Here is a 277174-nt window from a genome sequence, read left to right as displayed (position 1 = left end):
CTTCCAGTTGCACACCTGCAACTAACCCATTGCCACAGTTAATGCCAACTAAAATAAATCTACCATCAAAATCTATCATGATAAAGCAGGAACACTTTCACATAGATCCAGGCACAGTGACTGTGGTAATCTTTTTATATTTTTTATCCATTCCATTTGTTATCCTTCCTTTGGAAAATCAACTTTTAAAATTACACTAATAAGCTTGAGGGTCTATCCTAGCCTCACTGTGATTTGGCTTTACAGACTGTTACACTGTCTCACTGCCTCTGCTCCCTCGGCACTTACGTAGTGAGAATGAAATGCAGAAAGATTACCACAATCACTATGCCTAGATCTATGAGTAAGTGTTTTGGTTTATCATGATGGATTTTTATGGTAGATTTATTTTAAGTGGCACTAACTTTAGTGTGGATCTGCCAACTTAACCCCTTAAAGTGTTTTAGTATTTCCGTGTCCCCCTCCCTTCCAAAAGCAATATATATTTAGGTTTGTAATCTAAGGGACAAATTGTATTTAATAGTAAAAAACTCCACAGGGAATAATCATATATGTGTATTTATATATATACACACATTTTTGGGAGATGGAAATACCTAACATGTTTCTGATTCTTTTTGTTTATTTGATTCATTTTCCCTCTAGGGAGAGCGGGGGTCATTTGAACTTTTAGGTACTTGAAAATAGAGGGGCTGATCCTTGATACAATATAGATAGATAAAATTAATTTTAGCCACAGCAGGTAGAATAAATGTTTAAAGTAAAAACTACAATTTTAAACATTCATATACTTACCATACACTAAGACTGTTCACTCAGGTTCCTCTGGTGCAGCCATCTAACACCTCATACTTTATTAAAAAGTGTTTTAGCTGTCAGTATAAATGACCGATTGAACAAATCACATCTTATTCTTGTTTGAAAGTACCTACCATTGATGTGACTGATTACGAGGAATCCCCCAAAATGCTATTAAAAGTCTACGCTCAAAAACATTGGATAAAATGTCCAACGTCAATTACCATCTTTCTTTATTATTTTCTAAAGTTTTCCTTATCTGCATCTGTTTTCCTTATTCCTTATCTGTTTTCCTTATCAGCCTTACACAAGGATCACTAGGAGACAGAGGATGTCAATCATTCAACTTACAGTTCGTTTTTTTAGGAACCCGGCAATGGACAAAACAGCAGGAACAATTAACTGGTGCGAGAAGGCTGGTTGGATGATGTTCCACAGAAATTGATGGAAACTGGTTGTATAAAGCCACAAGGACAGCAGTAAGTCAAGCTCTCCTGTCTCAGAAAAGCCCCTATGCTTTAAATGTCAGCCTTGCATCTAGGACATGACTAGATCCTGAAATCTGGTACATGACATGAAACACAGAAGAGGGAGCATTCTCAGGGGGTAGGAAGAGATTGACCTTAGCGTTGAGCTCTCCGTGACTTTATGCCAAAAATTAACATTTCACTTTATAGCTGATTTTCTGGATGATGCCACCACACTAGACCTATAGAAGGCATCAAGCTTCTTGACAACATATTGGTAGTGGTTTATTAGGTTTATTCCTGTTGAGTTGTTCCCACATAGCTATCATATCCCCATAAATAAATACTTTTAGATAGAAATGCCCATGAAACCACAAACACAAGATAGACTGGATAACGTTAAGTGTACGAGTCCTAAGTCACAGCCTCAGTTAGTTACTGGTGTCGCTAGTGTTACTTATCATGAGTTAATATATATCCGCCAGATTTCTCAGAAACTCACATGTGGTGATATAAATGTTTGACCTCCATTCTATTTTGCTTTTGAGCTTTGATTTTATTATGTAAAGCACCATCTGTGTTCCTAATGGGTGTGATAATCCACTTTTGCTGTTTATTTCTTTTATTGGTATTTTTGTCTTTAGCAGTAAAAATATTTTTTTTAATTTCAATTGGCACCCAACTAGCTAAAAAGGAACAGCATTGATATTTTCTTTGCTTATACAGTACATCTTGTGCTGCATAGAATTCCTTATCCTTTACATCACATTAATCAAGGTAGAAGCTTTCGGAATTTTCTGCTACATAAGAAACAGCAGTGATATCACCAATGTCATCCAGATTTGTCCTCCAACATTGTATTTTATAGTACTATTTGCTTGGTCCTTTGAGCATTTATTCAGAGAATGAGCCAAGTTGTCAAATGACAGCTGTGGTAAATTATTTATAGACGCAATATCTGATTTGCATATAGTTATTTCACAAAACAATTTAATTTCACAATGTTACTGTTACAATGTTATTTCACATCATATAATCTAAATTTGTGTAATTAACATAATCACCCGAAAGGCTGCTATCCAACATACAACGAATGGGGATTATTAATAGGTCTTTTTAGGTTTTGGGTTTGTTTGATCTATCTTAGAAGGTGATTTATCAGGCATCAGAGTATACTGGGTTTTTTGCAACTTTTTAAAAAAAAGTTTCACAAAAGTTGCAAATTCTTCTGACTGTTTGCCTCAATTTCACAAAATGATGTGACTTTTATAAATGTGTATGTGATGAAATATGGGTTAAGACAAATACCTCCCAATGCTAAATGTTGAGATGAAATCACCTCTACTTTATACGATAATGTAATAAGAACCTAGTCCCTAGGACAAATGTTTCCTCTACCCTCCTCAGTGTGTGCTCTGTCCCATGAATAGCAAATGTTAATGGATGTAGACTTTCCTTTACCAAATCCAAATGTGTGACTATTATGTCTGTAAAATGGCTGCTTAGATTATGCATAACTATACTTCAAAGCCAGCCTTGTCATAACAGATTTCGATTTCTTGCCAATTAATCTATTATCGGCACCCTCCGATATTTTCAGGGTGTCAAAAGCCATGTATTTCAGAGTTAGGAAGCCAACAAAATATGTATTTGGCAATTGGCTAAAGATTTCAAATGGTTTTTGGTATGGTTGTAGTTGTAAATTCATGCTGGGGAATGTGCTGGACATATCTTCTCCTTAGGAGACCCCTGGAAGAAGATATGACATAATTAGGAAATATGTCCCTAACATCCCAGCTCAATCCACGTGTAAGTTATGCCTCTCTCACATGACAAAGGAGACAGATTAGGTAGTCACTAAAAATGAGTATAAAAACATTTTCAAGGGTCAGTTTCAGGAGATGCACAAGCATTGCAGAGCTGTCCAGGATTTCATTGGTTCTCATCCAGGTATATCTTTGCCAATCTGATTAGAAAGAGGTCTGTCTTTCTTTATTTTATCCTTTTTATTTTTACTGTTTTGCTTTTGTGTATGTCTATTTCATAATTTTTGTAACCAACAAGCATTGTGCCTTTTCATATTAAATTGTCGTTTAATAATTTTTTCCTTGTGGCTCTTTACATCCTTATACATTTGGAGAGGTGAATTACCACTAAACTATGTTAACTTGTGATATCTGTATGCTAGCATTTAGCTTTAAGCAATGTATCTCCAGGTGAACTTTATGGTACCTACAGGAGTGTTCATCTGGGTGTATGTGTGCGGTCCTGGTGTATGTATCTAATTTGCTTATAATGATTGGGTTCTGGCAGCTAGAAAGTGTACTGAATAAGCATGTTACTGTAACAGTGAGCAGAGTGGCTCCGTGCAGTAGCATTCCATAGGCGCGTAAGTGGTAGGGGCGTACATATTGTGGTTGTGAGCCCCTTAGGCTTTGTGTGTGTGGTGTGTAGTATCAGGGAGTTTGTGAGTGGTTCCCCTGACATAATTGGATGCTAGGTGCTAGGGGAGTAGAAGTTAGTGTAAAGTGCTATCTTGTACACCTACAGGTGGGCAGGGTTTTTTGTACTATATTGTGAGGCTCTCTAGTGCAGGTGCACCCACAGACATCATGTGACAGATTATGTAATTTTTTTTACAATAGATGTACACATTTATTTATGGTCAACCATGGAAAAAGTGGACACATCTGTTCTAGTTATACTTTCTCCATTGGAATGGGAGGGAAGAAGCAAGTGCAGAGAAGCGCTTCTTCTCTCCTCCTCATTCCCATTCCAATGTAGAAGAGCAATGACACGCTAGCCAAAGTGTGCATAATTATGTAACGAGGGAGTGCTGTATCTGTGATCAGCTTGTGTTTAATACAGCATTTATCGCTACCACGGGCCCTCCTGGAACTTATCAAGAAATGATCTGTCATCACTGTGGATCAAAATGCTTGTAAGTGACCTTGCCTAAAAAACACTCTTTTAAAGTGGTTGATTTCCTTTAATCTTACATGATCCCAAAATATAACTTAAAAGGGAGGCATCACACTCCTGAATCACTTAGTGAATGTAAATCAATAGAGTAGTGGGTAGTGATAGGGCTGTCAATCCCCAAGGAAAAAAACTTGGAATGGGGAAATAAGATTTTGCCACTCTATAATATAAATATAGATTATTTATTTAAAATATATACAGTAAAGTTTTACAGTAATCAAATAAGAAACAAAAATGAAGAAACAGAAGAAGTAAAATGAGAAAAACTTGCAGGGCCCTCGCAAGATGAGCAATTAAAAAGATAAATCAAAAAGATAAGATAAAAAAATCTACTCAACAGGTCACATGTAGATATTACATCCCGATGCTGAAGCACTCAATGGGCACAGTCATTAATTACAAAACTAAGGTAACTAAGATAACCCGTTAATTTAGCTCTAAAATTTACACATTCACAAGTTAAAAAGAGAAAACCCATCTTAAATATTTTTATGCATACTCCATATGTGGATGTTATTTGTTGTATGGGCGCACAACGAGGCGCAGAAGGAAAGGAGGGCCAGACATGCCCTGTAGGATGTAAGGGTTTTTAGTTGGTTCATAGGCGCACTTTTATGAGCTATAAAATATACTTTTTTATGTTAATGCTGCCATTTCAGGGCTGATTTTTTGCTGGATAAGATGCATTTTTTAGCAATATAATTTCTGAGTGGCTATGCCCTATTGATAGAAATGTATTAACTTTTGTGAGAGGATTGTAAAAAACATCAATTCTGCAATTGATCTATACATTGTATACCCTAAGTAACATGTTATCTTTATTCTACAGGTCAGTACAATTACGGCGGTACCAAATCTCTCTAATTTTGTTTAGGTTTTTTATTTTGTAGCATAAAACCTAAAATGTGGCAGAAAAATCTATAATTTTTGCATCACCATTTTCCAAGTGGCATAACACTTTTTAATTTTGGTCTATGGAGCTGTAGTACCTTTTTCAGTGCCAGTATAGTATCATTTTAGTATACAGATACTTTTTTTTTAACACTTACTATTGTATTTTTTGTGGAGCATGATATGTAAAATTCATAATCCTGGTGGTTTCTGTAATTTGTTTTATGCAGTTCATCGTGTGGGTTCAATAATGATTTTTTTTTTTATTGTATGGGTCATTATAAAAGTTTATTAATATTGTTGATAATTGTTATATTTATGTAGTTTATTATTATCGTTGATACCAAATATGTGAGGTTTGCACTGTGCATTTGATTATTTTTTATTTAAAAACATTTTTTAACAATTTGTTACATTTTTTTCACTTACCGGTATCCCACTACGGGACATGAACAAGCAATCATTCAATTGTTTCCAGTTGCCAGTACATTTCCAGTGATAAGCTGAACCGGCAACCCTTCGATCACATACTATTACTGGACGGAACTCTAGATTACAGCGCTCTATGAAAGAATAATACATCATGGGGCGCTAAGGGGTTTAAAAAAAGCTCATGGACTGGGCCCCCTTCAAACACCCACTAGGAACACCTGCAATAGGTGCTTATATAAAATCTGATCAAAAGTGTTAACGCTATAAATGCTGACAGCAAAGCCCCCAATGATGTCACAGGGAGTGATAACCCTAAGTAAAACGGTGGCACTTGAGGTAGGAGTGAACCGACCCCTGAATTGGGGTACCCAAAGCAAATTTTTGTTCTAAGAACAGACAAACTCAGCGAACCCAAACGTGTCCACTCATTATAACATTCCTAAGCATTTCAGGGGACCCAATACACTTTAGCCACCCAGTTCCCATAAGCAGAGTTTTTAAGTGTGTAACAAGAAGAATGTACACTCGTACCTACTATTATATTTTAGCTTGCACATTTATTAAGTAGAGGTATTTTTGTCCAGACTATATCCAGCAGACAAGAATCGTAATATGTCATTGTTTTATTGCTCTGTTGTGGATTCTCAGAGTAATATCTGGAGCTGAAATAGAGGGAAGTGCAAAAGGTTAAAAGAAATAAAACAATTTATTTTATCACATGGAGAAGATGGTACAGTGTAACACAGCTATTAGCTTTTTCCATTTGGCCTTGTGTACATCAGTCTATCTCTTAAATTAAATGTGCCGTCACACTGCTTGGGTCATTGTAAAAGGCGCTTCCTTGCTCTGGTGTGCCATTTCCTTGCTATTTATCAAATCGTTATTCAGCACTCAGTGGCGGTAAAGTGCTTTCTGTGTCACAGCTGGGAGGAAAATGGATAAACACTCTTAGCCTTCCAGAAGGGGGATATTACTAATCAAACATTTAAGGTCACTGAAATTATATTAACATACATGAGTATAATCTGTTAATAATGAGTAGGTCTAAAGTCATTAAGAATGCTCAGAAAACTTACCGGGTGCAGAACAGCGAGGTAAAAAAAATACCTCCACCAAGAAGCTAAAACTTGACTATACATTGGGCATATTTAATCAATGTACATGCTTTATTTGGCTCACCTGTCTGGTCTGCCCTTAAATGTCCTCTGGTCTCCGTCTGGTTTCACATAAGCCGGAACTGAACTCAGAATGTCATGTCAGTTTGGCTGCTCATTATTTGGGCTGGTCATAATTACACACTGAATTTAATGGAACAAAGTCATATATATGCACCCATCACTGCCATAGTGCATCATAGTGGAATCAGGCATGTCCATTACTTATAAGGAAATATGATGAAACCATGGAGAGCGATAAGAACAAAAAGAGTAGCACAGAGGGCATAGCATACATAATTTTTTACCTATTATATGTATAAAGACACTTTAAAGTGACATCTTCACCTTCCTTTCCTTCCTTCCAGGCTGCATATATGGAGATACACTGCACAGCTGTGCTGCTCATCTGTCACTAAAATCTGTCTGTGTAAGGCTACATTCACATTGCCGTATGGGGGACATATATACAGCCGACGTATATATGCCATATATATACTTCCTCGGCAATGGGGCATGGTGGCATCCCGGAGTGGTATGATGTCGCACGTGTTCCGTAGCCGAGAGAAAAATAGGACAAGTCCGATCTTTCCTCGGAATAAAGCGCCCTGCACCATATATAACTACGGAGAGGTGCGGGGTTGAACAGCGTACTATTGTACGGCGGGCACACGTTAGTGTGAATATAGCCTAAGATTTAGGCAGTTGACTCTCTCTGCCACCTTTGTCCATTCATACACTGCAGAGGCACAAGCTCTAGTAATTCCTGCTCATTCCCTCCATCAGTAACTTAATAAATAATGTAAATCACCTTTTTACAATTAATATTCTAATTTATATGAAGAAAATTAAATAAAAATATCTTCTTATTAAGAAGAAAGGGAAACCAGATGTCCAAATAAGGATACTGTAACATATGTGCCTGTGCATAGTACTTGCTATAAGTTTTTTGGAGCTTGCTAGCATACTGTGTATTGCTATGTTTTGTTGGATTTTGGTTCACCTCTTTATCTTCAGTTTGACTCTTTTTCTGTTCTACCTCTGTGATTTACTTTGGCACAGGAAGGGAACATTGCCAGTTGTCACCTACCATCTCGGGAAGGATTAGCAAGTAGGTAGGGACATCTGGGCTGACCTAGTTAGTGCTCACAGTCTAAGTCCTCACTTACTTTTTCCTTTGGTTGTACAGCATTACAGATACAAATGAAAAGACAGTAATTCCTGTGGCTTTGCTGTGAAGCCCTGCTTTATCGTTGGGCAGGTCACAGCTGTATTACTAAATTGCTTCAGCATCGAGTTTTATCATTTTGAAATCCAAAAATAAAAAATCCACAGAAGAAAATTGCTCATAATACTGAAATGACCCAGATTTGTCATTAGTAAGGCAAACTGCACATAGTGGGGGATTTAACAAAGTCCCTCAGTCTGTGGGCGGAAAACACTAGTCTTTTGCTAGTCTTCTGGTGGAGTATAAGACTGTTGGTTCCTGCTTTGGACCTAATTTTAGTTGGTCCAAACTGTGCGCCAGAATTTTGGGTGCACGGACGATTTTCCGCAAGCAGGGTCGGCTCCAGGTTTTAATGGGCCCCTGGGTGATAGAGCCTCAGTAGACCCCTTCATGGGCCATCTTCCAGTAGAAACACTGCCTCCCCTACCCCGAGTAGCCACACTGCCCTCCTCCCCCTGTAGAAACACTGTATCCTCTCCTCCAGCTACACTTCCCCCCTCCCCCTGTAGACACACTGTATCCCCCCCTCCAGCTACACTGGCCCCCCTCCCTTTATAGACACACTGTATTACCCCTCCAGCTACACTGCCCTCCCTCCACCTCTAGACAGACTGTATCCCCCTCGCCATGATCCGATGACGTCATCATATGCGCCAGCTTCAGAACCGTTGCATACCGTGCGGATTGCAGCTTCGGGGGAATGAGGACAGGTCATTTTCGGATTCTGCTTCGGATTCAGCATAGAGGCAGAAAACAACACCAGCAGGAAGGGGCCCCTCCAGCACCCCGGGGCACCCGGGACTTGCCTGGGTAAGCCGGGGGCTAGCGCCGGGCCTGCCCACAAGACACACCCCTTTCTCACTAGGCTACGCCCATCTCCAGAAGGCCTTAATCGGACAAGTTGGGAAAGTGCCAAAAAAGGTGTAAAAGCCTTGATAACAGTGGTGCAAGCCATTTGAGACAGTGATTTTGGCGCAAAAAGCACCAGAATTATGGCGCAGCTGCATTTATAAATACCCCCCATTTGTGTCACAGCGGACAAAGTGCAGCTGCAACGCAACACTGGTGCAAACACTTCATAAATACATATGCAAGCACTTTGCACACATATTTATTTCCCAAAAAAACTGGCACATCTAGTTTTATAAATCTGGGCCAATATATTGACCTACACATTTTTATGTCTCTCATCAGCATTTTTAGGAAGGTAACCGGCCTGGAAATTGAGTCAAACATAATTGTAAAGCACTGCTTAAAATTTTTACAATGTAAGTATAATATTAGTATACACTGTGATTTATGAAAATTGTCCCAAGATCCATGGTTTAATAAGGGTTAAGCAATAAGTAAGGTAGAAATAAATAAATATAGGTATATAATAAATCACATTTTGATAAAACAAGACAAACATATTTTTGAATAACTAATATTTGATGTATCCTGCACTAAAAAGTTTTCATCTGCAGCCTTATCTTTTAAGATATATTCTCCTTTCAGATGGTTGTTATGTTTTCTCTGTGCATTGACATACCTGTGCACTGCCTGTCTGCCTACTTTATGGCAGTAATGAGGAATGCCTGGAAAGTATGTGAGATCGCTAAGGAGATATGCCAGGCCTGTATCTAAAAAACTAAATAAAGTGAGGTTCAATCATAACAAGTATAAGGGATCATAAATAAGGATCAATGTGTTTTACTGAAACAAAAACATTAGATATTATATATATATTATATATATATATATATATATATATATATATATATATATATATATATATATATATATATAATATTATATACATTATATATATCTAAAACAAAAAACAAACAAAAAAAAAAGTCCAAGGCAGCACAACCCAACGGCCTGGGTGCAAAAATCTGGATGTCCGTGGCAAGGACCAAATGGTATATACAAGGAAGGCAGCAGCACTCCAGTTGGTAGAATAAATCAGGGTGATCTTTATTTCAGATGCGACGTTTCGACGTTTGGGAATTTATGGCAGCATTTGTGTAGGAATCTTGTTGCTTCCAGCAATAAATTACAGATGCTCAGATCTAGACTTTTCAATTTTTCTACATCCTCATGTGTACTGTATATATTTTTAGAAATACAACTCACTTACTCATAAGGAACCTGTTGGTATCAAAATGCATTACTTGCACTGGCTACACATGAATTGGTCACACTGATTTGGAATCCCTGTACTTCCGCTTATTCAAATACCGGAAATGCTACTCAAATAGCAGCAAGTCTTGGTGCAATACTCAAATGGAGTTGAAGACTGTCCGCAAATATGATTTTTTAATATGTCTGTATCTTTAGTAGTGTCAAGTTTAACCCCTCAGCGCTCTGCGCTGTAGCTGTACTGCGCTGAGTCCCGCGAATAGCGCTCAACGCAGTACAGCTACTGCGCAGAGACGATGCCGGTTTAGCGCTGCATAGCAGCCGAACCGGCATCGTTAGCTGCGAGATTTCAACGGTAATCTACCGTTGACATCCCTGGCTAACACCCGCGGTCGGAGTGGGCTCCGATCGCGGGCGTTTAACCCGTTAAATGCCACGGTCAACGCGACCGCGACATTTAACATGCCTTCCGGGGGTCTTTACCCCGATCGGGACCCCAGAGAAGCCTGAAGGCAGTGCCTTTAAGATGGCGTCTGTGACGTCATCTTAAAGGCAAAGTGTCAGCCTCTGCATCTGCATAGGCTGGCACTGCTAATACCCTGCAATACATCAGTATTGCAGAGTATTAGCATGAACAAGCAATCAGATGATTGCTTGTTCATATCCCATGGTGTATCAAGTAAAAAAATGTAAAAAAAAATAACTTTATAAATCACTAAAAATGCCCATAAGCCCCAAAACATATAAAGAGACATATAACGCTCAAAAAAGTCTAAATCATAACACAAACCCCACATATATATAATATCAGCGCATCCGTAACAATCCATAGAATAAAACTAAATAACTATTGAACCTATATAATGAATGCCATAAAAAAAAACGTTAAAAACCCGCCAAAAATTATGATTTTTTACCTATTATATACCACTAAAAATGCAATAAAAAGTGATCAACAAAACATATGTACTCCTAAATGATATTGTTGCAAAGAACAACATGTCCCGCAAAAAACAAGCCATCAACCAGCTCTGTAGCCAAAAACGTAACAATGTTATGCCACTTGGAAGACGGCGATGCAAAAATGATAGATTTTTCCCCTCATTAGGGTTTTATTTGGCAAATTTAGTAAAACATAAGAAAAAATATTCATGTCTGGTATCCCCGTAATCGTATCGACCCATAGAATAAAGATAACATGATTATTAGGCTATACGGTGAAAACGGAAAAAAAAAAAAAAGTTAAAAATCCAGTACAGAATTGATGCTTTTCTACTCATGACCTCAAAAAAAGTTCCTAAATTTTCAACAATAGGTGATACCAACCCCAAAATGGTAACACTGGAAAAAGCATCTCATAGCGCAAAAAAAATGCAGTCACATGGCCCAAATAACGGAAAAGCGAAAATTTTATAGCCTTCAAAAGGGGGCAACGAGAAAACTAAAATCCTGGCAGCTGCAGGGTGCTCCTTCCCTTCTGCGCCTCGCTGTGCCCCCATAACACAAGTAATGTCCACATGTGGGGGGTCGCTGCACTCAGGAGAAGTTGTAGAACAAATTTTATGGTGGGTTTTCTCTTTTTATCTTTTGGAAATGTGTAAATTTTAGGGCTAAATGAACGTATAACTGACAAAATTTGACCATTCTAAATTTCACCGCCATTTTGATTCAATTACTATAAAGATCTCAAGGGGTTAACAATCTTTGTAAATGCTGTTTCTGATAGTTTGTGGGGTGCAGATTTGAAAATGGGTTGGTTATATAGGGGGGTTTTGATGCTAAATATGTAAAATTTAATTTCAAACAGTATTTATCCCCAAAATAGTCAATTCGGAAAATACAGAAAATCGCTATTCGATTTGTAGGCCGCGTGACGACAAAATAAATTATCCAAACATTTAAAAAATTATGAAAATGTAAAGTAGACAAATGGGAAATGTTATTTGGCAACTTATTTAGGTGGTAAATCGATCTGCCTGAAAAAGCAGTGATTTTGAATTTCAAAAATGGCAAATTTTTCTAAAAATTCATCATTTTTTTCTTTTTTTTGTAAATAAACGCAAAACTTATCAGCCAGAATTTACCATTAAAATGAAGTACAACATGTGGGGAAAAAACAATCTCAGAATCGCTTTGATAAGTAAAAGTGTTCAAAAGTTATAACCATATAAAGAGACGCAGGTCAGAATCCAAAAAATGGGACTGAGCCTTAAGCTGTAAAATGGCTGCGTCCTTATGGGGTTAAAGTGAACCTGTCATTTTAAAAACCCTGTGAGATCTGACAGCAACATGTTATAAAGCAGGAGGAACAGAACTGATTGATTTTTTAATTTTGTGGGGAAAAAATGTAACTGCTGGAAAAAGCTGTGACATAGCAAAATACTTAACAACCACTTAGGGAAAAGGGGCGTTGGAAATACACAATTTGGAGGGAAGGATATACTGATACATTTATAATCTGGATGTCTTAGGTACCGAGTATCGAGAAATTTAATTCTACAAAGTTATGGAATTCAACCCATCATAGCTTTATGCCGTGTCTTGCGTCACAATTTGAATTTTTAATCCCGAGCTTAGTCCGAATCAGTTGGGTTGTCCGACGGCCACGCCCCCCAATTTGTGTTGCATGAGAGTTGGCGCTAATGCGCCAAAATCTAATTGCCTGTGCCAAAAACCCCTCTTAAATGCAAATCGGAAATAGTCTGGAAACCGTCGGAAATGCAGTCCGTGGACCCTTATTAAAAGTAAGCTACACTCTTTGAAGAATTTTGTTGATATATCCGGAGATTTCGACCTAGGTTTACTTGATGAGCCACCACTTGAAGGAGCCAAATAAGATCCTTTTTAATAGAGTGTAGGAAAACTAGTAGCCTCAACAACATTTATGCAAATGTTTCCATAGTTAGAGGTTTCTTGGATGATACTGAATACTAGGCCAACATAACCTATATTGAGAAAATTGTATTCTGTTCTGGTTTTCATCATCATTAAATGTGACAATTCCTAAATTATGAATGGACTATAGCTAAAAGCATGAAGATACCTTACGTAACAGTCATATTGGTCATCATGTGATTTTGGTGGTTATGATATAAGTAAAGAATGCAATCTACGCAATCTATAGTGTTCCTCTGGAGAACATTTCAGTACATGGATGCCATCTACTGACAGACCTTACATGCTAAGCTTTGTGCATGATGAATAAAGGACATCATTTAGTATTTTTTGTGACAACCCATTACAAATAGAAAAATAGTCTTTGGAGGATCCTTGGTCTACAGTCACATATGCAGTTTTTGGAAAGAAAGTAATGTAAAATACAGAAGAAAATGGAAGGATAAAGGGAGCCGTGATGTTTCTCCTTCCTGCAGGATTCACTTTGGGCTTTGTCTCAGACAGCGGCATCTGTGGGATAAGAAATGTACAGAATCATTTAGGAAACTCCATAAATGGCTTTTTTTAATCTTAAAGATTTCCTTTAACTGTTAGATTAGTACAACATGAAAGGATAAGATCGCAAATGTCTTTGTAATCTGCCGCAGAGCCTGCTAATGTAATTGGAAGACATTGAGTCTTACATTATCCTCTGATATATTCCTAAGATCTCCTCACACTAGGTCTTCTGTTGCACTGTACATGCATATCATTCCTCCGAGAAATATATGAAGAGGTACCCTTTAAGAGGTACACTTAGTTTTGGATTCAAAAAATGACATGAAAACTTTAGCCTGTTCTTAAATCAAATTCATACATGTGTTCTGCAGGTTCTGTCACACATTTCTTATTAATAAGGGAAAATTCACTCAGCAGTTCATGTCGGTATTCCTAATTTTTAACCCTATTCATAAGAAGAAGGTAACAAAAGATCCATTAAAGAATATTGGAAAAGAAGACCTTTATGTCTCTGTTACCTATCTGCCTGATATAATCACAATACAGCAGAGGAAGTGTCAGCACATCATGGTGGAGGAAGTGCTCCTGCACAGTGTAACAGTCTGTGAAGTTGCAGAACAAATTGGCTCTCGTAACACCCTTCAAGCTCATTAGCCTATTTGTTAACATTGATTTTAGAAGGACGGAGGCCATGCATAACAAATATAAGAAGATTACCAAAGTCACTGTGTCTGGATCTATCAGTAACTTTTTTTTTTAAAGATTTTATTTAAATGTACAAAGACAAAAGAGCAAACATGGTAAATATTGCCATAGTTGCATGTATATCTTCAAAAGTATACTTTTGTAATTATAGCTTAAGTCCATCTTCTTTGTTATTGCTGTTAAAGGGGTTTTCCCATGAAGACAAGTTTCTTATATGTACTCAGGATAACAAAATAACACATTCTCTAATTAACTGTTATAAGTCCAAACTGTCTCTATCAGTCTTGCTGTATACAATTTCAGTTGCCCCTAGACATGATCCTGTAACTTGTCACTTAGGGTCGGACCTCCCATCTTGGATTCCTGTGTGTGATTGTGCAGGTGAGATTTCTGTCTGTCTCTGCATAGCCACGCTCTCTGCACGGAGCTCAGAGACACTGACATACCGCCAGAACATCATGAGGAGAGGCTGCAAACTACAAGGAGATAAGTGATCTGGGGGAAGGGGAGGCAGGCACAGATCTATGAGATGTAGCAGAGTTCACAGTGTAACAGTGTAAAAGTCTGTTAGCCTCTGTCTGTCAGCCTCTGTCTGTGTAATCTCATGCATCTCTGATCTGTCTCATCACTCTCTCTATGTGTCAGTGTGCTAATACAGAAGCCAGATGAAAGTGCATATACCCCTGTACTTGTCTGCACAGAGAGGCCCCTCCCACACCTTGGAATTTTACACTGAGGAGCCTAGGGAGAGATAGGAGCTAAAACAGCAATAACACAGAGTAAAATTGTAAAATAAGGTGATAAAATGATCTTTATTGTGTTAACATCACTAGGGGATTGAGCTGTGAGAATTTTCTTTTGTGGGAAAACGACTTTAAGTGATTTCTGCTTAAGAAAACTCTGAGTTATCTATACTGTTAAACAATCTATAACAGGATTGTGCCATTGAAGTTCTATGGTACGAAACAAATACAATGTACAAAGTAGAACAATTAAAAACTGTTCAAATTAGAAAACCCCAAGGCTATCTCATGTTGTTGTTTTTAATTATTCACAATTGAATTTGATTGTAGATTACCTTTAAATGGAGAGTGTTATGGTCAGACGTAGGTGTGAACTGTGCCTTATTCTAAGGATACCTGCATATGGGTAGATCCATACCTAGTGATTTAGGTAATTCTTATATCTGAAGGAAGTCCGTATGCAGATTTGTTTTCAAAATTCTCTGGATTTTCGGAGGATTTCTCCCCTTCCATTGAGAACGGGCAGATGTTTAAAATCCAAGGATTATGTCAATATCCATATGGATCATTGCTGCACCATTAAAGTGCATCTAAGGGGGTAAAATCTGCAGACAAGTCCACAGCACAAAATCCACAATAAGAGTCCCCCTGGTCTGCAGATTTTTAAGCAACATTTTGCCATTTTTTACCTTTTGCTATAAATCACAGCAGCTGGCGTTTACACCAAACTGTGGTGCTAGCCCCCATTGTCTCCCCTGACAAATAACACCAAAGTGATTTGTATTACGATGCAATAAACATCTCCTCTACCAGCCTTAGATTATGATGAAGCTGTCATTGCAGAACTGTACTAGTATTACAGTAACTAAAATGTCATAATATAATTGTGGCAAAGTAGAACATGTAATATAAAGCATGATTTCTCTAACATATTTATAGATACTAGTTTGCATAGTCTTTCATATGCAAATAAGCATAAAAATAGCTTCCCAGTTACTTGTACTGCATGAAAAAAATAATACACACAAAGTCTGCATGCAAATTTCCTCTGATGGGAACAAATTAGAAAAGGAATAGTAAAAAGTCAGAGGGATTTGGTTTAAGAAGCAGCTGTCCAGATTTATTTTCATCTTCTCACCTACTGAAATTATATGGACTCCTCAACATCAGCAATTACAGTATAATTAATAAGGTAAAATACGACAACGCAGCGTGAATACTGATCATTCCAGCGGCCTATTCCCTTTTTTATACTAAAGGTCATTGCTTCATAGTAAGTCTGGTTTTATACAAATTATTAAGATACATACAATCGTTAGGTGATTATAATAAAGGCAGTTTGAGTGATATCCCGGGGCCCAAGCCCTCAAGGGGGCCCAGGGCCACCCAAACCACACACTAATTTTTATATTGAGAAGGTCCTTCACCCATGAAATCCTTGTACATCTGATCCTACTCTCAATATACATGTACACAAGAGCCATTTCAGGACTTTTGAAGGTCCTACAAAGGTCCTGAAACCACAGATTGAAAGCAAATAGAAGGGACACATCCTCCATTCCCCAGGAAGCTTGATTATAGTACCATATGTAGGAAGTGAATTCCAGACTTGTAGGGGCTATAATATTCATACAGCTCAGGATCCTTGGCAGTTTAAACCTACCCCTGCCTACGACTATTTAGATGTAACAATGGTCTTTCTTGGATTTAAACAAAACTTAATGGGTGGGATTTTGGGTGAATGCTTAAAAAAGTAGGGACCCACATAAGTTTGAGTATAGCCAAACCTAAAATTCTGTTCGGGCCTGATTCCCGCTTCCTTGCTTCCCTCAGCGTCACGTGCCCGGATGTATTTAAATGTCGATGGCTGGTGGCATTTAAACAGTTAACAGCCACATTTCCAGAGGTGTTATAAAACCACTTCTTTCATCAGGGGATAAACTGAAGTAGTCTGTTCTTTAGGAAAAGTAACAGGTGCTAATAAAGTAGAGCTGCTGCCATTTATAAGGATTATGAAAGGACTCTACTTTATAAGGACCTGTGACCATTGCTACTTTTCCTAAAGCAACAGACTACATTTTATTTTAAACATTTTAGCCATTTTAACATGATTTAATAAAGAAAATTTAGTAAATTTTATGTTTAGTAAATTAATAAAATTAGAAAGTTTAGCTTGTCCACCCCTTGGAGTTTTGAACTTTGACATAACTCTTTTAGAGTCTACAGTTATTTCATGCAATGAACTATCTTGTAAAATAGCTATAGGGAAAAAAGAGGGTAAAGAGCAACTATAAAGTTACTTGACAAAGAATAGTTTTAGCACAGCTGGAGAGAGCCTATGACAAAAACTCCAACAATAGCTGTATCATACTTCTGTCTTTTTCCTTTTCTGACATCTAGCCTCATATATATATATCATCTGTAAAATCCTCTTAGCCTATTTTGAAGTGGGCGGGACTTCCTGGTTTTGACATCAGCTCTGGGCAGTGAGGCCAGAGCACTGAGGGCATTTAAGTGAACGAGTACAATCAGGACACAGAATCAGTGTTACTGCTTGTACAGACATTTAGTGCAGAGCAAGACAGGGAAGACAGATTTGACAGAAGAGAGCACTGGATCTCTGCATCATAGTAAGAAATGATCATATAGTAATCTCCAATTCACAAAGAAAAAGATATATTAAAACATCTCCAACTACACTATAAAACGCCTACACTATGAACACATGGTGACATCCCATCATAGTATATAAAGTAATATATATATATATATATATATATATATATATATATATATATATATATATATATATCAGGGGTATATATATATATCCAAAAGACCACCTCTCTGAGAGCACCCCTCTCTAAAAGCGGGTGCCATTATACTCTATGGAAGCTGCCCCCTTATTTGCAGACCACCACTCATCTGCTCATCTGTTCTATTTCAGCAGGGGAATTTCTGCACAGGTTGGGATTGTTCAGGGGGAAGGGCTTGCAGCGGAAAAGCTTCCTGCTCCATACAGTTGTCTTTCACACAGTAAAAGCATTGTGAAGCTGAGAAGGAGACTAGGGACATACCTTCGCTCCTGGTATACATACAGAACATGTATTTGTCAGATTTATCTGCACCTTACAATGAAGAATACATTACAACATGAAAAGAGCAGATTAAAAGGATGAATTGGTTTTCTCTTTTGTACATTTCCCTTTTTCCTGTTCATTTCTGACATGTTTGGATTAACTAAAAGGTTTTTTTTTTCCCTTCTTTACAGCAATGCTCTTGTAGAATTCATCTACTGTGTATCGATGTAACCTGCAAGAGAACCTATCTTAATGAGGTAGCAGACTTTAAAAAAGAAATTGGAAGTGTAAGATCGCATATCACAATAATAATGGATGACTTCAATTTAAGAGTTAGGAACATCCTTAAAAAAGTAGAAGAGCCGGAGGTGATACAGGACGAGGTAAAAACTCTAAAAGATGTTTTTTGCTGGCCAATCAAATTTATGGAAATTGAAAACCAGGGAAATTAGTGGTAGGAATGGTTCAACACATCAACGGAGGGAATAAAACTATCTCAACTATTAAGGGGTGCAACGGACACAGGGCAGATTTGTCAAGAACTTTGAAACCTCTATGGTCAGTTATATCTAACCTAGTGTGAGAAAAACCCATTAAAGCTAAAATATTTACAAAGTATTGAATTTCCCTGTTTATCAAAGTCATAGATAGAGATTTTAAAGTCACCAATTACTGTATATACTCGACAATAAGCCGACCCGAGTATAAGCCGAGGCCCCTAATTTTACCACAAAATACTGGGAAAACCTATTGACTCGAGTATAAGCCGAGGGTGGGAAATGCTTTGGTCACAGCCTCCCCAGTATATAGCCAGCCAGCCCCTGCCCCAGTATATATAGCCTGCCAGACCCTGCCCCAGTGTGTATAGCCTGCCAGACCCTGCCCCAGTGTATATAGCCTGCCAGACCCTGCCCCAGTGTATATAGCCTGCCAGACCCTGCCCTAGTGTGTATATAGCCTGCCGCCGCTGCCGGACAGATCACTCAGAAGATATACAGGGGTCGCCGGAAAGGTGAGTTTAGATATATTTATTTTTTTGACTCGAGTTTGGGTTTTTCAGCACATTTTTTGTGCTGAAAAACTAGGCTTATACTCGAGTATATAAGGTACTCTTGAAGAATTAAAGGAAACAATAGACATCTGTACTAGAGACTCCGCTCCAGGTCCGGATGGGTTTCCGTTTGGTCCTTACAGTAGATATGAGGAGATTCTCCCGCCCATGTTTTTTGCTACATTTGAAGAGATTTATGTGAGGTCACTGAGTCAATGGCTGACACAAACATTATTCTTATTCCCTAAAAGGATAAAGACCTGGTGGATATGGGTTTGTATAGACCAATCTCACTTATCAACACAGATGCCAAAATTGGGGCAAAAATATTGTCGAGAAGGCTCCAGAAGGTAATAACTAACATAATTCACGTTGATCAAAAAGGAGGGAGAAATGGGAACTATCCTTTAAATAGGTAGTTTGCAACTAGAGATGAGCGAACATGCTCGTCCGAGCTTGATGCTCGGTCGAGCATTAGGGTACTCGAAACTGCTCGTTACTCGGACGAATACTTCGCCCGCTCGAGAAAATGGCAGCTCCCGCCGTTTTGCTTTTTGGCGGCCAGAAACAGAGCCAATCACAAGCCAGGAGACTCTGCACTCCACCCAGCATGACGTGGTACCCTTACACGTCGATAGCAGTGGTTGGCTGGCCAGATCAGGTGACCCTGGGATAGACTAGCCGCTGGCCGCGCTGCTCGGATCATTCTGTCTCTGGATGCCGCTAGGGAGAGAGCTGCTGCTGCTCAGGGAAAGCGTTAGGGTGTTCTATTAGCTTACTGTTAGGCAGGAGTGATTCTCAAAGAACCCAACAGCCCTTCTTAGGGCTACAATAACGTTCTACTTTTTTTATTTTAATTTGCATCTTTTACCATTTTGTGAGGAATTAGCAGGGGGACTTGCTACCGTTGTGTTTAGCTCTTAGTGGCACACATATCCATAGCAAAGACCGAAGTGGGAAAATTCAGTAGGGGTTGGATTTCTATTAGGCAATAACTCAGTGTCATCTCATCTGGCATAGTACTGTGCTTCCTTTGATACTTGGCTAGAAAATAGCCATAGGAGAATACAAACAGCTTCTTGAAGCCTACAGTAGCGTTCTATATATTTGATTTCTGGTTGATCTGCTGGTGGCTGTAGTTTCTGCAGTGCATGTACTTGCCAATTCTGAGCAATTTGTAGTGAGACTTGCGACCGCTGTGTTCTGCGCTTAGTGGCGCACATATCCATAGCAAAGGCTGAAGTGGCAAAATTCAGTAGGGGTTGGATTTCTATTAGGCAATAACTCAGTGTCATCTCATCTGGCATAGTACTGTGCTTCCTTTGATACTTGGCTAGAAAATAGCCATAGGAGAATACAAACAGCTTCTTGAAGCCTACAGTAGCGTTCTATATATTTGATTTCTGGTTGATCTGCTGGTGGCTGTAGTTTCTGCAGTGCATGTACTTGCCAATTCTGAGCAATTTGTAGTGAGACTTGCGACCGCTGTGTTCTGCGCTTAGTGGCGCACATATCCATAGCAAAGGCTGAAGTGGCAAAATTAAGTAGGGGTTGGATTTCTATTAGGCAATAACTCAGTGTCATCTCATCTGGCATAGTACTGTGCTTCCTTTGATACTTGGCTAGAAAATAGCCATAGGAGAATACAAACAGCTTCTTGAAGCCTACAGTAGCGTTCTATATATTTGATTTCTGGTTGATCTGCTGGTGGCTGTAGTTTCTGCAGTGCATGTACTTGCCAATTCTGAGCAATTTGTAGTGAGACTTGCGACCGCTGTGTTCTGCGCTTAGTGGCGCACATATCCATAGCAAAGGCCGAAGTGGCAAAATTCAGTAGGGGTTGGATTTCTATTAGGCAATAACTCAGTGTCATCTCATCTGGCATAGTACTGTGCTTCCTTTGATACTTGGCTAGAAAATAGCCATAGGAGAATACAAACAGCTTCTTGAAGCCTACAGTAGCGTTCTATATATTTGATTTCTGGTTGATCTGCTGGTGGCTGTAGTTTCTGCAGTGCATGTACTTGCCAATTCTGAGCAATTTGTAGTGGGACTTGCGACCGCTGTGTTCTGCGCTTAGTGGCGCACATATCCATAGCAAAGGCCGAAGTGGCAAAATTCAGTAGGGGTTGGATTTCTATTAGGCAATAACTCAGTGTCATCTCATCCGGCATAGTACTGTGCTTCCTTTGATACTTGGCTAGAAAATAGCCATAGGAGAATACAAACAGCTTCTTGATCTTGAAGCCTACAGTAGCGTTCTATATATTTGATTTCTGGTTGATCTGCTGGTGGCTGTAGTTTCTGCAGTGCATGTACTTGCCAATTCTGAGCAATTTGTAGTGAGACTTGCGACCGCTGTGTTCTGCGCTTAGTGGCGCACATATCCATAGCAAAGGCCGAAGTGGCAAAATTCAGTAGGGGTTGGATTTCTATTAGGCAATAACTCAGTGTCATCTCATCCGGCATAGTACTGTGCTTCCTTTGATACTTGGCTAGAAAATAGCCATAGGAGAATACAAACAGCTTCTTGATCTTGAAGCCTACAGTAGCGTTCTATATATTTGATTTCTGGTTGATCTGCTGGTGGCTGTAGTTTCTGCAGTGCATGTACTTGCCAATTCTGAGCAATTTGTAGTGGGACTTGCGACCGCTGTGTTCTGCGCTTAGTGGCGCACATATCCATAGCAAAGGCCGAAGTGGCAAAATTCAGTAGGGGTTGGATTTCTATTAGGCAATAACTCAGTGTCATCTCATCCGGCATAGTACTGTGCTTCCTTTGATACTTGGCTAGAAAATAGCCATAGGAGAATACAAACAGCTTCTTGATCTTGAAGCCTACAGTAGCGTTCTATATATTTGATTTCTGGTTGATCTGCTGGTGGCTGTAGTTTCTGCAGTGCATGTACTTGCCAATTCTGAGCAATTTGTAGTGGGACTTGCGACCGCTGTGTTCTGCGCTTAGTGGCGCACATATCCATAGCAAAGGCCGAAGTGGCAAAATTCAGTAGGGGTTGGATTTCTATTAGGCAATAACTCAGTGTCATCTCATCTGGCATAGTACTGTGCTTCCTTTGATACTTGGCTAGAAAATAGCCATAGCAATAGGATAGCATTGTTTGGTTTTAAAAACTCAAAAAAAAACATAAAACACAAAAAAAAAAAAAAAACACAAAAAAAAACAAAAAAAAGTAAAAAAAAAAATAAAGTTATAACTCTCATTTTAAAAATGTTTAACCCGAGGGCTAGGGGTAGAGGACGAGGGCGGGGACGTGGGCGTCCAACTACTGCAGGGGTCAGAGGCCGTGGTCCTGGGCGGGGTGAGACACCACCTGCTGATGAGGGAGCAGGGGAACGCCGCAGAGCTACACTCCCTAGGTTCATGTCTGAAGTTACTGGGACTCGTGGTAGAGCACTGTTGAGGCCAGAACAGTGCGAACAGGTGATGTCGTGGATTGCTGACAATGCTTCGAGCAATTTGTCCACCACCAGTCAGTCTTCCACGCAGTCCACCTATGTCACCGAAATCGCCACTCCTCCAGCTCCTGCACCTCAGCCTCCTCCCCCCCAGTCTGCCCCCTCCCAGGAAAATTTGGCATTTGAACCGGCATACTCTGAGGAACTGTTTTCTGGACCCTTCCCACAGTCACAAACCACTTGTCCGGTTGCTGCTGAGCAATTTTCCGATGCCCAGGTTTTCCACCAGTCACAGTCTGTGGGTGATGATGACCTTCTTGACGTAGTGGAAGTGTGTAAAGAGGTGTCCGACGATGAGGAGACACGGTTGTCAGACAGTGGGGAAGTTGTTGTCAGGGCAGGAAGTCCGAGGGGGGAGCAGACTGAGGGATCGGAGGATGATGAGGTGACAGACCCAAGCTGGGTTGAGAGGCCGGGTGAACACAGTGCTTCTGAGACGGAGGAGAGTCCTCGACCTGAACAGGTTGGAAGAGGCAGTGGTGGGGCCAGACGGAGAGGCAGGGCCAGAGCTGGTGCATCAGCGCCACTGTCAACTAGTGAAGCTCCCGTGGTGAGGGCTCTTGCGGCGAGGGCTAGATCTTCAGAAGTGTGGAGGTTCTTTAAGGAAACACCGGATGACCGACGGACTGTGGTGTGCAACATTTGCCAAACCAGGCTCAGCAGGGGTTCCACCACTACTAGCTTAACTACCACCAGTATGCGCAGGCATATGAATGCTAAGCATCCCACTCAGTGGCAACAAGCCCGTTCACCTCCGGCCGTGCACACCACTGCTCCTTCCCCTGTGTCAGCTGCTAGTCAGCCCCCTGCCCAGGACCCTGCCACAAAAACCCCATCGTCGCCTCCACGATCCTCCACAGCATCCACCAGCGTTCAGCTCTCCATACCCCAGACGCTGGAGCGGAAACGCAAATATAGTGCAACCCACCCGCACGCCCAAGCCCTTAATGTGCACATCTCCAGATTGCTTAGCCTGGAGATGCTGCCCTATAGGCTAGTAGAGACCGAGGCCTTTCGCAACCTCATGGCGGCGGCCGCCCCTCGGTATTCGGTCCCCAGCCGCCACTACTTTTCCCGATGTGCCGTCCCAGCCCTGCACCAGCACGTGTCAGACAACATCATCCGTGCCCTGACCAACGCCGTTTCTGACAAGGTCCACCTGACCACGGACACGTGGACGAGTGCTGCCGGGCAGGGCCACTATATATCGCTGACGGCACATTGGGTTAACTTGGTGGAGGCTGGGACCGAGTCTGACCCTGGGGCTGCTCATATACTGCCGACGCCGAGGATTGCGGGGCCTACCTCGGTCCAGGTGTTTCAGGCCTACTATGCCTCCTCCTCCTCCCACCCCTCCTCCACCTCCTCCTCCGAACTACCATCCGTGGGCACGGCGCCATCAGTCGGTAGCTCTAGGCACAGCAGCAGTGCCGTCGCTAAGCGACAGCAGGCGGTGCTCAAACTGCTGAGCCTAGGCGACAAAAGGCACACCGCCCAAGAGCTATTACAGGGCATCACGGCGCAGACTGATCTGTGGCTGGCACCGCTGAACCTCAAGCCGGGAATGGTTGTGTGTGACAACGGCCGTAACCTGGTGGCGGCTCTGCAACTCGGCAGACTGACACATGTGCCATGCCTGGCCCATGTGTTAAATCTGATAGTGCAGCGTTTCCTCAAGACATACCCCAATCTGTCTGATTTGCTCACGAAGGTGCGCCGCATCTGTGCGCATTTCAGGAAGTCCAGCCCAGATGCTGCCACTCTCAGGGCAGCGCAGCGCCGCCTCCAACTGCCCGCTCACCGACTGTTGTGCGACGTGCCCACGAGGTGGAATTCAACACTGACCATGTTATCCAGAGTTTACCAGCAGCGCAGAGCGATTGTAGACTGCCAGATGTCAACTTCCACCAGAACTGGTAGTCAGGTCAGTCAGCTTCCTCAAGTCTACAATGAGGAGTGGACGTGGATGTCTGATATCTGTCAGGTGCTGAGTAACTTTGAGGAGTCAACACAGATGGTCAGTGGCGATGCCGCCATCATCAGCCTCACCATCCCGCTGCTTGGCCTGTTGAAAAACTCTCTGGTCAGCATGAAGTCGGAAGCTTTGCGCTCGTCACAAGAGACGGGGGAAGAATATTCCCTTGTTGATAGCCAAAGCACCCTGAGGTCTGTTTCTCAGCGCATATCGGAGGAGGTGGAGGTGGAGGAGGATGAGGAGGAAGAGGAGGAGAATGTTGGCGAGACACAAGAGGGGACCATTGTTGAGTCCTTCACTGTTCAGCGTGTATGGGCAGAAGAAGAGGAGTTGGAGGAGTTGGAGGAGGAGGAAATGGACAGTCAGGCCAGTGAGGGGAGTGAATTCTTACGCGTTGGTACTCTGGCGCATATGGCAGATTTCATGCTAGGCTGCCTATCCCGTGACCCTCGCGTTCAAAGAATTTATTCCAGCACCGATTACTGGGTGTTCACTCTCCTGGACCCACGGTACAAGCAAAATCTTCCCACTCTCATCCCTGGAGAGGAAAGGAGTGTGAGAATGCATGAATACCAGCAGGCCCTGGTGCACAAGCTGAAACAGTATTTCCCTTCTGACAGCGCTAGCGGCAGAGTGCGTAGTTCTGCGGGACAAGTAGCGAGGGAGAGTAGGCGAGCAGGCAGCTTGTCCAGCACTGGCAAGGGTACGCTTTACAAGGCTTTTGCCAGCTTTATGTCACCCCAGCAAGACACTGTCACCTGTCCCCAGTCTCGGCAGAGTAGGGCTGATCTTTACAGAAAGATGGTGAGGGAGTACGTAGCTGACCATACCATCGTCCTAAATGATCACACAGCTCCCTACAACTACTGGGTTTCAAAGCTGGACATGTGGCACGAACTGGCGCTCTACGCCTTGGAGGTTCTTGCCTGCCCTGCCGCTAGCGTCTTGTCCGAGCGGGTTTTCAGTGCAGCTGGTGGCATCATCACCGATAAGCGTACACGCCTGTCGACTGACAGCGCTGACAGGCTGACGCTTATCAAGATGAATAAAGCATGGATTTCTCCTAATTTCCAATCTCCAGCAGGTGAAGGAAGCTCAACCTGAATAATTTATCCACTCCTCCTCCTCCTCCTCATTTTCCTCCTTCTCCTGCTCTTTGTACAGTAAAGCAGAGGAAACTGGCTATTTTTTGACAGGGCCCACTGGCTCTACCTATAGTACTTTATGCATTTAATTTTTCTGGAGGGCCACCTACCCGGTCCTCTGTTTGAAACAATTTTTGTGAGTGCCACATACAGGCACTCAATCTATTCCATTTTTCTGGAGGGCCACCTACCCGGTCCTCTGTTTTAAAAAATTTTTGGGACTGCCACATACAGGCACTCAATCTATTCCATTTTACTGCAGGGCCACCTACCTGCTCCTCTGGTTTGAACAATTTTTGGGACTGCCACATACAGGCACTCAATCTATTCCATTTTACTGGAGGGCCACCTACCTGCTCCTCTGGTTTGAAACATTTTTGGGACTGCCACATACAGGCACTCAATCTATTCCATTTTACTGCAGGGCCACCTACCTGCTCCTCTGGTTTGAACAATTTTTGGGACTGCCACATACAGGCACTCAATCTATTCCATTTTACTGGAGGGCCACCTACCTGCTCCTCTGGTTTGAAACATTTTTGGGACTGCCACATACAGGCACTCAATCTATTCCATTTTACTGCAGGGCCACCTACCTGCTCCTCTGGTTTGAACAATTTTTGGGACTGCCACATACAGGCACTCAATCTATTCCATTTTACTGCAGGGCCACCTACCTGCTCCTCTGGTTTGAACAATTTTTGGGACGGCCACATACAGGCACTCAATCTATTCCATTTTACTGGAGGGCCACCTACCTGCTCCTCTGGTTTGAAACATTTTTGGGACTGCCACATACAGGCACTCAATCTATTCCATTTTACTGCAGGGCCACCTACCTGCTCCTCTGGTTTGAACAATTTTTGGGACTGCCACATACAGGCACTCAATCTATTCCATTTTACTGCAGGGCCACCTACCTGCTCCTCTGGTTTGAACAATTTTTGGGACTGCCACATACAGGCACTCAATCTATTCCATTTTACTGCAGGGCCACCTACCTGCTCCTCTGGTTTGAACAATTTTTGGGACTGCCACATACAGGCACTCAATCTATTCCATTTTACTGGAGGGCCACCTACCTGCTCCTCTGGTTTGAAACATTTTTGGGACTGCCACATACAGGCACTCAATCTATCCCATTTTACTGGAGGGCCACCTACCTGCTCCTCTGGTTTGAAAAATGTTTGGGACTGCCACATACAGGCACTATCCAAATTAAATTGTCTCCATAGCAGCCTCCACACGTTGTCTCCATTGCTACCTCCAAAAGTCGTCCATATAGCTGCCTCCATACATCGTCCCTTTATCAAACGAGGTGTGTCAGGCAGAAATTTGGGTTGTTTTCATGGATTCCACATCAAAGTTGTTAACTTTGTCGCCACCCTGCTGTGTAATCCCCAAAATATACTGGCAAACTTTTACCATTTAGGGATATTATTTCAGCGCTTCTTGCGCATCTGTTTACATTCCCCTCACCCGGCATATCCTAAACTTATAAGAACGCTACTACACTTGATCTTATACAAAAGGTTCTTAGAAGTGCTGTTTGGGGAGTAGCCTAGAGACAGGGGCTTGGATTGGCGAAAGCTCGCCTGGCAGCGGAACGCCAGCTCCATGCGCATCATGCGCTTCTTGCGCATCTGTTTACATTCCCCTCACCCGCCATATCCCAAACTTATAAGAACGCTACTACACTTAACTTGGTGCAGGCTGGGACCGAGTCTGACCCTGGGGCTGGTCATATACTGCCGACGCAGAGAATTGCGGGGCCTACCTCGGTCCAGGTCTCAAAGGCCTACTATACCTCCTCCCACCCCTCCTCCACCTCCTCCTCCTCCGAATTACCATCCGTGGGCATGGCGCCATCAGTCGGTAGCTCTAGGCACAGCAGCAGTGCCGTCGCTAAGCGACAGCAGGCGGTGCTGAAACTGCTGAGCCTAGGCGATAAAAGGCACACCGCCCAAGAGCTATTACAGGGCATTCCACATCAAAGTTGTTAACTTTGTCGCCACCCTGCTGTGTAATCCCCAAAATATACTTGCAAACTTTTACCATTTAGGGATATTATTTCAGCGCTTCTTGCGCATCTGTTTACATTCCCCTCACCCGGCATATCCTAAACTTATAAGAACGCTACTACACTTGATCTTATACAAAAGGTTCTTAGAAGTGCTGTTTGGGGAGTAGCCTAGAGACAGGGGCTTGGATTGGCGAAAGCTCGCCTGGCAGCGGAACGCCAGCTCCATGCGCATCATGCGCTTCTTGCGCATCTGTTTACATTCCCCTCACCCGCCATATCCCAAACTTATAAGAACGCTACTACACTTAACTTGGTGCAGGCTGGGACCGAGTCTGACCCTGGGGCTGGTCATATACTGCCGACGCAGAGAATTGCGGGGCCTACCTCGGTCCAGGTCTCAAAGGCCTACTATACCTCCTCCCACCCCTCCTCCACCTCCTCCTCCTCCGAATTACCATCCGTGGGCATGGCGCCATCAGTCGGTAGCTCTAGGCACAGCAGCAGTGCCGTCGCTAAGCGACAGCAGGCGGTGCTGAAACTGCTGAGCCTAGGCGATAAAAGGCACACCGCCCAAGAGCTATTACAGGGCATTCCACATCAAAGTTGTTAACTTTGTCGCCACCCTGCTGTGTAATCCCCAAAATATACTTGCAAACTTTTACCATTTAGGGATATTATTTCAGCGCTTCTTGCGCATCTGTTTACATTCCCCTCACCCGGCATATCCTAAACTTATAAGAACGCTACTACACTTGATCTTATACAAAAGGTTCTTAGAAGTGCTGTTTGGGGAGTAGCCTAGAGACAGGGGCTTGGATTGGCGAAAGCTCGCCTGGCAGCGGAACGCCAGCTCCATGCGCATCATGCGCTTCTTGCGCATCTGTTTACATTCCCCTCACCCGCCATATCCCAAACTTATAAGAACGCTACTACACTTAACTTGGTGCAGGCTGGGACCGAGTCTGACCCTGGGGCTGGTCATATACTGCCGACGCAGAGAATTGCGGGGCCTACCTCGGTCCAGGTCTCAAAGGCCTACTATACCTCCTCCCACCCCTCCTCCACCTCCTCCTCCTCCGAATTACCATCCGTGGGCATGGCGCCATCAGTCGGTAGCTCTAGGCACAGCAGCAGTGCCGTCGCTAAGCGACAGCAGGCGGTGCTGAAACTGCTGAGCCTAGGCGATAAAAGGCACACCGCCCAAGAGCTATTACAGGGCATTCCACATCAAAGTTGTTAACTTTGTCGCCACCCTGCTGTGTAATCCCCAAAATATACTTGCAAACTTTTACCATTTAGGGATATTATTTCAGCGCTTCTTGCGCATCTGTTTACATTCCCCTCACCCGGCATATCCTAAACTTATAAGAACGCTACTACACTTGATCTTATACAAAAGGTTCTTAGAAGTGCTGTTTGGGGAGTAGCCTAGAGACAGGGGCTTGGATTGGCGAAAGCTCGCCTGGCAGCGGAACGCCAGCTCCATGCGCATCATGCGCTTCTTGCGCATCTGTTTACATTCCCCTCACCCGCCATATCCCAAACTTATAAGAACGCTACTACACTTAACTTGGTGCAGGCTGGGACCGAGTCTGACCCTGGGGCTGGTCATATACTGCCGACGCAGAGAATTGCGGGGCCTACCTCGGTCCAGGTCTCAAAGGCCTACTATACCTCCTCCCACCCCTCCTCCACCTCCTCCTCCTCCGAATTACCATCCGTGGGCATGGCGCCATCAGTCGGTAGCTCTAGGCACAGCAGCAGTGCCGTCGCTAAGCGACAGCAGGCGGTGCTGAAACTGCTGAGCCTAGGCGATAAAAGGCACACCGCCCAAGAGCTATTACAGGGCATTCCACATCAAAGTTGTTAACTTTGTCGCCACCCTGCTGTGTAATCCCCAAAATATACTTGCAAACTTTTACCATTTAGGGATATTATTTCAGCGCTTCTTGCGCATTTGTTTACATTCCCCTCACCCGGCATATCCTAAACTTATAAGAATGCTACTACACTTGATCTTATACAAAAGGTTCTTAGAAGTGCTGTTTGGGGAGTAGCCTAGAGACAGGGGCTTGGATTGGCGAAAGCTCGCCTGGCAGCGGAGCGCCAGCTCCATGCCAAGATCCAACTAACATAGTTTTAACTGCAGCACCTTTAATCTACTACTAGTTCACTGCCTCCATACATCGTCCCCTTATCAAACGAGCTGTGTCAGGCAGAATTTTGGGTTGTTTTCATGGCTTCCATGTTAACTTTGTCGCCACCCTGCTGTGTAATCCACAAAATATACTGGCAAACTTTTATCATGTACCGATATTATTTGAGCGCTTCTTGCTCACCTCCTTTGGTTCCTCTCTGCCACCCATTGGTTTGAAGCCTGAGTCCATTTAGGGTATGTCGCCATGACACTCTCTAGCCTGCTGCCGCTGCCTCTGCATGCCGTCCCCTATAGTGTCAGGGTCAATTATTGGATGTTTTACATGCTATCTAGCTTCATTCTGTCACTCTGTCATGGCCATGCTGTTGCCCATAATTTCGGCATAATGGTGCGATTAAGCAGCCTCAGAAGCATCCATGCATGCTGCCCCTGCTGTTTCCTGTCCATTTCCGTGGTGTTTCCATCCTTTTCTGAGGTTCCCAGGTGTTTGGCCAAGCTTCCCTGTGCAGAGCCTTGGTCCCCTTGAAAAATGCTCGAGTCTCCCATTGACTTCAATGGGGTTCGTTATTCGAGACGAGCACTCGAGCATCGGGAAAAGTTCGTCTCGAATAACGAGTACCCGAGCATTTTAGTGTTCGCTCATCTCTATTTGCAACCCTTTAAAGAGGTGTTGGAGACCTCCACTCGATCCTTTTTCTAGATGCTGTTAATGCATTTGATAGGGTCGAGTGGATGTTTCTATGGGAAGTTTTGGACAGCTTTGGTTTTGGGCCATAATTTACAAACTGGATGAAGTGTTTGTATAGATAACCCAGGGTAAAAGTGGTTATAAACGGCTTTAGTTCAGAAAGTTTTCTATTGACTAGAGGCAGGAGACAGGGGTGCTTCCCTCTACCTTCTCATATTTGCAATATTTCTTGAACTTTTAGCTATCAAGATTAGATCTCATGATGGCATAGAAAGGGGGGAATGGGGAGGCAAGGATAAATTATGTATGTATGCATATTACATTCTTCTTTGTCTCAGAGACTCACCTGTCTTGGTCCCAAGAGTAACGAAAGTGGTTACAGAATTTTACCAATTTACCGGACTTGAGATCACCTGGAAAAAATCATATCTGTTGCCAATAGGAGGGTATTTTGGAAGAGAGTTAGAGAATAGAGAGATTATGTTCTGTCAAGGAACCTTTAGATAGGAGTAGAAGTTTCTTCAGATGGAAAGGAAAACAATCTTTTACATTTAAAGCCCATAATTACATCTGTAAGGAACAGGATACACGACTGGGAAAGAAAACCTCTCTCTTAATAATCTTACTTCCTCGGATACAGTTTTTACTGTCAGCATGCCCGATGTGGTTGGATAATGCTTTTATAAAGTTATTGAAGTGTTAATAAATGAGCTTATCTGGAGCAGAAAACAAGTTAGAATTAAAATTTGGTGCTGGTATAAGCCAACTGGGGTCGGATGCTTGGGCCTACCCTTCTCTTTTAGCTTTTACTTGGCAGCTCAAATGTCGAGAATGAAGGGTTGGAAGGATAGAATAGAATTAAAGACTGTATTGTCAGGGGAGGTTGGACGCCCAAGATCACTCTTTGTTGTTTTAGAGAGAGAAATACATTACAGGCAGTCCCCAGGTTACATACAAGATAGGGTCTGGAGGTTTGTTCTTAAGTTGAATTTGTATGTAAGTCGAAACTGTATATTTTATAATGGAAGTTCTAGACAATTTTTTTTCTTTTGCTTCAGTGACAATTGGAGTTTCAAAATTTTTGGTGTAATTGGACCAAGAATTATCAATAAACCTTCATTACAGACATCTTACAGCTGATCATTGCAGTCTGGGACTATAGTAAAGCATCCAGAGAGCTTCACCAGAGGTCACAGTGGGCAGAGGGGTCCGTCTGTAACTATGGGTTGTCTGTAAGTCGGGTGTCCTTAAGTAGGGGACCGCCTGTATATGGTGGGGGACTGGAGTAACTAAACTAGCAGTATGAAAAAGTTGGAAAGTGGTTAAGGTTATGTTACACATTGATAGTATCTTAGAAGACACCCCACTATGGTACTGCCCGGAGTTTCCAGAATTGAGGGAGTTACTGGATATAATTTGGAAAATAAGGGAATTTTTATTTTTTCACAAATAAAGGAATAATGGAAGGGAAAAGATGTTTCATTTTTCAAACAAATTTTTCACTGCAGGACGGGAATTTTTGCGCTAGTTATAGCGGGCACATGTTCACAGAAGTTTAAAAGAAAAATCACATGAATTTATAGAATATATTTAAAACACTTACAAAAAATAGGGTACACTTTAAAGAACATAAAAGTACTCAATGAAATAGGTACTCCGACGGAGTGAAACACAAGTCACAGGGTTGTTGAGAAATTTGGGTAGAATTGATTTCAGGGGGGGCTGGCGATGGATATACAGAAATGTTAAGACAGGATCGATTAATGAAAATCATAGATGTACCCAGACTAAAATTCTTTATATTTTCTATTACTGACCTGTAGAATTGTACAAATTCATGACATACCAGAAGGAGATGGGCAGACGGTAATACATCATATGATGGATAACTAGAGGCTACAGCAATAAATATCCCGTTCAGTGATTCAGCACACACTTACCTTATATAAACTCTGTTTATTAATATTAGAAGGATCATTTCATATTTTCTTTTCAGTGTTAAATCCCGGATGCTAAGTGTTTCAATTATTTGTGAGATTGCGGATCCTCTGGAGGTTAGCACTTAGTCCACAAATTTAGTTTGTGTTATACTAAGCTTATTTTGGTGGTGATATACTGTATGTGATATGATAATGTAAATTCACAGTCAGAAATGAAAGGTGCAAATTGAAGGTTACAGTAACAGAGCTGTAAAGTGACCAAAGATTTGTTCCCTCCTGCAGGCGTAACAGAGAGAAGAGTAATCACTGTATTTCTGAAAAAGGAAACAAGCGGATAACTTGAAATAGCAGTACTTTCCTGACAAACTTGTGTATAGATTGACCAAAAATTGCAGCCATTGTAATAAAGAAAGATAGCAGTAGACCTTAGTTTGTTTAATAAATTCTCTAGTCATTCCCTACTCCTAAGTTGCAGACTTAAAGGGAACCCGTCCAAACAATTTGGGACTAAACTAAACTAAACTACAGGCCTCTATGTTCCTGAGATTTAGTTTCCCAGACTCTTCTTTAACACCTTGGCCCATGGCCACTGTGAAAAAAACACCTAACATTTGCACTTACCTAGGAATGAGTCTAATAAGGTACATCGGAATCATCTCTGGGCCTTCCAGTATTTTCTGTGTTTCTTCAATTAAAGCCAGTGAGGTAAACCCTGGTTCTATTGTGCATACACCTACAAAACATGCACAGTGAAGCTGGGATGTATTTCATTGATTTCACTAACTGACTAAGTAGACGCCAAGAACTCTGGATTGAGCTAAGTATAAAGGTTTATTTGTTTCTTCTTGAAGTTCCAGGCAGAAATAATATTGATTGTTTTGGGATACCAAACCACATCCATGATGACCTGTAAATGGTTTAGTTTTCTAAATCAGCCTGACAGGTTTACTGATAGGTTTAGTAAAATGAAAACACGCACATACTTCTTGGAAAGGCTCAGTCTTTTGGGCTGATTGGTCCTGTAGTTCTGACGTGACAGCTGAACTACAGCCTGCCCTCAGCAGTAACATCAGTTAGCATCCTATTAAAGGCATAACAAATAAAGCCAGGTCACGTGTAGAGTGCTTGTAATGTCAGCACCTCTGTTTTGATGGGCCTGGATATAGCCTAGAGGTATTTTTCATATTTTGAAAACTAGTGAATGGGTACGTTTTTTAGGTTAGGAAATCCCATAAGCTTGGATGCGGACACATTTTCTAATTCCTGTTCTCCATTGAGCCTCTAAAATGTAAATTATTCCACATATCTACAAATATTAAATATTGTGACGAACCCCCACTCTCAGGTCAAGTCACAGAGTGTACTAACGCTAGAGAGCCTAACTATTTAGCACATAAAGTCATACCCACCTATACAATATGACACCATTACAACTAAATCAAAAGTCAGTAACACTATCTCTTTGTAAATGTAAGTTCTTTAAGGCTACAAGCAAAGATTTATTAAGTTTTAAATATTTAATACACTGCTGGGCTGTGCAAACATTAAACAATACAAAAGATGGTAACAAGAACATACATACATAAACGGGTGTAAAAAAAAGGGCTACAAATGAATAGCCTTACTAGTCAATAGTTGAAAGTTACTTGCCGTTGAGAGCATGAGAATTTTCACCAGCCTTCCAGGTGATAATGGAGTCTCAAAATGATTGACCAACAGTCTTTGCTCCTACCCCTTGACTCTCCTCTATGAGGAGAGGACATTCATGGTTTCCCTTTCCCTCAGTGAATTATGTTTGGCAAAAGTTTTTATTAAACTCCTTAATTCTTGATAGGAGGATGTAATAAATGTTAAATTGCCTCCAAACAACTCTGCACCTCGTTACCTCCTACCCCATATCAGACAGGAGTGGTTTATGTCCAGGACTAAGAATGTTAGGTCATTTAGTGGAGTTTTTGGAGTCCCATCTACTCAAAATTCGCAAGAATGATAGAGCAGTGTCCGCAGTTTGTCATAACCATAACTGGTGACAGATTTCCTTTAACCCCTTAAGGACGCAGGGTATTTTCGCTGATTTCTCGCTCTCCATCTTCAAAACTCCATAACTTTTTCATTTTTCCGTGTACAGAGCTGTGTGAGGGCTTATTTTGTGCGTAACAAATTTTACTTTCCCATGATGTTATTTATTATTCCATGCCATGTAGTGGGAAGCCGCAAAAAAATTCCAAATGTGGAAAAATTGAAAAAAACTGCATGTGCGTCATGTTCTTGTGGGCTCAGTTTTTACGACTTTCACTCTGCGCTCCAAATAACATGCCTACTTTATTCTTTGGTTCGGTACGATCGCGGTGATACCAAATTTATATAGGTTTTATTGCGTTTTAATAAATTTTCAAAAATTTAACGAATGTGTACAAAAAAGAAAAAAAATTTTTTGCCATCTTCTGATGCTAATAACTTTTTCATACTTTGGCGCATGGAGATGTGTGAGGGGTCATTTTTTGCGAAATGAGCCGACGTTCTCATTGCTACCATTTTGAGGACTGTGCGACATTTGGATCATTTTTTATTACATTTTTTATGTCATCTAAAAAGGTGTAAAAGTCGCATTTTGGACATTTGGGCGCCATATGCCGTTCCGGAGGTCACCGCCGCCCGTAACCGTTTTTATATTTTGATAGATCGGGCATTTTGGGACGCGGCGATACCTAATGTGTCTGTGATTTTTACTATTTATTATATTTTATATCAGTTCTAGGGAAAGGGGGGTGATTTGAACTTTTAATATTTTATTATTTTTTTACAATTTTTAAACTTTTTTTTTCTCTTTCTTTCCACTGTTTCTTAGACCCTCTAGGGTACATTAACCCTAGATGGTCTGATCGCTCCTGCCATATACTGCAATACTACTGTATCGCAGTATATGGCATTTCTGCACACTATACATTACAATGAGCCACAGGCTCATTGTAATGCATGTGCAGAAGCCATGTATCCTCGGGTCAAACGAAGACCCGAGGCTACCATGGCAACCGATCGCCGCCCCCCGATGACGTTCGGGGGAGCGGCGATCGGAGGTAAGATGGCGGCGCCCACGCGCCGCCAAATTTAAAGTGCCGCCGGCGACTTTGCCGGCGGCAAAGAAGAGGTTAACACCCGCGATCGGTGCAAGCACCGACCGCGGGTGATAGCGATGGGTCTTTGCTGCGATATGCAGCAAAGCCCATCACTGTATGAAGAAGGCTCAGCCCGTGAGCCTTCTTCATACAACCTTCACAGCTCCGTGGCGGATATATCCGTCACGGAGCGTGAAGGGGTTAAATGAAATCTACCATCAAAATCAAGCAAGACAAAGATCCAGACACGGTTGTATTCTTCTAAAATAAACTTTTACAATTATGCTAATGAGCCCAATGGTCTCTGGTGGGTGATAAAAGGTTTATCATTGTCAATTTCCTTTAAGTCTAATATTACATGTTGTGAGGTTATCGTCCTCAGTAAGACTAAGCTTTCCTGAAGTCTTCCCTAAATAAGTGCTGTTCCTAACTGTGAATAGTTAACGTGACACTTCATGATGTCTCCTCTGTTAGTTCCTGTCTAACAAGCAACTCTCAATGAGTTGTGGCAGGGGAACATTAATGTGTTCCAAAAATTCTATTAATATTGAATCCAGTTTTATATAAAATAAATAACTGATTATTTTTAGTAAATACTTGATATAATGTAGGAATAATCAGCTCAGTAAAACACTTCCATTAAAATCTACTCTAAATTTGTTTTATGTACAAAGATACAGAAATCTAAAAGAAACGTGCTCAGGTAAGAAGGTATACACTACAATATACTTGTAAACGCTGTTGTGTATAAAATTGTGATATCTATTTCCCCGCTATTTATTTCACAATGGACTGTGCTTTCTGATCTGTCTCAAACCCAACAATATGACACCAGAATTTTTTTTTTGAACCAGATGTATTATTTTAGCAATGGCTCATATAAAATCGGTCTTCTGAGCATGGACATGGAATAAAACATTTTTCTCCCAAATTGAGCAGTACATATAAAAAAATATCTATCTAGAGTATATGATGTTCAGTCCCTTTGGTCAAAGTAGTTATTGACATTGAAGGGTAATTTAATCTAATAAAGAAGTTATTGTGACAAAAGATTAAAGGGGTATTCCCATTTCAGCAAATTAATGTTACTGTTTGTATTATAAAAAGTTATGCAACTTTCCATTATACTTTCTGTATCAATTTCTTACGGTTTCCTGGATCTCTGCTTGCTGTCAATCTATAGAAAGCTTCCATGTTTACTTCTAGTGGACAGAAATCTGACTATAGTCATACAGGTGCACAGCTGACAGTGAATTAGAGAATGTATTATTTTGCTATCCTGAGTACATATAAGAAACCTGTCATGGGAATACCCCTTTAAGGGGTCAATACCTTCAAAAATATTTTATATTGATGAACCCTTTATCAGAAAACAATGAGGTTGTAACAAATAACATTTTCAAAAGCAATTTCTGAACTTTTCTTACTTCATGTGGTCACTGTACATGTGTGAACTTGACAATTAATACTTCCCTTTGCCATGATTCTCCACACTCCTGTGGAATCTACAGAAGAAATGACAGGTTCAACTTGTGTTTGTACCAGAAAAATAGATTGAAAATGTTGTTTTCTAATTAAAATTACAAGCAAATAATATATTTAAAGGAATTCAACCATCTAAATCCATAGCAAATAGCCAGGGACACTTACACATAGATCCAGGCACTGTGACTAACCCATGGTCTCCTTTCTTCTAAAATCAACTTAAAAATTATGCTAGTGAGCCTAGCTATTGGGGGTGTTACAAGAGTCTCCCCATGCTGTAAATTCAAAGATTACATCACACAGAGGGAGGGGTAAAGTGCTGAGGGAGAGAGGGAGTCAGGGGTATAATGATCAAGGACGCAGGGGGTGGGTCGTGGCCGGGCCCGGGGATTGAGGTGTGCTCTGTGCTTTGTCTGCTCACATTCTATGTTGTCATTATGTGTGGATATACAGTGTGTGCGATTGGAGCGCACGGATGCGACTCTCCCTGCACTTATACACCCCTGAGGGAGAAGTAGCCGTTGGGATCACCGGAGTGTAGGAGGGTAAGTACTGAGTTTGTATGATTTTTAATATGATGGTAAGGCTGCTGCATATTTCATGAATTAGGGGAGGCTGCTGCATATTTCATGAATTAGGGGAGGCTGCTGTATATTTCATGAATTAGGGGCGGCTGCTGGACATGACAATTCATGATTGAGGGTAGGCTGCTGGGTACAATATATGATGTATGAGTATGTTGCTGTGTGTATATACCTGTGTAGACAATTTCTGTGCCAGATCCAAAGAATGGCATTGAGAGTTTAGATATATGAGTCCATGAACCAAAGTTTGCACTGGGGTCCACTGGAGTCTTTTTACACCACCGGAGCCTGTGAAGCTACAGATTGAATGGTGCTCTGTTAGCACCCCTCAGAGCTCTACAGACTCATTAGCATAATCTTAAAGGTTGATTTTAGAAGGAAGGAGACCAACAATAAATATAAGAAAATTACCATAGTCACAGTGCCTGGATCTATGAGTAAGTATCCTAGTTTATTATGCTGGTTCTGGATGGTAGATTTCCTTCAAATCCAAAGCACATTCACTGCTCCTGGTAAATGATATGGGATGATTGTATTGATTGTTTCCTGCTGGCACTTTAGGTGCTTCCCAAACCCTGGCTTACTGTTCCCTATAAATGCAATAAGCATGACTTTGTTGTTGATCAGTATCATGGTTTCTATTTTAGCCTTTGACTTGGTTTGACTTGCTGCTTTAAAGAAACCTACAGTTGATATGCAGCTTTTCTCCTCTGTATCTCCCAATTGACTTGTATGCATTATGTTCAGGCTTGCTACTCGTAAATTTATAGAATTCCCCTTTCTTTTTCTTTGCTATTAATCTCATGAAACCTCAGTGAAGCATCAAGAAATGCCTAACTTACGGACATGGCTTGATCATGTTTAGTGTTACAACTACAATACACAATCTTGCCTTTCAACCAACTCTGCCTAACTCACTAGTCCAGTGTATGCATGAAAAATAACACGGTTTCTGTTCATTATTTGGCTTTTTTTATGTTCCAGGAGCTCCCCACAAAAATTATATGCCAGGAAACTCCCTGTACGCAATCTCCCCACCAACGAGGTGTAAGGGCTTGAAGGTGGGTGCAGAGAGGAAGAGGGCATGCACATTTCTGACCTGAGCCAGCAAGTCATCTGACTGGGATTGGGTTTCAGACTTCACTGCTTGTAAACCAATCCCTGGGCTACTTTGACTGGTGCCTTTAAGAACCAATTTGGCAAGCTCTGTGTGTGCTATATAAATATAGATTTATTTTTATTAAACATTTTAGGATCTATCCCTTGAGTGAGATGGGTGTGTCATTTTGAGTTCACTTTGTCTTCAGCTGTGGATTGAGTGATAGAGGGCCGAGCCAGTTAGCTGCTGGAGCAGCATCCAGGTATTCCTTTATATGTCTGCCCAGTCTTGATTTCAGTTTGCTGGTTAATTTAGTCTTCTGAAATTTGTTGTTCACTTCTTTTCGCTTTCCCTTCTTTATTTGATTGTTATTCTGCTATTAAATTATGTGCCTCGCTGCCATCTTGGATTTGACCTGGTTTGTTTGGACATTGCTTGTCTATCTAATTTTTTTTTTGTTATTCTGCACCTTGACCACTAGAGTCTGTGCAGCGCTGCGTAATCTGTGTGCACTACATAAATAAAGGAATATACATGAAGGAATGAGGCTTGTTAGGTAGGGGATAGGGGTTGTAGGTTAGTTTAGGGCCTGCAACCCATTCTCTACCTATGACATCTAGTTTGCAATGGTCTCTGAGTTGCTTTGACTAACTGCTTCCATTCCTCTGTGCGCAATTTCCATTAAGATATTTTGTAATCAGACCCCCAGTGAGCTTCTGTCTGGAAAGGGATGAAGTAGAGAGGATGACAGGAGCAAGTAGGTATAAGAGGTGAAGGGTGGACTTTGCTCTAATGAATATAATAAAAATAGAGATAATTCAATTTCTCAAAAATTCGATTTGACCACGTCACAATTTTTTTTATAAATACTTGACCCAGGTTTGAATTGAATCAGTCCAAAATCTCAGAAGCCATATCCAAACTGGAGGAGCCCTTTCCATCATGACTTATTGCCTTGCCTCCGTAGAGGTACAATTTCTCTAAATACTAGGAGGCTTTCAAAAAGTAGCTTCCCACTTGGTGCCCTGATTTGGCCTAAAGGACTGGGTACTCTTGGTGGTGGAGGACCTAAGCTGCAGTTACCAGGGAGCCCTATCTGACCTCATGGTCTCATGTGGAGCCCCTCTTATAGCTATACCAGCACCCTATACTTTAAAGTATCCTTCAAATCATATTTTTAAGATTAGTGACCATGCACAATACTCCTTGTGCATCATATAATGGTCTTGATTGTACTAGGCAGCATGCTGCTAAGCCTCACAGCAGGTGGGAGTGATATTGGAGCAATTTTGTAACCCCTTTTTCTCAACATAAAAGCATTTTTAAGAGTTTTTTTGCTGCTAATGTCATGTGCTCATTGAGTGGATGCTAATTTAGGGAGAAAAAAATAAATGAAACAACAGAAAAGGAAATTGTTTAGAATTAATAAACATGCATAAGAGATAACTGGAGCATATGAAATTGGCCTATTATTAATCTGTCAACTCAAAGAGCTATTATTATTCACATTGATCTTCAGAAGCCAGTCCTTCTCTGCCAGGTCAACTAATGCTTAAGGTACAGGCACTCAGAGGTTCCTTCTTATATGGACACTGACAATTACAAGGCTGAAATAATCACCATGTACTGAATGGCCAAGATAGTCACAATACTGCAATCAAACCTCTGCTGCTTGAAGCCTTTCATGGATCATTTATAATTTGTATATGCAAAGTATTAAGTATATATTAAACACATAGAAAATAGATTCCCAAGCATGAATATTCTGGATGAATATTAGCGTTTAATTATGTAAAAACCAAATACATTCTCTGTACAGGGAGGGGGAGGAGATAAGCTGTGACATCATCTATTGTCAGTAGTGATGTAATGATGGGTCAGTGGTATCTATATAGAGGTCATTGTACAGGGAGGAGGAGGAGATAAGCTGTGACATCATCAATTGTCAGTAGTGATGTAATGATGGGTCAGTGTTATCTATATCGAGGTCATTGTACAGGGAGGGGAGGAGATAAGCTGTGACATTATCTATTGTCAGTAGTGATGTAATGATGGGTCAGTGTTATCTATATAGAGGTCATTGTACAGGGAGGGGAGGAGATAAGCTGTGACATCATCTATTGTCAGTAATGATGTAATGATGGGTCAGTGTTATCTATATAGAGGCCATTGTACAGGGAGGGAAGGAGATAAGCTGTGACATCATCTATTGTCAGCAGTGATGTAATGATGGGTCAGTGTTATCTATATAGAGGTCATTGTAAAGGGAGGGAGAGGAGATAAGCTGTGACATCATCTATTGTCAGTAGTGATGTAATGATGGGTCAGTGTTATCTATATAGAGGTCTTGTACAGGGAGGGGGAGGAGATAAGCTGTGGCATCATCAATTGTCAGTAGTGGTGTAATGATGGGTCAGTGTTATCTATATAGAGGTCATTGTGTAGTGAGGGGGAGAAGATAAGCTGTGACATCATCTATTATCAGTAGTGATGTAATGATGGGTTAGCGTTATCTATATAGAGGTCTTGTACAGGAAGTGGGAGCAGATAAGCTGTGACATCATATATTGTCAGTAGTGAAGTAATAAAGGGTCAGCGTTATCTATAGAGAGGTCATTGTGCATGTGGGAGTAGATAAGCTGTGACATTATCTATTGTCAGTAGTGATGTAACGATGGGTCAGTTTTACCTACATAGAGGTCATTGTGCAGGGAGGGGATAATCTGTGACATCATCTATTATTAGTAGTGATGTAGTGATGGGTCAGTGTTATCTATATAGAGGTCTTGTACAGGGAGGGGGAGGAGATAAGCTGTGATATCATCAATTGTCAGTAGTGGTGTAATGATGGGTCAGTGTTATCTCTATAGAGGTCATTGTGCAGGGAGGGGGAGGAGATAAGCTGTGACATCATATATTGTCAGTAGTGATGCAATGATGGGTCAGTGTTATCTATATAGAGGTCTTGTACAGGGAGGAGGAGGAGATAAGCTATGACATCATATATTGTCAGAAGTGATGTAATAAAGGGTCAGCGTTATCTACAGAGAGGTCATTGTGCATGTGGGGGTAGATAAGCTGTGACATCATCTATTGTCAGTAGTGATGTAATGAAAGGTCAGTGGTGTTATCTATATAGAGGTCATTGTGCATGGACGGGGAGAAAATAAGCTGTGAAATCATTCGTTGTCAATATTGGTGTGTCTAATGGGGAGAACCAAAAAGGTTTCAAGGTGTTCCTCACATTCAAGAGAGTGAGCAGAGACATTGAGATGGTCCAGTAAAAATATTCTGAGATTATATAAGACATACATGAGTGATAAGCCATATTCCCATTACCCACAAACTATGTGAACTGTACTCCCCAAATAAAGAACAAAGCTGGGATGGAAGGGTGTTAGCTTCCAGTCACATATATTGGATGGGGTTAAGGAAGACGACAGGAATCCAGTATGGGTTAGAACCCCGACTCCTCAGGGAATCCACTGATGAGAAAAATGGTAACAATGTTTTGAACTTTTGGCTTTTATGTCTCACCTTCCTCTAAAGCTTTGAACATAAGACTATCATCATTTTACTGACAAGCGCCTTGGTTTTCTCATATAGTATAGTTATGCAGAATATTATCATGTAACTGCAATGTCACTGCTTTACTCCTGTGGTGAAAGATATGTTTCTTCTCATCAATCTAGCTGAATGTATCCAGTCAAAAATAATTGCAACCTGTATATGTAAAAATAAACAGTTATAAGGAATATTTTGATTACATTTATATGCCTTTTCCTTGAGAGTTGAGCACTGAATAACCACCCAAAAGACATAAAGATATCTGTATTACAACAATGCATATCTATCTATAATCATTTTCTTAAAGCATCTTACTTGTATAGATGCACAGAGAGGGGCAGAAGGGAAGGAGGGCCATTCATTTGCAACTTTTGCCCTATAGAATTTAACCCCTTCGGGACTCTATTTTGGCCTTAGGGACGCAGACCCGTTTTTCAAATCAGCCCTGTGTCACTATAAGTGGTTACAGCTTTGGAACGCTATGAGATATCCAGGGGATTTGAGATTGTTTTCTCATGACGCATTGTACTTCAAATTAGTGTAAACATTTGGATGAAATCTTTTGTGTTTAGTTATGAAAAAAACTAAATTTGGTAAAAATTTGGAAAAATTCTTTATTTTCAAAGTTCTAAATTATCTACTTTTGATGCAGATAGTCATAGCACCCAAATAAATTCATAACTTACATTTCCCAAATGTCTGCTTTATGTTGGATGGTTTTTTAAGATTCCACATATTTTACTAGAATGTTATGAGGCTCAGAATTTAGGTGGCATTTTTCACATTTTTTTGGAAAATCAGCAAAACCCGCATTTAGATGGACCTGCTCAACTTCTAATTGACTGTGAGATGCCTAAATAATAGTGAGACTCGTAAATAACCCCATTGTGGAAACTACACCCCTCAACGTATGAAAAAGCACGTTTAAAAAGTTTTTTAACCCTTGCAGTGTTTTATAGGGGTTAAAACAAAACGGAGGTGCCATCTACAATTTGTAATATTTTTTGACAATACAATCATTTTGGGTGGGAAATTAAACATTTACAATGGATTAAATGAAAAAAGGCTCCACAAAGTTTGATACCCAATTTCTCACGAGTACACGGATACCCCGTATGTGGTGGTAACCTGCTGTATGGGCACACGGCCGGGCATAGAATCGCAGATTTGCATTGTCACATTGTACAGGATATAATTTTATTTCTTTATTTAAAGTAAATCTATAGAGGCTTAATTTTTGGCCACATGAGATGAACTTTTCTGTTACATAATTTTGGCGCATCTCTATCTAATTGGTGAGATTTTATAAACTCTTGGTTGGTGGAGGGAATCAGCAATTTTTTGAAAGACTTTTTTTTTTTTGGCCGTTTAAAAATACCATAAAAATAATATATTATTTGTATTCTATTGGTCGTCATGATTAAAAAAATACCTCATTTATATAGATTTTTTTTTGCTTTTTTCCAAATTTTACTGAATAAAGATTAATTTGGCAAAAATGTTAATTTTAGCATCACTGTCTTTTTAATTTTGTATTAGTTATTTCTTCTTATTATTTTTATTAATAATTTTATTATTATATTTACATTATATTTTTCAGCTGACAAATCTGGTTAACGGCTTATATTTTCTGAGAAGCATTGTTCTTTTTAGTGGTCTTATTTTAGAGCTTTTTTTTCACTTTTTAGAGAATTTTTTAAAGGGTATTAATTAAAAAATCTTTTTTTCAGAGAAGTTTTTGACATTGTTTTTAACGGGGTTCACTTAGCGGGTCCAATAATGATTCTGTTTTATTATGCAGATTATCACGGGCGTAGAGATACCAAATATGTGGGGGGTTTGTGCATTCAATTTAATTTTACTGAAAACCAATTTAGAAAAAATATTGTTCATTTTAGCATCACCATCTTTTCATATGCATAACTTTTTTTATTTTTTGACTGATGAATCTGGTTATGGGCTGATTTTTTCCAAGAGTTGTTCTTTTTAGAGGTCTTATTTTAGAGTGCGTGAATCACTTTTTAGAGCATTTTTTAAAACGGATTCATTAAAAATGATTTTTTTAGGAACATTTTTTGCGTCGTTATTTTAGGTGTTTACCGTGCAGGTCCAGTAACAATTCTGTTTTATTATACAGATTGTTACGGATGTGTAAATACCAAATATGTGGGGTTTTTATGTGTATTTGTGTTTTTTATACTTTGTTAAATGCTTTCATAAAAAAGTGACATTTTAGAGGCTTATATTTTAATGTATTTATTTTTTATTTATTCTAATGTTTTACTTTTTTTTTTTAACTTTTTCAACTTATACAAACTTGAACTTAAACCAGTGATGCTCAGTAACTCATTGTAGAGCAGTTTAAATTGTCTGAGCATGCAGATGTATGTGCAGACAATTGACAGTCAGACCCGGAAGGGATCTGACTGCCAAAAACATTGGGCAGCCCCTGGGCACTTGGCAGACCTCGGGGATGCCCAGAAATGGATTGGATCCCCCTGGTAAGCGGCACAGGGAATCCGATCCATAAGGGGATTACCTTTACACGCCGCGCTCATGCTTGACCGTCGTGTGTAAGGGGTTAACACTCGCGATCGAAGTCGGCTCCGATCGCGAGTGTTGGAGCATGGTGTCAGCTGTGATATACAGCTGACAGCCGCTTCTTCTGGTGCCGGCTCCATTCGTGAGCCAGTGCCAGAAGCGGGACGTTATAGCACGTCCCCGTGCAGGAAGTATCTTCCCGCAGGGACGTGCTATAATGGCCTGGTGCACGTAGGGATTAAAAGTTATAAAATATTTGTTTCTCCATTAATGTTGCATGTGCGGGCTCTCTTTTTGGGATTAGGTGCATTTTTCAGTGATACTATTTTGGGATAGCTATGCCCGATTGATGAAAATGTATTAACTTTTTTTAGGGGATTGTAGAAAAAACATCAATACTGTAATTGATTTCAGATTTTTTTTTTATTTTTGGTGTTCACTGTATACACTAAGTAGCATGTTATCTTTATTCTACGGGTCAGTACAATTACAGGGATACCAAATATCTATATTTTTTCCTTACATTTTTTTATTTTGTAGAATATAACCTAATGTGGGGGAAAAAATCTATAATTTTTGCATTATCATTTTCCAAGTGACACTTTTAATGACTGGTCTATGTAGCTGCTTGAGAGCTTCTTTTCTGATAAGGTGATCAGTCCATGGCATCGAGTCCATGATGTACTATTATGGAATAGAGTGCAATCTATCGATCTCCATGCTGTAATACTATGTCTAGGAGCCAGAACAAGTTAAACATCCGTTGATTTCAAGGACTTTTAATTTGGACTGCAGCACTTCTGTCCTAAATGATGGAAGCCTATTGTAAGTGGTGGAAATGGATAATAATGGAAACAATTAAAAGTCAATTGGAATCAATGGATGTTTGAATGGATCTGTGAGGGTGTGGTCCACCATCGTGTTTAACGCATGTGTTTAAAACACATTCCAACAGCTATAGAGAGTTTTGCCTAATTAAATAGCTGTTAACACTTGCGTTTACAAAACGCAACTGTTAACGCATTGCTAACACACGCGTTAAAATTGCATTTACGCATTCGGTTGTTAGCGCATTTGCGTTTTGTAAACACATATGTTAACATCTGTTTCATTAGGCAAAACTCTCTTCAGCTGTTGCAATGCGTTTTTTAAACACATGCGTTAAACGTGACGTGTGACCGCACCCTTAGACTTTAGTAATGGAAGATAATAAAGGAGGTCCAAATGCAGGTGTTAAGTGGGCATTACATGCATATCACATATGCAATAACATGTGACAGCCAGGGATACATTGGAATAGAAGGGACAGGATCTATGTCTACAGTACAATGAACTGTTTGAGTATTCCAGAAACCAATTTCAATGTAATTGTATGTTGTGACCTGAGATTAGTTCTGCAGATGGGGACTGGTCAGTGATCATCTACAATCTATTATAGCAATTGTACGTTTGTTAAAATACTATACTCTGAGATAAATAGTACTTTATTCAGAAGTTATATGTTCTAGCGCTCTTTATTCAGCATTAGATAGCAACTTCAGGCACCAGTGATTTCAAGTATTGGCTCTCAGCGTGATAGGCTCTTGTACAGACATGCTTTCTTTCCACAATAGAATCCAATATAACAGTGTTTTGTGCACCTTCATCGCAAAAAAAATATTTCTTAGGCTGAAGATATACATAGTTTGATGCTATTCTTTATGATTTTCTCATGCAAATATACATGGAAATAATAACTTGCAGAGCTTTGTCATGTTTAAATGTAACATTTTACAGGAAGTGAAAATTCATACAGAATTGGGCTAAATTTGTTGTAGTTCTCCATCAGAAAATCATTCACATTATCTAGGCACATGACAGTACCGGATAATATGTAACACTTTCATATGAATACTAAAGCAGTATTAGTAGTAACACATATTAGTATTAGTCAATATCTACCTTTGGATATTAAAAACTGAAGAAAGTGGCATGTGTATGCATCTCCAGGTCCCCAAACCTTTATTACCCTAAATTAAATTCAATGGTAGGAATGTACTAATTTATGTGTCAGGCTTCAGGGTTAGTGGACCCCCTGGACTACCGCGAGTGATGACGTAAGCCAACACCTGGGACCGAGGTCTAAGTGGAACCCGGTCTTCACCAGAGCCCACCTCAAAGCGGGTTGGACTTTCTGTGGCGTGATACCACCAGGTCGTTCCACAAGTGCAACTTTGTCCTCAGCAAAGGCAAGTTCGTGGTCAGGTATAGGCAGGAGGTCAGGACAGGCGTCAAAGGTTCGGGGTCAGAGGCAGAGCAGAAGGTCAGGGCTGGCAGCAGAGGAGTGTAAATGGGAACAGGTGCGGTGTCACATCGGGAGATCAATACACAGATATAAGGCAAAGGAGCAAGCTTTCTCTTAGGCATATAGCATGAAGATCCATCAGGGAATGCTGGGAGAGATCAGCTTTTATTGGAATCCAGGAAACGGCTAGCGCCAATCAGCAGTGCGCTGGCCCTTTAAATTTACGATCGTCGCCTAGGGCATGCGCTCTGGGAAGCCGGGATGGGAGCAAGATCGTGGACAGGTAGGGACGCAAGCATAGTACCGGCACGGCAGGCAGGGAGGGGCACGAATGAGCTGTTGTTTTGTAGTGTGATATTTCATTGTGTCGCAAGGGCTTAATTTATTAGGCAAACACAAGAAGGAAAAATGGCCTTTAGAAATCAAACTTCACATTCAGGAAGGGGTTGAGAATTTTGTACACTTGCTTTTGTTGGTATAAAGGCATTCAAATGGCCCAAGATCTGAATATCCCTCAAAGAATAGTTAAATCCATCAACAATAAATAGAAGGATGTTTGAATATAGTAATCATAACATACTACAAATACAAAGCAGAAAGAGTTAACACCCACAGCTGAATAAACAAGAAGAGAGGACCGAGAGACCCGTCTTCAATCCGGTAGATTTGCCATAGCAACGTAAAAGTAACATTGTAACTTAGCGGCACTTAACAGCCTGTTTCTTTATAAACACTCCCCCCACATAAACAACAAGAACAAGGACACAATAGTACAGGAACTGGTCACCAGATGAACTAGGAGTATCTGCGTCAGAAAACTCGACTCCAATGTTAGATGAAAATGATAAAATTCATATAAAATCATATACAATGGTATTAGGTGCTAAATGATGCGTCTTGGCTCAAACGACCCTTTCTAAAATATTTGGACTAGCTAAGTGATAAGTGGTACAGATAGTGCAGATATCTATCTATATATACACACACACAGGTAGTAGGAGGGTACAGGCTCATTAGCATGTTAATTCATATCAATGTAAATATTTCTATAAAATATTTGATCACTTACAGAATGTTGACATGTGTGTGGGGTGTACGGATGTGGTGTATATATATATAAATATATATATATATATATATATATATATATATATATATGAGCAGCATATATAAATCTAAAACAATGAAATATATTAAAACTATACAGGACAATATAAAAAAAAATAGATAAACAGGGGGGCTCAGACCAGATGGCATTAATGTTTGTAGCTTACAAATCCCCAATTTCTGGCTAAATGTTCTGTATCACTGTAACCTATTGGTTAATTGGTTAAATGGTTAATTGGTAATATTCTCAATAGGAGTAATAAAAAAAAAACCTTGTGACAGTTATCATGGTGTATGGCTGTGTGCCTTGAGACATTATGCAACAAGAAACCAAGTTTAATACTTATTCAACCATTTTCTCTCAGAGGCATTCAACATAGTTAGTCCCACAGTTCATAACATTTTTAATGGAAAATCTTTCTTTAGTAGCTTGAGAATTAAAGTGTTTCTTACTGTGGCTGAACCTGAACCCTCCCGGTCACCAGTGTCAGAAACTAAACCAGAAGGAAAACCTTTGGACATGAAGCTTTTGGTTAAAATAATACTTTATGATAGTCAGTATCGCATGTGCAGTTTGTGTAATATGTTTAAAATGTCCAAAAGGTATGTTGGTCAGCTTTTTGTAGTGACTACTCCTGAAATCTAAATAGCTGTTGCTATCCACTTTAAAAAAAAAAGTTTTTGTATTTATCCTATTCTCAGGAGTATGAAAAATAATAATGCCTAAAAATTCAGCATTATTATTACTGATATTATTAGTGAATTCTAGGCGATATCTTGTCAATGTCGCCATTCCAGCCATTCTCTTCAAAGGCACCTACAAACAAGTTGGCAAAACTTGGGGCACATTTACTACCCATTGTCATACTGTAGAAATAGGTGGTCCAGAAAAAAAATTGTGTTTTAGAATGAACATCATAGATTCAATGAGAAATTGAAATTTACTCTTGGGCCACCTAATACACCACCCCAATGGTAGAACAGGCAGTTATAGCTACAGTTTAGGCACCCTGAATGCTGGGCAGCATCCCACTACTCCTTGGTTCTCTAAAAAAAATAATAATCTGGGAAAACTGGCATTCAACCACTATATGGGCCCCCTGACTTCCAGGATGTGATGAATCTCACATTTACATGCCTCCGAAACAAATGAAGTACTTGAGCATTTATAAATATGTTCTAGTTCTCCAGCAGAGATTTGCAACTCATGAAACAAGAGATTCACAAAGCTGCCGTATAGTGAACGGCTTTTATTATTTTCATTTTAGGCAATGAAAACACAGAAAACCCTTTGACCTTGTAAAATCTCTACATGCCATTACAAGCTGGAGCACAAGGGGGCAGTGTTGCACTGCAGCTTTCTTCACACTTGAGTAGTTAGTTGTGTTACTGCATCGCTGCTTTCTCCATTTAGACTTAGGAGAAATAATGGGCGTAAGCTGCCTTGGTCAAAGTTTCAACACAAACATTTGCTCTTCCAAAAATAAATGCATATGTAATTATGGATATGAGGATAATCTTTACCTGGAGAGATATTCAGCAGGGAAGAAATCTCTATTTATTAGATTCACATTCACACAGTGTACACAACAAGGATGGTTTTGCAATGCATATGTGTGAGAGAGATATAGAGCATGGGTCATTTAGAAATTCAACAGCTACTTGGGATGCCGAAGTGATTTGTCATGCCTGCTCTCCTGTGAAACACGGGTAGCGTATATCCCAATCTATCCATGAGCCTACATAGGTAAATTATATGATACTAAAAAGTGGAACATTTAGAAATTATTTTATCTACAATACTATGAAAAAAGTGATCCGCAATAAATATGAAAAGTAATTGCATCATAGTGAGTGATCAAATGTGAAAAATGAACAATTAATCTATTAAGGTTTCCATTAAAATCACTGGATGGCCATAAATAGACACCAAATATTGTAAGATGATATTGATTTGAAAAGCTGGTATACAATTTTGGTTGTGCCGGGATCCAACCGTTAATCTTCTGACTTTAGGGTTTCTCATGAATAGATTCCACAGTCTCACACTGCAGTGTCTTGGCATCGCTTCTTCCACCTGTATTCCAAGACAAGCTCACTCATACACAGACTCTCACACTTACTGCCAGCAAACAGAAGTGTGAGGAGAGTATATCTACAAGCTACAGGCAAGAGTTAACAGTGCTGGAGAGTGTCATTGTGTGTTAAATGCATCTCATGGATCTCATCTCTGATCTGTCTCATCTCTCTTTTTCTATGTGAGACACTAGTGAATGTTCTGAAGCTTAAAAAAGTGTAGATAAACCTGTATCCTAAATATCTAAGGACATTGTCAGCACACAGCACTGGAGGGACCTTAAAGTGTCTGCTTAGAGAGTCCCCGCGCACATTCAGCAATTGTACACTGACCATCACTAAAATTTGAGAACTTTCTTTCATGGGCAAAACCCTTTTATCTAGATGCACACAACCATATTGAGTGGTTCACGAGAATTTAGCCTTAAGACAGAAAAGAGTACTTTTGTCCTTAAACTACTATGTGCTCAGGAAAGACTACTCTCCCTTTCAGGAAATTTTGTGATATACATTATTTTTCCCATGGTACATATTATTATAATAATAATAATTATTATTATTCTTTATTTATATAGCCAAATAGATTATCCAGCGCTGAGCAGAGTTTGCCAGATCAGTCCATGTCCCCAATGGGACTCACAATCTAATCAACCTACCAGTATGGAGTGTGGGAGGAAACCGGAGGACCCAGAGGAAACCCATGCACAGTGAGAACATACAAAGTCTTTGCAGATGTTGACTCTGGGACATATTGGGGCACATTCATCATAGATGGAATAAGCCTTCTGATAAATCTGTAGAAATGCTCCATAACAAGTGCAGGCCACAAGCAGAATGCCCTGTGCCAAACCACTGATCCTCCAGGTATGCCCCCTCGCATTCTTCCATGCTCACGCCACTAGAGGCGGTGTAACGTTCAGAATGGGACTAGGCTACAATGCCAAGCTTGGCCACTGTGCTATATTGAGTTTTATGCATAGAAGGAAGTGTGGAGAATCTTTAAATCTATTTACCCCGCAAAACCTCAGCAGATCAGTCCAATATAAATGACTGAGCCTAATCACCAAAATGTTTCATGTTGAGATGCTTTGACTATTATTAGAGTGTGATGTTTTATTAGCATTGTAATCTAGTGTCTATACCCTATGTCAAACCTTCACACACAAATAGCTGGTCAAAATGGGTCCCAATGTACCGTTTTAAATGTATCAATTAGCATCATGTTATTATCACATTTTTGCATTCAGTATAATGAAGTCATCTCATTATTACTCATCCTCATATGTGCTTTTAATAAATCCATGTTCTATTAGCCTGCCTACAGCTCTGGTGGGATGCATGATTAGTGACAAATGATGATTGCTATTCGGCTGCCACCAAACTACCACATCTCTGGCTTATTGAAAGTAAAATGAAGAGCAGCCCATTCCCAGGCACAGTGCAATATTGTATAAAGAACATACCCTGTAATACACGTATATGCATTATTATTGTTAGGAATATTATCACTGAAACTGAGTCACCCAAACTAAATGTACCTGCTGGTAGATCATATCTCCAGTCCCATTCAAGTGAATAAGTCTGACCTGCAAAGCCAACATTGTCTGAATGCATTAGGTTACAGAGCTGCACCAATCTAATATTCATGATCTCTCCTTAATATGGAACACATAGTAGTTAATGAAGAAGTATACTCCCATGTGACAATGGGGTATTGATCCCCTCTGTAATGTCTGATTCCTGCAATATAATTCATCAAGATCTGTCCCATTGAATTTTCTTTAGAGGCTACTACTGAATGTTGAACCTAATGAAACCCTCTTTGGGTCTTTTGGATGGGCTTGAATTCTCAGAGATATTATGGAAAAGCAATGCATATGCTAGACCTGATATGTTCTCTTTATGATATTTAAAATCTAGAAAAGAAGGAAAAAACATCAAATTGAAGAAAAGAAACCTTGGAAATTAAAATTATAAGCTTGCACTTGATAAGGACCTGTGTGATCCTGCCCTATGGCCAATATGCTTTCTGCTAGTCAACTCAGTCACCATTTACTTTTGTCATTAAAAAAACAAACCGTAGCCCATGGGTTCCATTAAATTGGACCCATTACTCAAGGGGAATTATTTGTTACCCTGCTCAGTAGAGGTAAGAAAAGGAAGAAATAAGCAACCTCCTCCCTTGTAGTGTGTAGGAGGTTTCTAGACTAGGGTTCCCGTCCATGTATTCAATACCTTGATTAAAAAGTCTACCAAAGGACCTGGCACTATTTATCAAGCAGATGAATGTGTCAGCAGAGCCACATGGACGCCCCTACAAGAAGCATGAAAAATTAAAATCTTGTTTTCTGTGACTGAGTGAAAGCTTTTCCATAGCAATAGTACCACAAACAGTTCTGGGGAAAATAGGGTTAAAAAGACAACATATCAGGCAGCTGTGCTACAGATCATACAGGTTTAGTTCTATTGTCAGCATCAGGTAATGGCCAGTCTTGCTTCATACAATGGGCCTCTATGCTATGTCTACTGGAAAGCAACATTCACGCTCTTTTTTGTTTTGGTTTGTAAAAAATGCCACAAAATACTAGAGTTTTGAACCCATATTTGCTGTGATTAATTTAAATCAAGTAAACATACTTGTGTAAAAACAGGGAGCTGCTCGAAAACGGGTGAAAAGGTGGCTAAAATGCATTGTTTTCCTTATCCCATCCTTTTTCAGAATCCCTTAGTGGAGCACTAAGGGCTGTAAGTCTCCACATGCCTGCAAGGTGGCCTTAAATTGCAAAGTCTCCATAAGGAGAGCTCTTAGTTCCCAACCCTGTGTATGAACAGAAATCTGAGTTAAGAGTGCTTTGCAGGTGCCATAAAAAATAAAAATGTTGGAAATACTTGGATTTGTGCATTGACTATTAATAAAATGTGCTTTGATTGTTATTTACGTCATAGTTATTGACAAAATATAATTTAACAATATGCCCTTGTTTTTGTGTTTTGTTAAGCACATTATACATCCAATGCCGAAAAGTCTAAACTTGCCAATGGTGTTTGAATTAAAAAAGAAATAATAATAAGTGTTGGTTTTACTGGTGCATTATTTAGTGCACCCAGTGTCTGTGTTCACACTTTGGGGCAGATTTACTTACCCGGTCCCATCGCGATCCGCAGTGCGTTGTCAGACGAGGTTTTCGGTGTGCCGCGATTCACTAAGCTTGTGCGCCCGAGTTCCTGCATCCATCGCTTCTGCGCCGAGGTCCGTCGGAGTTCACTTGCTTCTTCCCGGTGCTTGTAAGTCTTGCGACACCATTCTAAATGTTAAATCCTGCTCGTTGTCCGAATCTGTCGGGTTGTCCGATGGCCCGCACCCCCCCCCAAGTTCTGTTGCGTGTAAGCCGGCGCCGATGCGCCAAAATACGATCGTGTGTGCCAATATCCTGGGGCAATTAGGCGCAAAATGGGTATTGTCTGGAAACCCGATGAAAATTTGTCCAATGGACCCTTAGTAAATGAGCCCCTTTGTTTTTCAATTGCATTTTGAAATTCAATTCAAATGCAAGGAGGAGGGGCTTGGGCAGATTGTGTATGCACTCCCACTGCTTATGCAATTGGGCCAAGCTTCTCCCAGTTTGAAACGCAATGTGTGAATGCAGCCTGTAGCTGCATGCCGCCCTGTTGTCAAGTTCTGCCCTTGTTCACACAACCTCAGATTCTCTAATTACTAATAAAATTCACAAAGGTGAGCTCAAAGAAAGATCACACCAAGGAGAATATGGTATAATATCTCAATCTCCGTCGACACCTGATGCAATGCAAGGCTGTGTGTAACTTTATTCATGTCACAAAGGATTTTACAGAAACGTTCAGTGGGCTGGACCTGGGTTTGGCTAAAGATAAGAAGTACTGTCCATAGTTCATTGGTTAGTAAATTATCAGATGGGCATGCCTGAAACAAAAGACGTCTTTTCCCCTGGAATTGGTAGCATCGTAAATCAGCCAAAGCCCACATTCTTTCACTGCACAGCAGAGTGTTATCAATCTACAGCATATAAAATAAAAGCATTTTCATATAACATATAACAATACTTCACACTGTTCTTCCAGGCTTTGGGAGCTCTGCTTCAATCTTTGGCTTCCTACATGTGAATGTGTTCTTTTTAGAGGCACGCAAGTGTCGCAAAACCTCTAAGGGCCTTATCTTGGAACTTTTAAAAAAGAAAAGGCCCAAAGTGTTTACCATTGTAGTAATAGGGCTCACTATGGAAACACTCTCATGATATTTGCGAGACTAAAATGTCACTTTAAAAGATATCTACCATCAGAATTAAGGATTGCAAACCAAGCACACTGAGATACTAGCATGTAGCCCCCCTGGCAGGATCTGCTCTTCTTTTAGCATCTTATGCCCTTGTTTTAAAAAAAAAACGGTTTAAAAACTATGCAAATGAGCCTGAGGGGCTACAGGTCCCATTAACACCTTTGGAGCCTGGAGACCCTTAGGCTCATTTGCATAGTTTTTAAAGCCAAATTTTCTTAAAACAAGGGCATAAGATGCTTAAGAAGAGCAGATGCTGCCAGAGGGGTCGCACACCAGTATGTCAGTGTGCTTGGTTTACAATCCTTCATCCTAGTGGTAGATGTCTCTCTGTCTCTTTTTGTCATCTTTCTAAAATCAAAATTGGATAATGAATCTGTTAAAAACACATAAGAGATTCTGGAATGGCTGCGTCAGCTTGGTTCCTGATTGGTATCATCTTGACAGTACAAAAAATGGAAGGCAATTGTGTAGTTACAAGGAAATACATGTTAAAACTGTACTCACTGCAGAACAATGATTTCTTTCAAAAGCAAATTTAGATGCATAATGGTGCACCTTCAGAATCAGGCTGGCACTTTTCAAAGGGTTAAACAACTGAAGAGGTTTATGGCTCTCTGCTTTGGAGTATTGTAGGGCAATTATAGCCAGGGATTAAAAAGAAAGCAGCAAAAGGAGGGAGATGTGAAGGAGAAGCACTGAAGCGCCAGTGGGCAGATGAAAATCTAATCCTTCAATAATAATGTCCCTTCCACCTGAATGCATTGTGTCATAGGTCTCACGCAAGGGATTACTTGAAACAGGTGCCACCAGCAGCAGATGAGTTAACCCCTCATCAGCATTCAGATGTCTTAGGAGTGATTAATTCTATTTAAAACACACAATTCCCTAGGCACAGAGAGAAACCTAGCAGGAGGGCACAAGTACACCGGTGGCTGGCGATGTGTGCTTCAAATTGTGCCCATAATCTGTGACACATTTCCATACACTACACTGCATCAGTGCAGAAGTGGAGATCCATATAGATAATAATGTCAAGTAAATCTTATATCATCCAAGCAAAAAAAAAAGTCCCAGAACCAAATCGCTGAATCATAAATCATCTCAAAGTGATCCAATCAGCAAGGTTTATTAGTATGCAAATATATTCCAACCTGTGGCATTCTATATTCCGCTCATTACTAGAACTATCTGGAATCATCACTGCCTGAAACACTCCAAGAAAATAATACTGCTAGGTTAAGGCCTCTTGCACACTAGCGTTGCGTTTCACGTGCGGGTGCAATGCGTGAAAAACTGACGTTTTGGCTGCGTTTTTGTTCCATTTTTCCTTGGAGTAATTTGCGTTTTTTTTGCGTTTTCGGCGCATTTTTGACGCGCGATTCAATGGGAGACTCGAGCATATTTCAAAGGGACCATGGTTTGGGATTAAAATGTGTTATTTAATTGAAAAATAATGTCTTCTGATAATTTGCAAACATCGGCGATCTATTTTTCACTGTTCCGCGCGTATATTATCTCCCGACAATTTAGCAGATGTGAAGAACAGTGAAGAATAGAATAAAAACATTGTACACAGTGAACACAGTGAACACAGGATCATTTAAGATAAAAACACAGTGCAGAACACAGTGCAGAATAGATTACAGATGTTCGGCACATCTGCTTACTTGTCGGGAGATACGCGCGGAACGGCGCGAACAAAATAGCATGTGAAGAACAATATATATGTGTGTGAAGAACAAATTGCAGATGTTTAAATACATCTGCAATGTCTTCTTCACACATATATATTGTTCTTCACATGCTATTTTGTTCGCACCGTTCCGCGCGTATCTCCCGACAAGTAAGCAGATGTGCCGAACATCTGTAATCTATTCTGCACTGTGTTCTGCACTGTGTTTTTATCTTAAATGATCCTGTGTTCACTGTGTTCACTGTGTACAATGTTTTTATTCTATTCTTCACTGTTCTTCATTGTGTTTTTTTAATTAAATGCTCGATCGCGAGCAGGGGAAATAATGTTATTCTGGTCACCTAGCAACCCTTACGTTTAAAACGCATTGCACTCGCATTGCACTTGCAATGATTGCGAGTGCAATGCGTTCTTGATGCATCTCCATAGACTTGAATGGGGCGTGAAAAACGCGCGTGACCCGCAAAAATAGAGCATGCTGCGATTTTGACGCGCGTGCAAACGAACGCAAGCACGCGCGTTAAAAACCACGCTAATGGAGAAAGACCCATTGAATACAATGGGACAGAGTGCAATGCGAGTTCTGAGCGTCAAATGCACGCGCAGAACTCGCGCGTGAAAAACGCCAGTGGAGAAGGGGCCTAAGTGGTGTACATTGCGGTCATAGTGTACACAGGAGCTGGGATAATAGGTGCAATTAGGATCTAGTCAATTATGGCTAAATTCTTACCTGCTGGTTTTGGGGCTGTTTTGCAGTGAATATAAGATTTTTGTAATAATCATAGAAAAAACAGAACAGATAAATGCATGTGATTATGACAAGTCTTATTTTATTTTGACATCTTTATTTCACTATATGTATTTTTTATTGTATTGCAGATCTATAGATATTGCACATTGTGTATTCTGCAGATTCTACCCTCCTAGGTAGTAAGGCATGAGCTTTGGAGCCCAGTTTAGCTGCTGCCTGACCAGTCTGCATTAGTCTTTAAAGACCAAACCAATTTTTGCCTATCATTGCATATCATATGGGGCACAAGCAATGGTGATTAGCATGTGACCTCTGGTCAAGTACCAATGACAATTAATAAAAAGACTGTCTGGAAAGCAAAGACCGTCAGGTATAGGACCTGCTCTTTCTTTTGGGCTTGGGCAGTCTCAAGTTCATGGAATCCACTGCCATGTGCATGAGCCATAGAAGCAGGGGCGTAACTACAGCGGTAGCAGCCATAGCAGTCGCTATGGGGCCCGCAGTGTCAGGGGGCCCCGTCATCCGACCTGACACAATCAAGAATCGAGGATGTGCCCCATTATATCTATATTGTACTGCACATGTCCATCATAATATGTATATATGCAGTATCTGTGATGTGTATATATGGTGACTTTATACACTGTATGTGAGTATGTTGCATATGGCACTGTATGTGTATATGCACATTAGTGTATTTATATGTGTGAGTATACTAGTATGTATATTTTTAAGTGGGAAGGGGGGCCCCATGCAGTAGCCTGCTAGGGGGCCCTGTCTCTCCTAGTTACGCCACTGCATAGAAGTGAATGTGGACGTGTGCTAGCTGATGAAACAATGGCTATCACACGCCCCAAATTCACATTAGTCTGCATGAGCCCTTTATGTTACTCTATAAAGGCTTCTTTAATTTTACATTGCCCACTTTGTGGCTCATATGACAAGATAGATTCTCTGGGATGATCACATTACAGCAATGAAGCTTTTTTATTTTTTACTACTTTCAGGGTAACTGTATCAAGAGACATAGCATTAAGTGACTTATCACTTATTTGCTGAGGATAAAAAATCTGCAGTGGAAAGGCACAGGTTTTTTGTGAGAGCTAGTTATATAGCTTGGGTCCTCACAGTGATTGGGATTTTTTTTTCTATACAGTAGATTTTTGGGTGAGTAAATAATGAGTTTTTTAGTGCACAGTGCAGGCAGTCATTGGACCTTCAAATTGTTTCCTCAGTTGCCATGAACTGACATTGACACCCCCACGGTCACATTTTCCTCCACGGGGTTATATTCACATTATCTGCCAATGTAAAAAATGTTGTCCCCTCTCTGAGACTAAAAGGAGAGGGAGAACAGTGGGAAAAAAGTTTGTGACCTTATAGTGCACTAAAGGAACTCTTAACTTTGTAGAATGTACCTATAGACAAGCTCTGTATACAGTATATACAGGCAGTGGGTGCTTTAAAGGGGTTTAACATACTTTGGTGTCCTGTAATTGTTGCTACTGGAGAGACGGTGAAAAGCACATCTCATTATGCTCTCTGTATAAAGCTGCTCCATAGCCCCTCCCCTTTGCTATGAGTGACAGCTGCAGCATTAAATAGTGAGATTGCCCAAACTTTGACTTTGTGCAGAGGAGTGGAATAATTCAGTGCAGCGGGAAGAGAGTGCTACAGGGTGATTTTCTGCTGCCCATGTAGCAGGCTGTAGAGACAATCCATACAAATGCCATTTACCTCCATCATAAATAATAAAGCAGCTTAGCTATCCAGCAATAAGTATGAGGCTTTACAGAGATTTGTGAGAGCTGCAATTTATGGGCAGTAAGAGCAATTTGCGGATAAATGTGGTGTCATAGAAAACCAAGTAAAACATTTTGTAGCATCTCCAAAGCAGTGGATTATTGCTCTCTAGTATTATCAGTGAAACATCTTTAATGATTGTTAATAAATGTAAATAGGTATTAAAAATGTTATTTTCTGTCTGTATTGATAATCAATATATATATATATATATATATATATATATATATATATATATATATATACACTCACCGGCCACTTTATTAGGTACACCATGCTAGTAACGGGTTGGACCCCCTTTTGCCTTCAGAACTGCCTCAATTCTTCGTGGCATAGATTCAACAAGGTGCTGGAAGCATTCCTCAGAGATTTTGGTCCATATTGACATGATGGCATCACACAGTTGCCGCAGATTAGTCGGCTGCACCTCCATGATGCGAATCTCCCGTTCCACCACATCCCAAAGATGCTCTATTGGATTGAGATCTGGTGACTGTGGAGGCCATTTGAGTACAGTGAACTCATTGTCATGTTCAAGAAACCAGTCTGAGATGATTCCAGCTTTATGACATGGCGCATTATCCTGCTGAAAGTAGCCATCAGATGTTGGGTACATTGTGGTCATAAAGGGATGGACATGGTCGGCAACAATACTCAGGTAGGCTGTGGCGTTGCAACGATGCTCAATTGGTACCAAGGGGCCCAAAGAGTGCCAAGAAAATATTCCCCACACCATGACACCACCACCAGCAGCCTGAACCGTTGATACAAGGCAGGATGGATCCATGCTTTCATGTTGTTGACGCCAAATTCTGACCCTACCATCCAAATGTTGCAGCAGAAATCGAGACTCATCAGACCAGGCAACATTTTTCCAATCTTCTACTGTCCAATTTCGATGAGCTTGTGCAAATTGTAGCCTCAGTTTCCTGTTCCTCTGACCTCTGGCATCAACAAGGCATTTATGCCCACAGAACTGCCGCTCACTGGATGTTTTTTCTTTTTCGGACCATTCTCTGTAAACCCTAGAGATGGTTGTGCGTGAAAATCCCAGTAGATCAGCAGTTTCTGAAATACTCAGACCAGCCCTTCTGGCACCAACAACCATGCCACGTTCAAAGGCACTCAAATCTCCTTTCTTCCCCATACTGATGCTCGGTTTGAACTGCAGGAGATTGTCTTGACCATGTCTACATGCCTAAATGCACTGAGTTGCCGCCACGTGATTGGCTGATTAGAAATTAAGTGTTAACGAGCAGTTGGACAGGTGTACCTAATAAAGTGGCCGGTGAGTGTGTGTATATATATATCCGTAGTATTAGCCTTCCCGCACACCTTTCTCAGTCGGTCTGTTTTTATTCTCATTGACTAATGGGTGGCGCTCACCCTTTGGAAATTTTTTGTCTAAGTTGAGACAGAAAATGTCTCATGTGCGCATGAGGCAATAATAATAGACAAAGGGGCACATGTATTATAGTTTCAGCTAGGCAAATTGTCTTTTTTTGGTGACTTTTCTCGTTTTAGCAACTTTTATTTGCGACTTTTGTTGGCGCTCTTCAAGTGCACCTCGGTCTGCACCTTTTGCAGTGTGCCTCATGTATCGGGTTAATGATGTCCCTAGATGCCAGAGCATTAGTTACACAGAAGAGGCTGTTCTGAGGAGAGGAGGTCTTAACTTCAGTGTTAAACTGTACGCCTCCTTGACATTTGACAACCAATTTACAGCCACTTCAAAGTTGATTTTCTGGATGATGCCATCACTCCTGGGCATAAAAGAAACATGAACTGGAAGGTGTTCAGCTGCTTCACAACATACTGGTAGTGGCTTATTAGAACAATTTCTCATGACAGGTTTAACCCCTTCCCGACATTTGACGTAATAATACTGCATGGCGGGAGGTGCGTTCCCGCAAAATGCAGTATTATTACGTCATGCTTCTGGCGCCGGCTCCTGAACGGAGCCGGCGCCAGAAGCTGCGGGTGTCGGCTATATATTATAGCCGACACCTGCCTCTAACACCCGCGATCGGAGATTTCTCCGATCGCGGGTGTTAACCCCTAACACGCCGCGGTCGCGCTGACCGCGGCGTGTCAGAGGCATTTAAATGCAATCTGAAAGGGAATCGGACCCCCCCGCGGCGCTTACCGGGGGGGTCCGCTCCTCCGATCGCAGCCCCGGGACTGCCGGTGCCCGGGGCTGCGAGATCTTCATCCGGAAGCCGGGTCCTGCCTTCTGGTAGGACCCGGCTGTAAGACACTGGGCATGCGCAGCATGCTCAGTGTCTTACATTACACAGTGCAATACTTCTGTATTGCACTGTGTAACCTGTAAAATAGCTTGAACAAGTGATCAGAAGATCACTTGTTCAAGCTTAGATGTCATTACCTGTAAAAAAAAGTAAAAACAATAAATAAAGGTTTTTTAAAATAAAAATAAATAATAAAAGAAAGTGAAAGTCCCCCCAAACACCACATTTCCCTTTACACAAGTAATAAAGTATAAAATACACTAAATCACAAAAAAACCCCACTTATTTGGTATCGCCGCGTCCGTAACAATCTGTACAATAAATCCTAATCATAATTGGACCCGCTCGGTGAACGTGGTAAAAAAAAAAACCCCAAAACTTGCCAAAAATTAAAACTTTTTATCAAATTGCTTTACAAAAAATGTTCTAAAAAGTGATCCGAAAAAGTTACAAGCGCCAAAATGATACCACTGAAAAGAACAACTTATCACGCAAAAAATAAGCTCACAACCAGCTCCGTCAACCAAAAAATACTATAGTTATGCTGCTATAAAAATGGCAATACTAAAACAAATTCAATTTTTTCTATTCTAGTTTTCCTTCAATAAAATTGGACAAATATAAATAAAACTATATAAATGAGGTATCACCGTAATCGTAGTGATCCGTAGAATAAAGATAATATATTATTGTTATGCTACAGGCAACACCCCCCCTAAAAAAATGCTAAAAATCCAAAACAAGAATTGATGATTTTATTTTCCTCCACACGAAAAAAGTTAATAAAATTGCTTCAATAAGCTAAACACCCTCTAAAATAAAGTTTTTTTTACAGTGCATCTCGTCTCGCAAAAAATAAGCCCTTATTTGTCTAAATTGCTTAAAAAATAAAGATTGTATAGCCCATTCCCAACGCGCGTTGTAATAGAACGGTGCGGCGGGTAGTGACTTGCCAACACGGTTCAGACACAGTGATCGGGGCAAGATGGCAGCTGATCCTAACAGCCATCCATCCTGCCCCATGGACCAGAAGGGTTATGTCCCCCCCACACACCCCCAGTTTATTATCGCTGCTATTGGCTCATCAATTCAGACGAGCCAATAGCAGCGAATTTACTTATGACGTCAGTAATACCGGTCACCATGTCTGTAGACACGGTGATCGGGGCAGAGTGGCGGCTGTTCCTGACAGCCACCAATTGTGCCTTGTGGTTCAGAGGGGTTTTGTTGCCCCCCTCTGTCCATGTTTGCCGCTATTGGCTGGTCGATTTGGTCCAGCTAAAAGCAGCAATATTCGTCACAATGGGCATTGCTAGGGTGAATAAGAGCAACACTTGGCGATAATTTCCCTACTAAAACGAAGATATGGTACAAAAGCGCTGGCCGTGCACATTGTACAGATTACGCTGTACAACTCTTACGTGCTGTTCCAATGTGCAGGTCCTGCCGTATCATTTCTCCGTTTTCAAGAGGAAGATATTAGGAAACTAATATTGGGACAAGAAGGACGGGGCCCCTGTACCTCTGGTTTAGATGTTCCTGTATTTTGTCAGGGCAGCATTTTCACGGTAAATTCTGCTGCTTCTAAAGGTAGGACTCAATAAAGAGTCTGTTCCAAAAGAGGAGTTAGGATGGACACTACATACTACTAAGAGACCTGCGACAACTCCAGAGTGACAAAAGTTTAGATGGTCCCCTGTTCTATTCTACCTCCTTATACGCAACACATTCAAAATTCACGCCCAACCTGTTGTGAATTCAGTAAAATGAATAATTGTAACAACTGTTATGTCCCGTTGCTCCCTATACCCCTCCATTATTTCATAAGGGGCGCCACATAACGGGCACTGAACTTTCCAGAAATAATTGCAATTTCCATCTTGGACTCCATTGCACATGATATTTGGAAACCACCTATATGTTCAAATGCTCATTTCACCACGTGTATTACACTACACCACATATTACACCTTGCTATATTCCCCAAGGGGTGTACATTCAACAATTAGGGTCACTTTTCGGGTTTTCCTCTGTTTTGGTACCACTACGGCTCTCCAAATGTATCCTGACACATGTGAAGGATTTCTTGCAAATTTGGCCTCTAAAAGACAAACACCCCTCTTTTCCTCTACTGTGCGCCCATAAAGCATTTTATATGCACATGTGGGGTACTTCTACACTCGGGAGAAATAGTTTTACACCTTTTTCGGGGTTATTTAATATATTATCCCTTGTGGCTTACATAAATTAGGGGTAAAGTGACATTTATAGGAAAATTTTCACCTTTTTAATGATTAGGGCCTAATTGGATCATTCACCTGTAGGGGCAAATACATATATTACACATTGCAAAATTCTCTAAGGGGTGTGTGTTCAAAAATTAGGGTCACTTTTTGGATTCTTATCTGTTTTATACCACTAGGGCTCTCCAAATGCATGTCAAACATTTCTGTCAAATTTGGCTTCTAAAAGACAAACCTCCCCCTTTCCTTTTACTGTGCGCCCATACAACATTTTATATACACATGTGGGGTACTTCTACACTCAAGAGAAATAGGTTTACACATTTTGGGGGGTTATTACATTTTTTTTATCCCTTGTGGCTACAAAAAATTAGGGGTACAATGACCTTTATAAGAAAATGTTCACCTTTGTCCTATTTAAGCCCTAATTAAATCAAACACCTATATGGACAAATACTCATATTACACCTTACTAAATTCTCTAAGGGGTGTGCTTTCCAAAATGGTGTCACTTGTTGGGGTTCCGCTCTGTTTTGGTACCACTACGGCTCTCTAAATGCATCCTGACACATGTAAAGGATGTCTGTCAAATTTGGCTTCTAAAAGGCCAACGCCCCTCTTTCCCTTCTGAGCTTCACTGCGTACCCATACAACATTTTATTTGCATGTGTGGGGCAATTTTATACTCGGGAGAAATGCTAGTACACATTTTTTGGGGTTGTTTCATCTTTAATGCCTTATGGGATACAAAAATTAGCCGTAAAAGTGACTTTTTTGGGAAAATGTCCATCTTTTTCCTTTTAGGGACCTAATTGAAGCAAACACCTGTGGGGGAAAATACACATATTACACCTTGCTAAATTCTCCAAAGGGTGCACTTTCCAAAATGGTGACACTTGTTGGGGTTCCCCTCTGTTTTGGTACCACTAGGGCTCTCCAAATGCATCCTGACACATGTAATGGATGATTGTCAAATCTGGCTTCTAAAAGGCCAAAGCTCCTCCTTCCCTTCTGAGCCCTACTGTGTACCCATACAACACTTTATATGCAAAAGTGGTGCAGTTCTGTGCTTAGGAGAAATAGTTTTACACATTTATGGGAGTTGTTTCATCTTTTATCCCTTGTGGCTTACAAAAATTTGGGGTAAAAGTGACTTTTTTGAGAACATTTTCACCTTTTTTCCCTTTTGGGGCCTAATTGAATCAAACACCTGTTTGGGCAAATACACAAATTACACCTTGCTAAACTCTCCAAGGGGTGTACTTTCCAGAATGGTGTCTCATGTTGGGGCTTTCCTCTGTTTTGGTACAATTATGGCTCTCCAAATGCATCCTGACACATGAAAACTTTTTCAGCCATATTTGCCCTGCAAAAACGAAACAACGCTCTTTCCATTCCAAGTGCCCCCCTGTGCCCGTACAGAAGGGTACAGTGACAAAATGGGCATTGGCATGCTCAGGAGGAATTGCCTTAAACATGGTAAAATGCATTTTCCTTTTTAACCCATTGTGAAGGTGCAAATTTTAGTGTTCAATGAATCTATTGTAAGATAAAATTACATTTCTGTAATTTCACTTTCATTTATCTTTCACCCTCATGAAACGCTCAAAGGGTTAACAAAATTCCCAAAGGTTGTTTTGAATATTTTGAGGGGTGTAGTTTCTAAAATGGTGTCATTTGTGGGGGTTTTCTATCATGTAGGCCTTATAAAGTCACTTCTAACTAAACTGACCCTCCAAAAGTAGGTTTTGATGATTTTCGTGAAAATCAGAAAAATTGCACCTAAAGTTATAAGCCTCCTAACATCCTAAAAAAAAGGAAAAGATGTTTGAAAAATGATGCCAAGTTAAAGCAGACATATGGAAAATGTTAGTTATCAAGTTATTTTAGTGATATGACTAACTTTCCAAAAAGTAGAAAATTTTGAATTTTGAAAACACTGTTTTTTTCAAAATTTTTGGCAAATTTCCATTTATTTCATAAATAAATACCAAACATATTGATTAAATTTCTCGACCAACATGAAGTACAATGTGTCACGAAAAAACAATCTCAAAATCAACTGGATATGTTAAAGTGTTCCAAAGTTATAACCACTTAAATAGACACATGTCAGATTTTAAAAAATGGGCCGTGTCAGGAAGGTGAAAAGTGGCTTCAGCGTTAAGGGGTTAATATAAACAGCTTATGGATAAGCTTTGTTTATTGAGGTGTCTGCCAGTGGATTATCATAATGAACACACATATATGTGCAACTTCCCTGCCACTGCGCATGGCAGAGGAGTAGTTGCGAATAAGCCATTTTACTACCCAGTACATATAGAGGTAATTGAGCAGCGGTAGATTCTGCCTGGATAGGCAAGGGTTAAGAATGTTAATGTTATCATCCAATGATATGCCTCAATGCACTTAATTGTGAACTGGAGTGTGATTGAAGGAGGAGACCACCTGACCAGGGATTAACTAAACCCTTAGTCAGGGGAGGAGTTAGAGTTCCAGAAACTTCTGAAGAGAGCAGATCTCTTCAGGCCCAGCTCTGATAGTGAGCAGACCTCTTGGAATCCAGTTTCTGACTGAGAAGCATCAGCTCAGAGCACATGCTCTGTCCACAGGCCTCCTAGGCCTCAGCAACTACACACAGAGTGACACAACACCAACAGGATAAAGCTGAAACTTCCTACATTGGACACCGCTCCATCCCAGCCTGCCCCTGAACAGATTCCTGTGGTTCCTCTCCAAGATCACTCCAGTACTGCACTTGTACAGAATTGTTTGGCGTGTTGTTACCATTGGTTCGAATAAAGAACTGTAAGTTACTTTTATGCACAACATTGCCTCCTTCTGGTCCCTGCTACGGCTGTTTCACCATCAAGGGCACCCCATCTACCTACCAGGCACACACACTACAGACTCTAAGGGCTGCCCCAGGGAGAATCAGTATCACAGCCTCTCCCTCTATATCATGTCTTGCATACACCACCTGCTGGAGATCTGCCAGGCTGTGGGACAGCCCTCCGGTCCCCATACCAAGCACCGTGAACTAGCGTGCCTAGGCCGCAACCGCCAGCCACTCTGGTATTCTGGGCCCCAGCTGCCTCCAGTCCCCAAGAAAAGGCTAGGCCCCGGTGGGGGATTTTGCATATGGATGGCCCAACCAAGTGTGCCTGTATGGGGGAAACCTGAAAGAAAAAGTTTTTGAATAACAAAGCATTTAAAGGCACGGGCACTGCTATTCCTCTGCCAGGCACATTATCGTTCTAGTGCTTCCCAGCTGTTTTAGCAGTCCAGTATTCTTTATGTTTCTGCTTTTGTTTTCCTAAGAACTGTACATTTCCTGGGGACCTATAGCACTTGTACATGTTACCAAGGAGCTAGAACATAAAAGAATGACCCAGAGGTGAAATATTTGTGAATAGTTCAAATGTCACAATGCGCTGCAGGGTAAAACCCTCAGAAGTCTGAAAATAGATTTTATTTATGTTCACTTGGCAGAAAAATCAATGAGTAGGGATCATTCTTCTCCTGATTAACAAACCTCTCATCTGTAAGTGCATTGCCACTTAGTCTTTTATACAAGTCTCCTTCTAGCAGAATTATCTTTCTATTTCCTGTGCGAGTAATTAAAAATGCCCCCCATGTGGTTGTTACCGCTAGTGCTGATTCCTCCTGGGAGAGGCCAAAAAATCTGTGATAAGTAGGTGAGATATTTTGCAATTACTCCATTGTTTGAGACAAACATCTCATGGCAAAGATTTGGTGAGTCTCATGTAACATCTACACATATACTAAGGCTGCATTCACACGGACGTGTACCGTAGCACAACAGGCAGTCTATGAACAATGTCCAACAATTGACCACATAAACAGGCTTAATAAACAAATATTATCTTTACTTCAAAACTTCTCATTGATACATTATTCTCAGTAGTTTTCAGTTTGTTCCATAAGTATATATATTGCACATTTCTTTAAGTATTGCACATTTCTTTAATTATTTGCTTGCATAGAATAAATTAATCTCAGGGTCGAGTGAGTCAGTTACCGATACAATTGTGTAACATTCATAAAGTCCGATAGTTCAGTACAAATAGTATGATATGGTAGATAAGACTCACATTGATATAATCCCTGGGGCAGAGACACTACCTCACTTGCACGCCGGACAGCGGTCAGGTACGCTCCATGTTAGTGACGTTTCGAGGGACACGCCCTCTTCCTCAGACATAGCAAAATCTCATTCGTTGATTCAAGTTATAATGTCCGTAACCGGAAACTTCTGTGTATACATAATACTCGGTGCAAATATACAGTTAAAAACATCATGGGTCGTATCTTACATGCATAGCCTAACTATAAATGTATAAGTTTAACAATTATTAGCTCATTTCACAAAAAAATGTTAAAGTTACACTCTTCGTTTAACCCTTTAGGGCTTTTAGTCTCCAACCTACATATCCAATACACCTCTCTTTGTAGGAGGCGTTTTTTAATCTGTTCTTTATCACTCCCAAAAATTTCTTCCAATACTATCCATTTTAATTCTGATATCTGATGTCTCCATTCCTTAAAGTGTCTCGCTACTGTTGTTTCACCGTATTTCCTCATTTCTATTTTTTCTTTCTGCATGTTAGGGTCAGTACCTATCCCTCTATTTTCCTGTTTCCCATATGTTCTAATTGCCGACCTGTGCTCTTAAGTCTTATCTTAACTGGTCTCGAGGTTTGCCCTACGTACATCTTGCCACAAGGGCATTTTAAAGCATAAACTACGTTTTTGCTATTACAGGAATGCCATCCTTTTATCATTATATTTGTACCATGCAAAGGGTGTAGTAATTTTTCTCCTTTAATAATAGAGTTACAGTTCTGACACGACAAACACGCATGAGTCCCATTAAGTCTAGCTCGTAGGACTTGTTGTCTGTTAGGTTTGCTTTTTTCTATATCTGCTCGAATTAGCCGATTGGCCAATGACTTACCCCTCCTAAACACAAATTTGGGTTTTTCCTTAAATATATGTCCATATTGTGGATATTTAAGCATGTCCCAATGCTTAAGGACAGTGTTTTTAATTAAATTAGAATGATTATCATAGGAGAGAACAAACAAATGTCCCTTATCTTTTTTCTTACGATTTGGGTTTGGTTGTCGTAGTTGATGCCAATCCTCTCGTGCCACCTGTTCACTAACCTTGATCATTTCTTTTCTACAGTAGCCTTTTTCAACAAATCTCTCTACCATCTCCTGGCTATGTAATTTATATTCATTATCGTCATTGCAAATGCGGCGAGTTCTTAAAAATTGGCCCTTCGGGATCCCTTTAAAGGTACCTGGATGGTGAAAACTTAATCTATTCAACAAGTTATTCTTATCTGTAGGTTTAGAATACAGTGTAGTAGTGAGTCTCCCTTCTTTCACTATCACTTCAACATCTAGAAATTGGATATTTGTAGGACTCAATTCAGCTGAAAACTCAATAAGTGGGTGACATTGATTAAGATATACTATCCATTCTTTTAATTCAGATTCTGTACCACTCCATGCTACAAACACGTCGTCCACATAGCGCTGCCAGAGGACGACGTGTTTGCCGAGTGGATGTGTGAATAACGATCTATCCTCAAATGTGGACATGAAGATATTTGCGAAACTGGGTGCCACAGGGGACCCCATCGAGGTCCCCTGTAATTGTAGAAAAAACTCTGTGCCGAATCTAAAGTAATTTTTCTTAAGTACTATTTCCAATAGCGTTATAACAAAACCAATCATTGCATTTGATAAATTAGGATTATCACACAATTTATCCCTAACTGCATATATCCCTTCGTCAGTTGGGATATTAGTGTACAAACTCTTTACGTCCATAGTGCACAGTATTTGTACACTACTGAAGTCCAGAGTCTGTACACTTCTCAAAAAATCGCTTGTGTCTTTTAGGCATCTAGGCAGACCATGTACTATAGGCTGTAAAAAGCTATCGACATAAATAGATAAGGGGTAGAGGAGAGAATCCACCCCCGAGACGATGGGACGTCCCGGGGGGATTCTAACCTCTTATGTATTTTGGGGAGCAGATATAGTATAGGGACCCTTGGATGGTTACTTAACAGGCTTCTTTTAATTGATTCTTCGATTATATTGAGACTAACCGCATCTTCCAGGACCTGTTCGATCTCCCTTTTAAAGATATTAGTGGGATCTTCTTGAAGTTTCCTATATACTTTAGTATCGGCTAGTTGACTTAAAGCTTCATTAGTATATGCCATCTTGTCCCACACTACAGTAGCCCCCCCTTTATCAGCCCTTTTTAAAATTATGCTGTCATCATTAGATAGATCTTTAAATGCTTGAAACTCAGCTTTTGAGAGATTCGATCACTTTTTATGTACAGTGTCCCATTTTTCACATACTTCCCGTACTACTACTTGTTGAAAACTATCGAATATCGATGAAGTAATCTCTGGATCAAATGTACTACGTTCCCTGATTTTCTTTGGTATTTCTGCTCTAGTTTTATCCAATGCCTTTTTATCCTTGAAAAACATATTTAATCTTAGACTTCTACCGAATTTATAAAAGTCCACTGTGAAATCAAATTTTTGCGTTTCATACATTGGTACAAACCCTAGTCCTTTATTGAGGAGATTCATTTCTGTTTGAGTCAGTAATTTATTTGAAATGTTGACAACTAGGTTCATTTTTTCTTCGCTCTTTTTTTGTTCGATAGATCCTTGTTGCTCCTTTCTGTTGACGATTCCTGGGATGAGCTTGTTGCTGTACTTTCGTTTTTGTCCCTTTCTAAAAAATTCCTTTGGGAAGAACGGTCATACCGCTGTGTGAATGTACCCTTACACAGTCGCCTACATTTATTGAAGCGTTTGCGCCAGGTACAACCAAACTGCTTGCACATGTATTTGTGTCTGCACCAGTTTTGTGTTGCGGCTGCACTGTGTCCGACAAGACAGAAAATATGTGCACCTAAAGGGGCGTGTAAGTGCTTAATCGTGCCACATTTATTACTGACGTGCCCACTATTCTGTAGCATGAACAAAGTGCAGCAAAAAAATGCACTTCCAGAAGAGTGCAGGGGGCGCCAGATTAATGATGACCTGACACCAGTTTTGATGAATCTGCCGCCTTCTGCACACTGCTCATAATACAGACTGCATTCGTTTTGGTAAATTTGGGCCATTATATATTGTAGAGTTATATGGTCTGTAAAACTTCAAGGAAAGCAAATTTAATTGATATAGGTTTTGCAGTTCAATCCAAAGAATGTAGAGGACTGTTATTTTTATCTGTTAGAGACAAAATCTAAAGAAAAAAAAATAAAAATAAAATCACATTGTATGATTTTTATTTAATTTGACTTTTATTGCATGAAATATGTATTTAGTTGAAAACCAAACAGCAAAAACTCTGCTTCTCTCAGATCTATTGAGATTATAATGAAGCCATTAATACATTAATAATATGGATGCCGTAGCAACTTTTGTTGCAGTAGACATAATTAATTTTCTCCTCTGTCCGGGTCAGTACTCATACATGTTCCATGTGAGGTCTATATTTATGACTTTGTGCATGCATCATAAGTTCTTTAACCTATAGTATAAGGTGGTCCATCCTTTTGTTTGTTTTTAATGTCAAGGTGGTACCTCATGTCCATATGAACAACTAGGCAAGGTTGATGCTTGCTGGGACCTGTGGTCCTCCCACTTTTGATTTTAATTACTTACCTGTTTGCATGTGATTGTGTTTATCTTTTCTCACTTTGTATCATCATAGCTTGCATCTATTGTTATGATGCTGATATATTGCAAAACAGAGTATACATTGTATTCAGTCTTGGTGGCTCCGCCCACTGATGGTCGCCATTGGCTTGAGAAGGAACCACTGAGCGCGAAACGGCCCCGTTGCCAAGGCTTGCTTCTCCCTGCATGTGATTTTATGCTTCTTCACTTGAATAAAGGACATTGCACTTTTCTAGCAAGTGGGTGAGTGCCGTTACTTTCTTCTACATGTTGCTTATGGACTTTCATGTTTATTAACTGAGCACCACCGCATGGTCCTGTACCGCAATCTCTAGTTCCAGGATTGGTCTGTGGCTTAATGTGTGTCGAGTGGGGATACTGCTCTGATGGAAGATAGTGCCTTCCAGTTTTCCTTCATGGAAACAACCCTCTCTCAGATCTGTCTGAGTTTTTCTTTTAGGATATTCTCCTACTTTGCACTCATTACCTGTAGTAATTGCACCTGTTTGAAATTGTTACCTGTATAAAAGACACCGAGGTTAAAAAACTCCATCTGAAAAACTCCATCTGTGGTCGCTCCAACGTCTCCATCATGGCCAAAACCAAAGAGCACAAAGGACAAAATTGTAGACCTGCACAAGGCTTGGATGGGCAACAGAACAATAGGCAGCTGCTTGTTTAGAAGGCAACAACTATTGGCCCTTTTATTAAAAAATGGATGAAAAAGAAGATGATCCAAATCTTCTTTGGTTTGGGGCTCCATGCAAGATATCCCCTCATGGGGTAAGGATTATTCTGAGAAAGGTCAGGAATTATCCCAAAACTACAGAGTAGGACTTGGTCAATGGCCTGAAGCCAGCTGGGAAAACAGTTTCAAAGATTACTGTTAGTAACACATGAAACCATCATGGATTACAATCCTGCAGGGCACACAAGGTGCCCCTGCTCATGCCATCACATTTCCAAGCTATTTCAAGTTTGCCAAAGACCTTTTGATAATCGGGTGGAGACAAGGTGGTCAGATAAGACCAAAATAGAACTATTTGGTATCAACTCCAAAAGCCATGTATGGAGAAAAAAGAAGAGAAGTTGAGTACCGCCCTAAGAACACTGTCCCATCTGTGTATTATGGTGGGTGGTAAAATCAAACTTTGGGGGTTCTTTGGATGTCACATGCATCGATCAGATCACTTGGACTGTTTGAATTTCAGACTCATTCAGATGCAAAATGATAGAGCAAATAACAATCCCAGCCATTATACCACGTACAACACTGCTTGGTAGACTGTCTATAAGCCACAGTGATCATCCAAATGCCGCAGTAAAATCTAACACCTGATCATGGATGGAACCTTATCCAATCCGTTATTCACCTGTACTTAGAATAGATGATCAATAACATTCTGAGATAACCCTTTAGCAAGGTAAATAAACAATTGCCACATCATTTTGCTTTTGCCTATTTGTTGTTTGGCAGGTTTTCTGCTTGGAGCTTGAACATCATTTGATATGTGGATATTTTTGCATGCCAAGTGCAGCACTTTTTATTGAGTTGATTTCTTTTTCTTAGGATTTATATCACCATGGGGAATGATCTATGTTCTGAGATCGCAATTCACACAGACATTTTAGATGTCTTGGGGCTTAAGCTTTAGGTATCTATGGGAATTTCTCTTTACATCATTCATTTTAATCATCTACATCATATTAAAGTAGTGTTCCTGTCTCCTAGGAATATGTGGGAGTGATGTGATGTACAGTACTTAGAAAGTACAATTTACAGTATCCAGGCATGAGGGGAAGATGAGGCAAGTTACTGAATTAATGGGGTATGAAAAGTTCTTGTTGAAACTTAACTGAGTTGGGTATCAATTTTGCCACCATGGCCTTTAAATACCAGTAGCTGGCATGTTTATGGAATATTTATATTATATACACATAAGTTAGTTTGCTTATGATATTTAATTGATTGTAGTTTAATTGCAACCACATCCCTGATTTAATAATGGCAGTGCTGGTTCTGTTACTCCAGAAATTAAGCATCCTGGTGGTGTCTTTATACCTATCAGCCTATGTGTGGCCATACCTGTTTACCTCAATGGGTTATCTATGTAAATGTTATGATCCATGAAATAGCGATTTGGAAAGCTCTGTGAAGCACCGTGTAATCTGTGTGCGCTACATAAATAAAGTTATTATTATTATTATTATTATAGTGCATGCAAAGAATTTTCTATTCCCCTGGCCAACTACTTTAAATACATCATATTTAATGTGCTGTGTCCTTCTACCACTCATAGTGAATGCAGAATAGTGTATTACACAATTCCAGTCTTTGACCTTGTAATTAGATGTGCATAATCCAACAACAACTGTGTGAATAGCGATTTCAACAGGGATGGCTATGGTAAATACAGGTTGCATTATAGAAGCAAAGATGGCCATCTCAGCCGCGTTAAGTCACAGAAGGGCAGAGGAAGTCATGTACAGTTCAGTGATGTAGATAGTGGTCATGTGGTGATAGAGAAAGGATTGTAATATGTGAATAATGTATTGTAAATGTATGAATGTGTATAAGACCTGCATCCACATAGTGATTGTAACCCTCATTCCTATTGTTTTATCTGACTATGTTATTACTCTGTTATGTCTCATTTTGTTTGTATATGTACTCCATGGTGTGTACAGCACAATGTAATGATTAATTAGTTATTTATTATTATTAATTGTAATCTCATACTAGCAATTTATTATTTTATTTTCAACTTTCATGGCATAATAATCACCCCTCTTCAAACAGATTATTGGATTAACATATAGACTGTAGCTACAGAAGCTCAGTACTGTGTACTGCAGAGGACGGCAGGGATTAGATAGCAGTCCAGACCCTGCTAATTAGTCTCTCCGAGGGTCCGATCTCCAGCTGGGTTCATATACAACATACAGACTCACTTTCCATAGATTTTTCTTTCAACACTAAAGGATCAACTTATTAATTGCCTTCTTGATCACACGCAGGAAATGAGGAACCCAATACATTACAGGAATTGGACAATCCACTGGTTGACCTCATCAGCGACATGGGGTTTACTCTACATTGGGAGAACACTTACTTGAATTAAATGTATTTTTGCCATATATAAATCATATATCATATATATATATATATATATATATATATATATATATATATATATATATATATATATATATATCAAATCACATATATTTACCATATATAAATCCAATATATAAATGTGTTTCCATCAGTAGATACATTGAGGCTCATTTACTAAGGGTTGCGCTACTCACTTGTCGGACTGTTCACCTTGTTTGGGGATTACATAGCTTGCACAGGTATTTGAGAAGTGTCTGCGCTGGGATTTTGGCGCACCGATCCTTCATTGGTGCAGCTGTGCTGGCTTCCATGCGACACAATTTAGGGGGCATTCCGTTGGATGATCCAACTGATTCGGACTGAGCGCAGGATTTAACTTTCAAATTGTGTTGCAAGACCAAGGACTTACATGCACCAGGAAGAAGAAGGTGAACTCCATCAGACCTGAGCGTGGAAGCGACACATGCAGGATATCGGGCGCACGATCTTAGTGAATCGCAGCAGAGTGCATGATCAACGGACAATGCACTTTCTGTGAACTCCAACGTCCGGGTAAGTAAGTGTGCCCCATTATGTGTGTGTGTACTGTAGGTGGGAGGTTAGTGCCATTGGTCTGTAATCTATTTGTTAGGTTTATCAGGTTGCTTACACATTGCAGTTAAAACTCTACTGTGTTGCAATCAGTTTTCTTAATGCATTTTTCTTAATTTACCTGGTGAAAAATCTCATTTATTTAACAAGTTGACATTCAAGTGTTCTGTTAATGTCTATCACCTGCTAACTCATCCCTGCCGAAAGATATCTAATCATGGGAGCAGGACCAGGTCTCCCAATGTCACAGACACAGCTGGAGACCCTAGGAAGAAGGTAGAAGCAGTTTATTATCTCTTCTGCCTTCTCCTCTCCTCATGTGTCATGTAACTGAAGGGGTTAAGCAGTGCTGCTGGTTCTAACCTGAGTACCTAGTGTTGCTCTGCCCCAGATATTTTACCCCACATGGAGTCATTTTCCCCTGTAACTGAGAGTCTAATAGATGCACCAGTAACAGGAGAAAACTTGTAAAAAAAAAGAAAACTATGGAAATGTCCCCCAGGGGTCTTTTATGACCTTAAGGGGGGACATATAAAGGAAAAACCCACACACTAAATATAAACAAATGTTTGTATGTTCCGACAGCCGCGCACACTGTGTTGTCACTGGTGGCTGACATCATAGCCTTTGCGCCGCAATGTCGCATGGACCTTCTGTTGCCGGACTTTAGAAGAGGACCTGCCAGGGGGCTTCATCAGTGAGTATTAACTTTCTCTTTTTCTTTACTCGAGTGTTTGGGTTTTTCAGCATATTTTTTGTCTTGAAATATTTGTCACAGACTAGGGAATCAATTTATAATGGTTATTTTGAATTAATATGAAAATTGAAAACAAACAAACTATGTATTACAAAAATAATCTTTTTCTCCAATTTTTGTAACTGCAACTCTAAAATAAAATCAAAGATAAAAAAAGGTCCTTTAATATCTTAAAATTTTTAACTATACCTCACGGACAAAACGGTGGAAACATTTTTAAGGTACTGCACAAAAAAGTTATGGCACTTGGACTAATCAGTATAAAAATTTTCTAAAATGCCTAGTCATTAAAGCCTTTTAAGGCCTGGTCAGAAAGGGTTAAATTAAGAAACTGCAAATTTTACCAAAAGGTCGCCCCGGCTTGCGACCAAAGAATCCCTTTTTATCCACCTGGGCCAAGGTGATAGGATAAAATGTAACTTTTATTTCATATTTATCAAGACTGATTCAGTGAAGAAACTTAAAATTACAAACAAGCAGTGCCCAAACTTCTAGTAACATGGGATACAGGGACACTGTCAAGAGGCAACAATGTGTTTAGATGAGAGGAGTTAACTTCACTACCTCCCAAATGTCATTCATTGTTATGAGTTGCAGACAGGATGCTCCCTATATTATCCCTATATTCCTGATAGACCAGATATAGTGAGGTACTATCAGCCCTAAGCTGGACCTATGGCAAAAGCCTATAGTTTGAGTCCCTAGGGACAGTGGTAAGTATAGGACACTGGTTGCTGCTCATTAAAATATAACACATCAGCTAAGCCCACCCGACATGTTTCGCCTGGACTGGCGTCATCAGGGGTTTAGGGCTGACTGTGGCCAAATTAAGAAACTGTACCTGAAACACATAAAAACTGATTATGTTACAGCTCAGATGCATGAAACCCTCAGGCATTGAACTGATTTTAAAATTGTAGCCGTTGTAATGCTTATTACCATTAAAATGACTCCTTTAATATTAGAATTCATATATTGTATAGTGATCTTATTCTATTCATCGCCTATATTACCAATTTTCCAAGTTTAAGATCCATTGTCATGCTTTCAATTTCATTGTCTCTCCAGTATCTTATCAATCTTAACAGCAATCATCTAGCCCTACATGACACTTCCCATCCTCAGCACAAGGTGATCATAAGGGGGGGATTATTGCTTCTCCTTGGGGAGATACCAGGTCTACTTGATGTGAGTATACTCAGCGAGAGGCGGTGATAAGCAGGGTCTATTTTCAGGTACTTGATTGTATCAGGCGTAGTTTTAGAGTCTGTGGATGAGTATATCAAGCTTGAGATCAGTATAATGTACTTACTAGGTTAATATGGCTTCCATCCGGAGCCGGTGATTTAAGGACCTCTCGCCTCATTGTGCCGCTGTTCTTGTCAGGCAATTACACATCTGCTGCACATGAAAAGTCATCTACAACTCTCCAGGACTCTCTGTAGGACAAAACAAGCCATTAATTATATGTAATGGGTAATATTTCTTTCTTCTCCTCTTTTCCTAGAAAGAAACCTCATAGCAGAATCTCCAGACTAATAAATCAGATAAGTCACACTTCACATATGCTTCAAGATGAGGTTCCTGCTTCTAGAGGGAGTTCAAAGAAAACAGGTAAAATAGTGAGAAATCAGAACATGAAAAAAGGTGAAGGTTCACTAAACCCTTTAAATATTCCTCCCCATCATTAAATGATTAAATAATATTAGAAAGAATGAAATATTAGAAATGAATAGCAAAAACAAGTTATCTTCATGTTAGAAATGATGGAATTCTGGATATATGATGGATATATGATGGATATATGATGGATATATGATGGATATATGATGGATATATGATGGATATGTTAGGAACAAAGGAAAAAATAGACAGGATTCTATTGCCTGCACGGAAATATGTGAGCTAGCAGTGGCGTAACTAGGAGTGGCAGGGCCCCATAGCAGGCTTCGGCTTGGGGCCCCACTTCTCACTTCATAATTGTACATATTTGTATACTCACACATGCAAGTACACTTATGCACACTCATATAGAGCATATACACACACATACAGTGAAATATACAAACACAAAGCATATATACACACATACAGTATATGCATACACCATACACCGTATACACAGATGCATCATATATACATCACATATTTGTTATATACATATTATGATGTACAAAGTGCAGCATAATATAAATATATTGATGCACATTCTCCACTCTTTAGTGTGTCAGGTCGGATGATGGGGCCCCTGACACTGTGGGCCCCATAGCGGTTGCTATGGCTGCTACCACTGTAGTTATGCCCCTGTGAGCTAGTATACAAATACCCAGGTCAACATCTGTAAAGAGTTTGTATGTTCTCTCCGTGTTTGCATGTGTTTCCTTTGGGTCCTCTGGTTTCCTCCCACAATCCAAACATACTGGTAGGTTGATAAGATTGTGAGCCCCATTGGGGACAGGGACTGATTTGGCAAGTTCTGTGCAGAGCTGTGTAACATGTGTGTGCTATATAAATAAAAAATTATTATTTGTTTTATACTAATTTTGAGACAATGCAAACTTACATTGGACAGCCTGGACCTGCATCAGCTTGACGCAAACTGTATTATGTCCATCTAGCCTAAGCCCAAACCACTGATTAAGATGCACCTGATTATAAGGCGCACCATCAATAAATGCCTGCTAAAACGTCTAGGTTCATATATAAGGCGCACCTGATTATAAGGATGAATGACCAGCAGGTGGCAGACCTGTGCACAGTTCAATGCAGCTGTTGTTTGTAAGTGTGTGTGTATATATATATATATATATATATATATATATATATATATATATATATAGCGCACTGGACTATAAGGCCATAAAATCATAAAATCTAAGGATTTTTTGTGAGCCTTGTAGTCCGAAAAAATACGGTATTTCTGGCATTCATTGTCACATTGTTTAAGTCATACTGTTTAAGTGCCACAGTACAGCAGTGAACATGTACAGCATCATAGTTAAATATAAAAGGTTGATTATCGAAAGGGACATGTTAAAGGAACACCAACATTTCCTAAAAATAAATGTAAAAAAAAAAAACAAGTCCTTAAAACAAAACAAACTTGAATTAAATTTTTCTGAAAGATAACCCCTCCCTCCTACAATATGGGCCCTTGAATAGGCTTCACATGCTATCCGTGGGTTTCGAATATTTTATCTGGACACAATTTTTAGTTTTATTTTTTTCATTTAAACATATGAGCTTATTGCTGTGAAACTGTTCTTCCTATCAAATATTAAAATTACTCAGATTTATGCAATAGTTGATTGAATTATTGATGGGATACATTTCATGAATTTCCTGACCTAACATCTTGATATCTCAGCGATATATATTAGGGAGGGGAATCTGCATATTCAATTTCTTTAAAAAAAAAATAGCGCTATAATGAACCTTTAGAAAACATTGGCTGCACATATTAGAAACACTTGTCTTGCTTCTGTCTTTCAAATGTCCCTATCAATCTACATTATGGTTTCTACAACCATCTATTCGGTGTAAGCTACATCTCTGTATCACTCTCATTTCTATTTTTAATGTTAGCTATATCAAATAAATATAAGATATAAGATGTTGCTGAAAATGAACCGCATATGCTTTCTGCTATGTAAAATACCTTTGTGTCAATAATATCATGACTTTTGGATATGGGATGGACCCTCACTTCGTCATAACAGCTCAAAAGAAAAGGGGAACACTGTGTCGGGTATAAATAAACACAAAACACTTCATTGTATGGTGTCAAATAGGCCACAGCTTTATTTAAATCACAAGACTAAAACAGTTAAAGGAGGAGTTGGGTGAATTGCTAGGAATGGGATTCACCTATACTGTGAGATCCCCAGCTGCCTGACATACAGCCCACCGGCCAGGCAGCAATAAAGGGGCGGCACGCTCTGGCTTGCCATTCTAGCAGAGCCAGTCACTTTAAGGGCACCAATGACCCTTGTGAAGATCCTCACTCCTGTGCTTCACCACCGTGCCCGCCCCTGGATGACATTACCATTAAGACATCCTTCAGGCTGGCCACTTCCAAAGCTCAGCCTGTTCACCACCATGAGGTTTAACATCCTCTATGAGTTAAAATTAAGTCCACCTGCAACTTCCACCCAACTCCTCCACCGCCATTTTCAAAGCTGTGACAGATAGCAAAACCTGCTAATCTTTATTACTTAAAATTGACTCCTATTTTTTTTTTTTTTTATCTTTCTTTTTTTATAAATATATGTTTCGATTTGTATGTTTCTTTTTTAAACTAAAGCCATGAACATATACATTATGAATTAATGTCCAGGCAACCATAAAAACTGGCTAACCTCCGACTCACAAAGAGTCATCCCACAGCACTCAGGAGAGGAAAAACCCCCTGTGGAGGAAACCTCTAGGGAACCCATGGCTGAAGGATCGCCCTTCCTCTGGGCTTAGAAGGATAGAACCAACTTTATCTCATCATAATGCAGTAAAAAGCAATATTACATGGTACAAAATACACAATGTCACGATCCAGCAAATAATGTACAATAAAGTTTTCTTAATTACACATAAAGTAGGTAAACAGTTGTAGAGTAGTAATGGTACAGGGCGGGTGGGAGGGACATGTTTCTCCATGGTCTTCTGGTGAGAGAAAGAGGAAGAGAGACCCAGGACAGGAAGTGACATCTACTGCTGGGTCCCACCCCTCTCATAGTACCACCCTACCCTACACTCTGCCCTCTCACAGCAGAACCCACCTATATTAAATGAATACAACTACATAAAAACTTCCAGCGTTCTAGGTCCCCCCATGCCAAAGTCATGTCCCCCTTTGCTTATGGCTCCGGGGGTTTCTTTTCTGGTATAATGATTCTGATATATAGACCCACCCTAGCATGATTTTTTCAGCCTTTTCAGAGAAAGTTTGAAGAATAAGATACAGGGGCATTGGATACAGGGGCACACAATTGAAACAGCTATATCTTCAGAAATGTGGCACCTTGAAAGAAAGTTCTGGTGTTATTTTAAAGATAAGGATTTCATTGTAAAGGACATCTACCATCAGTTTACTTCTTTTATAACTTTATATGCAGCGTTTGCAGAAATATAGAGTTAGAAAAGCTTATGCCACCCGGGCGCCTTAGGGAGCCCTGTATGTTAATTTATGCACACTCCATATTTTCACAAACGCTGCATATAAAGTTATGATAAAAGAAGTCCTGAGAAACATTGTTCCTGAGGAATTTTTTTCTTATGACACATCTATTATCAGTAAACTTTTGCAGAAGGATTGTCTTTCTAGGTGCCACTTAATCAAAAAATCACCTATTAAAGTTACAGTTGGGAGTGTGATTTTTATATACAGCCCCTACTACAGCCTGTAACTTTGTCTGTGGATATCTCCATATCTGTGGAAGAGCTAATACTACACTGGAACTGTGTTTCTTATTGCTGGTCAGGTAAAAGCATCTCGGAGAAGGACGTATCTCATAATTAGCTACATGGACAGACATCCACCTAACCGCTTGTCGATGATGGACTTTTTACATTTTAGTTTTTGTTTTTTTGCTCCTTAACATCAAAAATCTATGACTTTTACATTTTTATATATGAAACATATGTTGACAGCAGGCTCTTTAACTGATCCATCTATGATAGCTATGGATCCCTCAATTAGTGTCCTGGTTGTCATAGCAACTTTACTTCAGAGTTGCACTAGACCCATCATAAATTGTGGCGCCCTGTGCCAATCTTGCTCATACGGTGAAAAATGTTCAGTATTTATGGCCAAAAAAACATACGGTCTTGTGCCGTAAACACGGTCGTGTCTGGTAAATCCTTAATGCACACAGAGTGAGTTTGTCAGAACAAAATCCCTCATGGAGCCCCTCACAGCCAATGTGTATGAATGCTGCAATTAAACTACCAGTTATGATATAATCTTAGTAAGCTCTTTCCTATAAACAATGCACATTTTAAGCCTTGTTTGCTGCATACACTCTGCATCCCAAGACTTGTTGGATGGCACTTTACATCCCGGTGGACAGGCCACTTGTCTACTTCCAGCTGCTCTAATTTTCTTTGTTTGTGCCCTACTTTTTACACTGTTGTGACCTGATGATATATGACATTAGATAACATCCTTAAAAACCTACATGGGAACAATGATTACATAAGGAATTGGCTGGGTCAGAAGATCTGGGGGACTGGCAGTTTAAGTTTTGCATTTAACTCCTTCACGACGTACGGCACAGAGGTGTGGAGGCTGTATGAAGAGGGCTCCCGGGCTCCTGGACTGAACCATCTTCAAACAGAGGTGGAGTTTGCTGCATATCACAGCAAACACCCACCGCCAATGTCGTCAATCGGTGCTAGCACCGATCGTGGGCATTAACCATTTCGATGGAATGGGTGCCGCTATCTTTGTTTTGATCGTCGCTCCCCGGGACATCTGGGAGAGGCATCATCCTCGTCAGACCCAAGGCTGCATGGCATATGCATTTTTTATTACAATGAGCCAGTGGCTCATTGTAAAGAATACCTTGTAAAAACGCCATGTACGGCAATATTTTAGATCCTTAGACCGGATATAAAATGTAATAAATAGTAAAAAACACAAACATGTTATCACTCCGTCTCAAAATACCCGATCTATCAAAATATAAAAACGGTTATTGCCGGCGGCGAACCCATAATGGAAAATAGCGCCCATTTTATATCACGTAACATTTTTTTAAAAAAAGTGATCAAAATGTAGCACAGTCCTCAAAATGTTAGCAATGAAAACCTCACACAGCTCACACAAGTATGGAAAAGTTATTAGCGTCGGAAGATGGCAAAAAAATTTTCTTACACATTAGTGTAGTCTTTGAAAATGTATTAAAACACAATAAAACCTATATACATCTGGTATCACCGTGATCATACACAACCAAAGAATGAAGCAGAGGTGTTATTTGGAACAAACAGTGAAAGTCCAGCTTCCCAGTACATGACAAAGAATAATAACTAAGGTCACTGAGAACTGAGCACGCAATCGGAATTGTGTTGCATCGGCGCCGGCTTGCACCCGACACAAATCAGGGGGTGTGGACGTTGGACAACCCGACTGATTCGGACAAACCGCAGAATTTAAAAAGCAAATTGTGTCGCAAGTTCACCACTCACATGCACCGGGAAGAAGAAGGTGAACTCCAGCGGACCTCAGCTGGGGAAATTGGACGCCTGATCTTAGTGAATCGCAGCAGACCCAAATCCTCATCAGAAAACGCACAGTGGGGATCGCAACGGGACGGGTAAGAAAATGTGCCCCATGGTGCTATTTACCAAATCTATGCATTTTAAAATGGCACAAGGGGTACCTGCCTTCCAGCCGAACTGCAGGGCCGGTACAGTGTTTGTGCTGCTCTTCGGCTTCCAGGCAGGGACTCCTTGCATTATATATCACTATGTTGCAAGGATGCTTGTCCTCTGCACAATGTTTGGTCTTTGGGATACAACAGCACACCAGCCCTTTTCCATGACTGAGCATGTTCATGTGCAGTTAGCCTAATAGAGTGCATAGGACATGGATCATGTATACTATTGGCCTTGCCGAAATGTGTAGTAAAATCTTTACCTTGCTTTTTTAGCATTTTACAATGTATGTTAGCTTCCAGTTTGCCTCAACAGCTCATTCATTTTAACAAGTTCCTTCACCAAAGTTAAGCTTTGCTTCTTCGATGTTCAAATCAAGTCATTTTATTTAATTTTTTTTACATATTTTATATCTTGATTTACAGTCTGGATTTTAAAGCTCATCTCTAGAGATGAGCGAACATGCTCGTCCGAGCTTGATGCTCGGTCGAGCATTAGGGTACTCGAAACTGCTCGTTGCTCGGACGAATACTTCGCCCGCTCGAGAAAATGGCAGCTCCCGCCGTTTTGCTTTTTGGCGGCCAGAAACAGAGCCAATCACAAGCCAGGAGACTCTGCAGTCCACCCAGCATGACGTGGTACCCTTACACGTCGATAGCAGTGGTTGGCTGGCCAGATCAGGTGACCCTGGGATAGACTAGCCGCTGCCCGCGCTGCTCGGATCATTCTGTGTCTGGATGCCGCTAGGGAGAGAGCTGCTGCTGGTCAGGGAAAGCGTTAGGGTGTTCTATTAGCTTACTGTTAGGCAGGAGTGATTCTCAAAGAACCCAACAGCCCTTCTTAGGGCTACAATAACGTTCTACTTTTTTTATTTTAATTTGCATCTAGTACCATTTTGTGAGGAATTAGCAGGGGGACTTGCTACCGTTGTGTTTAGCTCTTAGTGGCACACATATCCATAGCAAAGACCGAAGTGGGAAAATTTAGTAGGGGTTGGATTTCAATTAGGCACTAACTCAGTGTCATCTCATCTGGCATAGTAGTGTGCTTTGATACTTGGCTAGAAAATAGCCATAGGAGAATACAAAGAGCTTACTTACGCATACAGTAGCGTTCTATATATTTGATTTCTGGTTGATCTGCTGGTGGCTGTACTTTCTGCAGTGCATGTACTAGCCAATTCTGAGCAATTTGTAGTGAGACTTGCGACCGCTGTGTTCTGCGCTTAGTGACGCACATATCCATAGCAAAGACCGAAGTGGGAAAATTTAGTAGGGGTTGGATTTCAATTAGGCACTAACTCAGTGTCATCTCATCTGACAGTAGTGTGCTTTGATACTTGGCTAGAAAATAGCCATAGGAGAATACAAAGAGCTTACTTACGCATACAGTAGCGTTCTATATATTTGATTTCTGGTTGATCTGCTGGTGGCTGTACTTTCTGCAGTGCATGTACTAGCCAATTCTGAGCAATTTGTAGTGAGACTTGCGACCGCTGTGTTCTGCGCTTAGTGACGCACATATCCATAGCAAAGACCGAAGTGGGAAAATTTAGTAGGGGTTGGATTTCAATTAGGCACTAACTCAGTGTCATCTCATCTGACAGTAGTGTGCTTTGATACTTGGCTAGAAAATAGCCATAGGAGAATACAAAGAGCTTACTTACGCATACAGTAGCGTTCTATATATTTGATTTCTGGTTGATCTGCTGGTGGCTGTACTTTCTGCAGTGCATGTACTAGCCAATTCTGAGCAATTTGTAGTGAGACTTGCGACCGCTGTGTTCTGCGCTTAGTGACGCACATATCCATAGCAAAGACCGAAGTGGGAAAATTTAGTAGGGGTTGGATTTCAATTAGGCACTAACTCAGTGTCATCTCATCTGACAGTAGTGTGCTTTGATACTTGGCTAGAAAATAGCCATAGGAGAATACAAAGAGCTTACTTACGCATACAGTAGCGTTCTATATATTTGATTTCTGGTTGATCTGCTGGTGGCTGTACTTTCTGCAGTGCATGTACTAGCCAATTCTGAGCAATTTGTAGTGAGACTTGCGACCGCTGTGTTCTGCGCTTAGTGACGCACATATCCATAGCAAAGACCGAAGTGGGAAAATTTAGTAGGGGTTGGATTTCAATTAGGCACTAACTCAGTGTCATCTCATCTGACAGTAGTGTGCTTTGATACTTGGCTAGAAAATAGCCATAGGAGAATACAAAGAGCTTACTTACGCATACAGTAGCGTTCTATATATTTGATTTCTGGTTGATCTGCTGGTGGCTGTACTTTCTGCAGTGCATGTACTAGCCAATTCTGAGCAATTTGTAGTGAGACTTGCAACCGCTGTGTTCTGCGCTTAGTGACGCACATATCCATAGCAAAGACCGAAGTGGGAAAATTTAGTAGGGGTTGGATTTCAATTAGGCACTAACTCAGTGTCATCTCATCTGACAGTAGTGTGCTTTGATACTTGGCTAGAAAATAGCCATAGGAGAATACAAAGAGCTTACTTACGCATACAGTAGCGTTCTATATATTTGATTTCTGGTTGATCTGCTGGTGGCTGTACTTTCTGCAGTGCATGTACTAGCCAATTCTGAGCAATTTGTAGTGAGACTTGCGACCGCTGTGTTCTGCGCTTAGTGACGCACATATCCATAGCAAAGACCGAAGTGGGAAAATTTAGTAGGGGTTGGATTTCAATTAGGCACTAACTCAGTGTCATCTCATCTGACAGTAGTGTGCTTTGATACTTGGCTAGAAAATAGCCATAGGAGAATACAAAGAGCTTACTTACGCATACAGTAGCGTTCTATATATTTGATTTCTGGTTGATCTGCTGGTGGCTGTACTTTCTGCAGTGCATGTACTAGCCAATTCTGAGCAATTTGTAGTGAGACTTGCGACCGCTGTGTTCTGCGCTTAGTGACGCACATATCCATAGCAAAGACCGAAGTGGGAAAATTTAGTAGGGGTTGGATTTCAATTAGGCACTAACTCAGTGTCATCTCATCTGACAGTAGTGTGCTTTGATACTTGGCTAGAAAATAGCCATAGGAGAATACAAAGAGCTTACTTACGCATACAGTAGCGTTCTATATATTTGATTTCTGGTTGATCTGCTGGTGGCTGTACTTTCTGCAGTGCATGTACTAGCCAATTCTGAGCAATTTGTAGTGAGACTTGCGACCGCTGTGTTCTGCGCTTAGTGACGCACATATCCATAGCAAAGACCGAAGTGGGAAAATTTAGTAGGGGTTGGATTTCAATTAGGCACTAACTCAGTGTCATCTCATCTGACAGTAGTGTGCTTTGATACTTGGCTAGAAAATAGCCATAGGAGAATACAAAGAGCTTACTTACGCATACAGTAGCGTTCTATATATTTGATTTCTGGTTGATCTGCTGGTGGCTGTACTTTCTGCAGTGCATGTACTAGCCAATTCTGAGCAATTTGTAGTGAGACTTGCGACCGCTGTGTTCTGCGCTTAGTGACGCACATATCCATAGCAAAGACCGAAGTGGGAAAATTTAGTAGGGGTTGGATTTCAATTAGGCACTAACTCAGTGTCATCTCATCTGACAGTAGTGTGCTTTGATACTTGGCTAGAAAATAGCCATAGGAGAATACAAAGAGCTTACTTACGCATACAGTAGCGTTCTATATATTTGATTTCTGGTTGATCTGCTGGTGGCTGTACTTTCTGCAGTGCATGTACTAGCCAATTCTGAGCAATTTGTAGTGAGACTTGCGACCGCTGTGTTCTGCGCTTAGTGACGCACATATCCATAGCAAAGACCGAAGTGGGAAAATTTAGTAGGGGTTGGATTTCAATTAGGCACTAACTCAGTGTCATCTCATCTGACAGTAGTGTGCTTTGATACTTGGCTAGAAAATAGCCATAGGAGAATACAAAGAGCTTACTTACGCATACAGTAGCGTTCTATATATTTGATTTCTGGTTGATCTGCTGGTGGCTGTACTTTCTGCAGTGCATGTACTAGCCAATTCTGAGCAATTTGTAGTGAGACTTGCGACCGCTGTGTTCTGCGCTTAGTGACGCACATATCCATAGCAAAGACCGAAGTGGGAAAATTTAGTAGGGGTTGGATTTCAATTAGGCACTAACTCAGTGTCATCTCATCTGACAGTAGTGTGCTTTGATACTTGGCTAGAAAATAGCCATAGGAGAATACAAAGAGCTTACTTACGCATACAGTAGCGTTCTATATATTTGATTTCTGGTTGATCTGCTGGTGGCTGTACTTTCTGCAGTGCATGTACTAGCCAATTCTGAGCAATTTGTAGTGACGAGACTTGCGACCGCTGTGTTCTGCGCTTAGTGACGCACATATCCATAGCAAAGACCGAAGTGGGAAAATTTAGTAGGGGTTGGATTTCAATTAGGCACTAACTCAGTGTCATCTCATCTGACAGTAGTGTGCTTTGATACTTGGCTAGAAAATAGCCATAGGAGAATACAAAGAGCTTACTTACGCATACAGTAGCGTTCTATATATTTGATTTCTGGTTGATCTGCTGGTGGCTGTACTTTCTGCAGTGCATGTACTAGCCAATTCTGAGCAATTTGTAGTGAGACTTGCGACCGCTGTGTTCTGCGCTTAGTGACGCACATATCCATAGCAAAGACCGAAGTGGGAAAATTTAGTAGGGGTTGGATTTCAATTAGGCACTAACTCAGTGTCATCTCATCTGACAGTAGTGTGCTTTGATACTTGGCTAGAAAATAGCCATAGGAGAATACAAAGAGCTTACTTACGCATACAGTAGCGTTCTATATATTTGATTTCTGGTTGATCTGCTGGTGGCTGTACTTTCTGCAGTGCATGTACTAGCCAATTCTGAGCAATTTGTAGTGACGAGACTTGCGACCGCTGTGTTCTGCGCTTAGTGACGCACATATCCATAGCAAAGACCGAAGTGGGAAAATTTAGTAGGGGTTGGATTTCAATTAGGCACTAACTCAGTGTCATCTCATCTGGCATAGTAGTGTGCTTTGATACTTGGCTAGAAAATAGCCATAGCAATAGGATAGCATTGTTTGGTTTTAAAAACTCAAAAAAAAACAAAAAACACAAAAAAAAAAAAAAACACAAAAAAAAACAAAAAAAAGTAAAAAAAAAAATAAAGTTATAACTCTCATTTTAAAAATGTTTAACCCGAGGGCTAGGGGTAGAGGACGAGGGCGGGGACGTGGGCGTCCAACTACTGCAGGGGTCAGAGGCCGTGGTCCTGGGCGGGGTGAGACACCACCTGCTGATGAGGGAGCAGGGGAACGCCGCAGAGCTACACTCCCTAGGTTCATGTCTGAAGTTACTGGGACTCGTGGTAGAGCACTGTTGAGGCCAGAACAGTGCGAACAGGTGATGTCGTGGATTGCTGACAATGCTTCGAGCAATTTGTCCACCACCAGTCAGTCTTCCACGCAGTCCACCCATGTCACCGAAATCGCCACTCCTCCAGCTCCTGCACCTCAGCCTCCTCCCCCCCAGTCTGCCCCCTCCCAGGAAAATTTGGCATTTGAACCGGCATACTCTGAGGAACTGTTTTCTGGACCCTTCCCACAGTCACAAACCACTTGTCCGGTTGCTGCTGAGCAATTTTCCGATGCCCAGGTTTTCCAACAGTCACAGTCTGTGGGTGATGATGACCTTCTTGACGTAGTGGAAGTGTGTAAAGAGGTGTCCGACGATGAGGAGACACGGTTGTCAGACAGTGGGGAAGTTGTTGTCAGGGCAGGAAGTCCGAGGGGGGAGCAGACTGAGGGATCGGAGGATGATGAGGTGACAGACCCAAGCTGGGTTGAGAGGCCGGGTGAACACAGTGCTTCTGAGACGGAGGAGAGTCCTCGACCAGAACAGGTTGGAAGAGGCAGTGGTGGGGCCAGACGGAGAGGCAGGGCCAGAGCTGGTGCATCAGCGCCAAATGTGTCAACTAGTGAAGCTCCCGTGGCGAGGGCTCCTGCGGCGAGGGCTAGATCTTCAGAAGTCTGGAGGTTCTTTAAGGAAACACCGGATGACCGACGGACTGTGGTGTGCAACATTTGCCAAACCAGGCTCAGCAGGGGTTCCACCACTACTAGCTCAACTACCACCAGTATGCGCAGGCATATGAATGCTAAACACCCCACTCAGTGGCAACAAGCCCGTTCACCTCCGGCCGTGCACACCACTGCTCCTTCCCCTGTGTCAGCTGCTAGTCAGCCCCCTGCCCAGGACCCTGCCACAAAAACCCCATCGTCGCCTCCACGATCCTCCACAGCATCCACCAGCGTTCAGCTCTCCATACCCCAGACGCTGGAGCGGAAACGCAAATATAGTGCAACCCACCCGCACGCCCAAGCCCTTAATGTGCACATCTCCAGATTGCTTAGCCTGGAGATGCTGCCCTATAGGCTAGTAGAGACCGAGGCCTTTCGCAACCTCATGGCGGCGGCCGCCCCTCGGTATTCGGTCCCCAGCCGCCACTACTTTTCCCGATGTGCCGTCCCAGCCCTGCACCAGCACGTGTCAGACAACATCATCCGTGCCCTGACCAACGCCGTTTCTGACAAGGTCCACCTGACCACGGACACGTGGACGAGTGCTGCCGGGCAGGGCCACTATATATCGCTGACGGCACATTGGGTTAACTTGGTGGAGGCTGGGACCGAGTCTGACACTGGGGCTGCTCATATACTGCCGACGCCGAGGATTGCGGGGCCTACCTCGGTCCAGGTGTTTCAGGCCTACTATGCCTCCTCCTCCTCCCACCCCTCCTCCACCTCCTCCTCCGAACTACCATCCGTGGGCACGGCGCCATCAGTCGGTAGCTCTAGGCACAGCAGCAGTGCCGTCGCTAAGCGACAGCAGGCGGTGCTCAAACTGCTGAGCCTAGGCGACAAAAGGCACACCGCCCAAGAGCTATTACAGGGCATCACGGCGCAGACTGATCTGTGGCTGGCACCGCTGAACCTCAAGCCGGGAATGGTTGTGTGTGACAACGGCCGTAACCTGGTGGCGGCTCTGCAACTCGGCAGACTGACACATGTGCCATGCCTGGCCCATGTGTTAAATCTGATAGTTCAGCGTTTCCTCAAGACATACCCCAATCTGTCTGATTTGCTCGGCATCTGCGCGGCATCTGTGCGCATTTCAGGAAGTCCAGCCCAGATGCTGCCACTCTCAGGGCAGCGCAGCGCCGCCTCCAACTGCCTGCTCACCGACTGTTGTGCGACGTGCCCACGAGGTGGAATTCAACACTGACCATGTTATCCAGAGTTTACCAGCAGCGCAGAGCGATTGTAGACTGCCAGATGTCAACTTCCACCAGAACTGGTAGTCAGGTCAGTCAGCTTCCTCAAGTCTACAATGAGAAGTGGACGTGGATGTCTGATATCTGTCAGGTGCTGAGTAACTTTGAGGAGTCAACACAGATGGTCAGTGGCGATGCCGCCATCATCAGCCTCACCATCCCGCTGCTTGGCCTGTTGAAAAACTCTCTGGTCAGCATGAAGTCGGAAGCTTTGCGCTCGTCACAAGAGACAGGGGAAGAATATTCCCTTGTTGATAGCCAAAGCACCCTCAGGTCTGTTTCTCAGCGCATATCGGAGGAGGTGGAGGTGGAGGAGGATGAGGAGGAAGAGGAGGAGAATGTTGGTGAGACACAAGAGGGGACCATTGTTGAGTCCTTTACTGTTCAGCGTGTATGGGCAGAAGAAGAGGAGTTGGAGGAGTTGGAGGAGGAGGAAATGGACAGTCAGGCCAGTGAGGGGAGTGAATTCTTACGCGTTGGTACTCTGGCGCATATGGCAGATTTCATGCTAGGCTGCCTATCCCGTGACCCTCGCGTTCAAAGAATTTATTCCAGCACCGATTACTGGGTGTTCACTCTCCTGGACCCACGGTACAAGCAAAATCTTTCCACTCTCATCCCTGCAGAGGAAAGGAGTGTGAGAATGCATGAATACCAGCAGGCCCTGGTGCACAAGCTGAAACAGTATTTCCCTTCTGACAGCGCTAGCGGCAGAGTGCGTAGTTCTGCGGGACAAGTAGCGAGGGAGAGTAGGCGAGCAGGCAGCTTGTCCAGCACTGGCAAGGGTACGCTTTACAAGGCTTTTGCCAGCTTTATGTCACCCCAGCAAGACACTGTCACCTGTCCCCAGTCTCGGCAGAGTAGGGCTGATCTTTACAGAAAGATGGTGAGGGAGTACGTAGCTGACCATACCATCGTCCTAAATGATCACACAGCTCCCTACAACTACTGGGTTTCAAAGCTGGACATGTGGCACGAACTGGCGCTGTACGCCTTGGAGGTTCTTGCCTGCCCTGCCGCTAGCGTCTTGTCCGAGCGGGTTTTCAGTGCAGCTGGTGGCATCATCACCGATAAGCGTACACGCCTGTCGACTGACAGCGCTGACAGGCTGACGCTTATTAAAATGAATAAAGGCTGGATTTCTCAGAATTTCCAATCTCCACCAGGTGAAGGAAGCTCAACCTGAATAATTGATCCACTCCTCCTCCTCCTCATTTTCCTCCTTCTCCTCCTCTTTGTACAGTAAAGCAGAGGAAAATGGCTATTTTTTGACAGGGCCCACTGGCTCTTGCTATAGTACTTCATGCATTTAATTTTTCTGGAGGGCCACCTACCCGGTCCTCTGTTTGAAACAATTTTTGTGAGTGCCACATACAGGCACTCAATCTATTCCATTTTACTGCAGGGCCACCTACCTGCTCCTCTGGTTTGAAACATTTTTGGGACTGCCACATACAGGCACTCAATCTATTCCATTTTACTGGAGGGCCACCTACCTGCTCCTCTGGTTTGAAAAATTTTTGGGACTGCCACATACAGGCACTCAATCTATTCCATTTTACTGCAGGGCCACCTACCTGCTCCTCTGGTTTGAAACATTTTTGGGACTGCCACATACAGGCACTCAATCTATTCCATTTTACTGCAGGGCCACCTACCTGCTCCTCTGGTTTGAAACATTTTTGGGACTGCCACATACAGGCACTCAATCTATTCCATTTTACTGCAGGGCCACCTACCTGCTCCTCTGGTTTGAAACATTTTTGGGACTGCCACATACAGGCACTCAATCTATTCCATTTTACTGGAGGGCCACCTACCTGCTCCTCTGGTTTGAAAAATTTTTGGGACTGCCACATACAGGCACTATCCAAATTAAATTGTCTCCATAGCAGCCTCCACACGTTGTCTCCATTGCTACCTCCAAAAGTCGTCCATATAGCTGCCTCCATACATCGTCCCTTTATCAAACGAGGTGTGTCAGGCAGAAATTTGGGTTGTTTTCATGGATTACACATCAAAGTTGTTAACTTTGTCGCCACCCTGCTGTGTTATCCACAAAATATACTGGCAAACTTTTACCATTTAGGGATATTATTTCAGCGCTTCTTGCGCATCTGTTTACATTCCCCTCACCCGCCATATCCTAAACTTATAAGAACGCTACTACACTTGATCTTATACAAAAGGTTCTTAGAAGTGCTGTTTGGGGAGTAGCCTAGAGACAGGGGCTTGAATTGGCGAAAGCTCGCCTGGCAGCGGAGCGCCAGCTCCATGCGCATTTTGCGCTTCTTGCGCATCTGTTTACATTCCCCTCACCCGGCATATCCTAAACTTATAAGAACGCTACTACACTTGATCTTATACAAAAGGTTCTTAGAAGTGCTGTTTGGGGAGTAGCCTAGAGACAGGGGCTTGAATTGGCGAAAGCTCGCCTGGCAGCGGAGCGCCAGCTCCATGCGCATCATGCGCTTCTTGCGCATCTGTTTACATTCCCCTCACCCGGCATATCCTAAACTTATAAGAACGCTACTACACTTGATCTTATACAAAAGGTTCTTAGAAGTGCTGTTTGGGGAGTAGCCTAGAGACAGGGGCTTGAATTGGCGAAAGCTCGCCTGGCAGCGGAGCGCCAGCTCCATGCGCATCATGCGCTTCTTGCGCATCTGTTTACATTCCCCTCACCCGCCATATCCCAAACTTATAAGAACGCTACTACACTTAACTTGGTGCAGGCTGGGACCGAGTCTGACCCTGGGGCTGGTCATATACTGCCGACGCAGAGAATTGCGGGGCCTACCTCGGTCCAGGTCTCAAAGGCCTACTATACCTCCTCCCACCCCTCCTCCACCTCCTCCTCCTCCGAATTACCATCCGTGGGCATGGCGCCATCAGTCGGTAGCTCTAGGCACAGCAGCAGTGCCGTCGCTAAGCGACAGCAGGCGGTGCTGAAACTGCTGAGCCTAGGCGATAAAAGGCACACCGCCCAAGAGCTATTACAGGGCATTCCACATCAAAGTTGTTAACTTTGTCGCCACCCTGCTGTGTAATCCACAAAATATACTTGCAAACTTTTACCATTTAGGGATATTATTTCAGCGCTTCTTGCGCATCTGTTTACATTCCCCTCACCCGCCATATCCTAAACTTATAAGAACGCTACTACACTTGATCTTATACAAAAGGTTCTTAGAAGTGCTGTTTGGGGAGTAGCCTAGAGACAGGGGCTTGGATTGGCAAAAGCTCGCCTGGCTGCAGAGCGCCAGCTCCATCCCAAGATCCAACTAACATAGTTGCAGCACCTTTAATCTACTACTAGTTCACTGCCTCCATAATAATAATAATAATAATCTTTATTTATATAGCGCCATCATATTCCGTAGCGCTTTACAAATCATAGGAAACAAATACAAATGTATTGTAACAGAGCACAACATTTGTATGGAACAACAGGAGTGAGGTCCCTGCTCGCCAGAGCTTACGGTTTATGAAGATGATGGGGTAACACGAGGTAAAAGAATATTTAACGGTCAAGCCATTCTTCTTAGGGAATAGAACAAAATATAATAAATGGAATTGCTGTCGCTTGAACCACTCAGCCGTCATCTTATATACCAGGTCCAGGGTGAATGGGACTGCAGAGAAGTCTGGTGCCTGTTGGTTGCTGGATAACAGATGGGAGGACGACACAGGACGGGTTAGTAGAAGAGTTAAAACTTCATGCAGTTAATGAGTGTTATAGGCTTGCCTAAAGAAATGGGTTTTAAGAGCACGTTTGAAACTTTGGAGGTTAGGTATTAGTCTGATAGTCCAGGGCAGAGCATTCCATAGAATTGGTGCAGCTCTAGAGAAGTCTTGGAGACGCGAGTGGGAGGTCCGCACTAGGGTAGAGGTTAATCTAAGATCACTGGCGGATCTAAGAGCACGGGTTGGGCGATAGACTGAGATAAGAGAGGAGAGGTAGGGGGGTGCAGCATTATACAGAGCTTTATGGATGAGGGTTATTATTATTTTAAACTGTATTCGAAAGGAGACTGGCAGCCAGTGCAGCGACTGGCATGAACTGTAAGCATACATGGTCCCCTTATCAAACGAGCTGTGTCAGGCAGAATTTTGGGTTGTTTTCATGGCTTCCATGTTAACTTTGTCGCCACCCTGCTGTGTAATCCACAAAATATACTGGCAAACTTTTATCATGTACCGATATTATTTGAGCGCTTCTTGCTCACCTCCTTTGGTTCCTCTCTGACACCCATTGGTTTGAAGCCTGAGTCCAATTAGGGTATGTCGCCATGCCACTCTCTAGCCTGCTGCCGCTGCCTCTGCCTCTGCATGCCGTCCCCTGTAGTGTCAGGGTCAATTATTGGATGTTTTACATGCTATCTAGCTTCATTCTGTCACTCTGTCATGGCCATGCTGTTGCCCATAATTTCGGCATAATGGTGCGATTAAGCAGCCTCAGAGGCATCCATGCATGCTGCCCCTGCTGTTTCCTGTCCATTTCCGTGGTGTTTCCATCCTTTTCTGAGGTTCCCAGGTGTTTGGCCAAGCTTCCCTGTGCAGAGCCTTGGTCCCCTTGAAAAATGCTCGAGTCTCCCATTGACTTCAATGGGGTTCGTTATTCGAGACGAGCACTCGAGCATCGGGAAAAGTTCGTCTCGAATAACGAGTACCCGAGCATTTTAGTGTTCGCTCATCTCTACTCATCTCCTTTATTTTATGCAGTTGTATAAGCAGTGTTAATACATTATGTGCATGTATAATGAGATTATCTCCCTGCAGCACAACTTTTTCAATATTCTTTTGTTTGAGAATCCTGGGGCCATTTCTAATCAGTTTTTTTTTGTTTTTATGCTTACCAGTACTTGTATTTACACTTCCTAAAAAAACAATGCCCGGCAGTCTTTCTTATTGAAAATGATGTCTCTCCTGCAGAAAGCCATCAAATCTCCAAAAAATGGGTAAAGTATCTTGGGCAATAGGTGAAGAATCTATTGTGTGTCATTTTTATGAAACAGAAGGCGAGCAGTAACAGAGCAAGTGAGACTTGCATATACAGGCAGTCCCCGGGTTACATACAAGATAGGTTCTGTAGGTTTGTTCTTAAGTTGAGTTTGTATGTACCGTATATACTCGAGTATAAGCCGACCTGAGTATAAGCTGAGACCCCTAATTTTACCACAGAAAACTGGGAAAACCTATTGACTCGAGTATAAGCTGAGGGTGTAGTATACAGCCAGCCAGCCAGCCCCACGTAGCATACAGCCTGCCCCCATGTAGTATACAGCCTGCCCCCATGTAGTATACAGCCTGCCCCACGTAGTATACAGCCTGCCCCATGTAGTATACAGCCTGCCCCACGTAGCATATAGCCTGCCCCACGTAGTATACAGCCTGCCCCACATAGTATACAGCCTGCCCCCCTTAGCATACAGCCTGCCCATGTAGTATACAGCCTGCCCTATGTAGTATACACCCTGCCCCCATGTAGTATACAGCCTGCCCCCATGTAGTATACAGCCTGCCCCATGTAGTATACAGCCTGCCCCCTTGCCGTATGCAGCCTGCCCCACGTAGTATACAGCCTGCCCCACATAGCATACAGCCTGCCCCATGTAGTATACAGCCTGCCTCACGTAGCATACAGCCTGCCCACATAGTATACAGCCTGCCCTATGTAGTATACATCCTGCCCCCATGTAGAATACAGCCTGCCCCCGTGTACCATACAGCCTGCCCCCGTGTACCATACAGCCTGCCCCTGTGTAGCATACAGATAAAATTAAATACCCTCCGGTGTCCCCGATGTTCGTTGCAGCTCCCGATCCCCATCGCGGCTCCCGGCGGCTTCTTCACTCTTCTATCTTCTCTAGCTGGCAGAGTTGCCTCCATGCGATATACCGGCCGTCGGACACTGTGATGGGACGCTGTCGCCGCTGATGATGTCATCAGCGGCGACAGGCTGAGCCCTCTCCATAGCCAGTAAGTCTTTGCTGCATATTGCAGCAAAGGCTTACCAGTAACACCTGCGATCGGTGCTAGCATTGATCGCAGGTGTTAACCCATCCATCGCCGCTGGCTTAAGAAAAATGGTGGTGGATGAGCACTGCCATCTTGGCGAGGATCATCACTTCCTGTGATGTCATCAGGGGGCGGTCTTCCAAAGACCCAAGGCTGTCTCGTTTTAACATTCTTTACAATGTGCAATTAAAGAGTGGGAACAGAGGGCGATAGGGTCTATGTTATTAAGGGTGAAAACTAAAAATTAAATGGACTGAAAATTACAGATCAGATTTGTAGAGGATTAGGACTAGTATACCTGACGTCTACCAATATTTAAATTCCCTATAAAATCATAATGCTGGGGCATCTTTTCTTAAAAATATAAACTGTGTTGTTACCATATTGTTATTCTACTTATAAATTTATGAAAACATTTACAAGTGGGTGTTACAAGCTTGGGGGCATCCCTACACCGTCTCATAATCTCCAAACCAGTGCTACACTGTGTAGGGGGACAACCTTTTAACACTCATTTGTTAATTGATTCACAAATTTCTAGGCACAATAATATTGAAGACGGTTATTAAAAATATGTTCCAGAATGGGTAAGGTATCAACTAAAAATTATGGTGGAACAGCATTTTCTATTCTAATCCACTGTGATCATGTAGTGTTATACTGATCTGATAATCCAGTATTCTATTAAAAACAATGGACTCAAATGTTATTCACCTCACGCATACAAGTCAAATATATGTGAAAATATTCCCGAGGCAAGAGCAGACTTTTGATAATAAAACATCCTGTTTTACATTCCAGTCATGAATGTTTGCAGTCGCCCACAGCATATCTTGGGGTGTAGATGTTCCTTTGTAGTAAACTGTATAAACTGTAAAATGTATATCCTCCTCTGCCAAGGATCTCTACAAATACATAAAGAGTCATTAAGAAATTTCTTTTTGTAAGCGGCAATACCAGAAATGAGGTAGCCGCTAAATAGATGCTTAACTTCTGCTTTCTATGGGATTTATTTTACTAATTAGCCATAGCCTATATTAAAAAGCTTTAATTATTGTTATTATGTAACCCAGGGCTACTAGTCACTGAATGGAAATATTGCATATCAGCCAGTTACAAAAGTCCCCCGAGTGTTGCTTCTATCTGTGACAAAGCATCAGACAGGTAACCGCTTCACAGTGCAGGAAATGATTGGCAAGCAGCTTTCCCAAAAGAGTTGTCACATTTCCACTGTCTCCAGCACTTACCAGATTATTCTCATGGATGCATTTGTAATCAGTGAACCAAGGTGTAGAATGTTACAGTGTTTGCTGCTACAGGCAAATGATACTCAGAATTTCAGCTCCACCGTGAAGGAAGGGCATCCCTGGACTAGAAGTGGTGCAGATGAGGGCGACTGAGGTAATAGGGGAATACATCTACCATGAGTATAATTATAACATTCAAACAAAATATACAAGAAAAAGAGTGATGCACAAACTGACCAAAAAAGTATATAGAGCAATCAATACAAAATTTTATTTACAGTATTTTTCGGACTATAAGGCGCACCAGAGTATAAGGCGCACCATCAATAAATGCCTGCTAAAACGTCTAGGTTCATTTATAAGCCGCTCCTGATTATAAGGCGCACCTGATTATAAGGATGAATGACCAGCAGGTGGCAGACCTGTGCACAGTTCAAGGCAGCTGTTGTCTGTCAGTACGGTTCATATATAAGGCACACTGGACTATTAGGCGCACCTTTGATTTCTGAGAAAATCAAAGGATTTTTTGTGCGCCTTGTAGTCCGAAAAATACAGTAATATTACTTTGACACAAAACACATCAAGCATTAAAATCACTTAAAAGGATCTAGTGTAGAGCTAGGTGTTCCTCCACTCGCCATCCACCATCCACTCGCCTGCTTGATACTGATATTGTATGGTACATTTGCAGTTTGACTCGTTACAAGCTGACTAGGTTCTCATTTTTTATCCAGTGGATAAGTGATGGGGTCATTTATTTTTATACTTTTGTTGCATGTTGATTTAGCATTGGCAGGATTCGGGGGAGGTTCTTTCTTGGGCATACAGCATAGTACTCGCCTTTGCCCCTTCTCGGGTGCAGCTGTACACTGCATTCATTTAAGTGTTTTTATGCTTGGTGTGTTTTGTGTCATTGTAATATTAAATAAAATTTTGCATTGATTGCTCACTTTTTTTGGTCAGTTTGTGCGTCGCTCTTTATTTTGTATACAATGGGGCAGATTTATCAAGTGTCTGAAAGTCAGAATATTTCTAGTCGCCCATGGCAACCAATTGCAGCTCAGCTTTCATTTTAACAGTGCTCATGAATATTACAAAGGAGAGCTGTGATTGGTTGCCATGGGCAACTAGAAATATTCTGACTTTCAGACAGCTTGATAAATCTGCCCCATTGACTTTGGTTGGGTGCATGACCACTTTACTCTAGCAGTTCCTGCCTTGTTTGTGAGGAGATTGAAAAAAAAATTCTTAAAAAAACATACATATTTCTTTGGACATTTCATCTGCCTTAGTTTTCAGGCAATATTTCATTCATTTTCAACTATGGACATCATCTAACAGTATGTTTCGAGCTGTGTGACAACTTTGTGCAGCAGGAGGTGCAAAGCAGATTCTACAAAGTGCCCCAACTGTAGGTCTTGTGTTATAGAGCAAGAAAAGCTGAGCAGATTGAGCTATTGTTAATCACTGTTAGGGATGAGCCAGCTCATTCGTGTCCCTTGGTCTATCCATCCACCCTCCCTGTGGTGCATGAGATCTATTTACAAAGCCGTCGGACGGAATACTAGAGTACTGAAGTAACTCAGCTTTCATAGGACAGACTGGAATCTCTTTAAAGGACATCTACAGCCAAGCACACTGACATACTCTCCATGTCTTGAGTCATGATCACACAAACATAGAAACACAATTAACATTTAAATTCTTCACTCGCTATATCATGTGACTCGTACAATTAATAGGACCTCCTCTGTGTGATCAACAGAACTAGGTAGAAATAAAAACTACTACATAATAACTTATAATAAAGTTCACCATGCTTTTTAATATTGGAATAAAGAAGACTCATTTAAAGAGCTCCACTTCTGTCCAGTGATGAGTTACCTCCTTTTTTCAAGTAAAATTTAACTTACTGCCTAAAATATGTACTCTTTTAATGGGTAGGAGTCCAGTGGGTGGTGCTACATGTACTAGCAAGTCAGCCAACCAACCACTAAGGTGGAATACCCACATGAACAGTAAACTGAAATAGAGCGGGGATTTTGAACTATAAGTAAGACATTTAAGAGAATGTTTCCATTTAAGATTATATTCTTGTGTTGAGTTTATCCTCCTCTTTAATGTAATGTTCATAGATTAGATAGTATGTCATGGTGACAGGTTCCCTTTACGCTTGTACCCATCGACCAAAATACCAAATTATACCAAATGCTGAAGACCTTTTCAGGAGATTATATACAAGGCCCGTTGTGACTTGACTACTGCCTTTTGTATAAAAACAGAAGCTGACAAGAACGTAAGAAGAGGTGAGTATAAGATCTTTAGTTTTTTTAAACCACATATAAAACCTTGTATTCCCAGACATCCCATGTAATACAAAGTTTGTTGAAAAATTTAAGCTCCTGTTCTGAAGGAGCCTTAAATCAGACACTAGAAAAATGTAATTATTGGAATATTTAAAAAATTTCTGATCCTCCAAAAATGTGAATTATGTGAATGTCACAACCCATTTTTTATTTGTTGCTTTACCCACATGAGCGGAAGCAGATATATTTTTTTATAATTCTGTTCAAATGCTTCCATTAGACAAGAATTCAGCATACATTTCCTGCTGATAATCATTTTATTTTAATCCAACATTTTATGTTAACAAGAGAAAATTCAGCTCAGCCTAAAAAATGAAGTCAGCACATTATGAGCATGGTGCTGACTAGGTCAATTTACTTTTCTATTCAGAGAATTTCAATACAAGATAAAAGATAAAAAAAAAACATGAGCCTGTAATTATGCATCGAGCAATGGAATGAATAAAATATTGATGTTTGTGCCTTTCCTTTTCCAGTCCTGTAATCCATAATTACAACACGTGTCAGAAATTAATTTTTTCTTACTCTCGCCTCGTAACACATTTCATTTTGAAATTTTAGATTTCCTCCTTTTTCAGATGTGAATAGATTCCAATAACTAAAAGGGTTTTCCAATCTTTCAATACTATTAACCTATCCTTGGGAAAGGGAGATAGATGTAAGAGACATTTTTGTCCACTCTAGTGACCATGACAAGGTATTGAAGCTCAGTGCCCAAAAAAAAACAGTGATTTAATGTTAAGAGGCCATAAATATCAAAACATATTTAACTCAAACAGTACACTACATGAGTTTTCTAAGTATTATACTAGATTTTTCAAATTCAAATCAGTCCAATACGCGAGTCTGTGGTATTGTGCCCATCCCGGGGCACTTCCCTGCATGACTTGTCATTTCATCCTGGTTGAGGCAGAATTCCTGCCAAGACCAGGAGTCTATCAAAAAGTAACTGGAGGAGTAGGTCAGCCCAGTTTCCAAGAAGCATCCAGCAGTCAACCACTTTCCTGAAGGTATAGGAGTAAAAGGACCCAGTTTTCTAAGGCCAAATCATGTCTGCGGGGACCGGTAGGAGAAGCCGGCAGCATCGCTTGTATTGCATAATCGCTGCCAGCTCTCCAGGATTCGGCGCTGTATGTAAGCCTGGTGCGGCCGCAGCTGCTGTTAGTGCAGTACGGCTGGCCGGCAATGTGAAGGAGAAAGTCTGCGGCTACAGCTACTGTCAGTGCAGCGCGGCTGCATCCCGGAGAACCGGCAGTGATTATGCAATAGATGCGATGCTGCTGGCTTCTCCTACAGGTCCCCGCAGACAGGGGCGTGCTGAGGGTGTATCGGCCGCCCCCCTTATGAATAAGGCCGACTGCCCGGACACAAGATAGGGGCATCCGACCTCAATAAATTTTTTTTTAAACTGGCTGGGGAAAAAGAGGCTGGGGTGAGGATTATGGGGGGCACATTTTGTGGGGGTCATTTTCTGGGTGACAGGTCCTCTTTAAGAAATCTAGTCTTCTCTATTTTGCCCACATAAGGAACAGCAGTTTAAGAGCAAAAATCTAAACAAAGCTTACTCTCTGACTCATTTCTGCTCAAACAGACATTAGTCACAGATGTGACTTTAACCCTAACTTCTGTGCTAATTCTAACCCTTTCTCTTCACTGACCCAATTATAGCCTTTTAGAGGGATGGATGTGGATTGCAGAGCAGGTTTATGAAAGATATTCCATGTAAACTAGATTATTAAACTGAGCAGCTGTGGGAGGAAGGGGCACTGTGCTTGGGAACATCATAGAGTGTAGACTTGACAGAGCAGACATGATGGAGCTGCTTCCTGTAATCACTGAGCAGTAACGGAGGAGCACACTGCATAGCCCCACCCCTCACCCTTTCCACATCCTCCAGTTTCACTCTACAGACTGTCCTTTGCAAATAAAATGAAGGTAGAAAGGCTGAAGCAGGCAGAAAACAGAGAATTAGCAGAGACACAGCGGCCATAAGGTAATGAATGTAAATTGGAAAAATGTTAGTTTTCAGCTATTGGAGCTATAGGAAAAAACTTTACAATTATGTTGAAACCAATGTCTTAAAACATGTAACCATTTAATTTACTCTAAATAGTTCCACCTATAAAAATGCAAATAGATCGGACGATTGTCAGGTGAAGTGAAAAGGAGTTAAATTGATATTGTCTTTCACAGAATAGCAGGGTGTTCATCATGTCTGTAAGTTTCCAAAAACATTCTGCCTCAATGCCCTGTAATTGTAATTGTCTCTGCTTGCAGTTTTTTAATAAGAGCATTTTTATTTGCTTTCTGAGAATACAAATGTGATCTGAAGCAATGTGCACATATAGCTTAATACAGTATAGCTCCATATTGGAATACAGCGTAGTACCCAGTGTATGCCTATAAGGCCAATAACTTACATTTATTTGTATTGCACAATTCTTAAAAACTTGTTCTTTTAACCCCTTCAGGACACAGCCTATATTGGCCTTATGGACGCAGCCCCATTTTTTGCCGTGTCACTATAAGCTTTGGAACGCTTTAACATATCTCTCAATGTTGAGATTGCTTTCTCGTGACATATTGTACTTAAAATTAGTTGGATGATATTTTTCTAATTAAAATTTGAATGATATTTTTTGTGTTTACCGGTAGTTATTTAAAAAAACTAAATTTGGGAAAAAAAAATTTTATTTTCAAAGTTCTAAATTATCTACTTTTGAAGCAGATCGTCATAGAACCCAAATAAATTCATTTGCTTACATTTCCAAAATGTCGGCTTTGTGTAGGCATGGTTTTTCTTAAGATTTCACGTATTTTACTAGAATGTTATGAGGCTCAGAATTTGGGTGCCATTTTTCCCCTTTTTTTGCAAAATCACCAAAACCTATATTTTTAGGGACCTGCTCAGCTTTCAAATTACTTTGTAAGGCCTAAATAATAGCTAGACTCATAAATTACCCCATTATGGAAGCTACACCCCTCAACATATGAAAAAGCACTTTTAAGAACTTTGTTAAACATTCCCAATGCATTACATGAAAAAAGGCTCCACAAAGTTACCCAATGTCTCCCGATTAACCTTAAATCTATATGTGTTGGTAAACTGCTTTATACATGCCCGGCCGAGCATATAATGGAAGGTGGCGCCATCCAGAGCTGATTTGCATTTTCACATTGCACAGGCTATAATTTTTTTATTCTTTTTTTAATGTGGACATACAGTGGCTTATTTTTTTGCCACATGAGATGCACTTTTCTGTTATAAAATTTTGGGGCATCTATAGCTAATTTATGAGATTTTAATAACTCTTTGTTTGTGGAGGAAATGAAAAGGATCAATTTTGATCAATATATTATTTACTGTACATTCTATGGGTCTGCATGATTATAAAAATCAAAGTATTTAGAAATGCATAATTTTTTTATTTTTCGACTGACAAATCTGGTTAAGAGCTTATTTTTTAGGAGAAGTGTTGTTCTTTTAATGGTCTTATTTTGGAGCGTGTAACATCTTTAAAATCCCCTTTTAGAGCATTTTTTAAAGCATTATTCTTTACTTTATAGATGCTCTGATCACTGGTTCAAGTCCAATACACTGCTATACAATGCTAATGCATTGTAGAGCAAACACAGAAGGGATATGACTGCCAGAGACATCGGGCATCCCCTGGCACTTGGCAGACCTCGGGGCTGCCCAGAAGAGGATTGGATCCTTAGGGGGAGCACCCTTACACACTTACATGCAGTGGTCATGCTTGATGGTGGCATGTAAGGGGTTAACACTCATGCAGATGTACATAGTTTTAAAGGCAGTATAGTAATGGTAGACTCTTCACAGGCCTGGTCATGTATACAAACTACAGAAAACACTTTACTACAGAGTAAATAACTTATCTTAACTTAACTTGCTGAAACCTTAAATAGGTTTTCCACAAATCCAGGAAATCCCCAAGAGGAGATACAGGAAAGCAAAATAAAAAAGTGACTGGAAATTAAGCTGAAAAAAAAAAAATTTAAATACTCACCTCCACTCCTCTTCATCTTGATCTGTCCAACGCTAATCTTGACACACCGGGGTCACCTAGAAAAGAAAGTCTCTCACATACATGACGTTACAACAGTTATCTTATGTCGACAAAACAAGCAGTATAGACCTACTGTGTCATCAGACTGGTTTGCATTGACGAAAATTCCAAGTGCGTTATCCAAGTGTCAATATGTACCCATTAACCCCATATAGGGATCTGGGCTTCACCACAATGGAATCACAGGGCCTCCATGTTTAAGAGTAGTCATCCAATAGGCATGCAAAAATCATGGTACAAGATGGAGGTGAGGGCTGGCAGATCACGGTAACGTCAAAGCAAGGTTGTCCCCCGAGTTAAAATACAAATTTCTGGACAAGAATCTGTGTTGTAGAACAAAGCTGGGTTCTGATATATATATATATATATATATCAGAAATATATCAAAACACACAACTTTGCATCGGTCCAGAAAGCCAGGTACTTTACTCTCTTCTGGTGCAGGTAACAGACTTTTACGACCAGGGTTGCCCAAGGACTAGATGGGGACATATTTAACATGGACATAGAATTATTAATCTTAGTAGTTGTACTTGTCTTAGGACCCAAGAGCTTTCCCCAAGATGAGGCAGTTGAAAAAAGGCCTGCAGATGGGTAAGGATGAGGTTAAGCAGCACTATTATTACTTTTGGGTGATTTGCGAGGTTGTAGACCATCTTTAACTGTCGTGCAATAAAACATTGGATATATTAAAGCTCATATTATTGAATTCGCTCCATTACTTCATATTTTTTTTAATCCTATATTACTAATAATTTATAATTTCATAGTTCACATTAATGAGTTTCCTTGCAGAAAATGTTCTTATCCTAAAACTTTTTTATGATAAAGTCTTTACAACCTTATGCATTTTAATAACAGAACATTTTCAAGTAGTATATCATTACTTTAACGTCAGTCACTAAGGAGCTGACCCTAGACCATTTTATGTGATTTTCTTCCCAACAAGGCATTCAGCTTGGGTCTTGGCTAATAAACATGTGTGTAAAATCAACATTAACTATTTAGAAATGTTTTCATTTCCCTTAAATTTTTTTGCATACATTGAATGTTATAGAGCTATAGAATGCTAAACAGCACAGCCTTAGATGAGAGGCTAAAGAAGCTTTATATTAAAATGAATTAGATCAACTATAACCCCAGAACATAAGAAGAAGACTACTATAGTATTTATCATTTCTCATCTGTATCTCCATTGTTTTGACTGTTCTTCTGCCTCACCTCTCCTAGTATATACTCTTGATTTGGCACAGGGGGGTCCCGAAGCAAGAAAAATAAACTGACAGCAGGAGACAAGGAAAAGGGAGCGATACCTGTCAGAATGTGATAAGCAAGTCATCCATCATGGGGTTGATGGGAATGGAACGAGAGGACACCTGAAGAAAAGGCCTGGAGATATCCCTTCACATTGCATCAAGGATGCGAAGGCGAGGATGCCGTACTATGTACATAGTCACAGCAAGTGCATTTATAGAATGAAACTTTATCACCTCCAATGATGTATGATACACAGCACAGAACCATGAAATATCCGGTTAAATGCTTTAGAAGATTTTGCATGTCAACAATTACCATATATACAGTATATATTGATATCATGCTGAACTTTAGCCTAAAGCTGTAACAAAGTACACACATATTGGGGCACATTTACTCACCTGTCCCATCACAATCCCCTAGGTACGTTGTCTGTCGAGGATTCGGAGCTGCCGCGATTCACTAAGATCGTGCGTCCAATTTTCTGCATGTGTCGCTTCCCAGCAGAGGTCCGCTGGAGTTCACCATCTTCTTCCCGATTCATGTAAGTGCATGGCTTGCCACATAATTTTGAATGTTAAATCCCGCGTTTAGTCCGAATCAGTCGGGTTGTCCGATGGCCATGCCCCCAATTTGTGTCGCATGAAAGATTGCACCAAAATCCGTTTGCGTGCCCCAAAAACCCCAATTAAATGCACCGCAAAATGAAAATGCGGTCCTCGGACCCTTAGTAAATGTGCCCCATTGTATGTATAGTTTGTAACTACTGTAGGAGCGTAACTACAGCAGTAGCAGCTGCTACAGGGCCCGCAGTGTCAGGGGGCCCCTGCATCAGATTTCACACTCTACAGAATGGAGGGTGTGCAGCATTATATAGAAATTGGGGCACATTTAATAAGAACAGTGCAAACTGCACTAATGTGGTTTGCTTGTGTATAATGCAGGATGCGCCAGATCCAGGATTTCAAGTTTTTCATGAATCTGGCACTCCCTGCACTTGCTGAGCACACAGATTTTTTTGGTGCACCTTTAACATAGGGCTTGCCACACTTTCTGTTGGACTTTGCATGATAAATTTGCTGCACGGTCTGACTGAGCCCCGGAACGCCCCCCTAATATGTGTTGCATGACGCATAGTGCAGCTGCACAACAAAAGGGTGGCGTGTAACACGTGTGTGATGCAGACACTTGAAAGTCTGACAGAAAACTGGCGCACAGCCCTTAGTAAATGTGCCCCATTATGCTGTACATTGAACATCATTATATGTATATAACAGTGCACATCATGAAATGGCAACTTAATAAGAAATGTTGGGGAGGGAGGAGGGGACAGCAGAACGACAGGATCTCTCATCTCTAATTCCTGCCGTCTACTTCCCCCATGTGGTCAGCAGCTTCTAAGTATAGAAGCTGTCTAAGTATATATATATATGTGCATAAATGTGTATGCATGAGTGTATAAATGTGTGCATATGCAAATATGTATATTTTCTGAGGGGGTAAGGGGTCTGCATTTGGAAGTCTGCTATGGCGCGCTGGCTATACCCCTGTAGTTACAACCCTGTAGTTCCCTATTGAACTGTTGATGTTTGGCTGTTCCTATTGATGGCGCATGACCACCAATATGCTTATTGTAGGTAACAAAATTTTTTGAAATAGCAACAAATGTTCAAGATAATATTGTAGTTTTATTGTGGTGCACATTCATATCAAGGCCTTCATTCCTCTTTCATATGTCATGCCTTTATATTTTACATATATTATGGCACATGTTTGAACAATAACACTACACCTGTATTAGACTAAAGTACATCGTATTTCAATGTAAGTTTGACCTTCATGTGATTCATAGAAAACTCATGAAACGTTTACATGATAAGGGTTACATTTGCTGGTACACTCCACCACGAAAACATTGAGAACAGGTGGAAACGTTACGCATTGTTCTATTACGCGGTGGGGGATGGGTATCATACACCTTTCATGATGATGAAATAAAGCGATCAGTCACTCTCAACTTGGCAGTGGTGCCATATGCTGAAAATGTTGTCATTGTTACAACAGCAATATTCATTTGTCAGGTAGATAGTGATATCTATGGCAAAATGCTGGGAAAATATAGGAAATATGAAGCTCTTCTTCTAACCTTCTGTATATTTAGGCTGCCCTGTCTTCCAGTGGATGAGCCCTGTAGGATATAATATAATAATATAATTAGATAAATTTCAGTTATTTTTTTAACATGACTATTTACTACATACTACATTGAACATATTGCAAGACAAAAGTCCTCCATACATAAAAAGTTGGCCAAACATTCCCATTTTGCCAATACTGACTGTATAATGTTGATGGGGTCTCTAAGCTTTTTCCCAATAGATGTTATTGGAGGAAGGAAGGATCTGGTATGCTAAACTTCAATTCCCAATCGTGTTCTTTTCAGGAAGGATAAGATGCTTAGCAGTGGCATACTCTCCTCACCTCAGTGACAAAACATGCATGCTGGGTGCAGTAGCGTAACTAGGAGAGACAGGGCCCCCTACCAGGCTACTGCATGGGGCCCCCTTCCCACTTTTTTTTTTTTTTTTTTTTGAAAAGAATTTTATTCACTTATATGCACATAATACAAAAAAGTGTTCCATTGTATAATCATTCGTTATCTTTATGCATCAAACAAATTATTTTGGGGTGCACACACTTTACCCCTCTTGTCTTTAATCAGTCAGATAACAACAAGACCTTACTTAAATACTACTCTCCCCTACCCTCCCCCCCCTCGAACTCGCTGGCTGGGCGAGAAAAAAGAAAAAAAAAAAAAAAAAGGGCAATTTCCCTAATCTAGTACCATGCATTCCATATTTTAATTCTTTTCGGTCCTAGATTCTTGTTTTTTGACCACATACTTTCAAAGCTTTTAATCTGTAAAGAAAGATTTTTCCAGTATTCTACCGTGGGGTACTCCTTGGATCCCCATTTCCGCACTATACATACAAGGGCTATATTCACTAGCTTAATAATTAATTTTCCACATTCCTTCTTCACCTTTTCTTGTTCAAAGAGACCAAAAATAGCAGTTCCTACCGAGGGTCTTAAATTAATATGGAGTGTTCGTGAGATTTTCTGGAAAACTGCGTCCCAAAAGGATTGGATACCCGGACATAACCATGCCAGATGGAAAAAGTCTGCTTCCATTGCTCGGCACTTCCAACAATTCGAGTTGTCCCTAATCCTCATTCTAAAAAGATCCTTCGGTGTATAATATATTTGGTGAATCAAAAAAAAATGGATTATCCTATGATTCCAATTCATGGAACCTCTCTTAATATTTTTATGTACCTCTCCCCATTCTTTATCCTCAAAAACTCCTATTACATTTTCCCACTTACTTCGTGATTTGTGTTTAATATTGTTTGTGTAACTATTTCTTACGTGCTTATATATCGTAGATACACCCTTCTTCACTGCTACTGTGATTCTGATAAACTCCAAACATACGTGTGTGACCAATTGTAATTTGAATGAGCAGGTGCTATGCTTTATTGCATGTGCTAGTTGCCGGTGACGAATCCAATCCCCTCCCTTTAGCCCATACCTTTCCTGAAGTGAGGAGAAGGGAAGCATTTGGTCTCCTACCATTACTTGGGAGACATATCTAATCCCCAATTTTTGCCAGTATGATACATCCGGTATCTTCATCAGTTCGGTTAAATTTCTATTATCCCATAATGGGGTCTCCTGCAAATAGCCCTGGAGTTGTAAAATTTTTTTAAACCATTTCCAGACTTTCCCCAGTGTGTTTCCAAGGGCCCACTTTCCTGGTGTTATCTTTCCCAGCTGCGAGCTCTCCAATAACTCCACTATATTTTCTACTTTTCCCCCTGCTAACTGCATCAATTTTACATATAGATCATTATCCTTCCAATTTATTAGTCGGCCCACTTGTGCCGCCAAGTAATATCCCTTAAATTCGGTAATCCTAATCCTCCTTCCCCAATAGGCTTATATAGGTGTTCCATCTTAATTCTAACTTTTTTCCTTCCCCATATTAATTTATTAAGTAATGATTCTACCAGTCTAAAAAAGGAGGTGTCTATCCATACAGGTGCTGCAGACAGGAAATAAAGGAGCTGGGGGAGGATAACCATCTTTATCAAGCCTATCCTATCCGCTCGGGATAGAAATAGGCCGTTCCAACTTTGAATTCTGTTCTTCATGTTTTTAATTACAGGGTTTAAATTTAGTTCATAATATTGCCTAATTTTTGTGGACACCTCTATGCCCAGATATCTAAAGTTGTCCACACATCTCACATCTCCTCTTTTATTCGCCCACTCCTTAACTTCCCTGTCTAAGGGCATTAAGTTGGATTTTCCCCAATTTATCTTAAGACCGGATAGGTTCCCGAATCCTTCCACAAGTTGAATTACATTTGGGATAGTGTTGGGGGAATTGCGTAGGTAAAGTACCACATCATCGGCGTAAAGGCAGATCTTATCTTTACATCCTCCACAGCCCCCCCCCTGTATTGTTTCAGTATTTCTTATTTTGATGGCCATAGGTTCCATGTACAGTGCAAACAGAAGTGGGGACAGGGGACATCCCTGTCTTGTACCTCTGGTTAACCCAAAAGTTCCTGACTCCCTGTCTCCTACTCGAATTCTCGCTGTCGGTGCACTGTACATGCATTTAACCATACTAATGAATTCTTCTCCAAGATCGAATTTCCTCATTGTTTCCCATAGGAAGTTCCACTCCACCCTGTCGAATGCTTTAATAGCATCTAAGGACAGGATGGAGCGGAGTCCTCCCTCACCTAGTTCTACTGCTGCGTATAGGCGCTGGATACAATCCCCCGTCCTTCTATTTGGGATAAAGCCGTTCTGGTCTTTATGAATTAATTCCGGAATAACTTTTTGTAGTCTCAGGGCTAATACTTTAGCTAAAATTTTAAGATCCGTGTTTAGCAGGGATATAGGGCGGTACGAGGCCGCTTCCAAAGGGTCTTTATCCTTTTTAGGTATAAGTGTGATACCGGCCTCTGCCATCGTCTTGGTTACCCTACCACGCGTAAAAGCCTCTTGATATACTTCAAGTAGCTTGGGGAGGAGAAAATTACCATATCTCTTATAGAAACTGAATGGTAGTCCATCCGGGCCGGGTGATGTATCCTTGCTAAATGATTGCAATGCGGTCTTTAACTCCTCTATCGTGATGGGTGCCCCTAAAATCTCTCTGTGATGTGCACTGGTCTTCGGGATCTGTATTTCGTTGAGGTACTTTTCTATCGTGTCTTGGCTAGCATCCAGCTCAGAGTTGTATAATTCAACATAAAAGCTTCTTAGTACCTGTAAGATCTCACTGATCTCTCTTGTAACTCCCCCATCCTCTTTTCTCAGTGCAGTTATCGCCATTTTGCCGTTATAGTTTTGAATCTTACTTGCTAGCTGTCTCCCTGGTTTACTTCCTTCAATGAAAGAATCCTGTGCCTGGAAGAACGCCCTATGTTGTGCTTTTTCCACCATAAATTTATGCAGCGCTTCTCTAGCCAGCATTGCCCTCTTCCTATTATGTTCTGAAGGAGAATTAGCCAAAACATTCTCCGTTCTAGTGAGATCTGCTTTTAGTTGATTTTCCTTCTGGCCAAACTCAGCCCTAGACCGTTTAATATTTTTAGTATAAAGCTCCTTCACGAACATTTTAAATGTGTCCCATACTGCAGCTAAATTTGAAGAAACGGAATTTGTGTCCCAAAACCATTGTGCTTCTTCTTCAAATGAAAGATGTGGGTGGAGTATTGTGATCCAATACGGATTTAACTTAAATCGCCTATATCCCTTTTCCTCTGATTTTAAAATAATCATAACTGGGGCATGATCTGAAATAATAATCTTTTCATAGACCATCTTACGAATTAAACTCAGGAAGGCGGGGTTTGTTAAGCAGAGATCAATGCGGGATAGTGTGCTATAAGATCTACTCATGCAGGAAAATGCTCTACGGCTTCCATACAATCTACGCCAAACATCCAACCATCCCAGTTCTTCACATAAATATGATAGTTTACTCCTTCGTTCAGTACCACTGGTTATATCCTTTGTCAGATTAAATCTGTCTCCCTTCTCATCCATTACCATGTTGAAATCTCCCATTATCATTAAAGGACAGTTACCATGTTCCTCTATAAATTTTAGTAATATATTAAAGACTTCCCATGATGCTGGGGGGGGGAGATACACAAAAGCCAATATGATTTTTCGCCCTTTCAGTTGACCATAGAGAAAAATGTACCTGCCAGAGCTATCTATCGAAGATTTGAGTACCTCAAAATCAACGTCCCTATGTATAAGCACCGATACCCCTTTTGAGAAGATGTTACCCAGTGAGTGGAATTCTGTTCCAATCCATCTTTTTTTAAATCGCTGAATGTGATCTGTAATCAAGTGGGTTTCCAGTAAACAAATAATTGCTGGGAGATGTTTGTTGATTACATCGAAAACTTGACATCTTTTTAATCTATCACTAGAACCTCTAATGTTCCATGTTAATATTCGAACCTCTTTCGCCATTTAAAAAAAAAAAAAAAAAAAAAAAAAACCCCCCAACACAACAAAAAACCCCAGCCAGCGGGTCCCACCTCCCCCCTCCCCCCCTCAACTGGCCCACGGTTCCTCCTATTCCGTAGGCCTCCAACTAACCTTTAACGCCCTCCTCCCCTCCTGTTTGCATGGGTCCCATAATGTTTAACTATGCCCAAATGAGATTAAAGACCCTGTTGATCCAACCAATTAGCGGCTTCCTGAGCCGTAGCAAAGAACCATGCCTTCTCCTTATATATTATTCTTAATTTGGTCGGAAACATTAAAGCATATTGTAATTTGGCCTCACTTAATCTCTTTTTAACATTTTTAAAGCTAGCACGCTTCAGTTGTGTATCTTTAGAAAAATCTGGGTAAATAGAGATTTTCATTTTTCTTAGTGCTTCAGAGGCCTGCTCCCGACTCTGTCTCAAAATATAGTCTCGGTCTCGAGAACTAATCAATTTTACTAGAACAGATCTGGGGGGGGACCCTGGAGGTAGTTTTTTAAAAGGAACCCGGTGTGCTCTCTCCACTCCAAATACTGTGGAGAAGCCTTCTGTGCCAAACATATCAAGTAGCCATTTTTGTATCTTATCTGCCATATCTTTTTCCTGTTCGTCCTCTCTGAAACCGATAATACGGATATTTGATCTTCTCGATCTGTCTTCCAGATCGGTTAATTTTTCCTGCAGTCTTTGATTCTCCTTTCTGTTTCGATCTACCTCTCTATTAATCTCTTTCATATTCTTTTCTAATTCTTTACAACTGTTTTCAAATGTTTTCACTGTCTCCCTGATGTTATTAATCTCGTCTCTGATAGTCATAACTTCCGTTTGTAACGCACCAATCTGAGTATTTATGGTTCCAATCGCTGCCTTAGATTCTTCTACCGAAGTTTTAGTGTCCTTAACTGCGGTCAGGATTTCTGATAGGGTCTCTTTTAATTCGGCCGGGAGCTCCTCCATCCGTGGAAGTGGGGTCCTAGTCCCCTCACCTAGGTCCTCTACTTCTTTGGGGGGCTGTCTAGTTTTTACCGGCGAAGCCTTCCATAGTTTATCTATCCCCCCCCCCAGATTTTCGTTGGGCGTTTTTAGGGCCCATTTCCCTGTCTCTGTTTGTACGGCCCCCTACAGTGTCTGTGAGGAGCAGACCCAAAAAATTATAAATAACACAAGAGGTAAACCGTTACGATGTTATTCCCGGTCCCACTTGGTCAATCACAGAGCTCTACTAGAAGCTAAGATTTTTATATCACAACAACAGCAGTACCCAACCTCCCTTCTTCCCAAGGCATAGACAATATATTAATGTCCTTTTATCAGCTTTCGTATACAGTCCTGGGCTAGGCGAAATTTAGTCTTAATCCAGGAGTTAGTTATTAGTACAATATTCCAAATCCGGGCAGACGCAGGGTTAGTAAGAAGTCAGTATAATTCAGTCTTACTCGACCTCAATGGTAAGTGTGCCACCAACCGATGCATGCCCGGCGTCTCGAACCTCCACAGAATGTTCACCTTGGGCCGCTGTGTACACAACTTGTCCGACCTCATCCGGGTATTCCCCGTAAGTTGCTACATGCGATTCCTGTCAGGGCGAGCATCTAGGATTGTTACCTGACCAGCTTGGCGAACCTCAGCAAAGTAGTCACCCCAGACCGCTATATGCACAAGCGTGTCAAGCCCCATTAAATTAATCGCCACGGACCTCTACATGCACTGTTTGTCAAAACTTCAACAGAGTAAATGCCACAGACCGCTGCGTGCACCACTTGCCCTAGCTTCGCCGGGTGGCTGCCTCGGGCTTTTACGTATCAAGCTTGTCGGATCTCAGCGGGGTAGTGGCCACAGACAGCTACATGCAACTTGTCAGGCCTAGATTGATTGCCACAAATCACTTCTTATACAACTTGTCAAACCTCCGCAAAGTACTCGCCACGGTAGTAGTATATTTGGCCCAGCTCAATATTTTGTAGTGGGGTTTAGTGCGGCAAGGGTGTCACGCAGAAAAATAAGGAGACCACTTGTTGTCAATCTCCGAGTATTAGGTGTTAGTACAGTTAGTACCATGTTCCGGGTCCCAGACTAATAAGGGGTTAGTAAGAGTCAGTATGATTCAAAAATATATTCTGTCTTACCAGACCTCGACAGAAAGGCGCCACAGGTTGCTGCAAGTCCGACTTCTCAGACTTCATAAGAGTAATCGCCATGAACCATTGCATACAGGACTTGTCAGACCTCCACAGGGTAAAGTTCCCCGGACCACTTCATGCACGTCTTATCAGGCTTCAGCAGGATAATCATTACGGACTGCCACATACATCACCACGGAGCGCTGCTTGCAAGACTTGTCTGGCTAACGGTATTCCAGCGCATTCTGCGTCCACCTGTCCGAGCCAGGGTCCTAGACACGCGTAAGCCTGGCTGCAGTTGTTCACTTCAGCTTGTCTGCGGACCCCATGCACTCTCGATAGTCTCGATAGTCCCCACGCTCTCAAAGTCGGGCGCGCCGCAGAGCCAGACCCATGCGAGGAGTAGGAGGAGCGGCAGCGGCGTCACGTACGTCACGTCATGACGTCACGACCTCGCGTCTCGGGCCCCCTTCCCACTTAAAAAATATTTATATTAGTATACTCACACATGCAAGCTACAATCACATATAAATACACTCATGTGCACACAGCATATACACATACATACAGTGCCATATGCAACATACTCACATACAGTGTATACAGACACCATGTACACATCACAGATACTGCATATATACATCACAGTATATGCTGTATTCATATTATGCTGGACATGTGCAGTACAATATAGATATAATGGTGCACATCCTCCTGTCTTTATTGTGTCAGGTCGAATGACGGGACCCCCTGACACTGTGGGCCCCATAGCGGCTTCTATGGCTGCTACCACTGTAGTTACGCCCCTGGCTGGGTGAACCAAGTATGCATGTGTATGGGGGGCAGCAACTAGGGAAGCATAACTGCCAGGGGCACAAGCATTTGGCTGGCAGCTTTTGAAGCACCTACGGATACAGGGTGTTCTTGTTACATTCTTGCTAAATGCTTCCAACATAAAAGAGACCAATCATTTATTCCAAAATGAACAAAATACAGTTCATCCAAAAAAATATTCAGTATAAAGGATCTCTAAACAAATGAGTTTAAAATTACATTCGTAAAAGATGCAGCTTTCCCTGTTGTATACTCAGAGAGCTTCGATGTGTTATCAAAGAGGAATAATGGTGAAAAGACTAAGTTCTTTGAACAGAAGAGTATTAATGGATTTTTAGAGTGGATGGATGATGTGTGTTCTCAAGTATCTTAAAAATATCCTTTAATATAATTTGCAGCAATGTTTTCTTCGACAAGATGAACACCTCTCAGATTGATAATATTATTGCAATAATGACAGCATAATTCACACATTATTTTCCTATCTGCAGACCTTGGTGTCTTTCTAACATGTAGACTGTTACTGCTCATCTCTCCACTGATATTTTCCTATACAGTACTAGACGTGCAGCTTCCAAAGGCTGCCGTTGTGTTAGCTTTAGATTGTACCCGTTACTGTACATATTGGTTTCTTGCTAAATGTCTAATTTTGAAATCAAATCCTCAGTTAAAATTTTAATTTTTATTACAGAATGTAAGGGGAATCATCACTCAGTAGGTATCCTCCATCATCAAGTCATTATGCTTTCTAACCTTATAGTTCAAAGTTCAAGGAACTCTGTATTTGTACCAAATCAGTGTTATCTCCAGGTACCTTAAAGGACACTGTCATCAGGTCTCTGTCACTATTTCTGTCACCTCTACCTGTTGGAGCAGCTCACAAGGATCCATCACAGCCTTTACGTAGCCAATACGGCAATACCCAGATAAAATGTCCACTGTGGACATTTTATCTGGGGATCAGCGTCATAATGTCTGGACCACTGCCTTTATTATATACCTCAACTTAGAATCCTGGTAATCTGAAAATAACGCCGAGACCCAACTATGCTCCACAAGTTCAGCTTCATTGTTCACCTCCTGTCATGCAAACTGGTCTCCCTATTACCTGGTGAGGATCCTAAATCCTGAGTGTGAGTGCTGTTTTGGCCAATTTCTATATTTAATTCTGTTTATTGCACTCAATTTTGAATAATATTTTAGGGCCATACATTGTTATTGTCAGGCTTTGGGATGTGTGGATCCACTGGTCCACCGCGGGAAATAATACTAGCCGACACCTGGGACCGGAGTCTAAGTGGCACCTGGTCTTCACCAGAGCCCGCCACAAAGCAGGATGGACTTGCTGCGGCGGGGTACCACCAGGTCGCTCCACAGGTGCGACTAGCCAGCAATTGCAGCCGAGATTGAGATACCTTAACAGAAGACAGTCTCGTGGTCAGGTTCGAGCACAGGGTCAGGGCAGGCGGCAGAGATGCAGGGTCAAGTCCAATCTGGGGTCAGCAACGGGAGGTCACGCAGATGGGAACGGGAACACAGCAACACGGAGGAATGCAGGAAACACAGGAATGCAGGATAATAACTAGGAAGCTTTCTCTAAGGCTGTGAGGCACAAAGATCTTGTAGGGCTTGTAGGAAGAGGCAGATTTAAATAGTTTCCCAGGAAATGGCCAGTGCCAATTAATGGTGCGCTGGCCCTTTAAATCTTCTAAAGCCGGCACGCCCTAGGAGTTGGGAATGTGCCTGCACGGCCAAAGAGGACTGAGCAGGAGCTGGGAGCGGTGAGAAGCGCTGGCGGCTCACAAGCGGGAGGATAGGAGCAGGGGTGAGCCTGCAACCCACAATATGGGTCGCGGGAACAGTTATCCTTCACACTACAAATATACACAAGTAAAATACTCTGTAATAAAACTAAATAATTCATTTGTAACTTCTATTGCGTCCAGGACATAAGTTGCAAAATAGAAGCATATTGCTCTAAGATATATTAAGGAATTCTAAATTTGCCAAAAAGCTACAAGGAAATAAATTACTTTTCCTGTTAATACTACATGCCTTTGTTATGTTTCCACCTACAGTAAGTATTGCATTCTATGGTGCTGCCACATGTATCTTGTGTCTGCAGCACCTAGGGATACACACAGATGTTCACTAAGCTGTTTGGAAATCTCTGTTTCTCTATGTTGCTTTGTATGGATGCCGGGACAACAGTATGCTTTTCATACAACAGATGGGCTTAGTTACAATGCATCAATAGACAAACATAATTATGACTTAACCCCTTGTGAACATTTTTTTTCCTCTTTAGAATAGTAGAATTAAGCTAGAATAATGTTTTGTACCATTTCCTTTTATTTGAGACCTTGATTTTGTTTTCTAAGAAAGATTCATATATTTTAAGTAACTGGGTTATATCACATTTTTACTGAAATAATACTGAAAAGTCTAAAATCCATTTATTTTGTATATTTTATTTGTTTATTTATAAACTTCACAACCATCCTAAACAATGTTTTAAATTTACTGTAAATATTATGAGAAGATCAAAGGATTGTATTGTATGTACTGGACTTGATAGGTGATGTTGACAATGGGGCACTTTGTGGAGGCAATGTGGGTTTTCATAGTTAATACCAAAATGGAACTAAACATATAAAAACAGCACCAGAACTAACTTCACAACCTTAATTCAGCACCAGAACCGAGCTCATCATATCCAAATGCCAAGCATGCAACACCTACAAATGATATACATGCAGTTCCTCCAAATTATAGATATGCAGTGCTCCTAAGTTACACATAGGGACATGTACATTGGGTACGGAAATTATTCCCACCACTTTAAATTTTTCAATCTTTGTTTCATTGCAGCCATTTGATCATTAATGTACACCCCAGCTTGGCGGAAAAAAAAAATAAATGTAGATATTTTTGCTGATTCATTAAACAAGAAAAACTGAAATATCACATGGTCATAAGTATTCAGACACTTTGCTCAGTATTGAGTAGAAGCGGCTTTTGAGCTAGTACAGCCATGAGTCTTCTTGGGAATGATGTTTATCAAGCCTGGATTTGGGATCCTCTGCCTCTTCCTTACAGACCCTCTCCAGTTCCCTTAGGTCGGATGGTGAATGTTGGTGGACACCATTTTCAAGTTTCTCCAGAGATGCTCAGTTGGGTTTAGGTCAGGGCTCTGGCTGGGCCACTTAATTATGGTCATAGAGTTGTTCTGAAGCCACTGCTTTATTATGCCTAGGGTCATTGTCATTTTGGAAGGTGAACTTTTGGCCCAGTATGAGGTCCAGAGCACACTGGAAGAGGTTTTCATCCAGGATATCTCTGTACCTGGCCGCATTCATCTTTCCTTCAATTACAACCAGTTATTACAGCAATAACTGGGGATACACCTTAGAATAATTAGAAAAGGCAGATAACTGTTTTCATAGTATATTAAGTGAGATTTTGCCAAAATCCAATGTCACTTTCACTTTGTGCTGCGCTGTTTTTCTATGTCATCAATGCGAATGATCCTTATTATCATTCTGAATATGCTGTATTTTAAGTAAAAGTCACCTTTAAAATATTTTCTTGCAGTAGCCTGGGGCAGGCTCGTTCTTCGGTTGCTGATTTCTTCCATGTCTGCTTGAATAAGAATAAATGCAATCCTTTTACCTTTGAGCCTCGTCTATCAATTATTTGAACTTAACAATGAGAAGAGATGCCGATTTCAAATACCAAGCAATAGACATTGGCATCTCGAGAAAAAATGCCTCCCACTCCTACATCAGGCAGCATCTTGTCAACGACTCATTTGATTAAAACATCCCTAAGGGGTCATACATTCAATTGAAGTGGAATTGCTCTGAAGCCATAACTTCCCAGAGACAGGCTGCTTCTTTGAGGAACAAATGTGTCAATGCACTATGAAATCTATTGTGGGATTGAAATCTACTGTTATGACTTTAAAAAGAGGAGTAATACATGACAGGGTTGTTTATTAAGCAAGTCCATCGCCAACACATTTGTCAAGGCTGTGTTTGGCAACATTACATTATGCTAAATGATGTAGCAAACATAGTGTCAGTGACCACCTGCCATGAGTTTCTTACAATCTACTAGTCGCATTTACATAACCCTTTAATTATTTATATAGCACATCTATTACACCCTGCTCCAGGATTTTTACACTTGCTATAAAAATTTTTTTATCAAACATTAACCTCTTAAGGATGCAGGGTGTTTTCGCTCATTTCTTGCTCTCCACCTTCAAAAATCCATAACTTTTTAATTTTTATGTGTACAGACCTGCGTGAGGGCTTATTTTTTTATGCGTAACAAATTTTACTTTCCCGTAATGTTATTTATTTTAACATGCCGTGTACTGCGAAGCTGGAAAAAAATCCAAGTGTGGAAAAATTGAGGAAAAAAAAACGCACATGCGTCACGTTCTTGTGGGCTCAGTTTTTACGACTTTCACTCTGCACTCCAAATAACACCTCAGCTTTATTTTTTGGTTTGGTACGATCGCAGTGATGCCAAATTTATACAGGTTTTATTGTGTTTTAATACATTTTCAAAAATTAAAAGAATGTGTACAAAAAAGAAAAAAATATTTTTGGCATCTTCTTACGCTAATAACTTTTTCATACTTTGGTGTTAGGAGCTGGGGGAATTTTTTGCAAAATTAGTCAACATTTTCATTGCTACCATTTTTAGGTCTGTGCGACATTTTGATCACTTTTTATTCCATTTTCTATGTGATGTAAAAAGGTGTAAAAGTCGCATTTCGGACATTTGGGCGCCATTTCCCGTCTCGGAGGTCACCGCCGACCGTAAACGTTTTTATATTTTGATAGATCGGGCATTTTGGGACACGGTGATACCTAATGTGTTTGTGATTTTTACAGTTTGTTATGTTTAATATCAGTTCTAGGGAAAGGGGGGTGATTTGAATTTTTAATATTTATTAATTTTTTTTTATTTTTAAAAACTTTTTTTTTTATTTTTTCACTATTTCTTAGACCATTTAGGGTACATTAACCCTAGATGGTCAGAGTATTCCTACCATATACTGCAATACTTCTGTGTTGCAATATATGGTATTTTTGCATGTGATTCGAAGACCCGAGGCTACCATGGCAACCGATCGCCACCCCCCGATGGCGTTCGGGGAAGCGACAATCGTAATAAAGATGGCAGCGCCCACGCGACTTTGCCGGCGGCATAGGAAGGCTAATAGCGGAGGGGGTTTGCTGCAATATGCAACAACCCCCACCCTTGTATGAAGAGGACTCAGACCGTGAGCCCTCTTCACACATTCCCTGCACCTCTGCGCCGTAGAGCTTTGGCGCAGAGCTTGAAGGGGTTAAAGAAGTAAATTATATTAGATTTACTCATTAATGATTTATGGTGTTGATAACGTATATACTCAAGTATAAGATGACCCGAGTATAAGGCGAGCCAGCAAGCTCCCAGTAGTATACAGCCAGCCAGCCCCCTGTAGTATACAGGCAGCCTGCCCCCTGTAGTATACAGCCAACCTGCCCCCTGTAGTATACAGCCAGCCTGCCCCCTGTAGTATACAGCCAGCCCAGCCTGCCCCAGTAGCATACAGCCAGCCCAGCCTGCCCCCAGTAGTATACAGCCAGCCCAGCCTGCCCCCAGTAGTATACAGCCAGCCCAGCCTGCCCCCAGTAGTATACAGCCAATCTGCCCCCCCGTAGTATACAGCCAACCTGCCCCCTGTAGTATACAGCCAGCCTGCCCCCAGTAATATAGAGCCAGCCCAGCCTGCCCCCTGTAGTATACAGCCAGCCCAGCCTGCCCCCTGTAGTATACAGCCAGCCCAGCCTGCCCCCTGTAGTAGACAGCCAGCACTTTAAAAAAAATATACTTATATATTCACCCAAAAAATACAAAAGTTTATTTTTTTTATTGACTCGTGTATAAGCCGAGGTGAAGTTTTCCAGTACATTTTTTGTGGACGAGTAGATACGGTGTATACACTTTTGTAGCAATATAGCAGTAAGGGTAAAGCACATAAATGGTTAAAATGATCTATCACCAATGCACCATGAACCAAGTCAGTCATAGAGTTCATGGAAAAAACCTATTTCACTGGCCATCTGTACGTTTCATCAATTTTCACCAAATAGAACTGCTCCTCCGAAGCAATGGATCAGTAAAAAAATAAGGTGAAAGCTCTTGAACACCATTTGAATGCAATAAACTCATTCAACTCATTTTATCTTTGCCCTTTACCTTATCTGTTTGTGTGTGTTTAGGAGATGATTGCACCACATTTATCCTCCTGCAGTCTGTTCTACTCCAGCAATGGTTAACTGTGGTGACTGACAGAGCTCTGCTCCAATCAGCATGGAGCAGGGGGTCTGCTCCTCACCTTGTGAGAGAATCTGTTTGTTGTATCTTTTGCACAATATTATAGTTTTATTATATGTTTTTAAAGAAATTAAAAGATACAGCTCAAAATTCAGCCGCAGAGACACACATATTTCCATAATATTAAACCGTAGGCAAACATATTAACTCACAGAACAAATGGTAAAATATTACAAATATGCAGGACAAACTAGAAATTAAGTTGTATCTCAGGCATTATGAATTTGGCTTCCATTCAGAACACATTCTTCTTTTGTGATTTTTGTACTGTGTAGGTATTTCTGTTGTGACCTGGCTTGTTGACAATTGCTAAATCTGTCTTTTGTCATGTATTACTTTAGTGTAGGGAGGAAATGTCTTCTAGTTGTCTACCCCTACTTAGGGGTCCGGGAAATAGGAGGGGACAGTTGGGATGTGGATTTAGTATCAGGGCCCACTGTCTGTGTCACTGTCGTTTCTGACATGTGCCGATACTTAAAAGAACATCAACCACATAGATAACTTAAAAAACCTATTAATCCATACCTGCACTCCTCTTCAGTATGTGTGTGAATGCGGCTGCATCCAGCTGCCGTCGGTTGCTTTAACAGCCGGTTCAGAAAAGCCGGGAAACTGGACCAGATTCAATCCCCACAAATATAGTGGGAGAGTTGAGAGATCATAGGACCATCTTTTTACCACACTGTAATCTACCATTGATTGTTGGAGGCCCCTTTAGAAGCAAAGTGGTGTGGGCCCTGGTCACATGCCCTGGGAAACCTTCACCATAATTTGGCCCCAGCTCCTGTATAGTTTGCGTCAGAAGTTTCATGAAAAGGTCTAGATAATTATTCTTAATGAGAAAAAATACAATTCTTTTAACCGCATTATAATAAATCGACTCTCTGTGGCATTTGAATCCAATGGAATGGCTAAATGAAGCTTAAATGTCCCAAATAAACTGCTCTGATGAGCTAAATACTATAACACTGCCTGCAGGCTTCAGCTTCATCTATATCCCGCAGTTAGGGAGCCCCAACAGGGAATACAAGGACAGCATTGCTTCTCCGTGCAGGGAGCAGAAAAATCTCAAGAAGGCTAATCCACACATTTTAATAACTAGAAAACCTAAAATTTGAACGATTCAGATCTTAACTTCCAGGACTCGGTTAAGAAAAATTAATTGATGTCAATATAGCAGACCATTTTAAGACATGATTGCCCTAGGAGAATCCTTTTAAGATGATTCTCACATCCTCGCTGGCATGTGTATGGAATAAAAACAAGGCACTTGACGCAGTCAAGACAAAGACCCCTACTGAGCGCTATTATGGAGAAAAGACTCTGAGAATGAAGAGTCATATCTAGTGGACACCTATTGTTATGGTGTGCAGTGCAGCATGGAGCTGAATAGAGTGAACACATCAGTTAACAGCAAGCCTCATAGAGAATGGAAGAAGGAAAAGTCTTGGTAAATATTACATCACCTTGAAAGGTCCTTCTTTCCATCCCCCAGTCTCCGGGGAATGTAAAGGTCTAGGTTTTGACTCATTTATCCAACAACACAGAAAGATTATTCGTTGACATTATCGGTCACTTTGCTCTTTGAGAACCATTGTATATAATATGAGTTCTCATGCAGCATCCTTAGTATGGAGCCTATACAACCAATAATAATTTTATATGAGAGTCATCCTGAGATCAATTGCCATTGAAGGCTGGTTTTATATAGTGATAGGTGTGAATATTAGAAATACCCATTCTAGTTTCTAGCATAAGCATTAATACAAGGGACGTGGATGATCTACACTAACCATTCTATGATTAGGCTTAAAGGAAATCCACCATTTGATTTATGCATTATGATCCAAACATACTGTGAGAATACTGTAGAGACATTGATGTAGAAAGATATCTTGTTTAATCCCTGAACTGAGATGTTTTGCTCAAAAACAATTATAAAATTCAGAACCTCGGGAAAGCTGGGTGCAGCCTGGCTGCTGTACATAAACACATTACTTCCACATACACAGGAGCTGCCTGAACTGTCCAAACAGGACTAATCAACCTAAGATTGATGACTCATACACAGCAGCAGGGGGATGCTGCAGTGACTTATTACTTCTGCCTGTCAGGGACAACACATTGATGACGTATTCTGCTTATGCTAGGCAGGACAAGGCTGGAGCAGTGCATAATTAGGGTGAGGAGAAGCACTGAGCCAGCCTCAGGGATTAAACAAGATATGTTTCTGCATCATTGTAGCTACAGCATTCTCAAGGTATGTTTGGTTCATAATGCATAAAAGCAAATAGTATATTTTCTTTAAAGGGGAAATGTCAGCAATTTTGATCTTCAATAGTTCAGTTGCAGTCCTGGAGATCTGTGTAAAGAGAGATCTGGTTTCTGAGATCTCTTCACTGTACTTTTACATAGTTCTTATGTGCAACACCTCTGCCAGAGCAGAGGCAGGCGGGTAGTTGTGAATAGCACCCTCTCCACATCAGGAGCTGTTAGGGAGACTGATCACCTCTCTAGGAAGTTTCTAGGACTTGGACTATTGTGTGGTTGCAGCTGTGGCTACTGCCTGGCAAGGCAATAGTTAACATTGTGATATGTAACTGTTCAATGATGTTTCTGTAACACAAGCTGGATGGTGATTGGAGAAGTGCTACAACCTGACCAGGGGAGTATATAAGCCCCTGCTGGGCGGAGGCCCTAGGTTTGTCTCAGCACAAGGTTCAGTCCACAGAGTCTGCAGACAGAACGGTCTAACCGAAACACCGTCCTCATCCCAGGAAATGTCAAGTGCCTCAGGTCTACAGCCTAGCACTCAGGGCAAGTTCGGAGACTTAAGCCCAGGACTGAGCTGCACCACCCAGACTCAGTCCCACTGGTACCATCCCAGCCTGCTTCTACTATCAGGCTGCGTGCACCTTTCCTGTGGACCGATCTCCATGACTCTTCCAGCTAAAGAATCTGCTGATATTGTTTTGGCTGTTGCCTGCTGTTCAATAAAAAACTGTAAATTGATTTTCCTCCGTCTGATCCCTGGATACGGCTGCTTACCACCACAGGCTTCCCCATCCATCAACCAGGGATTCATCCTACAGACACCTCAGGGGCTGCCCCAGGGGAAAAGCCATTGCATCAGCCTCTCCCTCCAGATTTCTTGCACACACCATCTGCTGGAGACCTGCCAGGCTGTAGGACAGACCTCCAGTCCCTATACCAAGCAACTTGACCACAGTGTGCCCTAGGCTGCACTAACCAGCCACTGTGGTATTCTGGGCCCTGGCTGCCTCTAGGCCACCAAGACTAGGCCCTGGTGGGGGATGTGGCATATGTGTCATCGCTGTAGCAGGCTTCTGTTTTAATACTACAGTAGTTACTCAGGGGGAAGGGACTATGCTCAAAATCCAGCTCAAATTCTGGATTATAAATGCAAATCTCCAAATGTTGGACCATGTGCGATTATACATTTATCTCATGGTAAGTAATAAATGTTATGTGATAGCCTGCTAAATTTAAAGACCCAGAGAAGCTGGTCATTTACTGTACTTGGAGCACTACTAGCGTCTTGGTACATAGTTCATCCCACCAAGGTGTTAGAATTGATTTTTAGAAAAAAAAAAAAGAAAAGCTTTTAGAGCAGGAAATAATCTTACAGTCAGTGACAAACACCTGCCAAAACTAAACTAGAGGAGCTAGAAAAATATAGAAAAAATAACACAATTTGAGAAGTGCAAAGGAAGTGCTGAGAAAGCAAGCCAGATAGGAGGCGTAAAATTCATGTGAAAGATCAATTTAACTAGTTCCTGAAGCCCCTCACTCCAATGTTACAGCTTCTTAGTTTTTGATATGTTTGTAAGAAAATCTACTATCTCTGTGTTTTTAAAGTCTTTCATATGATTTTATTAGACAAATTTTACTAAAGTAAAAACTAAAGTCAGGGCTTGATATTACAGGAGCCCCATGTTTTAAACAATGATGGAATCAAACCAAGAGCTTGTGCATATGTTACAGTGCCCTTACAAGGTAAATACAAAAAACATATCCTGTGGCGAATGAACAATCACTCGCAGACCATCCCTTGTAGCCACTAATGTCTATCTGGATAATCTTCAACCAATTAAACTGTATTGAAATGTATTATACTCATCCGTAAAGGGGTTTTGCCAAGTTTGCAACCATTACAGGACTTGCACTGTAGTGCATTGCAAGTAATGAATAATGTTATTTTTTCCATCAATAATACGGAGGCACCCAAATCCGATGGATATTTTGTGATCATCATGTTCCAGCTGTCTTCCACTGTTAGCTAGAGACATCTTCTAGAAAGAGACGCTACAATCACCAGTTGTAGAGCTCTGGCAAAGTGAAGGAGCAGATAAATGAATGAATAAGAATACACTTTCTGGGAGGATAAATGTAATAAGACAGTAAACTCAATAATTCACACGCCAGTACGTGCCAACCTATACTTTTAGCAGTATGTAATTAGGCATTTTTCAGCTTTTAATTAATGGAAGTCTAAAATCAGCAAGAGGATTATTGTTCCGCTTGATTGCACAATAATTTCAGGTTATTGAAGCAGTCAGTGGTAAATTCACTTTTGAAGAAGTGACTGTCTTCTGTTTATTTCACATGCAGCGCTTATGATAAAATGTAGTCTGGGATTATTCCCAGTCTGCCAAATATTAACATTTAGGGCAGTTTTACCAGTCTCTTCTTAAAGGAAATCTACTATCAAAATCCAGCATGATAAACCAGGGACACGTACTTATAGATCCATGCACCAAGACTTCTTATAGTTTTTATCCATGACCTCCTTCCTTCTGAAATCAACTTAAAATCTAAATATTCTAATAATCCTGAAATCAATTTGAAATCAAATTATTCTCATAATCCTGGAGATGTGTGTATAGTAGTGGATAGTGGATCCTCTGGATCACTGTGGATAATGACACAATCCGACACCTGGGATGTGCTACTGCTGCCTGGAACCACCAGGTCGTTCCACAGGCGCGACTTGTCCGCTGTGGCAGCCAAGGTTGAGGTACAGGAACGGCAGGCAATCTCGTCGTCGGGAACAGGCAGGAGGTCAGGATGGAAAGCACAGGATCAGAGTCGGGGATGTAGCGATAGGTCAGGGCAGGAGGCAGAGGAACGTAGTCAGGAACGGTACCAGGGTCACAACGGGAAATCTCAATAACAGCGCAAGGCATAAGACACAGCTTTCTCTAAGGCACGAGGCACGAAGATCCGGCAGGGTGTGTGGGGAGAAGCTGGATTAAATAGAATTCTGGCTAAGGCCAGCGCCAATTAATGACTTGCTGGCCCTTTAAATCTTGAGAAGCCGGTACACCCTAGGACGCAGGGACACGCAAACACTCAAGGACCCGGAAGCAGGGGCGGGGATGGGTAAGTGCATCGGCCGTGGAACAGGGGCACACAAGGGAGCACGGGTGAGCCTGCGACCCAAGACATGGGTCGCGGGACCACCCCTGACATACACTACCTCTAGGTCAAAGTGACATGAAGGTGTACAGATTGGGCAATGACAGGCTGTGAAGTGAGCCAGTGCAGGTTTTAACGCAATTCTACCTGCTACAGAACAAACTTTCCGCAGAGCCGGGCAAACCGACATTCTTAAAGGTTCGAGCCTCTTAATATTTCCATTGCGATCAAAGAAGCAAGAGGAACATCAAAATTATGTCCAAGTACTGTCCAATGTAGACTGGGACAGCAGACTTTTTCCCAAATTAACCCTTTGCCGCACCATGATGTTTCCCAACATCATGGTGCGGCAGTGAGTGTATGAAGGGGGCTCACAGGCTGAGCCCTCTTTATATGCATTGGGTATTTGCTGCATAATTCAGCAAATACCCACCGCTAACACCCACAATCATTGCTGGTGTTAACCATTTAAATTAACCCATCAAAGCTGCTAGGGGCATTTAAATGTTGGCGGTATGTGGGTACCGTCATCTTGCGTGGATCATAGCTTTAGTGATGAGGGGGCAGTCGGTTTCTGTGACAGCCAAGAGTCTATGTTAGACTCCCTGCATGTCATTCAGCACAATGTATAACAGGGTGCCTGCAGCACACTGCTATAGATAAATCCACATATACTGCAATACAGTAGCATTGCAGTATATGTTAGGATCAATTAGACCACCTAAACATACAGTTTAAAAATTTAAAAAATAGAAGGAAAAAATAACTAAAACCTAAAATTTCAAATCACACCCCATTCCTTAGAACTAGAATAAAAATAATCAAATGAAATCATAAACATGTTACAAATCGCCACTTCCCAAGATATGCAATCTATCATAATATAAAGATGGTTATTCCCGGCGGTGAACCCAATACAGCAAAATAGATCCGAAATGTTTGAATCACCACTTTTTTGCCATTTTGCAACACAAAGGACCACATTTGCAAACAGCAATGCAAACTGCACTAAATGCAGCTTACTTTTGTAGTGTGCAGGGGGCACCAGATTTAGGATTTCTGGTGCACGTTCTTCATGAATCTGGTGCTCCCTGCACTGCTCTGACAGACTGCACCAACTTTTTTTCACATAAGGCATGCGTCAAACTTTTGTCCGACTTTGCATGTTAAATCTGGCGCACGGTCCAACAGAGCTCCAGAACACCCCGTAATTTGTGCTGCATGATGCATAGTGCAGGGATGCATGCAACACAATTGTGTCTCGGACACTTCTTAAATCCATTTGCACTAAAAAGAATGTGTGAAGTCCGACAGAAAACTGGTGCACGGTCCTTAGTACACGTGCTACATAAAATGTTAATAAAAAGTGATCAAAAAGTCATACCACACTCTGCACACTGAAGTGTGAAAACATTATTGGCCTAAGAATATGGCAAAATGAAGAATTTTTTTTTTGTACAAAATATTCACATTTTTAAATTTAATATTCATTTTTTAAAACATAATAATTCTTTAGTAATATAAATTTGGTATTTTTATGATCGTACAGACCCAAAGAATAAATGTGAAGTGTGATTTGAAGTTAACAGTAAAAGCCATAAAAACAGAACCCAAAACTATATGGAGCAAATGTGTTTTTTGTCAATATCACAACATTTGACATTTTTTTACAGCTTCCCAGTACACGGCATGGAATATTAAACACCATCACTAGCAAATATCATTTGTTACTAAAAAAAAAAGCCTTTATAAAGCTCCATACACAGAAATATAAAAAAAAGTTATGGAATTTTGAAAGTGGGGAGTAAAAACGGAAACACAGAAATTAAGAAGTGCTGTGTCACTGAGGGGTTAATAAATGTGCCCTATTGTGTCCATACTGAATCCAATAAAGGAAGACGCCAGTAAAACTTTACATGAAAGGCACATGGAAATACAGAGGCATAATGGAGCCATGTACATAATTTACTATCCGTAGAAGTAAGAAATGATATCATACAAAATAACACAATATATATATATATATATATATATATATATATATATATATATATATATATATATATATATATTCTTATATAGGTTTACATTGTTTTGCTCAATAAATACTCCAAAATGCAGAGACAGCGGTTTCTTGTTCACTTGTTTTGTGTAGTGTTTCCTGCATTTCTAGAGAACATCTATTTTCTAGACAACATCACTTCTAGTCTCGGGTGTATCACTCATGTCGTTCTATGAATAAAACATTTAGAATTCACCATCTTAAATTCAGCTTATCAAAGCCTTTTGTGAGTAGTAACCTGCAAACATATCATTCTTTATACTCCCCATAGTAGTCTACAGTCTGTAAAAATATGAATTAGTAATACATGATCATTGACCTCTGTAGGGATGTGTAAGTATTACATTCTTAATACAGAAGATCCAAGTAAATGTAAGCAGCAAATAAGGATCTGTACTTTAGATTAATGTAGCGGGTTTATTGGGATAATACCCCTTAGGCTACGTTCACACCCTGCAATTGGAATGTGATTACAAAGGCAATTAAAGTGCAGTGAGGATGAGTTTTTCCTGATCACTCATGCGTTTGGACCATAAAGGGCTATTCTCGTCTGGGCATTCATATTCAGTTTCCTTAATTTTCCATATATATATATATATATATACATTTCTTCAATTAGATGTTATTAAAAAAAATACCTGAGTGAAGATAATTTCTCATAAATGTAGTCATATGGTCCCTTCAAAACAAGATAGCTGACCTTGGATACAACCACTGCTGCTGTAGTGCTTGCACAGAGAAACAAAAGGTTTTGGTATATGAAATGTCTGGGAGTTACTACATGTCCTGCAGCCATCCTGTGGTAATGAACGCTGAATCCAGGTGGTCAGGCAGGACACAATAGCGCATGTCTGATCACTGTTGCTAGAGTACGGGGTGTTCGTATCCGAGGAAGCTATCTCTTTTCTAAGGGACAGCATGGCTAGATTCATGAGAAATTATCTTCATACATGAACTTCGTTTTTAATAACATTTAATTGAAGAAATGTTTACATATGGCAAATGAATTTAAATTAAATGTGAATGGCCAGATGGGAATACCCCTTTAAGGCTTGCGTTTCAGTGTAGACACATATGCTATAGGGCCAAGCTCCTCTCCGCTGCCTTTGAATTGTGTTTAAAAATTGTATTCAAAAGCTGTGTGTGAATGCGGCCTAAAAACAAATCAAACTGTATGTATTTTTTCACAATGCACTTTTTATGCTGTTTGCAAACACTAAGGCCATTCAGGACACTGTGCTTTTCTGTTTTGCATTTCAGTTTCTAGGTTATCTGCTCACATTGGGGCACATTTACTAAGGGCCGTGTGCTATTTTCAGACTTTGAACGTTCTTTTAAGTGCAAACTGCTTGCATATGTGTTTAAGACGTGTCCAAGACACTTTTTTGTCTCACAAGACCATTTTGTGGCACAAATGTCTACACTGAAGGCGTTCCAGGGGCGTTCCAGTGCTCAGTCGGACCGTGCACCAGATTTACATGTAGTAAAAGAAAAAAAATAATTAATAAAAGAAATAAAAGTCACAAAATTCCACAATTTAATGTTAAAACACATATAACATAAAAAGTGAAAATCACCACAAAAACACTACGCAATTGTTATAGAAGTGTCTGTAACAGCCCATACAATGAAATAAAATTGTTACTCTTATGATGGTCCAAAAGGTTCAGTGCGTCTAATAGATCCAGGGGTTCCCCTTATGATGAACTCCGTAAATAAAAAAAATTACACTATTTTCACATACATTCTCATAGAAAACAGGATAAAAAGTGAGCAAAAGGTCAGCTCCTGCACAGTGAAACAGTTAAAAGTTGATATAAGAAGGATAAGAAATTACCACAGTTGATGACCACAGTCACAGTGCCTGGATCTATGAGTAAGTTCCCCTGGTTTATCATGATGGTAAATTTCCTTTAAGTTCTGTTTTCTGGTGCCTGACTTTTTTACGTGTGATTTTATTTTGTGGTGCACCTTAAGCAGATCAAAGCAGCCTGAGAAATAGCACTCCACATTCAGGAATGGTAGAAGTTTTGGGAGGTTTATATGTGATCCACAAAATGCGCTAGGTCCAGGGGTTGTGATCATATAGCTCCTTGTGAAAAAAATTCTGTTCAGCGCCCAAAACGTGGAAAATTACTATTATCACATATTGGACTGATGATGTGCTTGTTACGAGCCACGAAGCGTGTCTCCACATTTATATATGTGCATTTGCACATTTTTAATGAAATAATACAAATCTTAATTTTACACGTTTTGGGCACCAAACGGAAATTTCTTTTTTCACCAGGAGCTGTATGCTCACAACCCCTCTAACTAGATCTACTAGACCCACTAAACCTTTTGGACGGTGAGATTACCAAGGGCTGGCCAGTGGTCACCATTAAAAAGCTGAAACGGTTGTGACTAATACACAACCTCGAAAGGTGCAGACAATATGACAGCAGGTTTGCAGCTGAATGCTGCTTCACCAAGTACAGAGTACACAGACCAGAGACAGATACCATAGCACTGGAGTGAAGAAGCGCGACGGCGAAACACGTGTCGGAGTCTTACGTGTGTGGTCCCACTCAGTGGTATGGTATCTGTCTCTGGTCTGTGTACTCTGTACTTGGCGAAGCAGCATTCAGCTGCAAACCTGCTGTCATATTGTCTGTACCTTTGACTGTATAACCTGCCTTTAGCCTTCAGTGGCGTTATTTGGGGACCCACATGTTTTTATTCCTCTGTGTGGTCCACACATTACACTGTTTATTGAATATTTGTATTGTCGTATCATTGTATTTTATTAATTATTTTACATTTTGTATTTAAATAAAGTTGACATTTTGTGATAGCCACGTACCATTTGTGGTCTTTTTCAAGTATTTTGGTGTTATTGACTTATACATGGTCAAATTTTTATAGGATCATAGACACATAGGGGAAGATTTACTTACCGGGTCCATTTGCGATCCAGCGGCGGGTTCTCCGACGTTGATACGTGTCTTCCAGCGATTCACTAAGGTAGTGCGTTACTAAGGTAATACGGTGATTTTTCTGAATCCGTCGGATTTTCCGATGGCCACGCCCCCCGATTTCCATTGTGTGCATGCCGGCGCCGATGCGCCACAATCCGATCGCGTGCGCCAAAAACCTAGGGCAATTCTGGGAAAACTGGAAATATTCGGTAAATGACCCCCATAGTCGGTTAAAATAATGGCAATGAACACTCATCCATTAAAAAGTGTTGTATTCAGTGCAGCCATGTGCCAACCATTCAATATTCACTTTCAACTGCCACTGGCTTTAGGCTTGTACAGTAGAGGAACTTATCTGTCTGTAGCTTGTAGCTTAGAATATAATGTGTTGTTGTTTGCCGGTAGGAAGTCAGTGTGTGTGATTTCATTCTGGAATGCAGGGGGGAGGGACTAGAGGGCAGGCAGCAGATAATGGGCAGATTTACTTACCCGGTCCATTCGCAATCCAGCGGCAGGTTCTCCGACGCTGATTCGGGTCTTCCGGCGATTCACTAAGGTAGTGTGCCCGATGTCCACCAGGTGTCGCTGCTGCGCTGAAGTCCGTCGGAGTTCACTGGAGTTCACCAAGCTATCCTGGGTGCAGGTAAGTGCATATCGAGCGACACATTTTTTTAAAAAATACAACGGTTTTCTGGCGGCCACACCCCCCGATTTCCGTCGTGTGCATGCCGGCGCCGATGTGATCGCGTGCACCAAAATACCGGGGCAATTTGGTTCAAATCGGTAATTTTAGGGAAACCCGAGGAAAAAACATGATTTAGGCCCTCAGTAAATGACCCCCACTATCTCCACAGAATCAGACAGAAAAGCAAGATGGCTGTCAGCCCTTAAGTCAGAAGATACAGGCTCAGAAACCAGAGGCAACTGAAATTGTGTACACCAGGACTGATAGAGACTAGTTAGAATTATATCTGTGAAATGTTGTATTTATGTTAATAACAGTGAATTAGAAAATGTGTAATACAACAAAGGAAAGTCTCGGGCAGTGTTCACACCACCAAGAAAAGCGTTAACACTACCAGACTAGGAGTGAAAGGCAATAGATGGCAAAGGCACTGTAATACAGTCCGGGTGTATCTAGTTTTCGTGGGTGGTGCTAAGCCGGCAATCAGCAGGTAAGTATCTCATACAAGCGGCTAGACAAAGCGCAGGAGTGCGCAAAACGGCCCGTCGACGAAGTTTTCTCTCTGCTACACCTCCCTGTCCAATGCACCGTTTTAAATAAAGAAGACTTAGTGGGTGAGTGCCGCGACTTTTTGTCTTTCTTTCGCTCTCAGAAAATGTGTTAGTTTGTTATCCTAAGTATATTTAAGAATCTTGGCGTGGGAATACCCCTTTAACCCCTTAACGGCGCGCGGCGTCAGATACATGGAGAGGGCTCACGGACTGAGCCCTCTCCATAGCCGGTAATGCTTTGCTGCATATTGCTAGCACTGATCGCGGGTATTATCCTGTCGATCGTCGTCGGCTTCATAAAGATGGTGACGATCATCGTTCCCCCGTGACGTCATGAAATGCAATTTGTTATGCATTAAACGAGCTGTCACAGAACGCTTAACGTGCAAAAAAAAAAAAAAAGTTATACATTTTTGAAGGTGGGGAGTGAAAAATGGAAATGAAAAAATAAAAAAGAGCCAGGTCATTAAGGGGTTAATAGTTTGACACTTACTGTCTAGATATAGTACCAAGCTTTAAAGCGGTGGTAGAGCAGCTATCTCAAAAGGACATTAAAAACGTAAATTTTATTAGGACAACGTTAAAAAATATATATTCGTAGGGCTGCCTATAGTATTTTTCTTTATAGAACCAAATTGACAAGACGAACATACATAAATTGTAGTATGGCTTCCAGCACACTAGAGGTAATGTGTGAGAATGATGGTGCTATGTTTATTCGTTGTGCACACACTTATCGCACCCAATCACTCAACCACTGTAAACGAAAATGCTGGAACCCATCCATCTACAACACTAAATGGTGCTTAGCCCTCGTGCTTGGGTATTTGTATCAGTTCACACATGAGGGTTTGCACCTATTGTGACCATACGTCAATAAGAGCCTGACGCATTTCCCCGCTACGTGTAATTAAATAGCGGTTCATCAGAGGAGTATTATGATAGCGACCCCCTATCTCTCATCTATATTTCCTAGCATTAAGCATTGATGTCAGCTTGCTAGCTTAGCTAGAGTACCGAGGGGTCGGTCATGTTGGTATGGTGATATGCCGGCATTTGTTTGGCCGCGCGTGATGCCGGAGTCCCGGGCTATTAGAGGAGTCTCTTCCATCAGCTTTATGTTTATGTTCTTTTTGTTGTCTTGTTTACTCACCAGGCCAGATGCCATTGCTAAACAAAAAACACGTTCAAGCACATTTAACATTTGCTCAAGAACATTTAGCCAAGACTGTGAAATAGTCATAGAATATAGTATGGGGTCTGTGGGGTTTATTAGTTGTGATCACAAATAAATAACTTTTACATCTTAATAGAACAACAGTACAACATTGCCGGTATACAGCCTCATCAGGTACCTAGGTATGTAGGATATATAGGATTACTGACTAACCTAGTGCACATATACTATGCAGAGCTGTAGCTGCTGGTATTACGAGATGAAAACATTGGGTAAAATTGATAGCAGGTAGAATCTTTACTGAAGTAGCTTGTCATACAGCTCTTGTGCCGGCTGTGCCTCCCGCTTACCAGGTGAATAAATGATGCATCTCACTAAGATGACAAAGATTTTCAATTAACACACAGACTGCCTGAAGAAATATATCTCTTCTCTTTGTTAGTTTCCTTGGAGAACACGTTGAGTACACATTCTGCATAATAGATCAAGAGCTGTTATTGTATTGGATGGTATTCCTAAATGGGGCACCAGGTAAACGTGAATACAGAATTTTTCTTAAGTATACCACTAGATTTGGGTGTGGATCTTCATCCAGTATCTTGTGCACGGCACAGTCAGATAAACAATGATCCCATCTTCAGCTTCATTTTAATAAAGTGATGTTAACCTCCAGCCAATATTTGGGCAAATTCCCCAGTAGTAGGTATTGATAGTAAAGCTGAAACTCAATGTCAAGAATCCAAACCTCACTGTTAGGATATGGATGAATGCACCTAATGTAGCCTCTAATAACTCACACATATTGCCCTGTCTCTACTGCATAGATTACCATGTGAAAGATATGGAAGCTTTTTAAAGGAAACCTACCACTTGAAGTGGCAGGTATAAGAGGAAACTACCGAGCACCAGCTCAGGGTGAGCTGGTGCCGGAGCTTATTTTTGTTAGTGCTTTAAACTGCAGTATCGCGGTTTAAAACACTTTTTAAACTGTATGGCCGAAGCTGCTTCGGCGAAGGGAGGTACGCGCTCGGCGCACCATGCGCGTGACCATGCACATAGGAAGTGAATGAGAGCCACGAGCAAGGTCGCGCGCATGGTGCGCCGAGCGCGTACCTCCCTGCGCAGAAGCAGCTTCGGCCATACAGTTTAAAAAGTGTTTTAAACCGCGATACTGCAGTTTAAAGCACTAACAAAAATAAGCTCCGGCACCAGCTCACCCTGAGCTGGTGCTCGGTAGTTCCCTCTTATACCTGCCACTTCAAGTGGTAGGTTTCCTTTAAATATGTTTTAATAATATAAATAAAATATTACATATCTGTGTACTTATGTAAACATCATGCAGAATGGATGGGGTTTGGATTATTGGTGTGAGATAAAACAACATAATCTGGAAACAATTAGGAAATTTTTATTGATGAATTGATTTTGGAATGGGTCGGTAGAGCAACTTAACACGCCGACGCCATCTAACGCCAGATGAGTTTGAGAAACTCACTTTCTGCATTTCCTGGACTGAACCTCGAATCGCTGTGCTCAACAGACCTGCTGAGTTCAGTCCAGTGATTTAAGGTTTAGTCCCTTTAAGTCATGCTAGCGATGGAACGAACAATTAGGTGGGTAACCACTCTAAATTTACTTCAGTTCACATAGTACATAAATATTAATTGTATCTAATATGGAAAAACTAAAATAAAGAATGATAGTCTACCATAATTTCTCATCACTTTATTAATATTGAGCTCAGTAGATATTTAATTATTGGTTGTTTACAGGTTGTACAATACATTTGGAAGACATCTATTAGCATGTAGGCCATGGAACATGCCGCACAGAATTACTGTAGAAATTCCCCCTGGGGAATTTATATGGAATAAGCAGTCTGTATTTTTACGTCTGAACATGGCGGTCTGTCGCCAGCCTAAGAGGTACAAATTGGTGTATTCACTTCTGTTTAGGCTAAAGACCAGGGGTGCAAAACCTTTATCGGTTCGAGGGCCACATTGTCAAACATCTCAAACTGATGGAGCTGCACTCGTAATGTGTATCCTAGATGTGCCAACAGCAATAGTACATCACAAAGTCATACTTACGTAGCCATTCATACCAGTGGCGTGACAAGAAGCTTATGGGCCCCAGTGCAAAGTCTGTGCCAGGCCCCTGAATAATAGTCTTCTTATATTGAAAAGTGACACTTTATGGGCCCCTAAACCTCCTGGGCCCGGTTGCGATCGCACCCTCTGCACCCCCTCAAGTTACGCCCCTGATTCATACTTATTATCTGCTGCACGGATCCAGCCACTTCACCACTGCTATCATTTCTGTGATCTGCTGGCAGTATAATGCACAAACCCATGGCTCTGCTAACAATCATATGACAATACTAATAAAATCTATACATTATGAGAGCACAACCTGTACAAGCCGCAGTCATTGAATTACTGGAATGATGACCTATTTGAAAAGCACCATATGATGCCACCTACATCTCTGCTGCTGTGCAGATCTTGTGGGTGACATAGCAAAATATCCACAAGTGTCACCTATATCATTGGGGCACAGTGTATAATGAACTATTATTCGTGGGAGGCATGGGGTTAGTAAATAACATAATAGCCCACAATTATTAAAGCAATTGCGCCAGTTTTCTGTTGGACTTTTCACTGTTAGCAATGTGCAAACTGCTTGCACATTTATTTATAACGTGTCTACGACAGTTTTGTGTCGCGGCTTCACTGTGTCCGCCATACCACAAAATTCTTCTTATAAAGGGGTGTTCACGTGCAGAGATGGAGTGTGCACCACATTTAATACAGCAATTCACCGGAATTGTGTCACAGGCTGTATGTTAAAGGTGCACCAGAAAATTAGTTGGGTGCACACTTCCCAAGCAGTGCAGGAGACGCCAGATAAATGAAGACCGTGCCCCAGTTTTGATGACGCACTCTGCACAATACACAGGCAAGTTGCATATAGTACAGACTGCACTTATTTTGATAAATTTGACCCATTGGGGGTCATTTACTAAGGGCCCGAATCGTTTTTTTTTGTCGAGTTTCCCATTTTAGCGATCTGCGGCGAATTGTCCCAGGTTTTTGGTGCACGCGATCAGATTATGGCGCATCGGCGCCGGAATTCATGCAACGGAAAACAGGGGCTTGGCCGTCGGAAAAACCGACGGATTCGGAAAAATTGTCTTCCAGCTTCTTCCTATATACATTCCTTACCATCACACAGTATACTCCAGCTGGACAAGTCTGGAGGGGATACCGGGTACAAATATACTAATGATGGTGGCTGGACATGGGAAGCAGAGACAGTCAGTAAACTGTAGTTTATACATTTTGACCTCACCCATGGTCATGATGGCAGACTTAAGTTTTAGAAAGAGTACTCTTCTATGGCCACTGGGAGCCTGGCCTATGGAAATATTTCTTTATAGAATATATAAGGTCCATGGGCAGGAAGCCCACTGTTCAAGTACAATGATCCACCAGGAATCTGGTTACCACTCCAGGCTCACTTCTACAAATAGAAGGGCCACACTTTTCTAGTGACTTTGTCATTATAGTACTACTGTCCTCTGTGCAGAGTAAAATTATCTGCCTAGAAAAACCGGACATTTCAATTCACACTTCTACAGCCACTGCAAAGGTGTAAAAGACATCAACAACATCAAGTAAATAAGCCTCATTATCTGCTGCACGGTCGCAGCCGCTTCACCACCATTTCTGTGATCTGCAGGCAGTACACTTCAGGACACACACCCATGGCCCTATTAAAAACAAGGGCATAGGAAGCTTAAAGAAGAGCAGATCCTACACGAGGAGCACACACCAGTATGTCAGTGTGTTCGGTTTACAATCCTAGATACTGGTGGTCGATGTCCTTTAAGGATTTTGGTGCACTATGAGCATTGCCTTAATGTTTACTGACCTTTCATCCCTAGGTTCAAAAAATGTTGAAGTAGTGGCCACAACTTTTGTTGTGTGCTAATCAAAATTTAACAAATGTTAAATGTTTTTTTTCTTAATTTTAGTTGTATTGGGGTTAAAGTGTTAAAAAAACCTTTTTTTAATGTATAGTAATTTTTTTCAATTTCTAAATTAACTGAAAATAACCATTACAAATGAATTTCCTAGTGTGTGGTCATCATTTTGATATGTAATATGTATAGTTTTGGGTAAAGAGGGTGAAAATGGTGATGTTTTTATAGTGTAGGATGGATTTGTTTACAATTTTTTTGGTTATTATTTAATATGTATTTATATATTCATATTTTTACAAATCTGATGTGTGTGGTTTTTTTTACTTTATATGTCCCACATGAGGTCATAAAAACTACCCCTGCGGGGGCTGATTTCATGTGAGCCAACAGCTTTGAGTAACACCTGCAGACCCAGCAATCACGTGACTGCCCGATCTATAGAGCCTGAAGCAGTGCCAGCACTGCTATACACTGCATCAGCCCTAGGACAGTAAAGAAAGAAGAAGGCAGAAGCACTACACAGATACCTGGTCCTGCGTGGGAGCAGGAGAAACTGCAGTCATGTAGAAAGATGGCGGTGTAGACACAAACCTGATCCTGGTGACATCACTGGGCGTTCAGCATCAAGTTAACTTCCAGAAAGATTAAGAGAGAACCCTGATTGGATGTTGTGGACCACATGTTTTTTTTTTTTTAGTAAACTTTGATATATGAGTTTGATACATTTGTAAAATTGGTTATCTCCTTCTACTGTACAAGGCCAGATACTGTGCCATGTTAAATAAATTACCAACACAATACTGTAGAATGTCACTCAGAGTCATTCAGAGGAGAATCTCAGAAAGCCAATGTTTTACCGTAGAGCAGAATATGCTTTAAATCCATTTACCTTTTATTCCGGAAATTCATTTTTACTGTTGTGACACGGGGTCAGCTAAAAAGGTCGCCCGTGCTCTGATGCTACAGAATCAATCTGCAAACATTTCCATTTTTATTAAGAATTTGCGGACTGCTGACTGCCGAGCATTTGATTTACAGATGGGAGGCTGCGACTCCAAGGTAAATATTTATGGAATTCCTTGTTCTCACTCCAGGGCTTCCGCTTGCTAAAGGTCAATAAATCAGTAATAACGCTGGGCATGGAGAGGGAGCTACATGACCGATAGTATGAACATCAATACATGTAGAATCATATAGGATCATGAGAACGTTCTACACTCTAGAAAGGGAAGAGTTAAATCAAATTCTGATGCGTTAACAAGCCAAATAATAGCTATGCTTGTCACAAGGGTGCCCAAGTGCTCTGGACTCTATAAATTCCAGGGTGCACAACAATGTAAATCTGTGTATAAAAGAGGCCTCTCACTAGTAAAATACCCTTCCTGAATTGGAATAGCTTATCTACTAATTTTGTTATGAAGCAATTGATTTAATTATTCACAAAGCAGACACAAATAGGTAAAATGGGTCGGTGGTGGCACGCAATGTGCTGCAGCAGAGAAAGCAGAGGCCTGAGGGTAATTACCAGGATAATTATATCTAGCTAGAAATTACTAGTGGCCAAAATGGATTATGTTGGTCATAACTGATAGGAGGTTACAAGTCAATAAAGCAATAAAAAGATACATAGATACATGTTTATTTTCCAGGATATCAGCTAATTTCAGACCACAGTATAACCAATGCTAGATTCAGCTATTATGTCTACTTTGTGCAACTAGAACAAATTATTTTTTTGCCAAATGTAGTTTTAATAGAGTCTTCAAGCTTCCAAATCATAAATATAAATATATATATATATATATATATAATTTACCAGCGATCTGTAATTTTAAAGAAAATTCAGATTATATATTTAAAGGGGTTGTCTGAGTTCTTGAAAAAAACTAAAAGTGGCCGGAGAGGGCTGCTTAAAAAAAATAAAGTCCTACTTACCTTCTGGTGCCCTCCGGTGTCCAGCACTGCTGTCACTCCGGTCCGGGCGCCATGTAAACAAACATGACCACCGGAGCAGCGCTGGACTCAGCTTCCGGCCGGACCCGACAACCTTCCGGCCCCCATACACACAGGCGTGCCCGTCTGAGTCAACCGATGCTCCGGCGGCCATGTTTGTTTACATGGCGCCCGGACCAGAGTGACAGCAGCACTGGATACCGGTGGGCACCGGAAGGTAAGTAGGACTTTATTTTTTTTTAAGCAGCCTTCTCCCGGCCACTTTTAGTTTTTTTCAAGAACTCGGACAACCCCTTTAAATAAATAAGCATTTTGGTGCAAAATAGTTGCTCACAAATATAGCTGTGATGGGACAACTTAAGGAAACTTTAACCTGATTTTAACATTTTATATACAGTGTTCAATTAAATTAACATTTCTGAATCTGTCTATGGACTAGTAATGTGTATCCTGAGGACATAGAAACCCCAACTTAATCTAAACTGTACTAGATAATCTGCACATTAAAGGGGTTTTCCCATAAAAAAAATTCTCAAATTTTAATCCCCTAGAGATGTTAACACAACAAAGACAATTTTTAACCCTTTACTTCACAATTTTCCAGCTTTAATGCTGTTTTAGCTCCTATCTTCACTGAAGGTCAGTGCAAAATTCCATGGTGTGGGTGGTGCCTTTCTAAGCAGACACATTGGGGCTTATTTACTAAGGGTCGCAGACCGCACTTTCATCGGACTGTTCATGGTTTTCGGGATTTGCGCTGCTGGGACAAGTATTTAGCAGGGCATTGTGTCACATGTGATTGAATTTTGGCACAGCTGCGTTGGCTTTCATGCGAAAAAAAATGGTGGCCGTCAGACGATCCGATGGATTCAGACATAGTGAAGGATTTAACTTTCAATTTGTGTCGCAAGGCAATGCACTTACATACACCAGGAAGAAAAAGATGAACTCTGGCGGACCTGAACAAAATTCAAAGTAATTTAACAAATCTAAGACAGTAGACAGATCTGACAAGATTCAATTAGTCAAACCAAATTTTTACATAGCGCAAAGAACGCTGTAGCTGACCACTTGGATATGCATGCACACTTTAAACTGAAGACTAAAGAGAATACAGCAAACTAAAGGGTAATGATAATAAAACATAATTTTTATTAGATACAAAATGAATAAAATGTAGTATAAAATGACATATCAGGAGAGACATAAAAAATGAAGCACGCCAAGTATACAGTCCATACCCAGTATTAATTAATCGATATATCTTGATGGTATTAGAGATAACATCCTGCAATATTTCATATATACCACTAATCATATAGTGCATGTATCAGTCTGTGGTTATACCCCCTAGTATGATGACATATCATGATTAAGGTATGCAGAGTTAAACATTGTATACAGTGTAACAGGTGGACATACTACCTGGCGTCCGGCGGACCTGAGCAGGGAAGCGAAACATACTGGATATAGGGCCCACGATCGCAGTGAATTGCGCCAGATTGCATGATCATCAGAACAATGCACTTTGGATGATCTCCTCGGCCGGGTAAGTAAATGTGCCCCATTATGTTACTTTAGTTCTGCGAGCTGACAATGTGGTTAGATTATCAGGGTACTGGTTTATATACACTTTCATTTAGCTTCTGAACATTGTGCTAGTATCTGACACGTAGAAAGAAAGATATGAGACAGATGCCTATTACACACAATGACACAGTGAGCTCTCCTACATCTCTGCTATTCCACAATACACTAGATCTACTGGGCCTTCCAGATAAACAGCTTATCTGTCTGTAGCTTTATACACCTCATGCTACTGCCATCAGGAACTGATTGTCTGTGTCTCAGTGTGCATCAGAGAGTGAGCTCTGTCTTGGACTACAGAGGGCAGGGCTAAAATGCAGGGGGTGGGGCTATAATGCAGGGAGCAGAGACAGAGAGAAACTTAACTGCACGGCCATCACACAGAAATCCAAGATGGCTTCCCTGACCCTAAGTTAGAAGTTAAACGGTTGTGTCTAAGGGCAACTGAAATTGTGTAGACCAGGAAAGATAAAGACAGGTTGGAATTATATCTGTGAAATACTGTATTTTTGATAATAACAGTGAATTAGAGAATGTGTTATTTTGCTATCTTCAGTACATTTAAGAAACTTGTCTTAGTGGGAATACCCCTTTAATGAACATCTCACAAAGCAACATCTCACATTAACTGCAATACACTGAAAATTGCACCTCACCAACTGAAGTGATTGTCCTCTACCATCGGTGAATTTCAATTCAAGCAGCAACTTCATCTATTCAGAGCCCAGGGACAATGAGATCCACTGCAGACCAGCCGGTCAGTAATCAGCACAAAAGATTCACTGTACTTTCTTGACTTTGGGACTTAAAATTACCGCTGTGGAAACCCAACCCCAAGCCCCCCTTCACTCATTAATGGGCATACACAGTTGTTGGGTGTCAAGGCCACAGTGGCCGCATTTATTATAACAAAACATCATCATTAATCAATAACATTGCATAACATTACAATTTACATTAAACTCAGCTAGCAAAGGGGTTCCGGGGGGCATCTAAATTGCCATCAAATCCGTTGTCACGAAGTCTCACTTGTCCCCAGCCGTATATGCGCCTGACCAGGGACCCAAAATGGAGACTTCCCCACCTCCTGAGATCCTTGCTCCCAGGAATTCACCATATCTCTGTTAAACAACTATTTGGGGGACTGGACAACCCCCGTGTTGCCAGCTCCCCCGTCTCAACACCTCCTTTTTGCCCCCGAGAACCCCTCCTAAATCCGCCGCTGCGACATTAGTTTTGGCCCCCCATCTGCATCCCCTATTTTAACAAGGGGCGGGTGGGCGGGAAAATTGTTCTTTTCTCCCCAGATTCCAGTGACAGACTGACACTACCTCGTGTCAGTATATTTACAAATATTCCCAAACCCTCCCCTGTATGTGACTGCTCCAGACTTACTGTAAACATCTCCCCCTCCCATTTCTGACCTTCACCTAACCCCATAGATAGCTCCCATTTAACCCCTTGTCATGCCGCTATTGCGTTACATTGCATTCACTTCATTGCTCCTTTCACATTGGCATATTTTTTTACATCATTGATTTTTAACTGAACCCACTTTGGCTTATATACACATACAGATTGGTTTTCCCTTCCTGGCTCCAATGATTTATCACTGAGGCCTTACTGACCCATTCCTTTCAATGGGCTTTTTCACACTACAGTTTTTTTCACTGATCAGTGGTTAGTTTAGAACCTGCTCTTTTTCTATTCACTGACAACAGTGGATCAGTGGGAAAAAGCCAATTGAAAAGAATAGTTCAGTAAGGCATCAGTGAAAAATCACTATATCCAGGAGGAGAAAATCAATCTCTATGTGTACGGAAGCCAAAACGGGTTCAGTGAGAAATCACAGATGTGAAAAAAACACCAACATGAAGGCACAGCACATCACGACTGATTTTTCAACCAGCGGCTGAAAATGTTTGATAAAGGCCATGACACGGCCGAAGACGTTCACACAAGCAACTGTTTTGATTGTCACAATAAAAATGTTATCAATATTGGAGTACCAGAATTTATTGTCTTCGGTATGTCAGAAGCATCTAGACATTTTGCTGTGTACCATAACGGAGACACCAAGAATTTCTCTTTTGATGGCATAAAGTATATGCCTAAACCTAACAGGGGGTGACTGACGCAAACTGTTATTGAAATGTGAAGCCTTTTGATTTTTACAGCTGGGCACTCGTTCCCCAGTTGATTTGAATCTAAAACTGGATATCATTCATCACTATTAATGGGTTATAGCCATGTTCACACCTGGGAAATATGTTTAACATTATCTTGGCATGCATGCTGCATTGACGCTGGAAACGCAAAGGAGCTGCTTTCCATCACGATGTAATGCTTTTATGAAGAATTTTATTGGAATGTCGCAAACATTTCCTATTTTTCTCGACTGCCTATACACCATGCCCTCATTTTTGTAGCTCTACAAAATCTAAAATTCATTACTCAATGGGGGACATTAACTAAGAAAAGGGCAAACTGTACTAAATGCAGTTTGCCTGTGTATATTGCAGAGAATCGCCACATTCAGTATTTGTGGCAATGGTTCTTCATGAATCTGGCGCACCCTGCACTGCTCCGACAGAGTGCACCATAATTTTTTTGGTGCGCCTTTAACATAGAGGGGGTCATTTACTAAGGGCCCGATTCGCGTTTTTCCCGACGTGTTACCTGAATATTTCCGATTTGCGCTGATTGTACCTGAATTGCCCCGGGATTTTGGCGGACGCGATCGGATTGTGGCGCATCGGCGCCGGAATGCACGCGATGGAAATCGGGGGCGTGGCCGAACGAAAACCCGATGGATTCGGAAAAACCGCCGCAAAAAAAATTGTGTCGCGAAAATTTCACTCACCTTCATCCAGGATAGGCCGGTGTATTTCAAGGCATTCCAGCGGACTTCAGCGCAACAGCGCCACCTGGTGGACGACGGAGGAACTACCATCATAAATCCCGTCCGGACCCGAATCCAGCGCAGAGAACACGCCGCTGGATCGCGAATGGGCCGGGTAAGTAAATCTGCCCCAGAGTGTGCAACACAATTCTGGTGGACTTTGCATAATAAATCTGCCGCACGGTCCGACTGAGCACCAGAATGTCCCCTTATTTGTAACGCATGATGCCTAGTGCAGCTGCACCCCAAAAGGGTCGGGTGCAACACAAATGTGGTGCTGGTACTTCTTAAATACCTGTGCTAGCAGTTTGCACCTAAAAGAAAGTCTTCCTACGATTAAATCTAATGGTCTAAAACCCAGTAACATCTGTTATCACTGAGCATAAACTGCTTTGTAGTAATGGGTTTAATGGAAGCTTATCACTCTTTAAGCTTTCAGCTTTATTTACTTTCTCTGGCATATCTAGATTAATGGCTTATAATCCTGTTCCGGTGATACAAAATCTGCTCTCAGTAATGGTAACTCAATCCCATTACTATGACCTCTGGACTGGCTGAAAACAAGTCAGGTAGATTAGTGGATTAGCAAATATTTACTTTCAGCCTGGTAATGGGAAGGCTTTTTGGTACACACACAATCACAAGTACACTCTCACACAGTCATGAGATGGAAAACAAATAAGTGAATCCTTGAAGTCTATGGTTTTACCTTTAAAGGAAACCTACCATTTAGAATGGCAGGGGTAAGCTGGATGAGCTGGTGCCGGTACTTACTTTCGTTAGTGTTATAAACCGCGGTTTAGCGGTTTTAACACTTTTTAAACTTTAGAGCAGAAGAGGCTTCGGCACTGCATGCGCACGATCATGCGCGCGCCTACATAGGAAATAGCGGAGACGTTGCGCGCGCACGGTCGCGCACAGCGCCGAAGCCCCTTCTGCTCTAAAGTTTAAAAAGTGTTGAAATAGCGATACCGCGGTTTATAACACTAACTAAAGTAAGTACCGGCACCAGCTCACCCTGAGCTAGTGCTCGGTACTTACAGCTTACCCCTGCCATTCTAAATGGTAGGTTTCCTTTAAAGGGTGTGGAGTAGCCGGACAAGTCTACAAGTCGCAGCTACTCCACGGCCCAGTAGCCTCTTTTCTCCTCCTACCTCTTCATCTTTGGCGTGCAGCTCCTCGCAGCTTCGCGCCCTCGTCTGAGTTCCTGACGTTCTGCTCATGCACAGAACGCGGCTGCTCGGCCACAGCTCCGAGGCCGGAGTTGCTGCGCAACAAGTAGCTGCGCGCCGAAGATGAAAGATGAAGGCTACTGGGGTGTGGAGTAGCGGTGACGTGTAGCCTCATGTCCGGCTACTCCACGCCCCAGTAGCCGCTTAAAAAAATTTACATATCAGCGGATTAAAGTTTTTCTAAAAGATAGCCGGACGTGAGGATTAGCCCAAAAAAGGGCTATCCTCACGTCCCATTCATCCACCTACCACCCGTTCTACCTTAAAAGGTAGAATCGTGGTGGTAGGGTCCCTTTAAGGGCATAAAATATTGGTCTTTAGAAGAACTTGTAAAAAGTGTACAAGAAAGTGTATCTACCACCAGGATGAAGGACTGTATGCTTAGGTGTTAATGGAGCCCCTCAGGCTCATTTGCATACAGTCTTTTATCCTGGTGGTAGATGTCCTTTAAAAGTAAATGAACACAGACAACAGATTCCAATGTGTTGTGTATTTAGCAAACTAGGCAACAATACAGAAGCTTTGTGTGAAAGCTTAAAGGGTTTGTCCGAAGTTTATAAGTTATGCCCTATCTCCACCTATCATGTGTCACGGGGAATCCCATTCTCGCTACTAGGTGGAGCGGCAGGCTCGTCACGCACCCTGCTGCTCCATTTACTATGTGAGTGATAAAGATAACCGATCACAGCACTTTGCTATATCTGGACTTCCCATAAAATAGAATGGAATGGCATAATCTGTAAAGTGCCGCAGAATATCATGGTGATATAAATCAAGACTTATTTTTATTATTAATATTATTAGTACATACCATTGCCTGTTAGTTCTTGTAGTTTGTCTTCAGTGACTGTTTGTACTCTTCCTTTATGTTGCAAAGTGTAGGGTTTTTCAAGCAGTTGTTGCTTGCAGCCTATCACAACACTGCAAATAGTGAGGAACCGAGGCTATAGGTAAATTTAGGGCTCACTCCTTTCCCTGACATGAGAGATACTGGACTTACTGACCACCGTATAGAGAATTTTAGTGGGCAGCCCCATTTGAATATTTTTAACAAATTGACCACAACACACACCTTCACCCTCCCCATCCATCATTTTCCCCATTTTCTTTTTTTTATCCTTTCATATTTACTTACCTGGTCCCTGGAGTTCACTTAAAGTGCATTGTCCGTCTATAATGCTGCGTGCGGCAATTCACTAAGATTGTGCGCCTGAAATCATGAATCTGTCACTGAGTCTGTGTCCCGATAGAGTTCATCATCTTTTTTGGGTGCACATTTAACATAGGGAGTGCGACACAATTGAAAGTTAAATAGGGCGCTCAGTCCAAATCAGTCGGACTGTCCGACGGCACGCCAGGAATCCAGCACAGCTACACCACAAAAGGGGCTGTGTGCGCCACAATAAAAGCGCACACACTTCTTGAATACCTGTGCAAGCTGTTTTACCCGAGAATATTGTGAACGGTTCAACTAAAGTGCAGCGCGAAGCCCTTAGAAAATGTGCCCCATTGTATTTTTTTAGAACCTTCCTGATGTGTTTTCTTTCAGCAAGAATTCTCATCAAACATTTTATGAAGAGTGGGCCAAAACAGAACACTGTGAGAGGTTTCAACTCCCCTGCAGCTTTTATAAGGGACCTTTTGGCTATTTTGCATGTTCAGGTTTTCTATTTAGTTTTGTCAAAAGCATAGACTAAAAAATTTTATAAAAATGAGATGTGTCTGTTATTTAAAGTTTCAGTCCGATTAATGTCCATGCTTTGTTTTGGATTCAAATACAACATTAAATGGGTATTCCAGGAATCAGCATAATTCATATACAAATGAGTCAGTAAAATATGAGCTTATATGTAATTAGTTATTTAAAATTTTGCTCCCCTTAGCAGAAAAATGCGGATGACATAGACTGTAATGAAGAATTAAAATGCTACTGGCCCTTTAATCAGTCCGTTAATTTCCTCCACACGGTTCATTGTGGAGCATACACAGGACAGAAGATGGCTGCTGGTCACATGTCCACATCACATGTCCTGCACCTGCCTGGGAAGGTCATGTGATCACCACTAGGTTTGGCTGTAGTCGGTTGGTTGCAGTACATCCAGTATGGCCAGTGTTTTGGTGATGGCAGTTACACATCATTGCTATGGTAACAGAGCAAGAAGCCTGTTATATCATCACTGGGAGCAGAGCACAAGAGGGAGGAGGAGTTACTGAGAACTAAAGGATCTTGGGACTTGTAGTATCCAGTGGCGGCCATCTTGGTGATAACTTTAGAGAGGCCATAACATTTTGTGATTCATAAAATTAAACTATTTAAGCTCCATTTTGTGACCAATGACATTGAGTTTTGTTACATTCATTTATTTATAACATCATGAGTTTTTGTATCATACGTTCATATTCCCGGAATACCCCTTTAAATGTGAGTATTGGCAAGTTTACCAATTGGGTAGATTTATAAATTTAGGTTTCTGTAGCTTTTGAAGCCAAAACCCAGGAGAAGTTGAGAAAAACAGGATAAGAACTATCCATCCTATTTATTACCTGAACAGCATAACCATTGAAAATGAGATTGCTTTCAACTACAATCATCTGCAAACCACAGGGGTATCCTCAGATTACAGAAGCCATGAACATACTTTATGACTTTAGGTTGGTGTTTTTCTGTGCAGCATATTTTACATCTAGTCTTTCTCAAAATGCAGTATCTGGTATAGATTGGGCTTTCAGGAAGAGGTGATTGTGCCAAAGTGGAGGGTCTATCAGTACACCTTGAATATTCAAACGGGCTGCCTAAACATTATACATTAAGTGACCATTGTTTAAACTCTTCTGCAAGAATACCACTTTCTAATAATACAAAATGTTCCCTCCTCAATGTTTTGTCTAAAATTAGGTTTTTATTTTTTGTTTTTTTTTTATCAAATACATTTTATTGAAAACACACAAGTCATTCAATTTTTGAAAGACAAGACAAACAAGAATACAATTCCCAAAAACAACCCCCTTCTTCTCTGGGGAGCAGAAAAATTCCTGGTCCATGGTAAATAGGTGAATAGATACCAGAAGTCCTTAACATAAGGTAAGAGAGGACTCCATCAAGGGAGACATTAAAGAGCAAAGTACAGGTATAAATATTAGAGAGCCATAAACAGTAACCAGCAACCATTGCCGCTGCATACATAATTGTGTTTCTTAAAGGGGATGTCCACTTTAAGCAAGTAATTGATATGGTTTGTGTAAGGAAAAGTTATACAATTTTCCAATATAGTTCCAATATAGTTTCTGTATCAATCCCTCACAGTTTTTTAGATCTCAGCTTACTCTCCTTGTATAGAAAGCATCTATTAACTTGCAGTCTGCGGTCATGTGATGGACAGGCAGGTATATGAGCCATTATATCACACAGCTCTGATTGCTTTCAGTGATAATAACGGCTCATACACCTGTGTGACATCACATGACCATGGGCAGATTTCTATCCATTGGATATAAACAGAAGTTTTCTATAGAATAACAGCAAAAAGATGTAGAAAACTGTGAGGAATTGATACAGAAATATATTGTAAAACGGTGTAACTTTTCTACACAAACAATATCAATAATTTGCTGAAAGTGGACAAACCCTTTAATTTAGATAGACATAATGACAAGTTAACATGAGAGTATTGAAGGCGCAGCATTGTTCTAATGGAAGGCAATACATTTCTTGGCTATGTAAAGTAGTCCTAGTACTAGAGCCCTAGTCCTATAGTTTATGACTCTCTATTACAACTAGGTTTTATTTAATTTTTTTCCAGCTTGACAGTACACAGCATGGAATATTAAACACTTGCACATGGCAATAATTTGCCCCACAGATAATAAGCCTTCAAACTGCAAAGTAAAAAAGTTAGGGATTTTTCAAGGTAGGGAGTTAAAATCAGAACTGTGGAAATGTACAAGGTCCAAGTCAATAAGGTGTTAATTTGCCCTGGTTTGGGGCAGATCATGTGTAATTTGCTATAGATTGTAGATTTAGTTTTTTTCTATAAGTATTGTGTTTTTTAAACTCTGTGGCTGTGGGATGCAGATAGAGTTGTGGATGCATTCACTGCTATACCAATGGGCCAGTCTGATCCTGGAATACTTTTTATGACATGCTGGTGTGTCCCCTCTGGCAGGATCTGCTCTTTAAGCTCCTTATTCCCTGGTTTTTAAGAAGAAAAGGCTATAAAAAATAATGCCTATATAAAATGTATTTTTATTTTCATTTCAAGTTTTTTCTTATCACTCCAATCTTTTACTTCTAAAAATGATAATTATAATCAGTACAAAGAACTTGATGGTGGGATCTGTGCTGTTTGTGAATTCACTTTGATGAAATATTAAACTGACCCAAGAGTCAGAAGAACTCGTTTTATTTTCTCTCTTAACATCATTGATAGATAAAATCATTGATAGTTAAAATTATGAATTTAAGGAGCCTTACTTATACTGATCTTGCCAGAAAAATAGATCCTCTCATCTGAAATTAGTGGTGGGTTTTGTGTCCAGGTTTGGTACCCGGACCCAAACAGAATTTAAACAGGTCCTCTCACCACAAGTCATGAGGTGTAACACGTCAACAATGATTGGTCAACAAAAGACCACACCCAGGTCACTAAGCAACCAATCAGTGCACAGCTTTTATTTATTGGAATACTATACTGTAATATGACACATGTTGTCTTTTCAAATACTTTCTTATCTATAATGTTGGCCGGGTCCAACCTCTGGACCTTTATCATACAGAACTCACAGTTTTGTATCACTGCTAAAACTTTGCTGGCCATGTTTCTTTGTCAACCTTGTATTGCCACACGGTTTTTACCTTGTATTTTTAAAAAAATCAGTTTAAAAATGAGTTCTCTCATAATTAAATGACTCTGTGAGCAGATGTAGTAGGTATCTATTCTGCTGCTAGACTTCTAATAAATCACTACAAAAGGGAACTCAAATGTTATTGTCATTTCCCCAAAAATATGCATATTGAATTACAGAAATATTTATGATACTGCTAAACTGTGAAATCATGTGCATCTATCATATCTGTACAACAGTCAGGGTCAATTAAGTTGCATCTTGTTAACATGGCTTTAAGGTCCATCATAAAGAAGGACCTCTTATTCAAGGCTATTTCCCATCATATTGTGGCCCCTCTCATCTACCCCCTTATATTATGGCCCAATCACCACCCATCATATTGTGACCCTTCATCTTTCCCTTATATTGTGGATCCTTCTCATCTCCCCTCTCTGGTGTGTCCCCTCTGGCAGGATCTGCTCTTTAGGCTTCTTATTCCCTGGTTTTTAAGAAGAAAAGGCTATCAAAAATAATGCACGGGGCTCCAGTCTCCATTAAAACCTATGGATCCGAGAGCCCCTCAGGCTTATTTGCATAATTTAAAAGCCCTTTTTTTGTAAAAACTAGGGCATAAGAAGCTAAAAGAAGAGCAGGTCCCGCCTGCGGGGATACACATCAGTATGTCAGTGTGCTTGGTTTACAATCCTTTGCGTGGTAGATTTCCTTTAATAAAAACTATTAAAAAACACTACAAACTATGGAATAGAAACATTTTCACTACATTCAGTATAGGATACATGTTTCTTAAATAGATTTTTTAGACATGTATATGAAAGCAGAAGTACATACAGTAGATAATGTTCAGAGGTTTTTACATTTTACATGGTCATAACTTATAGTTACTGTACCTAGGGGCGTTATTAGGGTCGTAAAAGACCCGGGCACGGGTCCCAATGTATATGGATTAAATTTTCAGTAGTGACCATTCCTGTACATGACCCCTTTAAATAAGCTTCTGCCAAAACCACCTGAAAATACAGTAGAAATCCCTACCTATTCCATCCATCTCAAGCAGGTGACGCTTCCTTGGACTATAGTAGTTCTGTATCTTCTCCATTAGGCCTGGCATCACCTTGTCTCCTGTTTAGCCATGTGCCCTCCATGTAAAGTTCACCACACTGACATCTTATGCTCTTTATTGATCCTTCATCTTCGACCCCTAACAGTGTTATCCTGCTGCTACCCCTAATACTGTCACACTAATACTGTAATAAGACTGCACGGAAAATCTTTACAATGTGGACCATTTCTAATTATGCGTTAATGGGGACTGTGTAGGGAACATTACTGGAGGGATGTGTGGAAGACATTACTGGGGGGCTGTGTGGGCACATTACTGGGAGGGGCTGTGAGGGGGACATTACTAGAAGTAACTGTGTGGGGGCTGTGTGGGCACATTACTGGAGGGCTGTGTGGGGCACATTGCTGAGGGGCTGTGTGGAGGACATTACTGGGGGGCTGTTTGGGCACATTACTGGGTGGGGCTGTGAGGGGGACATTACTAGGAGTAACTGTGTGGGGGCTGTGTGGGTACATTACTGGGGGGCTGTGTGGGTACATTACTGGGGCTGTGTGGGCACATTGCTGGAGGGCTGTATGGGGAACATTACTGGGTGGCTGTATGGGGCACATTACTAGCTGGGGGGCTGTATAAGGGACATTACTGGGGGTAGCTGTGGGGGAAATCACTGGGGTAGCTGTGTGGGACATTACTGGGAGGCTGCAGGGAGCGGTGTAGGGCACATTATTGGGGGATGTGTGTTCACACGCAGCACTAGAACAGACCATGGTTTGATCTCAAATGTGAGCACAGTCTTATAGTATTTGGGGGAGATTGTAAGGGGCAGCAGCAGGATAACACTGTCAGGGAACCAAGATGTAGGGACAATAAGGAACATAAGATGTAGTGATGCCTAATGGAGAAGATGGAGGAGACGTCACCTGCAGTCACTGGAGGTAACAAGTAGGGATTTCTGGCATTACTGTAAGAGTGCCCTGGATCTTTTACCACTCTAGCAACGCCCCTCCTAGGGCTAAAGTACAGTACATTACCATTTACCAGAGGTCCGTATGTAACTAGGGGTCATCTATAAGTTGGGTATACTTAAGTAGGGGACCCCCTGTACATGTCATTGTCACCAGCCTTAAACAAAGGAAACACTTTTTCTTCTATACCGTTTGCTCTCTTTGAAAAGTTCCATTCTTGCCCCAAGAAGGGCCTTGTATTAGCAGTGCAGAGACATAGGAAGAGACAGTATCAGACAGATAGTGTAGCGCAGGCTGATACAATTCCCAGCAATGTATAGGACGTGCTAGTTTGGCTGCCAGGCGTGTGCAGGCTATTTATAGCTACCTTCTCTTGCAGAGCTGGAGTGGGAGAGCTGTGAAGTGCTAGAGAGACACAGAAATATAGTGACAGAAAGCCAAGGAGAAACACTGGGAAATACAAAGCAACCAAACTGCCTCCATTTCAGGGACACAGCCTTCTCCCTAACATCATCCTTAATCCACGGAGAGGTAGGTTCCAATATTTTATTTATGATGTGTCTGATGAATCTGCCTGCTACCTCCAGCGTAGGCCTAGCTGTATGGCTTCTCTTAGAGAGACGGTTAGTATGAAGATTTCTGTATATGATGGCTTTTCTATTGTATGCATGGGATGATAGAGCGGATAATGCCGGGTCTGTGCGTGACTGATGCTGTCACAGCTGTGTCTGTATCAGCACCATGACTGCGAGGACAGCTCCTCCCGGGTGCTTAGCTCAGCACAAGCCAGACACAATAACGCTACATGTACAATTACATCTGCAGGGCTGCACTCAACTTGGCTTCTCCCCTCACTGTTTATATCATCGCTACAGGTGTAGTAACTGCTGCCCAGAGCAAAGCTGTGTCAGGAAGCAACGCCTGCTTCGCTTCCCATTGACACTGCCTGCATTGTTTGGAGAAGCAATGACCTGTGAATTTGCTGCAAAAATACAGCAACTGAAAAGCAATATTTCTCAAAAAAGCATAACAGCGTTGCATCATTTCTGATATGGATCCATGTTCTGTATCCAGTGATACATTATACATTGTAGAATAACATGAAGGCTACTGCAGTGCAGTATATGTATACATACGTACCTATATATAATTAATAAATAATAGTATTATTATTTAAAGTCTATGAGGTTTTTGACGGACTGCTTAAAAACAGGCCAAAAACGTGTTCAAAACACCACGTGTGCCATCACCCTCATACTGGGTTGTGACTTATAAAAGATGAGCACATATATTTGATGTTTTCAAAGTTCCAAAAAAATTTACGTTTTTAGATTTCTCCACAGTTAACCATGACAAGTCCAGTATTAAAGTCTACTATACAAGTTTTATTAGAATTACTTAGGTTGACAAAGCAAGGCCCCTACATTTCTTCATCACTCCATACATATGGGTAAAAAAAAAATTACCAGTTGACCATTATTTGACTCTAAGTTCAGCCATGTGGAAATTACCGACTTCAAGATGATCTAATGTACTTTGACTTTCCTAAAGAGTTACAATGACATTTACTGAAGATATCGTAATTGTTGTCAGCCCAATTATCGTGAACTATAAAAAAAATTTGGTTTGATACAAAGTGATTTATAGATGGAAATAATAGATATAATAGATATTCAAAAAAATGGGAAAACGATAGATATGAAATTCTGTCGATAGAGTTATAGATAGATATGGTTACAGATAGATAGGTGAGATATGATACAGATTAGATAAATATGAAGTATAATAGATTGATGCTGCTTATACATGGTGTATAATCATATAATTGGAATACATGAGCTATAATTATACCGCTAATTGATAATACATTTGCATCCGCTGTTATTTATGCTCTGCTACGTAAAATGAAAATTTATCTCAAAATCAGTTGAAGACTTACGTAATAAATAAAGTGACTTCAGTGACTGGAATATCACTACATTGAAAGTAAATGTCACCTGGTGTTTAGCTTTAGAAGGGGTTTTGGACAAAGTGAATCTAGACTATTATCATTGTTGCAGTGAGAATTGAAGGCTGAGCGATGCCTTAACATATGAGGAGACTAATACTGGGTTGTGACTTATAAAAGATGAGCTCAAAGATTTCATGTTTTCAAAGTTCCAAAAAAATTATGTTTTTAGATTTCTCCAAAGTTAACCGTGACATGAAAATTCCAGCAATAAAGTGTTTAACCTGTAATGTGATTCCAGATAACTCAAAATGCTCACTACAAAGTGGAACTCCACAGAACCACAATTCACAGTACAAATTATACCATAATGCATAAATCTTTATTAAATACAGTATATGAAAAACCACATGAAACACAGTCATCAGGACCTAAAGTCGATCAAAACACAGTCAGTGCGTAAATGCAGCAATAACACAACATAAAATGTGCATAATCACATCCATATGTTCAATAATAAAGGCATATTTAACCCAACCATGTTATAAAAGAGTTCTGTCAACCGTTGTAAATATTAAAAAATTCAGAAAGAGATAGATAGACTCAAACAAAGTCAGGGTAACTGGGTCAAAACCAAGATGGAGGCAAGATACAAAATCATGAGGCATGAAAAGATTAGTGTAGTGAAGAATAGTGAAAAAATGTACCATGAATACAAGGAATAGCACAATTGAGGGGGTAGAACAACCTGTGTCTAGAAACCAGTATAACCAGCAGCTGAGTGAAGTGAGAAGTACGTACATATAGAGTTGCTGAGTAGTTCGCCCTTCCATCATGCAAACCACACCTGACACACAAACTCCAAGATAAGCAAGAACAATGATGACAAAGACCTGGATGACACAGCAAAAGGTTTAGGCTACATTCACACTGACCTATGGAGGACGTATATATACGGCCGACGTATATACGGCCGATATACGTCCTCCATAGACGTTAATGGGCGCACGGCGCTCTACGGGTGCGGTACGGTGCAGTACACGTGCGGCACCGTACTGCTCCGTACCCGGAAAAAGATAGGACCTGTCCTATCTTTCTCTGTAGTACGGCGCCGTGCGCCATTAATTCCTATGGAGAGGGGCGGGGGTGAGCTGCGCTCACCACCCCCTCCTCTCCCCGTACACTGCCGTTGCCCGCTACGGTACGGTACGGGCGGGCAACGGCAGTGTGAATATAGCCTTACACTGTACAACAATGTTCTAACAAGTATATTGTTGTGGGGACTGATATATATTTTGCAAAAGGGGTTGGTGGCTTCAGGGTATGCCTGTGGTAGCATTTCTGAAAAATTGTAAAAGGAAGTTGATTACTGTAAAGAAGTAAGAGATATAGTCTATAACCGTAGATGGAGTTCAATCTTCTACTGCATTCTAGATACAACAGTGATATTCTCTACAGACATTGGGCCTGATGCAGAGCAAATGTAGGGGCCATGTTTTTGTTTAAGTTGACTGTTGGGTAGTTTTTCATCTCTTAAAAAAGCATGCAGAGGTTTCTAAAGCTAAAATGTGCAACTATTTGACAGTAAATAATGATGTGATTACCAGCAGCAGCTAACATTAGAAGTTATCTACTAGTTTTAAGTAGATGAGTAGAAACCAGAGCTAAAGGTTATAGTGTGTTTGGACCTTGGTATATGTCAAAGTTCATTACTGGGACTCCTGATGTAAATTTTTTATTTAAAAAAATAGATCATGGGATTAATAGTACAGCTTTGTTTTCTAGATGACAACAAGGTATTTAGTATAAAATGACAAGGGGGTTTCATGTCTCAAAGAGCTACATGATAATGGTGTAACATTACTAAGAATTGGTGTGGCCTCATCTAAAATATGCAGTTCAGTTCTTAGCAACATGTAATATACAGGTTACCCTGAGTTTAAAATAGTATAATTCGCTGGGGACCACTTCAGCCTCGTGTTGCTTTCAAGGAGCCGAATGTAATATTTTACTGTAAAATTGTAATTTAGACAGAATTACCATTACAATCAGCCCTATGAGGGAAACCACAAAGCTGAACGTATTGTTAAATAACAATAACCTGAGGCTTCGTTCACACGTGGTGATTTTGTTTCATTTGTGTTGCATTTAAAAACACACAGACTCCTCTTTATAGGTGATTGCAGGAAGAGTCTGTGTGTTATGAAAAGTAACCACAAAGCAACGGCCATGTGTGAGTGTGGCCTCAGACATTGGCATGGCCAGCATATGTCCCCACAGCAACCAATAGCAGAGTACTCCCACTGCAGCCAGAAGGGCTCACCAAGTAGCTACAGTACCCCATCCCCCCAAAAGCAGCCACATTGCCCCATCACCCCCAGCAGCAGTCACAGTGCCCCACACCTCTTTCTACCAGCAGCAGTCACAGTGCCCCACACATACCCCCCCAGCAGCAGTCACAGTGCCCCACACCTCTCCCCACCAGCAGCAGTCACAGTGACCCACACATAGCCCCCCCAGCAGCAGTCATGGTGCCCCACACCTTCATCTAGCAGTAGCCACAGTGCCCCACATCTTCCCTCTCCCTCAGTAGCCACAGAGTCCCTCATCTTTCCCCCCCTCCCCAGCAGCCACAGTGCCCTTCATCTCCCCCCCCCCTGCTCCAGCAGTCACAGGGCCCCACATCCCCCCTCTCCCAGCAGCCACTGTGCACCTCAACCCCCCCCTGTCTCCCAGCAACCACAGTGTCCCTCATCACCCCCCCCCCCACCCAAAGCATCCATAGCACCTTTCATACTCCCCCAGCAGCCACAGAGCCCCTCATCTTTCCTCCCCCTCCCTCAGCAGCCACAGTCCTCCACACCACCCCAGCAGCCCCTGCCCCACTGTGGAAAAAAACCCACACGTTTCCCTATACCCCGAAGCAGCAGCTGTCCTCTTTGTCATCGCTGTGGGCGCCCATTGTATGCGCCGACTCTGAAGCCGACACATGTGATGTGACATCATCCTGTGTGCGCATACAACGAGCACATACAGGAGCAAAGACGAAGAGAATGGCTGCTGCTTTGGGGGAGCAGGAAAAGGTGAGTATCGGAGGTACCTTGCCACTATTTACGCGCACTGCATAGGGGCAGGGAGCCAAAGCCGGACTGGATAAGACAAGGCCGCGGGACAGATTTGTGTTTGACACCCTTGGTATAATGGAAAGCCATGGAGTTATAAGGAACATTACAAGAGTTACATTTTTTTAGTCTTGAGAAAATAAAATCAAATGGCGCAAACCAAGCAATCTAGAGAAAAGCTATTTTAAGGAATATCTCCTCGAAAGGGGTTTGCTACCATTTTAACCAGCTAGAACACAATTATTATGGTAATGTAGAGAAATTGTGTTGCGATTTTATCCACTCTAATCTCTGCATGGGATTAAGAGGTGACTTTTAACTTTAAGGACAGATTTTCACTTCCCTTTTTGAGTTTTCATTTAGATTAACCCCTTAACGCTCTGCGCTGTAGCTCTACGGCGCAGAGGTATAGGGGATGTGTGGAGAGGGCTCACAGGCTGAGTCCTCTTCATACAAGGGTGGGGGTTGTTGCATATTGCGGCAAACCCCCACCGCTAATAACCGCGGTCGGTGCTTGCACCAATCGCGGCTATTAACCCGTCCGTTGCTGCGGGTTAATCGGGGGGCGGCGATCGGTTGCCATGGTAGCCTTGGGTCTTCGCTTGACCCGAGGCTTAATGGCTTCTGCCAGTGGCTCATTGTAATGAATGAGCTGCAAAAATGCCATATATTGCAATACAGAAGTATTGCAGTATATGGTAGGAACGATCTGACCATCTAGGGTTAATGTACCCTAGATGGTCTAAGAATATGTGAAAAAAAAAAGTTTAAAAAATAATAATAAAAAAAGTTTATTAATTTAATAATAAATTAATAAAATATTAAAAATTCAAATCACCCCCTTTCGCTAGAACTGATATAAAACATAATAAACAGTAAAAATCACAGATACATTAGGTATTGCCGCGTCCCAAAATGCCCGATCTATCAAAATATAAAAACAGTTACGGCCGGCGGTGACCTCCGAGGCAGGAAATGGCGCCCAAATGTCCGAAATGCGACTTTTACACCTTTTTACATCACATAAAAAATGGAATAAAAAATTATCAAAATGTCACACAGACCTCAAAATAATAGCAATGCAAACGTCGGCTCATTTCGCAAAAAATGACACCTCACACATCTCCGTGCGCCAAAGTATGAAAAAGTTATTAGCTTCAGAAGATGGCAAAAAAATTTTTTTCTTTTTTGTACACATTCGTTTAATTTATGTATAATGTATTAAAACACAATAAAACCTATATAAATTTGGTATCACCGCGATCGCACCAAACCAAAGAATAAAGCTGAGGTGTTATTTGGAGCGCACAGTCAAAGTCGTAAAAACTGAGCCCACAAGAACGTGACGCACGTGCAGTTTTATTTAAATTTTTCCACATTTGGAATTTTTTTTCAGCTTCGCAGTACACGGCATGTTAAAATAAATAACATTACAGGAAAGTACAATTTGTTACGCACAAAATAAGCCCTCAAACAGGTCTGTACATGTAAAAATGAAAAAGTTATGGATTTTTGAAGGTGGAGAGTGAGAAATGAGCGAAAAAACCCTGCGTCCTTAAGGGGTTAATAGGGGAAAAAATAAGTACTAAAATGTATCTCTCCCTTTCATTTGTCCATATTCTCTCCCTTTACCTTGAAGAAATCAATCAATATCTAATAGTAATTTCTTGGAGGGGTTTTGCCATACTAGACATTTATCTGATTATTGGGGTGCAAAAGATACCAGTGGGGGAAGAAAAGTCCCCTGAACTGACCAATCATGATGGGACATCTAGGACACCCATCCAGAATGCAGCATACTACGATATTGTGATAAGAAAATAAAGTATTTTATGTGAAATACACATAGAACAACATTGCTTGTGAATATGAAGTGAAATAGTAGAAGAAATTCTTTCCACTGAAACACATCTAATGAGCAGTTCACTCATATAGGCAATGGTGAATGATCATGCTCTTGTTGTCAGGCAGCAGAAACATCAGCTCTTTCATCTTTGCTGTGTTCCTGAATTTCTAAAAAATTTTCACAAACCTAACAAAATCATAAATCCCACACCAAAGCAAATGTCAAATTAGTGGATATGGCTGCCAGTCTCGGTTCCTTGAGCAAAGAAAATGATTACTAGCAATGTAACCAAAGCAAAGCATATGCCCCGAGTAGAGTGGCACCTCTAATGCATCAGGAGTGCAGAGCTACACAATTATCTCTATATTAACACCCAGAGGAAATGATATTTTGCACTGTTTTGATGTGTATATTTCCATAATTAACTCTCCTGGCATCTCATTTGGATTATCATGCATTTTCCATTTCATAGACCTGGAGTAATTGTGTGTTACCGGTGGTGCCAATAGGCATAGCCAGGAAATCAACCATCTCCTCGCTTCTTTAGAACACAGAAGACAACAATTATAGATTGTATTAGTACAAGACATAAGGGACCTGATTCCACAAATTGATCATTTTCCTTTTACTGGGCTGTATCGGTACAGGTTTATTTCTCCTTTTTCAAAAGTTGCTAAATAATATTCATGTAAAAGAGATATCATTGCGCTTCCCCATGGGAGAATCGTTCATTGCACTTCCAAAATCTTTGAAAGTTCAATCCCAGTTTGGAGCTATGTTAAATGCTATGGTAGGGATTTGCATAATGAGCATTTCCCTAAAACAATGTTACTAGTTATCAGTCTGGATCCTTAGAGTACCGGCATATAAATCAGCTGCTCTCATGTATTCCTGCAGGCACTTCCTATTCTGCTCATGTATTCGGAAATTTCCCACACACATTTTCCACATTGTGAATAGGAAACACTACAATATACCGTATACAGGCGGTCCCCGGGTTACATACCAGATAGGTTCCGTAGGTTTGTTCTTAAGTTGAATTTGTATGTAAGTCGGAATTGTATATTTTATAATTGTAGTCCCGGTCAGAATTTTTTTTTTGGTCTCTGTGACAATTGGATTTTAAAAATGTTAGATTGTTATAAGATTTTGTAAACTGTGGTGGAGATGTATCAGAAGTGTCAGAGCAGAACTGTTCAGAGCTCAGCTTTCATTTTCCCACAGATGTTTATAAAATGAAAGCTGAGCTCTGATTGGTTTTCATGGACAATTACAACAGGTTTACCTCAGACGCTTCTGATAAATCTCCCTCCATATTCTTCAGCTGGTTCTACTTACAGTGGAAAACATTATACAAAAACCGTCACAATCATTTTTTAAATGCTGTTAAAGTGAGGCTACCACCACCCAAATCATGTGTAAAACCAGAATTATTTAAGTACTTTATAAGGTTTCCAAATATATTTTCTTTTCTGCAGCAAAAAAATTGCATCTTTATGTCGATACCACAATATTACAAATGGTATTCGATTTTACAGATGATTTTCTGCATGAAATTCTATACAAAAACTTTTCTTAATTTATACCCCCTTTACATGGTTTTAATGTAACCATAATATTAATATGAGTCTATTCTAGAGAATGAGAGTCATTTATAAAGTGACATCTATAAATATCATCTTCTTGTATTTCTCCCCACAATGCATCTGCAAGGTCAGTAGGTCAGAGAGCTAAGATGTTCTACTTCAGGTGTTCAACACCATAAAAAGGAAGCCTGAACCGCCATAACATTTCTTGCCGTGGTGTTAGCACCGAACTGTCAACATCATTCTATTGGTTGTTAGAATTATTATATTATCACATACAGGTAGTCCCTGGGTAACATACCGGATAGGTTCTGTAGGTTTGCTCTGAAGTTGAATTTGTATGTTAATGGGAACAGGGATATTTAATAACTCCAGGCCAATAATTATTTGGTCCTTGTGACAATTAGATTTAAAACATTTTGGGTTGACAAGGGAACAAAAATTCTCAAAAAACTCCATTGAAGAAACTTTTCAGTTGATCAGTTCAGCCTTGGACTAAAGTTCAGTAAATAACCAGCAGCCAGAGAGCTTCACCAGAGATCACAGAGAGGAGAGAGGGGTCTGGTTCTGAGTCTTACTAGGGGGAATTTGGATGTTCTTACTGTTCTTACAGGACACAAAACAAGGACAGTGAGCCCTGGCACTGAGACCCCCATTCTGTCCCTACCTACTTATTGGGTCCCCCCTAAACTGGGGCCAATAACTGGACGGCGTTCCCTCCCTGGATTAGGTGTGCACACGTAACAATACAGACAAACATACACAATAAGGCTAGGTATACAATCCGATTCGGCAGCAGCGGGGGGTAACAATAACCAAATACAATCCAAATAGAGTAGTCAAGACACAGGCAAGAAATCGGAAACCAGAAAATAGAGAATGCAAGAGAGGCTAGAAACACAGCAAGATAGCAGTTTGATCAGCAAGGAGTCAAAGCTAAACTGGGCACTTATAGGGAACCTAGGCCCTGCCACAGGTGGAAGGAGCAACAATTACAGGTCCACAGAGTTAACTCTTGCAAGACAGAATCAGTGAGGGGTGTGGCAGACATCAGGTCAGACAGCCATAGAACCTAGTTCAGACTGCAAAAAACTTAGTGTATCCTAATCCTACCAGCACGTATAGAGGAGACAGCAGGCGCAGACGTGACACTTACATCTGGGACTTCCTGTATGTGCATTTAAAAGTAGTTTTGAATATGAAGGGTTTATTTCTTAAAATAAATATAAATTAAGTTGCTTTGTTATATCAACAAGTACAGACAGTCTCCAGGTTACATACAAGATAGGCTCTGTAGGTTTGTTCTTAAGTTGAAGTCGGAACTGTATAGTTTATAACTGTAAACCCAGACAAATTTTTTTTTGGTCTATGTGACAATTGGATTTTTAAAAATGTTGGCTTGTCATAAGAACCAGGATTAACAATAAAGCCTCTTCATTGTAAACTAGGGCTAAAGTAGAGTAAATTGCCAAGATCCAGAGGTCCGTTTGTAACTAGGGGTGGTCTGTAAGTCGGACGTTCTTGAGTAGGGGACCGCCTGTATAATGGTAGTGACTTCTGTAATGTTTACTGTACTATTATGTATTGTGTATTATGTGCACAGTTGCTGCATGGGGTATATGCTACATCGGCATATATCAAAGTGTTCTCGATATGCAACAGTTATATTCTCACACATAGAGAATGTCTCAGATGGTTTATTTCTAAAACTGTACAAGACTCATAGTAACACATTTCTGTTTTATATATTTTTTTTATTTTCAATTTAAGTTTTTGTGCGACCATTAAAGGGAACCTGTCACCAGGGGCCTCATTTTCACTAAAGACAGGTTACAGAAGCCCATTACAACTGAATTGTAAAGACGTCGTTCTGAGTATGTTTGAGAGAATACTGAGAGAATCTGAGTATGTTTTGGTTTGACTGCACTTATAAAACCATGTGATTTGTGTGTGCTGCTCACTCACTCCTCAGCTCTCAGCCCCCACCTTTTGTGCTCTTGTACAGCTCACCCCTCCTCCACCGATGTCAGCTCAGCAGGCTGTGAGCTTTATCCTTGTTTGAGTGAAGGAGCAGGTTGAGAACTAGATTGTGAGTTATATTTGGGGATAGGTTCTACAGTATGTGTATATGTATGTTTTATGTATAGTGCTTTTCTAAACTGCAGATAGCCCTGCCACTAGTTAAGATAAAGGTACATAGTTCAGCCCCAAGTAAAACCAGATTACCAGATCTGGGAAGTAAGAAGACTCCTTAGGTAGATGCCTCTGCAGGCGTGCAAAGGGTCCTGCGGCCGCACTTTGTCGGATATTCCGTCATTTTCCGATCCACGCTGCATTGCGCCGGGGATTGTGTCGCACGCAATCGGATTTTGTCACATCGGCGCGGCTCCGAGGTTAGGTTTTCAGGGTATCAGAGAAGTTGGACTTGGGGTGTATCAGGGAGAGTGACATTGTCATCTTGACCCCATTCTTGACATCCAAAAGTCCCATCTTACCCTGTTTACGTTCACCTATCCTTTTCACTTTATATGGACACGGTGTGTCCCCTTTTTTTCCTGGACGAGCACTTCGACGTATCTTGCCTGAGACAACACTAATAGACACGCATCGTGTTCATTGAATACGGATAGTGTGTTTAGTGACATATGCTGCTGAGGCCGCAAGGTGAGCCACGTACCTCAGTTTTGCTATCTGTATACTTTGAACATTAAGGCCACCCAGCTCATGTTCTGCAAATGTCTATTTCTCTCCTAGATGGGGTTCATGCACAAAGGATTCTGCTTGGAAGCAGTTTTTTGTATTGTATTGCATTTTATATGACTATAGTCTTGAGACTTCAGTAAAAGTTATGTTTTAGATCACTTCTTTGTATGTATTTTCACCTGCGTTCCTCCGGCTTCTTCTATTCTGCACACAGAGTAAGGTGCCCAGCGCTGGCAGCATAATAACGTCATTACGCTGCCAGCGCTGGGACTCTTACAGTCCTGTGTGCTGCAGTCATCAGTGTGACAGAGCAGGCAGTGTCATGGCTTTTAGCAATATCGGAGCGCAGCTCCGATGCTGCTTAAAGCTGAGTTAAATTCAAAGGACCCGCATGCCAGCAGTGAGGACCCTGCGTGCCCTCTATGGTTCGCCACCGCTGGTATAGGGACTGGAGGGCTGACCTACAGGTCTCCAGCAGGTGGTGTGTGCAAGAAATAAGGATGGAGAAGCTGATGCAATAGGTTTCTTCCTGGGGCAACCCCTGAGGTGTCTGTAGGAAGAATCCCTGGGTGATGAATGGGGAAGCCTGTGGTGGTAAGCAGCCTGGATCCAGGGATCAGGTGGAGGCATCGTTGTGCAATTCAACTTACAGTTCTTTATTCAATAGCAGACCAAACGATAACAGCAGATTTAGAAGCAGATTCGGCAAGCTGGAAGAGTCATGGAGAGCTGGTCCACAGGAAAGTTACATACAGCCTGGTAGCTTCAGGCTGGGCTGATAGATATTATGGAGGCTGTGTATATACCTATGTATTCGTGGATGGGGGGGCTGTGTATATATCTATGTATTCGTGGAGGGGGGGGGCTGTGTATATATCTATGTATTCCTGAGAGTGGCTGTATATATATCTATGTATTGTTTGGGAGGCTGTGTATATATCTATGTATTCGGGGGGGGGGGTTATATATATATATATATATATATATATATATATATGTATTGTTGTGGAGACTGTGTATGTATTTATGTGTTGGGGGGGACGCTATATCTCTATCTCTGTGTTACGGGGATGGCTGTGCGTATATCTATGTGTTATTGTGGATGCTATATATATATATATGTTACTGCGGTGGCGCTGTATATTATTTGTTACTGGGTAGTGGCTCTGTATATATATATGTGTTTATGTGTTACTGCGAGTGGCGCTGTATATATATTTGTTACTAGGTGTTAGCTCTGTATATATATGTGTTACTGCCGGTGGGGATATATATATATATATATATATATATATATATATATATATCAAAAAATAGAAGAACAGCAGCACAATCTTTAAAGAAAACAAAGGAAAAATGTGGGTGCTATCCTGTTGCTCTCACCAACAGAGTCCAATAATCAAATGAAGAAAACGGAAGCAGCACTCCTCTCAAGTGAAAAAAATGGTGTTTTATTTCATCCTATGCAACGTTTCAGCTGATACAGCTGGGATACAGCTGAAACGTGGCATAGGATGGAATAAAACACAATTTTTTTCACTTGAAAGGAGTGCTGCCGTTTTCTTCATTATATATATATGTTACTGGGAAACTGTAAATATTAATTACTGGGGGGGTGTATATACTACTAGCAAGATTTATTTTTATTGAAAAATACACCACCATTAATCCAGCCCTGTATATTTAGAATCCTAATACTCACTTTGCTTTCTCCTGCACTATCGTCTACATTCTAGTTGCCTCTCTCTGTGGCCTGCCAACCTACTATTTGATCGTGAGCCTATCATGCTATATGTGCAAGGCGTCAGGATGTAGTTAAAGTTTATCTCTATTTTCTTCAAAATTGCACCCTGAGATAGACCGATATAAGAGGAACAAAAGGTAAATGAAGCCGTTTACCTCAAGAGCTTCCTTTTAGCTCAGCAGACTCTGAACACTACTGGTGATGTTCCTATTGATTTTCACTCATTCCCTGGCAAATGTGAAAATCAACAGGAATGTCAATTGTGAGGTGCAGATTGTGTAAGGGAGGAAGGACCCTTGGGGTAAATTGTTTCTTATATTCCTATCTTTACTTCACATTTTATTTTGAAGTGAAGTAGTAGAAAAGCAAAGGCTTTACTGTGTGTCCTGAAGTCGGAAATCACAATAAAGAAAAATAGTAGAAATATAAAATTTTAAGTCATCCGCTTGGCATTGGGTACTGTACAACATTGGCGCTAAATAGCTAAATGCCTATTAATTCATAATCCATTCATAAATGGTATCACCACAACAGTAACAAATGATATGAAATGAAATGTGTTATCCAGCAGTTATAATAACCAGTGAGCTAAGTATCAGACTCCAGTGAGTGCTGACCATTTTTTTCTCCACCAAACATAGACAGTCTTGTGACAGTCAGTGTCGGACTGGGATGCCTAGGGCCCACCAATAAAAATTATTCTTTTGGGATTTAAATATTATGTGACACCCATTTGCTAATTCCTAAAACAAAGCTAACAGCAATCCCTTTCTGGCTTCTTATTCCTTGCCATGGTTTGTTATGGTCCTGGGATTCCTGTCAGTAACCTGCTGACTGGCTCTCAGCTTCACATACCTGCAGATCAGCAGACCTCAGAAGCAGCAAGATGCTGCAAGGTGATTAGGGTCCAACAGTCCAAGGACTGAGGACATTGGATGGATACTGTATGCTGGATATCTGTATGAATTAAAGGGAGGGTCATCTGTAAAGAACCCCTGATGCAGGGGCTTGGGGTCCAATGGTGGATTCACATGTTCACCTGTAGGCCAATCCCAGCCCGTAGGTGAAACGTTCCTTTTAATGCACCATCTACACAGACATAAGCCTATAATCTGGAGATTTTCATTGGTACAGAGGTAACTTTGTCCAGATAGGGAGCACCTGGGGGTTCGTTCATCACCTATTCTCATTGGTAGAGCTTGAATTCTCTGCCTCCAGTAGAGTAGAGCAGAGGTGTCACCTTCCATTGTTTTCCCATCTGTAATGAAAATGAGAAGACTTATGAAACGAGGTCGCTATAAAATAGGAAGTGTTCACCTTCATGGTTAAGATTTGTTATTTAACAATAGAAAATAACATAGAAACTAAAAAATACCAACTTTTCCATATCCTCAGGAAAGTGTTATAAGTGAGGTCTGACCAGTGGTGCCACCACTCATTACTAAAATTATTGTGTAGCGAATAATTAGAAAACACTTCAATGATTTTTGTAAAAGATAGTGGAATTATGTTAACATTAAAGATCTCAGACTTAGACTTCACTTTTAATCCCCCATATCCTCACACGCCAAACTCTAATCTTAGTTTATTTGTTATATACTTTCATAAGTAATCATTTTCTGAAAATACATTTTGTCAAACTTGAACCAAATTCAGCAACATACCATACATAATGATGTAATAATGACAGACAAATGCCAGCCATTAGTCTCCCAGAGGGCCTGTAATTAACACCATAGCAACCATTCATTAGGATTTTGGCAACAACAAGTTGTCAGCTGTGACTTAGAAGAACCAAAAATATATATTTTTTAGGAATTTGTATAAAGCAACCTTCTCACAAAAAGCAGAGGCAATATTCAACAAGTTATGCTACGTGCACTAGATCCCAGATGTAGCACACAGCTGGGTGCAGAAGAGGGGAGGGGGGAGTGTTCCTCACCCGTCCCCTTTACATACAAAGCCGAGCAGCTTCAGTCACAATTCGGCAAAGGTACCACATGTCCTATCTTGGTATCAAATGTAGCAATTTATTAATATTACAAAATGTCAGCAAATATTGACATAATAAGCAAGTAACATTTAAATAATAACTATTTCCTTGTATATATAGTATATATATAGTATACACAGCATATTCGACAGTTTACATTTATAATACTGGACAAGATAAAATAAAGGGGTAGGGGGGAAGAGAGAAATGAAGGAACGATAAACCTACAAACAAAGCGATATATAATATTTCATGTCAAGACAATGAGAGGAGGAGGATAACCAGTGCATGTACACCTTCTTGATCTTGTCCATCGCATTACTTCTGATGGCATTAAGTTTTTCACCGAGTAAAATATTGTTAATCCATAGAGAACACCAAATCTGATATACACCACTGAGATGCCATGTGGATGCGCTGACAATATCCTCTCCTATCTGCCCAACCAGGTCATAATCCGGTAACCAGGGGCGTTGCTAGGGTGGTAAAAGATCCGGGGCACGGGCCCTGATGCATGTGTATCACACTTTCAGTAATGTCCGCTCCTTTACACAATCCCCTCATATGTGGTTGTACCAATAGCAACTTTACTGAGGGTGTATACAGCTACAGACCACACAGGAGAAATCCCTACTTGTTACATCCAGTGACTGCAGGTGACGTGTCCTCCATCTTCTCCCTTAGGCATCACCACTAGAGATGAGTGAACATACTCGTCCGAGCTTGATGCTCGTTCGAGCATTAGCGTACTCGAAACTGCTCGTTGCTCGGACGAATACTTCGCCCGCTCGAGAAAATGGCAGCTCCCGCCGTTTTGCTTTTTGGCGGCCAGAAACAGAGCCAATCACAAGCCAGGAGACTCTGCACTCCACCCAGCATGACGTGGTACCCTTACACGTCGATAGCAGTGGTTGGCTGGCCAGATCAGGTGACCCTGGGATAGACTAGCCGCTGCCCGCGCTGCTCGGATCATTCTGTGTCTGGATGCCGCTAGGGAGAGAGCTGCTGCTGGTCAGGGAAAGCGTTAGGGTGTTCTATTAGAATAGTGTTAGGCAGGAGTGATTCTACAAGAACCCAACAGCCCTTCTTAGGGCTACAATAACGTTATACTTTTTTTTTTTTTGTTTGCTTGTGGCTGGGCTTGCTGGCACTAGTAGTGCAGCTAGTACCATATTGTGAGGAATTTGCAGGGGGACTTGCTACCGTTGTGTTTAGCTCTTAGTGACACACATATCCACCTCAAACACCAAAGTGGGAAAATTTATTAGAGGTTTGATTTCAATTACGCACAGTCTGCCATTTACTTTTTATTTTACGTTTATTTTTTCATAACTCAGCGTCATCTCCTCAGTGTGCTTTCATACTTGGCTAGAAAATAGCCTTAGGAGAATCCAAACGGCTTACTTACGCCTACAGTAGCGTTATATATATTTGATTTCTGGTTGATCTGCTGGTGGCTGTCCTTGCTGCAGTGCATCTACTAGCAAATTGTGAGCAATTTGTAGTGAGAGTTGCGACCGCTGTGTTTTGCGCTTAGTGACGCACATATCCATCGCAAAGACCGAAGTGGGAAAATTTATTAGGGGTTGGATTTCAATTAGGCACAGTCTGCCATTTCCTTTTTTATTTTACGTTTATTTTTTTAATAACTCAGCGTCATCTCATCTGGCATAGTAGTGTGCTTTCATACTTGGCTAGAAAATAGCCATAGGAGAATCCAAACGGCTTACTTACGCCTACAGTAGCGTTATATATATTTGATTTCTGGTTGATCTGCTGGTGGCTGTCCTTGCTGCAGTGCATCTACTAGCAAATTGTGAGCAATTTGTAGTGAGAGTTGCGACCGCTGTGTTTTGCGCTTAGTGACGCACATATCCATCGCAAAGACCGAAGTGGGAAAATTTATTAGGGGTTGGATTTCAATTAGGCACAGTCTGCCATTTCCTTTTTTATTTTACGTTTATTTTTTTAATAACTCAGCGTCATCTCATCTGGCATAGCAGTGTGCTTTCATACTTGGCTAGAAAATAGCCATAGGAGAATCCAAACGGCTTACTTACGCCTACAGTAGCGTTATATATATTTGATTTCTGGTTGATCTGCTGGTGGCTGTCCTTGCTGCAGTGCATCTACTAGCAAATTGTGAGCAATTTGTAGTGAGACTTGCGACCGCTGTGTTTTGCGCTTAGTGACGCACATATCCATCGCAAAGACCGAAGTGGGAAAATTTATTAGGGGTTGGATTTCAATTAGGCACAGTCTGGCAGTTTCTTTTTATTTTACGTTTATTTTTTCATAACTCAGCGTCATCTCATCTGGCATAGCAGTGTGCTTTCATACTTGGCTAGAAAATAGCCAAAGGAGAATCCAAACGGCTTACTTACGCCTACAATAGCGTTATATATATTTTATTTCTGGTTGATCTGCTGGTGGCTGTCCTTGCTGCAGTGCATATACTAGCCAATTGTCAGGAATTTGGAGTGAGACTTGCGACCGCTGTGTTTAGCGCTTAGTGACGCACATATCCATCGCAAAGACCGAAGTGGGAAAATTTATTAGGGGTTGGATTTCAATTAGGCACAGTCTGCCATTTCCTTTTTATTTTACGTTTATTTTTTCATAACTCAGCGTCATCTCATCTGGCATAGCAGTGTGCTTTCATACTTGGCTAGAAAATAGCCATAGCAATAGGATAGCATTGTTTGGTTTTAAAAACTAAAAAAACACAAAAAAAAACTAAAAAACACAAAAAAACACAAATAAAAGTTTAAAAAAAATTAAAGTTATAACTTTCATTTTCAAAATGTTTAACCCGAGGGCTAGGGGTAGAGGACGAGGGCGGGGACGTGTGCATCCAACTACTGCAGGAATCAGAGGCCGTGGTCCTGGGCGGGGTGAGACACCACCTGCTTATGAGGGAGCAGGGGAACGCCGCAGAGCTACACTCCCTAGGTTCATGTCTGAAGTTACTGGGACTCGTGGTAGAGCACTGTTGAGGCCAGAACAGTGCGAACAGGTGATGTCGTGGATTGCCGACAATGCTTCGAGCAATTTGTCCACCAGTCAGTCTTCCACGCAGTCCACCCATGTCACCGAAATCGGCACTCCTCCAGCTCCTGCACCTCAGCCTCCTCCCCCCCAGTCTGCCCCCTCCCAGGAAAATTTGGCATTTGAACCGGCATACTCTGAGGAACTGTTTTCTGGACCCTTCCCACAGTCACAAACCACTTGTCCGGTTGCTGCTGAGCAATTTTCCGATGCCCAGGTTTTCCACCAGTCGCAGTCTGTGGGTGATGATGACCTTCTTGACGTAGTGGAAGAAGTGTGTAAAGAGGTGTCCGACGATGAGGAGACACGGTTGTCAGACAGTGGGGAAGTTGTTGTCAGGGCAGGAAGTCCGAGGGGGGAGCAGACTGAGGGATCGGAGGATGATGAGGTGACAGACCCAAGCTGGGTTGATAGGCCGGGTGAACACAGTGCTTCTGAGACGGAGGAGAGTCCTCGACCAGAACAGGTTGGAAGAGGCAGTGGTGGGGCCAGACGGAGAGGCAGGGCCAGACCTGGTGCATCAGCGCCAAATGTGTCAACTAGTGAAGCTCCCGTGGCGAGGGCTCCTGCGGCGAGGGCTAGATTTTCAGAAGTCTGGAGGTTCTTTAAGGAAACACCGGATGACCGACGGACTGTGGTGTGCAACATTTGCCAAACCAGGATCAGCAGGGGTTCCACCACTAATAGCTTAACTACCACCAGTATGCGCAGGCATATGAATGCTAAACACCCCACTCAGTGGCAACAAGCCCGTTCACCTCCGGCCGTGCACACCACTGCTCCTTCCCCTGTGTCAGCTGATAGTCAGCCCCCTGCCCAGGACCCTGCCACAAAAACCCCATCGTCGCCTCCACGATCCTCCACAGCATCCACCAGCGTTCAGCTCGAGCGGAAACGCAAATATAGTGCAACCCACCCGCACGCCCAAGCCCTTAATGTCCACATCTCCAGATTGCTCAGCCTGGAGATGCTGCCCTATAGGCTAGTAGAGACCGAGGCCTTTCGCAACCTCATGGCGGCGGCCGCCCCTCGGTATTCGGTCCCCAGCCGCCACTACTTTTCCCGATGTGCCGTCCCAGCCCTGCACCAGCACGTGTCAGACAACATCATCCGTGCCCTGACCAACGCCGTTTCTGACAAGGTCCACCTGACCACGGACACGTGGACGAGTGCTGCCGGGCAGGGCCACTATATATCGCTGACGGCACATTGGGTTAACTTGGTGGAGGCTGGGACCGAGTCTGACCCTGCGGCTGGTCATATACTGCCGACGCCAAGGATTGCGGGGCCTACCTTGGTCCAGGTGTTTCAGGCCTACTATGCCTCCTCCTCCTCCACCTCCTCCTCCGAACTACCATCCGTGGGCATGGCGCCATCAGTCGGTAGCTCTAGGCACAGCAGCAGTGCCGTCGCTAAGCGACAGCAGGCGGTGCTCAAACTGCTGAGCCTAGGCGATAAAAGGCACACCGCCCAAGAACTATTACAGGGCATCACGGCGCAGACTGATCTGTGGCTGGCACCGCTGAACCTGAAGCCAGGCATGGTTGTGTGTGACAACGGCCGTAACCTGGTGGCGGCTCTGACACATGTGCCATGCCTGGCCCATGTGTTAAATCTGATAGTTCAGCGTTTCCTCAAGACATACCCCAATCTGTCTGATTTGCTCACGAAGGTGCGCCGCATCTGTGCGCATTTCAGGAAGTCCAGCACAGATGCTGCCACTCTCAGCGCAGCGCCGAGCGATTGTAGACTGCCAGATGTCAACTTCCACCAGAACTGGTAGTCAGGTCAGTCAGCTTCCTCAAGTCTACAATGAGGAGTGGACGTGGATGTCTGATATCTGTCAGGTGCTGAGTAACTTTGAGGAGTCAACACAGATGGTCAGTGGCGATGCCGCCATCATCAGCCTCACCATCCCGCTGCTTGGCCTGTTGAAAAAATCTCAGCATGAAGTCGGAAGCTTTGCGCTCGTCACAAGAGACGGGGGAAGAAGATTCCCTTGTTGATAGCCAAAGCACCCTTAGGTCTGTTTCTCAGCGCATATCGGAGGAGGTGGAGGTGGAGGAGGATGAGGAGGAAGAGGAGGAGAATGTTGGCGAGACACAAGAGGGGACCATTGTTGAGTCCTTCACTGTTCAGCGCGTATGGGCAGAAGAAGAGGAGTTGGAGGAGTTGGAGGAGGAGGAAATGGACAGTCAGGCCAGTGAGGGGAGTGAATTCTTACGCGTTGGTACTCTGGCGCATATGGCAGATTTCATGCTAGGCTGCCTATCCCGTGACCCTCGCGTTCAAAGAATTTATTCGATTACTGGGTGTTCACTCTCCTGGACCCACGGTACAAGCAAAATCTTTCCACTCTCATCCCTGGAGAGGAAAGGAGTGTGAGAATGCATGAATACCAGCAGGCCCTGGTGCACAAGCTGAAAAAGTATTTCCCTTCTGTCAGCGCTAGCGGCAGAGTGCGTAGTTCTGCGGGACAAGTAGCGAGGGAGAGTAGGCGAGCAGGCAGCTTGTCCAGCACTGGCAAGGGTACGCTTTACAAGGCTTTTGCCAGCTTTATGTCACCCCAGCAAGACACTGTCACCTGTCCCCAGTCTCGGCAGAGTAGGGCTGATCTTTACAGAAAGATGGTGAGGGAGTACGTAGCTGACCATACCATCGTCCTAAATGATCACACAGCTCCCTACAACTACTGGGTTTCAAAGCTGGACATGTGGCACGAACTGGCGCTGTACGCCTTGGAGGTTCTTGCCTGCCCTGCCGCTAGTGTCTTGTCCGAGCGGGTTTGCAGTGCAGCTGGTGGCATCATCACCGATAAGCGTACACGCCTGTCGACTGACAGCGCTGACAGGCTGACGCTTATTAAGATGAATAAAGCCTGGATTTCTCATAATTTCCAATCTCCACCAGGTGAAGGAAGCTCAACCTGAATAATTTATCCACTCCTCCTCCTCCTCATTTTCCTCCTTCTCCTCCTCTTTGTACAGTAAAGCAGAGGAAACTGGCTATTTTTTGACAGGGCCCACTGGCTCTAGCTATAGTACTTTATGCATTTAATTTTTCTGGAGGGCCACCGACCCGGTCCTCTGTTTTAAACAATTTTTGGGAGTGCCACATACAGGCACTCAATCTATTCAATTTTTCTGGAGGGCCACCTACCTGCTCCTCTGGTTTGAAAACTTTTTTGGACTGCCACATACAGGCACTCAATCTATTCCATTTTTCTGGTGGGCCACCTACCTGCTCCTCTGGTTTGAAAACTTTTTTGGACTGCCACATACAGGCACTCAATCTATTCCATTTTTCTGGAGGGCCACCTACCTGCTCCTCTGGTTTGAAAACTTTTTTGGACTGCCACATACAGGCACTCAATCTATTCCATTTTTCTGGAGGGCCACCTACCTGCTCCTCTGGTTTGAAAACTTTTTTGGACTGCCACATACAGGCACTCAATCTATTCCATTTTTCTGGAGGGCCACCTACCTGCTCCTCTGGTTTGAAAACTTTTTTGGACTGCCACATACAGGCACTATCCAAATTAAATTGTCTCCATAGCAGCCTCCACACGTTGTCTCCATTGCTACCTCCAAAAGTCGTCCATATAGCTGCCTCCATACATCGTCCCTTTATCAAACGAGGTGTGTCAGGCAGAAATTTGGGTTGTTTTCATGGATTCCACATCAAAGTTGTTAACTTTGTCGCCACCCTGCTGTGTTATCCACAAAATATACTGGCAAACTTTTATCATTTACCAATATTATTTCAGCGCTTCTTGCGCTTCTGTTTACATTCCCCTCACCCGCCATATCCTAAACTTATAAGAACGCTACTACACTTGATCTTATACAAAAGGTTCTTAGAAGTGCTGTTTGGGGAGTAGCCTAGAGACACGGGCTTGGATTGGCGAAAGCTCGCCTGGCAGCGGAGCGCCAGCTCCATGCCAAGAACCAACTAACATAGTTTTAACTGCAGCACCTTTAATCTACTACTAGTTCACTGCCTCCATACATGGTCCCCTTATCAAACGAGCTTTGTCAGGCAGAATTTTGGGTTGTTTTCATGGCTTCCATGTTAACTTTGTCGCCACCCTGCTGTGTAATCCACAAAATATACTGGCAAACTTTTATCATGTACCGATATTATTTGAGCGCTTCTTGCTCACCTCCTTTGGTTCCTCTCTGCCACCCATTGGTTTGAAGCCTGAGTCCATTTAGGGTATGTCGCCATGCCACTCTCTAGCCTGCCGCTGCTGCCGCTGCCTCTGCATGAAGTCCCCTATAGTGTCAGGGTCAATTATTGGATGTTTTAGATGCTATCTAGCTTAATTCTGTCACTCTGTCATGGCCATGCTGTTGCCCATAATTTTGGCATAATGGTGCGATTAAGCAGCCTCAGAGGCATCCATGCATGCTGCCCCTGCTGTTTCCTGTCCATTTCCGTGGTGTTTCCATCCTTTTCTGAGGTTCCCAGGTGTTTGGCCAAGCTTCCCTGTGCAGAGCCTTGGTCCCCTTGATAAATGCTCGAATCTCCCATTGACTTCAATGGGGCTCGTTATTCGAGACGAGCACTCGAGCATCGGGAAATGTTCGTCTCGAATAACGAGTACCCGAGCATTTTAGTGCTCGCTCATCTCTAATCACCACATCTTATGTTCCTCATTGTCCCTATATCTTGGTTTTCTGACAATGTTATCCTGCTGCTTCCCCTAACAATCTCCCCCAAATACTGTGTGCACACATTTGTCTTGCATTTAAACAACACAATCACATGTGTTTCACATATGAGATCAAACCGAGGCAAGGCCTGTCCTAGTGTCCCGTGTAAACGTGCCCCAAGAAATGTGCCCCACACAGTTCCCTAAAGTAATGTGCCCCACGCAGTTACCCCCAGTGAGGTCCCCCCACGCAGTTACCCCAAGTAATGTCCCCCACAAAGTTACCCCCAGTAATGTGCCCTAAACAGCCCCCAGTGATGTCCCAACTCAGCTGCACTCAGTAATGTCCCCCACACAGCTACCACCAGTAATGTCCCCCCACACAGCTAGCCCAAGGAATGTCCCCCACACAGCTAGCCCAAGGAATGTCCCCCACACAGCTACCCCCAAGAATGTCCCCCACACAGCTAGCCCAAGGAATGTCCCCCACACAGCTACCCTCAAGAATATCCCCCCCACAGCTAGCACCAAGAATGTCCCCCCCACAGCTAGCCCCAAGAATGTCCCCTACACAGCTAGCCCCAGGAATGTCCCCCACACAGCTAGCCCCAGGAATGTCCCCCACACAGCTACCCCCAAGAATGTCCCCCACACAGCTAGCCCCAAGAATGTCCCCCACACAGCTAGCCCCAAGAATGTCCCCCACACAGCTAGCCCCAGGAATGTCCCCCACACAGCTAGCCCCAAGAATGTCCCCCACACAGCTAGCCCCAGGAATGTCTCCCACACATGCCCAGGCAGCAGGGCAGATGTCCTTATGACATGGGGAGATCCGGACCTAGCGGCGCACCTACAGGTAACACACATTAGGCCAGATTTATAAATAATAAAGCAAAATGCACTACATGCAGTTTATCTCACTAATGTGAAGAGTGCATCATTAAATACTGGTGCACGGTCTTCAATAATCAGATATTAACATTTTTTCCATCACTTAAATATAACTTAATGTATATTTGGCAAATATTTGATATGGTTTGCATAGGGAAAAGTTAGCCAATTTTCCAACTTCAATTCCTTGTGGTTTTCTTGAGCTCTGCTTGTTGTCCTGCTATAGAAAGCTTCTATGTTTTCTCCCAGTGGACAGAAATCTGACTATGTGATGTGATGGACACGCATGTGCACGGACCTTTGTTATCACAAAGAGTATTCGGAGCTGTAACACACAGAGATCTAGAAAACTGTGAGGAACTGATACAGAAAGTATATTGGAAAATTGCATAACTTTTCCTTACACAAACCATATCAAAGTTTCTGAAAGTGGACGACCCCTTTAATGTGCTTTTGGAAGACACATTTGTACTGCTTTAACCTCCTCCCTGACTTCTTAAGATATTGCTTCAATTTTGCCACCGGTCAATATTGAAGTGCACCGTTTCCCCTGTAGTAAAAAAAAAACATAATTTGATGCTGCCACCCCATGTTTTACAGATGGGATGGGGTTCTTCTGCAAGCAAACTTTTCACATAACAATTGTAATAATGGCCAAAATGTTACTTTATTTTTGTCAAACATGACATGACTCCAAAAATGAAGGTATGTTTCCTTTGTAGTAATGGCTGCCCATTCCCATCTTTTTTGTACTTGAGTATAATTATTTGAAGAGATGAACGAGGCACCAAAAGGTACATGGAAACTGCACCCAAGGATGAACCAGACTATGATGTTACACAAATAAATGTGTTTCAGTTGTGACTTAAAAAACATCCACAGGCATGTCTCTAATTAACTCAGATGTTGCTACTACTCCTATGAGAAGCTTCCAAAGACATGACATAATCATATAGGCTGTCTACTAACTGAATAGTAATCTTAGTTTTGTAAACCTATAGACTTTGCAGAAAGAAATAAAAATTCTCTCTCATTATTCTGGCATTTAACAAATATAAATAATGTTGGTAATTCTAATATGTGTCTTTTTATATAGTGTTTGTAAACTTCAACTGTTTGTGCTAAGCTTGGTTTTGGTACTTTACTTATGTACTGTACTGTTATAAAAATTCATGCGAGGCACTATAATTTAATTTGACAAATATTTTACTGTACATGTAAACATTAATTCAGGGGACATATTTTAGGGGGTAGTCCTAAATATACTATAATTCATCTGGAAGCACTGTATCTGGACTTTATGTTATAATTGTTATGTAGTAGAAAAAGGACACAGCTGACCGCAGATCCACTTTATTTCTACATCCCTTTAAAACTCTACATAACATTTTTGTTTCATAGGATATAGTTACGTATTTCAAATACAACAACTCCCAGCTTACTCATAGTGCAGCCACTTATCCAATCACATCCAATCACAATGCTTTTACAAGCCGTATTATTAGCTGTTAGGTTATGAATTTTTTATTTAATACAAAGTAATAGTAATAAATCTTCTTTCCTATTCTGATTATCTTATTCTTCTGAAAATCAAATTTTGAATTCTATTATTCTATTTCTTCTGGTTGTTCCATGTTTTTGCCTCTTTTAGGGTTAAATATCCTTTCAATTCTAACATTGTAACTATTTTAATCACTTCATGGGGGAGGTACTTTTTGAGATTTTCCCTGAAGAGTAAATTACCTAGAAACTTCCCCGATTATTTGATAAGGCTTGTGATTACTTCCATCCCTTTATTTGTGAGTGGCCAGCGCAATATGTCAAATAGCTGGATAACTTATTTTACCATAAAATACAGTATTTTGTGCATTTATTCCAGAGACAGTGTTTAGTTTGGGTTGTTTTTTTAGGAGAGTCAGGGTGCACATCATATCCAAAAGCTCTGTACAAACTCGACATGTTTTGAATGGGAAACATCCAGTCTCTCTATGAAAGAAATCTAAAATGACATGTCTGTGGTATGTTTAGCTACATACCTTCAGACAATTTGTTAAAGAGAACCGGTCAGCAGCAAACCCCCCATGTAAACCAAACACAGTACCTTTTAGATGACCTTCATACATGTTCTACTGATGTCTTTATCCATGGCATTAGAGAGCCAGCATTCTTCTAAAAAATTATTTTATTGATGTCATCTGTTCCAGTCATGGAGCTGCAGCTGCACTATATAGTAAGGCTACCTTGCATCTTCTCATGAATGAGAGAGACATGTGACTCTATGAAGAGAATTCATGAAGGCAGTGTGATTTCTCTTCACATAGCCAGTCTCACTCTGACGCCCTCCTACCTGAGGGAGTGGTTAGTAATGTAGCAGAGCCATGTTACACACAACCACTGTCTGTATCTCTTACTCATTGTTCCATCAATGCACTATGGAGGGTTTCATAGCATTTCAGGGGAAAGTTAAAAAAGCTATATATCTCTGTAGTTGAATATTGGCAGATGGTCCCTAATTACTAGTTCCATAACAGCAGCATATTGGTAGCATGGTGAGACCTGTCAATCTGGAACAAGGAGCCAGGGCAGCACAGGGAACAATGAATATGCAGGAATCATTAAACTGCAATTGGATTCCCCTCAGGTGAGTTTCACAGACGATTAAAACTGATTTTTTTTAACATTGCAGCCATGGAAAGAAGCCACTTCTTTAATCGTTTTTTATGATATATTTTTTTAAGTGGGTTAAGTTTACTGGCAGTTTCCCTTTAAGGAATATAATTTTGTTTGCTTTTGTTTTTGAAGCATTATTTATAAATATTTATTTATTTCTCTCTATTTTTCTTGTTCTATCCCTTGTATGTCTTCATATTTACTAAATGAAAGGTGACGTTGTATTTCCTCTCCAAATTCACAGCTTATCCAGACTTTTAGATTGTTCTAGATTCTATTGACACTGTGTAATACTGCCTTGTTGGGACCAATATATATGTTACTTGTTAGTATGATGTTTATGGATAACACTACCATGGCCTCCATAATCCTTAAATGGAAGAAGTTTGGGACGATACAGTATCTTAGGCTACATTTCAATTAATTGTTAGATATGCTTACTTTTACTGCGGTAGTATATGCAGTTAAGCAGTGGCAGCTGAAATCCTTTAAGAGGTCAACACGCACACTGCCTCGGTGAACTCAGCACCTGTCAGCTGACTGTGGAATAACCAAGTTCAACTAAATATGTAATAGAATTTGAAGCATTTAAAAATTTATTCTGGTTTTAGAGATAATTTGGGAACACTGCTGTTCCTTCTCAATGGGATAGTGTATCTATAGAAAAGAACATGAGGCAGATGCACTGTACAGGCATTGCTATCTGTGTGGGAGAAGAGAATATTTCTAAGCCAAACAACTTATTTTTCTTCTTAGTGGTGTATTGCTAATGCACAACTTCTGCCCACTCACAACAAACTTTGGAAAACAAGTATTTCGGTGACATCTCCATGGCTGCATGTGAAGTATACTGATACACATTTTGGTATTATTTTAAAATTGGAACATTGAGTCACTCAATCATTTCCCCCACATGAGGTCATACAAAGTCAATGTCAACCCTTTCATCTTCCACGAATCACACATGCAAACATTTTAGATATATAAATTGTTCACTCTTTGTTTTATTGGTAAGATCAAAAAAGTTCAATTTTTTGCTTAATAATGTACACTCTGTATCCCATATTGACAGAAAAAAAAGTGGAGTTATTTTTGCTAATTTATTAAACATGAAAAACTGAAATATGACAGACACTTTGCTGTGGCAATCATATTTAAAGGACATCTACCCCCAGGATGAAGGATTGTAAACCAACCACAATGACATACTGGTGTGCGGCCCCCTCTAGCAGGATCTGCTCTTCTTTATTGTGTTTAAGAAAAAAGGCTTTACAAAATTATTCAAATGATCCAGAGGGGCTCCAGGCTCCATTAACAGCTATGGAGCTGAGAGCCCCACAGGCTCATTTGCATATTTTAAAGCATTAAAAAACAAGGGCATATGAAGCTAAAAGAAGAAAAGATCCTGCCAAAGGGAGCACACGCCAGCATGTAAGTGTGTCTGCTTTACAATCCTTGATTCTGGTTGTAGATGTCCTTTAACTCCATTTCCTTCCATTTCTGTCCATTTTCTTCTGATCCTCCTAGAGATGGTTCTACTTCTTCATTAGAGTTTAGCTGTGTTTATTTAAACTGATTGGACTTGATTAGAAAAGGCACACACATAAAGGGGTCTAAATGCTTTCCATACCCACTGTATATACCTTATATACTCGAGTATAAGCCTAGTTTTTCAGCACAAAAATATGTGATGAAAACCCAAACTCGGCTTATACTCGAGTAAATAAAATATAGGTTTTACCAGGTTTTTGTGGTAAAATTAGGGGCCTCGGCTTATACTTGGGTCGGCTTATACTCGAGTATATACGGTATATATTGTCATGCTAGAACCGTTTTTACAAAGTTAAAAGCATTCCATCGTCTTAAATGTATGGAGGAATGAGCGGATATGTTGCATTTTTCTTATTATTTATTATATATGTATATATATTATATATTTATTAGTATTCACCAATCCTAGAATTGCCCAAGCACTGATTTCCAGCACCACAGAGTTCAAGGTGCCATGTACATACATGGCATAGGGCCATGAAAATTTTAAATAGGATCTCTACCATTAGAAATTTAAAATAGAGTCCACCATGAGACTCCCTACTGTCAGATGGGTGGTGCCAGGCAGCCTGCATCAATCAAAGACTGTCCATCTGACAATAGAAAGTATAATTAGCAGGCAAGGATAAAATTAATAGCAAAAAGTTGTGATGTTGGAGACAAAAGATCCTCTTTAAGCTTTTCTGAAGCTGCTCAGCTATGGAAACCCATATAATGAATTTCTGGTGTCATCTGCAGGGGCGGTGTGGGACTCTGTAGTAGGTGATGCAACAAAAGATGATTCATTTCCATAAACTAGGATGGAGACTCCAAAGGCATTTAATACCCTTTCCATTTCTATGTAGGTTAGGCATATTGTAATGATGTGATTTTCTATATTTAGGATCAGGCATCTGTGCTTAAAGTGTAACTAAACCTTTAAAGGGAACCTGTCACAAGGGACCTCATTTTTACTAAAGACAGGTTACAAAAGCCCATCACACCTGCATTGCAAATATGTCTTTCTGCTACTCTGTGCCGCTTTGCTCAGCTGTCAGCCCCCACCGTTGTGCTCTTTTACAGCTCTTCCCTCTCCTACTGATGTCAGCTCACCAACAGTGGCGTAACTTGAAGCTGATGGGCCCCAGTGCAAAGTTTGTGCCAGGGCCCCGACTATAATGTATGGTTTATAGTAATAGTCTTCTCATATGGGAAAGTGAGACCTTATGGGCCCCCAAAGCCTCTTGGGCCCAGTTGCGACCGCACCCTCTGCACCCCCTCAAGTTACGCCCCTGCTCACCAGGTTGTGAGATCTGTGCAGGAGTAGGAGGGAGGAGCTGTACAGAAGCAGAAAAAGATGGGGGCCAAGAGCTGAACAGTCTGCAGCACAGACAAGTCACATGTTGATTTTTGAAATGTATCCGAACCAAAGCTCAACCCCTAGGACTACACAGAGGGTTCTGTCAGGGTGCAAGGTGAGTTATTACCCACAATTATATTGTAATGCAAATGCTTAGAGAAAACAGAAAGGCATATTTGCAATGCAGCTGTAATTAGGTTTTGTAACCTGTCTTTATTAAACATGAGGTCCCTGGTGACAGGTTCCCTTGAAATTATTTTTTCCAGAAATTAATAGAGCAGGTGATAATAGTATGAAAAGGCTAATTATTCTTTATTACTATACCTAAAAAATATTTGGGGTGATTAGACTGTCTGGAAAGAGTTAAGTCATTAGAAATATCACCTGGCTCCTTTATCTATCTGCTGTCAGTAGAGGGAAGAACAGAAAACTGCTTAAATTTGGAACAAAGGTGTCACGGGTGCTCCCGCGATCGATGTCTCGGATCGCGGGCGCACCCGTGTTCCTGCTGCTGCCCCCGGTCCCGGGTCCCGCTTACCTTCCCTGGCTCCCGCGATGTCCTCCCTGGCTCCCGCAGCTCGGCGCGCGCGTCCCCGTCTCCTAGGGCGCGCGCGCGCCGTCACTTTTAGATTTAAAGGGCCAGCGCGCCAATAATTGGCGCTGGCCTGCTATAAGTTTCTTCCCCTTTGTGCCTCAGAGCCTTAGAGAAAGCTTCCAAGCGAGTATTCCTGCGTTCCTGTGTTTTCCTGCGTTTTCCTGCGTTCCTGTGTATTCCTGCGTTCCTGTGTGTCTCCGCTCCCAAGTCCTGTGTTTCCCGTGTTCCTCCGTGTTGCTGTGTTCCTGTGCCTGTGTTCCCGTCCCCTTCTGCCTGGACCTCCTGTTGCTGACCCCGGACTTGGACCTGACGTTGCATCTCTGCCGCCTGCCCTGACCCTGTGCCTGGACCTGTCTACGAGATTGCCATCCGCTAAGGTACCTCGACCTCGGCTGCCACCGTGGGCTAGTCACACCTGGGAACGACCTAGTGGTATCCTGCCGCAGCAAGTCCAACCCGCTTTGCGGCGGGCTCTGGTGAATACCAGGTGCCGCTAGGCTCCGGTTCCGGGTGTTGGCTAGTTACATCTCCCGCGGTGGTCCAGAGGATCCACTGATCCTGACAAAAGGCAGAGGACAAAGAAGGACAATAGAACAGATTTCTTTAATAAAGTATATTAAAAAGTTTTTTAAGAAGTTTTTTTTTTCATTAACTGAAGTCAATTAAATGGGGAAGGGTGTGCAGAGATGGGGAAAGCTTGACTTCCATGTTAAACTCTCCGTCTCCTTGACTTGTACAGCCAACTTACATTTCACTTCAAAGTTGATTTTCTGGTTGATGTTATCAAACTGGGCCATGAAAGAAACATGATCTGGAAGGTGTTAAGCTGCTTGACAATTACTGGATATAGTTTATACGGCCAATTTCTGATTGGCCGTATACAGGTTCCCTTTAAATACTACAGATCTGTTGTAGAATGCATTCAACTAAATGGTGTTTGCAGAAATATATGCTACAGAACAACCTTATGGACTTTTGATATTGACTATTCAGAAATGTATTTATGATGAAAGGTGAATATTTAAAAAGAAATCGGTCCATCAAGACAACCCTAAGGCATATGGATGTCACAAAGAGGAATTCCCCACTTCTATTCTTAGTTGGTGATCAAAATGTTTTGAGGCCTCGAAAACAGTGTTCCTCTTCTTAAAGTAGTGAGAAGATGACCCCTTTAAAGTTTGTTTTTCAAAAACCTTCTCATGTATAAACCAAAAAACCAGGGTTGTACCACTTTTTCCAGACTTCTGATTAGCCTGTAAGAGTGAAAACCCCTCCTTGCCAGTCATTAATTAGACAGGCAAAGTGAGATCACAGTTTCCTGTAGAGCTTTGTGTAATTCACAGTTCTGGATCGTGTAATTACATCACCTTTAGCCTCATTTATTTCACTGACAGTTTCAAGTTGCAGAACATAATAACACAGTTTCCATTCTTATTTAGAGGTAGCTGTATATTCACAAGGCAGCTGGCAGCCGATTCTGTGATAGACCGTATCTGTAAAGCCTTAGAATAAAAAATCCGAATTGGGCTAATGCTAGCGCAGCCACTTGGATACATATGAGAATACGGCGTGTTAATTGCTATGGCAGCTCACCAAAAAAACAAAGCTGCTAGAAAGAGCGGCAATGTTTAGTCAGTCTGCTAGGCAACACAAGTGTTAGAAGTCATAAAGCACCAATATCAAAGGCTTAGGTGGCCAAGTCGCATTTTCCCGGCTATAATCTTACTAATGCTGCTGACAACTTAACTATGCTCACTTTTTCATGTTCCAGTAATGGAACCCAGGGACCCGCTTATTCCTCCCAGAATAGACAAATACAATTGGCTGCTGATGGTCACAGCTGGCTCAGAGGGTAAAGTAGCAGTAATCCACAAATGACGGCTTAACTACTGTACCGAAAAGTTGCCAACACCTCAATTTCCAAAGATATAGCAGGTGCAAGAGACAAAACATGTCTCAAATTGAGAACTTTATACATTCTTATAGGAGTTGGCCATTCACAGTAAGAAGGTCTCAGACTTCCCTTTACTTACCCTACTTAACCTGTTACAATTTCCACTGATAGCCACTGGGAGCCACTGGTCATGTGACACCTGGACAGCAGGATTCAGCACTTCTTGCAAGGTCCCACGCCCTGCTATCTTCTGGTGGATGAAGGAGACCATGCAGTCATTACATCAGGGACGTAACTACAGTGGTAGCAGCCATAGCAGCTGCTATGGGGCCCACAGTGTCAGGGGGCCCCATCATCCAACCTGACAAAAAAATGGACACCATTATGTACACCATTATATAGATATACATTGTACAACATAATATGTGTGTAACATGTATGTGATGTATATATGCTGTATCTGTCATGTGTATGTATGTCTACACAATGTATGATGTGTATATATACTGCAATATGCTCTATATATGTACTGTGTATACCGTGCAACTGTAACTCACATTTGTGAGCATACAAATATCTATATTTTTTAAGCGGAAAGGGGGACCAATTCAGAAACCTGCTATGAGGCCCTGCCTCCCGTAGTTACGCCACTGCATTACATGGTATGCCAAAGTCCTGCTGGCCAAGGGTCATAGCAATATTTAATTGCGTAATTATAATATGGGTGACCTTATTAAAGGAAACATGTCTGCAGGCATTGTCCAAACAAACCACTACCAGTATGTTGTCAAGCGGCTGAACAGCTTATTAATCATGTTTCTTTCATGGTCCAGCTTTTCCATCCAGAAAATCAACTTTGAAGTGAGACTGGTTAAAAGTCAGCGCGGTGGAGATTTTAACACTAAAGTCAAGCTCTCCCTGCATCTGAACATCTCTTCCCCTGTGTTTGACATCATGAGCCACACTTCATTAGATCTAGTCAAAGATGTCCCTGTATGCAGGACCGCAAATTACAGTGGAGGGGACGATCTGATGCAGTGTAAGCTCCGCCTCCTTGACTTTATAAAGCCAATTTACATCTCACTTCAAAGATGATTTTCTGGATGTTGCCGCCACACCAGGCCATGAAAGAAACATCATCTAGAAATTGTTCAGCTGCATGACAACTGGTAGTAGTTTATTAGGCCAATTTATGATGACAGGTTCCCTTTAAGGCCTTATTCTTATGCTTTCAAAGTGCATTAAACTGTGTTAGTGTGTCTGATACTACTTAGCTATTCACATTAGTCCTGTAGAAATTAAAGGCAAGATAGTACGCTGTGTGATTACAGTATAACTTTATTTGTACTGGCGTTTTTATGATTAGGCTGTTCCACTGGTAAAATGGGGGAAGATTTCTATTGGTGAGCAAATTTTGTATATTGAAGGTAAGAATTTATTGTTATCTAGAAGCCTAGTGCAGTTATACTTATAGATTTTTCTATCCTTTAATTATTTATGGCATAGCTGTATTTCTGCTTAGCTTTAGATCTGACAATTGGAATGTATTATGAATATATTATATGCACACATTATATGTTATGTTTGACAGTTCAAACAGGTGCCTCATATATGCCTGGAGACACTGCTGCGGCACCACCACTTGCTAAATGATTGCCAGTGGGGCTGAGAAAACTGCTGCATTATGTAACCTGCATTATATAATCAGTAAGGGGAGATGGTCTTTAGAAAAAAAATCTAAATTTCGCAATTTTTTTTATTGTTTTTCAGTTTTTGTTGCACATGCAGGATTCCCAAAATCATAGTAGACCACATAGCTTCTAAATTCATACAATTTATAAACTACATATGGATAGAGTTAAAATTGCTTAAACTACTCGTTATAAATTTAAAGGAGTTGTACCAAGTTTCCTATCTAATGTATAACTTGTTATATCCATAATATTCTATCTAGCATTGCTGTGCTTAATGTTCTGTTTGTTAATAACCACATCCTCATTAAAAATTTAAGGTTGAGTATACATGGCGTGGCTATGTGATGTGGGTGGAGTTACTAAACTCCATGCAATCTGTTGATAGATGGTGTAAATCAACATGTACAGCGCAGCAAAAGAGACTCATACTGCCTCCCTTGTACAGGAATAAAGCGTTTTTTTTAAAAGAACACAACTTAAAATCCTACTTCAATATCTTCTCCGATAAACTAATGTAACTACTTTAATATTGCCACTCTGCTACTTTATCCAGTCCGGCCGGCAGTGACAGCTGAGTGTTCTTAGGCGGGCGCACACACTGTAACGTCAGCTGCTTTCCAACATCATATTCTATGCGCAGCCGGCACACAGGGAGCAGTCGCTGTCAGCCGGACTGGATAAAGTAGCGGAGCTGCGGGGAAGCATCAGAAAGGTGAGTACATGCAGGGTCGGACTGAGGTGCCTGGGGCCCACCAGAGAAATTGATTCTGGGGGCCCACCATACCGCTGACTAGAAATATTCGTTATTTTACAGGAGTTCACGGCGGCTGAAGTTTGCTTAGCACTAACTTCCCAATAAAAATAACTAACTATAACACTTCAACTCCTTCGTATGTGCCTAGAAGACTAGGCACTGACATCATAGGAATAGTCTAATTACAGTTATCAGACTCAAAAGTGGGATTCAGTACCTCAAGATGCCGGACGACTTCTCCCTTTTTTTCTTATCACTTGAGAATTTTCACCAGATGCCTCCATCTCTCTGTGGCACATCTCCACACTGTGCAACTAAAGATTTCACCCTCACTACAGCATAATGTCACTTGGATAACAATGTCCCACTCTGTGCTCCTAAATAATATTTACCACTCACAACACAACTGACCGCAACTATACCACCAATACCAAATATACCCCCATAACAAAAAAAAATACTGTGCCCTTTCCATAAATGAAATATTACATTGAGCTCCTTAGTGTATTACAATACACACCCCTGAGTAAATAATATGATAAACCTAATAAATTAAATTGGACATCATTCCCTTTAATTAATTACATAATATATCATTTCCAATGCCCTTCTTATATTTACTGCTCCGCTTATCAAATATTTTATATAAAAGTCCTAATAAATACTCCTATTCAGGTATTTATTGGTAAAGCACAGTACTACTACTCCTATCCTGTATATATTATGACAGTACTACCACTCCTATCCTGTTTATATGGACACAGCACACTACTACTCCTATTCTGTATATATGTGGAAAATCGGAAGAGACTTGTAACGCAGCACATCCATAAAAACTTGAAGCTTTATTAGGAATACGTTAAAAACATAGCAGTATGGGACGGATTACCGCCTACGCGTTTCGAGCAGCCTCCTACTCTTAGTCATGGCATGGTAACAGTGAATTAAAGTAAAACTTAAAAGGAAAACGTTCACCAATGAGCTATCAGTGGGGCGTGTACTTACGTCACATGATGGGAGCGTGTTTCCATGGAGAGGCGTCCCGGGACCGGAAATAACAAGAAAAAAATTAATCCAACATACCGGTTTGAAAAAAATATATAATAATGGACAATAACCACGGGAAGACACCTCCAGAGGGACACGCAAAACACACGGAAACTGTAAGTGCACTTAATTTGACAAACAGTCATTCCCTCAATGTTGTATTAGCAATGCTTCTTAGTTAATGAAATATACGGAGATTGTAAAAAGATGTTATACCAATGGAAAAAAAAGCTTAGAACCACTGAGCAAAATGAAAAAAACATATCTGGATGATTTCTGGGGGTCACAGACTACAGAAAAAATGACAAAAGTAATTACAGTACAATAATAAACTGATGATGTAAACACGGCCATATGTACAGAATCACAAAATGAAACATCCATACACATAAATATAAAAAAGATACATAACAAGTAAATGCAAATGTGCAAAACGGTATGATGAAAGTACTGTCTCATTTGATATCTTAATAGAAGTAAGATAGATCCGTTCTAGCATTTAGACCTGTCGGTACACGTGTGCCCAAACGAAAAATCCACAGAGCTTCTCTTTGTAAAAGGATTTTTCTTATGTCTCCCCCCCTTTTAGGTGGATGAATTTTCTCTATGCCATAAAATTTAAGAGAGGACGGATCCCCAGAATGCACACTTGAAAAATGTCTGGATGCACCTGACATATTTTGTAGGGGATTTTTTATACTATCCCTGAGGTGTTCAGCAATCCTGGTTTTTAATTTTCTAGTTGTGCATCCAACATACAGAACATTGCAGCTGATACATTCTATAACATAAACTACATATGTAGAATCACAGTTGATGAAAGATTTTATGTTGTATTTTTTGGAAGCATCTGCTGTTTGAACAAAATCAGTGTGTGTGGTGTAGGTACAGACATTACACCGGGATGAACCACAGCGATAAAAGCCTTTTGTACTTAACCATGTATTTTTGTTTTTATTATTTTGGTTAGTGAATTTTCCCCTCGTAAATAAACTGGGCGAAAGTATAGAGTCTAGGGATCTTCCTTTTTTGGATACAAAATTGCATCCGTCTTTTAGAATGGCATAGAGTTTGTCATCCTGGTAGAGTATGGGCAAGTTTTTTTTCAAAATACTGACAACCTGATCATAATCTATACTGTATCGTGTGGAAAAAGTGATATTCTTTTCTCTCGGAGATGCATTGGATCTGTTAGATCTCTTAGATGGAATTTTATTGGGTGAGAGAAGGTCAAGCCGATTCTTCTGATCATTGATTTTAAGAGCTCTATTTATCATCCATTTGGGATAATTTCGAGCAGATAGTCTAGAACTTAATACTCTGGTTTGCTGTGAATAGACCTCCTCTTTTGAGCAAGCTCTTTTTAATCGAGTATATTCACCCACAGGAATCGATTTAATTGTGTGCATAGGATGACTGCTAGAGGCATCCAAAATAGTGTTTCCTGCTGTGGGTTTCCTATATAGATCTGTGAAAACCTTTTTATCTATGGAACATGCTTCGAGTGTTACATCGAGAAACGAGATTTTATTCTCCTCCACATTATAAGTGAAACCCAGATTCAGGTTGTTATTGTTGAGGTAGGCGACAAAGTCTGGCACGGATGGCACATATATATGTACCGTATATACCGTACCGTATGTCTGTATATATGTGCCCAGTACTACCACTCCTACCCTGTATATATGGACTCCGCGTCTCTTCTCCAGGACCCTGCGACAGTGGAACTGACAAGAAGAAACCACGCAGCAGCATGAGTCCCGTGATTGCATCATCACGCTGCCGCGCATCAGGGAACACAGTGCGACGCGTGCCGGGAAAAAAAACGGCCACGTCGCACGCACTTATCAATGGCAGCACAATTATCAGAGATAGTACTCGATGTGGCCACTTACGGCCGCATCGAGTACCTGTGCTGTCAATCACTGGCAGGGGTCTCAGATCGGGATTGAGGCCCCTGCCGTAGCGGAGGTACCGGGGGCCCACTGTGGGCCAGTGCGACCCTGCTGTGAGGGCCCTCAGATGGGGATGAAGGGCCTTGCCGTAGCAGAGGTATCAGGGGCCCACCGGAGGAGTCACTGGTGCTCCAGCTGGCCAGTCCGAGCCTGAGTACATGGTTTATTATTTTCAGACCGGCCCCTCAGTATATAGCTTGCCTCTCCGAGTATATAGCCAGCAGCCTGCCCCCAGTATCCCCAGCACATAAAAATAATAAACTCAGTACTCACCTTTCCGAAGACCCCCCACAGTTCCTCTGGTAGCGCACAAGCCACAATATCAGCCGCTTGTTGCACTACATGGTGCAAGGTCAGCATGAGACAGGTATAAGCTGAGTGGGTCTTTTTTAGCACAAAAATTGTGCTTAAAAACTTATTTTTGAAAAAAAAATCTTTTCACACAATGCCTAATAATTGAATGACATTTCCTAATTTTGTAGGGATTCTTTTTTGGAGCAGCAGTCACTTCATTTACATCTAAAACTTCATTTATTTACTGATACAAGATACAACCTCTCTAAATTGAACATATTCACTGAAATTGTTTTAGAAAGTCTAACTGCTGAAACAAAATGAAAACGGAACATTTATTCTCAGGTGCTTTAAAATTAGATAACTAACACCCAATGGGGCATTGTGTCTCTCCTTTACCCCATAGAAGTGCTCAGATTCTTTCTAGAGCTGACTGTTATATACACATGAGCCCTAGATTTGATATCTAGTGTATTGTATGAGAGATATAGGTTGTTAGCATATGTCCAAGACTCCTTGGCTCACCCCCCTAAATCTAGGGCTAGTCTCCTGGGTGATTTGCTTTAACACTGGAAAGTTAATTGACACCCTACTGTTTTAATTAAGAAAATTCTCCAGAGTTGATTCTGTTATTGATTGCTAAACATAGATTTAGATTTATCCAAACGTATCTAGAGTCCAAAAACAGGTCAAGTGCCTGTGTTGCACCAGAATTTGGCACTATCATGTCTCAAATTTTATACATAAGTTATAAAGGGTAAATCAGGAGCGATAGAGACAGAATAAGTTGCGCTCACCAAAAGGGATTCTTCTTTATTGATAGTCAGACATAAAACCGGGCACGAATTGACGGTGATGGGTCATTTGACACACACTCCTATGCATCGCTGCATGCTAGACTTACCTGCGAACACCTCATAAATGCTCCCAACATGCTCACTGATGACATTGTCGGCATCTTTATCAGGGCCTACAAATAGACAAACTTATTGGCAAGATCTTAATGTAATATGTAACATTAAAAACATCTAAAACCACTAGAACCCCTATATACAGAATATATATTAATACAACCCAGAATTATATTTTTTAAAATATATTAAAAAGGAACACAAAGGAAGACAAGTCCAGGCCTGATTGTTTCATCACACTGACTCTGCAATGTGTTATATGCTGTTACATCTCGCTCCTCACCTCTCATCAGATGTGTCTGTTTTCTACTTTTTACTAAGATGAATACTGCTCAGCGGTTCTCTTTCATATAAACTATCATCAAGCAATTCCTTTCAGGCCTGGACACCAAAACCTGGTACCTTGTGGTGAGCATCAGGACATTGAAAAATACAATTGGAGCATACCCTATATATGGAGTACACCCTGGAAATTGTGACTTTTTGATGAAAATCTGCTCACCAGTTTTGAAAGACGCACTGATCTTTGCGAGGATGAAGATGGGTAGGGTCCAAGAAACCTGGGCCATCATATTTAACTTGCGGGAGACTGGTATAGGTCATGGTTGAAATCTTAATAAGTTCCATCCCGGACCAAATGATTAGGATTAATACACAAAGCCAACATCCAGAAAGGTCACAGGCCAGAATGAAAAGGAAGGGTTACTCAAGATTAGGAAGAGTGGCAATTCAGTGGGAGAAATGTTTTTTCAGTGTAGGCCCAGTGGTCAGATATGTATAAGCTTATGGGGATGTAAGATCTGTTACAGAAAAACCACTGCCAGGAAAGTAGAAAGGACACATTTTTATCATTCGAGTGCTGCCTGTTTTTTTTTTTTGATGTACCGAAAGTCCAGACCTTTATTTATATATCTCTACCTTCATTATATGGTAGCTTAATACAATTAACATAATTGAAATCATATTAACAGCATTGTTACAGTTAAACATATGTAGGTCACAAAAAGGAATGACCCATTTTGACTGTAAAGCCTGAGCATCAGTCACTATGAAGTATAGCTTTTCTTGTAGAATATGGTATAGGGTATATTTCCATACATACATACATTCTAATACACACATACATAAACATACAGTATACAATCTAAAATTAAACTTTTCCTTGTATATTAAAATTATTCGATGTAGTAGGTAGTTAGTATAATAAGCCATATGATGGAATTGAATATGCCTACAACAAGGCTCTGTGGTGGACAAGGCATGTCCTGCAGTGTTTACTATAGTCTCCACCTGAAAAATTGTCAGACTCTAGATTAAATCTCCACCAGATCAGACCTGGTCTAAAATGGCCAAATCTGGTGGAGATTGCTTGCACATATACTAAGAGCTGGACTCTCTTAAAAGGGTCAGCTCCGGGTTTCAGTAGGCCCATGGGTGGCAGAGCCTCAGTGGGCCCCTTTGCAGTGAACTCATGTGGTGACATTAAAAATTCTGAACCTAAGACAGCCTCCTGTTTCCTAAAATATTCCCTTGTTTATCATCCCAAACAGCCCCCTCTTGGTTATTTTATATAAGACCCCCTAACACCATATGGATTTATTAGATACAGAGTCTTTCACCCCCATGGATTCCTTATGTACAGCCTTATGTGCCCCCCCCCCCCCCAGTAGCTCTGGGCCCCGGTACTTGTCGAGTGCTGGCGCCGGCCCAACCTCTTAGTACATGCACATTGCAGAGCGGCTGCAGCTGGAGGTATATAATAGTCCAGTCTTAATAGATTCCCCCATTGTGTCTGTACTTTAGTCCCAGCAGAATATATATTGAACATATTGAAGTTGTGGAAGCATTGACCTAGCTGAAAGGTTCCACATTTGCAAAAGATACTTGCTAACTATGGCTACTGCTAAGTTCTTGAGTGGGTACCATATATAAAGTGTCTAAAATATTTAACTTGAGCAGAAAACCTTTGATACATGAAGCAAGCATGCTGGGAAAAATAATTATAATAGCACAATATAACAGAACAGTGCGTCTTGAAGTGACCTGTCAATTCACTTCTAAGGAAATACAATACTTTTCTGTTTCTTTCTGAACAATGACCTAGTCCTTTGTGAAGATTCAAGTGTTCATAGATGTGAAGGCGTTTATTTCTAATCCTATTAAGCAGGTATTCACCTAAAGTAGCACTCTGCACCTTAGTAAAATATGTGACCTTAATCCTTATACCAAAATCCTTTGATGATAAAAGCCTACAGTAAGTTCTCCCAGGGATGTTTTAACACATCAGTGGTCCTAGGGGAAAGACACAATAACAGTACATACAAAGACAGACTGTTATTGCCATAGCACATAACTCCATCAATGCCCTGAGGATGAATCTGGGACTGTCATAGACCCCCATGCCATCATAAAACCCAGTATAGTTGACCTATTGTTAAAATACCCTGAGTTCACTGATTTGAGTCTCCACAGGAATCTGTGTTATCTAAACCATAGGTCAGAATAATATCATAGGAACATCAGGATAAGTAAGAGCTCTCCTTATGGAGACTTTGTCAATTAAGGCCACCTTGTGAAAACTTATAACCATTGATGCTCTACTAGAGGATTCTGGGAATGCAAATAAGATTTCTACGATGGAACAAGGAAAACCACACCTCTTCTGCTTCCTTGTAAGGCATCAAGCATGACTTTCAGGAAGCCTAATGACATGATGTGGGATTATAGGCAAACCAGTATATCTATTCCAGAAGGAACAGATTCACAACTGTAGACAGCACTTTTTTGATGTGGTTGCATCTCCTCAGTACAGTGTAAGGAAATGGTTTGGCTGAGTGAGAGGCTTTTGACCATGGTCAGGCAGTAAGAAATTCCCTTTCTTTGCCATTTAAGCCCGCATGCAGCCGTATGAAGACTTATAGCCATTGATGCTCCACTAAGGGATTCTGGGAAATATACAAATAAGGTTTCATAGGAAGATTAGTAAAATTGTGTTTGTGAAGGATGAATATTTCTTAAATCCCAAGCGAGCAAATTGATTATATGCTTCAGCATGTCCCATCATGTCATGAAATCACTGTGCTGTGACAAAACAAGATCCATGTGATATTTAGTTTTTGAAATAATAATGTTTTCAACATTCAAATTCTACATCCAATCAAAATAAAGGATATATAGAATGTTATAAGATCTAGTAAAAGTAGTAATTCTGGAGATGTGTGGCATATCCACAGCAAATATACATGGTCTGGTCTGCACCTGGGTATAAATGGAAAAGAATCTTATAAAGGAGGAAATTACCCAACGCAATATATATACAGTAGCAAAAAATTCACTAAACTCTATGCTGAGTAATATTCAAGTTAAATAGGCCTTCTGCAACTTTAACTATAAGATCTGGGATGACCTAAATGTCATAAGTGTTGCCATAGCAAACATATTTTTGCTAACAACCTAATATCTTTGGGATTTGCCACACTTACTGGGGAGTATGAAGAAGACATTGCAGATGTATGGAAACATCTGCAATGTGTTCTTCACACATATATATTGTTCTTCACATGCTATTTTGTTCGCACCGTTCTGCGCGTATCTCCCGACAAGTAAGCAGATGTGCCGAACATCTGTAATCTATTCTTCACTGTGTTCTTTACTGTGTTTTTCACTTAAATGATCCTGTGTTCACTGTGTTCACTGTTTTTATTCTATTCTTCACTGTTCTTCACTGTGTTTTTTTTAATTAAATGCTTGATCTCGAGCAGGGGAATTATTCATGTCACCTAGCAACCCATCCATTTAAAACGCATTGCACTCGCTTTGCACTTGCAATGCTTGCGAGTGCAATGCATTTTTGATGCGTCTCCATAGACTTGAATGGGGCGGGAAAAATGCGGGCGAAACGCAAAAGTAGAGCATGCTGCGATTTTGACGCGCGTCAAAACAAACGCAAGCATGCGCGTGAAAAACAACGCAAATGAGGAAAGACCCATTGGAAACAATGGGACAGAGTGCAATGCAAGTTCTGCGCGTCAAAAAACTCGCGTGTGAAAAACGCTAGTGTGGAAGGGGCCATATATGTGTACATGTGACCGGAATAAATATTCATTGAAAAATATCTAATGTACATATCATGCATGGAGATTGTACAGTGTAGACCTAGAAAAAGTGGGTGTTTTATATGCCATTAGGCATTTATTCTCCCCTAGTTTTTATAGTTTTATAGTGATGAAATATATATAATATATAAGATACAATACAATAAAGCAAGGAGAATTCTGCCAAATTGCATATGTCCTCCATAAGCCTTTCTATAAAAAAATCCTGAGGCATAAAGGGTTACAGTAAGGCACAACTTACCTCTACAAGTGGACATATTTACGGGGTAATGGGTCAGGAATTATTAATCACTGAATGAGCCCTTGCTGGTCATAGAAGTTGCCCATATTACTTTATTTGCAATTTAGAAAAAAAATGTGTGTATATATATATATATATTTATTTATTTTATTTTTTTTAATGAATGAAAATTGAGAGCAGTGACCATCCCTGAAAACAGCAGCTATCCTGCTCTGTCCATCCCCAGATTAGCTCTCCATTCTTGCGCTGTTTATTATGCGATTATGGCTGCTTTATTTGCTCCATATTCAGCAGCCTTTGTCAGGCTTATTCTCTAGGGTTGGTAAGTAATGCTGTAGAGCACAGGGAGACAAAAATACCACTGCGGATCAAATCTTTGGCACAATCGCTCATGAATCTTCATGAACCTTTTATCAATAATAGCCCTTCCTGAAAGCCATTATCATATTCCTATAGGCATTCTGAAACAGTTTCTGCCGCGGCTATCACTAACAGAACATCTTGGGGCTTATTGGACATGCTGGATTGGGTAGGGCTGTGTACTTTCAGCTACCAGAGGAAGTGATTTTCCATTCTCACTTTCCCATTCCCGTAAGCGTATCTAGTGCACTGCCCTCATTCTCCTCCATTCATTAGCATTTGCATCCCCTGTGGTCTTTACTAGGTACAGTGTGAGGATTAGCTCTGGGACACTGGACTGCTGCTAAACATATAGGTGAATGGAGGATTTTCTAATTGCAAAGCAGACATTGTGATTTTCTATATTTTACATAATAGACTGAGCCATAATTTTTATTATATTTTTCATGTCACGATAATCATTTCATTAGGTGAAGGAATGAATTTACCGTGACATATCGTCAGAGCGCTCTGTGTTTTATAAAATGTATAGTGTAAGATATAATTACCCTAGTTCTTAATAAGATTCATTGCAATAATAATAATGCAGTGAACTATTTTAATAAATGAATGTTGTTATAGTTTGGTGCTGTGATGGTCCTGGCATTGCTGATGCTGCGTAACCGCTGAGCCTCTGTATACAAATAGAAGGTGGGGCATTGAAGCAAAGTCGGCTCCAGGTTTCGGTAGGTCCCTGGGTGACAGAGCCTCAGTGGGCCCCTTTGCAGTGAACTCACTTTGTGGTATTAAAAATTCTGAAATAAGACAGTCTCCTATTTCCTTGTTTATCATACCAAACAGCCCCCTCATTGGTATTTTATAATAGCCCCCACCACACCCTATGGATTCTTTAGATACAGCCCCCTCGTGGAAATTTTATATAACAACCCTCACACCCTATGGATTCTTTATGTACAGCCTTAAGTGGACCCCCAGAAGCTCTGGGCCCCAGGAATTGCCCAGGTATGCCCAGTGCTGGCACCGTTCCTGCACTGAAGTGAGGTTGATATTCCCTGTTTGTTCATTGAATAACCTCAGGGGCCAAGAGTAAAAATAAATTGATTTAGGGCAACCCCTTTAACTACTGTAACCAGTGATGAGCTAGTGTTTCCTGTGGTATCATAATTGTTAACTTTAAATTCCCTTTAGTAGAACATGGTGAGGCTTCTCTGGTTAGTTGAAAGATCTTTAACCCTTGAGTAGAGACAATGGCGGATCTTCATATAGGCGGTATGGGCAGGCCCTATATGAGCAACCGCCATCAGTCTTAAAAAATAAAAATCTATACTCACCTTCCGGCTTCTTCTCCCTGGCCCAGCAGCTCCGTCTTCTCCATCTTCATAGTGATACACCAGGGCTAGAAGACAGAGCCGTGGGGCTGGGGGGAAGAAGCCGAAAGTTGAGTATAAATTTTTTTATTTTCTTTTGAAGAGGGCCCTGCTGTGTACATTACAGTAATGAAGCAGCAGTAATGGGCATCTGGGGGGGGGGGGACATTTCTTTAATAGGGGGTATCTGTTGTCAACAGTTCATTAAAGGGAAAATCTGAGGTGGACATTTCATTAAAGGGCGGCATATGGGGTGGACATTTAATTTATGATGGGGGGATTTATGTAAAGGGGGCGTCTGGGGGGACATTTTCTTAAAGGGGGGAATCTGCTGTGGACACTTCATTAAAGGGGGCATCAGCTGTGGACATTTTATTACAGGGCTATTGGCTGTGGACATTTCATTAAAGTGGGCCATCTCGGGTGGATATTTTCCTACCCCAGGGCTTGTACTCCAATCAATAGTTTTTTTGGGGAGGTAAAATTGGGAGCTCCGGCTAATACGCAAGTATTTACAGTGTGAGGAGGAGTTCAGCTGCAGAGTGCACAGAGGCCGAGCCAGCCAGGGGCAGCATTCACATCTCCTACACTGTCCAGGAGATCTGGTCTGGACAGTAGTTGGGGTGGATGGTTCATGCAGCTAGGGAATGTGATCAGCTTTCCTATATAGATAAGTTATAAGAGCATGATTGTACTTATCATTAAATTACGTCTATGAACAGTACAAGATTAAGGATATAGAGGATATAGAGTAGTACTTAAGTCCTAACATCTGGGAACATGTTGGTTTGAAAGCTGGGGGGCCCTAGTTGTGTGAACAGCCCTGGGCCCATTGGACACTTAATTCACTACTGCGTAGAGTTCTGAACATCAGTTCCGCAAAATTCTGGTTGTGACTGTAAACCATGTAGCAGGTGTCAACCCCAGGTAGATAATACAGAAGATGTCATAGCCAATTGATGAGCAATATGGAGGTCACTATCCACCATTAGTCCTAAAGCAGGCACATGGATTGTCAGATAGTTCAGATCAAAGCTCAGGCAAAGGGGGTCCTCACAGTAAAAGTCAAAGTCAGGTCAGATAATAGAAAACATTCCTTTTATCAGCGGGATAGCACATCAGAGTGCAATACACAATACCGGGCACAGAAAATAGTGATATAGACATTTAAATAGACATTTTAACCTTTCCCCTGATTGGTCTGTAAAACAAAAATCTCTTTATTGAAGAATCAGATAGATATTTTATTGTCAAAAGTGCTGAGAAATAAAAAAATGCCCCATCTAGATGCAGGTTGCCCACCATAATAACTAGGGATCATTGTATCCTGCAAAACACAGAATTGACAGTATTGTGTCTCATTCTGTCGTAAGTCAGATAATTGAAGTTTGTCTCACGAATGTGCAGGGTGTGCCAGTATAATTCACTGTTCTACATATGTAGTGCAGTGTATTATACAACTATATAAAAGAAACAAAGGCTTGAAATGATCATTTTTAAACATTTTAATTGAGCAATAAAAATATGCACGAGCTACGTGTTTCAAGAATGCACAACTCTCTTCATCAGGTTCTGGACAATGCACATACTCGTCAGGTTCTGGACAATGCACAACTTCATCAGGTTCTGGACAATGCACATACTCATCAGGTTCTGGACAATGCACAACTTCATCAGGTTCTGGACAATGCACATACTCATCAGGTTCTGGACAATGCACATACTCATCAGGTTCTGGACAATGCACATACTCATCAGGTTCTGGACAATGCACATACTCATCAGGTTCTGGACAATGCACATACTCATCAGGTTCTGGACAATGCACATACTCATCAGGTTCTGGACAATGCACATACTCATCAGGTTCTGGACAATGCACATACTCATCAGGTTCTGGACAATGCACATACTCATCAGGTTCTGGACAATGCACATACTCATTAGGTTCTCGACAATGCACATACTCATTAGGTTCTCGACAATGCACATACTCATCAGGAGTTGGTGTATTACAGTCAGATCGATGTTCTGACCAGCGGAGGAATAATAGTGATTGTATATTGCTCTGATCGAGTAATGTCCGGCTCCTGTGCTGTTACTGCCGTGCAGAGAGACTGCAGGCCCGGACCGCGCCAAAATAAATAGACTTTTTTTTCAGGTGTGGTAATAACACTAAGTATCTGCCCTCCATGAACAGTAGGTTTGTGAGTGGGTGTCTTATTCACCTGTATGGCCACCATCAGTGATAGATTATAATAAAACCTTTGCTTATCCTAAAATCTAATTGTGCAATGAAGCAAGGAAGAAGACCCAATGTGACGTGCTATAATGGATTAAGATAATTATTATATTGTGTATAATAAATCTAGAATGTATATTGGAGAATTGAGTAACAGCCAATGATCAGGGGTTTCACAATACGTCGAACCTGCCATTATCCATCTTAAAACATTCTACTTCACAGAAGAACAAGAATAAAGAAATACAAGCTTTACAGGGTCAGAAATGGAAAGAATGCCAGCTGTATTGTCTGTGGACATCTGCATCTCAATTAATCACATCACAAAATAATCAAAACAGGGTCGTCTTCAGAAAGCAACTCTCGCTACTGTGCTACTTGGGTCCCGCTTTTACCTGACCTGCTACTTTGGTCTCCTAGCAACCATTAAAATAAACATCCCTCCCTTTCTTTTCATAGGGGTACAAAGGTTAGCGGACCTCCCCTTCAAATTTCCACAGCGCCTCATCTTCTGCAACCACATGCTAATGAGCTGGCATCGGAGACAGCTGCTCTGTGTAAAGACAGATTAGAGTTAGAAACATTTGCCTTCTTTGTCTTTTTAATTCCTTTTGAAATAATCTGACATCCTTATACACTGTAGTTTTATAAGCATGCTATCAACATCTAGCCTGATGGAGACCATGGACCCTGGAAATGAAGACCCAAAGATGGACGTAGAACTGTCACAAGGAGTTGGCCTAACGATAGATTACCCCTTACCTCTTTTTATGTCAATATAAGCAATGGAAAACTTCTTGCAGAAGGTAAATGGTTAACCCTTTCAGGACCTGGCCCTTTTTTGTTTTTTCATTTTCATTTTTTACTCCCCATGATCAAAAATCCATAACTTTTTTATTTTTCCATGTACAGAGCTGTGTGACGGCTTATTTTCTGCGTAACAAATTGCACTTCATAGAGATGGTATTGAATATTCCATGCCGTGTACTAGGAAGCGGGAAAAAAATTCCAAATGCAGTGAAATTGGTAAAAAAACGCATTTGTGACATTTTCTTGTGGGCTTGGATGTTACGGATTTCACTGTGCGCCCCAAATGACATGTCTACTTTATTCTTTGGGTCGGTACGATTACGGGGATACCAAATTTGTATAGGTTTTATAATGTTTTCATACATTTAAAAAAATTAAAACCTCCTGTACAAAAATTTTTTTTGGGATTTTGCCATCTTCTGGCGCTAATAACTTTTTTATACTTTGGTGTACTGAGCTGTGAGTGGTGTCGTTTTTTGCGGATTTTGATGACGTTTACAATGTTATCAATTTTAGGACTGTACGACCTTGTGATCACTTTTTATAGAATTTTTTAATTTTTTTAAATGACAAAAAAAGTGCCATTTTCGAATTTGGGCGCGATTTTCCGTTACGGGATTAAACACAGTGAAAAACCGTTATCATATTTTGATAGATCGGGCATTTTCGGACGCGGCGATACCTAATGTGTTTATGATTTTTACTGTTTATTTATATTTATATCAGTTCTAGGGAAAGGGGGGTGATTTGAGTTTTTAGGGTTTTTTATTATAATTTTTTTTCTTTTAACTTTTTTTTATTTTTATTTTTAGTACTTTTCAGACTCCCTAGGGTACTTTAACCCTAGGGGGTCTGCACGATCCTATCATATACTGCCATACTACAGTATGGCAGTATATGGGGATTTTACTCCTCATACATTACAATGTGCTGATAGCACATTGTAATGCATGGGTTAACCAGAAGTAGCCTCGGGTCTTCGCGAGACCCGAGGTTACCATGGCGACGGATCGCCGCTCCCCGATGACGTCACGGGGAGCGGCGATCCTCGAAAAGATGGCGGCGCCCACGCGCCGCCATGCTTTTGAAGCCGCCGGCAGCATTGCCGGCGGCGATCGAGGTGAAAACACCCGCGATCGGTGCTAGCACCGATCGCGGGTGTTACCGGTAAGCCTTTGCTGCAATATGCAGCAAAGACTTACCGGCTATGGAGAGGGCTCAGCGCGTGAGCCCTCTCCATGCACCCGCGGCCGACCCGTGACGTGCTATTACGTCACGGGTCGTGAAAGGGTTAAAGGGATATTCCCACAAAGACAAGTTTCTTAAATGTATTCAGCATAACAAAATAACAGATTCTCCAATTCAATGTTATTAACAAAACTACAGCATTTCACAGATATAAGTCCAACCTGTCTTTATCAGCCCTGGTGTACACAATTTCAGTTGCCCATGGTTTCTGCCCAGCAGCAGCCATCTTGCTTTTCTATCTGACACTGTGGAGCTGAGCTCTTCTCTGCTCTCTGCCTCCAAGCCCATCCCCCATGCATTCCAGGACGAGCTCGTACTCACTGACTTCCTGCCAGCAAACAACAACACAACACTTCATGATCTACAAACTACAGGCAGATAAGTTCTTTATCTGGGGGAAGGCACATCAGATCTAACAGTTTGTGTGTAGCTGAGATGTAGCAGAGCTGGAGATTGAAATTTGAGAATTTTCTTTCATGGGCAAAACCCTTTAAAAAGAATCAAGGCTAAGCTTAGCATGTGGCAAAACTGGAAATCTCCTTTGACCCCTTTTAACTAGAGCATCCCCAATGACTATTCCACCAACTAGAAAGTGGAGCATTGTATAAATTAAGTGGCTCACCAGCTCCGGTTGTTAAATTTACAGCCAGGTCAGCAAGTTGAGGAGGAGCCAGGCTGTGATCCAGCTCCCTCCCCATATTGGCTGCAGAGCATGAGAGCCTATGTCTTCATGCTCCGATGCTTTCCATCTCACTTGGCCACATAAGGCCTGTGAAATGAGAAGCTGCCAGCCTACTACTGTGCAGGTGATGTAATCTTATAATAACAGGTGCCTGTGCCGGGTGGCTGCTTCATACGCTATAGGCATCTAAGGCATCTGACCGGAGGCAGGCGCAAGCGATGATGTAATAACGGCACTGCACAGGAAGGCGTAGGAGCAGTGATAGAGGCACCAGCACCATAGATGTTGAGTAGTAACTTTATATTTTTCTGGCTACTGGGGTGGCTCTAAAACTTCAGGCTCTATTCCTACTGGGGTTTCTTTTAATGTTGGATACAAGGGGCTCTATTAATTAGGATGCTAGGGTCTCTGTCACTGCCGCACCCACGATCCTCAGTACGGATCATGGTACACCCGTGCCCTTCTATGAGGCGTGACAACTCTCCAGGCCATACTCACATCTCCAACGCTCCTTCTTCCTGACAAGGCCAGCTTTTCAGGATTTAAAGGGTCAGCAGCCTCGAGTGCGGCTCCCACGCCTGCCTCGCCTGGCTCCGGTGTTCCAAAATCCGCTCTAGCTTCCGGTGATCCCAGAGCTACTCCAGTCTGAGGCTTATCCAGAGCCACTCCAGTCTGCAGTCTCCCAGGAGCCCCTCCAGTCTGCGGTCTCCCAGGAGCCCCTCCAGTCTGAGGCTTATCTAGAGCCACTCCAGTCTGCAGCTTATCCAGAGTCACTCCAGTCTGCAGCTTATCCAGAGCAACTCCAGTCTGCGGCCTCCCAGGATCCCCTCCATTCTGAGGCCTCCATTGTTAGAATATTGGCTACTGTGGGTAGTAGTCTTTGACTATATTGGCTAAAGTGTGTCCACTGTTACTATATTGGATGCTGTAGGGACACTGTCACTATATTGGCTACTGTGGGGGATTGTGACTATGGGCTATTATATAGATTTGTGACTAATGGCTACTAGGTCACTGTGATTATATTAGTATACTCATTATTATGGGAGCACTGTTACTGAGCTACTGAGGGGCTCCTGTTATTATATTGGATACTGAAATGGTAACAACTAGTCAATATATTCAAAGTTTCACATAGGAATAACAGAAGCCCAATCCCAAATTTTGAGAAAAATTTAACTTAGAACTACTGTTCCACTAAGAATACAAGTATTTACCAAAACAGAGATGTAAGAAGTGATGTCCATTCTTGTTCTGTTACTTCACATGATCAGAGCTTCATTCTCCTGCAAAGTCAGGCTTATGCAAGTGCATGATACCCAATATTTATAAACTAAACTTATCTACTGGGCATTGTTGTGGTGCTGTATTTATCTGCTGAACCTGGTTCTGGTACTGCATACATGGCCACCATAATGGGGGGATTGTTGAACTGCAGTCCTGGACTGGGCCCAAGGTGCCGCCTGACTCCTGTCCCTCAATATTTATCAAGCTGTTCACTGGACACTGGTAGCAATGTTACTGCCGTCTGCATCCTACCTACATACTAGGGAGTATGTGCTGTGGCTGCAAACAGTATATACAGTATATATGTGTGTACATGTTTTCAATGTATTTTCTGCTTTATTTTATATGAACACACCCTTGATAATAAATTAGGGGGTGCAGTATGTAATCAGTTCAGGAGGTGCAGCATTTAAAATAATTTGGGGGTGTGATACTCACTATAATTAATTCCAGGGACTATATATTGGAGAATTAATTTATGAAGCACTTATATGTGATATGGCATAATATTATAAGATGGGAACTAAAGTGTGGGGAGGGGCCCACAATATCCTGTGGCTACCTATCTACTAGGGGGTATATGCTGTGGCTACTTATCTACTAGGGGGCATGTGCTGTGGTTACTTATCCACTGAGGGAGGAATGTGCTGTGGCTACCGATCTACTGGGGGCATGTGCTGTGGCTACCTATCTACTGGGGGCATGTGCTGTGGCTACCTATCTACTGGGGGCATGTGCTGTGGCTACCTATCTACATTGTTAACATATTTTGCATTTTATGTTACATGAACACACCCTTAATTAATTAATTAGGGGGTGCTATATATAATCAGTTCAGGGGGTGCAGTATATATATAATAAATCAGAGGTTAACTCAAGGTGAACTATATATAGGATAAATAATTTATGAAGCACTTATATGCAATGTGGCATAATAGTATAAGATGGGATCTAAAGTGATTTAAAGGATCCGGCCGTGACATCAGAGCCAGGCCATGGAGAGAGCGGGGCATCTGCTCTCTCCTAGTTTCCCGTCCAACAACAGGTGGAGGCTTGCAGAACGGGGGTGTGAATATATTAAAGTCCATGGAAGCTGAGAGGTGCTCGGGCGCCATCAGCCTGGGCGCCTCTGGTACTTTCACAAAGTTATTATTTTGGCAATAAAGGAGCCGAAATACATGTAAAACAAAGTCCCCCCTCATCCCCTAGACATAAAGGGGCAAATTTACTTACCCGGTCCATTCGCGTTCCAGCGGCGGCTTCTCCGCTCTGGATTCGGGTCCGGCCGGGATTTAATAAGGTAGTTCTTCCGCCGTCCACCAGGTGGCGCTGCTGCGCTGAAAGTAAACTCATCGCGCCGGAATGCACCGAGCTGGACCAGGTGAAGGTAAGCGGTCCTTATGCGACACATTTTCGGTTTTTAAATGCGGCGGTTTTTCCGAATACGTCGGGTTTTCGTTCGGCCACGCCCCCCGATTTCCGTCGCGCGCATGCCAGCGCCGATGCGCCACAATCCGATCGCGTGCGCCAAAATCCCGGGGCAATTTAAGTACAAGCGGCGCAAAACGGAAATATTCGGGTAACACGTCGGGAAAACGCGAATCGGGCCCTTAATAAATGACCCCCAAAGAGCGCCTATTTTAGACACTTTACCACCAGTAATCTGGTGGTAGATTATCCTTTAACATACAACCTCGCTCCGTCTTGAAGGGATAAAGTGTTTTTAGAATGGGCTTGGGTTGTTTATGATTTATATATTTTGGATAATTAATAAATATGAGCTGTTTATGTCTAGTTGCCTTTTCACATGTTTTTTTTCTTCAAACCTTTGTATGCCATTATATTTTATCGGTGTTGGTTTTGGATATATGAATTTATATCCTACATTAGCAATGCCTGCTATTTGTATGTTTCACGTTACTAAAAGTGAATACCAATGGATTATTAAATTTGTTAGCTCGCACACATCCCTGTGTATTTCAATTGGCTCACACACAGACATGGTGTCCACGGCATTGCATGTGAGCTGATTGTCTGAGCTGAACATTTTGGAGCTGGCCCTATTCCTGCCAGGGTTTGCACATGGGGCAACCTTTTCTGCTGCAATCAGAATGTGAGTGGACCATGGGCTCCATACACATGTTTGTGAGCATGTAATCTGTGAAATGAGTGGGGTCAAATGGGACATGTATCTGCATAGATGCTTCACTCAAAATTGATAGGGTGTTTCATCAAGGGCATGCGGGGTGGGCTCTAAACAGTGATGAAACAGCCCAGGATTACCAGGACTTGATTGCTCAGTAACTCATTGTGCATGGTGAAAGGTTGTGGTGATGAAGAACTGGACTGGAGACCCTGGATGAAGAGGTAAGTATTCTTTATTTTAAACACCTGCAAGGCAGAAAAAAATTGCTGCATCTTGCTATTGTCAGGTCCTTTACCAAGGAAGTTCAGGACAAATCCAGGAAACTGTGTTATCGTAGTAACAGGGATTGGAAAGGTATACATCAAAGGGCTGGACATTCACATTGCATGTGGTCACTAGAATAATTTAGATACTGGTTTTATTAAGGCATTTTCTGGAGGTATTATTTTTATTACTTCTTGGCAGTTGTAAAAAATGGGGAAATAATTTTCCATTCAATTGGTAAAAGCAGAATAGTAATAGATCGTTTCACCAATTACTTAATTCATATGTTTTCTAGGTTTGTTCTCAAGCTGAATTTGTATGTAAGTCGGAACTGTATATTTTATAATTGTAATTAATTTAAAAAAATTTCAACATTTTTGCTGTAATGGGACCAGGTATTATCAATAAAGCTTCATTACCGACACTTTACAGCTGATAATTGCAGCCTGGAACTATAGTAAAGCATCTAGAGAGGTCACCAGGGGTTGTTTGTAAGTTGGGTGTCCTTTTGTGTGGGACCGCCTGTGCATGCATTTACTTCAAAACTAAGAATAATATACTGTAGTTCTTACTAATTTTAGCCACCCAAATCATGAAAAAACTGGTTTTGCATCCCAGAGGGAGAAATGAAAGGGCAACTATTTTAGAGGGAACTTGTCACCAGGAGTGTCCTTTTTATATGGTTCTAGGTGTCAATAGCCTACACTATGAGGATTTAAAAATGTCAGCGTTCTGCATAATTTCAGCAATATATATAAGTTTTATTCACACAACATGCCAGCAACATGTGGTGAGTCCTGGGGAGGGAGTGGCTGCAGCCTGTGTGTACCTGTATCAGTCTCCCCTCATTGAGCAGGAGGGGATGGTGTGGACTTGCATTTTTTTTGCAATTTTGATACAATTTCTTCCATTCCTTTCATATTATACATGTTGCAGAATGACGTCTAATTGTCTACTAATCAGCCATTTATAGAACAGGAATCATAGTGAATGCGTGGATAAACAGATGTCTCCTGAAGATATAGTGAACATTGATTTAAGAGCTCTTGCATGGGGCTAATATTCAGTATGCTCTCTGTGCTGAGATGGTGAACTAGGAGCATTACACAAATGACTCTATGAGGTTCTCTAGAGACATCTGTGAGAGGTGAAAAGAAACTAAATTATCTGAAATCACTAACATTTATTAAAAGCCAAAAGTCACAGTGTATTGATCTGTAATCTGCTGACCTTGGGATCATGTTCTCCATCAGTCACGTCACTCGGCATTCCAGAGCAATATGAGAAGTAATGATTATGTGAGGAACAGTGACATGTACAGTATACATGACAGAAATATGGCTGTTGCTGAAGAATCATAACTCCATTTGTCAAAAAGTGCATTTGACAGATGATGCCACCTGGAGTATGTGACTTTATATGTGTTATCTAAAACATAGTCTGAGAATAGAATCATTGACCACTCTTCTGCTATGCAGTACCGTCTGCAGCAAGAAACCAAATGGGTCATCATTTTATCACCATTTCCATCAATGCACAGTGGGTACCAATGATTCAAACCTGTCACTTAAAATATATTCATCCAGACTGTTACCCATTACATTTTCCATCTGTACCTATGTTTACAATATTATTTACTGTTTATTTATGATCTATCCATAGAATAGTCCACCCTAATAGTCCACCCTAAGCTTACCTAACAATTACACAGTGGACCACTTAGAATCTGTTCACTAATGGGGTCCAAGGTGTTGCTACCCCACAATCTATTAATGATAATCTAGGTTATGGGTGTCAAACACAAGGCCCGCGGGACACATCTGCCCTACATTTATTAGGCCTAGCTAGGGCTCTCCATCCCTATGCTGCTCTATATGGGAGCACAGAATAGGGAAAGGGTAACCTATACTCGTCTTCCCCTGCTCCTCGAAGCAGCAGTAGTCTTCTTTTTTTTTTATTCCTGTGTCAACTGTGTCTGTACATGTCGGCTCTGAAGCTCTGAAGTCCAAAAATGTGCCAGCTTCAGAGCTAGTGTGAGTTAGATGCTTCCTTGCAGAAGTGGGGAAAGGAGAGTATATGTTTTTGTTTTTTTACACACATCAGGGGAGTGGGGCAGTCTGGCTGCTATGGAGGGTAATCTGGCTGCTATTGGTGGTAAGTTGGCGACAATGGGGGGCACTCTGGCTGCCATGGGAGGGGGGCACTCTAGCCATGGAGGTGTCTCATGTCATTTAACAATATGCTCATCTTTGTGGTTGCCCTCAAAGGGCTGATTGTAATGGTAATGCTTTAAGGCAACCACAGGGCTGATTTTTCCACCGGGGAAAATGTGAACTAACTGGTTACCTGCTAAATAATATATAATATCCCACCTCTTCACAGGTGCCATTGTTCTAAGACGATTATCTTTAATGTTAGGGCTGATTGGTGTATATCAGTATATTATTTCCATATATTCAATCAGGATCTGTATAATCTGCCATTTACAAGTTAGAATTTACTGTTTAAAACAGATGCAACGCTGAGCAGCTAAGAAACACACATTTAGAGATACTTCTGTAAGGTGGTCTTCTGACACTGAGACCTTAGCATTTCAGTTCAGCATCTTCTTCACTTCTATGAGGAACAAGGATGTATGTAAATTATTTAAATTGTCTATTGATTGATTCAAATATTGATTAATAGGATAGCATGAAACACCTCCTCTATTTGTAACTAGATGTCATGTAATAGATGACTGTAGGTATACTGCATGGGTGCTTGGGCTATTGTGTGTGTATACTTCCGATCACATGGAAATATATGTCTTATGAATATGTTCAACTACCGATGGTCAAAGAGTCTAGAAAGAGTCTAAAAACAATGGTGCATGCGCCACAAATGAAAATCTCCTTTTAGGAGAGGCTCAGCTCAGCAGAGTATAGTCTAATAGACTTGGTAGCATTACAGCTTTTACATTGAATGGTTTTATTTTACATATTGCATCTTCTAAAGAACTTCCTTACAAATAAAGAATATTATATGCTACAGTCAGTGCAAGGGCCAGTTCACATCTCTTTTAGGCTACTTTCACACAAACGTATGGGGGAAATATATACGTCCCCCATAGTTGTCTATGGCGCCTGGGCTTGGTACGGTAATCACAGCGTTTGCCACAAAACAGATAGAACATGCTCTATCTTTTGGCCATAAGCACAGGTATACGCCACTATTCTCTATGGAGAGGGGAGGGGTGAGCAACGCTTTCTTCTCTCCCTCTCCAGTGCGCCCAATTGTTTTCTCTTTGAAGCCTTTGAACCCTCCACATCAGACTTAGATGATGCCCCAGATCCCCCAAACAGACTATGACTGAGGTCACTGACCTCCCAAGACCAGACTATAAATGATGCCCCACACCCACCAGACCACACTATTGCTCACACTCCAGAACCCGAAACCAGACTATGAATAAGGCCTTAGTCCTTCCCAGATCACACTATGGCTGACACCCAAAACTCCCCAGATGGCTGACACCCAAAACTCCCCAGACTATAACTATGGCTGATAATGCTGACCTCCCCAGACCAGATTATGGCTGACACAGCAACCAGCTCAATCCTGACTATAGCTGACACTGATGATCCAATATGATTGCAGTATTAGATAAAATTGCAACTTTTAAAAAAAATTATTTATTTTCATGGGGGATAACGTTCATGTGCACACAGTGCCATGGGGATGGGCAGGGTTCTTCCCAGCCACTGTGCAAGGTCATGTGACCAATCCTGACTGACACTGCTCCGGTCACATTACCTTCAATTGGGGCCAAAAGCTGCAGCAAGTGCCCCCGAGTTTTTTTGAGGAGTAAAACTGCCTGTACACGTGTCATAGATGTTTGTACAGATGTTAATGTGACCTCTGGGTGCATCCAACTTGCATCACACCTCCAGCCCAAATGCTGAGCATTTGGAACTGAAATCAGCATGAGTTGGGTGTATCACACTCACTAGTGCGTAGGGGGTCTCAGGCTTCAGTGAAAAATCACTGAAGCCAGGAAGAGAAAAAAAAGATCTATATGTGTCCATAAGCCCAAAATGAATAAATCACTGATGTGAAAAAAAAAAACGCCAATGTCAGTACTCCCTAACTCTAAGTCCAATTCTAAGGTTAAATTCAAACACACGTATGGGAGGGCGTATATACGGCTGACATATATACGGCGTATTTACGTTCCCCATAACCGGCAATGAGTGCATGGTGCCATACGGTGTAGCACACCTGCGGCACCGTACCGCTCTGTAGCCGGGAGAAAGATAGGACATATCCTATCTTTTGCCAGAATACGGCGCTGTGCGCAATATATTACTATAAAGAGGGGCGGGGGTGAGCAGCCGCTTCCTCCTCTCCCCGGTGCCGACATTAGGATACATTTACACAGACGTGTGCCCGCTATACCTTACTGTAATGTAATGAAAACCATAACTGTAATGAAAAACATAAGTAAATTAACAAAACCAGAAAGGAATTGAATGTTGAATGCTTTGTTCATCTCTAATGGCGACCTTCTCATAGAATTAAAATGTCTATTGTCAACCATGTATCTCGTTTATGTACCGTGGGCACGGAGCTGGTTTCAATCATATGAATGTACAGTGGTCATGTGAGGTCATGAGAATACAGGGAGGATTTACATGTGAATGAATGAAATGTAGAGGGACAGATAAGGGATATATATGAGATGCATATATATATATATATATATATATATATATATATATACACACATATATACACGTCTCAGTGGGAGGGATAAAGCTCTGTGTCTGGCCGGATTACCTCAGGTGACTGCTGCAGTGAGTCTGTGTCTGCAACCTGCATAATAACTAACAACCTGCAATATATGGATCCTTGAATCTCCTATCATGTCACACAGCAGCGGAGAATTGTTCCTGTAAATGTATATGGAGCTGTGTGACAGCTGCTGGGCACCTATAGCAATGCCGCCCTGGCAGCACCAGCCTGACATGTGTATGACTAATTCATGAACTTTCCTGCAGGAGAAGGACGAGGATGCTCTTGTCTTTGTGGCCGGCCAATGATTAATATTACTCTGCCCAATGAAGCAAAGATGACAGAAATAATGAAGTATCTCATTAGGCTCCTTACAAGAAGGTCAAATGTGGGTTGGGTTCCGGGGGACACTGCCTTAAGAGCTTGTTGTCAAAATGCAAGGTCATCCTTCCCCCACTCTGAGCACAACCCACCCCCATTTCTGGCTTCCATGCAGGGGGAGGCGCCTTCCTCTGCAATAGTCACTGTTGATGTTTTGTGAAGGAGGCTGGAGGCAGCTGATCACTATCAATCAATGCAGAGCCCCGGCTAGTGATAAGCAGGAGGGGAGGGACTCTTCCCACTCCTCAGCCTCATTACACTTCCACACTCTGCAGCAGGCAGCACAGCACCGGATTTCACCGGGAATCACGGCTGCACATCCAGGTTAGTGATCCATCAGCGGAGCATGCATGGCCTTTAAGACTCCGACAAAGGTGGCCTTAAATGGCAAACTCTCCATAAGAAGAATAGTTTCTATCCACACACAGGCAGCTCTGATCATAGGAGTGAATGGAGAAAGGGGATAGGAGAGCAGTGTGTAGTGCTGAACGGACAGCTCCTTAGGCACCATTCACATCAATGGGAGGAAACTAAGTTCACTCCTCCGCTAGTCTCTAACTAATACTGCTATACAGCCCTCTGTCTTTAGTATACTAGGAAAACCGAATACCTTATGGCAACTCAGTAGATTTACCATGTACAATCACACATCATCATTGCGACTTATAACTTATGGCATATTTGTTGAGATATTTATTGTTTATTAACACTACATTGTTACATTGTGATACATGATTATCTCTCAACATTAATAATAATAATTTATATTGTGCCATCATATTCCGTAGCATTGTATTTAATTGTTCCCAATATATTACATGTCCAATACATTGGACAACCTATAATTGCCATTACCTATAGTGTGAATCAGGTGTAATTATTATGTTCACATGTATTATTATGTCCATATAAATGTAAGATGCTGTTTATGGTATCATGTGGTTTACATTAGAGTTTCAGGTGACACTAGAGACTATTCTGAGTAAGTAGTAGCAGCAATAAATCAAATGACACACAAGATAATAACTATTTTCAGATATATTTTGATTATTATAGATTATTCTGATATTAAGTGCAGTGTAACATTGGATAGGAATGATTCCCTACATCACTCCAGTAATCTGATGTTGTTACTGGCTCCCATCTATGACCATAAAACTTTCAGTACGAGGGACGCTAATATCTTTTGTGAGTCCTGTGATGTGTCTGGAGGGAAAGGCAGGTGGAAGACTAGACATTAGCCTGTGCCATATACACACAGACAGATGGTACGTAGCAATTCCCAAATATGCAGAGTGTGACGGTGAAGGTAGAGATATGTTAAATGAGTAAATCATTCCACATGAAACATTTTTATACTTAATAAAAATCAAGGCAGTTACCAAACCGCAAATGCCCAATGAATAGAGGATACATGTGTGACATGGAATAACCCCTTTAAAAAGCCAGATGACTTCATGGTTCTTATCTATAGATATAAGCAGAAGTAGTATGTGTACTTGTCATATATGACTGAGCCCCTGTGACCAGTTTTTGAGCTGTAAAACAGGCAATGTTATTTTATACAATTATAAAAATGGGTCTATAATGGCTTTTTGAATATAGATATTACAATTCTCTATACTTTGTGGTGTGGCATTACTATTCAGGATGAATGTGAAAGAGCAATCTATGTCCATAAATGTGATATTATATGGAGACCAATGCACAGAGTACATGGTAAAGGAGCAACATATTTATTGTGTATCAATAAAGTCAGGGGGCAATAGGTAGGCGGACCCACTGTCTCCCTAAAGTCCATTCTTACCATCTTGTAGATTTTATGTAATTAAAATTGTAATGTTATTGCTTACCGTTATTAATAGATTATAAAACAAACATAAGGATGGTGTTCTATAATAAGATAATGGATAATAAGGGGCCACAAACTGCATCTACACAAAGGTCCTGCCACTGAATAAATCTGAAGATGTATAAATACTTGTGGCAGTGTTCATGTCTCTACATATAATCCATAGTGTCCTATCTGCAGGCAGACATGAGGAACAGAGCTATTTTTTATATAGTGTCCTATTTGCAGGCAACATTTTATAGATCAGGTGGAGCTGAGCAGATAGTGTTTTATGTCCTATCTGAAGGAAGCATGCTATAGAGCCCGGAGGAGCTGAGCAGATTGTACATAGTGTCCTATCTGCAGGCAGGCAGTGTGCTATAGAGCAGGAGGAGCTGAGCTGATTGTACATAGTGTCCTATCTGCAGGCAGGTAGTGTGCTATAGAGCCCGGAGGAGCTGAGCAGATTGTACATAGTGTTCTATCTGCAGGCAGGCAGTGTGTTATAAAGCAGGAGGAGCTGAGCTGATTGTACATAGTGTCCTATCTGCAGGCAGGCAGTGTGTTATAGAGCAGGAGGAGCTGAGCTGATTGTACATAGGCTTTACAGTTTACATAGATTTCCTCCTCATTGTGCTATTTTTTTTTTGCATCCAGTGGGGATTCCGAGTTCACACAATTTTTCCAGAAGAATAATAATACTCCTCTTACCATTTTTGGGAAGTATTTTCAGTAATGGAAATACTCGATTGGAGTTTAAAATTGTAGTAGATGGCTATTTATATACCTCCCCAGATCAGGCAGTGGTGGACAATGCATTTTTCTGCTTTTATTTATTACTTTAAAATCTTAACTGGGGCAAGGGTTATCATGGAGCACATTATCTGTTATATTCATATAGCAGTAATCGAATGGAAACAGCTCATTAGATGAGTGCTACAAGTGATCAGTATACATAGACATATCTTCCCTGGATGCCTATTAACCTCGTCTGCTCCAGGTCTCCTGATTATGTCATCACTGACGTCACTGGTCACCCGCGGTTAGTGTGCACATTGCTGAGATAGGGGATTGATTGCATTGGCCCTCTGCAAAATCAAAGGTTTAAGCTGTCTATGCTATTTAGTTTAAAGAGTGAGTTTTACAAAAGTGCTCTCCCCCCCCCCAAAAACATATGGGGGCACATTTACTAAGAGCCGTGCGCTAGTTTTCTGTCATACTTTTATCACAGCGAATAATCGGAGCTGTGTAATACTAACAGCATTTGTGCCTGCGTCTCCATCACATGACCATGGACAGACTTCTATCCACTGGAAGTAATCATAGAGTTTTTCAAAAGAAAGACAGCAAGCAGAGATCTTGAAAACAGTGATGAATCGATAAAGAAAGTATATTGGAAAAATGTAAAACTTTCCCTTAAACAAGCCATTTCAATTATTTGCTGAAAGTGGAAAGCCCCTTATTAACTTTGTTAATGGGACCTAATACTATATACACAAATGCATGCAATACATATACAATATATGTATATTATATACAATATACAACAGATATGACACACACACAGATACATACATGTGCCCAATACATATGACTAATAGTGCACACTATACACTTATTCCCTGTTGTGGAGGTAGAAATCTTCTCAATAAATCCTAACTACCTCCTAGAATATCAGTGAAGGGGTCTGGACATCAGAGCCAGTAACAGAGGAGGAGGCTGCCAGGGGAAGGAAGAGGTTGGAAGGGGAAGCACAGTGTCTGCTCTCCCTACTGTGAAATCCCTACAGGCATGAGAGATGGCGGCCCCTCCCCCACCCTCAAAGACTCAACGGCTGCAAGAGAGGGAGAGGCACAGCTCTCTTTAGCATTGCATGAGGCTCCCACTCGACAGATGTGGTGTTTGGTCATCAGTGCTAGCATCAGTGCTATCTGCAAGACTGCGATTTATGTGCTTGAGGCTTTTTTATAGAATAAAATTACTTGTACAAGCGTTACTGCGACCTATGCAGGAAGTGCTGCTTATTTTTCTATTGTTGAAGGCCCTGTTGCCTGGGCTTTTTAAGTACCCACTATCACTATCACTGTTTTGAGTTTACATGTGTATATATACTGGCTGCGCCAGTGTTCTGGGGCACGTTGCACATTAATTATGAAGCGTTTATTCATAAACCATTCATAAACACATTGGGGCAGATTTACTTACCCGGCCCATTCGCGATCCAGCGGCGCGTTCTCTGCGCTGGATTCGGGTCCGGCCGGGATTTATGATGGTAGTTCCTCCGCCGTCCACCAGGTGGCGCTGCTGCGTTGAAGTCCGCTGGAATGCCTCGAAATACACCGGCCTATCCTGGATGAAGGTGAGTGAAATTTTCGTGACACAATTTTTTTTTTAAATGCGGCGGTTTTTCCGAATCCGTTGGGTTTTCGTTCGGCCACGCCCCCCGATTTCCGTGGCGTGCATGCCGGCGCCGATGCGCCACAATCCGATCGCATGCGCCAGAATCCCGGGGCAATTCAGGTACAATCGGCGCAAATCGGAAATATTTGGGTAACACGTCAGGAAACCGCGAATCGGGCCCTTAGTAAATGACCCCCATTATGTCAGAAGTCTGGACATAATTTTGGCCCACACCATTAAACTGAGTGCACCAGAAGAAAACCGTGTGCCAGTTTTCAATAACCTGTCACACTCTGCACATTAGTGAGACAAACTTAGAAATATATATAATGTTAATATTGTTGTTAATAATGGATGTTCTTTATTTCACTTCATATAGCCTACAGCCATATATTTAGTAACCTAAACATTTCCTAGAAACTAGATCTGTTTCTGGCTATTTGTTTTGCTGTACTGTATGTTGGAGGCAGATAAAGAGCAAAGTATTTGTACAATGGACACTGAGTCCACTGTGTGGACACACAAATATTGACTTAGTGATAGTTAGTAATACGGGTGAAGACAACATGTTCCATGCTTGTTCCAGCAGTTTGACACATTGGTATTGATTGGTAGTATCTGAAAGGGTTTTTAATATACAGGATATGAGAAGAAAAAGAAATGTCTAACTAGAATATTGAATATGTCCAACTTTTCAGAATAATTTATATTCCCAATCTCTAGTCATAATGTGATATAAAGTATGTGTGTGCCAGAAAGGCATGTCTTTGCTGTGAGGGGCAGCCTGTTTTTGCTTACATGTTGTGATATTTATGCCACTACTAACCAATCACCTGCTATGGACGCCAAGGTTCAGGGGGACAGGGACTCAATAGTGATAACTGAAGGATACATAACATGACTGTGTGTATGTGCTTCTTCTGCAGTTCTCCTCTTCCAACATAAATATCTGTTTGGGAAGTCATATATTTAACATTGTAGTCACAGTTAACCACCTAGGTAAACTGAAACTGCACTTAGTGTCTCAAGAGGATTTCAGGCTTAAATTCTACTAATTATCTATCCATAGGTCATTTAACGAGGCACACATCATATGGGAGGTCATTGTGCTAGCACAGGGGACACAATGATGCCACATAACCTTGTCACCTGCATTGAACCTCGAAGGCCAAGTACAAGAAGAACTCTGACCTCCACCATAAAGAGGCTGAAGCCTCTAGACATATCCAATGGGTGGGGCCAGCATCAAGCGTTGGTGCATAGAGCTGCCCCATTGTATATGAGCTCCTTGAGGCTGCAAACAGGCAGTGTTGTGCATTTCAGTCTGTAGAAGGGGAACCAACCACAATTTATGTATTGGGCCCAGGCTTTCCTAGTTATACCATTAGTGAAAGGAGGTGTATGACCCTAGGCACTAGACCATGCTTGGGGCGGTGTGCTGCCAACAAGCATAGTCCTATAAACTTGGATACTTTGGGAAAATGCAGCTGTTTCAAATCAACTGTTGTGTAGGGGCACAGAGTGTCAGATGCCACCGATCTGATATGGAGGACCCATTCTAACAATAATCAACTCCTTTTGAATAACTGATATATTTTTGCATATTGAAATATATACAGGGAGTCCCCGGGTTTGGTGCAAGATAGGCTCTGTAGGTTTGTTCTTAAGTTGAATTTGTATATAATTAGGAACTGTATATTATATAATTGTAACTCCAGACAAATTGGATAGTAACTCTGTGACAATTGGATTTTAAAAATGTTCAGTTGTCATAAGAACCAGGATTAACAATAAATGGCAGACACCTTTGATAACTGTTACAGCTGTTTATTGTAGCCTAGGGCTAAAGTACAGTTAATTACCAATATCCAGAGGTCCGTTTGTAACTAGGGGTCGTCTGTAAGTCGGGTGTAAAGTAGGGGACCGCCTGTATATGTGACAGATGTTAATATGCTTAATCTTTCTGGCATTCTTTAATCTTTAGGGTTTTCTTGCCTATGATAACTTGCCCTGTGATGGCACCACCTTGAACAGTACTGGGCTGTCTGCTGCAGATATCAAAGTGTTATGTTGAAGACTGTGTCCTTCAGCAGCAGGAAATGAAAGACTGGGGATTTCGTTTAAAGTAAAAGCAAATAGACTTCCTTATCATAAAAGGGCAGGCAGATCTGAGGGATTCAGCACATTTGCTTATTCATAGAAGATGTGTTTTGGTCAAAAATGTCCTTAATAATAATTGAGACTAGAGATGAGCGAGCACTAAAATGCTCGGGTACTCGTTATTCGAGACGAACTTTTCCTGATGCTCGAGTGCTCGTCTCAAATAACGAGCCCCATTGAAGTCAATGGGAGACTCGAGCATTTTTCAAAGGGACCATGGTTCGGGAATAAAATGTGTTATTTAATTGAAAAAGAATGTCTTCTCATAAGTTAGCAGATGTATGCAAACATCTGCAATCTATTCTTCACTGTTCCGCGCGTATATTATCTCCCGACAAGTTAGCAGATGTGAAGAACAGTGAAGAATAGAATAAAAACAGTGAACACAGTGAACACGGGATCATTTAAGTGAAAAATGCAGTGAAAAACACAGTGAAGAATAGATTGCAGATGTTCGGCACATCTGCTTACTTGTCGGGAGATACGCTGTCCCGGGATCCGCTCCTCTTCTTCCACTGAGGTCTCCCCGATCTCTCTGCCCTTCCCGATGTGGGCCATATGTGGACCATACTAGGGTTCCACGTCCATGAATGTCTGACATTTCAGGAAACAAAGTAATGCCTCCGTGCTAAACGCCACTATCTCATTGTGGTCGGAGATTTTGCCGAGGCATCAATGAAGCTACCCGCTGGTTTTGTTGTCTACATGATTTACAGCCTCGGATAGTTAAATGGGAAAACGTTTCAGGGAGAACCTCTTGTCCCTTCGTGAATATCCACGGACGCTTGTGATGGTGAGCTCGCAATCTTTTAGAGTTTATTCTTCTACTCAAGCAGTCAACAGCTTCAGCTCTGTATCCTCCATCAAGCAGCTGCCACACGAGTATCCAAGGACGCTTGTGCCCTTGGTTACCCACAAAATCTTTATAGCTTTTCTTTCTTCTAGCACAGGCAGCGGCTTCAGCACTGTATCCTCCTGCAAGCTGCTGCCATATGCGATCGCGGGTAAACATGATGTTACCAGCGCAAGCGTCCTTGGATACCCGCGATCACTTGCAGGAGGATACAGCGCTAAAGCCACTGTCTGTGCTAAAGAAAGAAAAGCTATAAAGATTGCCCCTCAGTACTGTCACTTCTTTGTTAAAGCGCAGCAGCTACAGTATTCCTCTGCAAGCCGCTGCCTCTGTTAATTATTGCAGCATCTTCATTATGCTCCTGAAAGCCGCTGCTATGTGCGATCCCAGGTATCCAAGGACGCGTGCGCGATATATCTAGCACAAGTGTTACTCTCTATCTATACTATCTTCGGCTTATCTTTATCTACCTTATCCTCTACCCATCTTTGAATAGGCTCCCGCCACCAGTTGCAGGTGGGATTCATTTATATGTGCTGCTCCCCGATGTCTTTGTGCTGCTCCCCGACATCTCTGTGCTGCTCCCCGGTGTCTCTGTCCTGCTCCCCGATGTCTCTGTCCTGCTCCCCGATGTCTCTGTCCTGCTCCCCGATGTCTCTGTCCTGTTCCCCGATGTCTCTGTCCTGTTCCCCGTGTTCTTCAATGTGTTCTTCACATAGTATTTTGTTCGCACCGTTCCGCGCGTATCTCCCGACAAGTAAGCAGATGTGCCGAACATCTGTAATCTATTCTTCACTGTGTTTTTCGCTGTGTTTTTCACTTAAATGATCCTGTGTTCACTGTGTTCACTGTTTTTATTCTATTCTTCACTGTTCTTCACTGTGTTTTTTTAATTAAATGCTCGATCTCGAGCAGGGGAGATACTCGTCCGAGCAACGAGCCGTTTCGAGTACCTTAATACTCGAACGAGCATCAAGCTCGGACGAGTATACTCGCTCATCTCTAATTGAGACTGTTTATCTTAAAACAATTTTTACTAAAGATTGAATTTAAACATTAATAATATTATCATTTAAAAAGGGAAAACCAATCACAGTAATAAGATTTGTCTCTTTGAGACAGATTGGATGCTGATTAGAGATGAGCGAACATGCTCGTCCGAGCTTGATGCTCGGTCGAGCATTAGGGTACTCGAAACTGCTCGTTGCTCGGACGAATACTTTGCCCGCTCGAGAAAATGGCAGCTCCCGCCGTTTTGCTTTTTGGCGGCCAGAAACAGAGCCAATCACAAGCCAGGAGACTCTGCACTCCACCCAGCATGACGTGGTACCCTTACACGTCGATAGCAGTGGTTGGCTGGCCAGATCAGGTGACCCTGGGATAGACTAGCCGCTGGCCGCGCTGCTCGGATCATTCTGTCTCTGGATGCCGCTAGGGAGAGAGCTGCTGCTGGTCAGGGAAAGCGTTAGGGTGTTCTATTAGCTTACTGTTAGGCAGGAGTGATTCTCAAAGAACCCAACAGCCCTTCTTAGGGCTACAATAACGTTCTACTTTTTTTATTTTAATTTGCATCTTTTACCATTTTGTGAGGAATTAGCAGGGGGACTTGCTACCGTTGTGTTTAGCTCTTAGTGGCACACATATCCATAGCAAAGACCGAAGTGGGAAAATTCAGTAGGGGTTGGATTTCTATTAGGCAATAACTCAGTGTCATCTCATCTGGCATAGTAGTGTGCTTCCTTTGATACTTGGCTAGAAAATAGCCATAGGAGAATACAAATAGCTTCTTGAAGCCTACAGTAGCGTTCTATATATTTGATTTCTGGTTGATCTGCTGGTGGCTGTAGTTTCTGCAGTGCATGTACTTGCCAATTCTGAGCAATTTGTAGTGAGACTTGCGACCGCTGTGTTCTGCGCTTAGTGGCGCACATATCCATAGCAAAGGCTGAAGTGGGAAAATTCAGTAGGGGTTGGATTTCTATTAGGCAATAACTCAGTGTCATCTCATCTGGCATAGTAGTGTGCTTCCTTTGATACTTGGCTAGAAAATAGCCATAGGAGAATACAAATAGCTTCTTGAAGCCTACAGTAGCGTTCTATATATTTGATTTCTGGTTGATCTGCTGGTGGCTGTAGTTTCTGCAGTGCATGTACTTGCCAATTCTGAGCAATTTGTAGTGAGACTTGCGACCGCTGTGTTCTGCGCTTAGTGGCGCACATATCCATAGCAAAGGCTGAAGTGGGAAAATTCAGTAGGGGTTGGATTTCTATTAGGCAATAACTCAGTGTCATCTCATCTGGCATAGTAGTGTGCTTCCTTTGATACTTGGCTAGAAAATAGCCATAGGAGAATACAAATAGCTTCTTGAAGCCTACAGTAGCGTTCTATATATTTGATTTCTGGTTGATCTGCTGGTGGCTGTAGTTTCTGCAGTGCATGTACTTGCCAATTCTGAGCAATTTGTAGTGAGACTTGCGACCGCTGTGTTCTGCGCTTAGTGGCGCACATATCCATAGCAAAGGCTGAAGTGGGAAAATTCAGTAGGGGTTGGATTTCTATTAGGCAATAACTCAGTGTCATCTCATCTGGCATAGTAGTGTGCTTCCTTTGATACTTGGCTAGAAAATAGCCATAGGAGAATACAAATAGCTTCTTGAAGCCTACAGTAGCGTTCTATATATTTGATTTCTGGTTGATCTGCTGGTGGCTGTAGTTTCTGCAGTGCATGTACTTGCCAATTCTGAGCAATTTGTAGTGAGACTTGCGACCGCTGTGTTCTGCGCTTAGTGGCGCACATATCCATAGCAAAGGCTGAAGTGGGAAAATTCAGTAGGGGTTGGATTTCTATTAGGCAATAACTCAGTGTCATCTCATCTGGCATAGTAGTGTGCTTCCTTTGATACTTGGCTAGAAAATAGCCATAGGAGAATACAAATAGCTTCTTGAAGCCTACAGTAGCGTTCTATATATTTGATTTCTGGTTGATCTGCTGGTGGCTGTAGTTTCTGCAGTGCATGTACTTGCCAATTCTGAGCAATTTGTAGTGAGACTTGCGACCGCTGTGTTCTGCGCTTAGTGGCGCACATATCCATAGCAAAGGCTGAAGTGGGAAAATTCAGTAGGGGTTGGATTTCTATTAGGCAATAACTCAGTGTCATCTCATCTGGCATAGTAGTGTGCTTCCTTTGATACTTGGCTAGAAAATAGCCATAGGAGAATACAAATAGCTTCTTGAAGCCTACAGTAGCGTTCTATATATTTGATTTCTGGTTGATCTGCTGGTGGCTGTAGTTTCTGCAGTGCATGTACTTGCCAATTCTGAGCAATTTGTAGTGAGACTTGCGACCGCTGTGTTCTGCGCTTAGTGGCGCACATATCCATAGCAAAGGCTGAAGTGGGAAAATTCAGTAGGGGTTGGATTTCTATTAGGCAATAACTCAGTGTCATCTCATCTGGCATAGTAGTGTGCTTCCTTTGATACTTGGCTAGAAAATAGCCATAGGAGAATACAAATAGCTTCTTGAAGCCTACAGTAGCGTTCTATATATTTGATTTCTGGTTGATCTGCTGGTGGCTGTAGTTTCTGCAGTGCATGTACTTGCCAATTCTGAGCAATTTGTAGTGAGACTTGCGACCGCTGTGTTCTGCGCTTAGTGGCGCACATATCCATAGCAAAGGCTGAAGTGGCAAAATTCAGTAGGGGTTGGATTTCTATTAGGCAATAACTCAGTGTCATCTCATCTGGCATAGTAGTGTGCTTCCTTTGATACTTGGCTAGAAAATAGCCATAGCAATAGGATAGGATTGTTTGGTTCTAAAAACTCAAAAAAAAACAAAAAACACAAAAAAAAACAAAAAACACAAAAAAAACACACAAAAAAAAAAAAAAAAGTAAAAAAAAAAAAAAAGTTATAACTCTCATTTTAAAAATGTTTAACCCGAGGGCTAGGGGTAGAGGACGAGGGCGGGGACGTGGGCGTCCAACTACTGCAGGGGTCAGAGGCCGTGGTCCTGGGCGGGGTGAGACACCACCTGCTGATGAGGGAGCAGGGGAACGCCGCAGAGCTACACTCCCTAGGTTCATGTCTGAAGTTACTGGGACTCGTGGTAGAGCACTGTTGAGGCCAGAACAGTGCGAACAGGTGATGTCGTGGATTGCTGACAATGCTTCGAGCAATTTGTCCACCACCAGTCAGTCTTCCACGCAGTCCACCCATGTCACCGAAATCCCCACTCCTCCAGCTCCTGCACCTCAGCCTCCTCCCCCCCAGTCTGCCCCCTCCCAGGAAAATTTGCCATTTGAACCGGCATACTCTGAGGAACTGTTTTCTGGACCCTTCCCACAGTCACAAACCACTTGTCCGGTTGCTGCTGAGCAATTTTCCGATGCCCAGGTTTTCCACCAGTCACAGTCTGTGGGTGATGATGACCTTCTTGACGTAGTGGAAGTGTGTAAAGAGGTGTCCGACGATGAGGAGACACGGTTGTCAGACAGTGGGGAAGTTGTTGTCAGGGCAGGAAGTCCGAGGGGGGAGCAGACTGAGGGATCGGAGGATGATGAGGTGACAGACCCAAGCTGGGTTGAGAGGCCGGGTGAACACAGTGCTTCTGAGACGGAGGAGAGTCCTCGACCTGAACAGGTTGGAAGAGGCAGTGGTGGGGCCAGACGGAGAGGCAGGGCCAGAGCTGGTGCATCAGCGCCACTGTCAACTAGTGAAGCTCCCGTGGTGAGGGCTCTTGCGGCGAGGGCTAGATCTTCAGAAGTGTGGAGGTTCTTTAAGGAAACACCGGATGACCGACGGACTGTGGTGTGCAACATTTGCCAAACCAGGCTCAGCAGGGGTTCCACCACTACTAGCTTAACTACCACCAGTATGCGCAGGCATATGAATGCTAAGCACCCCACTCAGTGGCAACAAGCCCGTTCACCTCCGGCCGTGCACACCACTGCTCCTTCCCCTGTGTCAGCTGCTAGTCAGCCCCCTGCCCAGGACCCTGGCCCAAAAACCCCATCGTCGCCTCCACGATCCTCCACAGCATCCACCAGCGTTCAGCTCTCCATACCCCAGACGCTGGAGCGGAAACGCAAATATAGTGCAACCCACCCGCACGCCCAAGCCCTTAATGTGCACATCTCCAGATTGCTTAGCCTGGAGATGCTGCCCTATAGGCTAGTAGAGACCGAGGCCTTTCGCAACCTCATGGCGGCGGCCGCCCCTCGGTATTCGGTCCCCAGCCGCCACTACTTTTCCCGATGTGCCGTCCCAGCCCTGCACCAGCACGTGTCAGACAACATCATCCGTGCCCTGACCAACGCCGTTTCTGACAAGGTCCACCTGACCACGGACACGTGGACGAGTGCTGCCGGGCAGGGCCACTATATATCGCTGACGGCACATTGGGTTAACTTGGTGGAGGCTGGGACCGAGACTGACCCTGGGGCTGCTCATATACTGCCGACGCCGAGGATTGCGGGGCCTACCTCGGTCCAGGTGTTTCAGGCCTACTATGCCTCCTCCTCCTCCCACCCCTCCTCCACCTCCTCCTCCGAACTACCATCCGTGGGCACGGCGCCATCAGTCGGTAGCTCTAGGCACAGCAGCAGTGCCGTCGCTAAGCGACAGCAGGCGGTGCTCAAACTGCTGAGCCTAGGCGACAAAAGGCACACCGCCCAAGAGCTATTACAGGGCATCACGGCGCAGACTGATCTGTGGCTGGCACCGCTGAACCTCAAGCCGGGAATGGTTGTGTGTGACAACGGCCGTAACCTGGTGGCGGCTCTGCAACTCGGCAGACTGACACATGTGCCATGCCTGGCCCATGTGTTAAATCTGATAGTGCAGCGTTTCCTCAAGACATACCCCAATCTGTCTGATTTGCTCACGAAGGTGCGCCGCATCTGTGCGCATTTCAGGAAGTCCAGCCCAGATGCTGCCACTCTCAGGGCAGCGCAGCGCCGCCTCCAACTGCCCGCTCACCGACTGTTGTGCGACGTGCCCACGAGGTGGAATTCAACACTGACCATGTTATCCAGAGTTTACCAGCAGCGCAGAGCGATTGTAGACTGCCAGATGTCAACTTCCACCAGAACTGGTAGTCAGGTCAGTCAGCTTCCTCAAGTCTACAATGAGGAGTGGACGTGGATGTCTGATATCTGTCAGGTGCTGAGTAACTTTGAGGAGTCAACACAGATGGTCAGTGGCGATGCCGCCATCATCAGCCTCACCATCCCGCTGCTTGGCCTGTTGAAAAACTCTCTGGTCAGCATGAAGTCGGAAGCTTTGCGCTCGTCACAAGAGACGGGGGAAGAATATTCCCTTGTTGATAGCCAAAGCACCCTGAGGTCTGTTTCTCAGCGCATATCGGAGGAGGTGGAGGTGGAGGAGGATGAGGAGGAAGAGGAGGAGAATGTTGGCGAGACACAAGAGGGGACCATTGTTGAGTCCTTCACTGTTCAGCGTGTATGGGCAGAAGAAGAGGAGTTGGAGGAGTTGGAGGAGGAGGAAATGGACAGTCAGGCCAGTGAGGGGAGTGAATTCTTACGCGTTGGTACTCTGGCGCATATGGCAGATTTCATGCTAGGCTGCCTATCCCGTGACCCTCGCGTTCAAAGAATTTATTCCAGCACCGATTACTGGGTGTTCACTCTCCTGGACCCACGGTACAAGCAAAATCTTGCCACTCTCATCCCTGCAGAGGAAAGGAGTGTGAGAATGCATGAATACCAGCAGGCCCTGGTGCACAAGCTGAAACAGTATTTCCCTTCTGACAGCGCTAGCGGCAGAGTGCGTAGTTCTGCGGGACAAGTAGCGAGGGAGAGTAGGCGAGCAGGCAGCTTGTCCAGCACTGGCAAGGGTACGCTTTACAAGGCTTTTGCCAGCTTTATGTCACCCCAGCAAGACACTGTCACCTGTCCCCAGTCTCGGCAGAGTAGGGCTGATCTTTACAGAAAGATGGTGAGGGAGTACGTAGCTGACCATACCATCGTCCTAAATGATCACACAGCTCCCTACAACTACTGGGTTTCAAAGCTGGACATGTGGCACGAACTGGCGCTGTACGCCTTGGAGGTTCTTGCCTGCCCTGCCGCTAGCGTCTTGTCCGAGCGGGTTTTCAGTGCAGCTGGTGGCATCATCACCGATAAGCGTACACGCCTGTCGACTGACAGCGCTGACAGGCTGACGCTTATTAAAATGAATAAAGGCTGGATTTCTCAGAATTTCCAATCTCCACCAGGTGAAGGAAGCTCAACCTGAATAATTGATCCACTCCTCCTCCTCCTCCTCATTTTCCTCCTTCTCCTCCTCTTTGTACAGTAAAGCAGAGGAAAATGGCTATTTTTTGACAGGGCCCACTGGCTCTTGCTATACTTCATGCATTTAATTTTTCTGGAGGGCCACCTACCCGGTCCTCTGTTTGAAACAATTTTTGTGAGTGCCACATACAGGCACTCAATCTATTCCATTTTTCTGGAGGGCCACCTACCCGGTCCTCTGGTTTGAACAATTTTTGGGACTGCCACATACAGGCACTCAATCTATTCCATTTTACTGGAGGGCCACCTACCTGCTCCTCTGGTTTGAAGAATTTTTGGGACTGCCACATACAGGCACTCAATCTATTCCATTTTACTGGAGGGCCACCTACCTGCTCCTCTGGTTTGAAACATTTTTGGGACTGCCACATACAGGCACTCAATCTATCCCATTTTACTGGAGGGCCACCTACCTGCTCCTCTGGTTTGAAGAATTTTTGGGACTGCCACATACAGGCACTCAATCTATTCCATTTTACTGGAGGGCCACCTACCTGCTCCTCTGGTTTGAAACATTTTTGGGACTGCCACATACAGGCACTCAATCTATCCCATTTTACTGGAGGGCCACCTACCTGCTCCTCTGGTTTGAAGAATTTTTGGGACTGCCACATACAGGCACTCAATCTATTCCATTTTACTGGAGGGCCACCTACCTGCTCCTCTGGTTTGAAACATTTTTGGGACTGCCACATACAGGCACTCAATCTATCCCATTTTACTGGAGGGCCACCTACCTGCTCCTCTGGTTTGAAACATTTTTGGGACTGCCACATACAGGCACTCAATCTATCCCATTTTACTGGAGGGCCACCTACCTGCTCCTCTGGTTTGAAACATTTTTGGGACTGCCACATACAGGCACTCAATCTATTCCATTTTACTGCAGGGCCACCTACCTGCTCCTCTGGTTTGAACAATTTTTGGGACTGCCACATACAGGCACTCAATCTATTCCATTTTACTGGAGGGCCACCTACCTGCTCCTCTGGTTTGAACAATTTTTGGGACTGCCACATACAGGCACTCAATCTATCCCATTTTACTGGAGGGCCACCTACCTGCTCCTCTGGTTTGAAAAATGTTTGGGACTGCCACATACAGGCACTATCCAAATTAAATTGTCTCCATAGCAGCCTCCACACGTTGTCTCCATTCCTACCTCCAAAAGTCGTCCATATAGCTGCCTCCATACATCGTCCCTTTATCAAACGAGGTGTGTCAGGCAGAAATTTGGGTTGTTTTCATGGATTCCACATCAAAGTTGTTAACTTTGTCGCCACCCTGCTGTGTAATCCACAAAATATACTTGCAAACTTTTACCATTTAGGGATATTATTTCAGCGCTTCTTGCGCATCTGTTTACATTCCCCTCACCCGCCATATCCTAAACTTATAAGAACGCTACTACACTTGATCTTATACAAAAGTGCTGTTTGGGGAGTAGCCTAGAGACAGGGGCTTGGATTTGCGAAAGCTCGCCTGGCAGCGGAGCGCCAGCTCCATGCGCATCATGCGCTTCTTGCGCATCTGTTTACATTCCCCTCACCCGGCATATCCTAAACTTATAAGAACGCTACTACACTTGATCTTATACAAAAGGTTCTTAGAAGTGCTGTTTGGGGAGTAGCCTAGAGACAGGGGCTTGGATTGGCGAAAGCTCGCCTGGCAGCGGAGCGCCAGCTCCATGCCAAGATCCAACTAACATAGTTTTAACTGCAGCACCTTTAATCTACTACTAGTTCACTGCCTCCATACATGGTCCCCTTATCAAACGAGCTGTGTCAGGCAGAATTTTGGGTTGTTTTCATGGCTTCCATGTTAACTTTGTCGCCACCCTGCTGTGTAATCCACAAAATATACTGGCAAACTTTTATCATGTACCGATATTATTTGAGCACTTCTTGCTCACCTCCTTTGGTTCCTCTCTGCCACCCATTGGTTTGAAGCCTGAGTCCATTTAGGGTATGTCGCCATGACACTCTCTAGCCTGCTGCCGCTGCCTCTGCATGCCGTCCCCTATAGTGTCAGGGTCAATTATTGCATGTTTTAGATGCTATCTAGCTTCATTCTGTCACTCTGTCATGGCCATGCTGTTGCCCATAATTTTGGCATAATGGTGCGTTTAAGCAGCCTCAGAGGCATCCATGCATGCTGCCCCTGCTGTTTCCTGTCCATTTCCGTGGTGTTTCCATCCTTTTCTGAGGTTCCCAGGTGTTTGGCCAAGCTTCCCTGTGCAGAGCCTTGGTCCCCTTGAAAAATGCTCGAGTCTCCCATTGACTTCAATGGGGTTCGTTATTCGAGACGAGCACTCGAGCATCGGGAAAAGTTCGTCTCGAATAACGAGTACCCGAGCATTTTAGTGTTCGCTCATCTCTAATGCTGATCCATCTAAGGACAGACAATGGGTTGGTTTTTCCCCTGTTACCAGAAGACGCTGATCTTATCATTGAGTGACCAACGAGACTACTCCATCAACACCCATTATGAAGGACCATTATGGGTTTTTTGGGTTTACACTATTGATACTTTATACTCCTCTTCCCAATTGGCCTTAGTTACTGCATCACTGGGGGCCTGACAACATTCTTTTTCATTGCTTTCCATTTGTTGCTTATATTGTATATTTGAGACAGCTTTTTACAATTCAAGTAAGAACTAACTCCACCGTTAATATCTTAAAGTGCAGAACTTGGGACACAAACTACATATCCACGGTCTGTTGTTTGTGACCTATGTGTTACCAGCACGTGGAGTCCACTCTCACACTGATGACCACAATAAAGATTGCCTGAGCCGCAACTACGGGCGGGCACAGGACATACTCATCCCTTAAACAGTCAACTCACACATGAATTCATGGCCATGAGCCCATAGAAATTAATATTATACCACTAATCCTCTAGCCATAGGTGAGTTTTAGATTGTTTTGGGATCAGCCATTTGGATCTAGAGAAATCAGGAGAAATTGGGGCTAAAAGTAACTTAAAACTTCTATGGGATTGACTCATAGGCCAGTGATGGCAAACCTTTTAGACGCTGAGTGCCCAAACTACAACAAAAACCCATGTATTTTTCGCAAAGTGCCAATGCGACAATTTAAGCAGTAACTTATTACTCCCTGCTCTGTCACATGTTTAATTGTATAGGCATCTGAGGACACCATACAGTAGAAAGAAGGAGAAGAAGTTTGGATTATCATTGTAGCTTCCTTCTAGAGGCCTTGAGTCCTGCCTGACGAACACTGCCCTGGGGTGATGGCAAGGGTGCCCATAGAGATGGCTCTGAGTGCCACCTCTGGCACCGGTGCCATAGGTTTGCTACCACTGTCATAAGCCATGATTGACCTCAACTGTATGGAAGGAATAAATCAGCTGTTCATTTTGTTGTGCTTTATACACTATTACAATTTTGATCATTATGAAATATTCCATCTGAAGTCAGATTTATAATATTGATATATAGTTGTGAGGGATTAATTGTCCAAAGTAGACAATATTTATTGTACTTTGGCTGTTTCATAGCTTTTTTCCTTTTGCTCTGAATACTGACATTACAATCTCTGCAGTGTTTCAGACATTATTAGTTTTTACTGAAAGCAAATGTGCCCCAAGGCTGTCTTAGTTTTGTCTTCATACTAGGGTCAGCTATGCAGAATGCATTTGTGGTCTACTTTTCCCATCATTAGTAAGAAAGAACAAATGTTTCAACCCTCCATATAGAACACCATTATCTTAAAATACTTGTACATTAGTGTTGAACATGACATTCTCTTCCATAATGTTCCTCCTGTTGGTGCCTTTTGTTCTCCTTTGATATATTATGGCGAGGTAAGAGATTTATAAGATATCACATCGAGTATAAACGACTCTTTGGGGTCTGTAGCTCCAGGCCTGACATGTCCTTAATAAATCTGAGATGGTTGAGAAGAGAATAGAAGGCCTGGTTGTAGTTTAAGGTGACCAAAAGGATTGTTGCCTACCCCCTTGTAATGTCTAAGTATTGTTTGAATACGGCAGACATTGATCGGTCTACAAGAGTAAATGGGGTACCTATATAAGTATGTTTTATTCACTTTTCTCATGCTAAATATACTGAATTTAGATACTTTGATATTTCATAGTGTTTTCAGTATTAGTTAAACGGAAGGTCTAAAAAGCCTATTGGGTAGGTAGTCACTTCACCGCCCACATAGTAGCCTCAACGCCTTTCGGTATAGTACTTAATGCATTATATAGTAAGCAACTGTTGGTAAAGAATTTATCAAGCGTACATCATGAAATAAAGATGTCCCTTAAAATTATTTTCAAAATAACATTTACAGGCTTAAAGGAGTTATCCGACCGTGAATACATATCCCCATCCATTGAATAAAGCTTAAAGAAGACATGTCACCAGAATTTTTCCCCTTACACCACTCACACCTGTTGATAAAGGGTTAAAAGTCCTCCCCAAATTACCTAAAATTATTTGCAATGTACCTTAATTACAACCATTTTTCTGATATGCAAATGAGTCTAGATGAGTCCATTTCTGTGTAGAAGAGCCTGCCAGTTAACCACGCCTCCTTCTTTTGATTAACAGCTCTGTGTCTCTTCAAATCTTAGCCTGAGCAGAAAGGATGTTCTCTCCCTGTCCACTTCCTGTCCTTACCAGAATGCTGTCCCTCTCACTGTAGGGTGTATTTAGTAGTGATCACTATGTAGGAAACTGCAGATCTTCTCACCATTTCACTGAGTCTCTCGGAGTCGGCAGACCCACACAATAGTGGATGGAGCCAACATAAAGAATGGCAGAAAAAGTTTGGGGAATTATTCTACTGGTGGAAGTAGGCAGATTTAAGCTAGGATGCCTTCAGTGTTCTATTCAACAAAGACACAATGGGGGGACAGGAGTTGATAAATGATTTGTGATTTTTTTTTCCCTTTAAAGGGGTTTGCCCACAAATGAAAATTCTCAAATTCCAATCTCCTAGTGATGTTTACACAATAAAGATCATTTTTAACCCCATACTTTACAATTCTACTCAGTTGTATTACTGTTTTAGCTCCCATCACTCTGTGATGGTCAGTGTAAGATTCCAGAGTGTGGGCGGGGACTTTCAAAGCAGACACTGCATGATCCATTAGTTCTGTGAGCTGACACTTTTAGCTCACACTATGATGTGTTGTGTGTTGTTTGCTGGCAGGAGGTCAGTGGGTATCAGTGTGAGCTTGTCCTTGAATGTAAGGGTGGGGGATAGAGGCAGAGAACAGAGAAGACCTCAGCTCCGCAGCAACAGACATGTCTGCTAAACCTAAAGTCAGAAGATACAGGGTCGTGTCTAGGGGCAACTGAAATTGTGTACAGCAGTGCTGATAGAGAAAGGTTGGAATTATATCTGTGAAATGCTTTTTTTTTTGTTCAGTGAATTATAGAATATGTGTTATTTTGTTATCCTGAGTATATTTAAGAAACTCAGGGGGTACCCTTTTAAGTGTGAATGAAGTGCAAGTGCACATGCCTAATTGTTTTTTTTTTTAACTATTGGTCCCCTGCGGTGTATAGATAATACAGAACCTGACATTACCAATGTTTTGACTTATAATCCAGCACTGAGCCTGTCACTGCCGACCTCTTTTGCCATACAGACAATCCTCAGTAGACAACAAGCAGCCGCTATAATCTAATACTGGTTGCAGCCACAGACTATAGTGACTCACTCTGCTATCCACATTGAAGACCTATGAATACTCGACTGGACAAAGCATGCATGCGACCTAACGAGTCATGAGGAAAAGTTGCCGACTATAGAAGTTCTATGGGTCACTTTTACAATTTCTTAATAGTAGTTTCACAAGGGGCAATTTCACTTTAAGGTCTCATTATCAATGACTACCATATGTATCTTTCCTGCACACAGCCATGTAAAATATATGATGGACCACTAATGTTTGTGGTAACCTTTAAAAGCCAAATGTGAGAAACAGAATATGGGTTATACAGATCTAGTTCAGTGTCTGGTACCTGGGGGAGTGACACAGTTTGTAGAAAGTGCTTATCTAGCACAACTTTTAGAGATATTTACTTATTCCATCTCCCATAGGACCTCTCCGTGCATCACATATCCCAGCACTAGCTGTTAACCTCTCCTCATACTCAAGTACTTCCTCCATTTGTTTAAGAAAATCAATACACTTGGATTAGTTGCCAGAAACGGTTTTATGAATGACACAGGCCAGGATTTTGGAAATGCGAGTAGCGGGATGATGTCATGATGCCCCATGGCAGAGAATTATCAGGGTTTTTTTCCATGTATTCCTGGATCAGTTTGGTTGTCAACCAAGGTCTCAGCTTAAAGGAGAAATGTCACGTTAAACATAATTTCAGATGAAAGGAACTGAGTAACTGAGAAGTTTTCATTGAAATCATGCACACAATGAGCTTAGGGGTCCAGTGGGTTGTCCTACTCAGTTATTATCTGCATAAGAACAGCTGTCTATCACTTATAGCTCCCCCCCCCCCGAACACACACATTTAAAGGGGTAGTCCATAGTCTTGTGATGGACATGCAGGTGCACAAGCCATTAGTATCGAACAGCTCTGATTACTCTTGGTGATTGTAAAGGTTTGTACAAATGTGTGTCCATCACAAGACCATGGACAGATTTCTATCCACTGGAAGGACAGAAAGCAGATAGAAGGACAGCAAGCAGCGATCTAGAAAACTGTGAGGAATTAATACAGAAAGTATATTACAAAATTGGATAACTTTTTATTACATAAACCATATCAATTATTTTCTGAAAGTGGACAACCCTTTTAAAGGAAATCTACCACTGGATCAAGGATTGCAATGCTGTTGTGTGCCCCTAGGATCTGATCTTCTTGAGGCTTCTAATGCCCTTGTTTTCACAAAACAAGGCTTTAAAAATTATGCAAACAAACTTTATTGGCTCTGGGCTCCATAGCATCTTTTGCATCATTTCTAAAGCTTTAAAAGAACAAAGGCATAAGATGTAAAATTCTGCAGCATCCAATATATATGTTTAAATTTGCTCCCTTGTTATAAATCTTCAGAACAAACCCCATTCTTGTTATACAGTATATACAGTATATAAGATCCATCATATCACTTCTATGTTGTCTAATTCCAAGCAGTTTGACTCGTAGATAAGCTATGAGCAGCATATGCCTGGTTCATGGATACACCTATATTTATATATGGAGAGTACTTTGGGGGTTACACTGTATACACTGATGTGGTCTCAACTATATCATCCATTCATGCCTTCCATAAGGTGTATAATCCAATTTCATCACCTGAAGCTGAAAAATGCAAATAAAAAATATCACACATGGAGTCCAACCATCACAAAAATCACAAAAGACACAGGAGGTTCTCAGATAAACTGTGTATCTCTATTATCTGGACATTTCTTGAGCTCAGCACATTGATTATCTGGTTAGGGATTTTAATTGCCTAGAGAGCAAAGAACTCTCAGTTGTTTTTTATAGTAATGGATGCACAGAACCAATGAAGAGGTTTTACAGGCAATAAATTCCTTGTGAAATCATTGAAAAAGAATGCTCTTTCGATATTGCATGGTCAAAGATATATATATATATATATATATGGTATTTTGTATCACAAACATGTATTCTGTGGTACAAAATTATTATTTTGGAGAATGATATAGATAAATAAATAATGTATTTTTTCCCACACTTGCATTATGTTTACAAATTACTGGCATTATCATATACATTATGTATTGTTGAAATATGCATTAATGGTATTATTCTATGTGGCCAACTAATGTCATTGCTAATAAAGATTTAGGGATCATTCACACAGCCATTATGGGGGCAGTGATCTGGTCGCATGAGTTGCGGCCAGATGACGCCCCCAATAGACTTTGGCTCTCCGTCATGATGCAGTGAGTACATGGTGTGCCACCGCATTGTGACTGAGTCAGGCAGCCGTGATGCAAAATATAGGACACCCCTATTCCTTTAGAGCGAGAAAGACGTGAAGAGTACTCACCCCTCCCCCTCTTCCTCCCAGCCCTGTGCTGCCCAGGATTCAGTGCAACGAGAGCATGCCCATCTGAATTAGCCCTGAATGTCTTTGTCAGCATTCTGAATCATTTCAGTAGTTCATAATAGTTTGATTTACATTACCTGGCTCCTTTCCAGTAGTGTGTGGTGATTCCCTAGGGAAGGTTGCTGCAGCCTGTGTGTGGCTGTGTCTCCTCATGCGTTCTTCCCTCCTCTATACCATTTCTATCCCTCCCCTTCCTGCTCAATTCAAATGACAGGATGTGGGTAGGGGGTAGGGGAGGAGACTGGCACAGGCACAAATAGGCTGCAGCTTCTGTCCCCCCACCCCTCGGGACTCACCACATGCTGCTGGTAGGGAGCCAGGTAATGTGAATTAAACATATTTAAACTACTAATCAAATGATTCAGAAAGGCATTTTTAAAATCACCATAGCAGAGGCTATTGGAACCTGCCACAAGCTAAAAATCACATTGCTGTTGACTGGTTCCATTTAAAGAGGTTTTCTTATAAGGCATGGATGATATGGCGATTGGAGAGTGGATAGGCGTCTGACCACTGAATAACAGGACAATAGCAGATCAAAAAGTCACCTGATACAGAATAGAAAGCTTCTCTCATTTTCAAAATGACTATGCACAGCAGAACCCCATTCTGTATGGTATATTTTAGGGAGCTTTAGGCTCCCCGTTCTTGCTATCCCAGAAATTCCTCCTAGTCGCTAGTTATCAGAAACTTATCCCTTATTCTGTGTAAAGTAGATACAGTTCTATTAGAACACCCCTGTAAAGCCCCTATTCAGATGTGATAGTTGGCGCTAGAATGGTTCTCAGCCACACCGCACTTGGCGGCAGCTAAGCCATTGTAAGGTAGCAGCCTAGTGTAAAAGATTACACAAAACCTCATCTACATTTGGGACTAAAACTAATACTGCTAAATGTTGCTTTTCAATTTATGTTGTGGGTTTACCCATCAACTTTTAACTTTCGCAATGGATCAGATAAAATCCGAAGTAAATCCTCAGCCTTTCCTGCAGGGGTGCTCATCAGGTGCACCTTGTTGATTGATTGATTTCCATGATAGAAAATCTGTTGCACCTCCCCTCCCTCCATGAGACCCCAGCATTACAATGGAAAATAGTAGTGGTCCATTGTTCAATACATTTCTGCATATGTAAGACAATTAATCATCTTACACAGTGAAGTTACTTCTCATAATGAAATATCTCTTCCCGGCTAATCACTGTGACATCAGTGCTTATTACATTATAATGGAGTCAAATCTTCATTTTTATTCACTGTTTTCTAGGAGAACTACTACTAAGCAGAACTGGGAAAATGTGATTTTTACAAAGTGATGGTGAAATGTTAGTTTTAGTATCAGATTCTGTGTCTTACTGGGTTATTGATACGGAGGATTCCCAGCATTCAATGGTATTGATTTGAATCATGATTCCATCAATAAGGATAAAACCCCTGTCTTTCACCTTATCTAAAATGCATCCCATAAAGAAGAGCCTCCCTTCTGATTACTGTCTATTTACATACAGGGTGTAACAAAAAGGTTGGGGCGGTGGAATATCAAATCGAAAAACTAAATATATATGTGTCAAATATTTTTTAAAATCTATACAATGATACCAAACTCGACCACTACTCCCACCCCTGGGGGTGGCAGGGAAGCAACTGAAATATCTTAAATGGGTACCCCTATTTTTATTGCAGATTTGGATTCCCCAGGAAAAATGACATTGATTTGACTGAGGTCCTTTTCAATTTTGGTGACAGATGTAAACAAAACGGGATAAATGGGATATTTCCATCAATACATATCAGAAACGAAATCTGGAAATAGATGTATGAACAGTTTTTAGAAAATATATCAATGATACCAGATTTGATCTCTAAATGTAGAGAATTCGATATTTGAAAACTTCTTAGGCAACAAGAAAAATGCCCATCTTTAGAGGGGAGGAAACTGCAGTTAATCAAGCTTCCCAATGTGTGAGAGGCAGGACTCACACTCCACCAGCCCCTGGAGAGAACAGAAAACTAGTACTGCACATACTTTCCACCTCACCCCCATTGGGGGAAAATGTAGGGTCAACTGTAGTATCATTGGATAGCTTTTTAATACATATTTGCCACATATTTTTTTATATTTTGATCCAATGTGTATTTCTCAAGATATCTCCATTTCTTTAAAATATTTTTACCCACTTTGATTTTCGCCCTGATACTGAGTTCAGTAACATTGGAAAGATTTTTGAAAACTATTTCACTTGTTTATTTTTAGTTTCGATCTGATATATGTTTTGTCCCAACCTTTTTGTTACACCCTGTGTATATGTATATAACAAATACGGTTTATTCTGGCACCGACTTCACACTACATTCGGATCTTGATTTTTTTCCCCGGTATTGCCCTGTGGGAAATACATTCATCAAAATGGATGGACGTATTGCCCATTGAAATGCATGGGGGTTGTATGCAACCGCTATTGCATACGCCCATTACAAGTATACACACATTAGTGTGAAATCAGCCTTAGGCTACATTCAGACGATGTATGCCCGCCGTACCTTAGTATGGCGGGCATACATCATCACTGCGGAGAGGAGCAGGGGAATATACCATAGGAATATACAGTGCATGGCGCCGTATTATGTAGAAAGATAGGACATGTCCTACGGGGCTACGGAGCGGTACGGTGCCTCACGTGTGCTGCACTGTACAACTCCCGTACAGGGCCGTGAGCCCATAGAAGTGTATGGGGGGACGTATATACGCCGTATATATGTCGGCCATATATACGTCCCCCATACGTTCGAGTGAATGTAGCCTTACACTGTGCAGGAGCACATCGCTCCTCCCACTGTGTGAGATTACCAATGGCATAGGGAGGGTGGAAGTGTCAAGGGAGGAAGATGAGATGAGCTACTACACAGTGTAATTTTAAAAGTTGATTTTAGATTTAAGGAGGCCATGGATAACAAATATAAGATTACCACAGCCACAGTGTCTGGATCTATGTGTAAGTGTCCCTGGTTTATCATGATAGATTTAAATAGTAGATTTCCTTTAAGTGTCAGTGTCGTTTCTAGACATAAGACACTGCATAAGTTACATGGGTAACACAGCCTCTTGTCAGGGAAATTCCACTTATTTTAAAGTGATCACAAATGAGGGAATGGTTTACATCTCTTGCCAGGCTGCTATCTGTGACAGAAATGTCCACACAGCACTGGTTAATCCATGCAGTAAGTGAACAGAAGATAATCTTTTTGGCTTGGATTTAGCTGTGATGCCTCCTTCCATTGGTTAAGTGTCATTTCCCACTTGCATAAAACAGCAACAGGATTCATGATGTTCTCGTCACGTTCAATGATTATGGTAATTGGAATTGTTTTGAAGACTAAAAACTATGCAACGCTGCTCCTGGAGCATTAAAAGTCACCACAGTTATCCCAATGCCTACGGTATTTATCACATAATCTTGCATGTTCTCCAAGGTTATTTACACAAAACACATGACGCACTTGCCTTCTGTAACCTAGACATAGCCAAAGACTGTGGGGGTCATTTACCAAGGGCCCGAATCGCTTGACCTTAGTGAATTCCGGCCGGACCTGAATCAGCGTCGGAGAACCCTAAAACGAAGCATATTTTAGTTTCTCTTATCCTCATTTAATATTTCATGCAATGTATTAGGAAGCTGGACATAATAGGAGCCTGAGAGTTTAACAAGATTCCTGTGAGCTTATCGCCTTGAGGAGGACATTAAGTCATCTTTAGTGCTGTACCTGTAAATGACCTCTCAGATGCCTTGGTCACAGCTGTCCACAGCATTATAGTGGTTAAAGGTTCAACATTATCTCAGATCAAAGACGCCTCTGACACCTTATCTGAACTGGCAACTACCTTACAGGGACAGTGGATTCCTAGAAGGGTTATTGTGACCTATATCAATGAGTATCAGGGCAGGATTTTAGGGAGGACCCCAGAGAAGAACGCCCCAGGTCCCCCACCACTTTACCGACATTTAGGTGTGAACTGACAGTCTCTCAGAGCAATGCGCCAGGTACCGACACAAAGTGACAGTGACTCACTTGATCAGTCAGTGAAAGTGTGCCTCCCCAGCCCTCCCGTACTGAATCTCATTCTGCATGCAGCGTGTTTCAGGCCGAGTGACACCTAATTTCTCTTGTACTTCTTAGCACCTAATACTGGTTGGCTGGTTGGGGTGGTAACTAGGACTAGTAATCAAAAGGGGAGTAGTAAGGCAGCAATCCAAGTCCTGCATGGTAACTTGGAAAGGCGGTGCTCGCAGCTGAAGGTTCTGATGCTCAAACCCAAAATCAGGCACTACCGATGGAGGAAGCCATAGCACACAGGAGTATAAATTCCAAAAGGCATGCTTGATGAAGATTCAGTGGGAATCGAAAAGTCACGTTTTTTTATGCCTGGATGATATCTGAATAAAGCCTTTTGGAATTTAAACTCCTGGGTGCTGTGGCTTCCTCCATCGATAGGACTAGTAGTCACTACTACTGCCACTGCCATTGTGCCAGCTAGGCCAGCAGCTAGGCTAACATGTACTGTAAGTGGGAGGAGGTTTAGATTATCAATGATAATTTAGAATAGTAATGTGCACCACTGTGTGGTCTACACTCAGTGGGACCCCCACCAGATTTTGCGCTCAAGGGCCTTCACCTACCTTAATCCAACCTTACTGAGTATTGATAACGTAGTTGCTTAAATGAACATGATACTTATCCTTTTTATGTAACAATCATGCAGCAAGCATGTAACTGGGAAAATATGGATTGGGCAGGGGATAAATACTATATTATTCCCATAACTCATCCTATACATAAATCTTTTGTGTTTATACTCCATGTGCTGTGTAACTGCAACTCTGAGTCTTTAATAGCTAGTGGCAAAAATAATTCAAGGTTCTATTTTTGCCAGAAAAAAGTGTCAAGTTCTTTGCTCAATTGCATGTAATTAAGAAGTTTCTGCTGCGGTGTGATGCAAACATAGAATACGAAGCTAAAAATACAGGAACCCCCAATGGAAACTGATAGAAAATGTCAGCAGAAGTCTAAGCCAGTGTTCCTTGTGTTTGTGATTTTTACACGTTCCTCATAATGCGAGCTGTTTATCTATTGTAATTATCTTCATTTACATTTCATTTTAATTACTCCTGATCCAGGGGGACCATTTTATATCGATGGCGGAATATTTACACGTTTATATGTATAAGCAGGCAATAATTCTTAACCTGTACTAGACGTATTGGTGATGGTGATGGATAACACATGTACGTTGTATATTTGTGAAGTAATAAATAGCAGGTATAGTTTACGTATTAACTATTGTGAATATTAATGTTCCATTTTCTCAATATTCTCTGCCTCTTTCTTACAGCGTCTCCTAACAACTGTACTGGATGAGAATACCTCTTTGACCAGAAGGGCAGAACTCATCAGAGGACCATGGATTTTGTTATGAAACAAGCTTTAGGGGGTAAGAGATCTGTTCTCTCACCTGTGTTTATCTGCTTCTTACTTTGATTATTTTTGTCTCTTACATTTTATGTTACACAGAAAATGTAGCAAACTGCAAAGTGTCCCAGCTCTTCATCCCTTCAACTCCATATTTCCCTTGCTTCGACTTTGTCTTACTTAACACATAAAACTGAAAGCACGTCAGCCATGTACCCATCAACTTTATATCCTGTGTCAGCCTGTGAGACAACTGGTTGGAGCAGATCTCTCCCAGCTTTTTCCTAACTTGTTAAGCCCCACCCACTTAGCAGAGAGCCATCTCACCCGTCTTCGACAGATGCGTCAGATTAGCAGGAAATTGAAGGATATTACCATTTCAGGCTTTTATAGTTCCGGTAAGAATACAGGCAGTGCTAGTGGTTGTCTGTTAATCAGGTGTTTTTAAGTGGTAGACTACCGATACCGATATGAACTTGGGTCAAACAACCAAAATGTCCTTCAGCACAAAAAAGTGTGAATGCATATATATCAAAGCATATAAAATATAAAAAGAATAGCGACACTGCTCTTACAGTATAATCCCTGTTTATGGCGATGGTAGAACCACAGCTCCTCTAGGCGTAGAGGATGCCCCCTTGTCCTGGTCACCAGCCTAGCTATATAAGATCTTGTACTGCCCACTAAGGTATTTGTACATTGTAATGAGGTCTCCACTGCATTGTCTTTTTTCTAAAATGAATAATCCCAAATTTTGTAATCTGTCATTGTATTCTAGTCCCCCCATTCCCCTAGTAATCTTGGTTGCTCTCCTCTGCACCTATTCCAGTTCTACTATGTTTATTTTCTACACCGGTGACCAAAATTGTACACAATATTCCATGTGTGGTCTGACCAGTGATTTGTCTAAGGGCAAAACTACGTCATCCTCATGAGATTCTATTCTAAATCCCATAATTTTATTTGCTTTACTAGCAGCTATCTGGCTTTGGTCACTAAGATTAAGTTACCATCCTTCGATACCCCCAGGCCTTTTTCAGCTGCAGTTTTCAAGTATTTGACCATTTTGAACAGAATTGTACTTTTGGTTTCCCTGGCCCAAGTGCATAACTTTACATTTAATTACATTAAACCTCATCAACCATTTATCCACCCATCCCCCCAGGTTCCACAAATCCCTCTGTAATGTTATACTATCAGCCTCTGTATTAATTACTTTACAGAACTTAGTATCATCTGCAAATATTGAAACTCTACTGTGTAAACCCTTATACTGAATGGACATAAATTCCTTCTTTTAAATTCCTTCTATTTCTTTTCTTTTGACGTGGAAAAACCATCTGTCCAAAGTAGTATGAGGCAGACTAATTTGTAGTGTGAAAAACAATAATTCAACCACATGGCTTGAAGTTGGCAATACACATTAGACCGACTGACCAACTTATGCATGTGGAGGTCCCCAATTTAAATGTAAAATGTGAGGGTTTTTAATGTGTACATGGGCAGATTATCCATCAATTCTGGAACCAAAAATGTAAGTTTTTAACTCTATCCTTCTCATAAAATTTAATTCTGCGTCTGAAACTGAAAAAGTTATACTTTTTAATGGATCCTTTTTTTATTTATTTAATGTAAGTGGTGAGAAAGGTGTTTTCTGGGCTTAAAATATTAATGACATAGATGACCTGTGATTAGCCGTTGATAAACAGGATGAAAGAGAAAGCCCACAGCACCCTTTTCTTTGTAGTGGTTAAATAGAGCCATTGCAGTATAGTTATGATTTAAATGAATAGGAGTTAAGCTGCAGTCGCATGGACTGACCACTGCACTGAAAAAAGAGTTGTCTGCTTCCAGTTCTGTTTTCTGTTGATCAGCTGATCTTTGATTGTAACCAAGCAACTTGCTATTGAAGATAAAATAGATGGATATTGTATCAATATTTTTACCATAGAAAACCCCTTAAAGGGTGGTTCGATACAGACATTGGACAAGGTGGAAGATTCTAAAAAAAACAATCTTTGAACAGTTTGGCACTTGATTTTTTGCAACAAAATTTTGCTATAAAATCACCAATATCTGCTTAATTTCCATTGTATATTGGCCTATTTTCCTGCTGTCACTAGCAAGGCAATGTGGTTAATGGTGTGATGTTTTTCCCCGAGCCACTGACTTTAGTCATTCTGGGGCATAGATTTAGATTGCTTGGAGGCTACAGATGAACATTCAGTACTACCACCTACTGTGCTTGCTCCTCACAAAAGACTTATCTCTGATTCATATAAGAAAACCTCATCATTTGGCTTTGAAATATTTTTAATAATTCTCTGTCACTGCTAGTTGTTGACTTTGTATCCCCATTTCTGCTATAATCTTTTATTATTTGGAGCCTACGCAGAGGAGGAAGGGACTAATGGCAGAAATAAAGTGCATCCCTCCTCACTACATCACTCACCACCAATCTATGCAGGCTATTCATTCCTCTAAGGAAACAGACCTTAGAAAAGTTGATTGTGTCAATGTAATAAACCATCTCCCTTTTTCCCCATGTTTGACATAGGTTTCTGTATTTTAAAAAATGGAAAGAGTGCAGTACGTGTAGAGAAATGGAAAGGAATAAAGGAAAATTAGGAATACAAAGTTTTCCCACAGATCCACCAATTTTAGGTCCATATTGTCATGTGCTGATACAATATATAAGCTGAACGTGAATAACTAGAAAGTACAATATCTCTTCCAAGTAAAAAAAAAAATATATATATATGGCTTTGACAGTTTTTTCCTTGCCTTCGCTGTAATGTTTCATTTTCTATTGTACACAGGGGCAACAAAGGATATGGGGAAGATGCTCGGAGGTGAAGAGGAGAAAGATCCAGACGCTCAAAAGAAAGAAGAAGAAAGACAGGAAGCTCTGCGTCAACAAGAGGAGGAAAGGAAGGCAAAACACGCCAGGATGGAAGCCGAAAGGGAGAAAGTCCGGCAACAAATACGAGATAAGGTGCCTCCTTCTACATCCCTTTTGACTGTAGAAATTGCTTTTATTATATTCCCTAGTGCAAAGGCAGACTCAAAGGCACATACTATCAGTGGAGATATGTAGTGTGTATCAAGACTTCAAATGACCCTTTACAGTCATACCACTCACAATCAACATAATGACCCCATTAGTCTTGTCCTCAAACACATATTCCTGGATTTTAGGGAGACCTGTAGCACCAGAGATCTCCTGAAACTGCTGTTCTCCTCTGCTATAATATCTAACCAGAAGCTTGCCACAGCTCTTACTCTGAGGGTAGGGGCTGTGCAGCAGTAGTGCACCAACTCCCGCTACTAGCCAAAAATATGTGTGCATACCTAAAAAACTAAATGGACATACAATATTAAGATGTTTCAGACATCAGACAGGGAATGCCTGGGAATGTAAACTGAATTTCCACATTTTATGTTATTAACTGGTATACAAGAATACATTCGGATTCTGCATCAACGATACATATTTTAGAGATATTTTGGTCATAAGAGATAACAATATTTTTAATGCACAGATCTATATATCTATATAAGTAGCTACAATGTGAAAATAAAATATGATTACACTAAAGTACAACTGTAAAGTACAAAAACATTTGCCTAGATCTGCACTAAGCAAAAATAAGAAATTCTTTAATTTACACTCATTAGCTATCTGCAGCCAATTGCCAGATAGCAGGGATATTACCTTGTCTCTCTGGCGTTCTTTGTTTGGTTGGTTGCATTGGGAATCCATATCTGGAGAGGAGGGTGGATGGATGTTTTTGGGTGTGGTTACTAGGAAATGTGCATGCTCCTGATCATTAGCTGCTGGGTACAGGAGAATATCAGTCCTGGAAGCATGTAAAAAATCTCCAGAACCTTGAGGCATGTCACAAGCATCTGTGTGTGTAAACATACTGTGATGTTGCCATGTGTTCCGCTTTTTCTTCCTATGTAGGTGTTTTATGGTGTAGGCGGACAAGTTTTAATATATCTTTTTCTTTGTGATGTAGTAGATTACTTTATGATGCAAAGCTCAAGTACTCTTCTCTGCCTTGCTCTGTATAAGCAGTAACACTAATTCTGTGTCACATTCACATGTATGCCCTCATTTCTCTGGCATCACTGCCCTTAGCTGATGTCACAGCCAGGAAGTCCTGCCAACTTCAGGAAAAATCTGAGAGGGTTTTACAGATGGCCTCATATATATCAGCCCTACGTCTCAGGACAGGAAGAAGCTAGCAGCAAGATATATGTATTGATGGAATTGTTGTAAAAGCCTCTCTCCAGCTGTGCTAAAGCTATTTTATGTCAAGTAACTTTACAGTTATGCTTTAAATCACAATACATTGATGAAGCATAGGAGAACTTGCACAGTACTGTAGAAAGTAAACATCAGGGTCTCTCTGAATAGTCGTCTTATACTTTATTATTTTCATCCATTTTAAAATATTTCCATTTGCTAATCTCTGTGTTACTTTATCTATTGTGAATGATAGTGGCCTTGGAATTTCTGATTCTTTTGAGGTCATTCATTATACATAGTAGATCTGCGAAACATTCAGTTACTATGGGAACTAAGTTGTGATATACTTCAAAATTGTAGAATCTAGAAAAATAAGAAACACAGTTCATTCCATATCATGAACTATTTTAAGTCAAAAGGACTACTTACCGTATATATACTCGTGTATAAGCCGAGTTTTTCAGCACAAAAAATGTACTGAAAAACATCCCCTCGGCTTATACACGAGTCAATATCCAGCTGTAAAGAGTAAAAAATACTTAAAAAATAATAAACTTATATACTCACCCTCCGGTGGCCCCGATGTGCAGCGCTGCTCCCCCGATGTCCGCGCCGCTTGTCTTCAGGCGTCCACGCCGCTTGTCTTCAGGCTTCCGCGCCCGTCTTCTTTCTTCTGCTGGGCGCCGCCATGTCTTTCCCCCCGGGCGGCGCCTAGTATGACGTCAGCAGGGGCGCGTGATACTAGGCGCTGGTCGGGAGAGAGCAATGGCGGCGGCCAGCAGAAGAAAGAAGACGGGCACGGAAGCCTGAAGACAAGCGGTGCGGACGCCTGAAGACAAGTGGCGTGGACATTGGGGGAGCAGCGCTGCACATTGGGGCCACCCGAGGGTGAGTATATAAGTTTTTTTTTAATGCTGGGGCAAGCTGTATACTACTGGGGGCAGGCTGTATACTACTGGGGACAGGATGTATACTACTGGGGGCAAGCTGTATACTACTGGGGGCAAACTATATACTACTGGGGGCGAGCTGTATACTACTGGGGGCAAGCTGTATACTACTGGGGACAGGCTGTATACTACTGGGGACAGGCTGTATACTACTGGGGGCAGGCTGTATACTAATGGGGCAGGCTGTATACTACTGGGGGCAAGCTGTATACTACTGGGGGCAGGCTGGGCAGGCTGTATACTATAGGGGGCTGGTTGGCTATATCCTGGGGGGGGCGTCTGTGACCAATGCATTTCCCACCCTCGGCTTATACGCGAGTCAATAGTTTTTTCCAGTTTTTGGTGGTAAAATTAGGGGTCTAGGCTGATACTCGGGTCGGCTTATACTTGATTATATACGGTATATGGAAGTATATATGTCGGCAATACATATATGGAAAAATATTCTATATTAAAGGGATTTTTATAGTTAAAACAATTATTGACCCATCCATCAGGCACCAATCAGATGATTAATACTATGGACAAAGCTGACCGCTTTGTCTTAAGTCATCCAACTACAGCTCTCACATTTTGGGAGCTCTGGGCAGCTCCTAAACTGTCCCTTGTGCCGTAGTGCCACAGGTAGGTGCTGAGTGACCTAAGCATTGGTCATTAACAATTTAAGCCCTCTGGGCCCTTTTACTACAGATGGCCTACCCCATCACAATCCAACCCCATCAGCCATTGGATAAACAAAGAGTCATGTTTACAAGATTCCCATATTTTGTTATATAAGAAGGTGACAACATGACCATAGTAAAGGTATTAGGGTTACCTACATGTAATACCGTAGCTTCTAAATCTCTTCACCAAGCATAAAATGTGCATAGCGTATATACTCGTGTATAAGCCGAGTTTTTCAGCACAAAAAATGTGCTGAAAAACCTGACCTAGGCTTATACACAAGTCAATTTAAAAAAAAATGTAATACTCACCCTCCGGTGCCCAGATCCCCGGCGATGGCTCCCGATCCCCGACGGCGGCTCCCGATCGCGAACCTGATGTTAAGCACATTAAAAAAGTAAACTTAATACTCACCTTCCGGCGATACTCACCCCAGATCCTCGACGCCGGCTCCCGATCCTCAGCGGTGGCTCTCGATCCCCGGCGGCAGCTTCTGTCTACTTTCTTTTCTTGCTGGCAGAGTCGCGTCCATGCAATCTCTCTGCTGACACACAATATGATGCGACGGTGTCATCATCAGTGGCGACACCGACGCATCATAGTGAGCGCCGGCGGGGAGATTGCATGGATGCGCCGGCAAGAAAAGAAAGAAGACAGAAGCCGTTGGGAGCCGCTACCGGGGATCGGGAGCCACCGCCGAGAATCGGGGGTGAGTATCATCGGAAGGTGAATATTAAGTTTATTTTTTTAATGTGCTTAACATACAGGGGGCAGGCTGGCTGTATACTATATGGGGCTGGCTGGCTGTATACTATATGGGACTGGCTGGCTGTATACTATATGAGGCTGGCTGGCTGTATTCTATATGGGGCTGGCTGTATACCACTTGGGACTGGCTGTATACCACTTGGGGCTGGCTGTATACTACATGGGGCTGGCTGTATACTACATGGGGCTGGCTGTATACCACTTGGGGCTGGCTGTATACTACAGGTGGCTGGCTGTATACTACAGGTGGCTGGCTGTATACTATTTGGGGCTGGCTGGCTGTATTTTATATGGGGCTGGCTGTATACTACATGGGGCTGGTTGTATACTACATGGGGCTGGCTGTATACTACTTGGGGCTAGCTGTATACTACACCCTCGCCTTATACTCGAGTCAATAGGTTTTCCCAGTTTTTGGTGGTAAAATTAGGGGTCTCGGCTTATACTCAAGTATATATGGTATATACAAATATTTACAGTTATATAAAACTCCAGCTAGAGGAATTTAAACTCTTTGGGGGACATGTATCTTATATTTTTTGGACGGAAAAAAATGACGAAGGCTGCAAAACTTTTTCTCCGTTTGAAAAACACATGGATAATGGGTTCACACCAAACTGACCATAACGGATGACATAGAATTTACATTGATGTCAATGGGATTTTTAACTGATATGTTAAATCTCTATTCTTCACATTTGTAAAGGAGGGAGTGTAAATTTAGCCTGATGCCACAAAACAAATGATTGAAAGCAAGCTAAATTTAGAAGTTACCAATAAATTTTAATTAATTGTGAATGTTCATTTTTTTAAATAAAAGAAAAATGTTCAGTCCAAACGTTTGTTTACAATTTACACATTAAAACGCGGATCAAAAAACAAAAACATGTCATATGCAGTATAATGCCCTTTGGTGGGAAGTAGCTCTGAGTCAGGTGCAGATATGTGTCTAAAAAGTCACCAAAATAAAGATGATAAATGATAAAGATAAAGTGATAAATAAGACAAATATCGTACAGAACATCTGGAAAAAAAAAATCCCTCTCTATTTGGTTATGTTGTTCATATAGCTGACCAAGACGATATATGAACCAAGAAAAACGCAAGTGTGAAAGGGGCCTAAAAGTATTATTTAGGTCTTCGCATATAGGAAAGAGACCTGGTAGGTACTTTACCCTCTGACTCACATGTCACATGTTCTCCATGGGAATAAGTTAGTGTTGATGGGTCAGTACTATGATGATTTGCTATGATGAAGGTGACCCCACTATCTGCACTTGGATTTGATAGTATATGGCCTTCTTTTTCTTTTGGGACTGTCCTCTGCCTTGTAGAAGTGCAGTATAAATCTGGAGTATGGCAAGAAGTTCATCTGGTTTCTTCTCTTTACTCCAACTCCCTGCACACACTCCCCCCAGAAAACATACAGCACTGATAAGTGACCTAAAACCTACATTGAAATGTTGGTCACCATGACTGATATGAATTATACAAACTATGACAAAGATCCTCTCCATGCTACAATGTATATTAGCGCTGTGAATGCAACTTAAATGAATGTTCACTTACTAACCTGAAACATCTAGTCTCACTTTTTTGTAAAAAGTTGCACCTCAAGAGTTCTTCAATATGTTCAATCTACATTCAGATGGCATCTTCCATCAAAATGTTGTGCAAGAAAAGAAAATCTAATACAACCCACATACTGATGTAACCTCTGAAACCTCCCAACCTGGTCCTCACATCCATAATACAATCAGCCATTAGTTTAGTAACAGCTGATAGATGGGAGCAGAGAGAAACCTCGAATGAAAAGTGAGTCTAAAGAGAATAGTAAAGGGAGAAACCTGGTTATAAAGCAGGCAATGATCGCGTGCAGGATGAATGCAACAGCTGCTGTGCAAAGCCTGGGCAATCATAGCATGAATAAAGGAGAGATGGAAAGAGGGATACAAAGCTCTATGTTTGTTTAACAAGTGCCCATGGGGGGGTTATAATGTCATATTATATGAGGAGAGGAAAAAGATATCACCGGCTCTGTTAATACATAGATAGGCAAGAGGAACAACAAATAATCCCTTCCTTTCATGTAAATGGATATTCCTCACACATACATGTTTATGGGGAACATTAGTATGTAGAGAAGGAATATTTTGACACTAAGGCTGTGATACTGGGGTCAGGTTGGACAGTAGCAGTATATAGAGTATAGTAGCAGTATAGCATAGTAGTAGTGTATAGAGTATAGTATAGTAGCAGTATATAGAGTATAGTATAGTAGGAGTATAGAATAGTAGCAGTATATAGAGTATAGTATAGTAGCAGTATATGGAGTATAGTAGCAGTATAGCATAGTAGCCGTATATACAGTATAGTATAGCAGCAGTATAGCATAGTAGCAGTATAGAGAGTATAGTATTAGTATTACATAGTAGCAGTATCTACAGTATAGTATATTAGCAGTATAGCATAGTATAGTATATAGTAGCAGTATAGAGAGTATAGCATAGTAGCAGTATATAGATTATAGTAAAGTAGGAGCAGTATATAGAGCAAGCATGGTAGCAGTATATAGATTATAGTATAGTAGTAGCAGTATATAGAGTATAGTAGCAGTATAGCATGGTAGCAGTATATAGAGTATAGTAGCAGTATAGCATAGTACCAGTATATATACACTCACCGGCCACTTTATTAGGTACACCATGCTAGTAACGGGTTGGACCCCCTTTTGCCTTCAGAACTGCCTCAATTCTTCGTGGCATAGATTCAACAAGGTGCTGGAAGCATTCCTCAGAGATTTTGGTCCATATTGACATGATGGCATCACACAGTTGCCGCAGATTTGTCAGCTGCACATCCATGATGCGAATCTCCCGTTCCACCACATCCCAAAGATGCTCTATTGGATTGAGATATGGTGACTGTGGAGGCCATTTGAGTACAGTGAACTCATTGTCATGTTCAAGAAACCAGTCTGAGATGATTCCAGCTTTATGACATGGCGCATTATCCTGCTGAAAGTAGCCATCAGATGTTGGGTACATTGTGGTCATAAAGGGATGGACATGGTCAGCAACAATACTCAGGTAGGCTGTGGCGTTGCAACGATGCTCAATTGGTACCAAGGGGCCCGAAGAGTGCCAAGAAAATATTCCCCACACCATGGCACCACCATCACCAGCCTGAACCGTTGATACAAGGCAGGATGGATCCATGCTTTCATGTTGTTGACGCCAAATTCTGACCCTACCATCCGAATGTCGCAGCAGAAATCGAGACTCATCAGACCAGGCAACGTTTTTCCAATCTTCTACTGTCCAATTTCGATGAGCTTGTGCAAATTGTAGCCTCAGTTTCCTGTTCTTAGCTGAAAGGAGTGGCACCCGGTGTGGTCTTCTGCTGCTGTAGCCCATCTGCCTCAAAGTTTGACGTACTGTGCGTTCAGAGATGCTCTTCTGCCTACCTTGGTTGTAACGGGTGGCGATTTGAGTCACTGTTGCCTTTCTATCAGCTCGAACTAGTCTGCCCTTTCTCCTCTGACCTCTGGCATCAACAAGGCATTTCCGCCCACAGAACTGCCGCTCACTGGATGTTTTTTCTTTTTCGGACCATTCTCTGTAAACCCTAGAGATGGTTGTGAGTGAAAATCCCAGTAGATCAGCAGTTTCTGAAATACTCAGACCAGCCCTTCTGGCACCAACAACCATGCCACGTTCAAAGGCACTCAAATCACCTTTCTTCCCCATACTGATGCTCGGTTTGAACTGCAGGAGATTGTCTTGACCATGTCTACATGCCTAAATGCACTGAGTTGCCGCCATGTGATTGGCTGACTAGAAATTAAGTGTTAACGAGCAGTTGGACAGGTGTACCTAATAAAGTGGCCGGTGAGTGTGGTATAGTAGCAGTATCGTATAATTGCAGTATCTAGAGTATAGTATGGTAGCAGTATATGCAGTATAGTAGCAGTATTTATAGTATATAGTATATTACAGAAGGTCCTTTTAGGAAATCTCCTAGTGGACATGTCCTGTATGTTCTTGATGCAGCCTAAAAGAGGTGAATTTAAGAACCATAAAAAATAAACTATAGTCAACAACTGCAGACAATCTGCAACATTTCAATAAAGTTTATGGCTGCAGTGGGGGTGAGTGTGTGTGTGTTGGGGGGGGGGGGGGAGCTACCGCAACCTGTGTGCCTATATCTCAGTCTCTTTATGCATTCTTCCTCTCATCCACACCCCCCGCTCAATAAAATGACATTCCCTTTAAAGAAAAAGAATAATCCACATATTTACACCTGTTCTTTTTTATGTACTAATCCAAGACTAAAGCACTTGCTAACCCCTTGATAAACTAAGTGGTTGAAAACTAAAAAACTTACATAGAAATATACAGATTTATTTATCATTATTCCATATTATTCTATAGTACTAGCACATGCCAAAGTAATCTACACAAAATAAACTACATCATTTCAAGAGCAGTTGGCAGGGGTTCACCATCCATGAGGCAAGGTGAGTAAATCACCTCCTGCGGTACCATTCACTAATTATTGGCGGGATGGATTTTGGCAGCTTTATATTCCATCTGTGCACAGTCTTCGTCTCAGAACTGGGGATGGGGCAGGGAATTTATTTCATGTATTACTTTAGGCAGAAGCGACCTGTGATTAAAGTTGCTTCAGCATGAATTCCAGAAGAATTAGGAGTGCACAAACTAAAATGTGATTCATTTAGCTAAACCAGGAAAAATATATATTCTAGACGGCCGGGGGTTCTGAGACTTTAATACTAATTTCTTTAACTATTAGAAGGCGCCACAATTTAACTTTTCATGGTTTGATCGCTTGGCTTTTTCAGATGTTTTATACATATGTCCTTATTTTAGGATTACTACTTATGGTATATAAGATCCCAACGTTATTGTCTTAGTGGAAAAGATCTGATGTATATCAGGACTCTATTTACACCTGTTAGGTTTTTCCTGCTGTGCTGGGAGGGTTGGATTGAGTCAATGAGCCATGACTTCCTCTATCTATTACGATGTCATCCAAGAGTGGTGGGCACAGAATCAATGGTCCATGGATCCAATGTGAAACTTGCTTCATTTAATACAAGGTCACCTTGTAACAGAAAACAACAGCTTCCCTTTCTGTGCACTGTGCCAGAATCTTAGGCTTCTTATTCAGAGCAACTGAACGGGGAAAGTCTGTGTGTGACAACTATTATTCTACATTAGACACATGACATTCTACCCACTAATGAATGAGTTGTACTATTGTAAAGGTAACACATAAATTCAAACCATTTAGTTTTGAGAAAATTATACAGGATACAACATCCAGAACCTACCCAAGAATGCAAAGATTTGTGAAAGTAAAGATACCTTTATGAAAATAGATAACAACATTGATATATATATATATGTACATGTTTATTTATCTAATTCTATAGCAATTCTAGCACATGCCTAAGTAATACAGAATACAAAGTACACAGAATAAACAACATCAATGAATAAGCAGTTGGCAGGGGTTCACCATCCACGAGGTGAGAACTTTCCCTCAAGCAGCCCTATTTACTAATTGTACAGTAGGGGGTGAAAGATTTTGGCAGCTTTATATTCCATCTGTGCGTTGTCCTCATCTCAAACTTAGAGAAGAAGGGGGGAAAATTTCACCCGTGTATTTCTCCAGGCAGCAAACTAGTCTAAAGGTCTCCTGGCAGTAGAATGTACGGAGATCACACCATAAGGACTGTTCCTCATGAGATTCTAGACATCTATATTTTACTTAAGAAAGTTTTAGGCAGGAATTTTCTACCCACCTAAATGCTGTTGCCACCCTGGCTAGAATTTAGTCAGGTCAGTAATAAAATTGATTGGTAGGACTACGGGACCAATTGACGCCTGTCGCTGGGGAAGGTCTTACTCTGTCCCTCAGTAAGAGGGAGTAATTGGCTATCTTTGTTGTGTCACATGCTCGGGGTTTTCCTTTAAACACTCCTGTATGTGTTTGCTCACTGACCTTATTTTCCTTGGAAATGCCGGACATCTGGACCATGTCGTTGGCCCCCCCGGCCCTGTTTTATATAATGAGTTCTTGTTCTGTCATGGGCTTGATTGCCTTTTATGAAATAAAGTGGTTGGAGCTTATGGCTGAATCTATTATTTGCTATCTGAGGTTTTAATGAAAGTTTTCCATCTTTAAAGTTTTACAAAGTTTTGTAAGGTAATAAATAAAGGCTGTGGCCAAATATTTATCCATTCACTCTGTGATCTGAGTTTTGTTATTTATATTTTAAGTATAGTGTTTGAGTAAGTCTTATAATCCTATTCTATACTAACCTCCCTGTCTTTGTCATGTTTACATGAGGTCTATAGAGGTTTATTACCAATTATAAACCCCCCTTACATACTGCAAGTACAGAAATAAGTAACACAATTGTGAACATTTGGAAGATGCTGAATAAGCATAAAAAACCTAAATAGAAAACCTAATCTCTGCAGAATTCCTTACTCTGCATTCTCTCCAAAGCAACCATGAGAGACAAATAATGCATTTATGGATACATAAATGTACATTATTGTAATGAAAAGAGGCCCTGGCATTAGCCATCAATATCCCCACCCCAATCAGCTGCTTGGAATTGAGATTTTTTGAGATGGAATTGAGGAGGTTTTTTTTATAGGTCTGACTAATGGCTCTTTCACATTGGCGTTGATGTTCAGCTTCAGTTGCCCATCCATTGGGGGTCATTTATTAAGGGCCCGATTCGCGTTTTCCCGACGTGTTACCCGAATATTTCCGTTTAGCGCCGCGTGTACTTAAATTGCCCCGGGATTTTGGCGCACGCGATCGGATTGTGGCGCATCGGCGCTGGCATGCGCGCGACGGAAATCGGGGGGCGTGGCCGAACGAAAACCCGACGTATTCGGAAAAACCGCCGCATTTAAAAACCGAAAATGTGTCGCATAAGGACCGCTTACCTTCACCTGGTCCAGCTCGGTGCATTCCGGCGCGATGAGTTTACTTTCAGCGCAGCAGCGCCACCTGGTGGACGGCGGAAGAACTACCTTATTAAATCCCGGCCGGACCCGAATCCAGAGCGGAGAAGCCGCCGCTGGAACGCGAATGGACCGGGTAAGTAAATTTGCCCCATTGTGTTTTGTCTCCGTTGTGTCTTTGTTTTCTTCCATTTTGTCTTTGTTATGCATCAGTTTCTCCGTGTCTGCAAAAAAAAAAAAAAACCTGAAGGTTTAAGATTGCTTTGAAAACAGCACACCTGGTTTTACACCCTCAAAGCCAAAAAAGGATGTTTCATAATTTTTTCCACGGACAATAGATCAATGAAAATACAAGCCAATGCGAAAAAACACGTAGAAATCAATGGCTTTGTGAGAAATAACTTAACCACGGCCGTGAAAAAAACGCCAATGTGAAAAAGCCCAAAATGTTAGTAGTTTTGGAATTCCAGCTTCGCCCTATTCACTATCCCCCAGTGAGGGTGCTGATAGTTTCTCAACAATTTCTTATCGATACCAAAGATGGGCCAACAACAATTAAATTTTAGATCATCTACTAGCATATATTTTATTGATGTTAGGAAAGTAATGATAGGGGGTTGGAAAATGTATTGTTAATAACTTTTTAATCAGAAGGAATAGCACCCACTGAATACAATGGGGCACATTTACTTAGAAGTGCTATTTCCGTGTATAATGCTGGGTGCGGCGATTCACTAAGATTGTGCGCATAAATGTGTCGCTTTGCCCGCACTGGCCGGACAGAGTTCACCATCTTTTTTGTGGTGCACCTTTAACACATAGGGGCAGATTTATCAAGCAGTCTGAAAGTCAGAATATTTCCAGTTGCCCATGGCAACCAATCACAGCTCAGCTTTCATTTCACCAGTGCTCATGAATATTTTAAAGGGGAGCTGTGTTTGGTTGCCATGGGCAATTGGAAATATTCTGACTTTCAGACTGCTTGATAAATCTGCCCCACAGCGTGCAACATAAGTTAAATACGGGGTTTGGTCCGAATCAGGACCGACCGATGACACGCCCCCTAATTTGTGTCGCTTCATGGCTAGCGCAGCTGCGCCACAAAAGGTTTGTGTGCAAAACAATAGCGGCGAAGACACTTCTTAAATACCTGTGCAAGACGTTTTAGCCTAGAAGAACGTGCACGGTCCGACAAAAGTGCTGCACAAAGTCCTTAGTAAATGTGCTCCAATGAGTTCCACATGCTATTGAACATGTGAGACTCACTTAACACTACATTACTTCAATCCCCTGTTCCTTACCTCTGTTAAAAAAAGAGTAAAGAACAGAGGTTTAACGTATCAGATAATAGCCCCATTGACATCAATGTAAGTTTTATGTCATGCGTTATGTCCCTTTAGGCAGTCATCCCTTATGCAAAAAATTCTGAAGGTAGTGTGAACTAAGGCAGGGTTCACATCACGTTTCATTCCATATATTGTAAGGACATGTCGGGGAGGATTCCATCATGTCCTTAAAATGTATGGAACAGATGTATCCCACTGTATGCTTATACAGTCGCCTGGGTAACCCTGCACATATACAACAGCCGGAGATGTACAGGGGTGCTTCCCCAGCGATGTCACTGTCCTTATATGGACAATGACATCACCGGGTCTCCGTGATGCAACACACTGCATCCGCTCCCCATAGAGGAGCGCATTTTGACACTCAGCAGGAGGCAACAGTTTAGAAATTTGGAAAATTCTGGTCAACTATGCCTCCGTCTCCCAGTACATGTCAATGTGTACACTCAGCATATACATCGGGAGCTTTCCCAGCGTATACAAAAAACGAGATGTGAGTCCAGCCTCAGCCTGACTTTCTGTGCATTTATCATTTTTAGGGCAGCTATAAGAACAAACAGTTTCTGCTTCAGTACAAATAGTTCTGTAATATCTGGCTTCAACATTTGTCCTTGTTCTGCAAGTGTAAAAAATGTGTAAAAAAATCTCTCTTTCATTAAAAGCAACAATGGGAGGATCTTCTGTCCTTTATTAATACAATCCATCCGTGACCATGAGTTTAGATGTGTTGGGGATCTTTGGGGAATATCATTCATATTCAAAGATAACAACCTGGGATGGAGAAGAAATGGTAATAATTGGGACGAGCTCAGAGGGAGCACATAAATAACTTGCCATTCAAGGACGAGTCATACTGTATAAGAGCCTATTGTTCACCTTTGTGCCTAACCTCAGGAATTGCTGAATGGTTTATGTGAGCCAAATATTCCAATGTTTCAAAAGAGGAAGCAATGGCTGTAAATATAATTTTTAGATTTTTGTTAAGTCTACGAGGGACATTTATCATGACATTCTGGTGTATAAGTCCTCAAATAATTGTGATTCCTTGTGAACCACTAGGAATTGTGAATATTTTCTCCTTTACACCATTAAAGGAGTTATCCGGGTATACAAATTTGCTTATGGCCGGGCTGGGGCGGGCGATTTAAAAATAACAAATCTGTGCTTACCTCGTCCGGCGCTACCGTTATCCCGCGGTGCGATCCATCTGATCCGTGCCCCTGTCTGTTTACAGGGCACAGAAGCTGCGCACAGGGAGCTTGTGGTCCGCGATGTGTCCGGCTCCTCCCATCCGTCCCTATCTATCAGCATTGTAAGTGCTGGGAGATGGTGTCAGATGGGAGCTTCCGGCTAAATTTTTAAAATGTCTTGGTTATTTTGAAGGGTGAAGTCACACGTAGCAGTTTGATTGCGTTTTCAATGCATTTTGAAATCAATTACAACAGCTGAGGATAGGTGATTTGCCTTATTTCATTGCAGTTAACATTTGTGTTTACAATGTGCAACATAAACCACGTGTGTTAACATTGCGTTTACTATGCATTAACCAGAATGCTGAAAAATTCTACATGAATGATTGTTTGCAATGGCCATTAATAATAAACAAATATATAGTCCGATAGGTTGGAAAATGTGAGCGTCTAAAATGATTTATCTCAGGAAAAAGTGACTCTGTTCTTCTCATTTGCATATGACGTTGCTGGAATGTTGTATAGGAAAACATAAAATTGGGGGTTAATACGAGGGATATTTCATATCTAACCTGAGCTGGTTGTTTAGTGGTGACAGCTTTCATGTGTATTATCGGTATAAGGGACGGTGCCCACCTTATAAATGGCATTTCTGTATCACGGCAAAGTAGAACAAAAAAGGTGGGACACCTTAACTTTGTTAAGCCCCCTCTCTCTGTTTCTTGTGGTTCACAAGCTTATTCGCTTCTCACTAAATCCTCTGGGAGCATTTCCCACAATTTGACAGTTCAGACAAAATTGTGACAACATTTTAAGTCGCTCTGTATTTTGAGGAAGAAATAATTCATGTTGTTCAGATGATACCTAGGGGATAATCTCTATGACTTCCTTTTCCCATTACCTGTACTTATAACCTGGTCAGGCGGTGCCAGTAGCGCACAGGACCCTTATCTGATCTTAGCGAAGCCTTTTCTGTACCTTACACTTTTATATCAGAGAATTATCTACACAAGTGCAGATGCACAAAAACATAGTTATGAAATAAATTATATGATTACAACAAAACTGCACAATATCTGGAAGTATTTTAATGTGAGATTCTTTGAAGATGTTCCTACTATAAAAATTGGGCTGGGGCCTCCGTGTAACATAAGGGCAGAGACTAGTCCATCAAACTCTACCTCCCCAATCCAGCTGTCTGAGAAATACAAGGCTGTGAACTCTCCGAGACAGAGATCAGTACGGGAGCAGTGGACTGGAACATTGGATATAGTTGGTGTCTGAACGTCAGAAATAATGGCTCAGCATTGCAATGTTCTTCTCTCTCATACATATGGCTTATGCTATACAATATTTACAACCTGTTTACTCTTAATGTACATTTAGCCTGGAAGGGATGAACTCATGTGACAGCACTCTACATTAAAGTCTCTTTTCTTCCTCCCCTCTTTTGCTGATTTCTGCTGATGCGCCATAATGTTCAGCGCGGTGTAAGGAGGTAGCGGGTGGTGCTCTGGGTTTTGCCCATTTAATAATTGATTTGGTTCAGAGACGCTTCCTGCCTTTCATTTGGCACCATATGGTTGTAACCCTTTCACTTCATCATAAACAGGCTGATGTTAACAAGTCTGATGATTATTTAATGAGTCACTTAGGAAGGGCCATTTTTATGTATCTTGGGCACATAATGTTGAGTGATGTCTATGTATATTCAATAAGGATAATCAAGAGCACAACAAAGGAAAATACAACTACGGTAATCTTTTGTTCTATCTATCTATTTTGGGTCAGATACCCAAACCAGAAAAGGTTTCTGTTTAGTCTTTAAAGAGGAGCATTCTAGCAGAAACAAGTAGTAAATCACAAAAGGCTTCTTTTTGAATAGCATAGGGGTTCACAGTATGTGATGAGCCACTTCATTTACTGTCCATGGGAATGATAGCAGAGTACCATACTCCAATGGCCGGCCCCAGAAGTAGTGTGCATACACCAGTGTACAATATCGGGTTTCTTGGCACCCACTGTATTTATGATCAAAGGGGTTTCCGATTTTTCTCCAAGTCTATGGAGAAGGGGGAGGCAGAATAAGCAGCATTTGAGCCAAAACAGCTAGATCTCCACCAGACCCTCACTGAGGGTCTCAAGTGCTGGATAATGGTAATGCAGCTGTTAATTCTCTGCCTGTGAAGGAATACTAATATTGTTGACCAATGAGATGTGTTATAACATATGTAATGCAAAGAGAGAGCTGGTTGGATGGGACACCTGAGCTGGACACTCCCCAAGATAATATAAACCTTGGGTGTGAAAGGTTCTGCTCTCTTTCCCCTGAGGGGAGAGCACAGCACTTTACAGCACATGGTATGCAGCCATGAGGCCCCTGCAGCTCCACCACCAGGAATCTGCTTTACCCTGCTGCTGAAGCAGTCAATTATCTACCAAGCCTGAAGCCACCTTGCCAGGTGGTGAGAACCTTCCTGAGGAGGCAGATCCAACTAGCTCCATCTCCATCCAGTTGCTAAAGTTGAAATAAAGAACTGTAAGATATATGCTTTACCAATGTTCTCTCTGAGTGATCCCTGTGCCAGGCTGTCTACTATCAAGGGAGCCCCTCTTACCAACACCAGGAATCCCATTACAACATCGGGGCTGCCCCAGGGAATAACATACTCTGCCAGCCTCTCTCTCCATTTTCTTGTATCACCCGCCTGCTCCTCTATCACCCTCTGTTCCCTTGATACCAGAAACAATGACCACCAACAATGGTGATGACTGGCTTCCTCCTGCCAGGAAACAGACTAAGTCCCGGTGAGGGGTGTTTAAGGTACATCTGCTTGAAAGTTAAGACCACATGTCAAATAATATCCAGAAATAGAATTATTCCACAGATTACTGATTACTGATGACACTTACTCATAGATCCAGGCATCGTTACTGTGATGATCTTTTTATCTTTTATCTTTGCTATCCACGGACTCCTAGTTTCTAAAAATCAACTTTTAAAATTATGCTAATAAGCCAGGAGGGAAGTGTTATCAGAACCCTGCAGATTCACAGGCTGTGAATCCTGCAGAATCACAGGCTGTTAAATTCTGAAAGAGCACTTCCAGACACCAGAACACACATTGGGGTGGTTCCTTGGTCACATTGACCCCCGCTATATTTGCCCCTGCCCATGGATATGGTATTGTGGTTACACTATATTACCTGCAAATTGAAGAGTGACTTATTACATTGCACTCTGTGTTTGTTACACTGGAAGACGTTTGCACTCCATTGGTTACTAACCCGTAACGTGAGGAGGTGCAGAGGGAGAGGTCGCAACCGGGCACAAAGGGCTTAGGGGGCCCAAAAGGTGTCACTTTCCCATATGAAAAGCCTAATTCTATAACCCATACATTATAGGCGGGGGTCTGCACAAACTTTGCAATGGGGCCCATCATCAAGATACGGCACTGCTACTAACCCCAGGTTGTTGCTGCGACCCTTGTGTTGCAGTCATCACTTTCATTGATGTACTCATAAAGATTTAGCATTTATACTTTAGTTGTCTATTTTGCACTTTCATTGGGGTATAGGTATCTTTTCTTTTGTTTTGATTAATTCCTAGGACCTAACCAAACTTTACCCTCCATTTTGAGACATAAGCTGCCTGATTTCTACCACTACCTGTTCTCATTTATTATTCATTAATTACCACGGGTAAAGAAATATTTCACAATAACATATTGTTATGTTATTTCTTGTTTCTCACACTGTTGCCGTATGATGTCTATTTATTGGATTACTCAATAAAGAAAAACTTTTGAATCCTTAATGTGCCTGCAAGGTGGTGGTCCAGTTTTGAAGGATTCTAGGTGTGAGCTTGTTTATGCACTGAGAAGCAGATGACGGAGACTTTTCTTTGTATCATTCGCTGTGTTGAATATATCATTATGTTGCTTGTTATTTCTCAAAACAATACAGAAGGTCATACATCTTAATTTAGTATAAAGTTTAGTAGGTGAATAAAATACATTTTCATGAACTGAGCATGAAAAACTATTTTCTCTTCCCAGATGTAATACTTGTATGGCTTTTTTTGCCACTAAAAATGCATTAAGATTGAAATAAATTATGCTGCCATCCCTCCAATACCAGTATTAAATTTGACTTCTTCAACAACAGAAATTAAAAACCTATCTGCACCAGTAGATGATTTGAAATTTTGGGGGCCATAATCATATCTAAGTATTGATGTCTCTCAAATACAAAGCTCTGCTATAAATGGTCTCTCTGGTTCCTTGGAGCGGCTGTATTTTAAGCAACTGGTCTAGTAAAATCTCATTCCCACAATTGTCTTACAACCCCTGGATCTATGAGGCATTTTCAAATCAACATGCTAGAGACTATGGAAACCTGTCAACATTTAAATGACCTTCCTCATAACAGGTTCCCTTCAAAGACAAAGCCGCACCTATGTAACTCAATGACAACTCTTTCTTAGGTGATGGCATGCGCACATCTTCTGTCCTGTGTCTTCCCTTACATGGAGGAAATTAACGGACTGATTAAAGGGCCGGTAGCATTTTAATTCTTCATTACATTGTATGTCCACAGCATTTTCTGCTAAGGCGAGCAAAATTTGAAATAACTTAGAAATAACAAATGCTTCATCCCAAGGTACATGAACGTCTCCGCGATTGCCTGGGCTCAGTCGCTGCAGTAGCTCCACTGTATGTGACAGCAAGGCTTGCAATCCCGGCTGCTTAACCGCATTGTCACCGAGGTCATAGTGACTGCGGCAACTATGGAGCAGACCTGGGTACTCTTCCGGCGGGTCGGTATCCTCCATGCAAGCCATGGAAGGTGCCCAGGACTGCCGGCAATAGGTGCCTGAGAGATCGTGCAGAATTCATAGGCTGACTATGTAATATGCTGCAATACATTAGTATGATTACTTGTTCATGTGCCACCCTGGGACAAAGTAAAACAGTGAAAAAATTGTTTTAAAAAAAGTGTAAATAAAAAAAATAATAAAATGGGCCCCTAATGCCCCATCACATATAAAAATCTAATTTTACATTAAAAAAGTGAAAATCACCACAGCATGTCCGTAACAACCGATAGAATAAAATGAGATTGATACTGAACGCTGTCAAAAATATTTTTCAAAGAACCCTCAGAAAATACTATATTTCCACATTCAACCATAAAAAAAGGATAAAAAGTGATCAAAAAGTAACATTTACCTTGACATGATACCAATAAAAAGTACAGCTTGTCCCACTAAAATAAAAGCCCTAAAACAGCTCTGTATAAAAAAAATAAAATAAAATGTTGTTCCTTTTAGAACATGGCAATGCAAAAACAAGTAAATTTCTTAACAATTGAGCTTTATATTCTGTAAAACAAGGCAGCATAAGAAAGGTATATAAATTGGGTATAATCGTGCTGTAATCGTGGTGACCTATAGAATAAAGATAACATATTATTTTTATGGTACAGTGAACGGCCTACAAAGAAAAAACTAAAAACACTAAACCAAAATGGTCCAGAATCCCTAAAGTTGCTTGGTCCTTTAGGGGTTAAGAATAGAGATGAGCGAACATGCTCGTCCGAGCTTGATGCTCGGTCGAGCATTAGGGTACTCGAAACTGCTCGTTACTCGGACGAATACTTCGCCCGCTCGAGAAAATGGCAGCTCCCGCCGTTTTGCTTTTTGGCGGCCAGAAACAGAGCCAATCACAAGCCAGGAGACTCTGCACTCCACCCAGCATGACGTGGTACCCTTACACGTCGATAGCAGTGGTTGGCTGGCCAGATCAGGTGACCCTGGGATAGACTAGCCGCTGGCCGCGCTGCTCGGATCATTCTGTCTCTGGATGCCGCTAGGGAGAGAGCTGCTGCTGCTCAGGGAAAGCGTTAGGGTGTTCTATTAGCTTACTGTTAGGCAGGAGTGATTCTCAAAGAACCCAACAGCCCTTCTTAGGGCTACAATAACGTTCTACTTTTTTTATTTTAATTTGCATCTTTTACCATTTTGTGAGGAATTAGCAGGGGGACTTGCTACCGTTGTGTTTAGCTCTTAGTGGCACACATATCCATAGCAAAGACCGAAGTGGGAAAATTCAGTAGGGGTTGGATTTCTATTAGGCAATAACTCAGTGTCATCTCATCTGGCATAGTACTGTGCTTCCTTTGATACTTGGCTAGAAAATAGCCATAGGAGAATACAAACAGCTTCTTGAAGCCTACAGTAGCGTTCTATATATTTGATTTCTGGTTGATCTGCTGGTGACTGTAGTTTCTGCAGTGCATGTACTTGCCAATTCTGAGCAATTTGTAGTGGGACTTGCGACCGCTGTGTTCTGCGCTTAGTGGCGCACATATCCATAGCAAAGGCTGAAGTGGCAAAATTCAGTAGGGGTTGGATTTCTATTAGGCAATAACTCAGTGTCATCTCATCTGGCATAGTACTGTGCTTCCTTTGATACTTGGCTAGAAAATAGCCATAGGAGAATACAAACAGCTTCTTGAAGCCTACAGTAGCGTTCTATATATTTGATTTCTGGTTGATCTGCTGGTGACTGTAGTTTCTGCAGTGCATGTACTTGCCAATTCTGAGCAATTTGTAGTGAGACTTGCGACCGCTGTGTTCTGCGCTTAGTGGCGCACATATCCATAGCAAAGGCTGAAGTGGCAAAATTCAGTAGGGGTTGGATTTCTATTAGGCAATAACTCAGTGTCATCTCATCTGGCATAGTACTGTGCTTCCTTTGATACTTGGCTAGAAAATAGCCATAGGAGAATACAAACAGCTTCTTGAAGCCTACAGTAGCGTTCTATATATTTGATTTCTGGTTGATCTGCTGGTGACTGTAGTTTCTGCAGTGCATGTACTTGCCAATTCTGAGCAATTTGTAGTGGGACTTGCGACCGCTGTGTTCTGCGCTTAGTGGCGCACATATCCATAGCAAAGGCTGAAGTGGCAAAATTCAGTAGGGGTTGGATTTCTATTAGGCAATAACTCAGTGTCATCTCATCTGGCATAGTACTGTGCTTCCTTTGATACTTGGCTAGAAAATAGCCATAGGAGAATACAAACAGCTTCTTGAAGCCTACAGTAGCGTTCTATATATTTGATTTCTGGTTGATCTGCTGGTGACTGTAGTTTCTGCAGTGCATGTACTTGCCAATTCTGAGCAATTTGTAGTGAGACTTGCGACCGCTGTGTTCTGCGCTTAGTGGCGCACATATCCATAGCAAAGGCTGAAGTGGCAAAATTCAGTAGGGGTTGGATTTCTATTAGGCAATAACTCAGTGTCATCTCATCTGGCATAGTACTGTGCTTCCTTTGATACTTGGCTAGAAAATAGCCATAGGAGAATACAAACAGCTTCTTGAAGCCTACAGTAGCGTTCTATATATTTGATTTCTGGTTGATCTGCTGGTGACTGTAGTTTCTGCAGTGCATGTACTTGCCAATTCTGAGCAATTTGTAGTGGGACTTGCGACCGCTGTGTTCTGCGCTTAGTGGCGCACATATCCATAGCAAAGGCTGAAGTGGCAAAATTCAGTAGGGGTTGGATTTCTATTAGGCAATAACTCAGTGTCATCTCATCTGGCATAGTACTGTGCTTCCTTTGATACTTGGCTAGAAAATAGCCATAGGAGAATACAAACAGCTTCTTGAAGCCTACAGTAGCGTTCTATATATTTGATTTCTGGTTGATCTGCTGGTGACTGTAGTTTCTGCAGTGCATGTACTTGCCAATTCTGAGCAATTTGTAGTGGGACTTGCGACCGCTGTGTTCTGCGCTTAGTGGCGCACATATCCATAGCAAAGGCTGAAGTGGCAAAATTCAGTAGGGGTTGGATTTCTATTAGGCAATAACTCAGTGTCATCTCATCTGGCATAGTACTGTGCTTCCTTTGATACTTGGCTAGAAAATAGCCATAGGAGAATACAAACAGCTTCTTGAAGCCTACAGTAGCGTTCTATATATTTGATTTCTGGTTGATCTGCTGGTGACTGTAGTTTCTGCAGTGCATGTACTTGCCAATTCTGAGCAATTTGTAGTGGGACTTGCGACCGCTGTGTTCTGCGCTTAGTGGCGCACATATCCATAGCAAAGGCCGAAGTGGCAAAATTCAGTAGGGGTTGGATTTCTATTAGGCAATAACTCAGTGTCATCTCATCTGGCATAGTACTGTGCTTCCTTTGATACTTGGCTAGAAAATAGCCATAGCAATAGGATAGCATTGTTTGGTTTTAAAAACTCAAAAAAAAACAAAAAACACAAAAAAAAAAAAAAAACACAAAAAAAAACAAAAAAAAGTAAAAAAAAAAATAAAGTTATAACTCTCATTTTAAAAATGTTTAACCCGAGGGCTAGGGGTAGAGGACGAGGGCGGGGACGTGGGCGTCCAACTACTGCAGGGGTCAGAGGCCGTGGTCCTGGGCGGGGTGAGACACCACCTGCTGATGAGGGAGCAGGGGAACGCCGCAGAGCTACACTCCCTAGGTTCATGTCTGAAGTTACTGGGACTCGTGGTAGAGCACTATTGAGGCCAGAACAGTGCGAACAGGTGATGTCGTGGATTGCTGACAATGCTTCGAGCAATTTGTCCACCACCAGTCAGTCTTCCACGCAGTCCACCCATGTCACCGAAATCGCCACTCCTCCAGCTCCTGCACCTCAGCCTCCTCCCCCCCAGTCTGCCCCCTCCCAGGAAAATTTGGCATTTGAACCGGCATACTCTGAGGAACTGTTTTCTGGACCCTTCCCACAGTCACAAACCACTTGTCCGGTTGCTGCTGAGCAATTTTCCGATGCCCAGGTTTTCCACCAGTCACAGTCTGTGGGTGATGATGACCTTCTTGACGTAGTGGAAGTGTGTAAAGAGGTGTCCGACGATGAGGAGACACGGTTGTCAGACAGTGGGGAAGTTGTTGTCAGGGCAGGAAGTCCGAGGGGGGAGCAGACTGAGGGATCGGAGGATGATGAGGTGACAGACCCAAGCTGGGTTGAGAGGCCGGGTGAACACAGTGCTTCTGAGACGGAGGAGAGTCCTCGACCTGAACAGGTTGGAAGAGGCAGTGGTGGGGCCAGACGGAGAGGCAGGGCCAGAGCTGGTGCATCAGCGCCACTGTCAACTAGTGAAGCTCCCGTGGTGAGGGCTCTTGCGGCGAGGGCTAGATCTTCAGAAGTGTGGAGGTTCTTTAAGGAAACACCGGATGACCGACGGACTGTGGTGTGCAACATTTGCCAAACCAGGCTCAGCAGGGGTTCCACCACTACTAGCTTAACTACCACCAGTATGCGCAGGCATATGAATGCTAAGCACCCCACTCAGTGGCAACAAGCCCGTTCACCTCCGGCCGTGCACACCACTGCTCCTTCCCCTGTGTCAGCTGCTAGTCAGCCCCCTGCCCAGGACCCTGCCACAAAAACCCCATCGTCGCCTCCACGATCCTCCACAGCATCCACCAGCGTTCAGCTCTCCATACCCCAGACGCTGGAGCGGAAACGCAAATATAGTGCAACCCACCCGCACGCCCAAGCCCTTAATGTGCACATCTCCAGATTGCTTAGCCTGGAGATGCTGCCCTATAGGCTAGTAGAGACCGAGGCCTTTCGCAACCTCATGGCGGCGGCCGCCCCTCGGTATTCGGTCCCCAGCCGCCACTACTTTTCCCGATGTGCCGTCCCAGCCCTGCACCAGCACGTGTCAGACAACATCATCCGTGCCCTGACCAACGCCGTTTCTGACAAGGTCCACCTGACCACGGACACGTGGACGAGTGCTGCCGGGCAGGGCCACTATATATCGCTGACGGCACATTGGGTTAACTTGGTGGAGGCTGGGACCGAGTCTGACCCTGGGGCTGCTCATATACTGCCGACGCCGAGGATTGCGGGGCCTACCTCGGTCCAGGTGTTTCAGGCCTACTATGCCTCCTCCTCCTCCCACCCCTCCTCCACCTCCTCCTCCGAACTACCATCCGTGGGCACGGCGCCATCAGTCGGTAGCTCTAGGCACAGCAGCAGTGCCGTCGCTAAGCGACAGCAGGCGGTGCTCAAACTGCTGAGCCTAGGCGACAAAAGGCACACCGCCCAAGAGCTATTACAGGGCATCACGGCGCAGACTGATCTGTGGCTGGCACCGCTGAACCTCAAGCCGGGAATGGTTGTGTGTGACAACGGCCGTAACCTGGTGGCGGCTCTGCAACTCGGCAGACTGACACATGTGCCATGCCTGGCCCATGTGTTAAATCTGATAGTGCAGCGTTTCCTCAAGACATACCCCAATCTGTCTGATTTGCTCACGAAGGTGCGCCGCATCTGTGCGCATTTCAGGAAGTCCAGCCCAGATGCTGCCACTCTCAGGGCAGCGCAGCGCCGCCTCCAACTGCCCGCTCACCGACTGTTGTGCGACGTGCCCACGAGGTGGAATTCAACACTGACCATGTTATCCAGAGTTTACCAGCAGCGCAGAGCGATTGTAGACTGCCAGATGTCAACTTCCACCAGAACTGGTAGTCAGGTCAGTCAGCTTCCTCAAGTCTACAATGAGGAGTGGACGTGGATGTCTGATATCTGTCAGGTGCTGAGTAACTTTGAGGAGTCAACACAGATGGTCAGTGGCGATGCCGCCATCATCAGCCTCACCATCCCGCTGCTTGGCCTGTTGAAAAACTCTCTGGTCAGCATGAAGTCGGAAGCTTTGCGCTCGTCACAAGAGACGGGGGAAGAATATTCCCTTGTTGATAGCCAAAGCACCCTGAGGTCTGTTTCTCAGCGCATATCGGAGGAGGTGGAGGTGGAGGAGGATGAGGAGGAGAATGTTGGCGAGACACAAGAGGGGACCATTGTTGAGTCCTTCACTGTTCAGCGTGTATGGGCAGAAGAAGAGGAGTTGGAGGAGTTGGAGGAGGAGGAAATGGACAGTCAGGCCAGTGAGGGGAGTGAATTCTTACGCGTTGGTACTCTGGCGCATATGGCAGATTTCATGCTAGGCTGCCTATCCCGTGACCCTCGCGTTCAAAGAATTTATTCCAGCACCGATTACTGGGTGTTCACTCTCCTGGACCCACGGTACAAGCAAAATCTTCCCACTCTCATCCCTGGAGAGGAAAGGAGTGTGAGAATGCATGAATACCAGCAGGCCCTGGTGCACAAGCTGAAACAGTATTTCCCTTCTGACAGCGCTAGCGGCAGAGTGCGTAGTTCTGCGGGACAAGTAGCGAGGGAGAGTAGGCGAGCAGGCAGCTTGTCCAGCACTGGCAAGGGTACGCTTTACAAGGCTTTTGCCAGCTTTATGTCACCCCAGCAAGACACTGTCACCTGTCCCCAGTCTCGGCAGAGTAGGGCTGATCTTTACAGAAAGATGGTGAGGGAGTACGTAGCTGACCATACCATCGTCCTAAATGATCACACAGCTCCCTACAACTACTGGGTTTCAAAGCTGGACATGTGGCACGAACTGGCGCTGTACGCCTTGGAGGTTCTTGCCTGCCCTGCCGCTAGCGTCTTGTCCGAGCGGGTTTTCAGTGCAGCTGGTGGCATCATCACCGATAAGCGTACACGCCTGTCGACTGACAGCGCTGACAGGCTGACGCTTATTAAAATGAATAAAGGCTGGATTTCTCAGAATTTCCAATCTCCACCAGGTGAAGGAAGCTCAACCTGAATAATTGATCCACTCCTCCTCCTCCTCCTCATTTTCCTCCTTCTCCTCCTCTTTGTACAGTAAAGCAGAGGAAAATGGCTATTTTTTGACAGGGCCCACTGGCTCTTGCTATAGTACTTCATGCATTTAATTTTTCTGGAGGGCCACCTACCCGGTCCTCTGTTTGAAACAATTTTTGTGAGTGCCACATACAGGCACTCAATCTATTCCATTTTTCTGGAGGGCCACCTACCCGGTCCTCTGTTTTAAAAAATTTTTGGGACTGCCACATACAGGCACTCAATCTATTCCATTTTACTGCAGGGCCACCTACCTGCTCCTCTGGTTTGAACAATTTTTGGGACTGCCACATACAGGCACTCAATCTATTCCATTTTACTGGAGGGCCACCTACCTGCTCCTCTGGTTTGAAACATTTTTGGGACTGCCACATACAGGCACTCAATCTATTCCATTTTACTGCAGGGCCACCTACCTGCTCCTCTGGTTTGAAACATTTTTGGGACTGCCACATACAGGCACTCAATCTATTCCATTTTACTGGAGGGCCACCTACCTGCTCCTCTGGTTTGAAACATTTTTGGGACTGCCACATACAGGCACTCAATCTATTCCATTTTACTGGAGCGCCACCTACCTGCTCCTCTGGTTTGAAACATTTTTGGGACTGCCACATACAGGCACTCAATCTATTCCATTTTACTGCAGGGCCACCTACCTGCTCCTCTGGTTTGAAACATTTTTGGGACTGCCACATACAGGCACTCAATCTATTCCATTTTACTGGAGGGCCACCTACCTGCTCCTCTGGTTTGAAACATTTTTGGGACTGCCACATACAGGCACTCAATCTATTCCATTTTACTGCAGGGCCACCTACCTGCTCCTCTGGTTTGAACAATTTTTGGGACTGCCACATACAGGCACTCAATCTATTCCATTTTACTGCAGGGCCACCTACCTGCTCCTCTGGTTTGAACAATTTTTGGGACTGCCACATACAGGCACTCAATCTATTCCATTTTACTGGAGGGCCACCTACCTGCTCCTCTGGTTTGAAACATTTTTGGGACTGCCACATACAGGCACTCAATCTATTCCATTTTACTGCAGGGCCACCTACCTGCTCCTCTGGTTTGAAACATTTTTGGGACTGCCACATACAGGCACTCAATCTATTCCATTTTACTGGAGGGCCACCTACCTGCTCCTCTGGTTTGAAACATTTTTGGGACTGCCACATACAGGCACTCAATCTATTCCATTTTACTGCAGGGCCACCTACCTGCTCCTCTGGTTTGAACAATTTTTGGGACTGCCACATACAGGCACTCAATCTATTCCATTTTACTGGAGGGCCACCTACCTGCTCCTCTGGTTTGAAACATTTTTGGGACTGCCACATACAGGCACTCAATCTATTCCATTTTACTGGAGGGCCACCTACCTGCTCCTCTGGTTTGAAACATTTTTGGGACTGCCACATACAGGCACTCAATCTATTCCATTTTACTGCAGGGCCACCTACCTGCTCCTCTGGTTTGAAACATTTTTGGGACTGCCACATACAGGCACTCAATCTATTCCATTTTACTGGAGGGCCACCTACCTGCTCCTCTGGTTTGAAACATTTTTGGGACTGCCACATACAGGCACTCAATCTATTCCATTTTACTGGAGGGCCACCTACCTGCTCCTCTGGTTTGAAACATTTTTGGGACTGCCACATACAGGCACTCAATCTATTCCATTTTACTGCAGGGCCACCTACCTGCTCCTCTGGTTTGAAACATTTTTGGGACTGCCACATACAGGCACTCAATCTATTCCATTTTACTGGAGGGCCACCTACCTGCTCCTCTGGTTTGAAACATTTTTGGGACTGCCACATACAGGCACTCAATCTATTCCATTTTACTGCAGGGCCACCTACCTGCTCCTCTGGTTTGAACAATTTTTGGGACTGCCACATACAGGCACTCAATCTATTCCATTTTACTGCAGGGCCACCTACCTGCTCCTCTGGTTTGAACAATTTTTGGGACTGCCACATACAGGCACTCAATCTATTCCATTTTACTGGAGGGCCACCTACCTGCTCCTCTGGTTTGAAACATTTTTGGGACTGCCACATACAGGCACTCAATCTATTCCATTTTACTGCAGGGCCACCTACCTGCTCCTCTGGTTTGAAACATTTTTGGGACTGCCACATACAGGCACTCAATCTATTCCATTTTACTGGAGGGCCACCTACCTGCTCCTCTGGTTTGAAACATTTTTGGGACTGCCACATACAGGCACTCAATCTATTCCATTTTACTGCAGGGCCACCTACCTGCTCCTCTGGTTTGAACAATTTTTGGGACTGCCACATACAGGCACTCAATCTATTCCATTTTACTGGAGGGCCACCTACCTGCTCCTCTGGTTTGAAACATTTTTGGGACTGCCACATACAGGCACTCAATCTATCCCATTTTACTGGAGGGCCACCTACCTGCTCCTCTGGTTTGAAAAATGTTTGGGACTGCCACATACAGGCACTATCCAAATTAAATTGTCTCCATAGCAGCCTCCACACGTTGTCTCCATTGCTACCTCCAAAAGTCGTCCATATAGCTGCCTCCATACATCGTCCCTTTATCAAACGAGGTGTGTCAGGCAGAAATTTGGGTTGTTTTCATGGATTCCACATCAAAGTTGTTAACTTTGTCGCCACCCTGCTGTGTAATCCCCAAAATATACTGGCAAACTTTTACCATTTAGGGATATTATTTCAGCGCTTCTTGCGCATCTGTTTACATTCCCCTCACCCGGCATATCCTAAACTTATAAGAACGCTACTACACTTGATCTTATACAAAAGGTTCTTAGAAGTGCTGTTTGGGGAGTAGCCTAGAGACAGGGGCTTGGATTGGCGAAAGCTCGCCTGGCAGCGGAACGCCAGCTCCATGCGCATCATGCGCTTCTTGCGCATCTGTTTACATTCCCCTCACCCGCCATATCCCAAACTTATAAGAACGCTACTACACTTAACTTGGTGCAGGCTGGGACCGAGTCTGACCCTGGGGCTGGTCATATACTGCCGACGCAGAGAATTGCGGGGCCTACCTCGGTCCAGGTCTCAAAGGCCTACTATACCTCCTCCCACCCCTCCTCCTCCTCCGAATTACCATCCGTGGGCATGGCGCCATCAGTCGGTAGCTCTAGGCACAGCAGCAGTGCCATCGCTAAGCGACAGCAGGCGGTGCTGAAACTGCTGAGCCTAGGCGATAAAAGGCACACCGCCCAAGAGCTATTACAGGGCATTCCACATCAAAGTTGTTAACTTTGTCGCCACCCTGCTGTGTAATCCCCAAAATATACTTGCAAACTTTTACCATTTAGGGATATTATTTCAGCGCTTCTTGCGCATCTGTTTACATTCCCCTCACCCGGCATATCCTAAACTTATAAGAACGCTACTACACTTGATCTTATACAAAAGGTTCTTAGAAGTGCTGTTTGGGGAGTAGCCTAGAGACAGGGGCTTGGATTGGCGAAAGCTCGCCTGGCAGCGGAGCGCCAGCTCCATGCCAAGATCCAACTAACATAGTTTTAACTGCAGCACCTTTAATCTACTACTAGTTCACTGCCTCCATACATGGTCCCCTTATCAAACGAGCTGTGTCAGGCAGAATTTTGGGTTGTTTTCATGGCTTCCATGTTAACTTTGTCGCCACCCTGCTGTGTAATCCACAAAATATACTGGCAAACTTTTATCATGTACCGATATTATTTGAGCGCTTCTTGCTCACCTCCTTTGGTTCCTCTCTGCTACCCATTGGTTTGAAGCCTGAGTCCATTTAGGGTATGTTGCCATGCCTGCCGCTGCTGCCGCTGCCTCTGCATGCCGTCCCCTATAGTGTCAGGGTCAATTATTGGATGTTTTAGATGCTATCTAGCTTCATTCTGTCACTCTGTCATGGCCATGCTGTTGCCCATAATTTTGGCATAATGGTGCGATTATGCAGCCTCAGAGGCATCCATGCATGCTGCCCCTGCTGTTTCCTGTCCATTTCCGTGGTGTTTCCATCCTTTTCTGAGGTTCCCAGGTGTTTGGCCAAGCTTCCCTGTGCAGAGCCTTGGTCCCCTTGAAAAATGCTCGAGTCTCCCATTGACTTCAATGGGGTTCGTTATTCGAGACGAGCACTCGAGCATCGGGAAAAGTTCGTCTCGAATAACGAGTACCCGAGCATTTTAGTGTTCGCTCATCTCTAGTTAAGAACCCATTTGTATATGAATTATGCTTACCGTATTTTCAGGGCCATTAGGCGCACCGGAATATAAGGCGCATTAGTCCGATGCGCCTTATTTATGTAATAATTCCATATATAAGGCGCATCGGACTATAAGGCGCGGGTCGGGGGCGTGGCGGAGGTCCGGGGGCGCAGCGGAGACCCGCCGAGACGCGATGCGGAACGCGGGGAAGGTGAGGGGGAGGTGGAGGATGGCAGCGGACCATACTTACATAGGTCCCCGCTACCGGAGACAGCAGATCTCCAGCGGGAACTGCAGACCACGCGGCAGAAGTTGTTCGTGCCGCGTGGTCTGCAGTTCCCGCTGGAGATCTGCTGTCTCCGGTCTCCGGTAGCGGGGACCTATGTAAGTAGGGTCCGCTGCCCTGCGCCATACATAGGGCGCACCGGACTATAAGGCACACTTTGGATTTCTAAGGAAATCCAAGGCTTTTATGTGCGCCTTATAGTCCGGAAAATACGGTATTCCTGGAATACCCCTTTAGATCCTTGTTCTTGGGTGAACCGATGAGGAACTCAGATTCTGGTGTCTTGCTACTTGATGCCAGTCATATTTGTTATAATCATTGAGTTCCTCTATAAGCTTATTTCAGAGTTAATACGGCGGCTTTAGGTGAACTTTATTTTTCTGCTTCTTGAGTTATGAGATGTCTAGTATCATCTTTGTGATTGTAAGGCTGATGATATGGAGTTTCTGGTCCTCCATAATAGGTTATAGGCAGTGTTTTCTTGGCATAGAGTTGCATATAATTAATTTCAGTCGACTATCTTTCAGCGGAGATCTGATTTTGTGTTCTTTCCGAAATCATCAGTAACAGAACACAGATAAGTCCCATTATCTAAATAGGAAACCTTTTACTGCTCCAATGAAACTTTCTTAGAAATAACATTGAGGTTTTCCTTGTATTACAAAGAAATAGTATTGGTAAATTTGCAGGAACAAGATTAAACAAACTTCAAAGCAAGAAACTTCCTTCTAACTCTCGTCTGTGACCTTGGGAGACCAAATGTATGTTGTCACTGAAGAGGTTTAAGGAAGTTCAATGTTATCAAGAAATCGCTTAATATTAGAAAACTCAGTCATATCACTATCTATCACCTCCCTTGGGCAGCTCATTCCCTCAGCAGATGTTCCATCTAATCACAAGGTGGGCAGAAGGGCACAGATCTTTAATATCCTGTCAGGAAGATGAGGGAGATAACAGACAATAAATTGGCCTTCTCAAATTCCACCATATCAGATGAGTAAAGAATATTCTTCATAAAAGAAAGAAATATCTTCATCGTCATCTATTTACAGCACGGTGGAGGTAGAAATTACATTTCTTGAAATGTGTTTGATTGATGGTTCCAAATACGTGTACAATGTTTCCAAGTTTGCTCCTAAGGTGAAAGAGGAATATTGAGTCTTTTTTTGGATGTTGGAATATTCTGTTTATGTTGTGCTCAAAATTATTCCTGAAATACATACATCATAACTGACCCACAAAAAAATCATAAAATGTCATAAAAATTTTGGAAAATGGATGGCACAATGAAAAGCTTTGAGAAAAAACCAAGTTTTCCCAAGATTCAAACCTCAAAATCTGGGAGCAACATTATAGCTCTGTTTTAAGTTCCAGTTTTAGATGATTTTATAGTGATGCTAGGCCAATGATGGCCAATGATTTTGAGTTTTGTGTGTCAAAATTCATTAAAAAAAACATAATTCAGGTGATGTGTCTCTTCTAGAAAAATCCAGAAAATGATCTGCTGTTTCTGTTGACACATTTGACATCACTGGACTCTGTGCAACTAGACCTTACTAAATGCAAACAGTGCAGATAGCATATAAGACTAGCCTTGCTCTTCATACTCCCAACGAAGACATAATAGAAATAATATCTAAAAGGTCTATAAGAGCAATACAGTAAATGTGAACATATATTTGAATGTGGGAATTTTCTTCTAAATAGCATTTGCATATAGTTAGACTAAAAATTGAGGTACAAATGATAATGATGACATTTTATATACCATCAATGTTGTCCAGGGGTGCATTAAGACTTCCATGGTCCCTAGACTGTATGAATATTATAGCTTCTACAAGTCTGGAATTCACTTCCTACATATGGTACGAGAATCAGCTTCTTGGGGAGTGAAGGATGTGTTCTTTCTGACTGCTTTCAATCTGCGGTTTCAGGACCTTTGGAGGACCAACAAAGGTCCTGAAATGGCTCTAGTGTACATGTGTATTGTGAGCAGGAACAGATATATTAGGATCTCATGGGTGAAGGTCCTTCTGAGTATGTAATTTGGTGATTTGAATGGTCATGGGCTCCATAGAAGGCGTTTGCCCCAATCTAACACCCAAACCATCTTTATTATAATCCACTACTGGTGACATTAAATCACTAGAACAATTGCTCTGTAGTTTCTACTTCTTAAGCCAATTAGATGCTTTATATTAGCTAAATATATATGTGGAATTGATGTAGATTTCAGTTTCCCTCTCAAAGTCTGCATGACTATAAAAAAATGGTGTGATGTCCCAAAATTACTTAAAAGCGGCACAAATACTAAACGTCTAAGAACTTTACTGTGTAAGCTTCAACATATGACCGTTTCTTATAATAGTTACACCTAGTTGACTTAACAAATTCTCTTTATTACTTACAGTATGGTTTGAAAAAGAAAGAAGAAAAAGAAGCAGAAGAGAAGGCAGCTATGGAACAGCCTTGTGAAGGTAGCTTGACCCGTCCAAAGAAAGCGATCCCAGCAGGTTGTGGAGATGATGATGAAGAGGAAGAAGAAAGCATTTTGGATACTGTACTCAAGTACCTCCCAGGTCCTCTCCAGGACATGTTCAAAAAGTAACTGTGGCCCTGAAGCGAACTTCTTCTCTAGCCAAACATATTTTCAGCTACAAATAAATGGACCATCTATGGAATCTTTAACACAAGAAAATACATAAAAGCACATACCAGGATAACACGAATAGGTAAAACATAAGAGTAACACAAATCTTCTTTACTGGCAGACATAACCATAAATGCAGACAGCTAGGCACAATCGGACACAAATATACATTCCGGAGAACACAAGTTCAACTTCTCATTTTCTTTTTATGGACTAAGCCTCACACTATGTTACATGGACCAAACCTGCCACTGCTGCTTGGTTGCAGCAGAATTTACAAGACTTGCCCATTTTGGAGCTGCCATTGCTGGGCAGCAGTAATCATTTGATGAGTAGATAGGGTTTATGTTTGCGCCCTATAGATGTTTACTAGACAAGACTCCAGTGCTCACCAATAACTAAAGGCTCGTAGTAGTCTTACGAGTGTTAATAATATGTGTACATAATCAGCTCCTCTCCCACAAGGGTATAAGGAGATGCAAAGTGACAGAGTTCATATGCAGATTTACAGTCCACTTTGTGAATTTTGTCGCACACTGCGTGACATCTGGGAGCTTGGAATATGTCATGAGATGCATGTGGAGAAACCCTAGTGTGTTACCATCTGTTCTGTACACTGTATATTGTTTTCCTGTCTCTCTTTCTTCTCGCCTTTCTCTAACTTGCTAATGGGACCTGCAGCGTTAAGCTTCTTTGATTCAGAATTTCTGATCCACCAACATCCCTTATGCAGAAATTGTCAAGAGTCCTACGCAAAACGAAGCAAGCTAAGGTGCCGTATAGAAATGGCGTTTATCCTGCGGGTCTCTTAGCAATAATTTTCTTATAAAGGGAACAAGGGTCTGAAGCCTGATGTGGATCCATACATGGACACTGACTAGGATCCATAGACTTCTCTTTAGATTTCTATGACTGTATTGCTGACTGCATGCTTAGGAAAAGTGTTTAATGCCTTTTTGAAATTGCAAGCACTGTCTGTCTTAGTCCTGTGCCTATCACTGTATCTCTTGTTTACATTAATACCATGAGGACCAGAGTAGAGCTGTCAATCGAACATGTATACCATTGTGTGCACTCGGCAAACTCTCACTTTTTAATTTTTTACTGTGGGAGATCTTATTTTCTGTAATCAAACCAAAGTGATTTTGTCTTAAAAGTTTATATATGTCTTTGTCAGTCAATGTTTATGTCCAACATTCCGAAAACATGAAGGCATAGCTCCTCTTCCCTTCCGCCATGGGGCAGGGCAAAATGCCAAGGACCAAATTGCAGATCCTATATAGGAGAAGCATTATATTTTGTATATTATAGCACAGGGTCCATAAGTCTTTGCTTCTTGGAACCACCATACATATCCACAGCTGTGATTTCATCCCATGTCTCTATATCATTGCTTTTATAAAGATGTCTGATACATTCCGTTCATCCTGTGGTCAACGGGACTTTGGACATGTTATTAGTGGATTAGGATAAGGCTTTTCCATTTACAGGTCTATGTACACAATATATACTAATAGCATAATGAAAAACTAAAATGATCCTGTTATAGAAGCCAGATTTGTCTTCAAGATCATAAGCTTCAAAATAAAGAAGGTGTAGATACAAGACCTCTTCCCTCACTTAGCCCTATAACAATAAAATGAATACATGTTAAAAACATCAAAACTGCCTATATGAAATGATATCCTTTTGATTTTTAATTGATTATAAAATCCCATTGCAACATCTAAGCGGCCATGTATGCATTGCTCCTTCCAGGCTCTTTGTGCCTATAGCACAGAAGGATGTCCAAGCACCAATTGGCAGCTCACTTACACCTTCCCTATCAGTTGCTTGTTATCAAATCCATTTTTGCAGCTGGAAAAATTTACTGCCATCCCTTCCCACAATGCAAATTTTGTCATGGCTGTCCGCTACATAAGAATATAGCATGTTATCTCTTTTATAAACCCTTTAAATGACTTATAATGATATATTGTGAAAGTAAATCCTTTCCATTTCTACGATGTTTTAACCTTATATGCGACAGAAAAAATCTTTTTTCATGAATAGGGTTTGTATAGATTTTGATAATTACTTGCATTCATAATTAGAAATAAAATGTGTAAAATATAAAAACCTTAAAGATAAGGGGGGCAAAAGGTGTTATACTACAAAAGGGGATTTAAATCTGTAGATTGAATAAATATGATATATACAACTAGTAGAAAATTCCTAGAATTTATGAGCTGAAAAGCTTTGAGTGGTCCTTGCAAATATTGATGTACATATATTTTATGTGTGTGTGTTCTATGTGTGAGTCCGGTGTGTGTATATATGTACATTGAGATGTTTGATGTTATCACTAATATTTCCTATGTGTGTTTAAATGTTTCATTCTATGACAATGACAGAAATGGATAAATGTTTCATCCATGCATGCTTCTGTTTCACAGTGATACCAAGCTGCCCATGTCACATGACTGGGAACGGCCAACCGTGACCGGTCATTGAAGCCCTGAGGCTTCTGTAGGAGATAAAGCCATAAAACCATTACTTGATGTCTTGTAGAGTCTGTTTTGTATATGTTCATTCTGGTATGCACATGACAATATAGAATCCAACCAACTCTGCTCTAGAGGTTCTGTTAGGGACAAATCTGAAAGCAACCAAAATTGTCCAACATATTAAAGTTGTGAAGTTAATATATTATAACAGAAACATTTCGTTTTTATGCAACTTAAACTTAGTGACAATGTATTTTTTTCCCACTTTGCACTTTACCTAAAACTCAATATTGTAATAGTCTTGTATGAGATCATAAAAGATGTAATTATAAAGATGATAGACGTGACAACTGGACTTATAGCCCCTGAAGACTGGCTTCTATCGATAGGGAGGTATCGGCAGTTTTGACCCATTACAACTGGTATGAGAACGAGAAAGTAGTTACAAAGTAGTTTGTGGATAGATATGCAGCTGCATGAGCAAGAAATAGAAGTTTGTATCCTTTGTTTTGGTTCAGCCACAAGTCATAGTGAAAAACATATGTGTAGGGCTGCACTAAATGCAGTACTTTTTAATGGATACATCAAAAGTGGATTTTAATTTAAGGGACTCTGTGACCACACCTGTAAGTATTTCTTTCTTCTCTCACAAATCTCTCATCTGAACTGTTGAAAGGGACCTTTTTAAATCCAACTTGTAGACAGGAATCATCTAATCAGAATCAATACTGTCATGTGAGAGGTCGGAAGTTAGAGCAGACATCCCACCTGACAGCAGAG

General features: G+C 41.8%; 1 protein-coding gene across 3 annotated transcripts; it reads left to right on the top strand.

Moving 5' to 3' along the window:
• Positions 1-152941: 152941 nt before the first annotated feature.
• CPLX2 (complexin 2) lies at positions 152942-276955 on the top strand. Of its 3 annotated transcripts, none has more exons than XM_072146049.1 (4): positions 152942-153119; positions 238772-238870; positions 241668-241843; positions 273669-276955. In XM_072146049.1, the coding sequence occupies exons 2-4, from the start codon at positions 238840-238842 to the stop codon at positions 273864-273866; spliced, it is 405 nt and encodes a 134-aa protein (XP_072002150.1). In that variant the 5' UTR covers positions 152942-153119; positions 238772-238839; the 3' UTR covers positions 273867-276955. The 3 variants fall into 3 exon arrangements, with proteins under 3 accessions (XP_072002150.1, XP_072002151.1, XP_072002149.1); XM_072146050.1 differs by lacking the exon at positions 152942-153119 and adding an exon at positions 185539-185599; XM_072146048.1 differs by lacking the exon at positions 152942-153119 and adding an exon at positions 210898-211064.
• Positions 276956-277174: the final 219 nt, after the last annotated feature.

This window comes from Engystomops pustulosus, chromosome 4 (assembly GCF_040894005.1).
Source record: "Engystomops pustulosus chromosome 4, aEngPut4.maternal, whole genome shotgun sequence".
Lineage (NCBI taxonomy): Eukaryota > Metazoa > Chordata > Amphibia > Anura > Leptodactylidae > Engystomops > Engystomops pustulosus.
The sequence above is the reverse complement of the archived record's forward strand: the minus strand, read 5'-3'. Positions and strand labels throughout refer to the sequence as shown.

Coding starts and splice junctions, on each gene's coding strand:
- CPLX2 (XM_072146049.1), top strand. CDS start 238,840: ATGGATTTTGTTATGAAACAAGCTTTAGGGG. Junction 238,871..241,667: donor TATGAAACAAGCTTTAGGGG/GTAAGAGATCTG, acceptor TATTGTACACAG/GGGCAACAAAGGATATGGGG. Junction 241,844..273,668: donor GGCAACAAATACGAGATAAG/GTGCCTCCTTCT, acceptor TATTACTTACAG/TATGGTTTGAAAAAGAAAGA.